Here is a 288,358-nt window from a genome sequence, read left to right as displayed (position 1 = left end):
CTGTGAGATTTCTTTCTGTCTGGGGTCCATATCAAGTAGTTCACCTCATTCAATTTCCTTTCGACTTGATAAGGTCCACTAAACCTTGCTTTTAAAGATTTACTTATCATTGGAAGTAACACTAATACCTTATCCTTGATAGCAAAATTGTGAATTTTTGATCTTTTGTCTGCTTCTTATTTTATTGTATGCTGTGATACTTTAAAATGCTGTCTAGCCAACTCCCCAGCTCTATTTAATTGTTCCCTAAAATTTGACACATATTGCAAATATGTAGTCTCTGAAGTTTTCTCCCTAATCAATTTTAAGGACCCTTTCAGTTCATGCTCAAAAACTAATTCAAATGGACTGAATTTGGTCAATTCATTTCGTGCATCTCTGATCACAAAAACACAAACAGAATTCCCTTATCCCAATCATTTGAATAGTCTTGACTATAAGCCCGCAACATGGTCTTTAATGTCTGACACCACCTTTCTAGCTGTCCCTGCGATTAGACAATAGACGACAGACAATAGACAATAGGTGCAGGAGTAGGTCATTTGGTCTTTCAAGTCAGCACCACCATTCATTATGATCATGGCTGATCAGCCACAATCAGTATCCTGTTCCTGCCTTATCTCCATAACCTTTGATTCTACTTTCTCTAATAGCTCTCTCCATCTCTTTCTTGAAAGTATCCAGAGACTTGGCCTCCAGCATTCCATATATCCACTACTCTCTGGGTGAAGAAGTTTCTCCTCAAATCTGTTCTAAATGGCCTACCCTTTATTTTTAAACTATATCCTCTGGTTCTGGACTCACCCAGCAGCAGAAACATGCTTCCTACCTCCAGAGTGTCCAATCCATTAATAATGTTATACATCTCAATCAGATCTTCTTTCATCCTTCTAAACAGTCGCTCCAATCTTTTAACATATGACAATCCCGCCATTCCGGGAATTAACCTCGTGAATCTACGCTGTACTCCCTCAACAGCCAGAATGTCCTTCCTCAAATGTGGAGACTAAAACTGCACACAATACTCCAGGTGCAGTCTCACCTGGGCCCTGTACTGCTGCAAAAGGGCCTGTTTGTTCCTGTACTCAATTCCTCTTGTTATGAAGGCCAACATGCCATTAGCTTTCTTCACTGCCTGCTGTACCTGCATGCTTGCTTTCATTGACTGATGTACAAGAACACCTAGATCTCGTTGTACTGCCCCTTTACCTAACTTGATTCCATTTAGATAGTAATCTGCCTTCCTGTTCTTGCCACCAAAGTGGATAACCACACATTTATCCACATTAAACTGCATCTACCATGCATCTGTCCACTCACCCTAGCCTGTCAAAGTCACCCTGTATTCTCATAATATCCTCCTCACATTTCACCCTGCCACACAACTTTGTGTCATCAAAATATTTGCGAATATTGCTTTTAATGCCTTTATTGTATTGATGTTTTTTGTAAACAGCTGTGGTCCCAGCACCGAACCTTGTGGTACCCCACTGGTCACCACCTGCCATTCTGCAAGGGACCCATTTATCAGTATTCTTTGCTTCCTGTCAGCCAGCCAATTTTCAATCCAAGTCAGTACCTTGCCCCCAATACCATGTGCCCTAAATTTGCTCACTAATCTTCTAAGTGGGACCTTATCAAAGGCTTTCTGAAAGTTCAGATACACTATATCTACTGGCTCTCCCTTGTCCATCTTCATAGTTACATTCTCAAAAAATTCCAGAAGATTAGTCAAGCACAATTTCCCCTTCGTAAATCCATGCTGACTCTGACCTATCCTGTTACTGCTATCCAAATAAGTCGTAATTTCATCTTTTATAATTGACTCAAGCATCTTTCCCACCTCTGACATCAGGCTAACCGGTCTATAATTCCCTGTTTTCTCTCTCCCTCCCTTCTTGAAAAGTGGGACAACATTAGCCACCCTCCAATCCACAGGAACTGATCGTGAATTGATAGAACATTGGAAAATGATTACTACTGTGTCCACGATTTCTAGAGCCACCTCCTTAAGTACCCTGGGATGCAGATCATCAGGTCCCGGGGACTAATCAGCCTTCAGACCTAACAGTCTATCCAACACCATTTCCAGCCTAATATAAATTCCCTTCAGTCATCCATTACCCTAGGTCCTTCAGCCACTATTACATCTGGGAGATTGCTTGTGTCTTCCCCAGTGAAGACAGATCCAAAGTACCTATTCAACTCTTCTGCCATTTCCTTGTTCGCCATAATAAATTCACCCATTTCTGTCTTCAAGGGCCCAATTTTAGTCTTAACCATTTGTTTTCTTTTCACATACCTAAAAAAGCTTTTACTATCCTCCTTTATATTTTTGGCCAGTTTGCCTTTGTACCTCATTTTTTCTCTATGTATCGCCTTTTTAGTTATCCTCAATTGCTCTTTAAATGTTTCCCAGTCTTCCAGCTTCCCGCTCATCTTTGCGATGTTATACTTCTTTGTTTTTATTTTTTTGCAGTCCTTTATTTCCCTCATCAGCCACGGCCACCCCAGCCTCCCCTTAGGATCTTTCTTCCTCTTTGGAATGAACTAATCCTGCACCTTCTGCATAATATCCAGAAATACCTGCCATTGTTGTTCCACTGCCATCCCTGTTAGGGTATTGAACCATTGAACTTTGGCCAGCTATTCCCTCATAGCTCCATAGTTCCCTTTGTTCAACTGCAATATTGACACTCCCAATTCTCCCTTCTCCCTCTCAAATTGCAAATTAAAACTTATCATATTATGGTCACTACCTCCTAATCGGTCCTTTACTTTGAAGTCCCTGATCAAATCCGGTTCATTGCACAATACCAGATCCAGAATTGCCTTCTCCCTTGTAGGCTCCAGTATAAGCTGTTCCAAGAATCCATCTCGGAGACACTCCACAAACTCCCTTTCTTGGGGTCCAGTACCATCCTGATTCTCCCAGTCTACCTGCATGATGAAATCCCCCATAACAATACCTTTGCGACAGGGCAATTTCAACTCCTTATTCAACTTACACCCTATATCTAACTACTGTTTGGGGACCTGTAGATAACTCCCATTAGAATTTTCTAGCTCTATCCATACTGACTCTACAACTTGCGAGGGATTGTTTTCTTCAACGTTAGAGGCAAGTAATAAAATAAAACAAAGAATTGTGGATCTGGAAATCTAAAAGCTATCAAGAGAAATTGCTGGAGAAATTCAGCAGGTCTGGCAGAATCTGCAGAGAGAAGAAGAGAGTTAAAGTTTTTGAGACCAGTGGTCCTTTCTCTGTCACCAGATATTGCCAGACTTTTTGGGTTTCTTCAAAAATTTCTCTTGTTGTTCATTACAGGCAAGGACTGCTGATTCGCATTGCATTCTTAATTTCCATCAATGTGTGTTGGTGGTGGAAGGAATGAATATTTAAGGTTGTGGGTAAGGTGTTAATAAAATAGGTTGCTTTGTCCAACATTGTGTCAAGCTTTTTGAAGGTGAACCTATTCAGCAAATGGAGAAGGTTCTATCAAACTCATGATTTATGTCTTATAGATGATGGACAAGATTTGGGAAGTCAGAAGGTGGATTACTCACCTCAGAATTCATAATCTCTGGCATGGTTTTGTAAGAACATTTGGTCGAGTTAAAGTTTTGGTCAATGGTGACCCCCCAGATTCTGGAAAAGCGCAGCAGGTCAGGCAGCATCCAAGGAACAGGAGAATCGACCTTTCGGGCATAAGCCCTTCTTCAGGAAGGGCTTATGCCCGAAACGTCGATTCTCCTGTTCCTTGGATGCTGCCTGACCTGCTGTGCTTTTCCAGCAACACATTTTCAGCTCTGATCTCCAGCATCTGCAGCCCTCACTTACCCCCCAGATTCTGCCAGACCTGCTGAATTTCTCCAGCAATTTCTCTTGATACCTTTTAGATTTCCAGCATCCACAATTCTTTGTTTTATTTTATTACTTGCCTCTAACGTCGAAGAAAACTGTTCATCAATATCTAACAATCTCTACAGTTTGGATTTTTCTTAGCCAGTGTCACTTTTAATTTGGTGCCAAGGTAATCTCCATCTTTCCAACAACAGTGATGTCATAAATCAAGATATAAGCTTGACATATTTATTTAAACGTGCAATTAAAATTTTGTAGAGTTAAATAAATGATTGGGACAAATAAATGGGATTAAATTACAAGTAGATTTTAAAGTCTGGTTTTTATTTATCATAATGGAGAAATTTGATATTCCTCTAGTTATAAAATGTGGTTTGTATGAAGTAGTTTAGCAGCAATTATGAACCTTCTATGCAATTAATGGACCTGTCATTCAAATACACACCTCATTCAACAAAGTGCAATTTTCCAAGGCTTTTTACAGTAAGAATAAGAGTGTAAAAGGGCAAAATCTAATCAGCTCCATGATTTCTACTTAATTGCAGTCCATGAGGACTTCATCACTGACAACTACTTTTAGATTTCTTGTTTAACTGCATCTGCAGATTCCGAAGTTGCTATAAGAGTCACAGGAGTAATGATGCTGAATATGGACAGTTTTGTCATCATTACTGTTGCAAAACCAACCTCTGGGCTGGATAGTAAATCAGTTATATTAAGCCATATGCAATTTGAACTGAACAGCCCTGATAACGTTTGTTTACTTTTTTGCTTATCTGCCTTGTGATAATTAAAGGCACTGATTGGGTAATGATGCTTCTGGGGAAAAATCAAATCCTTAATGGAATTTCAGAGGTAAACAAAAAATGTAGTCATTAGCAGATGGTGGGCAGTAAAGTGTAGCTAAAGAAATTTTCAAGGCAATCAATCCTATAGCTTCCCTGCACAACTTTATCTGGCATACTTTGAAAAGGAGACATGAATGTTAACTCTCAGTGAACCCGTGCATAACTATAGAAGTGTAGCCTCATTTCCCATCTATTCCAGTAAAACAATTCACAGTAATTGTACTTCTGGTGATGAATGATAAGTTCACTCAAAGACATAAGACGTTCTTAAATTAACTATCAATTTATGATCCATTTGGAAACAACACACAGTCTATCAGTTGCACATCTGTCTTTTACAAAAATAAAGTGGATAATATAGAGTTGTGGTGACCTTAAATTTATTTTCGGAAAAGAAGCTTGAGGTGGGGAATTGTTTTGGTCATGTTAAAGCTTTTGGTTAACACATCACTCATCTAGATTTACTCAGGACAAGTTGTTTCAAATATTTAAAACAAGACACTTAATATCAGCAAATTATATTTCTTTTGTCCCTTAGTTTGTCGACTGACAACAGTGTAACCTAAGTCCTTTTCTGAGTACTATTTTGTTTAATAATGTAGGGTCATGTGAGGGGCTGGGTCATAGCAGCATATGACTTGTTTTATAAGATGTTAGGTTCTGACAGGGTTAATGCTGAGAAGTGCATGAAGCACCACCCAGTATAATTATGTCATATGGACTTGGACTAGACAATGGCTCTGAATCTCAAAGTAGAGATTGGTAACTGTTTTGAGAAAGCATAAGAATACTACGTGGTGATCAGTGGCTTTCTAACTGAAGGCAATAATACCAACCTGACGGCCACTTGAAAAGTATCAGTCGAGGTGCAGAAGCAACATTTACATTGGAAAATTCAGAGATAAAATCACTGTGCAAATAACGCTGCCTGACCATTGAGACAAACTCATGTATCATTCCCATACAAAAGAAAAAGATTTCTAAAATGAAGTCACAGCCATAGTCATCTACAACATGGGGAGAGCAATAAAAAAAATGACAGGTTCATTAGTTGCTGTTGTGATAAAAGCAGGATGGTGACTTCTCCATGGCTGAGCTTTCTCAGTAGATAATGGATCTCGCTGTAACTATTGAAGTTTTCAGAAATGTCACAATGTTGATGCATTGTTGAAAGAGAAATCATCTGCAAGCATTCTGTACAGCTACCAATACTGGGTTAGTAGCCAGTTGCCAAAGCAGGCAACCTGTATGAAAAGCATAAGCTATTGTACACACCTCGAAGCTCTCTTACATTTCAAGAGCTTTGCAAGTCAATAGTGTGAATGGAAACTGGATTTAACAAAACAGGGTTTCAGAACCAAATCCACAGGCTACAATAGAAAATAACCAAACAAAAAGCATGTGCAGAATGCTGGTAGCAACACCAGGGAGTGTGTCAGAGATCTGTATAGGCACAAGCATGTATGTGGCATTAACAGCAAACAATCCAAAGTGAAGATTCGAAGTAGGAACCTTCAACTAGAAGGTGAACAGGTGTTCCAATTGTGAATGTATGATTCTATAACAGGTGGTGAAGTCAGTCTATGGCATGCACCCTGAGATGTTGGCGCATGTTTGCAAAATAAGATCTGGAGGAGCAAGTGGTGAGATGGAGCCAACAGGTACCTGCTGTAACTCCCATATTGGGATTTGTCACTGTCTTGTTTCTCTCTGTCATGTAGGAAAATAGAAACTGCATATACAGGAGGTTAGATTTTTATTAATGAGATGTACAATAATGACATTTTGTGGATGATGTCAAATAGTTAGAAGCTTTGGCCTCTATTACCATCTGTTGCCCAAAGAACCTTGACATACACAAGCTCAAAATCAAAGTCAACACTGGAGCTAATGCAAACATTCTATCAATCAGAACCTTGAAGGATATGTACCTGCATCACTGGATGTCAATAATACAATCCATAACAGTAAAATGAGCTGCATATAATGGGTCACCCATCATTTGTATTTGTACACTGAAGTTGAAATGCAAATATTTGTGGAAACCACAAATATTCGACCTGAGTGGCCACAAATAGACTGGCAATTTGTGCAAAACTCAAATTTGTGAACATCCTCGAGATTGAACAAATGCTGATTGTCCCAAAAGATGCTAAGAATAATCTCATTGAGTTTGTCCAGAACATAGAACAAAATAAACAAATTCATGTCATAGCAAACTTCAAATGAAATGCTACCTTGCACATTAGAGTAGATGCAATTCCATCAATCAACCTTCCTAGTAAGTCCAATATGCATACAAATGAGAAAGCTAAATGATTTGGTGCATAATGGTATTATCTGTCATATGTTATTAGCACAGACTTGTGAAGTTCTATCATGTGCATGCTTAAGGAAAATAGAAAAGTCTCAGTATGTTTTGAAACCAAAGCATTTAAATCATCCTGTAAACAGATGCCCACACAAAATTCCAGTATGAGAGGAATTGAATTCTAAATTCTAAAGCAGTATACATACCAAACTTTTCTGAGAAAGAAATCATAGTTAAGACATGGCTTAAGGAAAGACATCCCATATGTATGGCAGGAGAACCAATGATGTGTTCAAATTATTTATAAGCTGTAATTAGCAACAGACTTATATTTTACAAGTGAAGGAAGAAAACATTTCTGGAGGTCCATGTATCTCAGAAAGGGCTAGGTGCAAGGGTCATACAAGAAGGCAAGCTAATTGTATGTGAATCCAAATGTCTGTTGTAAGTGTATCCAGTTATTCCAAAGTGTAACATGCAACACTTGCTATAGTAATTCATATCTCAGCAAGCAGTTCATGTGAAAACCAATCATAAACTATTGGAAATAATTTGGTGCAAGCCACGGGCAGATGCAGCATCAAACTACAATGATATCTGGTAGAAGTAAGTGAGTATGACCTTGATGTCTGCTACAAACATGATACCAAAATGGTTACGTCAGACATACTGAGCAAGTTATCAACTCCAAATAAGATTGCAGTAATCCCATTAGATTTACAAGTGCATGGTGTAGACATTGAGGAGGAAGATGTGCTTGAGGCCAATCTGCTGAGTTTTCCTCAGCACAAATTTGTAACCAAATTCAGGAAGAAACCGCATGGGATCTACAAGTTGAGGCACAATGGAAATTTATTATAGAGGGATAGCTTGACACGATGCAAGAACCAAACACTCTCAGATGGTTTTAGGCTTAGACTGATGAACAAGATATTTAAAGTGGCATAAATTTCAAAGTATAGCAAGTGTTTCCATGCAAAGCTCCTTGCCAGGACATATTAGACTAAATCATCCTAACCCCTTAGCAAGGTGGGTAATGTGAGTTAGTTGGGAAATATGATGAAATTGGAAAAATTAGATTCTCGATGTCAAGAGAAAAAAAGTCTGATTTTACACCCCAAGTTTGAATAGTGAGATGAAATCTTGCTGGGAAGTGCCAAGAGATCTACATGTATGCATTTACAACTCATTATTGAACATCTCACCTCTTGTATGTGCAGTCTCCTATTCTCCTTCGTGTCAGAGAAAAAAAGTCAGCAACAAATCCTGACCTGAGAGTCACAGTGGGTACCTGTTGGCTCTAGCTCACTACTTTTTCGTTTATGCCTCCATTTGGCCCGCATGAGCCAACATCTCAGAATGCACTCCCTAGGCAATAATTGTCTCCACCACCTTAATTGTAAAATTAACCCAAATAATACGGCTTGCAGCATTAAGTGTTCTGCTTGTTTTCAATTAGTTTTCAAGAGTTTTTCTGCTATCAATTGTGGTTGCATCTACTTTCTAATAAAGCTCAGTTTAACGATGATTACTGCAATCCTATGGCAGTGATTGAAGATTGCAATAATGAGGACAAGAGCAAAATTTAATTAATGAGTCAGATAAACAGAAGCAACAAATTACTAACACCCGGTATGTGTCAGGGATTTTTCTTTATATTTTTCCAGTTAAAAACATGTATCCATCATAAACTTTAATGGTTTAATTAGTGGTCCTGATTTATTATTTGTTAGAATAACACAAAAATTTGCCAGGAGTCTCATTGGTCATTTGAAAATGGAACAACATCTAAGTGGAGTGGAGTTAATAACTGACGCATGCTTTTGATTTTAGAGAATTATGTTCTGCACCATGTTTTTTAGATTACATAGTCAGTACTGTCCAATTAATCTGTCATTTAGAATATTATGACATGCCTGATTCATCCAATTTTCTTAGACTTATCGCTGTTAGAATTCAGAAGTGCACAAATAATTTGTCTTGCCTTTCAGACTGTTTGACGCCCTCTGCTCAAAAGTGGATTTTTCATCCATGAACCCTCCTTTGCTTATGTTTTTAATGGAAATTCTTTGGTAGAATTACTTCTAGGCTAAAGTTAGATTGCTTTCCTATTCTCAGACAAACATGTTTCTTCCATCAGAGAAATCGTATTTTTATTGCGTAGAAACAGGCAAAATTACTTTCCTCATTCTGAGGATACTGCCTGCTTTGTCTGTCTCTCATTAAAGTTTGCAGTTAGGACCAGCTCTGTAGATTTGGAAGAATTAGAGATTATCTGCTTATAACCATTAATTAAACACAAGTTCACTTCAAAATACAATTATTTTTTTATTTTAGAAAATGAACTTGCAGAGTTACAGCTTGTTTTTGTTTAACATTTGTTTTAGCTCTTTCTCTCTTTTCATACCTAACTTCAGTCTGTGTATATTTCTGTGGATCCTTCTTTAGTCCCGATGTTTAGAAAATACGGAAGGAACATGTATATATTTAGAGCTTACATTCTTTCACGAACATACAAAAAAGTTCCAACATTTAAAATTAAGTATTTTTATGACATGCTTTTGGACTGCTAAACAAAGGCACAACATTAACCACTCTCCAATGTCCCAGCATCTCACCTACTGTTGTAGATGATACAAATATCTCTATTAGGAGCCCAACAATTTATTCCCTACCTGTCCTGGAATATACAGTACTTGATCAATCCCAGTGATCTATCTACCTTTAAGTGTTTGAAAACCTCCAGTAACTACTTTTCTGTAATGTGGATTCTGTTCAAGACACCACTACTTCCTCAAGTTCCTAGATTCTTTGTCTTTCTCCACATTAAATAGTGATGAGAAATATTCACCCATCTCCTATGGTTTCAAGAACAGACAGCCTGGTTGATCTTTAAGGGGCCCTCGTCTCTACCTGGTTATTCCTTTTCCCTTAATGTACTTACAGAATCTCTTTAGATTCTCCTTAACCTTATCTTCCAAAGCTATCTCATGAGCTCTTTTTCCCTCCTGATTTCCCTCTTAAGTATACTCTTCCTCCCCCTATACTCCTCAAGAGATTCAGTTGATCTAAGCTGTCTATATCTGACAAAGTCTTCCTTTTTCTTGACCAGAGCCTCAATATCTCTTGACGTCCAGTATTCTCTAGGAGAAAGTGAGGACTGCAAACGCTGGAGATCAGAGCTTAAAAATGTGTTGCTGGAAAAGCGCAGCAGGTCAGGCAGCATCAAAGGAACAGGAGAATCGACGTTTTGAGCATAAGCCCTTCTTCCCGAAGAAGGGCTTATGCCCGATACATCGATTCTCCTGTTCCTTTGATGCTGCCTGACCTGCTGCGCTTTTCCAGCAACACATTTTTAAGATCCAGTATTCTCTACCCTTACCACCCTTGCCTTTCACCCTGCCAGGAACATGTAGTCACTGAACTCGCATTACCTCATTTTTGAAAGCATCTCACTTGCCAGTCATTCTTTTACTTGCAAACAGCTTAACCCCAATCAGCTTTTGTAAGACAATTGTGAGATTTTAACTATGGCAGTTGCTTTACTCAGTTGGCTATACAGCTGGTTTTAAAGTCGAGTGTGTGGTGCTAGAAAAGCACAGCAGGTCAGGCAGTATCCGAGGAGCAGGAGAATCAACGTTTCAGGCAAAAGCCTTTCATCAGGAATGAGCACCATACTCTCAACTCTAATCTCCAGCATCTGTAGTCCTCACTTTCCCCTAGTTGGTTTTTAATTCAGACTGATGCCAACAGTACAAGTTCAATTCCCACACTGTTGAACTTACCATGAATGACTGTCTTACTCAATGCCTCCCCTCACCATCAAGGTGACCATCAGGTTAAGGCACTACCAGTCATCTCCCTGACATGAGATAGCAGCCCTGTGGTCTGGTATGGTCTTAATCTGGTTCAACTATGGCAACTTATCTTATTTTTGAACTAAAATATACTATATTAAGTGTTATCTTCCCACTCAGCTCCTCTTTAATTCTGAAATACTTCCAAACTTCAAAAAGAATTTTGCTAGCAATTGGTGAAAAGTATTCACCTTCATATTGTATAAAAACCAAGAGAACTGCGGATGCTGTAAATCAGAGACAAAAGTAGAAATTGTTGGAAAAGCTCAGCAGGTCTGGCAGCATCTGTGGAGAGAAATCCGAATTAACATTTCAAGTCAAGTTCTGAGGAAGGGTCACTAGACCCAAAATGTTAACTCTGGTTTCTCTCCACAGATGCTGCCAGACCTGCTGAGCTTTTCCAACAATTTCTATTTTAGCCTCATACTTGTCTGAGCCTTTTCCTATCATTGCTTGCCTGCATGTTGCCAATGGTAATGTATGAGCTGAAATTTATGTAGGAATATATAGATACAATTTTTGCATTCATGCTAGGTTAATAGTGCGTGTTTCACCACTGTACAGTTAAAACCTAAAGCAACAGCTTCAGCCTTCAATGCTTCAGAATAGATGCTTCTTGTGCTCCTTTTCAATAATTCTTATAAAGACCTGAAGCTCAATGTAAGATGAGGAAATAGAAGATTCACAAGAACTGCAAAGATTCTAAAAGTAACCTCAGTTAATGAATTCTGAAAGTGTACTTCATTAATGTAGGTCAATGTTTGAACTCTAATATTTTCAACTTGCAAAGAATGTTAAGTAAAAACACATCGCCCATAGAGAAATAAACATAAAAATAGCCTATGTGAATATAACCAAAAGACAAAAGGTGTAAGAAATAATCAAAACTTTTCACAATAAAGAATATATCAAGTTACAAAGCAGACAAAAGATTGTGCTCAAAAATCAGTGCTGATGGAGGGATTGGAATACAGGGATGGTCAGGTTGGAATTAAAAAGGGTAAATCAAATGTGAATAGTGTCTATTGTGAAATATTTGAGTTTTTCAACGAAATGCATATTGATATCCTCAAGAATGCCCACTGACCTCAATATCAAATGGTCAGTCTTTCTCCATAGTTCTGTTTCAAAAAGCTATTGTGGGAGGGTCTCTGTTTTTTTTACGATTCTGGAAGGATTAACTCTAAATGGTTATGCTCCCAGAAAAGAAGACATGAACTTGCTGCTCTTCTTAATTCAACTAAACACAGTTGGCAGCAACAAAGTTAATTTAGAAATGAGCTTTTCCCAATCAAAATGTATTTATGTTTGAAAGGGAACCAAATTAACTAGGCTAGCAGAATTGAAGAAAGAGTGGGTTGATTAGCTACTAAATTTGAGAAAAGATATTATGAGAAACAAACACAGAAAATTAAGTTAATTGTAGCATTAGAGCAAAATGTTAAAAGTTTGTGCAAAAAGAAGACAACTGATAAGATGTTAGCCTCTCTGACGCTGGGATGGTTAAGATTTGTAATTTGGAGAGCACAGGAGCAAGTATCTACTCAGCAAAAAACCTCAGTTTACTCCAGACAAATTTTGAGCATTTAGATCTTAGTTCATACCTTCAACAGATTGAAGAGTCAGAATCTAAAACTGATTAGAATACTTTATCCATGATAATTCCCCAAATCAAAAGAGGACTGATAATGCTGGCAAAAAGGAGATTACATTGAGTTTCATCAAAGCACAAGGGAAAGAGGGAAGCTCAGGAGAGAGAACAAGAGCTCACAGGAGAGATAAATAGAGAATTTCAATCAACAGAAAGAGAGAGAGAGAGAGAAAAACAGAGAAGTTGTGGCATCTGGATTGCAAGTACAAATAAAACTGAGGCAATTAACTGTATAACTAGGAAATAGCTTAGTAAAGATGTGGGCACTGTGCTCTGAGCAGTCCGAGGAAACTAGAAAAACAGGACCAAACCAGAAAGACTCTGTTCAGCTACTGAGAGTTGAAGAGGTGCCAAATTTTCTGAATTTGTGACCTCAGAGTACCTCCTCCTCCAAAGGTCTCTAACATCACAGATGTTGATCTTCACACAATTTGATTCAAGCATGTGATATGAAGAAACGATTGGAGGCATTGGATACTACAAAGGCCATATGCCCTAACAGAGTCGAAAAGTGTGACGCTAGAAAAGCACAGCAGGTCAGGCAGCATCTGAGGACCAGGAGGGTCAACGTTTCGGGCATAACCCTTCATTAAGAGGCTTATGCCTAAAACATCGACTCTTTTGCTCCTCAGATGCTGCCTGACCTGCTGTGCTTTTCCATTGCCACACTGTTTGATGCCGACTCTCCAGCTCAGCATCTGAAGTCCTCACTTTCTCTATTTGCCCTGATAACATGCTCACAATAGTACTGAAGACTAGTGCTCCAGAACTCACCACACCCCTAGCCTAGCTGTTCTAGTACATCTGTAACACTAGCAATTAACCAACAATGTGTGGAAAATTTCTGATGTATGACCTGTTTACAAAAAAAAAAGCACAAATCCAATCTGGCTGAAAAGTGACAAGAAACATGCATGCCACTCAAATGCCTGGCAATGACCATTCCAATAAAGGACAATCTAACCATCAGCCATGAAATTTAATGCCATTACCCTAACTGAATCCCCCTACTACCAACATCATCCTGGTTACCATTGACCAGAAACTGAACTGGAACGAGCCAGATCTTTACAAAAGCAGGTCCAAGGCTAGGAGTATTGCGATGGATTACTTACCTCTGACTCCCAAAGACTGACTGCTATCAAGAAAGCACAAATCAGGAGATGGAATACTCTGCATTTGTTTGAATGAGTACAAAAGGTAAAGTCACCATCAACCTACTGGATCATAGGACTGCTCTCTCATTAGAGAGAGAGAAAAGGGACTAGTGGTCATGGTATAACCTGACTGTCACCATGCCTCTGGCAAGATTGAGAGGAAGACTCCTTCATAATAATCTCCACGGTGTGGGAATTGAAGTCTCACTGTATGACTTCACTCTGCATCATAAACCATCCATCCAGCTGACTGAGCTAAGGTGGATTAGTCAGGGGTCATTTATAAATTAAACTTCACAGACAGAGGATGTAGAGGAATAGAGTATGGCGCTGGAAAAGCACAGCAGATCAGGCAGTGTCCAAGGGGCAGGAGAATCAACATTTCCAGCATTAGCCCTTCATCTGGGATTCATATGAAGTAGTAGAGAGTATCGTCTGAGATTCTTCATGAAGTAGAGGTAATGGTATTGGGAGAACATGATGTGGAGGAGCTAGCGTTAGGTGGACAAAGTTAAAAATCACACAACAGCATGTTATAGTCCAACATGTTTATTTGGAAGCACTAGCTTTTGAAGCACTGCTCCTTCATCAGTTGGTTGTGGAGAATAAGACCATAAGACACAAATATAATTCTGCAAATACAAATTCATCCCATAGACTTATATGTGTGTTTGCATGTATGAGAGAGAGAGAGTGAGTGTGTGTCTGCACGCGAGTGAGAGAGTGTATGTTTGTGCGTGTGAAAGCTTGGTAAAGTGTGTGTGTGGGTATGATGGAGTATAAGCCTGTGAGAGGCTGTGTGCATGGGTGTGTGTTGGGGGGTGTGTATGAGAGAGAGCGTATGTATGACAGAGGGTCTCTGTGTGTATGTGTGCGTGTGCATGTGTGTGAGAGAGAGAACCTTGGGTTCATGTCACACTACAGAAGATCCCACTACACTACACTCTCTCTCTCTCACACACATACACATTCATACTTACACACTCAAGCAGACCCTCTCTCATCTAGACACTCTGTCATACACACAACCCCCAAACACACGCCTATGCACACAGCCTCTCACAGGCTTATACTCCATCACACTTTACCAAGCTTTCACACAAGCAAACACACACTCACTCACATGCACTCACACTCACGCATACACACTCACTCACTCTCTCTCTCTCTCATGCACGCACACACATACACAGAATTATATGCAGAATTATATTTGCAGCTACATTCTATTTTGCTGAAAAAATGTGCAACCTGCAGGCAGTCAATGCAGACAGTCAATCCATGTAATATTTTGTAAATTCCACTTTGGAAATAGAACCAGTCTGACTCAAGATTGGAATACAAACTCTAACCTTACACCTTTAGTACATTGTCTGAGCTGGGATGTCACCTTTTGTTATAAAACCTTAAATTATATTGAGAAAGTGACTTAAAAGAAGTTCTGGATTTATATATTAATGAACTGAAACCTGCAACCCATTCTAAAAGATGAAAGACTTAACAACAATCCAGGTTTGTTCAATATATCATTTCATGACACTGTAATTTTTTGCTATAAATTCTGTGTCTTATGGTCTTATTTCCACAACCAACTGATGAAGGAGCAGCGCTACAAAAGCTAGTGCTTCCAAATTAACCTGTTGGACTATAACCTGGTATTGTGTGATTTTTAACATTATGAGAACAGGCAGTTGTTTCATTATACATAGTAATATTGGGGCCACACGAAATCCTACTTTGTTGGGTATGTTTAAGAAAGGAAAAAGGTGCAGATAGGACCCAAATGACCAATGTATTAAGAGGACAACCACCAGGATTCCCCAGTAACTTGGTGTATTCGCAGCAAAGGGCAATCTCCACATTAAAAATGTGTGTTAAATCTGAACAGGGAAATCACAGGTGAAATGTGACAATATTGTTGATTTATGGAATTTTGTCAACGGTATTGTCAGTTTAACTGCATGGGATATAAATGCAGGATAGAGTCAAACCTGGATTGTAAAACTTCAGAGGGAATTGTATTCCTCGACACTTTGTAAGGCAACTTGGTTTTGACTTACATTTGTAAACAGTAAAGATTCTCCTGTCCATATTCCTATAAGTGTTAGATTATATGACCTTAGGGAGATATTCATCTAGACAGCTATGGCATAGCTGCTGAAACAAGACAGTTTAAGTTTGTTAGGAACCTATAGTTTCTTTATTCTTTCATGGAGTGTGAGCATTGCTGGCAAGACTGGAACACAAATTGCAGGATATCTGATTGCTGAGGCCTTAAAATTGCACAACAATCACCTATGCAAATTGGGGGCTATTTGAATCAGAGAAGTTGGTGCTCACAGGCATGCTAAGTATCACACGCATATGCTCAACTAGATGCACTGAAATACAAGTCCACTTTAAATTAATTAGCAAACCAAGCATCAAAGCATCCGCATTGGGAGGCTTATCATCTGTGCTATGATGACCCTGCTGCAAGAATGGTCAGTACTATGTCTATGCTCAGCCTCAGTCAGGGTCATCGATGTTTGTTGAAGGGGATGTCCCTCGTCTCTGAACAACTAGCTTGATGAGGCATCTGGCACTTAACATGAAGCAGGAACTTGGAAACATGAGAACTCTCAAGGATATAGATAGTGCGACAGCTCCAGGTTACTTAGCACTGACCTCTAAGATGTGGTACTGATAAGCACAGATGACTTGCACATTTATCAAATGGAAGCCTTTCCTACTGATGAAATCTGCAATGTTATGATATGGCACTCACAACATGTCATATGTAGAGTCTGTAGCATCCCACAAAAATTACGTTGAGAAAGCTACTGCCCAGGTTATAGCACTAACCACGTCATGGAGAAATTGATTTGTTGGTGTGATTTGGCAAAAATTGCATAGGTAAAAGTCTTCGTACATTTGTGGGTTAAGTATTGAGAGTTGCCACTTAGTCCCCAGTGGACCTTTGGAATCAACTGTTACATAGAAACACTTGTGCATCAGTTGCCTGAATGGTCACTGGGATAGGGTAGCCACCTACTCCTTAAGATTGCTGCTATTCCAAACAACACAGTTAGTGAAGTTCAGAGAATCAGATAACACAGAAGAGGCCTTTCAGCCTATTGTGACTGCATTGACAGAGCTGTTTCTGGACATCCTCAGGCTGTGGCCACACTATGCCTCACTCATCTGGAGAAAATGGGATTGAAGACAACAGTTTCTTGGCCTCCTGTACTTCCTTCACATCCAATGATGACCTTCTGCTGTGAACTCCTCCAAGACTGTTAGTGTATGCAGATAAACCTCTCAGTATTCACTAGCAAGGTTCTCGTCTTTTTGTTTGGACCTTGGAAGGAAATTCTGACTTTTTTTCCTCAATGCTGAGAATTTCAGTTTTCTGATATCATCATATTTTCTAAACTAACTCATCATTGACCTTGTTGTTAGGGTGCTGAGGAAACTTTCCGATGTATCAAGGATCTGGGTTTCAATGACAATGCGTAAATCATATTGCTACCTATTGATAGACAGTAAACTTGTAAGGAGGATTACTTATGTAAGGATCCCCTCAAATCAAAGTTGACTGGATTGAATAGCTGTTAATTCAGACTGATTTGGCGCTCCTTTGTTCAAAATGGTGAGTGCACGTACTGTACTATCAATTGTAGTGAGTGTAATTAACAGTTAAGCAAGTTTAGAATTAAGAAATAGAACAGTACAAAATCCATTCAGTTATAATTTTCAATCCTAAATTTTGATGTTGTAAATCAGCTAATTTTATTTTATTTGAATTAAGCCTTATACCACTAAAGCATTATCAGCGCGCTCTCAGAAACACAAAATTCAGTCAGATTGATCGTTCTTCTTCCCAGAAGAAAGAAAAATCAAAGTTTTCATGGTCCCACAGGATTCATTTGACTCCAACTGATGCCAGCAGTGATAATTTGATTTCTTAGGTTTCACATAAAGTCCTTTAACTTTGCTAAATAAAATGTGCATAAAGAACTTGTGTGATTGCAGTCAGCAGGTAGACTATTACTTTTACCTCCATTAATGGATCTGTAATGGCCAGAATGTACTGGATGGCCTGAGGCCTGCCTGGAATTGGGCCTGAAACCTCACAAACATTACATATGAGGGGATGGGGAGGGAGCAGGGTGTTGTGAATCTACCATGTCATCCATTGTGTGTTCAGTGATAAAGAAGTTTATTTGTGTGGGAGAGTCATAGAGTCATAGAAATGTACAGCGCGGAAACAGATCCTTCTGTCTAATCTGTCCATCCTGACCAGATATCCCAACCCAATCTAGTCCTACCTGCCAGCACCCGGCCCATATCCCTCCAAACCCTTCCTAATCATATACCCATCCAAATGCCTCTTAAATGTTGCAATTGTACCAGCCTCCACCACTTCCTCTGGCAGTTCATTCCATACGCGTACCACCCTCTGCGTGAAAACGTTGCCCCTTAGGTCTCTTTTATATCTTTCCCTTTCACCCTAAACCTATGCCCTCTAGTTCTGGACTCCACGACCCCATGGAAAAGACTTTGTCTATTTATCCTATCCATGCCTTCATAAGGAGCAACTTCTTCAGCCAGAGAGTGGTCAATCTATAGAAGTCATTGCCACAGAAGCCTGTGGAGGCCAGGTCATTGAGTATATTTAAGACTGAGATAGATGGATTCTTGAGTATCATGGGAATCAAGGGTTACTTGGAGAAAGTGGGAGAATCAGGGTTGAGAAACCTATCAACTAATGATTGAATTGCAGAGCAGACTTGACAGGCTGAATGCCCTAATTTCTGCTCTTATGTCTTATGGTCATATATGCTGTTAGTAGTCCCATAAAATTCCAGGATTTTTACCCAGGGATAGTGAATGAACATGATAGTGAATATACTTCCAAGTTAAGGTAGTGAATGACTTGGAGGGGAATTGCAGGTGGTGGTGTTCCCATGTATCTGATGGCCAAGATGGAAGTGGCCATGGTTTTGAAAAGTACTGTCTAAGAATCTTTAGTGAATTCTGCAGTGTTTGAAGGAGTGATATCAATCAAGTAGCTGCTTTGTCCATGTTGGCGCAATGTTTCTCAGACAAAGCAGTCTTGAAGTAGGAGGACTTAAACTGGCTTTATGCATTTCTTAAAACGTAGTTCACACCTTATTTCCTTTTCTAACAAGATGGCAGCATACCTTTGTTTAAGAACTATGCATACACATCCTGCATCAATATTGGGGGTACATAAGGACAATAGCTTCTGGAAAACTTCGTTGCAAGGCCATATTCAGGAGACTCCAAATAAGTGATCAATACACCAGTTGTGTATTTATAAAAAAAGTAGGAAATTGAACATTGAGTCTTAATTAGTAGGCATTTTACTTCAGGCAAAATTTATCATTGTTACACATCAGCCATTCTTTCCCATCCCAAATCTTAGGCTTATTTTGCATTTTCACTTATATTCAAATGCAGTTGCCTTCTTGATTTTGTTTAGTCTGATTGCATATAATTTGAATTAAGAAATCTTGGTAAAAGATCAAAGGTCATAATTGTGGATGATTAGGTAACAATCTTCATTGTCAATTTAGCAGATCTGCTCTTTCTTTCATTCAGAAAAAAGTATTATATTTGGCTCAGTGAATATTGATGGTTTTGCACATAATTTGTACCTTATAGTATCAGACAGTATTCCCAGCAGACTTGTATTCACTTTCTTCTGTCAATTACTTAAAATTAGAAAAGGTGAGAAGTTAGGAGTAATGGTTAGTTGATGCTTAAATTCCATGGGAAGATTTCTATTTGTTGTTGTGTAACAGATGCTGTCTTGAGATGACCATGGTGATTTAGTAAGCATTCTCATTATCATTTTCATCCATGTTAGGGTGTTATAAAACATCCATAGGCACAACCACTTTGAAAACCGCAGTAATTAATTCCCAGTGTACATCTACATGTTGTGTCAAACTCCACAAGTTGAGGTTTATCTGAAATAGTGTGTAAATAATAACTCGTCTCATTGTAACCTTTACATTACTCTAGCTGTAAAATATACTTGACATTTTTAACAAGACTGCGAAATGTGCTGTAGCAATACAAAGGAACATTTTTTAAATACAGGTTTCTATACAGATTTGTTCTTACATCAGATTTTTCTCACTAAATGTGTGAGAGTGTGTTTTTTTTAAATGGATATGTGAATTCCAGTATTCACCTCATAAGTCCAGTAATCCTTACTTCCAGAAAAGATATTTCATGCCATTCAGTGAATGTTAAAGCTATTTACTTTCCAGGGTTAATCTGTAATCATCTTGGTAGACTTGTTTTTATTTCCTTTTGTCAACCATCCATTGCATTTAATAAACAATGTCATATGAATAATGTCTGTTCGCTGGCAATGTATGTTTGAGATCCAAACATGACTTGGAGCTATTTGATAATTTCTTCTCCCAGAGGATCTTCTCTGAAAAACATCTCCCATCATGGGCTTTCCTCCACTATTTTCCAGAGCTAGGATTTATGGGACCAATAGAAATAATTTTTCAAGGTCAATGTCAATCCAAATCTGTATTAAAATCACTCATTTGCATAAACTGAAATTTGAAATATTTGAACTGATGACATTGGTATTTTATATCGAACAATATCTGATGTACATCGTTGCCTGTGCTGTGAACGCTTCGATCAGTTCGTGTGTTAAAAGTATTTTTTCCCAGTGCCCTTGTTGATGAGGCGAACAGAGACGCAGAATTTGGTTCAAGGTTCGACTCGATCTTATGAGCAAAATAAAGCACCAAATGAGAATTTCTGAAACTCCTTCAAACAATTACTCAGTATCTAGCACTATCATTCAGAGAAAGAATATTAATGTTGTGGTTCTGTTCGCCGAGCTGGAAGTTTTTGTTGCAAACGTTTCGTCCCCTGGCTAGGCGACATCATCAGTGCTTGGGAGCCTCCTGCGAAGCGCTTCTTTGATGTTTCCTCCGGTGTTTATAGTGGTCTGTCCCTGCCGCCTCCGGTTGTCAGTTTCAGCTGTCCGCTGTAGTGGTTGGTATATTGGGTCCAGGTCGATGTGTTTGTTGATGGAGTTTGTGGATGAGTGCCATGCCTCTAGGAATTCCCTGGCTGTTCTCTGTCTGGCTTGCCCTATGATAGTAGTGTTGTCCCAGTCGAATTCATGTTGCTTGTTGTCTGCGTGTGTGGCTACTAAGGATGGCTGGTCGTGTCGTTTCGTGGCTAGTTGATGTTCATGTATGCGGATTGTTAGCTGTCTTCCTGTTTGTCCTATATAGTGTTTTGTGCAGTCCTTGCATGGTATTTTGTACACTACATTAGTTTTGCTCATGTTGGGTATCGGGTCCTTCGTTCTGGTGAGTTGTTGTCTGAGCGTGGCTGTTGGTTTGTGTGCCGTTATGAGTCCTAGGGGTCACAGAATATTAATGGCAACAATCCATGTGTTTGAATTTGGCCAGTGGAATCACCTTCCTCTCTGTTGTAAGTTTTTCTTTCGCTACTGCTGGGCCACTTCGAGTCTGTGCTGAGGGTGCTCACTGCGGGTCTTCACTGAGAGAGTGGCCTCTAAGGGCATGTTCTTATCGCCCCTCACCCTGGACCTTCCAGAATGTTCTGTGGCCTCTGGCCAACAGGGTTACATCAACACCCTTCACTGTTTCCATGATGGCAAGGTATGAAGTGTACATCTGTAGATACTAGCAGGTAATCAAAGTCCCAGGATGCCTGATCAAAGTTTCTCTAATACACAACCCTCAGGCTGTTTATGATTGGTTCCCTGTTATGGATCAGACCAGACCCTCCCAAAATATATTAAGAAGACAGACCCTAACTTCTTCTTATTTTAAAGGCAAGTGCCAGGCCTTTTGTTCCAGTAGTCAAACATCAAAATTAAGCAAACACACTTTATTCACAATAAAGTACAAAAAAAAGGAAGAAATTGGAATAACAAAGCTGTATTGCAAAACTTAGCAAATTAATATATTATTTAACTACTAAACAGTAATAATATAGTAACATCCCATAAACATACCCTTGGGAAAGGCAAAATCAATAAAATAGATTATCTCACATGCAATTACAGCAGCCCACAAGAAAAACATCAAGACAAAACTCTGAGAGAGTGTAGCAGGGAGAGATGTACTGCAGCTTCCAAACACTGTTGAGACCCCAGCAACAACTGTTACTGAAACAAAAAAATCATGGTCCTGTGGAAGTTTGATAAGCCCATTCAGGCCACTTTTATTGTTCCAATTTTTGAGAAAACCAAGGTCTCACAAACAGATTATTCTAGTGGCTCTGTGTAGACTGTTCATCACCGGCATTGAGGGTAGCACAGTGCCTCAATAGTTGCTTCACAACTCCAGGGACCTGGGTTTGATTCCAGCCTCGGGTGACTGTCTGTGTGGAATTTGCACATTCTCCCTAAGTTTGCATGGGTTTCCTCTGGGTGCTCCAGTCTTCTTCCACTATTCAAAGATGTGCAAGCTAAGTGAATTGGCCGTGCTAAATTGCCCAAAGTGTTCAGGGATGTGTAGGTTAGGTGCATTAGTCAGGGGTAAATGAAGAGTAATAAGGTAAGGTTATGGGTCTGAGGGGGTTACTCTTTGGAGGGTCAGTGTAGACTTGTTGGGATAAATAGCCTGTTTCCACACTGTTGGGATTCTAATCATTCTAACCACACTTCTGCCTTAAAACAAAAAATGAACAAAATGCACCTCTTAAAGTCATCGTATTATCATACCTGTGAACCTTTGTAACCTGTTTTATTCAGGTTTCAGTTACTGATAGCATCTGGCTGCTAGTTAATTTAGTTGTTTTGATGAAGGGTGGCTAGACTGCTTTCTTCCAATGAATTTTGTCACACCTGCTAAGTTTCTCCAGCAATTTCTGTTTTTGCTGCTTTCTTTAGTTTGGCCTATTTTCTGTCTAGCTTCATTTCTCCTTCTGTGGGTCAATTTAGAATGTCCAATTTTAGGGCTGTGACTGCTTGACAACAACATTTGAAAGGAAAGCTAGAAACCCAAGCATTCATAATCAAGAAAATGAACTCACACCTTTTGTTCAAACAAACCTGGTTATTTCTTTTAACAAGAAGTTTTAAAAACAAGCTACTCAACAAAGATTTTTTTTTCTCCAGCAAAAATTCACAGTTCAATAGCAATTATTTTTGGGAAAAACATATCTCTACAAAGAATTAAGAAATGCCATTATGTATGGATAAACTAAATTTCAATTACAAGTCCGCAGATCTGGTTTAATGCAACTCATGCACTGTAAGCCAATGCACATACACTTGCACTAACACATACAGACACACATGCACTAAAGCACTGTAAGCAATGATTACTTGTGTATTGTGCCAATAACTTGGAATTGTGCACAAAATAGATATAAGAAAACATGTTGCTGTATAGAGTAAAACAGATTCTTAGCTACTCAGAAGATAAGCTTAAAACTCTGTCAACAGTTTGGTCACTTGAGATAATTAAGTAACACACTGATAGAGGAAACATCACAAACATTCCAATCTGGATTGATGAGAGAGCTCAGCACATCAGTGTAAAAGATAAGGCTAAAGCATTTGCAACAATTTCAGATGCAACAGTAACCCCTCTAGAGGTCCCCAACATCACAGATGCCACAATTCACACTGTGTGATATCAAGAGATGGTTGCAGGCACTAGACACTGCAAGGCTCTTGGCCCTGACTACACACTGAAAGTAGTGCTGAAGACTTGTGCTCCAGAAGTTGCTGCTTCCCGAGCTAAACTGTTCCAGTACAGCTATGACAGCTACACAAATTGCCCAGGTATGTCCTGTACACAAAAAGCAAGACAAATCCAATCTGGCCAATTACTGCCCCATCAGTCTACTCTCATTCATCAGTAAAGTGATGGAAGGTATCATCAACAGAGCTAGCATGCTGTGCCTATTTAGCCATAACCTGTTCATTGACACTTAGTTTGACACTAAGGGGAGGTAATGGCTTAGTACTATTATTACTGGACTGTTAATCAAGAGACCCAGAAAACTTCTGGTGACCTGGGTTCAAATCTGTCATGGCAAATGATGCAATTTGAATTCAATTAAAATTTGAACTTAACAGCCATCATATAAATATGATGGCTGCAAGAGCAGGTCAGTGGCTAGAAATCCGGTAGTGAGTAATTCACTCCCAGACTCTACCAAACCTGTCCACCATCTAAAAAGGCACAAATCGGGAGTGCAAAGGAATATTCTCAGTTGCCTGGATGAGTGTTGCTTTAATCAAGAAGCTCAACAAAATCTAGAATAAAACAAATCATTTGATTGGCACCACATCCACAATCATTCACTCCCCTCATCCACTGATGCTCAGTGGTAGCAATGTGTACCATTTACAAGATGCACTGCAGAAATTCACTGAAGATCCTCAGACAGCACCTTCCACAACCACTTCCATCCAGAAGGACAAGGTCAGCGGCTATGAAGAAAACACCACCACCTGCAGGTTCCTCTCCAAGCCACCAGAATTGGAATTATATCACAGTACCTTTAATGTTCCTGAGTTAAAATACTTCCGTAGCAGCACTGCGCATGTACCTACCCAAATGGAGTGCAGTTCACCACCACCTTCTCAAATGCAACTAGGAATGGGTAATAAATACACACCTAACTAGTCATGCCCAAATCCCATGAATGCATAAAAATAAGGACATATCCTTGCTTGTAAAAATTCTAAGCAACTAAGGTCAGTTTAAGTAAGTACTATGGCTTAATAGTTTAATAAATGTGTACCACATTAAGTGGAAAAGTATCCATGTTTTTGTGTGCTACTGATATCTGGACCAGACCAAATATAGGAGGTTGGAGAAGGTCTTTTAGCCTCCCTCAACATATTACCAGTAGTGAACTGTTAGTATACCTCAATAGTTATATCTCACTGCAGTTTTGTAACTCGTTAACACACATACAATCTAATTATACAAGCCATTTCAGAAAGAATAAAAACAAGCTCTGGATAATGAAACATGCATTTATTGGCTCCATTTCAAACAACGCCTTGGAGGCCAGTAAGCACACCTAATAAAATGAATGTGCAAACCACATTTCAAAGGCAAGTGTCAAACTTTTCTTTTTTTGTGTGTCATTCAGTATAACAACTTGCTACACTTCCACACACAAAGATACTTAGAAGGTTGTTCATTAGTTTAATGGGCATTCTGTCTTAACTGAGAAATGTGACACACATATGTTCATAGGAGACAGAATATTCTTTTTTTTTAAATGAATAAAAAAAATTGCTTATTTGTGGTAGTCTAGATCTTTGGTTTAACCTATATTGTAGTACACGTGAAAAATAGCAGAAAACATTTGCATTTAGTAATCTAACATATACTTAGGATATTTGAAAGGATTTCTTTGCCGATGAAGTACTTAATTAAGATTAGTCACTGAAACATAATGCAGATAAAGTTGGTATTGGTGCTCATGTAAAATGATGAAATAGAATAACTTGGTTAAACCTCACATAATTTTGTTTCTTGCTGATACTAGTTTGACTGTGTTTCCTCTACCCACCATCACCCTGACCTTGGGGCGTTTACCTTGGGGATCCTTGAGACCCACTGACAGTATGCATCATCTACAGTATCCGTCAGAACGAGCTTCTGACACAGTAGGACATAATTGGATAATTCTAGTCAGTTGATTCAGAAGATTGTAATTGAATTAGCAGGAACTATCCTTCTTGTGTACTTTCTAATCGATTTGTTCAGTGGTGTTATTGCACGCCCCTGTAGTTGTGGGATTTGAACCGAGGTCTCCTGGCTCAGAGATAAGAACATTACCACTGCACCATTGTAGCCTTCCATGTAGTCACAAAATGGTACTCATGCTACTCCATCACATTGCTAGAATAACGCAAAGCTTTGAATAAGATTAAAGGAATGTCAAAACTTTTAATTTGTAATATTTGGTTGTTTTATGTTTACTGTAATACAGAGGAACTTCGATTATCTGAATATTAATTATCTGAATATCGGATTGTCCAAAGTGGATCTCAAGATCCCAATAGAAACATTATGCCAAAGAGCTGTTTCAACCCTGATCATGTCTTTTGTTTACAGGTACAATGATTAAAAACAAATTTGGCTCACTAAAATGCTGCCGAAAACAGTCCTGAACAGTCCAGGCACCGTCTCCAAATGACTGACCTCCCGCCCTCTCTCAGGTCAGATGGGGGCGGGGGGAGCGGGATGGGGACGGGCAGGGAGGCAGGGTGGGGACGGGTGGGGGGGCTTGTGTGGGAGCGGAGGGGGTTAGGGGCAGGTAGGCAGTGGGAGCGGGCAGGGGGGCCGAGGTCCTGTGCACAATGTGCTTTTGCCTAGTCTCCTGAACAGGGAGCAAACTTCACATAAAACTCTGAGCCCCAGATTAAATCAATTAACCAAATGATCAATTATCCGAACGAAATAGTGCCCGCCTATCTCATTCAGATAATCTAGGCTCCTCTGTATACAGTGCAGTGGTACTGATCTTAAAATTTGTTTTGGTTTTAAAAGTAATCCAATTGTCGAAGAACAAGGCCCTAGAAACGTATGAATTGAGAATGTGGATGTTGTGTTGGATGCAGAGTTTGAGAGTTGGGAGGCCTTGGAGGTCTGGGGTTTTGTGATGGAAACCCTATGGGAATTACTTGCTTTTAAATTCCTATGCCAGGTCAAGCTGGCCAAACAGCACATCAAAGTCCCTCTGTTCCTCTGTACTCCTCAGGTTCCTATCATTCACTGTGCACTCCCTTGCCTGGTTAGTACTCTCAAAATCCATCACCTCACACTTTTCAGGAATGGAATTCCATTTGCCATCATTCTGCCCACCTGACCTGGCTATGAGCAATACTATCTAAATTTTAAATCATAGATTCATTCTCTAAATTAAGTAATGATAACTTTCACAAAATAAAATTAAATTATTTAGAGAGGTTTCTGATCATGTCAACAAATCAGCTTTGGACAAATGAAAGAAATTTTCTGAACATCAAGCATAATTGTACACAGCAAGACCCACAAAGAACAATAAAATAACAACTAGTCAATCTACAACAAAAACAGAAAATGTTGAAAGTACTAAGGAGGTCATGAGAGAATGCCAGTTCAGGTCAATATTCTGTGTAAGACCATCAACAGTTGATACAAGGAAGACAAACATGTATATATTCCCCACATGAGAGAGACCAGAAACTGTGGAGGATGGAGATGGTGTGCAAAATGTTTAGGCATCCATGTACACTGATCACTAGAAGTTAATGTAAAGTTATAAAATGTGACCACAACACAAGTAGAATGTTGGCATTATTTTCTTACTAAAATGAATACATGATACTTCCATTGAGGGGGGACTTGTTTGACCCCACCTGGAACATACGTTCAGTGCTGGGTGTCAAACTTTGAGAAAGATACAAAAGCAGAAATTGCTGAAGAAATTCATCAAGTCTGACAGCATCTGTGGAGAGAAAGCAGTGTTAATGTTTCAGGTCTTCAGAACTGATTGCAACTAGGAAAACCTGGTATGCATGCTGAAAATGAAAGTGGGTTTGGTAAAGGAATATATGGTAGGAGGAGATGGAGCCCAGAGAGAGAGAGAGAAAAGCAATTGGGTAGACATGGGAATGGATAATGGTGAGCTGGAGAGAATTTTCTTTTTGAAATACTTGGCTCAGTGGTTAGCACTGCTGTCTCACAGTGCCGGCGACCTGGGTTCGATTCCTGCCTTGGGCAACTGTTTGAGTGGAATTTGTATATTCTCCCTGTGTCTGTGCAGGTTTCCTCTGGGTACTTCGGTTTCCTCCCACATTCCAAAGATGTGCAGGTCAGGTGAATTGGTCATGCTAAATTGCCCATAGTGTTAGGTGCATTAGTCTAGGAAATGAGTCTGGGTGGGTTACTCTTCGAAGGGTCGGTGCGGATGTGTTGGTCTGGAGGCCCTGTTTCCATACTGTAGGGAATCTAATCAAAGAAAAATTGATAACTGGGACCATTGATGGGTGAAAACAGGTCTGCCGTGATGACAGCAGCCCATGGTGTGGGGATGGGTAAAAGACATGGAAGAAAGAGCTTAGGCCTTAAAATTATTGACCCCTGAAGGTTGCAAGGTTTCCAAGCAGAAAATAAGTGCTTTGAGGGAAACAAAACATTGACTGAGTGACTACTTTGCAGAATACCTTCCTTCTATCTGCAAAAACGACCCTGAGCTTCTGCCTGTCACTTCAATGCACTACAGTGTTCCCAGGCCAATATTTCTTTCTCAGACCTCTGGTAGTGCATCCAAGAGGTTTAACACAAGCTGGCCAAACAGCACATCAAGGTCCCTCTGCTCCTCTGTACTTCTGAGGTTTATATCATTCACTGTGCACTCCCTTGCCTGGTTGGTACTTTCAAAATCCATCTCCTCACACTTTTCAGGAAGGGAATTCTATTTGCCATCATTCCACCCATCAGACCTGGCTATCTATATTATCCTGAATTCTAGGGTTTTCCTCTGCGTTATTTACCATATTACCAATTTTTGTATGCTTTGCAAACTTGCTAACAATATCTCCTGCATTTCTATCTAAATCATTAATTTACACCATAAATTCCAAGAGAACTAACACCAAACCCTGTGACACACAAGTGGACGTAGATTCCCATTAACACCACACTTGGCATTTGCCACAAAGCCAATTTGGGATCCAGTTTACCAAATTGTCTGGACTCTTACTTTCTTGACTGGTCTCCCCTATCAGATCTTGTCAAAAGTGCTACTTATCAAAATTCATGTAAACTACATTCATTGCATTAACTTAACCACATATCTAGTCACCTCAAAAACCTTAATCAAACCTGTCTGATTGGTCTTGATTAATCCTTGCCTCTCCAAGAGAAGATAAATTCGGCTCCTCAGAATTTTATTTTTGATTGATTTCCTATTTACCACTGATATTAGATTCATGGTTTATCCTGACCATGCTTCTTGAATAATAGCACCATATTAACCACCCTCTAGTCCATTGAAACCTCTCCTGTCGACCGACAGGATTTGAAAAGTCATGACAGGGTTGGTGAAATGTTTATCCTTGCCTCCCCCAGCAACCTGAGATACATCTCATCTGTGTCTTAGTGACATATCCATTTATAAGCCTACAAAAAAAGTGCTTTGAGGGAAACAAAACATTGAGTGACTACTTTGCAGAATACCCTCATTCTATCTGCAAAACCGACCCTGACTTTCTGCCTGCCACTTCAATGCACTACAGTGTTCCCAGGCCCTCATCTCCTTCCTCTCAATTGTAATTTATTCAAGTATATCACTGTCATCGTCTTTGATTTCTATACCATTCTATATCAAGATTTCTATATCATTCTTCTCTAATATGAATGTAAAGTATTCACTTAAAACCTCACTCCCAATACTTCTGGCTCCACAAATGGTTTACTGCTGAGGACCCTAAACGGCCTCATTCTTTACCTGGTTTTTCTCTTCTCCATGAAAAATCTTAGAAAATGCCTTTGGATTTTCCTTTGTTTTCTCCGCTCTTTGTTCTTTTAATTTCATTTGGTTTTTAAGTAACCTGTACACTTTTTATTATGCCTTTCAGGCATCTACTGTTCTGAGCCTTTGGACTCTCCCACAAGTTTCCTTTTTTCTTCCTCAAGCAACATGTGTTGGGCAGTGTGATTGTTGGAGGTGATTTTGTAAATGTGAATCTGCATCCATTTGTACACCATAGGACTGGGTTTAGTGCTGTTGGAATTTGTAGTGTACATTACTGATCTAGACATAAATGGAGGAGATTTGTTCAGCAAGTTCGTGAAATATGCTTAAATATCAAGGGGTTTTTGGAGTTTTTGGTCCCATTCATCATTTTTAACAGCAGCATGTTGGGTCATCACTTACACATTCCCTTTTTGAAAGGCTTCGACTGCTCCAATAGAGATTTTCCTACAAGTAGCCGTTGCCCGTCATTTTGGTCAGATTCTTTCTTAGCGTATTAATATTTCAAATTGGCCTTCTTAGAATTCAAAACCATTATTTCTGGTCCATCTTTGTCCTTTTCCATAACTATCTTAAATCTTATTGTGTTATTGTCACAGTCACCAACATGGTCTCTCACTAACTCTTCTACAATTTGTCAGGCTTTTTCCCCAAGACTATGTCCAGCACTGATTTCTTCCCTTGTAAGACTTTCTGCATGCTTATAAATCTTTCCTGAAGACATTTTAGTAAATCTATCCTCCCTAAATCTTTCACACTTTGTTTACCCCAGTTAATATTGGAGAAGTTATTTTTGCTATTATTTTTACATTTCTCCGCAATTTGCACACATATCTGTCCTTCTATCTCTCCCTGATTGTTTGGGAGTCAATGGTAGACATCCATTAATATGATTTTCCCATTCTTGTTTTTATATTCTACCCATATGTTCTCAATTAAGAAACCTTCTAAGCTGTTGTCCCTTCTTTTTTGTAGGAATTGGTCTCATAATATTACAAAACATTTTTACATCCATCCTTGCCTTGTCTGAAGACTCTATACTCCTGAATATTAAAATGGCCGTCCTGACTTTCCCTCAACCATATCTCCAATAACTACAATGATGTCATTCTCCTATGCGATGATCAGCAACCTCAACTGATATGCCTCAGTCACAAGGTATTTTGCACTGAAATAAATGCCATCCCACCTTGCTGAGCTCCATTTTGTCTTAATTTGACTTTTTACACTCTCTTTCTGCCAGACTTTGTTTAGGTTCCACATTTGACTGAACATCATCCACAATTGTACCTTCACTGTATATACTATTCCCCGCCAAATAATTTTAAACCCCATCAAACTGCATTAGCAAACCAACCCTGTGAGGGCCATTAGCCCCAATGCAATTCAGGTTAATTGCATTCAATTGAGAAAAATTAGGAAATGGATTATCTGAGAGTAACGGATTTAATTTAAAGTTTCCAGACCCAAAGTTTTCAGTTAAATCCATGAAGGGGTTATTTGAAGCTAAGAAAGTCTAAGGTCTGTCATGTGAATACTCAGGGAAGAGATTAACATCTCTCAAGACTGAGAATTGAAAGCAACAATTCAGTCAAACTTCTAGATGGAACTAGGAAGGGAATTCTCTCTGGGTTTGAATACTGTTCAGGAATGTTGTTTGGATTGATGGAACATTGTATTTTTTCCTGTGTGCTTTGAAATCTTTAAATTGTGTTAGGTGTAAATAACGTAGCTTATTTTATTTATTCTCTTTTATTTAATAAACAGCTGTCTTATTGACAAAACCAAATCTTTAGCATTCTATGTTTATGTTTCAATGAAAGACCAACTCGTTAAATAATACAAAATCTATTGATGTGGATCAGGCCAGACACCCTTCAAAATTTCAAAAAGGTAGCCTGGATCCTAATTTTTTCTTAATTTAAAGACAGATGTGAAGTGGGTATTCCAGGTGTGATGCAACTGGTCAAACCACTCAGCTTTAAGCAAAACAGAATTTTTTTAAACACTACAGTTGAGACACAAACAAAAGAAAGTGGAATTTAGAATAAGAACAATTGGAAAACTCAATCAATCTGATACAGTAACCATTACTAATTAACTGCTCCAATACCTTAACATCCCATAAACACACCCCTTGGCAAAAAGGTAAATTCAAACAGATTCTTACAGGCAAGGGAGAACAACATCCAGAGAGAGAGATTTCAGAGAAAGTCAGAGGAGTCCTTAACTGAAGCTTTGCAATTCTTCTGGTATTCACACATTTTGTGACTGCTGCAGGTAAAAAAAAAGGAATGCTTGAATCGGGAGAACTGGCCATTCCCTTTCCATTGTTAAACTGTTTTAAAAAAAAACTCAAAGGCCTCCTAAAACCTAGACTCTTTGGTACATTTGCCTTTAGAACCTTTCCAACAAAACCAAGGGAAAAAATAACCATTTTAAAGTAACAGCATCATTACACTATTAAGTGATACAGAGCGAGATGATACAGACTAAAGGCCTTGAACATTTTGTCACCAGGGAAAAATTCAAGAATTGTGCAACGTTAAGGAAGATTAAGAAACTAAATTCTTTAATTTTGACATCAAGACAGAAATTTGGGCTTATTGGAGGGTGTAACATTTTAAATGCTTTAGAAAGGCATATCTTGAATATTATATGTGGTTAGGAAAGAATGAAATTAAAGGTAAATGTAGCACTGGTATCAGTAAACACTTCTTCAGGCAGAATAATCCACTCTTAAAAAAGTTATTGGATGGAATTAGAATGAATCGATTCATGAATCAGCTGGCACATTTGAAGAACAAACAATAGGTTTTTATGTACTTGATGAATGAGCAAAATTGCTTAAATGACCTTTGATACCTGAGAAATAAGAGACAATACAGAAGTCCACATGGAGCTGGAAGCGAACATACACCTAATGAGACCTGTTTCACTGTTTAGCTCTAGCCTTTGTGCAGCTGACCAGATCATCGAAAAATAATTGTTATTTCATCCAGTAACATTCATGTTTGTGTGTATTTGAAAGGCAGACATCCCAGCTAGTAATGGCCAGAGAGTGTAAATACTTAGCTAGAGTTAAAGTTCCTGACGCTGCTGGATTCTCTTGATAGTTCAGTCAGATTTTGTGAGGATTGACATTTCCTCTCCAGTAGGCACTTTGGCCAACTTTATCACCATGGCGATGAAGGAGAGAAGCTCAGGAGTTGTTAGGCCACAGCTTCCCAGATATCAGAGTCACTGGTGACAGCTCTCTCAGCACACCTCAGTGTAGGATTTCTGTTCTATCTATATATCCACAATGAAGAGCTACTGCGTATCTTAACTGCTGCCATTTCTTTGACACATTGGGCTGAAAGAAGCATTTGCTTTTTTTTTTGCAAATTAATTTGAAATCCTTATTTGCTAATTCAAAATGCTTTTTCCCACATCCACAGAGTTTAAGGCTTTATTTTCCTAAGAAATTAAAACTGCCAGGGTAGGTTTATCAGACTTTGTCATTATTATGGATGTAAACTATCTCATGTCAAATATATACATTTATGAATTATAGATCATTCATAGTTAATTCTACTAATCAATTGCACATAATATTCATTTTCAATTGTTTTAAATCTGTTTCTGTGTTTTTTGGCTCAACAGCTTATTCAATTATTTGCTTATTTAGTAAAATTCAACCTTCTACAAGCTTATTTGCAATAAATATACTAGTAGTATTTTACTCTTTTTCTATTTACAAATGCAATCTAGCAACTCTCTAATGCAGATTATATCCATAACTACATTCTTGGTGGTGTAATTTTAAGAAGCTGTTTAACTGATTATTTGTAATAGGCCAATTATGCAGCATAGCTAATGTTTTGTGCATCAACAGGTTTTGCAAATTGTGCATGACTATTTCAAATTAATGACATGCTAGAAAGGTGAAATGGAAGGTACCTTCTGATGCACACCTTTCCAGATTTCCTTGTTTTCTACAAGTAGAACATACATATATCATTCACGCTATCCCATTTGCCACAATTTCTGCAGTGTTAGCCATCAACTCACTTATAACAAGAAAGCATGCCCCATTAGTTTTATGCTGTAGTCCCCATCCAGATGCTGTTGTCTTGTGTTCCACTGCAAATGGTGCATGGAACTGAAATTGATAATAAAGTATGGAGACGTTAGCGAAGCTTTCTATTGAACCATTCCTTTGAATATAAAATGTTACAGATTTATTATCTGAAATCTGTGGTGTTCAAATTGGTAATCCAATGTGCTGACATTTTTTTGCAAAGCTTTATTAAACACTCGATAAGAGATTGGAGCATTAAAATCAAATCTACCACCATAATGTCACTTCACAAATTTGCATTCTAAGAAATGAACATAATTATGAAACTTGGTATAACTTGATGATGAACATAAAGCAAATAAAGCATCAATGACAATTTACCCTAATGCACTCATCAGGCTCATATTTTCCAGCTTGGTTTTGTTTACAGATGAGGTCCTTTCCAAATTTCTATCAGTACATTTAACAAGTACAAAAAGATAGCACATTTTCATGGTTTATTCCACAAAGATAATTCTGGCTTGTCAAGGTTCAGGCTGTCGCTGGATAATCCGAAATTCAGTGTGCCAGAGAACATCTAAACATCTCAATAAATCCAGGGTCCAGTCAGGAAATAGATTTGCGCTTCAGTTAATATCAGCTATTAGGTTTATCCTCAGATTGGAAGGTGGGAGATAAGAAGTGCACTAGAATCTTCACTTGGGCTTTGACTGAAATAAATTTATTAAGCAGTAAAAGAACACGAAAATGGCACTGCAATATGCAATTTTGCAGCTATTCTTAAATCCAACCAATGATTTGAACATGCAAATTACTTTCAATTGTTAAATGATAATGTGAGCATTTGATATTGTGGCTCCTTTCCTTTTATCGGTGCCTGGAGAATTGAACATCTCTTCAAATGCTCCAGAAAATATTTCAAGAAATGCAGGCTACTAAGTGTTTTCCAAATGTGACATGGTCCCAGTGAAATTTAACCATTAACAATTCAATACAAAAAAATTACCTACCAATGAAATACCTGGTTGTACAAATCTCTTGTCATTGAATAGAATGGTTGGGATCCTCTCTTGGGCATCCGCTGATGAGAACCTCTGATTCAGAGATATCTCCATTAGCATTTAGTGACTGTATCATGTTCTTCTAGCCCCTTACTGCATCAGGTGGGAAATAATTGTAAGCAAAAGTGAGGACTGCAGATGCTGGAAATCAGAGTCTAGATTAGAGTGATGCTGGAAAAGCACAGCAGTCAGGCAGCATTCAAGGAGTAGGAAAATTGATGTTTCGGGCAAAAGCCCTTCATCAGGACTGAAGGCACGGAGCTTCCAGGGTGGAGAGATAAATAGGAGGGGCGGGGGGGGGCGCTATGGAGCTGTGGACTTCACCAGTTTCCTCATTTCCCCTCCCCCCCACCTTAGTTCCAATTTTCCAGCTCAGCACCATCCTCATGACCTGTCCTACCTGCCAATCTTCCTCCCCACCTGTCCGCTCCACCCTCACTTTCATCCCCACCCCATCCACCCATTGTACTTTTTGCTACCTTCCCCCACCCTCCTCTTTGACCGATCACCTTCATCCCCACCCCCCTCCACCTATTGTACTCTTTTCTACCTTCTCCACAGCCCCACACCCCTCCCATTTGTCTCTCTACCATGCAGGCACCATGCCTCTATTCCTGATGAAGGGCTTTTGCCCAAAACGTCGATTTTCCTGCTCCTCAGACACTGCCTGTCCTGCTGTGCTTTTCCAGCACCACTCTTATCTAGACTGGGAAAGAATTTTGTTCTCTTGCAGAATTTATTTTTGCTGTTGTAATAGAGTCTCTGTGTTGACTGAAGAAATGTATCCTTATTTTCTTACTCTAAATGCTAGGTGGGGGTAAGCAATGGTTAAAGATTTATGGTTAGCAAATTGTTTAATGAAGGCAAGATAACCTGGCATTATTTTTCAAAGCTTTAGCCATGGCTAAATACTTCTTAAGTGGGAAAGCAATCGCAGATCCTGCCAAGATCTTGGACACAATGCAGGAGCTATTACTGGTATAGGTACCCAGAGATAAGGGACTCCACACGAAACAGATGGAGAAACTGATTTGTTTCCTTGGAGCAAAGAAGATTCAGGAGAGATTTAATATAGGTTTTGAATTGGAGCCTTTGACCAAACAAAAATGTGGTTAAAATGATTCTTGGATGCTAATCTTATAAAGCGCAAAAATAAAAGGCAACTTCATTACAGATGTGCAAGTCACATACTATGTTGAGTAAACAATATCACAACAGATTTGCTGAGGACATCTTGCTGAACAGTTGATGCTTAACACCTACTTTGATCCTGGAGGTCTGTTTTGGATAAAAATTCAATGTTGATACAGTTGCTACAACTGAAAACAACACATTCCATCAATGTGAAGTCTAGTGAAACATCTGCGATAAGTGGATCCCAAGACCCTGACTCTAATTTAAAGTTGGGGGCATTTTTGGTGTGCTCCAGATGCCAGGTAATTGTCTTTTGGACATTTTAATTACCTGGACAATTCCTATGGCGTCACGTGCACTGGGATTTTCAGATGGCCCCAACTTGCAACTGATATCTCCATTACTGAAATGACTATCTTCCTATTGAACATTCTGGAGCAATATCTCCTATGTGACACAACATCATACTTGTTTGTATAACTTGAGGTACCTTAGAATATTATATTGCATTAAAGGTATTATACAAAAATATATTGTTGTCAATTGCCTACTTCCCATGTTTGATGATATCACTGTTGCTGGATGCCTGGAGATCACCTTGAACTGGTTTTAGATTTATATTGCTATTGAGAAAGGAAAAAGCCATGGTACAGAGATAACAAAACCTTTCTAAGCAGCTTTCTTCAAAGGCAATCACTATTATTTCGCTGCTGGCCACAAAATTTGTGCCAACGTAGTAAATTATTACTGCAGGCTTTATCTATTCCACCTCAAATTTCATTAGGCACCTGACAGAAGATTAGTCAGGTGATATGCTTTCAATTTCAAGCTAAAAGCTACAAATAAAAATGGAGAAATTTTCACCACTTTGTAAGTTCCCAGAGATCCCAGGAGATTGCAAAAGCAGGCTTGTTGAACTGCATGTATTGCTTCCGATATAACAGCATCCATTCTGAAATGTGTCTTAACAGGTACCTGTAGCAGTTTCAGTATTTACTTATATGATTGTGAGGTGTTGTAGACATCACAGGATCTGGATTTCAATACACTCACGTGGCTTCCGGCCTGCTTTTATTTTTTTTAAATGGAAAGAAATGCAAATTAACACAATCTATTTGACATCCAGTCTTTAATATGATATAATACTACCCCCCTCCCCCCCCCCCCCCCCCCCCCGCACTGTGTCGGGATCAAAGTCATCATTTTTGCTTTATATCACAAAATCAGGTCACTTGTCTCTGATCCTATTCTCTCCGCTGCCCTGTTTTTAACTACTGAACCAGACCTTTGCAATGGTCAATCCTGAATTGAGCTTCAAACTATAAATTGTTCCCTCACCTTGACAATTCTGTTTGTCCTTGGTCTACCAAAGTTTCCCTTCCACTTCAACTCCCTTACATTCCAATGACTCGCTGTTTATTTTGGCTCTAAAACGTTGTTTGTCAAACAATGAGTTTTCTCTTATTTGTAATAAAATTACTCACTGAGTCAAATGCCTTTTGCCCCCGAATCCATTCTTTATTCAAAATGTTGTTTGATTAAAATACAGAGCATTTCATACTTTTAGTGCAATTTCAAAGGTTTAACAGCTCGTCAATCATTATGTTTTGTATATACACACTTTGGTGATCATGTCAGAAAATAACATTAATCTCTCCAAGCTCAAATCTTTCAACACCATGAAATGCCTTGAAATCAAGTCAGCTGCTGAACATAATGAGAGAATGACGCCATCAACAAGATTTTGTTTTAAACATAAAAATGTACTCTAATAACTATCATTATGAATTTATAACATAAATGCACACTCAAGTATTACTTGTAATCGTCTTTTAAAAATGTATGCTAATGTTTTGAAAGGTCGGAAGAGATTAGTGATTACAATTATGGCTGCATTACTGTAAAGTATAAGCAATTTACAGGCTCAAAGACATGAAGTACATTCACAGTTTGCAATTACAGAACCATCCCTTTGATGAAGGGTGTACTCAGATCGACCAGAGAATAATTGCAATGACCTTTGAATGATTTTGTTCAATCTTTGAAAGGCATCAGTGTTGAGTATACAAATACAAAGATTATGATTGGAAACCTAGTTCTTTTAGTCTTCCAACCATCTGCATAGTACGATCCAACATTAATTTAACCTCCTTTTACTACAGTTGAAGAAACTTCCTAACAAGTTGCATATCTAAATTGATAGCGGGCCTAAGGCAGGAAGGGAATTAAACATAATAGTGAGTCACATTATATATTAATGATCTGGATGAAGGGACTGGGGGAATTCTAGCGAAGTTTGCCGATGATACAAAGTTAGGTGGGCAGGCAGGTAGTGGGGAAGCTGCAGAAGGATCTAGACAGTTTGGAAGAGTGGTCCAGGAAATGGCTGATGGAATTCAATGCGAGCAAATGCGAGGTCTTGCACTTTGGAAAAAAGAATAGAAGCATAGATTACTTTCTAAACGGTGAGAAAATTCGTAAAGCCAAAGTACAGAGGGATCTGGGAGTGCTAGTTGAGGATTCTCTAAAGGTAAACATGCAGGTTGAGTCCGTGATTAAGAAAGCGAATGCAATGTTGTCAATTATCTCAAGAGGGTTGGAATATAAAAGCACTATTGTGCTACTGAGACTTTATAAAGCTCTGGTTAGGCCCAATTTGGAATACTGTGTCCAGTTTTGGTCCCCACGCCTCAGGAAGGACATACTGGCACTGGAGCGTGTCCAGCAGAGATTCACACAGATGATCCCTGGAATGGTAGGTCTAACATATAAGGAACAGCTGAGGATCCTGGGATTGTATTCATTGGAGTTTAGAAGATTAAGGGGAGATCTAATAGAAACTTACAAATTAATACATGGCTTGGAGAGGGTGGACGCTAGGAAATTGTTTCCGTTAGGCGAGGAGACTAGGACCCGTGGACACAGCCTTAGAATTAGAGGGGGTAAATTCAGAACAGAAATGCGGAGACATTTATTCAGCCAGAGAGTGGTGGGCCTGTGGAATTCATTGCCACAGAGTGCAGTGGAGGCTGGGACGCTAAATGTCTTCAAGGCAGAAATTGATAAATTCTTGATGTCACAAGGAATTAAGGGCTACGGGGAGAATGCGGATAAGTGAGTTGAAATGCCCATCAGCCACGATTGAATGGCGGAGTGGACTCGATGGGCCGAATGGCCTTACTTCCGCTCCTATGTCTTATGGTCTTATTTTTATATTCGGGCTACTGGGGGAATCATCTGCCAATGTTAGTCAACAAGGACACAAGTCATAGATGAATGGGACATGTTGCAGAGTAGCATACTGGCTGCAGACTTTCAGATGAACTTATATTTATAACGGATGGAGAATGGCAAATATTCCAGGATAATTTTGAAATAGTGACTCTGAAGGTGACAAAGATATGGATCAGGATTTCAGCAGCATGGAGGTACATGCTATTTCTGAAATGGGTTTTGGTGTATTTTAGAATGGAGGGGTTGTGTGGATAGGACCTCAGCTCAGGAATAAATAAGAAACACAGTTTGCAAACTAACAGTCTGCTATGTCCAGAATCTGGTATCAATGGTGGAGGAATTGGCAGCATACCTGATAAGGCCACTAGAATAATGAACAAAAGGTCCCAATAATACCTTGGGAGCATCAACTCAAATCTTACCAGAATTGCTTTATTTTAAATAAAAAGATCTGGAATTAAAAATTAGGCTCAGTAATGCTGCCATTGAAAACATCAATTGTCATAAAAGCCCAACTGGTTTACTAAAGCCACTTGGAATAAATCTGCTTCCTTGTTACAGTCTGACCTTTATCCTGAGATTGCAGACCCAGCAGGACTTATTATCAAACTCTGGTGTTGTCAGGATTGTAGATTTGGAATGAGAGGTGGATGTCCCACTCTACCCTGATTAATACTGCCAACAGCGTTTTATGGCTGCAAAGCTGATGTATTTGTTTCTGACTCTAATGCCAGGAAGAGGGGGATAAGCAATCCATTTTTCTGCAGAATTCTGCACTGAGTAGGATGCAGTCAGTCAATTAATTTTCCCTAGATTGATCAATTATTAGCCAAGGGACATATTTTCACAACAGTGAGGGAGTCTCTCAAAGGTGGAGGGACCACTGGAGCTCTTCCACTGTGAAAACAACAGGAGGATACTTCAGACAGTCAATGAGGGAGTAGGAGGTCTTCCATTCAACTTCCTGAATTAAATATATCATCGATTCTGTGGGCAGGCCACAACTGTGGGTGAGTGGGGGCCCTATAGAAGGGCTGTCTGCAATTGCTGGTGCCCTGAGCAGATAGGGCAAATCATTCTGTCTGCCTGGACTGGCGGCATTACTTCCAGCAACACTTTGTCCCCAATTCTGCTGTAAGCATTTCAACTTCAGGAAGCTGATCCAGCTCTTGCCCTCTCTGGAAACCTTTTGGCCTCCTTCATTTAAACCACACAGCCCTTATTGAGCCCAATTTGACTACCAACCACAGGAAAATGACCCAGAGAGCAAATGCAGCAGGGAGTCATCACAGAGACCCAATCGTTCCACTGTATTTGCACCTTTCCCACCTCTGTTCCTGGACTTGGTGGAGGCTCAAAAATAAAGCCCAGATTATTTTTTTTTAAACCTACTGTCTAATCAAGCTGCTCAGTGATATTACTGCATACCTCTTAAGCAGGTAGGACATGAATCCAGGCCTCTTGGTCCAGAGGCATGGACACTACTACTGTGCCACATAGGCCTTAAACAATGAGATACATTCAGCACTAGACATTTTGGAATTCTTTTTTCTTCCCCTAATCAAGCTGCTTAGAAATGTTACTGCATAACTCTTATGTGGGACCTGGCCCTTCTGGGGCAGAGGTAGGGACACTATCACTACACCACAAGAGCCCTGGACTTTCAAATGGGAGAACTTAGTTGAAACGGAGGTAAAGATAAACTCCCTTTAACAAACCTCGTTCAATATTAAAATATGTGTTGATTATTGCCTCAAGTAACATGTTGCACAAGTCAAGACTTCAGGTTTAAATGATGTAGTGTTTAATGGTTTAATTGATTGATGTTTGATTAATTTTGTCTTTTAACTGGTCCATGTTCACTATGCTTAATTGGTTAAACCTGGTGGGAGTATCTAGGCGCTAAAGTAAACAGAAGCTTCCAGGGAAGCTTGAGTTTTGAGCAGGTTTGTACAAATCCTGTGACTATTGAGATATTGTAAAGCACTATAAATAAGCCTGTTTAGACTTAAAACTAATCTACTTTCTGAGGCTAATTATTTACAATGAATGGGGATGTACAAAATAGTTTGTAAGTTTAGATTTCTAGCAAACAGCTTTCATGATAAATATTGTTATGGATGCCAATGTTATTCCTCATAATTGATCACCTCTTTCTGAAGAACAATAAAAATAGAGATGAAGCAAGGAATAGGAAGAACTGATGTATTGACTTACAGAAAAATCAGCAAAACATAAAAAAGGAGGGATAGCAGTAAGCCATTTGGTCCTTCAAGTCTGCTCTATCATTCATTATGATCATGACTGGTAATCTAATTCAGTATCCTGTTCCCACTTTCTCCCATTTCCCTTTGATCTGTTTAGCCCTAGGAACTATATCCAATTCCTCTTGAAAACATACAATGTTTTGGCCTCCACTGCATTCTGTGACAGAGAATCCCACAGTCTTACCATTCTCCAGGTGAAGAAATATTTCCCCATCTCAGTCCTAAGTGGCCTACCTTGTATTCTTAGACTCTGTTCTCTCTAGTTCTGGACTCTGCAGTGATTGAGGAGATCCTTCCTGCATTCCCCCTTTATTCTACTCCACTCCAGTGAATATAGTCCAAACTAATCCAGTCTCTGAATGATTGATTGTTTTCCTTGATGAAATTCTGTTCTAACAATGAATATTAATTAAATCTCCCTTCTTTATATTGATACTATATTCCATTAAATTTGTAAATAATACTTTGCTTATGTAAAGTATAAATAGATTATAATTTACAGCTGTGTGCATATTAAACTGGATGGAACATAAACTTGTTTTAACATCCTTTAGAAATAGCAATGAACTTTTTCTCCTAGGTCTTGCTCAATTGAGCTAGGGACAAACTATCAATCACTTGAATATTCAAATGAGCTTTGTTTTAATGAATTTTGGTAATGTCTGTCAGCAGAGAATCCGATGGAAGCATTTCTGGAGCTGGGGGAAAGCTAAGATGATTCATTGGGCCTGGGACCAATGTGTTCGTCAGTCACTTTTGATTCTTGGAGAAACCTGCAGTCTGAACTTTCTCACTCCCCTCCCTGAAGGAGGCAACACAGAGGTCAGCTAGAACGACACAGTAAGCACAAATGAAATGTGTCTGAATAAAAGATAACCTTGCCATGGCTGAAGTGTCTAAAGGAAGGCTTATTTTATAAGATAATGGACTGTGGTAGAGCTTTTGGGTTTCATCTGCCACTGGCTCTAACCCTAGGCTTTGCCATTAGGATGAGGCACAGGCCAGAGGCCAGGAATTCTCCCCGGGAGGAGAGAAGGCAGCTCAGAGGGTGCATAACCCAGCACTGCACTGACATTTCTTTTTGAAGCTGTCTGCTGATGCAATATTGATCAAGCTAAGAGCAGGTCAACTCGTTGCCCTTCCCCAGGGGAAGATGGGAGGTTTGTGCCATGAGATGGTCAGGTGAGGAGCATGTTTTCATTTTACACTGAGGCTTTTTTTAAGAAGTGCTGCTGTGCTAACAAGATGTACTTAGCTGACAATGTTTTAATTTGGGAGAGTTTAATATGCGAATGACATGCTCAAGAAACTTTGAATGTCGGCGCATTCAGCAGTTCAAATGAAGTTAGAAAGTTTTTAGTTTCCTGCATCAATTCACCAGAATTTTGAGAGGCCGAGAGGAAGGGAAGGCAGCAGGGGTGTTAAAATATTGGGAAAAAGAGAAGGAGATACAAAATGCACAACAACTTCCCACTGCTGTGACATTGTGTCTACAGCAGGGAAAGGTGGACCTTAACCCCAGAGGCTATTATATTGTTAGTGGTAATGACCATTAATGGCCTCTTCCCGCTTTGGTGATTCACCAGCAAACCAGGAAGGATAGGGGTGTTGGGGGGGGCGGGGAGCGGGAGCAGCTTTGGTAGTGGTGGTCTCCGCTAAATTACTGGATGGCCTCCTCAAGGCCTTGGAAAAAGGACTCTGAATCAGGCATGTGGTTGCCTGCAAAGGGCGTTGCTGCTGAGGCAAAACACCTATCCATCACCAATCAGCCTTCCCACCGGCCTAGCCATTGCTAGGGTGTGCCAGACTGGTGCAGTGGTCCCATCTCTGTGGCACTGCTGGAATTGCCAAACCAGCCAGCCCTCTGACTGCTCAAAGTGTCACCTGTAACCCCAGGATGGAGGGGCATAAGTCAGACCAGGGCTTGGGAGAGAGGGTCACCCCCAAATTTCTGAGATAAAGCCATGGCTTTACTACCCTCAGCCAGTGCCCCCTAAGCCTGACAAGACATGTGAGTAGGATTGTTCATCATGTCCTGAAATGTAGGCCTGCTTTTCAGGAAGGAAAATGATATCACTGGCTCCATAACGCCACATCCTGTGTTGCTCCTTGGTGTGCTCAATGCTGAGGGGTAACTCACCACAGCAATACCCTTTTTATATGGAAGTACCTCACAACCCTGGATAATAACCAACAGTGGCAAACTATCCTTAGCCATTTTATGCACTTCAGTATCAGGCAATGCAAATTCTAGTAAGTCTAAATCAAATTTGACATATGTTTCTGCAGCAGTTTCTCCTAATTAATGTCAAGTAATAAGATGGGCTGGAGGTGAATTTCTACAAAGATTTTACATTACCATTCAGAATAAGGCCAGCAGCTTTAGCATCCTGTTCTAGCTAAGATAGTGTCAGGGCCTCTCCTCCTTGCCCTGCCCCCAGGGTAATGGCAAATCACCTTGAAAAAAGCTGCCAGGAAATTGGTCCAGCGTGAAGGGTCAATAGACAATGAGCCAAAGACCAGGCTTTGGGCAAAGCTGATGTGACGTTGTCTATCACTTCAGTAGAAGGGTCTGCAGAAACCTCCCAAACCTGCACAGGAAGGTTTATATTGCTTTAGCCAACTCTCTCCTGCTAAATTATACTGGATGACTGACTGACTGTGAAAATTAACCCTCTTTTAACTTGCAAGTGGAGCTTGCATTTTCACGATGTTTACTATATTTTCAAACCTTACAGAGTTTCCTGTACAATAACTTGTTTAAATTGTCATCCATGTCCCTAAGTGAGCAGCTGCAGCCACTTCTGATTTGAAACAAAATAAATCACCACTGAAAGAAAAATCACATTAGTGTGTGTGGCATTCTTTAGGTTTAATGTTACTTGGTTTAAGGATAAATATCCGTTCCTAAGGGGCTTTGAAACACCACCAGAATTTTTTATTCAATATGCCACCAGGGGAATATTATCTCTAATAAAGGACAGTGTTGATGCACTATTGTAGAATTGTGTAATACAGAGTTGATTGATCCACAATAATGTGTTTGGTACTGTTGCCAATTTAAAGATTGTGTAATGCATAATAAGTTATTTTGTTAAATGTCAAAATTGAACTGAGATTGGCATTAATTGGTTAAACCTTTTCATCACAAGAAATACATTTTGAGGCACACTATCCTGGAACTCCAAGCTAATTCTGTATTGTAGCAGTTTGACTGTGATGCTATAGATGCATGTTTGCATTGCAAAGATGATTAGCAGACCCTGCATGTAAATCATGGAAAACAGCACCACCTACTGGATATATTTATCTGCTTCAGCCGCTATTACTAAACTTTCACAGAACATATTTCTGTCAACAGCACGCAAGAAAACTCCTCGGCTTTTTACAGCAAAATTAAACAAAATGTACATGGTGAGTGCTTGCATTTTTTCCTCAGGTGTACAAGAAGCTGTAGTAATCTTGTGGATTGCAATATTCCCAACTAATAATAGTTACCTCCAGCATAGTGTGGGAGAATTTTAATTTTGTGCCACTTAATAATGGACTGTCATAGCAATTCTACTGAAATGCCAGCATCACACTACTTCAATAAACTGGGGGGGCAAGATCTCCTCAGAGTCTCTGTTGTAAAAGTCACTGAAGATAATTTTGATTTTATGCAATAATTTTTAAGATGGATGATATCAGCTTAGCCTGCCTATGAAGACAATGAAAATCAGGAAGGATGAATTACAGATGACTGATCACCCATTTTACGCTGTTGCCAGTGAATCTCGATACAGACACTCACTTCAAATGTAAAACAATTAGTCTCCTGGGAAAATTAAAAGTAAGAAATATTGGCTGATGCAGTCTCAAATGATTTTGTTGGGAATTCCTTCTTAACTTCCACTGTTTTAGGAAGGTGAGTTTCCTTCCAGTCCTCAACCCTGCCTCCCTTTATGCTCTCCTTCTGTAACTTAATGCTGAAGATTCAAGCCAGGGAAGATTTGTTATTTAATTATTTTGCTGCTCCTCTCTGTGGAAAGTGACTTCAAATACCAATCCTTCCTTTTTATATCTGTGACTCAATATCTGTGCTTTGGCAGTGAAGAAGGCTCTAACTGTTTGATAATCCACACACAAGGAATGACATATAATTCCTACAGCCCAGAGCTTTAATCTAATGGTAGATTCTTAGATTGACCTTTTTCTGGGTATACAATGCAGTAAAATCCCTGACTGTTAAGTCATTTGCAGCAAACTAAAGATAGACTTCAAGCATTTAAATTAATATGTTTATCACGCAACTCATATTTGGTAACGCAGTCCTATGAGTCTCTCTCTGTCACATAGAGCAGGTCTGAGCTGTGGGAGAGGCCTGAACCTATCTGCAAGAGAGAAAGGGGGAGAAAACCATTCGGAATACTAATTTGGGGACTGCCTACTGGCAGAGGGGAAATGCAATTGTATGCTGTGTACTAGCTGGCTTGACACTGTCATGTGATCTCTGTAGTTTGCCTTCACTTTGGTTTGTAGTAACCAAGAAAAACATAAATGAAATATTATGTCAGAAGTGACCAGTTGAGATTGAGTAAATTCTCAGAACTGGAAAAGAATCAGGTAGTGTTAAATAAAAGCAAGGAATAATTACAGCTGCAGTCTGCACCTTCAAAGTGTTGGGCAAGTTCAGCATAGTTGTGAATTTTCCACTCCCTGTTACTGTGGAAATTAAAGGAGATATGAGACAACACTGGAATGTTTTCGACTCTTGGAGCAAAGCTGTGAAATAACAATATGTGACATAACTGACTTCAAAGACTAAGCCAATGTGTGCTTGCTTCCAGTACTGTTATCACACAACCATATTTGGTAACTCAGTCCTGTGAGTCTCTCTCTGTCACATAGAGCAGATCTGAACTGTGGGAGAGGCCTGAATCTATCTGCAAGAGAGAAAGGGGAAAACATTTCAAGAAAGTAGCCCAGACCTTAACTTTGCTCGTTGTTTTAAGCAGGTGTAACATGGATATTCCAGGACTGATGTCAGTCAAACCACTTAGTTTTAAACAGAACAGAAGTTAATTACAAGATTACCAAATGAAACACAAACAATAGAGAACAGAATACAAATAACTTATCCGAAAACCCAACTTATACTAACTTAATGATGCTGTTCCCAAGACTATCAACAATCCCATATACATCCCTTAGCACAAAAGTTAAAATCAAACAGAGAGTCTTCCAGGAGAAATGTCACAGAGAGAGAGAGAGAGCCAGCATGGACCTGCTGAGTTGGGTCCAGCAGGTTCAAAGTGCCTGACTGCTTTCAGTGGATAGCCAGGCTGGTCAAAAAAAACAAATCCAACCAGAGTAAAGCTGACCTGGGAGCACTGGCCACTCCCCTTTCATCATAGAAGTGTTTTTTTTAAACAACTTTTTTTCCCTGAGGCAGTATCTATTAGCTATAATCAAATTGGCCCTAAAACCCTTTAGCTTAGATTTTTCAGAGTCTGTGTCTTTTACGACCTCTCTGAGGGGCAATAAACAAGGACAACATAACCTTGTTAAAGGAGCAGCATCATCATGAAGTACACAAGCTATATTACAGCTTCAAACTCACTAAGGAGCTGAAGTGCCAAAGTGTAGAAATTTTAAAGTTTTGGAAGACATATTTTGAATGTCATGTTAATATTGCTAATAAATGGGAATGTGCTGAAACTTCAGAGCTTGGTGGGGAAGGGGATCTACTGATCTGCATGTGATGGCACTGCACATAACACTAAATCCTGTGAATTTCAACGAATAAAAGATGATCTTGTGAGACCGGGTTATCTTGGGCATAAGAGATCCCAAAGTGAAAACATGCTTTCTGAGAAGAAAAGTGAAGCTCATCATGTTCCCAGACCATGAGCACTGTGGGCGGTGATGACAAACTTGGGAGAATTGTGTGAGAAGTTGAGTGAGACTTTTCTCAACTTTGGGAGTCCCATTTTCCAACTAGATTCCAGTTTTCAAGACAATTCTCACTAGTGTCTGACAAGAGGCCTATTACCTTAATTAGTGCCTAATCTCTCCTCATTTATCTGTAGGTCCCCATTTTACCACTCACCAGATAGAAATGAGGCACTGAGAATTCCTGACAGGAAAATCAGAGCAGATACTTGGCGACTCCAGCTTACCATTTGGTCTTCCAACTTCCATTTGGACACGCGACACCACATCTAAGTACGCCCCAATGCCGTGGTTACACACACCCCACAGCCATGGATATTGGCATCTGACACCTGCCAACCTCTCTGCATCAACAAGGTACATATCCATTCAATTTATAGCACTGTCCTGTGATATGCTTTGGTGTACATTGGCATCTATCATTGGAGTTCATTGCCAGGAGACTTTGTTTGCCAGGAGACTTTGTATGCCAAGCCAGACAACCAGTTACTGGAGTGGACTAGGGTGCATCACTGGGCCACTCATTTTAACTTCTATCTGGATGCCCACAGTATCTCTGCCGTGACTTACGCTTAAGCACAGACATAAAGCCAGGAAGTTAGTTAAGGTTGCCAGTGGTCATCAGTGAAGGAGATTGCTATACAGTAAGGTGTCCATGTGCTGCATCTATCTCCAACCTCACCAAGTGCCAGCAGCCTACATAGCAATCACATTGCCTGTGTTTTAAAGTCTAAAGTGAGTAGTCCTCATTCAAGTCAAGAGCAACCCCCTTTAGTCAAGGGGTCCTGACAGAGTAAGTTAACAGTAGCTTCCAATACCAGGCCAGGGGCTTGGGCATGGTCATTTGGGCACTGGTGGGATTATGGTCATGATTCTCTCCTTGTAGGTAGTGAGGAGCCAAATGTTGGGCAGCACACCACCTGTCCTGGTACTTCCTGCCCTATTGTTCAGCTGTTTTCTCCTGAAATGAGAGAAAGGGAGGGATTGAGTGCAATGGGATGAAAGTGGGTGGCATAACAGTTCATGCTGGAGTACATGGGGAAAACGTGATGAGATCTCCTAAGTGAATGAATAGACAGCGCAGAGTCCATGCAGGGTTAGTGATGTGGGGACTTTAGAGCGAATGAAGGAAGATATTGCAGACTGTGGTGGGCATTGTCGAGTGTGAGCATTGGTGGGTATGGTAGCAAACAGAGAGTGTATGTGAGGGAGTGGAGAGAGGATGAGGGTACTTACCCTGGCTGAGTGGAGCAAACTCAAAGGTTCCCAGAGCAGAATCTTCCATGAAATCCAATGATTTCAGAGTAAATATCATTTCTTTTATGATCATTGGGATAAAATAACACCAAGTTTAAAGATGTGACTTAATTAATGCATTAAACTGTGCAAAAATTCACTCAAATGGTAATAATCCCACTTATTTAGATATCAAATACAAGCAGAAATTACTAGTGCAGTTCAATTTATATGGCAGCTTATAAAGTTATGCAGTATGAGTGAAGACGATTAGAATTGGTACAACATAAATAAAATACAAGCTACATAGTTAGGTTTTTAGTCTGTTGGTAATCCTCTTTTCTTTGTTATATAATACTTGGCATAAAAATGGACTCATATGCTGAATGAAAACACGCTAGATCGTATATTTATTTATCCCAGCCCAGAGGTACAAGGTCACCTTTCTCATGCACTGAGCATTGTCTTATATCCCAACATTATTTGTAGTTCCTAATCTGGATGCTTCATTAAGCTTCCCAGAGATCTGAAGTTTCATTCTTCACATATATTTAGTATTTTTTAACTATCAATGCTGTAACTATAACTAAATACTTCCAGATATTTGGGTTTCTCTGCATCACATGTTGCATACTGGCAAAAGCCAACCAGGCTAAATTGTGCATGTTCTGAAATTAGCCAACGTTGCAGACTAAATGTTGCAGTCAAATCTACGACACTGCATGTTTGGTTTTTCAACCTGAGTTAGAATATTGGGATTGTAGATTCATACAGAGATATTTAGAATTGTGTCACGGCTTTATCTGGAGCAGGTATGTTTGTAGTTTAGTGAATTGAGCTGTTCAATCAGGTGATGTCAGTACCATCAGCATGAAATAGAAAGTGCATCTGGAGGTGTATACAGAGTATGCTAACAGTCACAGTTTGGACAGGATGATGGTGACAGACAGAATAGCCTCAGGCCTTACTGTTGTTCAATGCAGGTGCTTTGGAGAGAGAGACTTTCAAAATGTTTCCTGACACAAGGGAAGGTGTTTTATCATTGTGGCTTGAAAGCTTCAAAGGACAATTATGTGGTGACACTAAATGCTTGAAAGGGAGAAAAGGTACAGTATAGATTTTCGGATAATCACAGTACATACCTACAGTTAAAGTTGTACTTAGATCTGAGCATGTTGTTGAAAATTATCTATACAAATAACTTAGTGAAAGCCTATTACTTGTAAAAAGAAACTGTTGTTCTTGTAGCAAAGGTTTGAGTCATATGCCACTTTTGATATGTGCAATGCCATATCCCAAAGACACAGATTCCATCAGATGAGACAGAAAGTTGTAGTCTATTCTGTAGCCTGTTTGAAGCAGGTATGTTGTGAAACATCTGAATAATCAGCTAATGGATCAGCTGATCTAACGTTCCAGGCCAGATAAGCTGAGGTGGAAGTCCCCAGAAAGGGAAGGTGACTTAATGTTGTATGACAATTTGAAAATAACTACATTGTAAACAGTGGATGATAATTTCAGCGTGAAATGTGGTCCTAACTTTCCATCAGCACATGCTAGGGTCTCTGATTTTTAAAATAGAATCCAGACATTTGTAAATGGAAACAGCATAAAGTATATAGTTTTCAGCTGTCACAATTTGCGACACTATGGCAGAGCTTGCCCTGGCAAGGAAAAGTATGCTGGAAATATGGGAGTAAAGAACATTTTGCTAAGAAGAGTAGAAAAAGCACTAAATAGAATGGGCAACCAATAGGGATGGGCAATGCAAGTATTACAACTGTGGCATGAGTTGAAAAAGATGCAAAGAGTACTGACACAGATAAGGATCATGGTTAACATTTTCTGTTACCAGAGCAGCTATGAGAGTATTGAAGTGATTGTTCATGCTGTTGAAGTCAGCATTATTGTGGATTCAGGCAGAGATAGTAATGCTAAGAGACAAAGAAAAGTGCCATTTTGAAAATGTCAGAAGTTCTATCATTACACATCTAAAACCCCATTTCAAACTGTAAGATATTTCACTGTGGATATAAGAGCTGGGAATCAGAATGTACAGGCAGAATTCTGAGTGATTGAAGAGGATGCTAAGCCTGAGTTACACATCGGGTTGAAAGTGAATTCTGTGAAATCCTATCAGAAGCTTAAAGAATAGTTTGGACCCAGTGTTTCAAGGAATTGGAAAGTTGCACAACTACCAAGTGAGATTAACCATTGACAAGAACATAAAGCATGAATGCCAACTTCGACACAGAATGCACTTTAGTCTGATAAGAAAAATTGGGGCAAAGATCAATGAACTGACTGGCAAGATCAAAATTGTTAGTCTTTTAGCTGACTATGTGGGTGAGCCATGTTGTGATAGTGCCTGAAACAGTGACATCAGACTCTGATATGTAACAAGTGGATGAAGTGTTAGTGAGAGAATGTCACCCGATTTCCACTGTGGATGAAATCTTTTGAGAGTTGTTAACAAGCCACGTATTTTCCAAATTAGATTAACAATGAAGATGCTGTCAACTGGAGCACCATCCAGATGAGAACTTCTGTCATTCATTGTGTATGTTAACAGTACAAGGGATTGGCACTTGGCATCCATATGGCATCAGAGATTCATCAACACAAAGCCAAGTGGTGATACAAGGGATTACATGAACAGCCAATTTTATTACTGATATTAATAGAGAAGAAAGTGACAAGAGACTGAAATTATTATTGGTTGGATTTCAGTCAACAGGACTTATGGTCAATGCAGGTGAGTAGTTGCTGTGCATGACAGAGATAATGGAACAAAAACTCAGCAGTGGAATCAATCTAGCCAAAAATAAGAGAAACAAAAACAGAGGCTTGCGAACGAATAAATGCTAATGAAATGAAACGCTTTCTTGGACTTTTGAACTATTGTGCATTGTATATCCCAAACTTCAGTACCTTGACTGATCCATTTGAGGACATTGACTCGAAAGAATGGAGGATTCTGATTTAATAAGAAACAGAAAGATGCCTTCAAACATTTGAAAGACAGCTTGACAACTTCTCAAGCCTTGTGATATTATGATCTGACGGCATCATCCGTGTCGTTTGGGACTGTTCATGTCACACCAGTTGGAATAGCAACTAGAGAGACTGAAAGAGAGTCAGACAAGAATCCACATTTGCCGACATCAGACAGAAAATCTGAACTGGGAGAATTACCCATTTTAAGGAATACATTGCTACAGAACTTAGAAGTGTATTCTCTGAGGCAGCAGACTTGTAATATCACAAAAGATATAGCTTAATCTTTTGATGCAAGTTCATGGGATCACTTGAGAATGGTTGGTACTAAACAAAACTTACAAATCCAAGGTTGATGGTAAGGGGTAGAGAAAGATGTAGACAAGTTTGTCAAAACATGTCATGGGTGTCAACTTGTCAACAGTCCCAATCTACCAGAACACTACATATTGCTGCCATGGAAGAATGTAGTAGTTGACTTTTTAGGTTCATATCCTTCAAGATAGTCTAGACTAGCAGAGATTGGTTACTGCAGCCATTACTATGAGCATAATATGAAGAAGTCTACAGCAAAAAAAAATTGTATTTGTAGTTGCTGAAATGTTTGTAAGGAATTGCCCATCAGTCATTGTGTATTCAGGCAATGAACCACAATTCATCTTGAAGACCTTTTAAAAATTATACAAAAATCATAGGCATCACCATCATAGTGTGAACCTGAAATGGTCACATATAAATAAGAAACTAGAACAATAAAATAAATACTTACAGAATTACATGAGGATTGTTCAGGCCATGGACAAGGTTTGGAAAGAAGCCTTGTTGTCGTATGTGGCCATGACAGAGCAATTCTATTTGATTCCATCCTGAAAGGAGGGAAAGACCCAAATAAGTTCTTTTTTGATGCAAAATGCACAAAATGATAGAGCTGAGACTGTTGAATAGTCTGATGCTGAGTAAAAGGGTGCTGCAAAATTGTGAGTAGACTACAGAAGGGGAGCAAAGCATTTTGATGTAAGATGCTGAACTATTTCCTGAGGTGGGAGATTCTAAGTAAGATGGATCCACCATTTTACTGCATACTGTATGCTGTCATCACCAAGAAGTGAAACTGTGATAGTGGGATTGCCAGAAGTAGTTCTGTGTTATAGAAGTTTTTCATGTTTAGACCATAAGACATAGGAGCGGAAGTAAGGCCATTTGACCCATCGAGTCCACTCCGCCATTCAATCATGGCTGATGGGCATTTCAACTCCACTTACCCACATTCTCCCCATAGCCCTTAATTCCTGTGACATCAAGAATTTATCAATCTCTGCCTTGAAGACATTTAGCGTCCCGGCCTCCACTGCACTCTGCGGCAATGAATTCCACAGGCCCACCACTCTCTGGCTGAAGAAATGTCTCCGCATTTCTGTTTTGAATTTACCCCCTCTAATTCTAAGGCTGTGTCCACGGGTCCTCGTCCCCTCACCTAACAGAAACGATTTCCTAGCGTCCACCCTTTCCAAGCCATGTATTATCTTGTAAGTTTCTATTAGATCTCCCCTTAATCTTCTAAACTCCAATGAACACAATCCCAGGATCCTCAGCCGTTCCTCGTATGTTAGACATATCATTCCAGGGTTGTCATGTTTCGAAGAGGACATCATATAAACCTGATGTAGGGACAGAGGTGAATCTGACATCCAGCATTCCAGATATCCAAGCCAATGATGATGATAATGTCAGCTAGGCCAATTTGCTACCCAGAAGGCAAAGTATCGATTCCAAAGGTGATGACAACATTTCCTAATTCTGGCACAATGACAGAAACACTGGGAAAACCATACCATGACAGGAAACCACAGTAGTGAATTGGAGATTCTGCATGATTCAGAACATAGCATGAAATAGAAAATATTTGGAATTTTAATCTAATACAAAGCAATTTTAAGTCAAAATTCAGCAAATCTTGGTACAAAACTCCTGCCTAGGTAAGAGTTTTTTATGCACCAAACACTACCCCTCTGATTTTGTAGTTCCTGTTTGTGATGTTTGCAAGTTCACAAGAAAGCAATTGGATTGGATTAGTGAGGAATATTGAATTACAATTCTGATGGTTAGTGCAAGGGAGGTCACAGTTCAAAGGTGAAAAGGAAATCAGAAGTTCAGTTTACACTTTTTGAAAAATGGAGAAATACCAGCTCCATAAAGTGGAAAACTGAATGATAGCCTAAAATTGTATTGCAGTGAAATTCTGATTTTCATAATTGAAGAAATTCATTTACACATTTAAGTTAGGAAAATAATAGTTTGTCTTTGTAAAATTTAGCGCAAGATATTAATTAAGGGATAGAATCTAGACATGATGCAGGAACATTTGTCTGACTTATGAATACTTTTCTCAAATGTAAGAGATAAAAAAATGAATTTACATTTTATGAATTAACATCATTGTTTAGAAAGTTATTGTCTAGTTAAATGACAAGTTCAAGTGAAGAAGGAGAAAAATACACAAAAGTGTCCTCTTTCAAGTTGAGGAGGGAAGTCATAATGATAACTGAAGTGCATTCGCAATCCAAATGCTTACTTTATTGCATCTTGTGTACTGATGAAGGTCAAGCAAAGTCAGATATCATGTGTTCAGCAGTTAGTGGATTAAATGATGTGGTAGCTGCATTTAAAACCAATACCTTTTGAGAGTTGTTCTTCCAAGCCAAGACATGACACTTGCGTTCTTTTGTATTTGGCGTCTTACAAGAATTTTTTTAAGCCTTATACAGACTGTGACATTTCTTTGATCCAGTTCCAATTTTACAACCACGTATCCATGATTTTACTGGCTATAAAAATATAATGACAACCTTGTTATATATCAATTGATCACAATATTCTTTCTGAACAATTTTGCTCATTCACAAGTTGAGACTCAAAGAGACGTAAACTCAATAGGAAATATATTCTGTGAAAACTGAAGACATGCTTCCAATTGATAAAATAATGGGTGCATACATGAGATTTATGATATTTTTCTGAGTGCAATTCAACTGGAAGCACGATTTTCTTGGTTGCTGAGGTCTGAGGGATGATACAAGAGGTGCTATTCATAAAAGAAATTTGCATGTGTGACATCCCCTAACTTATTTGAGAGTAATTCCCATGAGTCCGGAAAAGGAAAGCTGATCCATAGGGAATTGTGTCGCATTCAGTTCTAACAGTGAGTTAATTCACATCAAATACAAATTTTGATTACCTGAATATTTTTACAACTATAATTGGCTGTTAATTATTATTGTACCAGCGATATATAAGCATCTACATGTGAGTAAAAGCATTAATTAGATAAATAAGGTGCCTGCACAGATTCTTCAGAGCAAAAGGTCATAGATAATTGTCAGGATATCTACTTTGAGTTGAGATTTATCTGTGTGGAGGGTGATGCTTTAAGCTCAGTGAACATTGTTTATGTATTAATTTTCATTAGTTCCTCTATGTCTTTGTGAAGATGAGCAAACAAGGTCAAGTGTAATCATAAAAATAGACAAGATCCTTTAAATTGCCAGCAAGTCTCAGACTTGGAATTACATTATCGACCAATATGCCAGCTTAAAGCTCTGTTGCAGCCAGTTGTGAATGGTGGTGGAAAATTAAACAACTGATATGAGGAGACTTCATTGGACAGAGCCCAAACGTCGGTTCAAAAGACAAAGCTGAAGTATTTGCAATCATTGTTAGAGAAATGCTGAGTAAAGGATTCACTTTGGCCTTAAGCAGAAGGTTGTGCTGCAGCCAGACTTTAGCTGTTCTGTGTGGTAGCAAGAAATGATTGAAGGTGCTGTATAAATCAAAACCAATTGACCCATACAAAAATCTGACAGTAGTTCTAAAATCAAAAAGGTGCTGAAAAGCTTTTTTGTGTGGATCACAGAAGGGGAGCAAAGCATTCTGACACAAGATACTGAACTATTGCTGAGGTGAGAGGTTCTGAGTAAGAGGGATCCACCATTTTACCTCGTACTGTATGCTGTCATCACCAAGCAGTGAATCTGTGTGACAGTGGGGTTGTTAGAAGTAGTTCCATTGTAACAGAATATCTTTTTCTTGTTTCAAACATCAGCAGCTGAACCTGATGTAGGGACAGAGGCAAATCTGACACTCAGTATTCCAGAAGTCTGAGCCGATGATGTTGATGTCAGGTAGACCAGTTTGATATCCAGAAGGCAAAGCATTGATTGTTTTTGTGCTGCAAAACAAACTGTAGTCTTGGAAAAACTGGTCTCATGTGGCAAAGTCTACTTGACAGCATAAAACAAAACCTTCTAGTTATGTTATGTACCCAGGACACATTCAATATGACCAATTACCAACCTATTATCCTTCCCTCATTTGATAGCATAGTGTTGGATCGTGCAGTTAAGTGGTTTATACAACATACTCACTGACGCTCAATTTGTCTTGCGCCAGGGTCATTGATTTATTATTGTCACATGTTCAGAAATATAGTGTAGTGGTTTTTCGTGTGCTGCACACGCAGATCATCCCATACAAAGTGCATCAAGGTAGCAGAACAGAGTGCAGCATAAAGTGTTACAACTTCAGGAAAGGTGCAGAGAGATCACTATTAACATTTGAAAGGTCTATTTAAAAGTCTGATAACAGCAGGGAAGAAACTGTTCTTGAATCTATTTGTATGTGTATTCAAATTTTTATATCTTCTGCCTGACCGAAGAGGGTGGAAGAGAGGGTAACTGGTGTGGGACTGGTCTTTGATAATGTTGGTCACTTTCCTGAGGTAGCAGGAAGGCTGGAATCAATTGAAGGAAGGCTGGATTGCATTCATGACTCTCTGTAGTTTCATGCAATCTTGGGAAGAATAGTTGCTATACCATGCTTAGGGTGAAGGTTTGCTCGCTGAGCTGTAGGTTTGATATTCAGACATTTCACTACCTGGCTAGGTAACATCATCAGTGGCGACCTCCAAGTGAAGCCTTCACCCTAAACCTCAACCTGAGCTACAAACCTTGAAAATACCATGCTTTGCATCCAGACAGGATGCTTTTTATGGTGCACCTATAAGAATTGATGAAAGTCCTTGTGGACATGCCAAATTTCCTTAGGAGGCTAAGGGAGTAGAGACACTGTGCTTTCTTGATCATCATGTTGATATGGGTGGGCCAGGGCGAACATCCGTGGGGCCTTGGTTCCAATATAGAAAATAGAACTAAATTCTAGAAGTAATATGAGGAAGATTGGCATTGACATCAAGGGATCATTTGACCAAGTGTGACATCAATGTGTGACACCCACCTAAAATGTAGTCCATTTTAATTAAGGAAAACTCTCTGCTAGGTGGAGTCACACCAAGATGAAAAGAAAATGGTGTAGGAGAGCCTCGGGCTATGCCCACCCATTCTACAATTGCTTCATTCATTACCTTTCCTCAATCACAAAATCAAAAGTAAGGATGTTCACTTCTCTAGCAATTGCACTGTGTTGAATTGCATTTGCAATATCTTGGGTTTTGAAGCAATCTAGACACAAACGAAACCAGAATCTGGACATTATTCAAGTTTGGGCCACTATTGGTAAGTTACATTAAAGTGCCAGACAAAGACCGCCTCTCATAAGGGAGCATCAATACACCTCCTTCTGATGTTTAATATCATTACTATCATTGAATTTCCTGTTATCAACCTTGACAGGACCAGCCAATAAATATGCTGTGACAAGAATTAGTCAGAGGGGTGGGTATTTTGTGATGAATGACTAGCCACTGCTTTTCCACAACCTCAAAAACCCATGGGGTGGAATATTATGGAGGCTGAATGACATGAGCTCTGGAGGAAATGTGTCAAGATCATGACAGAGTTCCAGAAAAGGCTATAGACTCATAGAAATGTACAGTACGGAAACAGACCCTTCAGTCCAACTCATCCATGATGACCAGATATCCTAACCTAATCTAGTCCCACTTGCCAGCACTTGGCCCATATCCTTCTAAGCCCTTCCTATTCATATACCCATCCAGATGCCTTTTAAATGCTGAAATTGTACCAGCCTCCACCATTTGCTCTGGCAGCTCATTCCATACACGCACCACCCTCTGTGTGACAAAGTTACCCCTTAGGTCCCTTTTTATATCTTTCCCCTCTCACCCTAAACCTATGCCCTCTAGTTTTGGACTCTCCCACCCCAGGGAATAGACTTTGTCTCTTTATCCTATCCATGCTCCTCATGATTTTATAAACGTCTATGAGGTAACCCTTCAGCATCCAACGCTCCAGGGAAACAGCTTCAACCTATTCAGCCTCTCCCTTTAGATCAAACCCTCCAACCCTGGCAACATCCTTGTAAACCTTTTCTGAACCATTTCAAGTTCCACAAAATCCTTCAATAAGAAAGAGGCCAGAATTGCACACTCTATTCCTTGAAAGTGGAGTCGCGGTTGATAGGATAGTGAAGAAGGCATTTGGTATGCTTTCCTTTCTTGGCCAGAACATTGAGTATAAATTTGGGAGGTCATGTTGCAGCTATACAGGACATTGGTTAGGCCACTTTTGGAATATTGCATGCTATCTTGAGGTCGGGAACAGCTCAATGCATCAATTAACTAGGATCTGAGTGGAAAGGTACAATCCTTGTTTGGCAGCAGTTAGTAATGACCTTTTTACCTATAGATCTCACGTCATTAATATGCAGGTTTCCATTGTACCACTTACCATGTGCAAACTCAACATCAAAAATGTTCAGCATGGAGGTCTGAGCAGTTACCTGGCCACTCCAGCTTGCTGGTTGCTCCAAAGGACCTCTGTGTTGGACAGCAAGCATTAACATCTCAGTGCATGCTCCGTGGGCACTGGCCACATGTACCCCATGTCCACATCTGCAAAGTGCCTCTAAAAGCCCTCATGATCAGTGTTAGCTATAAGCTGTTTGGCTGCAGGCACAGCCACTCTAATGTTCCACTCCTAGCGACTAGTAAAAACATGGTGATTGCAGCATTGACTTACACTTCCAGACACAGGCCTCTGAGGTTGGCGCAGCTGGTAAAAAGGTTAGAGGATTGCTGCTCATGGTCATCTCCGATCCAGTTAGAGGGCACTTCTGTGTTTCAATGCTACACCTCAGGGTGTTAGTAGCAATTGTAATGCTGCAGTAAAGACACACACACCAGCTCATGGACTGGACCAGGCTGTGTCTGTGAACTCTTGCTTGTTCGCTTAACACCATTCACTTTGAGTCTACCTTGATACTGTGTTCCTGCTTTGTCTTGACTTGCCTTTTTACCCTTAGATCCTCAGCTGTAGATACCTGGCTCAGACTAATGCTGTATTTCGTGCCATTTAGTCAGACACAAAACCGAGAAGCTTGTTGTGGTTATCAACAGTCCAGTCAAGACAAGGAATAAAAGGCCTGTGATCGGGCCTCCCATCACCATACGTGAAAGGCAGCCTCTGGTACCAGTTCAGAGGCTTGGACACCGTCTGCCACTGAGGGTGGTCAGAGTATGGCTGATCTCCATTAAAAAGACAAAGAGTTGAATGTTGGGCAGCATACCACCTGTCTTGACTCTTCCTGCCCTATTCTGGATTCTTTTCCTATCATCAGAATGAGAGACAGACCGGTATTACAGGAGCAGAAAATTGTTGGCACAACTGTACAGGTAAGGAGGTGTCCAGACTAAGTGAGTAGGCAGCACAGAGGTCATGCAGGGTGAATGGTGTCAGCGTTCAGGAAGCGAGAGATGATGTTGCAGGTAATAATTGGAGGGATGGAGGATGAGCCTTGGTGAGAGGTGGGTACAGGGTAGAGAAAGAGTGAATATGAGGTACTAAAGAGAAGATGGTGGCACTTACCTTGGCAGAGTAAAGAAGGTCATTGACCTTTTTCATTCACTGCTAGGCACTCCTTCATATGGTAGCCTTGGATCAGGCTGTGATGGTTTGGTGTTCTCACCTCTACCGCTGTTCCTGCAGGAAGAGAGTATCCTGCCTTTGCACAATTTTGAGGACCTCTAGGTAGAACACCGATTTTTCTCTTCTCTGTCATGTCTAGCCAAGTGTAAGGAGCAGTACAGGACAGCTCTGGACTTGGTGCTTGTCAGTGACAAAGACCTTTTTAAAATGGTGCTGCAGCATGGACACCTGTCCATTCTGGCATTGTTGGAACAAGGCTCAGGATGTGAAGAGTTGTAGAATAGGACTAGAATCAAACAAGAGGGATTGAGGTAGGTAGTTAATGAGGAAGGGTCACCGGACATGAAACATTAACTTTGATTTCTCTGCACAGATGCTGGCAGACCTGCTGAACTTTTCCAGCAACTTCTGCTTTTGTTGTTGTTAATGTGAGTTTGGTAAGATGGGGTGATCAAATTGACTACATCGCCATGAAACTTACAAAATAGACATTAAGGCAAGCTACACCTCTGAGTGTGATTAAATACTCACTCTCTCTTTGCTGAATGAGTGCAGTTTCACCAACACTATAGCAGCTCCATATTATCTTTACCTAACTAACATGTTAATCTCACGTGTTCCACCACGGGTAAATGTGGCAGAGGAGGCAAGATGCATTGGAGCAACTTGCTGAAGTCTCCTTCAATTACACCTTAGCAACCCACAATCTCTAAACACCCAGAAGAAAATGGACAGCACATTTATGTGAACACCACTATTTGTAAATTCTCCTTCAAACAATACATCATCCTGACTCGGAACTTTATTGTCACTCCTTCAATGTCACTTGCTTAAAGTTCTGAAACTCTCTTTGTGATAGCACTGTGGGTGCGGATTCATCTCACAGAATGCTGCATTCAAAAAGGTGGCTCAGCACGCCTTCTCAAGGGCCGAAGGGCATGGGTAAGAAATATTGGTTTTGCCTATAGTGTCCATATCCCATGAGTGAATTTTAAAACCCTGTCTATATTTAGACAAGAAAGCAACAAATTTATTTCTCTCATTGGTTAATAAAAGTTGAAAATGTTGTTTTCCATGATAAATATTTCCGTATCACGAATTATATGCGCATATTTCAGATTCATGACAGGATAATATTTAATTCCATCCTATCGTTGTACTTTTTGTGAGCAAAATCCCTTAGCAGCTCTGCATTTATCTCTTTTACATTATGATATTCTTAATGGAATTCTGGAAAATGCCTATGAGAAACAGATTGATCACTGGTAGTTTGATCTTCATGGGCCCAAACAGCATTCCTGAATGTGTGGAGAACAATAAAGAGACCCATTGAAAAGGACGTGGCTGGCAGTGTTGAATATATTCTTGTTTCTCAGTCTGTGCTAATCACTTTAGACCGTACTGCTACATTCAACTAATCTCCTTTAACATTCATAGCCTGCTTGTTGAAATTAATTGCAGTACATAATTGAGCAAACTGTAGATTTGTGGAAAATGTTTCTAACATTTTTTCTAAAACTGATATTTGAATGAGGTATAATCTCTTCCCACAGACTTTCTATTGGAGTAAAATCTATTCTATTAGCCTTTCCAGTTGACACACATTTAATTACTCTATTTTGAGGTATGTCTGTGCAAATGTTTGCAACTTCTGGAGTCTGCATATGGACAACTAAACCCAGGATGTCAGCAATTTTGCACTTTCCCATACAGTGCTTTATTGAAGTTCCTCAAGACCGCAATCATCTAGACATCACCAAACTGATGTCAAGTAACCTATTTACCCGGTTCATCTTGATGTAAAAACTGTTTTACAGGTTGCACTTTGTTAAATGAAATTCTTTGTTTATGTTGATTACACCAATATTAGGGAGAATTGAGTGAAGAAAATCAGCATAATCAAGCATAAAGACTGTACCTTCACTTGGCTTTTCCCATTAGCAATTATGGAACTTTACTGTGTGTTAATCTGGCTGCCATCTTTCCAACATCACAGCAACCATTATATCCAAAAGCAGTAGAAGGATTTTGAGATTGCAACAGCCCTTCATTTACATTTCTAGCATTTATTATGTCTAGGAAAGAAAAACAATGTTCTCACTTTGGGTTATTGGAGAAATATTGAGGGATTCTGTACCTGTCAATATTTTATCTCTCTTGTTTGTCTGTCATCTTCTGTTATCAGAGTAAAGGAAGGACGAAGTTTTAATTGTCAATATGATCTAGAGATTGACTTGAGAATTAGTTTATAGTGGGTGTGAATGACATGGATACCCAACATGCAGAAATCAGGATTGTTTTTGTTTGTGTATACACTTAGTCCTCATTAATGCTTGTAGTTACACTCCTGAAAACTGCATCTTTGAGTGTAACAACTTTGTGATTTTTTAAAAAATTCTAATATTGTGAAACTTATTTGAAAATAAGTTAAATTATTGTTCTGCCTTGAGTTACTGTGCCAAGTACCCCTAGCTGAGTGCTGCTGACCACTATGACTGGCTTCTTGTTGCTATGTTTGCTCTAAGCGGCATGGCAAGACAGCATTACTGAGAGTCTGGTGTCTTAGGCTGAAGATTGAAACGCAAAAATGCAAGACAAAACAGACATGTTGTTAGCATCCAAGTAGGCTCAAAGTGAGTGAGCAGTAAGGGAGAAAGCAAACAGGCCAGGGATGAAGCACTGTCCAGCCCATGGGCTGCGTGCATGTTAAAGTGTCCTTACTGCAGCATCGCAATGTTAGTTGCTATTGCTCCCCATGAGTCAGCATTGAAATGCAGAAAGGCATACTAAATGAATTGGAGATGTGCCATGAGCGTTCTTAGAGACTGGCACACATCAGATGCCAATGTCCTTGAATGAGTGCATGTGGCCAGTGCCCATAGAGCGTGCCATGAAAAGTTGGTGCCTGATGTCAAGCATCAAGGTTCTTTGAAGCAAGCTTCAATCTGGAATCAGTAGGTATCTGCTCGGACTTCCATGCTCAAAATCAATTGGCATGTTGCTTTCTTGCAATAGGTGGTAGGATGGGAAGCTGCAAATTAATGAAGGGAAAATTGCAGTTATTAAAGTTGTTAACAAACAATAATCTCCCTTAACAGACAGCTTTCAACTTGCCTCTGGATCTCCAAAAGAATCAAATCTCAACACCCAGAACTTAATGAGAAGAGACAGGGAATATTTATCCCACCGTCAGAAAGGCCTGGCTGGAATCCTTGCCTGATTCTGCCACTTTCACAATCCCACTCCTGCCAGTCCCAATCTCCTCTCCACAATCATCAGGCTCCTCTAAGTTTCCGTCCTTATTATTAATCATTTGTTCAATTAATGCATTGTTGGATGGTAAAATGAAATATACATTTCTCACTATTGTTCAATAAACAAAGATTACGATTTATCGAATAGGATTACTAGAAATAGAATATTTTACAATATTTTTAAACTTAATGTATTATAGAATGGTGTAAATTATTTTGAGAAAAATTCATAAGGTGGGAAAGGCTCCTCTGAGCTATATTGCAGCACATCTTTCCAACATGCATGAAATATCTTTCACCTCCATTCCTGATTTTATATCCTATAATAAAAAGCAATTTATGCTCATGTCTTTAAGCCTATGACAGAAAATTAATTGACCTCAGTCACTTTATCTTTACCACATATGGTTTTTTAACCTCTTCATCTCTATATGATTAGCCACAGTCAATCTCTGGATATATCTGAGGATGGAGAGAATAATTTGTGTTTTCCTTTTGGACCTAAAGGCAATCATTTATTTCATGATGTGCTCAGCATGCTAGTACAAGATGAAACTAGTTAGCATACTGCTGTGCTCATTGCACTAGCAAAGTACCCAGGCAGGAGGCTGGAAGAATGCAGCGAGTCAGGCAGTATCAGGAGGTGGAGATGTTGACGTTTCGGGTATAATCCTTTTTCAATATTGGGGGTGAGTGTAGGGGGAGCTGCAGATAAAGGGAGTGGCGAGGGCAGGGTGGTGAAGTGGGGATAGGTGAAGACAGGTAGAGGTTACAACCTGATTGGTCAATAGGAGGAACGAATCCGGTTGGTGGCAGGGAGGAGTGGAAGGGAGGGGGGAAGGGCTGGGAAGGGAGTTAGGGGATGGGAAGGGAGGTTATTTGAAATTAGAGAACTCAATGTTGAGTCCTCCAGGCTGTAGGCTGCCCAGGCAGAAGTGGAGGTGATGTTCCTCCAATTTGTGGTTTGGTTCATTGTAGTAACGGAGGAGGCCAAAGATGGTCATGCCAGAAACTAAGTGGGAAGGGGAATTAAATGGGTGGTGACAGAGAGGTCCAGTAAGCCCTTGTGGGCCCGGCCGAGATGCTCGGTGAACTGTTCCCTAAGTTTACACTCTGTCTCCCCAATGTAGAGAAGACCACATTGAGAGCACAGTAAACTAGGTTGGAAAAGAGGCTGTCTCACCTGGAAGGACTGTTTGGGACCCTGGATGGAAGTGAGGCGGTTGGTGTACCGGCAGGTTTTGCATCTTTTCCGGCTGCAGGGTGAAAGTACCTGGGGGTTCAGAGGGATCGGTGGGGAGAGTGGCGCAAACCAAAGACTGTCAAAGGGAACGGCCCTTGCGGAAGGCAGAGAGCGGTGGGGAGGGGAAGGTGTTCTTGGTGTGGGGTCGAGTTGGAATTGGCAGAAGTGTTTGAGGATGATGAGTTGGATGCAGAGACTGGTGGCGTGGTAGATGAGGAAAAGGGGGACTCTGTCTTTATTGAGTTTCAAGGAGGGGATATTAGGAGCAGTGGAGCAGGGAACAGAGGTAGAGCGATGGAGGGCTGTCTGGATGACAGAGGGAGGAAAAGCATTTTGTTCAAAATAGGTGGACATCTGGGATGCTTGGGAATGGAATGTCTCCTCGTCCGAGCAGACACAGAGGAATTGGAGAATGGAATGGAGTTCTAGCAGGATATTGGGTGGGAGGAGGTGTAGCCCAGGTAGTTGTGGGGGCTTGTCAGTTTGTAGTAAACGTCCGTCTGGAGACTGTCACTGGAAATGGAAATGGGAGGTCAAGAAAGGAAAGGGAGGTGTCCGATATGGACCAAGTGAATTTGAGGGTGGGGTGGAAGTTGTGGGTGAAGTCGATGAACTGCTCCAGTTCAGCCTGGGTGCAGGATGCTGCACCGATGCAATCATCTATATAAGGCAGAAGAGTTGGGTCACAGTACCTGTGTAGGCATTGAAGTGGGACTGTTCAACATAACCGACAAAAAGGCAGGCATGGCTGAGGCCCATCTGGGTGCCCATGACCACCCCTTGGATTTGGAGGAAATAGGAAGAGTTAAAGGAAAAATTGAGGACCAATTTGGCAAGGCGGAGGATGGTATTGATGGAGGGGAACTGGATGGGTCTGTTATACTAGCAAAGCTTGCAACAGTTTAAAAGTGAAATACCTGGGTTATTTGTGGTGATTTAGCTCTGACTAATCGTGAATTATCTGAAAGTCTCTAGTTTGGATTCAGTGTTTTTCTGTTCCTTACTCTGGCTGTTCTTCCTAATCTAGCTTTAGTGAAGCAGTTTATCTCAAGTCCTCAGAGACAATCTCCATTTAATTCAATGAGCTCTGTTCATGGGGAAAACTACCTCTTCCAAAGGGTGATCCAGCTCACAGAATTCACAGCTCTACCTTATTCTTAAATTATGCATTTTATTCACTTCTAAAGGCTGCTTGAAGTGTTAGGCCAGAAAATGCACAAAGGCATTGAATGACAGTTAACCCTTCTGAGAAAAGCTTATTTATCACATAATTAAAATATCATGAGAACAATGAGATGATGACAATTCACTTCGAAATTTGACAAAGGTTGCAGCTAAGTGCTGAAATGCAGAAGCAAATAGATGAAAATTGTCATCTACACTTCTTCCAACCCATCTCCTCTACCCCCTTGACTTTAGCCATTCCTTTGCGGTTAGCTCTGAACTAGCCATGGTCACGATATTTGAGGAAACATGTACGTACTTTGGAGGCACTTTAGTTTGCTGTGAAAGGTTTGCTGTGCTAATGCTTGGAATCGTCAAGTTTTTTTTTCATGAAGAAAGATTTGATAGGTTAGATTTGTGTCCACTGGAGTAGGGAAGCGTAGGAAACAACTTCAATAAAATCCTAAGGGGTCTCAATGAGATAGGTGTGGAGAGAATGTTTTCTCTCATGGGAGATTCTAGAATTGGGGGTTCATTGTTTAAAAATCAGGGGTCATACATTTAAAGCAGAGATTGGACATTTTCATCTGAGTCTTTGGAAATTGCTCCCTGAAAATGAGGTGGCAGCAAAGGGTTTCAATATTTTTAAGGCAGACTTACATAGATTTTTGGTGGGTAAGTGATGGAAAAGTTATCGAAGGTAGGCTGGAATGTGGATTTGAGGTTACAGTCTATGATCCTAGTAAATGGCATTGCAGGTTTGAAGGGCTAAATGGTCTACCTCTGCTTCTGGTTCATACGTTAGTTTAACAAAGAACTACATAGAGTCATAGAGATGTACAGCATGGAAACAGACCCTTCGGTCCATCCCATCCATGCTGACCAGATATCCCAACCCAATCTAGCCCCACCTGCCAGCACCCGGCTCATATCCCCCCAACCCTTTCTATTCATATCTGTTGATTTTTTTTTTAATTGGTCTAGGAAACACTTAACAAATGGTTCTTTTTTAAAACTGAGTGACACATTTGTTTAAAAAAAAGACAGGAATGGTTCAATAATTTTCTCCTGGGGTGGAAAAAGTGCATTTTGTTTTGAATTGGGAACAATTACAGAATTTCCAGAGTTGGAGAATTTAATAAAGAGAAAAACACCCTTAAGGGTCACTCAGTGATCTTAGGCTCTGGAGAACATAGCTTGAAAAGGAATGATGATGATTTCTAGCAAAGCATCATTTATTTCTTAGAATTGTGATCATTCATTGTTTTGTTTGCTCAATAAAATTAGTATCGAATGTGTAAAAGTAGTTAAATTATTACATCAGCCTAACTTTTAGATCATAAATATGTTTCATATTTTTAACTAAACAGGTAGAGAGCTCAACGTTATAGGGCTGTTCCCACTGTTAGACATTATGGTCTCATTGCTATTCCCAATCTACCTACCAGTGTCCCCTCTACCCATATGGAAGGCCCTGGTACCTACTTCTTGCAGGCACAGCAACAGGACACCTGACATTGACCTAGGCACTGGAAAGGACAACGGCCGAACCAACTCTGTTTACCCTGCAAAGTCCTCCTTTACTAACTTCTGGGGTCTAGTTCCAAAATTGGGAGCGGTTTCTCAGACTAGTTGAGCAATAGTCTGATAGTTGTATGCACAAAATCATGCTTTACATGCTTTACAGGTCCCACCATTACCATGCCTGGATATGTCCTGTCTCACCAGCAGGGCAGACCCAGCAGAGATGGCAGCACAGTGTTGTAAAATCGGGAGGGAGTTGCTTTGGCCATCCTCAACATTGACTCAAGACCTCACGAAATCTCACAGCTTCAGTTTAAGCATGAGCAAGGAAACCTCCTGCTGATTACCACATACTATCCTCCTTTAGCTGATGAATCAGTACTCCTCCAGGTTGGACATCACTTGAAGGAAGCACTTATGGTGGCAAGGGCATAAAATGAACTCGGTAGGGGATTTCAATGTCCACCACTATGACTGGCTAGGCAGCAGGATGGCTGGTTGAGCTGGTCTGGTCCTAAAGAACACAGCTGCTAGACTGGGTCTGCAGTAGGTGGTGAGGGAACCAACAAGAGGGAAAAACTTTACCTCATTCTTACCAATCTTCTGGCTGCATATGCATCTGTCTATGATGGGTACCAGTAGGAGTGACTATGGAGGAAAAACGTCCCACCTTAACATTGAGTACCCCCTCTGTTGTGATAGACATCAAAAAGATCTGGCAACTCAAGGCTGGGCATTCATGAGGTGCTGGTTGGAGTCATACCTGGTACATAGGAAGATGGTTGTGGTTATTGGCTGTCAGTCACCTCAACTCAAGGATATCTCAGCAAGAGTTCCTCCAGGTTGTGTCCTCTGCCCAACCACCTGCAGCTGCTTCATCAATGCCCTTCCCTCCATCATAAGGTCGGATGTGGGGATGTTCACTCATGAGTGATTGCATGATGTTCAAGACCATTCATGACTCCTCAGATACTGAAACAGTACATGTTCAAATGCAACAGGATGTGGACAATGTCCAGCCTTGAGCTGACAAGGGAAGTTAACATCCAACCATGTAAATCCAGGGAATGACCACCTCCAATAAAAGTCAGTCTAAACGCTACCTCTTATCATTCAATAACATTACCATAGTTGATTCAGCCACTATCAACATCCTTGGGGTTACCATTGACCAGGAAATCACTGCACTCACCACAAACGCACAGTTACTAGAAGAGCATGTCAGTGGTTCAGAATACTACAGTCAGTAACTCACTAGCTGATTACCGAAAGCCTGACAACATCTATAAGACACATGTCAGGGGTATGATGGAATACTCTCTACTTGCCAAGGTAATTGCAGCTTCACGAACACTCAAAGCTTGATACCATGCAGGACATTTCATTGGCACCACATCCACTCCCTCCGTGACTGATGCTAAGTAGCAGAAATGTGTACTATCTATAAGATGCACTGCAGAAATTCACTAAAGTTGCTTAGACAGCACCTTCTAAACCTACGACCAATTCAATCTAGAAGTATGAGGACAACAGGTATATGGAGATGCCACTGCCAGGCTTCTGTCCAAGTCACTCATCATCCTCACTTGGAAATATATCGCTGCTCCTTCACTGTCGCTGGGTCTAAGTCCTGTAATCCCTTTTTGTTGGTATTGTGGGTCTACCTCGAGCACATGGACTGCAGTTGTTCAAAAAAGCAGCTCACTACCACCTTTTCAAGAGCAACTTAAGGGTATGAATAATTGCTGGCCAGCAATTAATTCCCATATTCTACAAAGGAACGAAAAAATTATGTATTGCCTTTACCATAGTAAAGTATCCCAAAAACTTCAAATACCATTGTGTTTTTTTTATGTATGTTGAAACCAGATATAATTTGGAGATAGAGAGAGAGGTGTGGAGTGGTCTAAATATTACATAATTACTTTTTTTTAGAAAGTGGAGTTACTGTATTGTTTGGGATTTTTTGTGGAACTATGTCCCTCAGGTCTCCACAATAATCATCTTCAGTTCCCTGCTACAGATATACAAGGCTGGGCAAGAAACAAGCACCCTGAAAATTCAGTCACAACCCTCAAGGTGGATTTAATGCTTTAAGTACTTGTACTGTCGGAGTCTCAGTGCAGCCTGTTTTATATGTAATGTCAGTGTCTCTCTCCGTCTCTCTCTGTCTGTATCGGTATTCACAGCGGTGTCACGGCTGCATCAGCACAGAAAATTAAACACAAACCACTGCATTCTGCAGACATTCCAACTGTGGAGTACTCAAGCAGAACAAATTCTTCCTGGAGATATGGTAGCACCCTGGCAAGAGTTTAATCACCTGCTTGTGTTGGTCTGCACAATGATTCTGGTATGTAGATGTCACGGTTAATGCCGTGAAAGATATTTAATTTGAATTCGGGGGCATATGAGTTGGTCTTTTTCAGAGACTGTTCCATGATTTGGACAGCAGATTCTCAAACGTTCTTTTATTTCAACATTGGGGCGCAGGAGGAATTATAATCTGAGTAAAAGGACAAATACATGCTACATCTTTTGACAATGGAATAGGGATCTGAGCCCTGTAATCTAAAGCTTTATGATTCCATAAGCAGGTGTAAGTTTCAATATTATTTGTTGAACAAATGCCAGAGACGTTGAAACTTAATTAGTGTGCTTGGAATTGATCACTCTTGAGTACAGACTAGGTCTCTAGAAAAACATTAAAGACATTCAATTGTTCTCGAGAGAAGATATAAATGTTGCTCAAGACAAAAGCGACCATCCACCAGAGGGCATTCCAGACCTTGATTTGTTTTTTGTCTCTGGATAGAGTTGTAGGGGGAAAACATACCACTCATGGAGCCGAAGGACTTAGATCTCCTTGAGCTCTTAAATTCAGGTTGAGGCTGAAGAGGGGTAAAATTGTCTCCTAACTTCATAGAACCTTTTAAAGAAATGCAGCAAAGCCAATTGCAACTAGTATTAAATGACAACATTGCTCCATGTAGAAGGTCAGCACATTGCAGAGAAGCTTCTAATAACTCTCTGCCTCCCTTAATTTTGGTAGCTAATGTCCTAGTGGCATTATCACGAGGCAATTAATCCAGAGACCCAGATAATGTTCTGGGGACCTAGGTTTGAATCTTGTCATGACAGTTGCTGGATTTTGAATTCTACCAAAATATGTCTGGAATTAAGAGTCTAATGAAGATCATGAAACCATTGTCAATTGTTGGATAAAATTATCTGGTTCACTGTCTTTTCCTAGTCTGGTCTACATGTGATGCCAGACCCATAACTATGTGGTTGAGATTTAACTGCCCTCTTGGCAATTAAGAATGAGTAACAAATTCTGGCTTCACCAGCAGCACCCACACCTTGTGACTAAATTTGAATTTTAAAAAGACTCCATGTCATCTAAGAGGATCACAAGGAATTTAAGAAAGATTTTCAAGCATGCAGGAAGGAGAATTATAGGTAGTTCTAAGGCAGACTCATGAACCTGAAGGCTTTAGGCAAATTGGATATCCCATGTGTGGATAGGAGCCAATTATAAGCAACACACCTTTACAATTATGCACAGCAAACATCAATGTGAACTTCACACATTTGGAGAAAAACATAATCAAATCTCAGGAACTGATTCGAAAGGAGGTTCAAAAACTACAAGCTACTATTAAAAGGCTATCCAGAAAATGGTCAAATTGGATCATGCCAACAGGCAACATTGCAAAATGTTTGACTTGAGTAAATGGCAGCCAAAATGTATAAGTACACATCATGCACATACTTCAGGTTTTTGTTTTGCTCACATAGAATAAAATAGAATCGAACAGAATCCTAGAAGATCAGAGTCCCCTACAGTGTGGGAACAGGCCCCTCAGCCCAACAAGTCCACACTGACCCTCTGAACAGTAACCCACCCAGACCCATTCCCTGTACCTACTACTCTAGATTTACCCCTGACTAATGCACCTAACCTACACATCCCTGAACACTATGCGCAATTTAGCACAGTCAATTCACCTAACCTGCACATCTTTGGATTGTGGGAGGAAACTGGAGCACCTGAAGGAAGCCTACACAGACAAAAGATGAATGTGCAAACTCCACACAGACAGGTGCCCAATGCTGGAATCAAACCCAGGTCCCTGTTGCTGTGAGGCAGCAGGCCTCACCACTGAGCCACCGTGCCACCTATCAAACTCCTTGATCTTTGAGCTATGCAGACTGTCTAGGTAGTTCTGAAAGTTTCTTATCAAAAGGAGTTCAAACAGATCAAAGTTCAACAGGAAATGCAGCAATCTAATCACCTTAAATAGGATGCTGATCTAAATGCCCGGCTATTAACAGTCACGCGGCACAGCCAAAGCTTGAAAAATGAATAAGTAAAGCCTATAGCAGAAGTCCAGAAATTTCTCACAGAGCCAGCCATTTAATTCACACAACAGAGATACATTAATAATGAAAAGCCTCCCTTTCACACAAATGTTCACAACTCAAATTCACTGTGAGCCATTAGCTGAGGAAAACTTCCACCTGTAATTAGTGATGTTTTAATATTTCAAACGGACACTCACAGGAGAAAAAATAAACTTCTTCAGTTTGCAGAAGACTATGATGAAGAAGCAACCCCATTTTTAAAGATGAAGATCAGTCATAGAATAAGGCTAATCTTTTGGAGGTAAAAAGAAAATGATAGGTAATAGAATCTTTCCACAAAGAAAGGTGTTTCTGTCACTGCCTGGCTGAGATCTGAATTTGATCCACTTCAAGCCTAAGAGCCTGTTGATCTATTGCTAGGTATATGGGGGACTGAAGAAGATGGAAACTGAACTTTCACTGAGTGAACAAAGGGAGAAGGACACCATACGATGATACAATGGCTTTAGGAAGTGTATTTTGTCCTGGTGGTTTTGATAATGAAGGGTTGAGACACAGGTGTCAAGTGTGTGCCAGAGCCAATAAAGTAAACAACTTGTGAAGTCTTTGGGTTTTTTTAAAAGTTGGAACAGTAGAAGCAGCCTTAATGGGTTTGGTCAAGGTCCCACAGAACCAAGAGTTTTAGTTTTAGCTTTTTGCAGTTGCTGGGGTCTTGAAGCTTGATGTGGAAGCTCTTTTTCCTCCCTGTTACATCTAAAAGCTGGGGTTCTCTTTCTGCTGCTAGAATTGCATATGGGACAATCTATTTTACTGAATTTGTCTTTGCCAATAGTGTGTTTATGGAATGTTTCTATATTGGAACAGTTAATTTAGTAGTATTTTATTAAGCACTGCAATAGAGTTGTAGTTAAGCCAATTATTTTACTTTTATTTTGTCTGTGTATTTTAACAGTACTGTAAAATTAGTGTGTTTTCCTTTCAAGTCAAGTAGTTTAACCAATCTGATTGCATCTGGAATGCAACACCTTACACTTACCTTTAAAATAAGAAAAAGCTACGATCTAGGCTACCCCCTTAATGTATCTTGAAGGGATTTGGAGTTGTCATAACAACCATAACAGTTTAAACTGTTAGTTACAAAACAGAACTGAGGAAAGTAGTAATGGTGATCAACGGCCTCCTTTAAATTATTTTATTGTCAGGAAACCAAAATGTATTGTCTGTCAGGGAATTTAACTTTTTGTAACATTTTCTGCTTTCCCTTTTTTTTTAAGTTGCTGACTAATTGATTCGGGAATGAGGAGTGAGGTGTGGGAGATGTGTTAAACATGTTGCTCACATTTTCTGGTATGTCAACTGTGTGCTACTTCTACATGTGTCAGCCCTAACAATGAAAATCTTCACAATCCACAGCTCCATCACCACCTGATATATATGCCCTCTTCCAGCAGACGTCTCTGAGTAGCAGAGTAATGTTGTAACACTGACTGCTTTTCCCCATCTCACTTGATTAGATCCAATATACCTCCTAGAATGATGACAAATCATAAATTAATTTATAGACTAAAGATTGAAATTGTACAACTCATAGTTGATAGATACACACAAGCCAAAAAGCCATTTTCTTGGTGATTTGTTTTTTCTGAAACTGATACTTTTAAATAAATAGTTCTTCCTGGATTATCATTTCTTTCTAATAGTTACAGTATTAAGGCCTTCATTGATTCATATTTTTGGCTACTACTGTAACTGTAACCATTAATCATCCACCTTGATAATACTCATAATTTTCAATTTTTGATCATCACCCTGGAAATATTGATTGGTTTTTAAAAGCCATGGACACTATTATCACAATAAATAATTTTCCTCATTCTTTAAACTGTAAAGATTAATTTAAAGGGGAAAGGGGCGGAGCAATCCAAGAAGCTGTGTGCTTAACATTTTCCAAGTTCCGAGCTCTTAAACAGTGACTTTTTTTTTCTGACTGACTTACTCCACACTGTCCTGCAGATGGCACCAGTTTGTGTAGTTCAATAGACCAAAAGGTATGGTTTTTAACCAGCCCTACTGTGATAAGGAAGAGAGCTAAGAAACAAAAATGATTTTTCCGTAAGATTTGAATCACAGTATAGTTTAGTTAATTTACAATCAGAGTCATACTGTAGTGATAAGGACCAGGTGGACCTCTTGATCTACGAGGTTCTTGATTTGGCCTGGGTTAACAACCCTAATTGGGGAAAGCCATGGCTGACCAATATAACCAGGAGATTAGAATATACTCAGTTGAGGACTGACTCCAAGCTGGCTGACCACAGCCAGTGTACTGTGCACTAGTTAATAAAGGGTGACTTGTTGACAGGGACACCAGCATCTGGGCAGTTATTTCACATACAGTGCAGAAGAGGGCCTTCAGCCCCTCAAGTCTGCACCAACAAATCTGCTTTAAATCTACACTAGTCCTACTTTCCAGAATTTGAGTCCATTGCGTTTGAAGTGCTCATCCATGTACTGTTTAAAGGTTGTGACCTCAACTACCTTCTTAGGTAGTGCATTCCATTAATAATTTGAGCCCATGTAAGCTGAGAGGTTTAGACCAGTAATGTTTCACAAATTTATAAAATGTAGGTTTAGTTCATTCTGAGACATGCTGGATGTATTAACTGAATTTAACAGACGCATAGGTCAATACTTTACTAGACCTATGGTTGTAAAGCAGTACAGAGCAGCATTAGATTGACTCTTCACTGCCACATTTCAGGAGTTTTCCTTGTGGTCAGATCAGAGACTGCCTGCTCAAAGGAGGTGGAGAACCAGTTCCCTAAATAAATGCCTAATTGCAAACCATTTCATGGTGCCATTGGCATTTTTGTGCATGTGTGGTGTGGGGCTTGTGAGACCCTGATTACCTTCATGACCTGACCAGGGCATCGCCAAGCATTTATCCTCCATTACTTGGCATTTATCCTCCTACTCCACTCAGCAGCTACTGCTGTGTAATTACATGGAATATTGGAAGAGTTAATGATTAGAGTGGTGCTGGAAAAGCACAGCAGGTCAGGCAGCATCCAAGGAGCAAGAAATTCGACGTTTCGGGTAAAAGCCCTTCATCAGGAATAGAGGTAGGGTGCCTTCAGAATGGAGAGATAAATGAGAGGGGGATGGGGATGGGGAGAAAGTAGCATAAAGTATAATAGGTGAGTGGGGGTGGGGATGATAGGTCAGAGAGGAGGGTGAGGGAAGGTAGCAAAGAGTACAATGGGTGAATGGGGGTGGAGATGAAGGTTATAGGTCAGAGAGGAGGGTGGATTGGATAGGTGGGAAGGAAGATAGGCAGGTAGGACAGATCATGGGGACAGTGCTGAGCTGGAAGGTTGGAACTGGGGTGAGGTGGGGGAAGGGGAAATGAGGAAACTGGTGAAATCCACATTGATACCATGGGGTTGAAGTGTTCTGAGGCAGAAGATGAGGCGTTCTTCCTCCAGGCGTCGGGTGATGAGGGAGTGGCGGTGGAGGAGGCACAGGACCTGCATGTCCTCGGCTGAGTGGGAGGGGGAGTTGAAATATTGGGCCACAGGGCGGTTGGTTGATTGGTGTGGGTGTCCAAGAGATATTCCCTAAAGCGCTCTGCTAGGAAGCGTCCAGTCTCCCCAATGTAGAGGAGACCGCATCGGGAGCAACGGATATAATAAATGATATTGGTGGATGTGCAGGTAAAACTTTGATGGATGTGAAAGGTTCCTTTGGGGCCTTGGATGGAGGTGAGGGAGGAGGTATGGGCACAGATTTTGCAATTCCTGCAGTGGCAGGGGAGGGTGACAGGAAGGGAGGGTGGGTTGTTGGGAGGGCATGGACCTGATCAGGTTGTCACTGAGGGAACAGTCTTTGCGGAAAGTGGAAATGGGTGGGGAGGGAAATATATCCCTGGTGGTGGGGCCTGTTTGTGGTTGGCAGAAATGTCATTGCATGATGTGGTTTATGCAAAGAGTTAATGATTGAGTGTAATAAACACCTCCCAACTGTTATAATGTCATATAGACTTGGTGAAATAGTACATTAAGTTCTCATGGGCAACAGATCCAATATTAGTTCCTCCCTCAGTCTTTGTAGTTATGTAGATCCTATTCTTTTTGCATGTAACAGTAGTTGCAGAGATGCAATAAACTGCATTTTGTTTATTTTACAAGACCAGAAGGTGGCTACTGTTGCACAAAATAGACCATCTAAGCCTCTGAGTAACTAACCCACTTGGAACATGTCACAGCACAGATAACAGTGACCACCATTCCTCCTCCTAGTTGTGCTAAGGGCTTCGAGCTTATTGGCTGCCCTCTCCAACTAGCCCAAGGAACTGACTGCTATATTTAATTGGGCGGTAGGTCAACAACCAGTTAATTATAAGGTTATTGGTGATAAAGTTGCTGAGCAAAGTCCTCTTGTGCTGCAGTGGTAATATCCCTGTGCTCTGAATTAAGACACCTGGGTTCAAGTCCCATGTAATAATATTTCTGAACAGTGTGATTGGGAAAAATAACTCAAATGTTCAATTAATGCAATTGCTGAGCAGGTCCTATTGCTGTCAAGTGTAGGCATGGTGTTTCTTTGCTGCAATTATCCCACCACTTATAGTAAAATTCAAGCCATCAGTTTAATAAAATATCTTTGAAGTTCCAGATTTAGGTTTGATAAGAAGTAAATGTTAAGCATAAATTATTAAGTCTCCATATTAAAAAAAAATTTGAATCTTTTCAGCATGTTTCTTGGTGAAGTGTATTTTGCAAATACAGATGTGAAATCTGAGTTCTAATCATTTTTAAAAACTTCTGCTATTATACAGATTGATGCAACTTGTGTTTGAATCATGTTTTATTTATTTATATGCTTATGTACAAACACACACAGGTCTTGACGTTCGATAAATGGCACTTCCAGGTCTTTCCAGTCTTAATTGGCAAAGAGTTGATCTCTTTTTTTTCCCTAGAATGATTAACATAACCTATCATGTGATTTGATTACAAGATTTTGTTTGTTCAAAAGTAAGTCAAGAAATGATATCCTGAGAATAGAGAATTCTTTTCTGTTTGAGAGGGGTTAATCTGCCAATCAATAGCAATCTCACAGGCCCAGTTTTCATGGCTGTCCAGTTATTTGAATTTTTCAACAATTCTGAAGTCAGTTCTAGGCCTCTAATGATTCATTCCTGTTGATGCCTTCAGATGGGTATCAGATCCAGAGTTTGCATTCTAAAGAGCAAGTTAAAACTGAACAAGAAAGGCTTGCTCAACGATGCCAACTAGTTAGTGTTGTCAATACATGTGACAGGATTGCTACGTTAAACATCTATAAAAAATCATATTACTCTTCCCCTTGCACCCTTTTATATTATATAAAGCAGTTGGTATTTTAACTGCCATCATTTGTTAAACTCTGCCCATCAGGATGTGCAGGACTATACCCAGAAGCAGCTAACCAATGCCTTAACCAATTCTATTTCAGGTTATGTCCATATTAGCAATACTGTATGAGAATCTTTTGGTGGCTGTATTATGAACTTTCTCTTCAGCGTCTTATTTCATAAAAGACAATCATGTGTATCAGATGTAAAGTAACTACCTATTAAGTAACATGTAATAAAGGTATTCACTGTTCATCAAGATTGAACCTATATTCTGCCTGAGATGTTGCATTGACATCCTTTCCCATGTCACATCAGTATCCTAGACTAATATCAACAAGAAGAATTGGTGGTGGAGAATGTATCAGAGATATTCCAAACTACATCCAAAAGTCTAAAATATTATCGGAGCAAATTACGCAGATGCTGGAATCTGAACTGAAAACAAAACTGCTGGAGACCACAACGGGTCAGGCAGCATCTGTGGAGAGAAAGCAAGCTAACGTTTCGAGTCTAAATGACTCTTCTCAGAGCTCTCTTTCTCTATGGATGCTGCCTGATCTGCTGTGATCTCAAGCATCTTTTTTCAGTTATATAATGGTATCTAAGACTTGAGAGAGAGAGAGAGATTCTTGAAAGGGGAATAAAAGGTGTTATAATGAAAGGGCAGGAAAGTGGAGGTGAGGAATATCAGATCAGCCATAATCTTATTGATTGCCGAAGCAGGCTTGAGGGCTGAATAGTCTTCTCTTGTTCCTTTTTTATGTTCTTTTGGTGACAGCATTTTAGGATGCCTTGTACTGGGATAATGTGGGGGGAGGGAAAATGAAGAAACTGCTGAAATCCACATGATCCCATGTGGTTGCAGGGTCCTAAGGCCGAATATGAGGCGTTCTTCCTCCAGGTGTATGGTGGTAAGGGTTTTGTGATGGAAGAGGCCCAGGAACTGCATGTCCTTGACGGAATGGGAAGAGGCCATCCACCAGCCCACACCCCACACCTTCTCCTGCCACTGCAGGAAGTGCAAAACCTGTGCCCACACCACTCCCCTCACCTCTGTCCAAGGCCCCAAGTGATCCTTCCACATCCAACAGAAATTTACCTGTATTTCCACCAATGTCATCTGCTGTATCCGTTGCACACAATGTGGTCTCTCCTACATTGTGGAGATAGGATGTCTACTTGCGTACCGTTTCAGAGAACATCTCTGGGACACCCGCACCCACCAATCGCACCGCCCCGTGGCTGAACACTTCAACTCCCCCTCCCACTCCGTCAAGGACATGCAGATCCTGGGCCTCCTCTATCGCAAAAACCTTACCACCCGAGGCCCAGAGGAACAATGCTTCATATTCTGCCTTAGGACCCTGCAAACACACGGGATCGATGTGGATTACAACAGTTTCCTCATTTCCCCTCACTCCACATTATCCCAGTCCCAAGCCTCCAACTCAGCACTGCACTTCTGACCTGTCCATCACCTTTCCCTTTATCCACTCCAGCCTCCTCTCCAACCTATCACCTTCTCCCCCACCTTCATCAACCTATTGCATTCTCAGCTACCTATCCCCCCCCCAGCCCCATTCCCCTCCCGTTTATCACTCAGCCCCTTGGCCCACAAGCCTCATTCCTGAAGTCCTAAACATCAATTCTGCTGCTCCTCAGATGCTGCCTGACCTGCTTTGCTTTTCCAGCACCACATTCTTGACTATAATAAAATGATGCAATGTTTATTCAATGCAGCAACGCGCTAAAAATCTAAGAATGAATTTGCTTTTAAAATCCCAAGTACCTGAAGGCCTCATCGGGATCAGCAATCTGGCTTTATTGTCTTTTGAAGTGCTATGAAGTGGAAACTACTTCACAGCAACACAGAAATGTCAGTTTTACTACAACCTAAATGAACAAACGCCTGAGTACAATGGGCAGATTTAATTGCCTGTGTACTGCTGGCCTCAGAACTGACTGATAGTTGTGTTTAGTTAAGCTTTTCACATCTAAAATTGTGGTTGCTTCTAATTTTATTGGTTGCAAAATGAGCAAATTGAACTGTGCAAAATGGATGTCTGGAGCATGCTGGGAGAAGGAAAGTACATCATGCCTTTTTCAAGTAGGAAAGAAGAAAAATCAGAAAATTGTTAAACAAGTTATTTAGTTAGTAAACACAGTATATAAAGCAAAGGGAATAACAGAATAAATATAAATGAATTGGGCACTTGTTTGAATAATTTATGGTTAATTAAAATACTGGAACTATTTTCTTACTACAACATGTTTAACATAATGTTAGTTATTGTACGATGAGTACAAAATGAAACCAATTAATCGAGCGACACAGATGTTCCTAACAAGTATAAGACTTTATTTAGAAATTTGCTAACTATATTAATCCCTCTTTCTAATTGACATTGTGCATTCACAATTGCACCAAAATCACTTTTTAATCTTCAATAATTTTATCCCTTGGTGTAATCTCTAAATGCAGAACAACAGCACATATGAAGGAATAATCAGTCAGGTTACAGAAATAAACACACATCACCAACACTTGTAAAATACAAATTTTGAAAATGTTGGGGATTGACAATAGGGCAATCTGTGACTGAAAAGAAAATGTGTTAGTGTTTTGTCTAAGACCTCTCTTTTCAGATTTTTGCCAGAATGTTCTGTTAAAATCTCAGATCACCAGTGACGTATGCCTTTAGTTTTCTTCTCTTATGGTCTCTTTCTGTGCTGTAATAGTTCTGTGATCTCACACATTTTTCTCTGTCAACTAAACTATCTCATTCACAAACATAATTTGCAGCACCTGACAGTGCATTGTTTGTAAGCATGGCTTGCTTTCTGGATATTTTTTAAACAATTGACTGATGAACAAAAATGATACTCAGCATGGCCCTAACATACTGAAGATAATGCCAGATGCTCATCTGCTTTTGAAGAATGATATAAAGCCTCCTTTTCTGGCACTAGCTTCCTGTGTCTTGTGGGAATGCATGTTAGTTGGCTGCTAGCATTGATCTATAAATAGTTTGTTCATCAGTCAAGGTCAACACTTGGCTTCTTTCAAAACAATAGTCTTTGCAACAAACTAAAATTAGGTGCAGAAGCATAATAACATTTTCAAAACAGTATTGCGCTGGTAATCACCAATAGAATCTTCATTTTATCTTTAAGGTGTCAGTCCACTCTCCAATATCTGAAATTTTAAAAAATACCTTGTGTATCATTTAATTGATATTTGGAAAGACTCATATTATGTAGCTGACTACAAGCCAGTAGCAGTCGGTGTTTCAATCTGCTGGGACACGAAGTTCAAGAACCGAGCAAACCGTCGATACACGTCCACAAATCAGTGACAGTGTCAGGATAGGTTAAGGAAAGTTGTAAAGGCATGTGGGATCTTGGGTTGCATGAATTAGAGGCAGGGTACAAAAGTAAAGAAGTCATGGAAAGTCTGTATAAAGCAGTGCTTCAACTTCAAGTAGGTGCCTTTATGCTAGGAAAGCTTTGGCAGGAATGTTAAAAAAAAAAGGCAAGATTCTGGGAGGTAAGAAATTTATATTGCATGAAATAGCTGATAAAGCTGGGGAGAGTCTCCTTTGACGAGAGAATTTTCAGAGGATACTTGATCATTGTTGATAATCATCAGGGATTATCTGGGCAGAATATATACAAAGAAACTGTCCTCAATGACAGAAGGGTTGAGAACCAATTTAAGGTGATTGGCAAAAGATCACCAGACATGACATGAAGAAAACCTTTTGTTATTGCAGGGTCTGGAATGAACTGTCTGAGAGTGTAGTGGTGGTAGAATCAATTGTGGCTTCCAGAAGTGATTTGACTAGCTGTGTGAAGAGAAAAATACATGTTAGTGAGCTCCAGAGAAAAGGTGGGGGAGTGGGACTAGTTGAGTTATTTCAGACAGCTGGCATGGGGCACAATGGTCAGAATATCCTCTTTCTGTGCTGTAACCAGTCTGTTAGAGTCATAGTATCATAGAATTTTACAGTACAAAAGGAGAAATTTAATGCATTGTGTCTGTTCTGGCTCCAGAAAGAGCTATCCAGCTAGGCCCATTCTCCAGCCTTAGGTTCCTAGCCCTCTAAGTTCATCACTTTCAATTACATTTCCAATTTTCTTTTGAAACCTCCTATGGAATCTCCTTCCACCACTGTGCAGACAGTGCATTCCAAATTCTAACACTGAGTAAAGAGGTTTCTCCTCATCTCATTCCTAGCCCTCTTACCAGCTATCTTGAAATTGTGACCCCTAGTTACTAACATACAACTAATGGAGACAGAATATCCTTCTTTACCCTGTCAAAATTTGTCATAATTTTGAACACTTCAGTAAGGTCAGCTCTCAATTTTCTCTGCACCAAGGAGAATAAACACAATATCTCTAATCTTTTCCTGAACCTGAAATCCCTTATTCTAGTAAATCTCCTTTGCACTCTCCGTGATTTTAACATTCTTTCTTAAAGTGTCCAGACTGAACACAATACTCCAAATTAGACCTGATCAATGATCTGTCGCGTTGTAGCTTCATTTCCTTTCTTTTCTGCTCTTTCATTTATACCATAGTTTCCATGTTCTCATGCTGGTTAACACCCAAATGATCAGATCCAGTGAATTTTTAGGCTGTAGTTATTCACTGTACTATTATGCTAAGTTCTTTGAATGTGCCCCTTCCTTCACAAATGTTCATAAACATCAGGAATGACTTAGTGGTGATGAATCCTGTAGATTTCAGAAATATTTAATGTTATCCCATAGGTTTTGCTTTCAGTGGAGAAGCTTTTTCGTAATGACTCATCTAAAACATGCTGGGTTAGCACTTCAGGCATAGAACCAATAATGTTCATTGAAATAATACCAAGTGATTTACAATACATTATTTATGACCATATTAGAGGATTTTATGGAGTGGCATATATAAATATTTATTTTTTAGTTGAAAGTATTCATTATTTGTATCAATTAACAGATTCAGCAGTAAACTGTGATGGAAATGATGATCATCTCCAGGTCTGGAAGTTATTTCTTGGATGCCCTGCAGTCTAGTGTAATAAAGTTTTATGTTGCCATCATTTAACACTTGCAATCCTTTTTAACCAATTAACTTTCTGCTGTCTCATGCAACTTAGAACAGCAAACTGTACTCAAATGCCACTTTCTGGTCCACATGCCATCATTAATGCTGGTTTAAGCCCATTAGCTAATGATAGAAGTCTGGTGGCTTTGGACAACAAATAATTAAGTTCACAACAACATATTATCTTTAATTAATAACTTATTTAAATGCAGGAGTGTATGATCAACTCAATTTGGAGAAAGTAGGTACAGTAATCTTGGTTCTGTTCTAACCAAGCATGGTTTTGAAAATTGTAATTAAACTCAACTTGTTTGCACATTCATCACAAAGCTTTGACCCAGCTGTGGCCATGTTGCTCTATAACTACGTCAGTGTGATTTATTATCTTATTTTTGAATTATTTCAAAAGTTATGATCAAAAACACTTCATTGCTATTATATGCATATCCAACCATTGTTGATTTAATCATTTATTAACTACCAATTTTGAAAAGGAACCAAAGATAGTCATTGGCATAATAGTCTTAAAGAATACAAAGGCTTATGTTTTGCACAACAATTTATAAATGAGTCGATCCTGCTGCCACCAGACCTACAATATAAACATCATGCCAAAGAAACTTCAAACCAGTTCAGGTAAGGTTTCATTGTCAAAGGTATTTCACATTGAGTTTTAAGTAGATAATGACAGTGAAACTGTTCAACATTCATTGTCTTTACTCCATTGAAACTGGCAGTAAGAGCAAGAATTCATGCATGACCTGAATAATGTGAAAATCAAGACATTGCTATCAGTAAATCAACACTCACTCAGAAGTGCACTGTTGAAGATAGAGAGTAATCCCTAAGCAGTCAGTGAATTGACGTAAATTTCCTTTAACACAGTTAGGCTGTCTGTAAAAAGCCTTATAAAAAGTAAACCTTATCAATACACAGAGCTTTAGCAGAATACTTAAATATGTGCAGTTTGTTATTACTTCTAAATACCTTCATTGGCTCTGGAAGAATTTGTTTATTTATTTATTTATCTGTTGAATGTCAATTATTTTTACAACAGGAAATTTCTCATCTTTTATATAATGTACATCTTTAATTTGGTTATAAAACATTTTTTTCTTCTATCTTGAACAAATCATTAATTTTCTTCACTACCTGGCAGTTTAAATTTAAGGTGTAGGATAAAGTGCAGCAGTGCTGTCTGTGTGAATGCTTCAATGTACTTGGCTGCCTAATCTGCTCACTATCATCACTGCTGCCACACACCAGGAGATGCCTTGAGTTTTCTGGCAGATTTAAACTGCCCTTGGAAAAGAGGAAGTTTGTGCTGTAATTGTAGGACTCAATTGTAGCAATTTATATGTATACTTATAATAGAATTTAACAGGTTTATTCTGGTCTATAAGTATTTCCAAATATCCAAAAGGTTCATCTTGCCAAAACATGAGAGGAAGTTATATGGAAAAAGAAGTGTTGGTTGTTGAATGGCAACAGATTGATGAAGATTCAGTTGACATTTAGATAGGATAAAGGGACAGTAAAGAGTTTTGATAATGAAGTATTTTCTTACAGACAGTACTTGCAAACATGTAGTGATTTGTTTGGGAATTATTAGTGTGCGCAGAATTGAATATGATTAATAATATAGTCACGTGCACTAACCTGGAAGGTAGAGTCAAGTAAATATTGTTGTGGAAATAGTATATAGCCATTATTTTGTCGCATATTGAGGAATTTGCTGGGTACACCTCCCAGGCAAGTATGAATAATTGCTTGGAGTTCTGAATGATCCAGATAGTTTTGAAGAAGGGTACTCGGACTTGAAAGATTAACCCTTATTTTCTCTGCATAGACACAACCAGACCTGGTGCATTTCTCCAGCAATTTTAATATTTATTGTTTTGTTTTAGGTGTAGCTCTAGTGGACGTGTAGTTTGAAATGGAGGCAACTTTCAGTCTGATTTCCTGAATAACAATATTGTCAAAAACTAAGTCTGTACCAGCTAGAAAATTGACTGAATTAAAACAGTTAGAGAGGAAACCAAATCACTGTGATGGGAAGGGTGATGGTTTCAGTCACTTACAAACAGCAACGGGCAAAATTACCCATCATCATTGTGAACGGTCAGAAACCAGCCTTGCCAAGTAGAAACTGATTAAAAACACTAAAATTAAAAGTGAATTAGATTTTCCTCATAGAGGCAAATACAAATTTGATAATCAGCAAGTATTCTTGGGTGTTTAGTGAACCTGGCCAACTAATTCAACAATATGAGGGATTCAAAGAAATGTCTGACCAGGTTATTGCAGATTTTGTACACTGCCCTGTAGTCTAACAGAGAAAATGTATTAAAAGCTGAAAAGGCTGGACACTAAAAACATTATTGGGAATGTTGAACAGATTATTATGCTAATCCTATTGTGATAATGCCAAAGGCAAGTGTAAGTGTACGATTTATGTGGGGATTATAAAGTAATTGTAAATCATGTACTGCAGTGTAATACACCTCATAATTTGCCAAATGTCAAGGATCTGTTCTCTAATTGTCAATGGATCTGATTTTTTTACATATTATATCTGACAAATGTCTATCTGCAATTTGAGTTGGATGGTGAGTCAAAGTTTTATTTGCCTATTAATACTCACATAGGTCTATTTCAGTTTCACAGGCTACCATTTGCTGTTTCTTCATTCCCCAGATTTTTGTCAAATAGTAATTAATTCAATTGTGGCACATTGAGGACATATCGCTGTCAGTGTGGGGAAAACAGCATATGTTTGACTGTGTGGTGTTTTTCTTGAGGTGACAGAAATGGAAGGTGATATGACCTTCCCCGGACCATGACCCCACCACTGAACGTCAAGTATCCAAGATTGTCACTGACCTCATCTCCTCTGGAAATCTCCCCTCTGCAGCTTCTCACCTCTTAGCCCTCCAGCACTGCACCACTACCTTAGTCCCAAAATCCACTAACTGAAGTGCCCTAGCTAACCCAACAATTCAGCCTGTTACTGCCCCACTGAACTTAATTATTCCTACCTTGACTCCATAAAACCTTCCTTGTTCAGTCTCTTTTCACTTACATTATGATCCTTCTGATTCCTTACAATTCCTTATGCCAGCTTCATAATTTCCAGTTTTCTGGCCTAGCTGTCTCCTCCTCACCATGGACATGCACCACCCCCATCAGGATGGTCTAAAGAATTTCTGTTTTAACTGAGATAAGAATAGAATAAAATAGAATAGACAGTTCAGATCTGAGTCAAAGATAGACAGACATGCATAATGAAAGGGCAAATTTAATGGAAGTTAAAGTGCAAAATCAGTCCTTGTTAGAAAAACTTATTAGTCTCAAGGCAAGATTGGTCAAGTTCCTACACCAAGTTCTGAGAGTTTGAGTCAAGAAGAGGAAAGAGACCTATTCTATTCTGAGGAATAGAACATCAATCATTAAATTAGATTTGTAAATAAATGTAAACCAATAACTTTAATTAATTTGCATGAAATTTTGAACATGATATAACATATTCAATAAGCAGAGAGGAGTGGATTAATCCCCTTTTGTGGCCATTTGCATAAATGTATATGCCACACTAAGCTGCTTTGTTTCACTGTTGACTTTCCAATGTGCTACAAGCTACTTAGCATGTCCTGAAATGAAATGAAATCACAAAGGCCACAGAAATCTCAATTTTTGTTTTGTGAATGGGCTTCTTGGATGTAATTGGCAAGTTCTGAAGCTGGCCACTGGCCACAAAATATGGGACCAAGGACATTTTAACAAGTGGGTTTGGGGTGGAGGAGGGCCAGTGGGGTATGTGAAATGGTTCAGGAAGACTACACATTCTGTAAGTGATGAAAGAAGGGCAATAGAGGAAATAAGGTCAAGCTTCTTCATGTTTGCTTCAGCAAATGATAGGCCTCATTACTCATTTCCAGCCATAATCCTTGATGAGCCTTTCAGATATCCTGTGACCACTGGTAGGGAGCAGCTTGTTTCCTCTTTATGTTCCATCTCCAGTGCCAACTCTAATGAAGCGTACTAGCACAGGGAGCTGCTCTGGCATAGGGTCCTTCTTTTGTACAACCTTTGACTCCACACCTTCCTCCAATACTGAACCCATTGGGCCCCTATACCATGAAATGCAAAACATTTTCATAGTTAATCCTTTTAACTCATCTCTGTGTCTAGCTTCACTATAATAGAATAATGCAAGCATTATTCAACCTGGCTGCTGATCTTTTAAACTCTCCATTTTACCAAAATCTGAAGAACTTTAAAATGGGCAGCAAGCAACAATAGAGATTTTAAATAGATGCATGAACATTGGCATAAAATTGACATTTTAACTCATTTTTTTGCACACCTAAGTCACTGCCTTGTGAAATTACAAATTCATTCTCTTCCTGCTCTGCCAACTAAAATGATCATCTGATATCCTCTGTGTTGCAGCCTATCAAAGGTTGTACTATCTGCCATTAGCAGGGGCCGACTGAGCTATTAGGGTATAGGCCTATGTCATGTTCTATTGTTTGGTGTTTGCTATGTGTGTCTGTTGATTGTTTACTGACTAGGATTAGATATGATTTGAAGGTGCTGGTGTTGGACTGGGGTGTACAAACTTAAAAGTCACACAACACCAGGTTATAGTCCAAGAGGTTTATTTGGAAGCACTAGTTTTCAGAGAGCTACTCCATCATCACAACCACCTGATGAAGGAGCAGCGCTCCGAAAGCTAGTGCTTCCAAATACACCTTTTGGACTATAACCTGGTGTTGTGTGATGTTTAACTAGGATTAGCCTGGATGTGGTTACTTAGAAAGGAGTGACTGAACTAAGGCTAGTGCTATAAGTATGAAGCTGACATTATAAAATATATATGAAGCAAAGATCCTGAATACAAATGAACTGACATATCACTTCTGCACATACCCAAAGCATAAAGATTTTTTTTTTCTACTTTTGTTCATTTGTTGCCCATCTCTAATTTCATTTAAACTGAATGGCTTGTTCAGTCACTGCATGGGACAGTTAAGAGAAAACCAAATTGCTGTGGTTCTGGAGTCACATCTACACAAGACTAGATAAGGACAGCAAATTTGATGATGGCTTCAGGGCAACATTACAGAGACTGTCATTATGTTTCAGATTTGTCCATTGAATTTAAATTCCACCAGCTGCTATCAAGAGATTTGAAACCAGCTCCCCAAACATTGGTCTGGAATCTGAATTACTGGTGACATTAGCACAATGCCCCCATCTCTCCTAATTTAGGGGTTTGGCTAAAGAGGGAAAGAAAGGGTTAGGGAAAGGTGTGAAGATTGCTCTGCATGTTTGGAAGAAGGATGATTCTGGTCTGGCCATGGTCACTGCATCCCTGTGTCTAGCTTCACTATAATAGAATAATGCAAGCATTATTCAATCTGGCTATTTTTAATGTGTGGTTTGTCAACCCCTGAGCATCTGTATGATTAACATTGGGAGAAAACAGCCATTTAAAACCCTTACAGCTAATTATTTTCCACTTTATCTGCCTTTTAAAAAAGATGAAGCTGCAACCCATTAATAAATTTTAATGAATTTGTTTATTTGAAAACTGACAACTTCAGAATACACAGAAGACTTAAGGATAAATGCACCAAGAGTGCAGTAAGAAAGAAATGATTCTTTGCATGCTACACAAAAGAAAACACCTTAGTGACCAAATGTTTGGTATAAATTACAGTACTGAAAAGATGCAGTTTTACATAAATATATACTCCCTCATCTTTACAGAGTCGCGATGATACTGAAAGGCAGTGTAAGTAGCTGATCTAATTACAAGTTTTGGCCTCCCATGTTGCAAAATTAGTCTGTAAAAATAGGAGTTTTCTCATCCTACATAACTTTCCAAAAGTTTGCTATTTGTTTAAAAATTACAGTTATGTCAAAGATGGCTCAAGGAAGTTTTTGAAACCAAATGAATTGCAAAGTCTTGTTTGCATGAATTTGGCATAAAAGTTACGTAGAAACTAATGTGCTAGACTGTAAATGCTTCTTTTTACAAAATTATGGATCCTTCACAACTCATTTTGTCAGCTGTCTTAACTCTAAAACTGAAAGTGGTTTCTTTCAGATGCAGCACAAGAGTTAAGATCAGCAGCTGAACTGTAAACATTACTAAAATGTCACGGCTGGAAGAATTCAAAGCTCCCGAATTCAGCACTTCCCAAAACCATTTAAGTACCTCTGCAAGTTAGATTTGGCAGATGGATGGAGCACCACTTCAGCACCTTCTAGATAAATGTGGTTGACTGACAAGTGCTAACACTATCAGGTACGTTGAGACATTGTCCTACTATTTTAGCATGTACAAACTTCTAAAAATGATATTGTAATCAAATGGGATTGATTGCAAGTTTGGTGCATTTCTGTCATTAAAATAGTACTACCCATGTTATTTCAGTTTTAGTGCAGTAGACCAGAGCTTGCTGCGTGAAGAACTATCATGTTTGTATTGTCTGCTTTGAAAGTTGACCCAAGTGACGCTTGGAGGTGATCTTGCTAACTACTAAACAGTGCAGGATAGTCAAAATATACTGCAGTCCACTACAGGGACAACTCAACATATCTTGACTGACCAACATGAATTTTAATCTATAGAAAACTTCGGGGTGAAGAGTTTACATTTTTCCAGTATTAAAGCAAGAAATTTATTCTTTAATAATTGAGACAAATAATCAAGACAGAAATAGAAACATTGCACAGGTCTGCTGTGACTTCAGTTCATAATCCTCGATTGTTAATTCTATATTCATTAAATCAGCAAGAATTGGAGGTGAAAGTTGTGATTCAAAGCCCAGATTTTCTATTACCAGTTTCTGATCTTAAAAATTTGTTTGAATGTTATTCCCTCCACCTGCCCAACAGCTGAATTATTTTAACTTTCCCCTGTCAGTGGTAAGAAATGTAGTTCCCCATACTAGAACTTTGTCTTGTGTTGATCATGGCTCATTAGGGTGGAAAATGCTCTTCCTGCTCTGAATGTATTTTTGTAATATTACACAATATAGTTATCTCTTTATCGGTTTGTCCATTCAGCAATTTTATACACACCTGCCATATTTCTGTTGGCACATTCAAAGGCTCAGTAAATTGGATTCACCAATAACACATTTGCCAATATCAATATGATATGTACATAGACATTTGGATAAACAGTATACTTATATATATCCATAAATATAACTCTGCATTGCTGGCACTACATAAATAGCCTATGACTAACTTTGGTGTAATTTGTTTGTAGTAGCTAGACTAATGTGTGAACTTCAAAGACTATTTAATGTCATAATTTAAAAATGATTCTTAGCCCATTTGATCATTTTATGTTGTATAAATATATTTTAGATCACAAATGGGAATATTAAATTCTTTTAAACTGACTTAAAGAGACTTTTTTAGGATCTCTGTGTGAGAAAAATATGGGCAGCTGTTCAGAATTATAGCCACGTTTTATGAATGTTTAAACTGATGCTCTACTCATCCTGTGATTTCTTTTAAGTTTATTTGATAACTTAAAGTTTTATTCAGGGAATAATTGATTGATGACCTGAAAGTTGATTTGAGGTGTGGATATAACACATCTATTTGAATGACAGTCCTATGTTACTTGGAAAATGCTTATGTGGCTGGGTTTTCATCCTCAAAGTTTATTTCCTAATTATATCAGATCTTTGCAATTACACTGATGTGGATTTAAAAAAGTTTCAAAATGATTAGAAACAATCTTTACAATCCCACATTTTGGCGTTGCACCCCAGATTGCTTAACAGAAAACATCTTAAACCTCAGTTATTTTTAAAATGCTTACAAATGTAAATTATTTGAAGTTCATTGTCAATGCAGATATCATAGATGTACACTGCTGCAAAAATGAGTCTGCAATATTAACTCCCTGCCATTTTACTACAGTCATATTTTTCTAAGTTTGAGGCTGCTTTTCTTTTTGCACTGGGACAATAAAAAAAGGCTAAATAATGTATTTTCTGAACATTTTAAAAGATCCTTATCGGGTGAATATTTCTGAAATAAAGTAGACTTAAAATTAGGATTAACACAAGTTACTCTATTATTTATGGTGCTCTATGCATGTATTATAATGTTTATGAAGGATGGTCTTTGCAGTATATATGGAATGTTCTGCCATCTGTGAAGTTGCTGATGACCATTGTGTTGACATGGCTTAGGACAATCAGGAAAAAAATAACCAAATGGTTGAGGAAAGGTACACAGACCTGTTTCTCTTCACACAGTATCATGGATTATTTACAAGTACCTCTCCATTATCAAAAGGTAGGCCTGTGAAAGGGTGACATTAACGTCTTAGAGTGATGCTTATAAAGCCCCACTTTTGATGGTGTATTAATATAAGTTTTTGTAACTGGTTTGATTTCTTTTTCTGGTTTCACGGAAAAGTTAATTTTTAAAAAAACTCTAATTGTTGAGTGTTAGTTTCTAATTTATAATTTGGAATAGCATTTTCTTTATTTATTATCCAGTTTAAAGTGATTTTTTAAAATTGTATTGTATTTTAAATGTTCGCATTTCACTTTTGAAGGAATGTTGATAAAACTTAAGACTGAAATCATGTTTCATGTACAATGTTTTTACACATTAACATTGGCATACATGAAACTATTAAAATTCTTTCAAGTACAATACTAGTAAACCAACTCAAGAAGAATCAGTTGTAGAAAAAGGTTTCAGTAATAAAGTGTTACAAGAGACTGAGTTTCTAAAGTAGTATTTGCCTCATGCCATGGTTAGGCTCTATCAGTGTACATCTCATTCTACAATGAGGCTCCAGTGATGACTATTTCATCCCCTGACGTAACTCTGATAAGAGCCATTTAATTGTGAGATGAACTTCCAACAACATTCAATGCTTTCTATGATGAGGCTGTGGCAATCTTTGTTTAATTCAGGAGTTGGCCTTGCAGCTCCAGCAGAGTACAGTTCATTGTGTGCTGGTTCTTCCTAGTGCACACCCCAGTCTGTGGTGAGGCTGATGCTGTTTTTGGAATGTTTAATCCTTTATATACAACATTTTTTTGACTCTCTGTGGTCTTCAGTTTTTTTTTAAAAAAAGACATTCTTTATGGTGCTTCATGGCAATTTGACCACAACAACGCAAGCACCAGCTCTTCCAATCTTCAGAGGCACCTCCTGTAGATGTGAAATATGCCAGTGAGTAAGCTTATAAAAGAACATTACAACTTTAGAACCTTCTTAGAAAAGTTAACAAATAATGTTCAGGTAATTAACTCACTCTTTATTCCAATAAATGCATTTCTGACCTTGCAATGGCGCCTTCTCCAACTATCACCCATATGATGAGTTTTTATCCTGGGGCTGGATTTTGTGAGGTCACAGAGAGCATGTTGCACATCATTGACAACAACATTCCCATGTGAAAGATACCCTGTTTAAGGCATCTACCTAGAGGAATCTGTGCACAATGCAAGTGACTGGGACAAGATTTAGAGACTGAGAAGTCTCTAACTTTAGACTGGCAAGTAGGTGGTGCAGTCTGACGCAGTCATTTTTGCTCTTGGAAAAGGAACTGGAGAGCGTTTCGGCAGCTTTCTTCAGGATCCTCTGTGCTCACCCTACACAGGGAAGGGGCTAGAAAAGGTGCTTTAAAACAGTCTGCTCTGTCACCATCCTGGCTAGAAAGCTGTATGCAGGCTCACCTACCTGCAGTCTGAAAACCAAAGTGAAACTCAATCGTGGAATGTAGAATGTACGAACCCTGATTTATAATGAGTAAAATGATTGAGTGGAACAGAGAACTGCCCTAGTTGCTTGTGAACTCAGGCACTTCAATGTTGATGTCATGGCCCTGCAGGTGACTCAAAGAGCAGGTGAGGGCAGCTGAGGCTATGATAATTACATTTTTCTATGGAAGGGAATACACATGGGTCAATACAATACACGTGGAATTGGAATGGATTAAAGATGAACTCGTTAACTAGGTCTCAGAACCTCCTGTTGGCATCAGCAACTACCTCATGACTTCCTGTCCTCCACAACTTGCCAAGAACCAGCAGACAATGGTTGTGAATGCCTATGCTCCAACACTTGATGCCATTGACAAGTTCAGAGAAGGCTTCTACTTCACCTTGAATACCATACTCACCATAAAATTATCCGCCTTGGAAATTTCAGCACCAGGACTCTCATCAGACAGGAAGGAGCCAGGAACTGCAACCCCAACACAATTCTAATGCTCACCAAATATGTGAATCACCAGCTGATCATTAAGATCAGTGGAGAAATCCTCCTAAATGTGGAATATTCATCTTGTCTGGAGAGCCACCTCTAATCTAAGCCATATCTCATCTAAGGCATTTTGGAAAGGCAAATCAGGGCAGGACTTACACTTAATGGTAAGGAATGTTGCTGCACAAAGAGACTTTGGAGTGCAGGTTCATAGCTCCTTGAAGGTGGAGTCGCAAGTAGACAGGGGAGTGAAGAAGGTGTCTGATATCTTTTATTCATCAGAACATTGAGTATAGAAGTTGGGAGGTCATGTTGCAGCTGTACAGGAAATTGGTTAGGCCACTTTTGGAATATTGTGTGCAATTCTGGTCTTTCTCCTATAGGAAGAATGGTGTGTAACTTGAAAGGGTTCAGGTAAGATTTACGAGTATGTTGCCAGGGTTAGAGGATTTTAGCTCTAGAGAGAGGCTAAGTAGGCTGGAGCTGTTTTCCCTGGAGCGTCGGAGACTGAGGGCTGACCTTATAGAGGTTTACAAAATCATGAGGGGCATGGATAGGATAAATAAACAAAGTCTTTTTTCTGGGATGGGGGAGTCCAGTACTAGAGGGCATAGGTTTAGGGTGAGAGGGGAAAGATTTAAAAGGGACCTAGGTGGCAACTTTTTCACACAGAGAGAGTGGTACGTGTATGGAATGAGCTGCCAGAGGAAGTGGTGGAGGCTAGTACAATTGCAACATTTAAAAAGCATTTGGATGGGTATATGAATAGGAAGAGTTTAGAAGGATATGGGCTAAGTGCTGGCAGGTGGGACGAGGTTGGGTTGGGATATCTGGTCAGCATGGATGGGTTGGACCGAAGGGTCTGTTTCCGTGCTGTACATCTCTATGACTATGACTCTATCTTTTCCCTGGGGTGGGAAAGTGCAGAACTAGAGGACACAGGTCTCGGGTGAGAGGAAAGATTTAAGAGGGACCTAAGGGACATTTTTTTCACGCAAAGAGTGGTGCATGTATGGAACGAGCTGCCAGACTAATTGATGGCAGCTGGTTCAATTACAACATTTAAAAAGCATCTGGATTGGTATAGGAATAGGAAGAGTTGAGTGGGATATGGGCCAAGTGCTGGCACATGGGACTAGATTAGGTTAGGCTACCTGGTTGGCATGGATGAGCTGGACCAAAGGGTCTGTTTCTGAGCTGTACATCTCTATGACTATGACTCTATGACATCAATGCAGAGATCCAACACCACATCCAAACAATGAGTGCCACGTTCAGAAGACTAAGAATTAGAATCTTCAATAACAGTAACGCGTATACTGAATACAAATCCTTGTATATAAAACAGTCATTCTTCCAACTCTTCTGAAACTTGGACTACATGTAGGTTCCACCTCAAGGCCATAGAGAAGTACTATCAATGCTGTTTGAGACCGAGATTCTGGAAAGATGGTATACTAACATTGGCTTCCTTTGAACAAACCAATACACAGACACTGAAGCTATGATTATCCAAAACTAATTTCACTGGGTCAGACAGTGTGCACTTAAGATGCCGGAGTTCTGATAACCAATGCAAATCACCTCCACCCAGCTGAAGGAATGTACTTAGAGAGGAGGACCAAGGAAGTGTTTCAAAGACTCTCTGAAGGTTTAACTCAAGCAATGTAACATGGACATCAATGTCTGGGAGATCCTTGCTCAGAAGAAGCTGATTTAGAGGAATTTCCTCAATGAAGGGTCACAATTCTTTGAGAATATCAGTGATCTTGAGGCCAAGAACCAATTTCACTTCCCAAAAACACCTGCCAAATGTGTAGTTGGAGATGTAGCTCAGGATAAGGCTCAGAATCCCTACAGGACCTATGACACGGAATTTCCTCGGTGGACAATCATACCCATTAGCAAATGATCACTGACAACGTCGATAGTCACATCCTTGGGCGTTGGTATGAAGATCATTGTCCTTTTTGATATATTATAGTATATTGTATATACAGGACTTAATTTTGAAGGTACAAATTATAATGTACAGAAACATAGCAAGTAATGGGCTAAGTGGGCGGCACAGTGGCCCAGTGGTTAGCACTGCTGCCTCACAGCCCCAGAGACCCGGGTTCAATTCCCGACTCAGGCGACTGACTGTGTGGAGTTTGCACATTCTCCCCGTGTCTGCGTGGGTTTCCTCCGGGTGCTCCGGTTTCCTCCCACAGTCCAAAGATGTGCATGGCCAGGTGAATTGGCTATACTAAATTGCCCGTAGTGTTAGGTTAGGGGTATGGGTGGGTTTCGCTTCAGCGGGTCGGTGTGGACTTGTTGGGCCGAAGGGCCTGTTTCCACAATGTAATGTAATGTAATCTAATCTAATGAATTTGTTGTCATCTGGCAGATCTGTGAATCAGTTATTTGTAGTGTTTAGGAACTGACTCACAGCAATTCCTTCTTCATTTTTAAGATTTAATTATCATATGCCATTCTCAGGATCCACAATTAGCTTTATTACTTATAAAGCTGTAAACCACAATTCCTCTCTCCTTGATTGATTCTTGCTTACTGATTGTGAAAAAGACACCTCGGCAAGAAAGATTCAGTGACAGGAATTTAAACTGTGTTGATGTAAAGGGCAGCATATTCAATAAATTTGATCATTAATTTTCATTACATTGTTTCTTTCAAAGATAGTTTTTAGTACAGATAATTATTTTTGCAGAGTCAGAGTCATACAGCGTAGAAATAGGCCGTTCAGCCCAACGTTTCTTTGCCGACCAACAAACACTAAACCCATTTCCCTGCATTTGGTCCAGAGCTGACTTAGGCGAGCCTCCTGTAAGAAGGGTCACAATTCTTAGAGAATATAAGCAATCTTGAGGTCAAGAGCCAATTCCAGCCCCCAGAAACACTTGCCAAATGTGTAGTTGGACCTGCCCTTGGTCCAGAGCTGACAATGCCCTGACATTTTAAGTACTCATCCAGAAGCTTCTTAAATGTTGCCAGAGTACCTGCCTCTACACCTCTCTCTCTGGCAGCACATTCCATATATCTGGCACTGTATGAGTAGAAAAATAATGTTTTCTCAGATTTTCTCTAAACCACTTGCTGCTCACCTTAAACTTATGCCCACAATCTTAGACACAGCTTTAATAGGAAAGAGATTCTTATGATCTACTCTATCAATGCCTCTCATAATTTTGTATAGCACAATCAGATCCCCTCCACCTCAGCTTCCTCTGCTCCAAGGAAAATAAATGAACAAAACAAACAGATGTAGAGTTGAACTTTGTACAGATATGTAAATATGTCTAGTCTACAAAAAGGTTTGCACCTTTTTAATGGATATGCACTCTTCTGCACGTTTCCTACATTGTGCACGATCATCAAGTACTATCATGTCCATAAATGCAAAGTAAGACCGAGGACAGTACCATAATGCAATGTAAAATTGATGTAGTTGAAATATACTTATAGAACTTTATCACATCACTATGTTATGAGCATTGAACTTTGCAACATGGTTATGTTGTGAAATGTCTCCTTTAAATAAAGGTAAGATTGGGAAGTCCAGAAACACACCCAGCTCAGACAATACTTTGCAATCCAGTTCTCATGAGATAAAACAAACAGAAATCCAATTTAAATCAAGTGACTCTCAGAAAATAAAGAGTTGTATTACACAGCATTGCCTTTTGATGTGAAGAGTACTGCTTGTCACAGGCTACTCGGGTGTTGCCTTTCTTCCTGGTGGTGGAAATTTGAATAAAGATTCATGCACCTTGTGTCTTTCACTGTGTCTCACACCTGCACACAAACAACATGGGTGCTGGGGAAAAAATAAGCACTACCACAGTTAGACGGTAGTGTGGGGGAAGAGAAGAAAAAAAAAAGAAAAAGCAGAAAAAAATAAATAAACAGGAGTGACAGAGGTTCTGTTCCTCCTCAGAGCTGGCTCTGAGGAAGCCGGATCAGTGTCAAGGACTTTCCACGAAAACAAAAGCAAAGAGTTGTTTCTGCAAGACCAAGTAGAGAGAGGTCAAATACTGCTGTAGAGAGTAGGATGCTTGTAAGAATTTAGTGGAACAGGACAAATAGTACTTTTTCGAGACCTGAGGATCAAGGAGTCACCCAGGCTAAATCCTGCCAATGGAAGCCAGATTTGGGAGTCTTGGGCTAAGTGTAGCAACATTCAAAAGATACTGGAAGTTGTAACCCAGATTAGCAAGGAGGGGTGAGCCTGCCTGGTACGGAATGGAAGTAGTTGTAAAATACACCTTGACTGCTCGAATTAGTTAGTGTAAGGAATCATTTCAGTTTAATGTATTTGTTGCTAGTTACTTAATTTTTGATCCATGTTGATTTTAGTTTCTGTTACAATAAAAGTCTTAAAATGTGAAATCTTGTCCTTCAATTATTTTTGTTGCTTTTCTGGGAAAAATATCTCACTGAAAGATTGTGGATCTCGGTGGGGATTGTATCCTTTAAATGAATTAGTGCGGTTTCAAACATATACTCTACAATCGACATAACTTCATTTGATTTTGTTCCTAATGGTCTATTACCTCTGTCCATTCGTTATTTTGTGCATCATAAGATTCTACTGTATTTAAGTAAGTCTGTCCATCATATCCTCCTACAGCATACAACTTGTCACCAAGAAGGCACACTCCTACAGCATCTCTTGGAACACTTAAAGGTGCCACGGTTGTCCAGGTGTCTGTTTTTGGGTCGTACCTGTAAATTTAAATATAAGGTTAGTTTACAAAACTCACCTAAATATAAAAGGTCTTTTAATACAGCATTTTCATAAGAAGGTGTAGAGTACAGTATTGGCTTTAGACAATTCTGTTTACAGTCTTCACATTTTAAAAGCTTTGGAGTCTTCATTGTTTTCAAACAACTAAGATACAGTTTTGAGATAGAATAGAGCACATTTGTGTTGATTCAAAAATATTAAACTGTGAAAATAATCTGATCACATCTGCGAGCAAAACTCATCCAACTTTGGCTTGAATAGTATTTGGGTGAGTTTTGTAAAGTGAGGATCCACACCAGACACTTGAGTGTGGCTTGAATTAAATATGCTAACATAACAGTTGATCTTCTGACCAATAATATAACTAAACAAGGTTCTGAGCTGAGAACAGAGCACTGCAGAACATACACTGTTATATGCAGTTTTGATGATTCTATTACAGGAAGGACGATATTGCTAAGACAAGCTGCAAAAACGCTCTACTCAGGACAAAAGATTTTTTTTTCTCCATTCATTTATGGAGCATGGGTTCCATTGCTTGGGCCAATATTTATTATCATCCCTAGTTGCCTTTGACAAGGTGATAGTGAACTGCATTCTTGAACCACTGCAGTTCATTTGATATATGTACTTGAAGTACTTGTAAACATTAAATAACATTAAATGCCTTCAAATAAGCATTCCAGGACACCGATGCGGTGACAATGAAGGAACAGTAATGTATTCCCAAATAAGGATACTGAATAGTGTGGAGGGAAACTTGCAGCTGATGATGTTCCCGTATATCTGCTGCCTTGTCCTTCAAGATTGTATATTGATTGTGGATTTGGAAAGTGTTGTCTAAGAGACATTGATGCGTTTGATGCGTTTCTGTAGAGTGTTTTATAGTTGCATACATAGCTGCTAGTGTGTGTCAGTGGTGAAGGAAATTAATATATGTGGATATGTTAACAATCAAGCAGGCTGTTTTTGTCCAGATGGTGTAAAGTTCCTTGTGTTATTGGAGTTGCACTCATCTCATCAACTGGGAGGAATACCATCACATTCTTGACCTGTGCATTGTAGATGATGAACAAGCTTTAGAAAATAAGGAGGTGAATGAATTATAAGATTAATTGTCTCTGATCTCTTTTGGAGTTAGAGTAGTTTCTAGTCAATGGTAGCCCCTGGATGTTAATAGTGGGGGATGGTTGTTCCCTAGCACTTCTGTGAAACAAGTTTTACTTTAATTGTCACCCTAAACCTAGATATTGTCCGGGTCTTGCAGCATTCAGTGTTGGACGTCTTGAGTATCTGAGAAGTAATGAGTTGTGTTGAACACTGCAATCATTAGTAAATGTCCACACATCTGGACTTATCATGGAGAAAAGGTCACTGAAGAAACAGCTGAAGATGGTTGGGCTTAGGGCACAATCCTAGGTCACCTCAGCCCCATTATTCAACGTTTTTGTTGTAATGAGGACAGGAGGTGAGTGGTCCTAGCAGCACTCAAACTAAGTGTCAGTGAGAAGGTCATTGCTGAACAGTACTTGATAACATTGTTGAGAATGCCTTCCATCACTTCACTGACAATCAAGGATAAACCATTGAGTGGTAATTAGCCAGATTGGAATTGTTTTGCTTTTTATATACAGGACATACCTGGGCAATTTTCCACATTGTCAGATAGATGCCAAACTGTAGCTATACAGAAACAGCTTGGCTAGGGACATGGCAAGTTGTGGAGCAAATGTCTTCAGTACTATTGCCTTAATACAGCCAGGGTCAATAGCCATTGCCGTACTCAATGCCTTCAGCCATATCTTATAGAGAGTGAATCAATTTGGCTGAAGACTGGCATTCTTGACATCCAGGATTTCAGGAGCAGGCCACAATGTAGCATCCACTCAAACCCTCCAGCTGAAGAATTATTACAGTGCTTCAGTTTTATCTGCTTACTGATGTTCTAGGCTCCCTTATTATTGTGCATGAAGACATTATTGGATCTGTTGAGTTGATTAATTGTCACCACCTTTATTGACTGGATGTGGCAGGACTGCAGATTCATGTCATGGTGACCATAATTAACCCCAAGCTGCATACGATTTCAAAATGATGCAAACCAGGAACTGCCTACCTTCAGTGTGCTGCTGTGTTATTCCAGAAAACGTGGCCGAGAAAACTTTGCTGACGAGAACATCGATGCCCTAGTGGAATACGTAGAGAAGAGGAGGATCATCCTCTTTCCCACAAAGAGGCAGCATGATGGCTCAGTGGTTAGCACTGCTATTTCACAGCACCAGGGACCCCGGTTTGATTCTAGCCTCGGGCAACTTCCATGTAGAGATTGCACATTCTCCCTGTGTCTATGTGGATTTCCGCCACATGCTTTGGTTTCCTCCCACAGTCCAAAAATGTGCAGGTTAGGTGAATTAGCCATGCTAAATTACACATAGTGTTCAGGGATGTGTAGGTTAGGTACATTAATCAGGAGAAATGTAAACTCATCGGGTAGGGGAATGGGTCTGGGTGAGATTCTCTTCAGAGGGTCGGTGGGGACTTGTTGGGCCAAATGGCCTATTCCACATTGTAGGGATTCTATGAAAAACATTCTATGAACCACTGAAGGAGACCATGACATTTGGAACTGCCTGCCTGGTGTGAAGTAGCCACCTAGGTCAGTCTTATTTCTCTGCAACTTCCTAATTGATTTACCAGCAATCCCCTGACTAATTTACCCGACTTGTAAAACTTACTGTGGTGAACCCCTGAAGTGAAATGAGAAAATGCCCTTGTATGGAAGGAGGACCTATTTACCACCCCCACCTCCAAACTCCATTTCCCCATCCCCTTTCTCTTCCCCTCTTTCAGTTGAAGCACATGTAAACTGTTTTCCATGTAAGCTTCTGTGACGTGGTGTAGATTAGCCATATAGCAGCACGTGCCCCATTTACTGGGTAGTGCTGGCAAGCTGCTTGGCTTTTCGTTTGAGCTAACAGGCAAGTCAAGGTAGTAATGCTGCAAAGATCCAAGTGTGTGCAAAGTGAGTGATTCTGGGAAAGCAAGCAAAGGCCCCCACATGCATCCTGTTTTGATGCATACTCTGGGTGCCTGTCTCTGCACACATCATGACCTGGCAGCCACATTGCAAGGTAGGGAGTTGTTGAGCTCCAAAGTGTGATATTATAGTAGGTAACTATTACAAGTTAGTTTGACATGTGCAATAACATGATAAAGCTGATGCCAACCTTCATGAGTGGGCTGGAGTTAAGGGAGAGGCTGCTCATAGAGCATGCCCTGAAATGTTGGTCAACATGGAGGGCAAAGAAGATGCCAGTAAGCTGGCCTACCAGGTTACTACTCTGACATTCAAGTCAGGACTTGGCACTACCTAGTTTCTTACCAGTGCCTATAAATGAGACCAGGTTAGGTAATAGTAATATATCAATGTATACTAATAAACCACTCACGAGTAAGATTTTTATTTTGCTATTGAAACCTTGAGGGGGTAATGAGACATTTTCTCTCAATGTCACATTTTCTCTCAATGTCACAAACCTGATTCTTAATTTGCTGTATTCTCCCAACTTTCTTACCTTTGGCCACATTGCTTAGATGCCAGAAAAATTCCATACACAGATTTATGTTGGTACCGGTGCTTAGAGATTAGGTTGAAAAGAAACGTTTTAAAAACATCTCATTGAATGTCATACATTGAACCTAATTTAGACACAACAATTAAATTCAAAATGGATAAATCTTTAAGCAAGACAAATGTTAAGACTACAGTGGAACAGCTAGGAACTCATTATGAGTAGATGGTTGAGATGTAGAACTTACATAGGCGTAGACATGGAGCTGGATGACCATTCCTTATGCTGACTTACTAAAATATCATTGTATTATTTTAAGAGAGACACTAAACTATCAAATGTTAGTTTTTATTTAAATTATACTCAAGTTGTACAATTTTTATGTTTGCCATTAACAATTTATCTAATTATCTGGGTTGTTGCCTGTGCCACGTGACAGTGAGGCAAAGAATATGGAGAGAGTGCAGTTGAACACATGGCTGCAAGGATGGTGTAGGAGGGAGGGCTTCAGGTATTTGGACAATTGGTCTGCATTCTGGGGAAGGTGGGACCTGTAAAAGCAGGACGGGTTGCACCTGAACCAGAAGGGCACCAATATCCTGGGAGGTAGGTTTGCTAGCACTCTTCGGTGGGGTTTAAGCTAATTTGGCAGGGGGATGGGATCCGGACGTGCAGTACAGCAAGTAGGTTAGCTGTTTTTCAGGATGTCCAAGAATGTAGGGAGGCTGTGGAGAAGGTAGCACTGACAGGGAATACTTGCGGACACAGAGATTGGCTCAAGTGTGTATACTACAACGCAAGAAGTATCAGAAATAAGGTGGGTGAACTTAAGGCGTGGATCGGTACCTGGGACTACGATGTTGTGGCCATCATGGAAACATGGTTAGAAGAGGGACAGTAATAGTTGTTGGAGGTTCCTGGTTACCGATGTTTCAGTAAGATTAGGGGGGGGTGGTAAAAAAGGAGGGGGGGTGGCGTTGCTAATTAGAAATGGTATAACATCTGCAGAAAGGCAGTTCGAGGGGGATCTGCCTTTGGAGGTAGTATGGGCTGAAGTCAGAAATAGGAAAGGAGCAGTCACCTTGTTGGGTGTTTACTATAGGCCCCCCAATAGCAGCAGAGATGTGGAGAAACAGATTGGGAAACAGATTTTGGAAAGGTGCAGAAGCCACAGGGTAGTAGTCATGGGCGATTTCAACTTCCCAAATATTGATTGGAAGCTCTTTAGATCAAGTAGATTGGACAGGGCGGTGTTTGTGCAGTGCGTCCAGGAAGCTTTTCTAACTCAGTATGTAGATTGTCCGACCAGAGGAGAGGCCATATTGGATTTGGTACTTGGTAACGAACCGGGACAAGTGATGGGCTTGTTAGTGGGTGAGCATTTTGGTAATGGTGACCACAATTTCGTGACTTTCACCTTGGTTATGGAGAGAGATAGGTGCGTGCAACAGGACAGGTTTTACAATTGGGGGAAGGGTAAATACGATGCTGCAAGACAGGATCTGAGGAGCATAAATTGGGAGCATAGGCTGTCAGGGAAGGATGTCATTGAAATGGGGAACTTTTTCAAGGAACAGATACGACGTGTCCTTGATATGTCTGTACCTGTCAGGCAGGAAAGAGATGGTCATGTGAGGGAACCTTGGTTGATGAGGGAGGTTGAATGTCTTGTAAGGAGGAAGAAGGAGGCTTATATAAGGTTGAGGAAACAAGGTTCAGACAGAGCGTTGGAGGGATACAGGATAGCCAGGAGGGAGCTGAAGAAAGGGATTAGGAGAGCTAAGAGAGGGCATGAAAAATCTTTGGCGGGTAGGATCAAGGATAACCCCAAGGCTTTTTATGCGTATGTGAGAAACATGAGAATGACGAGAACGAGGGTAGGTCCGATCAAGGATAGTAGTGGAAGACTATGTATTGAGTCGGAAGAGATAGGAGAGGTCTTGAATGAGTACTTTTCATCAGTATTTACAAATGAGAGGGACCATATTGTTAAAGAGGAGAGTATGAAATGGACAGGTAAGCTAGAGGAGATACTTGTTAGGAAGGAAGAGGTGTTGGGCATTTTGAAAAACTTGAGGATAGACAAGTCCCCCGGGCCTGACGGAATATATCCTAGAATTACGTGGGAAGCAAGAGAGGAAATTGCAGAACTGTTGGCAATGATCTTTTCGTCTTCACTGTTAATAGGGGTGGTGCCAGGGGACTGGAGAGTGGCAAATATTGTGCCCCTGTTCAAAAAAGGGAATAGGGATAACCCTGGGAATTACAGGCCAGATAGTCTTACTTCAGTGGTAGGAGAAAGTGAGGTCTGCAGATGCTGGAGATCAGAGCTGAAAATGTGTTGCTGGAAAAGCGCAGCAGGTCAGGCAGCATCCAGGAAACAGGAGAATCGACGTTTTGGGCATAAGCCCTTCTTCAGTGGTAGGCAAAGTAATGGAAAGGGTACTGAGGGATAGGATTTATGAGTATCTGGAAAGACACTGCTTGATTAGGGACAGCCAGCACGGATTTGTGAGGGGTAGGTCTTGCCTTACAAGTCTTATTGAATTTGTTGAGGAGGTGACCAAGCATGTGGATGAGGGTAGAGCAGTGGATGTGGTGTACATGGATTTTAGTAAGGCATTTGATAAGGTTCCCCATGGTAGGCTTATGCGGAAAGTCAGGAGGCATGGGATAGTGGGAAATTTGGCCAGTTGGATAGAGAACTGGCTAACCGGTCGAAGTCAGAGAGTGGTGGTAGATGGTAAATATTCAGCCTGGAGCTCAGTTACAAGTGGAGTTCCGGAGGGATCAATTCTGGGTTCTCTGCTGTTTGTAATTTTTATTAATGACAAGGAAGAGGGAGTCGAAGGGTAGGTCAGTAAATTTTCAGACGATACGAAGATTGGTGGAGTTGTGGATAGTGAAGAGGGCTGTTGTCGGCTGCAAAGGGACTTAGATATGATGCAGAGCTGGGCTGAGGAGTGGCAGATGGAGTTCAACCCTGTCAAGTGTGAGGTTGTCCATTATGGAGGGACAAATAAGAATGCGGAATACAGGGTTAATGGTAGGGTTCTTAGTGAGGTGGAGGAGCAGAGGGATCTTGGGGTCTATGTTCATAGATCTTTGAAAGTTGCCACTCAGGTGGATAGAGCTTGTAAGAATGCCTATGGTGTATTAGTGTTTATTAGCAGAGGGATTGAATTCAAGAGTCGTGAGGTAATGTTGCAACTGTATAGGACTTTGGAAGGGTCACATTTGGAGTACTGTGTGCAGTTCTGGTTGCCTCATTTTAGGAAAGATGTGGAAGCTTTGGAGAGGGTGCAGAGGAGATTTACCGGGATGTTGCCTGGAATGGAGAATAGGTCGTACGAGGATAGGTTGAGAGTGCTAGGTCTTTTCTCATTGGAACGGCGAAGGATGAGTGGTGACTTGATAGAGGTCTAAAAGATGATCAGGGGAATAGATAGAGTAGACAGTCAGAGACTTTTTCCCCGGGTACAACAGAGTGTTACAAGGGGACATAAATTTAAGGTGAAGGGTGGAAGGTATAGGGGGGGATGTCAGGGGTAGGTTCTTTACCCAGAGAGTGGTGGGGGCATGGAATGTACTGCCTGTGGGAGTGGCAGAGTCAGAATCATTGGTGACCTTTAAGTGGCAATTGGATAGGTACATGGATAGGTGCTTAAGCTAGGACAAATGTTCGGCACAACATCGTGGGCCGAAGGGCCTGTTCTGTGCTGTATTGTTCTATGTTCTATGTTTCTAATTTCACAATTCTTGAGCTTGTTCAATGGCATTCGGGAACATTTCATGTAGTATGAGTCTACTTACAGGCCTGGAAATGAGTTGGCTAAAAGGAACAAGAAAACACAATTGTTCATGCTTACCGTTCCACACAGTCTGACAGCCTGGAGCAGTGATTTGAGGCAGGGGCGTCGTGTCCTCCCACTGCATAAAGAAAGCCGTTGCATGTGGCAACTCCCACACCACCCCTTCTCTTGGACATTGGTGCACACATGCTCCATTTATTGGTGTGAGGATCAAAACACTCCATTGATCGTAGGCAGGAGCTGCCATCTCGCCCACCCACAGCATACAGCCTGAAAAACACAACAGTCACATTTGGAATTTCACAAAATAAGGAGAGAACCTTGATTTGGTTGGACCCCTGCATTAGCCAGTGCAGCCATGGAGAACTAGATTCATATTGCCAATGCACTGGAAAAGTTCTCAAATTTGTTATCTGTAATTTGCAAATGTGAATATTAATGGGAGTGTCCCACTTCTGATTTTCAATCTATGCTGAGTAAATGAATTATCGCTGATATGGCAAAAAGTTATTGTATTACTACTACATTTGTATCACCCCTTTTACAAGGGTACATCTCAAATAGCTTTCTGACTTATTGTTGTTTTCACGTGAAGACATGATTAGACCTGGTTGTAATGCCTACCATCCTAAAGAAGGCATTCACTGTCATTTTGATCTATGAAAAGCAGCAATTTTACTGAGTTATTAAAGGGCTTCAAAACCCTAGGAACTATTGTTAAGCACATATAAACACCTCCGAGGAAGATGGAAGAAAACTTGGGAATGAGTGGACAAGGTTGTGTAGCTATACACAAATCCAGGACAGTTCAACTCCCATGGAAGAAACATAAATACAAAAAGCTGGATTGGTCCAATATCACTTCAGACGAGTAGGCCTCCTGCCATGTCAAGTTGTTACAAGAGAAAAGGAGGATGGGAAATAGTAATTTGTTTCAAGAAGGTACATAAATTATTTCATTAAAATGATGACTTTGCAAGAAAGAGTGATTTTCTTTTGAAGGATTCATTAGATGTCAAAATGGATTAAATCAATAAAATTGCACTGTCTCTCACAATACTATAGGGATTCATGTTCTCATTACCAGTAATTAAATTCCAATTGATATGTCTACACTATTAACTGCTGTTCAATTTTGTTCTTTCCCTAAAGAACAATGGACAAGATTAAAAGGCAGGCTTTAGAAATATTAATATATTCCTAAAGTTACTTATTCCATTTAATGTGATTGATCTTGATGGAATTTAAGAATAGAGTAGCTACAAATTTGATAGTAACAAGTGATGTTAATGCCCATTACTGTTTTTCTTTAAATATCTTGAGGGTGACAGCCTTTGCTTCGTATCTCTTTTATGACTCACCAACTTTTCTCATTTCCTGTTTGGCACCAGCTAATTCCTTATTTCCTTTGGTTATATTAGGATCAGTCATACTTTGATACCTTACTTAAATGATCTATTTCAGGAACTAGATGGAGACAGACATCATTGAGGCATCGCCAGAAAATCATTCACTGACATGAATTAAAATTCTACTAAGGCTGTGTGGAAACATGCATTCAAGAGATTAAACAAATCAATAAGAAAAAGGAACATTTGTTCTCCAATTAAACAGGTATTGATTATACTAGAATTAGTTATGAACTAATAGTTTGTGGTAAAATTTATTTGATTTATTCATGTCTTTTGAGGACAAAATTGGTCCTTGTGACCTGTGACAAGAGTGAGCATAACCTCATGGTTTTCTGAACAGCCTTCCGAAATGACCTTACAAGTCATTCAGTTGTTACTATCACCTCAAGGCAATTGGGGTGGGTAATAAGTGCTGACGAGTCAGCAATGCTTGCATCTTATCACTGAATACATACTTTTGAAAAAAGTAATTTGTAGATAAGTAAACTGGCCAACTTTCCTTTTCGGAACACTGGGATGCATCTTACATCTGAACTGGGATCAGTTCATGAAGCACAGAGCAGGGACTGAAACTTCAAAACCATGTTTAGTTTATCTGATTCAACAGCTCACTGAATAAGCTGAGCTACTTGACATTGAGGTTACTTATATGCATTGTACAGGTCACAATGGATTCAATCATGTGTCCACATAGATACACAGCATGCCGAAAGTTTCAATATCAAATGAACAAATATTGCATAGATTAAGGACAGAGCTGTGTGAATCTGTCAGAGGAGCAAATTAAAAATATATTGCATTATGCAAAGATAACATCAGACTATTAGGGCTATTTAGTATTTTATTCTGTTCAGGGCCTGGAATGAAATAAAACATTTCATGGAAGGATGATCCAGATTCATTCAAACCTTGCACCTGCTTTTGAAATTGAATTTCCAATTACAGGACAGAAAGCAGAGTAGCTCCCAGTTATGCCAATTTTTGTTTTGTAGGATGTGGAATATTCTTTGTTACGACCCTATTACTTTGACTTCTTTGATGATTGTGTTGTAATCCTGATCTCACTGCAACTCACAACATCAAATCTTCTTCCCCCTCCTGCAGTGCCTTTTCAATCATTGATCTACACACTACAATGAAGCTGTTAACATACTTCAATACCTGTTCATTATTCTTCTCTGGCAGCCTGCAGAACATTGAATTTGGCTCTCTCTACCTGTTTTCCTCCCATCCACTTGCATTTCAAAGCTACTTTTTTAAAGTTGTTATTTTCCTGTTCACTGGGTCCATACTACTTCAAATAAGTAGTATGCTAAATATTAAAATTATTTGTGTGGGTGAATATTCCCTGAATAAGAGTTGTGTGCATCTGTTCGTCTAAGAAGAACTTTGGAAATAATGCTAACCATGCACAAAGGCAGCCTTGGGCTATTAGCCAGCTTGTTTTTCTATTGCCTTACTTTGTAATTTCAATGTTTAAACTTCTTTTTGCTGCTTCCAAAGATGATCTTTCTAGATCACCCCTCCTTCCACTATCTTTAAGAACGTGAAGTCTACTTACTGTTCCTCACCCTTTTGTGTTGTTCAGTCCCTATAATGGAGATTGTTTCTCTTTTGAGCCCAGTGGAAGGGTCTGGACACAAACTAATACTGTACCTTTTCAGCTGCTGACTGACCTGCCATGTACTTTCAGCACTGCTTGTTTCAGATTGCCAGCACTTTTGCAAACTTTCCTCAAATCAGAAGATGGAGTATTAATGATTTAATGTAAACTGAACTCATGCTTTCTGTTTCCTGCAGCAAAATGCTCAATGTTTGGATTCTGAGATTGCAAAATCAGTTCATCATTATTACTCTATGACACTAGTAGCAACATTGGTATCTTCACATATTTGGTTGAATGTAAAAATCCACCTTTACGATTCCCTCCTTCTCCTCTTTATGTTTTTCTGTTGGTGTTCTTGCTGACAGCTGTCTGTAGAAATCAATGAACTGATGAGAATTTATTTTATAATATTGTTGTTTAAGGCTCCTGGAAAGTATTACGCTGTTAAGGTTTAATTCAGTTTTTAGTAGTATTCTAATTGTTATGACGATGGAAGAGAACTCTGAAAATACTTTACACTTTTTTTAAAAAACTTTTATTTCTAAAATGTGTTGTTTTTAATCAGAGGTTTCTGCAAAATAATCCTGTGGAGTTATATTCAGGGATTGTCTGGCAAAATCCTGTGTGACGGACATGCAATGTGTTACAGGTAAATTGTCAGGGACATGTCAAACAAGGAGAAGCTTAAGAAGGGAGAATAAAGGGGCTAAGTTCTCTTTATCAGCTAAAGGCCATCTTCACAGACATGTCTGTTTTACCTTCCAAGAATACACAAGGACAATGTTTAAAAAGCAGTACCAATTCCACTGAAATCAACTGGTGGGACTGATTGCTCTTGTATCTACCAGTGTAAATTTGTGCAGTAGTATGCTGTGAAGGTCACAATCAAAGAATTATTCCCTGGTTACCTTTGTGTTGCAGGTAAACTTTGAGTCAAAAAGGAAAGACGACAACAAAGAATTGCTCTCACTCTGAATGCTGGACTTGAATCACAGTCAAAAGGCATCACCCAACTGAATCTCAAACAGTCTGCAAAAGTAAAGATCATGAAGCTGTTTGTCTACCAATGTCAATCCTATCAGTAACCTTCACTGCAGTAGCCATAAAATTCAAATATTCAATATTTGTGAACAATTCAGAGACTGATTGGTATTTATGTTTTTTAAAATTTTGATCTTTTTAGCCTTGTCTTATTTCTAACATGTACGTATGAGTGTTACATTACTGATTCTTCTCACATTTAGTAATTAATTCAAGATGGCAGTGGCGGAGTATGCAGTGTTTGGGCTCCTCATTTGTTTTCACTCCTTTTCTTCCTCTCTCTTTCTCTAAGATTTATTTTTTCTGATAAGAAAAAATACCTTGGAGCTGTTGAGAACTGTAGTGAAGTGAGCTGGAGGGTTACAGTGGAGCAGGGACAGTTGTTGGTATGTGGTCTGGCACAGGCGCTCAGCGGTTTGAGGTTAGTCAGACCTCGTATGGTACTCTCTGCGCTGATCCACTGCGATGTATATCTGTACTTTGTTTAGCTAACTATATAATGTTTATTCTTTTAACTATGTCTTGTTTCTACCCAAAATACTATGAATCACTGTAAGGTAATGCACATTTTTTATTCCTCTTTTTTGTATCAAAGATTTGCATCTAGGTACTGTGTACCTAAGATGGCACCATGAGAGGTGACATTGTAAACTTGTCCCTGTACCCCATACTTCTGTACCTGATTGCATGTGTCAATAAATGATACTCTAGTTTAATAAACTTAACTTTGTTAAATTAACTCAAGAAAGCCTGATTAAATTCACTCCTTTTAAAACATAAGTTAATTTTGGGTCTCGGAGAATGGGATTCATTCGGGAAGGCATCCTTTATAAATTAGCCTTGTTGCAACCACCCAAAGGAGTGGGTGAATAAAGGTAGTGGAGCCATTTCATCCCGCATCATACTGGGGATGCTGGGTACTGTATCCTGTGCGGAACCATCATGAACTTCTCAAGGTTTGATTGTAGCATACGATCTTGTTTTCTATCTGTGAGAATTCTTCAGTGATTGGCTATTTACTCTGCCTAATGACATTCCATTGCTGAATCCTTAGAGATTCTATAGATTCAGCACCAGGTTCAAATAATAATATCAAGAAAGGGAAAACTCATGCCATAGATGTCTCTAGATACTTGTGGTACTTTAAAATCCGCATTTTTTAAAATCTGAAATGCCAATATTGGTTGCAAATACAGGCTATTGTATCATTAATAAGTACATTTTATGAGCTTAGTTTAAAACTGCATTACTGAACAGTGTTCTTGTGTGGCTGGTTTTTTTTGTGTCTTTGCAAATCTGTAATACAGTCAATCTGTAACTACTTACTTGCCATTTAATGCTGCAACTCCTACCGTGCTTCTTGGAGTTGACATGCTCGCAACGTAGTTCCACTGACGAGCTTGTGGGTCCCACCTTTCTACTGTGTTAAGGTAGCTCCAACCATCATGTCCACCAACTGCATACATTGGGCCTTCAAGTACAGCTACTCCTGAAATACAAGGAAATTTGGTCATCTTTGTGTTCAAATAGGACAGCATCAAATATTTAACATAGAAGTTATGATGTGTTAAATTAGGTTTGTAAAAAAATCAGTTTCACAACAAATTCCACAGAAATTCAGCATGTTGACTACAAATCACAAGGATCAAAGTATCAATAACTTGAAATGAAAGCATCTTCATGAAGCACGCACAACAGATTATAAAGGCTTGATTATGCAATCAAAAATGAAGCATGAGTGCTTACTGTTGACCTAGAAACAGCTAGATTTTTGCTGCCAAAGCAGTTAGCTTGAATCAACCAAACACCAACCAAACCCTATCCTATCCAATCTCACTCCAGAGAGATAGGGATGAAATAGACTCATGCTCATTGATACCCGAAACAGTTTGTAGCCAGCGACAGGAGCTGGCATTTATGTTCAAACAGATTAGTTGGAGGACCTACAAAGGTTGTCTGTATCTTAAACTGGGTATTAAAAGCATGTAGATCCTCTAATATTTACCCATTCATTCATTTAAGCCCTGTACCCATTTCCATACCCGCATTCCATCTTAATGACTCTTTTGTGCTCATTCATCAAATATGCAGTATATATAGAATCAATGAGTTATTAAAAACAATGGCAAATGTTGAAACGCTAAGAAAAAGAAACCTATTCAGTATTCATTTTTATTATTTTATATTGTCAATCAAACTGGAAATTATATATCATTAACAAACGCTTAAATTGTTTCGCACCTATCAATTTTGTCCAGATAAAGATTCAGAAATTGACAATAGAGATTGTAGAAAACATATCATTCTGTAAATAGGATAGATTATCAAGCAAAGTAAGTATTCCACCTAGTTGTGCAAATCTGATTAAACTAGCAAGTTGTTCTGTTTTACCTAACTGCCTAATTCAGGTTACAAAAAAATACACACTGCGTTTTTGACATAACAAGAAAATAACTACTTACTGTATCCAAACTGTTCTTAACCAATATGAAGGAAGAAATATAAATTGTTAAAATTATAAATCAATAACAACTTTTTAAAAAAAAATTCCATACACATACAAACAGACACACAAACAGACAAGACAAATATTCTGGGGGTTGGAAGGAACAACATGTCAGAGAAGCACTACTCAAGCACCAATTCAGATCACAGATGCTTTGAGGTTTCAATTGTCAATTGTTTTCAATTCCTTTGATGAGGTCTCTTTGAGGACACAAGATTATGAGTAGGCCGATTGTCAGTTTTTTATTCACTGACTAAGGATTTACCCTTTCAGTCTCTGATGATGCTGTTTCTTCTCCTCATCTCAATTGAGGAATTTGCAGTGATCAGTTTCCTTGTAAGTATTGACTGAAATCAGCTACTAAAAGATTTTCTGCTACTTGCCAACACAACAGGGAGAAAAAGACTTAAGTGCTTTCTTCGTCACAGACTGGATACTTCTGCTCTATTTGCCCAGGAACCAATCAAGAGATTGTTACTATGCTGAGCTGTCTTAAACCCATACAATTAGTCAAATGGAAAACTGGTCAAAGGACAGTTTCTGAGCAAAACTGCCCTGAATACCTTCTTTTCCACAGCTTGATTAAGGCAACATTGTACAACTCATAATGTAATCTATTAACTCTGCGACATCTTCCACAATTTCTTTAGTCTAAAGCAGTATTTTTCCCCTTATTTTGGATTACAATCCAGTAGAGAATGAAAGTGGGCTTTCTACACTTCCACCCTCGTGAGAGATAAGCCATAATTTCAAAAATACATTTCATTATAAAGTTTATGGCACATAGACAACAAAACATAAGGCTTATACGCTTCATCTCTTATACAAACCTTATATAATCACTATCGTTTTCCCCTGATATTCTTCATTTATTCCTTCATTTTCACATTCCAGTCAATGCATCTGTTTTCATATTATTTTCACCAGCAACATAAACATTCTTTATATTGAATGATTGCACCAGGTGAATTCCATCTGAATAGTATTGCATTTCAGGTTTTAAACTTTTTAATTAGTAATAACAGATTACAGTGAGTATAGATTAATATTTCATTATATCCCTGTCAGAAAGTCTTTGAAATGTTGAAAAATCAAAAATAATCCCAAAGTCTCCTTTTCTACCAGCGAGTACTTCCACTCATAATAGTTTAACATTTTTTCGAAGTTCTCCATAGACTTCTCTATTCCTGATAAATCATCTTGCACTTATTCCCAAATCACCAGGAACAACTGGTCAATTGAAAAGCCAGTCGAAGGACTGCACCTGGGCAAAGCTCCCCTAAATATGTATACATGGAGCCAACATGTCCAGCAATTTTCCCCACTGCTTGAATATGGTAACGCCATTCATACAATTCATAATGAGTTCCAGTAATTCATTTTTAAAGCTACAACATCATCTTCTGTTGTTCTTCACATGTTGTGGAATGTGAGATTTATTTTAAGAGTTTCAATTTTGAACTGCTGGCATTTGGATTTTTCTCATGTAATGAAGTTGTCACTGTTTTTTTAAACCAGGATTGTAGACCAGAATATGTAAGAGTGCAACTGACTGGGACCCTCCTGGAGTGATATGAGGAATGTGCTTATATTGGGAGAGTTTTACGAACTAATGAGAACAAATATTGAATATCAGTAGCTTGCTTTTGGTTAAAAAAATCAAGAAGTGATTTTTATTTTGAAAGAAAACATAGACTGAAGCGTTTTTACTTCAAATTTTGGGTGGAAATAGAGTTTTTTTCCTGGAAAAAGGAGTTAGGCCAGAATAGTCAGGAAATAGGTTACCACAGTTCAAGGATTTTAGTTTGAGAATTCCAAATCAGAAGTGTTCGATTAGAAACTTGAAAGGGTCATTTACAGCTCAGAAGATTTAAGCACAGTTTGTGAATAATCAAGGAAGAGGCTATCCAGCACTCAAGACCAGACATTGAAAGAAACAGCTAAAACAAAGCTATAGATTTGATGGAGAAGGAAACCTTTTGGTATTTGTGCACTGCAAAGTGATGGTGTCAGGAATAGATAGGATTTTATATTGTTGTGTCATAGAGATGTACATCATGGAAACAGGCCCTTCGGCCCAACCTGTCCAGGCCGATCAGATATCTCAACCCAATCTAGTCCGACCTGCCAGCACCCGGCCCATATCCCTCCAAACCCTTCATATTCATATATCTTTCCTAATGCCTCTTATATGTTGCAATTGTACCAGACTCCACCACTTCTTCTGAGCTCATTCCATACACATACCACCCTCTCTATGTGAAAATGTTTCCCCTCTCACGCTAAACCTATGCCCTCTAGTTCTGGACTCCCCGACCCCAGGGAAAAGACTTTGTTTATTTACCCAATCCATGCCCCTCATTATTTGGTAAACCTCTATAAGGTCACCCTTCAGCCTCCGACGCTCCAGGGAAAACAGCCCCAGCCTGTTCAGCTCTCCCTATAGCTCAAATTCTCCAACCCTGGCAACATCCTTGTAAATCTTTTCTGAACCCTTTCAAGTTTCACAACATCTTTCCGATAGGAAGGAGACCAGAATTGCACACAATATTCCAGCAGTGGCCTAACAATGTCCTGTACAGCCGCAACATGACCTCCCAACTCCTGTACTCAATACTCTGACCAATAAAGGAAAGCATACCAAACGCCTTCTTCACAATCCTATCTACCTGCAACTCCACTTTCAAGGAGCTATGAACCTGCACTCCAAGGTCTCTTTGTTCAGCAACACTCCCTAGGACCTTACCATTAAGTGTATAATTCCTGCTAAGATTTGCTTTCCCAAAATGCAGCACCTCGCATTTATTTGAATTAAACTCTATCTGCCACTTCTCAGCCCATTGGCCCATCTGGTCAAGATGTTGTTGTAATCTGAGGTAACCCTCTTTGCTGTCCACAACCCCTCCAATTTTGGTGTAATCTGCAAACTTACTAACTGTACCTCTTATGCTCGCATCCAAATCATTTATGTAAATGACAAAAAGTAGAGAATCCGGCACCGATCCTTGTGACATTCCACTGGTCACAGGCCTGCAGTCTGAAAAACAACCCTCCATCACCACCCTCTGTCTTCTACCTTTGAGCCAGTTCTGTATCCAAATGGCTAGTTCTCCCTGTATTCCGTGAGATCTAACCTTGCTAATCAGTCTCCCGTGGGGAACCTTGTCGAACACCTTACTGGTCTTTGAAATTGTGTTATGTATAAATAGTTTGGTTTGTTCTGTTCTTTCTTAATTTCCTCTTTGCAATAAACCTGATTTTTTCCTTAAAACCAAATCTGCAGCATCATACGCCTATGTTTCAGTGCAAAAATATCATATAAAATAAAACAAAATAATATCTATCAAACTACAATTCAGTTTGTGATCTGATTTGTCTGTTAGTAGCATTGACTAGGATCATAATTCTTGGTTTAAAAAATATTTTAGTCCATAATCCAAGCAAAGGTGATAGTATTTTGTAACAATCACACCTAAATCTGTCTTTGTTCCAGATTCCATCCAACTTTCTTCTGAAAAATAGACACAATGATAGATCATATGGTCACTATAAATTGTGAAATCTCCTGAACTTGTATATCAATATCTGAATTGAACAAAAATAAAGATTAAATGTATTGAACTGTTGTGAGATTTGTGCTTAAAGTTCTAAATCAGTCCATGGCAATTTTGATGAGGAAGGGGCATCTGGAGTGTGTGCCAGACTCCCTGTCCCTTTGCCCTTTGTTCTTAGGGCACATGGGAGGAGGCTTGATGGGGTGTAGAATGCACGCTTCTCCATCAGATCCTGCAGTCTGGCAGTTGCCAAACTGTCCAGGGAGGCAGAGAGATGGTTCCATGCTTCTCTGCACTGCTATAGCTTCTGGCCAATAAGGGCTACTGCATCCCTCAAAGTGAACACTAGACCGCATGGAGGGAATCCCTTCAAACATCTCACACAACTCAAACCTGGCTTAAAAAAATAATGTAAGAATCAGCTCACAGAATGTGTGTATCACAGAAGGAGGATCTTAGACTGGATTTTCTCTGTGTGGAAGTGAGAAAAATCATGATCTGCAACCAATTTTAGGATTCCAAACTCTATTCCCACTGTCCCAACATTCAACAACACAGGCCAACAGGTACAGGCTCATGTAGATTGTGAGCCTGCACTCTGTTCTCCCAATCCAGTGGCTTCCTAATGGTGATTGGCATCCCCTAGCACCCAACAATGTTCAAGGAATTTTGGGCAATTTCTCTGTTACCTGCCGCACTTGCAAAGTAATAAAGAAAGACTGCAGAATCCCAAGGTGCAAAGGGATTTCAGTGTTCTCATGCATGAGTCACAAAACATTAGTATCAAGATACAGCAAGTGATTAAGAAAGCAATGGACATCTACATTTCATTACCAAAAGAAAGTGAACTAAACTACAAGGTGGTTACGCTTCAGTTGTACAAGGTATTGGTGAGACCTCATCTCGAATATTGTGTGCAGTTTGGCCTCCTTACTTAAGGAAGAGTGCAAAGCAGTGAAGGTATTTCAAAGGAGGTTTACCTGATTGATGCTTGCACAGAGCAAGTTGTCTTCTGAGGAAAGATTAGATATACTGGGCTTATTTTCACTGGGAGTTTAAAAAGTGTGGGGTGATTTGATTGCTGTCTGTAGGATCCTGATTGGTCTTGGTGATGTGGACATGGAAAGGATGATTCCTCTTATGTTGAGTCCAGAACTAAGAGTGGTTGCTCTTGTAAATGAAGATAAGTGGGAGGAAGATAGGATGAAGAAACATGAATAGTTCCCTGCTCTTGCTCCACCATTCCAGGTCATGGTTGATCATCTCCCTCAATAATATTTTCCTGAGTTGTTATCTTATCCTTCAATGTCATTATTATCTCGACTCAACAGCAGGACAGATCAGCAGGAGAAACTTCTACAATCTGAGCAGCAGGACAAAGCAGGTGAAAAATCATTAAAGGAACAATCCAGAGGCTGAGGAACAGCCAGCAGCCCAGCATCTACTGAAATGAAAATGAAACCGAGCAGGAAGCAATCTCTGATGAGGGAAAGCCATGGTATACATTCTACTGCTACAAGAATCTTTTGAACATGTGGGAGACCCATGACAAGTCAAGAAGTAGCAGCGATGTGGTTTCTGAAGTAAAAGTAATTAATTACATTCAGGTACATTTCAAGGTTAACAGCCAAATCACAAAAGGACCAGGTTGGCACACTACTCTGCATTCAGCAATATTGCAAATAAGATTTTAGCGAGGCGGGGGGTAATTTAAGTAATTGCTGTTTATGAAGAAGTTAGCAGAGCACTTAATGATATTTCAGCATTTGGTGAATAAAATGAGAGTAAAATTTAATAAGCAGAAGCAAAGCCCAGGGAGAACATAAATTCATTTATCAATGACCTATTTTACTTAGCAGATAACTGAAAATTTGGGACATTTAAAGATGACCCTGCTTAATGATTTTTTTGAAAAAACTAACATGTTTACAGGGCACATCATGGGTAGAGTTTTGGAAGCAGTCTTGCTGAATTTTTACAGTCTAAGCAAGATTTAACTTTAGCAAAAATGATGCAATGTGTGAGACTTGTTGAAGAAAGGAAAAAGAACAGAGACTTTATTCCAAATGTGAGAGAGAGACAGAGATTTTATAGAAACAAATTGAGGCAGTACAACATGTGAAAGGACAACAAAGCTAAGATCAGGCAAGCATGAAGAAAGGGCAACATATGCTTCTCTGCAGTGATCTCACTTTGGAGGAAAGAGGCTGTGTCCATAATAAGATTTTCCAGCCCAGAGTGCAGAATGCCTGCAGGAAGATTGGATGTTGTCAGATAGTCTATCTTGTTAAAAAGACTTTGACCTCCCAAACTGAAGGAAAATCCATAAGAAAAAGTAATATCTAAGGTAACAAATATGAGAAATAACAGAATCAACAGGGACATAGTGGAGTGCTGAAATAAAAGTAAATAGACACTAAATGAATTTTAAACTTGACTGGGTGGAGGTGCATCAGTCCTCTCAGGTACATTAAAATGCTGAATTCAGAAACAGTCAGGTGATCCCCTACTCAACTCCAGGGACCATAGTTATCCAACTAAAAGTAAAAGGAAGTTAATGCACAACAGCACTATAAAGACTGAGAAATCACTGAGATACTCAACATGATTCAAAATATAGAATGTTCTTTACCGAAAAATTGGCAGAGTTGCAGTACAGTGAACTGCCAAGAAAAACAAAATGGCGAATTCATAACTGAGGTGTCATTAGATAGAGTCATACAGCAAGGAAACAGGTCTAATTCATCCATGCCGACCAAGTGTCCCAAATTAAACCAGTCCCATTTTCCTGTGTTTGACCCATAGCTCTCGAAAGCTTTCCTATTCACATTACTGTCCAAATATATTCTAAATGTTGTAACTGTACCTGCATCTATCAGTTCCTCTGGCAGTTCATGGTAGATACAAATCACCCTCTGTGTGAAATTGCTGTCCCACAAGTACCTTTCAAATCTTTCTACTCTCACCTTAAAATTATGCCTTCTCATTTTGAACTCCCCTACTCCAGGGAAAAGACCTTTGCTATTCACCTAATTGATGCCCTTTGTGATTTTATAAACCTCTATAAGGTAACCTCTCAATCTCCTATGCTCCAGTGAATAAAGTACCTGCCTCACTTTATAACTCAAACCCTCCAATTCTGGGAACATCCTTGTATATCTTTTCTGCATCTTCTCCAATTTAATTATATCCTTCCTATAGCAAGGCAACCAGAAATGTACACAGTACTCCAAAAGTGGCCTCACAAATGCTCTGTATAATTGCATAATAATGTCCCAACTCCTATAGTCAATGGTCTGAGCAATGAAGGTAAGTGTGCCAAACATCTTACCACCCTGTCTACCTGCAAAGCCACTTTCAAGGAGAAGGTCCTACCACTAACTGTGTAAGTCATGCCCTTGTTTGTCTTACAAATATACAACACCTCACATTTATCTAAATTAAACTGCATCTGCCACTGCTCAGTACATCCACCCAGCTGATCAAAATCCTGTTGTAACCTTTGATAACCTTCTTTGCTGCTCAGTGTACCACCAATTTTGATGTCATATACAAACTTACTAACCATGTTTCTATATTCTCATCCAAATCGTTTATATGTATGACAAACAACAGTGGACCCAGCACCAATCCCCCTGCAACACCACTGGTGACAGGCCTTCAGTCAGAAAAGAACCCTCCACCACCACCCTCTGTCTCCTACTGTCAAGCTAATTTTATATCCCATGTGATCTAACTTGATTAACCAGTCTACCATGCGTAACCTTGTCGAAGGCTTTACTAAATTTCATGTAGACAACATGTAACACTCTGCCCTCATCTATCTTCTTGGTCACATCCTTAAAATTGTCAATCACATTTGTGAGACATGATTTCCCTCAGACAAAGCCATGCTGACTATCCCTAAACAATGCTAGCCTCTTCAAGCGCATGTAAATTCTCTCTCTCAGAATCCCCTCCAACAACTTACCCACCACTGAGAGACTCACCAGTCTATTTGGGGCGGCATGGTGGCTCAGTGGTTAACACTGCTGCCTCACAGCACCAGGGACCCCAGTTCGATTCCCACCTCGGGCAACTGTCTATGTGGAGTTTGTACATTCGCCCTGTGACTGTATGGGTTCCTCCAGGTGCTCTGGTTTCTTCCCACAGGATTACCTCAGATTACAACAGGATCTGGACCAGATGGGCTGAGAAGTGGCAGATGGAGCTTAATTCAGATAAATGAGAGGTGCTGCATTTTGGGAAAGCAAATCTTAGCAGGACTTATACAATTAATGGTAAGGTCCTAGGGAGTGTTGCTGAACAAAGAGACGTTGGAGTGCAGGTTCATAGCTCCTCGAAAGTGGAGTCGCAGGTGGATAGGATAGTGAAGAAGGCGTTTGGTATGCTTTCCTTTATTGGTCAGAGTATTGAGTACAGGAGTTTGGAGGTCATGTTGCGCGGCTGTACAGGACATTGGTTAGGCCACTGTTGGAATATTGCGTGCAATTCTGGTCTCCTTCCTATCGGAAAGATGTTGTGAAACTTGAAAGGGTTCAGAAAAGATTTACAAGGATGTTGCCAGGGATGGAGGATCTGAGCTACAGGGAGAGGCTGAACAGGCTGGGGCTGTTTTCCCTTGAGCATCGGAGGCTGAGGGGTGACCTTAGAGGTTTACAAAATTATGAGGGGCATGAATAGGATAAATAGACAAAGTCTTTTCTCTGGGGTTGGGGAGTCCAGAACTAGAGGGCATAGGTTAAGGGTGAGAGGGGAAAGATATAAAAGAGACCCAAGGGGCAACATTTTCACACAGAGGGTGTACGCGTATGGAATGAGCTGCCAGAGGATGTGGTGGAGGCTGGTACAATTTCAACATTTAAGAGGCATTTTGATGGGGTATATGAATAGGAAGGGTTTTAAAAGGATATGGGCTGGGTGCTGGCAGGTGGGACTAGATTGGATTGGGATGTCTGGACGGCATGGACAAGTTGGACCGAAGGGTCTGTTTCCATGCTGTACATCTCTATGACTCTATGTGCAGGTCAGGTGAATTGTCAATGCTAAATTACTCATAGTGTTAGGTGCATTAGTCTGGGGTAAATATAGGGTAGGGGAATGAGTCGGGGTGGGTTGCTCTTTGGAAGGTCGGTGCGGACTTGTTGGGCTGAAGGGCCTGCTTCCATACTGTAGGGAATCTAACCTAATCTGTAGGTCCCAGGCTTCTCTTTACAGTCTTTCTTAAATAAAGGCACAACATTAGCCAGCACCAGTCTTCTGAGATCTCACCCATGGTTGTAGATGATATAAACATCTCTGTTAGGGGCCCTGCAATTTCTTCCCTAGCTTCTCACAATGTCCTGAGGATACACTTGATCAGGTCCAGAAATTTATCTACCTTTATGCTTTTTAAGATCTCCAGCACATCCTCATCTGTAATTTGGACTGTTTTCAGGGTAGACAGCTTACCACATAGCCTCAGGAGCCATCAATGCCACATCAATTTGCCTGTTCACACCAAGAAAGTTCTCGCCATCTACTTTTGAAAATGGTGAATCATGGCACTGAGGTTATACCTCACCAAGGATTGATATCATGAGTGACCAATACAACAACAAATTAGTATCAGTTCTGAAGAAGAGTCATACCAGACTTGAAACATAAAACTCTGTTTCTCTCTCCACAGATGCTTCCAGACTAGTTGAGTTTCTCCACCCATTGAAAAATGCAATGGTGCTTTAGTTTCTCATGACCACAGGCCACTACTCCATAGTACTGTAGACATTTTTAACTTGTCATTTCATAATGCATTTTTTTTTAGAAAGGATTGGTACTGGGCTGATTTTTTTGAAAACTTTAGTGCAGTTGTAAATTAAATGGCTGTGTGGAGAGAATCACATTGAATATCACATATATGGATGTGAAGCTGCCTTCAAACAACAGTCCATCAAAGGCAGGGAAGAGCAAATAAAAATAGAACTAGATTGTGATCTCTTGTGATTACAGAGATAATGGGGGGTCTGACAAATCCATGATCAGCAGCAAGCCACCCCCTATGATAGTATCATAAAACTGAAGCTAAATTTTGTGTTTTCCCTTTGAAGAATACATAGGGCAAGGATAAGCTAGTTTCAACTCTACTGGAGTATATTAGTGGAGTCAACATTTTCCTACTAGTTTAAGTTCAAGTATTAGCATCTGTGATGGTCACAGTCAAGGAACTATCCCCTTATCACCTCAGTATTACATATAAGACTCTTCTCACATTGATAGCATTCAGCAAGGTAGCAACAAGACCAGACAGAAGGGAACCAGAATGGCAAAAGGACTGTCTATCCTGCAAGTGAAATTCAATCACAGTCAAAAAGAATTATAATTTACAGAATGTATATTGAATTCTGACATATACCTCAAGTATTCAACTTTCGACTCTTCGCAAACAATTCAGAGACAAATGTCAACATTTTTTTAAAACTTGCATTTTTTTTGACACCTCTTATTTCGAACCTATGTGTTTGCATGTATGTTACTTTACAAGTTCTTCTCAAGTTTAGAAATTAATAAATTCATTCTTTATTAACTCATGAAAGCCTGGTTAATTTAGCTCCTTTTAAAAGAGAAGTTCATTTGGATCTGGGAGAGAAAGATCCATTTTTAAATTGACCTTGTTGCCACCAACAAAGGAGACATGAATGTGTGAATAAAGAGGTGGAATCACTTCCACTTTTATCAGCCAGGAACAGTTTTGAATACTTCATCTGCACATGTAACAAACCAGGAAACCTCACCCAAGGGCTGAGTGAAACAACTTTCATCGGAAAGGTGACCGATCCAACAATATGATTCTCCTCCAGTCTTACGTTTTCAATCTACATTATTTGCTTAGGTTTGTAAGGAGACTTGAACCCATAATCTCCTGATTTAGAGTTAAGAATGCTAACACTGAGCCAAGAAAGTGACGTATTTTGACAGTAACTATATTGGTCAGCAACTAGTGCATGGAAAATGTAAAGTACAGATATTGCAGTATAAAGATAGTGTGAAGGAGACTGAAAAATATTAACATAGTCTGTTTTACAGACTGAAGGGAGCTGAAATATTAGTCAAATTCTATTACAGAGAGAAATTACAAATTTGTAAATATTGGGTATGCTCCATCAACACAAAAGTAATTTGTACTGATGATTTCTACAATAAAAATTACGATATCCAACAGCTAAGCAATGACGTTGATATCAGTTCATTGTCTATGAATGATGTAGCATTCAATTTGTATCATGAGGAACTTGAAAAAAAATTCTTAACAACTGAGAAATTAAGATGAATACAAAGATAAATAATTTTCTAATTTAAAGATGTTGTAAAGAGAACTAGCAACTTCATGTTTAAATATTTAATTTTTTTCTTCTGACATGAAGGTATCAATGGTCCAGTATAATTTCAAACTTTCAGACCACACAAAACTTAAAAGTATCATGAACTGAGAGAGTAATAATGATATAGCACACAAGGATATAGAATAGGCAAACCATTGCACCAATGCAGGTGAAATCTAATGGAGAGCCTGATAAATATGAATGTGAAGTTTACATTTTGGTAAGATTTTTCAAGATGGCAGCCAGTAACTAGTGGAGTTCCATAGGGAAACAAGTTGGAACTTTAACTATTTATGTGATACATTAATGATCTGGCCAAAGTAACTGACGTCATTATTGCTAAGTTTGTAGATGACATAAAGGTGAAGGGGCAGGTCATATTGAGGAAGCGGGGAGGCTGCAGAAGGACTTGGACAGGCACAGAGATTAGGCAAAGAAGTGGTTGATGGAATATAATGTGGGAAACTGTAAGGTAGGAAGATTAGAGGCATTGACTATTTGCTAAATGGGGAAAGGCTTTGGAAATCTGAAGCACAAAGAATTTTAGGATTCCTGGTCCTAATTCTCTTTTGGCTCAGTTGGTAGTTAGGAAGGCAAATGCATTGTTAGCATTCATTTCAAGGCAGATAGAATACAGGTATATTTGAAGTCACAAGCTTTCAGAGAGTTGCTCCTTTGTCAGTTGAAGTGCCTGACTTCACCTGAAGGAGCAGTGCTCCATTGGCTTGTGATTTCAAATAAACCTGTTGGACTACAATCTGGTGTCATGTGACTTCTGATTTTGGAATATTGTGAGCAGTTTTGGGCTTGTATTGAGGGAGCAATGTGCTGGCATTGGAAAGGATCCAGAGGAGGTTTACAAGAATAAACCCAGGGACAAAGGGCTTGTCACATGAGGAGCAGTTGAAAACTCTGAGTCTATACTCAGAGTTTAGAAGGTTGAGGGGAAATCTCATTGAAACTTAGAGAATACTGAGAGGCTTGGATAGAGTGGACATAGAGAAGTTGTTTCCACTAGTCGAAGAGACTTGGACTTAATGGCACAGCCTCAGAGTAAAGGGATGACCTTTTAAATCTAAGATGAGGAGGAGCTTCTTCAGCCAGAGAGTGGTGAATCTGTGAAATTCATTGCCACAGAAGGCTGTGGAGGCCACATTATTGTGTGTATTTAAGACAGATTCTTGATTGCTAAGGGGATCAAGGGTCACAGGGCTGAGAAGGCAGGAGAACTAGATCGAGAAACATGTCATTCATAATAGAATAGCAAAGCAGACACGATGGGCCAAATGGCCTAATTCTGCTCCTATATTTTTATGGTATAAGCCTATCATTAAGGATATGGAAGATGAATTGAGCAAGTATTTTGCTTCAGTTTTTCACTGTATTTACTTCCAGTAACATCACAGAAATAATTGTAAAATGGGAAATGGAAGAGAGCAATAAACTCAAGAACATTACAATAAGGAGGGAAAGTAATGCTGTGAAAATTGTTGGAACTGGGGGTTGACAAATCTCAAGTCCTGAAAAACTTCATGTTAGGTTCTGAAAAGACACGATTAGTGAGGTAGTTGATGCATTGGTTTTAATATTTCCAAATTACCCAGATGCAATGAAAATTCTTGTATTTGGAAAATAGTGAATACAATTGCTTTGCTCAAAAAGGGACAGAGATAATAAGCAGAAAATAACCTGCCAGTGAGCTTCACATTTATTGCAGGAAAATTTCTTACGTTATTGTTTAGGGTGTTAAAGCAGTGCAAGGAGAAAAGTTTGGGGTAATCAGGAGAGTCAAATGGTTTTTTTCAAAGGGAAATCAAACTTAAATAATTAACTGGAGTTCTTTGACGAAATAACCTATGTTGTGGATAAAGGGGAACCAGCTGATGTAATGTACTGAGATTTCCAAAATGCTTTTGATTAGGTGCCACATCAAATATTATTGTGAAAAATAAATGCTCATGTTCCAGGGCAACATATTGGCATGGAGAAAAGATTATCTAGTTAACATGAAACAGGAGCTAAGATATAAATTCATCATTTTTTGGTTGCCAGTCGGTAACAATTGCTGAGCCACAAGGATAAGTGCTGGGTCTGTACATTTTACAATTTATATAAATGGCTTGGATACAGGAGCCAAAAGGTACAGTTGCTAAATTTGCTGATGACACAAAGATAGATAGAAAAGCAAGCTGTAAAGAGGATATAAGGTGGCTACAAAGGGATGTAAGTAAATTGTCAATGGACAAAGATCTGGCAAGTGCACTGTGATGTGAAAAAAAATGTGTAATGGTCCATTTTGGCCAGAAGAGTAAAAAGGAAGCATATTATGTAAATGGTGAGAGATTGTAGAATTCCAAGGTACAGGGGGAACTGGATGTTCTAATTAATGAATCACAGTAAGTTAGTATGTACATACAACAAGTAATTGGGAAAACTATGAAAATTTTGTTGTTTTTTATGATAGAAATTTAATAAAAAGGCATAGAGATTAACACCAGTTCTGTAGGGCATTGGTGAGACCACATTTGGAGTATTGTGTACAGTATTGGTCACCTTATTTAAGGAAGCCATACCAAGAGCTATAATAAGCCTGCTGGTTTTTAACAATTAGAATTTAATTGTTAATGCACTGGAAGCAATTCAAAGAAGGTTTGCTGGGATAATACCTGAAGTGGACAGGTTTACTTGTAAGGAGAGGTTGGACTGGCTTGATTCTACTGGAGCTTAGAAGAGTTAAGAGGCAATTTGTTTGAAACAGGCACAATCTTGCAGACTGTTGGCAGAGAGAATGTGAAAAGGAGGTTTCCTTTTGTGGCAGAATCTAGGCTAGAGGTCACTGTTTTAAAATAAGAGGTCGTCCATTTATGGAAACCATGGGAATAATACTTGTCTCTTGGCGGATCATGACTGTTTGGAATGACCTCCATCAAAATGCGGTTGAAACAGTCTTGAATATTTTTAAGCAAAGGCAGATGTAATCTTGATAAGCAATGGGTATGAAAGACTGATCACAGTAGGAGATAATCATAGAATTCCTAAAGTGTGAGGGCAAGCCATTTGGCCCAAGAAGTCCACATCGACCCTCTGAAAATCATCCCATCCAGACCTACATCCCATATTTTATCCCTGTAACCCCACATATCCCATGGCTAACCCACCTAGACTGCACATCCCTGGACACAATGGATAATTTAGCATGTCCAATCCATCTAACCTGCACATTTTTTGATTGTGGGAAGAAATCAGAGCACACGGAGTAAGCCCACAAAGACACAGGGAGAACGTGCAAACTCCACACAGATAGTCACCCAAGGCTGGAATTGAAACCAGGTCCCTGGCGCTGTGAGGCAGCAGTGCTAACCACTGAGCCACTATACTGCCTCTAATGTAAAGTTGAGGTCGTGATCAGATCAGTCCTGATCTTACTGAATAGAAAAGTAGACCCGAGGGGCAGAGTGGCCTACTCCTGTTCCTAATTTGTACGTTAGCATTACCCAGCACTACTATGCCTTGAGGAAATGAAGCTTGGTAAAATGGCCTATTAATGACTGCATTCAATTTTCCAATGTTTTCATGATGCATGGTTATGAACTCAAAACTATTTAATGATTATCTAAAACAACAAATATCATGTAGGGTCTATAATGTTTCAGTGTATTTACTCAGTATGAAAACCATGTGAGCCAGCTTAGATTTAGTAAAGCTCACTAATTTTCTCCCTTTTGCTCTGAAGTGTTTACTCCTTGTTGGAATATAGTTGTAATAGTGCTGCTCATTCGACAGTACCTTCCCAGGCTTTGTTCATAATTAGTGATATCATGAGCCATACACACCTGTTTGTATTTAACACTTAAAATTTAATGTCAGCATTAATTAAACTATCTTGTTTAAGTAACTATTATTAAAGTGAATAATTCAATATGGGAATTTAAGTATAGTGATTGGCTATAAGCAAGTTAAGAGGGCTACATAACTAAGCGTCATCTATCGCCATGGTGATGCTTATGAGCAACTGATTCTCCAAATGCGGGAAAGGAGCAAAATATCTGTTTATTAGATTCAGATGTATTCAGCTTAAGAAACTTATGTTTAAAAATTAATTCTTGGAAGTCATTACAACATAAACATGAATGTGACATGACAATCTATGCAGTGAAAAAAATCATACTATTTTGTTGGATTTATGGGAGTATGTGGCATTTGCACTAATTCAGTAGAATGTTAAAACACAAAAAGTGGCTAATCATTTAAATAGAAATGATTACTTCTGCCTCTGAGTGTTGCTACCAGGTTAGTCCATTGATGCAATGTATCAGGGAATTCTTTTATGTCAATAGTTATAAATTATTGATCTTTCAGAGAGGTTTGTACATTATTCACTTGCTGTTGCTTTACACTGTTTCTATCATAGCATCAGCCAGCATGGAAACAGACCGTTCAATCCAACTCATCCACCCCAACCAGATATCCCAATCTGACCTAGTCTCATTTGCCAGCATTGGGCTCATATCCCTCTAAACCCTTTCTATTCATATACCCATCCAGATGTCTTTTAAATGTTGTTATTGCATTTGCCACCACCACTTGCTCTGGCAGCTCATTCTAAACATGTAACACACTCTGCATTAATAAATTACCCCTCAGGTCCTTTTTAAGTTCGTCCCTTCTCACCTTCAACCATGCCCTCTCGTTTTGGACTCCCCCACTCTTGGAAAGAACATCTTGGTTATTCACTCTATCTATGCCCCTCATGATTTTATAAAACTCTATAAGGTCACTCCTCAGCCTCTAATGCTCCGCGGGAAAAAAGTCCCAGCCTATTCAGCCTCTCCCTATGTTGCAAACCCTTGAATTTCAGCAACATCCTTGTAGATCCTTTCTGCACCCTATCAAGTTTACCAACATACTTCCTGCAGAAGGGGAACCAGAATTGTAAACAGTATCTTAAAAGTGGCCTCACCAATGTTCATATACAGCCGCAACATGACATCCCAATTCCTGTAATCAATGTTCTACAAATGAAGGCAAGCCTTCTTCACCACCCTGTCTACCTGCAACTCCACTTTCAGGGAACTGTGCAGCTGGATCCTTAGGCTTCACTGTTTGGCAACACTCCCCAGGGCCTTCCCATTAACTGTCTGATCTGTCTTACCAAAATGCAACAATTCACATTTATCTAAATTAAACTCCATCTGTCATTTCTTAGTCCACTGGCCCAGTTGATCATGGTCCCTTTGTATTCTGAGATAATCTTCTTCATTGTCCACTACACTACCTGTTTTGGTGTCATCTGCAAACTTATGAACTGTACCTCCTATATTCACATCCAAATTATTAAAATAAATGACAAAAAAAAAGTGGACCCAGTCTTTGTGGCACACTGCAGGTCATAGGCCTCTAGACTGCAAAATAACCCTCCACTATCACTCTCTGTCTCCTACTTTCAAGCCAATTTTATACCTAATTGGCTAGCTTCCCCTGGATTCCATGTGATCTTATCTTTATAACCAGTTTACATGCAGAATCTTGTTGAACACATTGCAAAAGTCCATATGGACAATGTATATTGCTCTGCCATCACCAAACTTTTTTGTTCCCTATTTTAAAAAAACTCAATCAACTCCTGCTATATACCTGGCCAGCATCAATCCTTCAATATCTCTTTGCAAAAGCGCAGTTGATTTGGTCATTCCTAACACCCGTTTGTGAGATCTTCTGTTTTGAATTTGCTGCTATACGTCATCTACAGTGAATACATTTCAGAAGCCCCTTATTGGTTATAAAATGCCTTGGGTCATCTTGAGTTTAAGAATGGTGCCAAAAATTATCCAATCCTATCTTTCTTTTGATTTTCTTGGAAAGTGAATGCCTTTGTCTCGATGGACTCTGCTGCTTTCATGGAAGCAAACGTGTGTTATTCTATCCTCATGGATTTTGCCTACCATGGCATCTGGGTGTTTGGTGTCTAAACTACAATCATAAAGCTGTTGTACTTAGTTAAATCATCTCACTCTTGAGTCTGCCACATCTCTATTCCCACCTTCTCTAAGGAAAACAATTACATGACTTTCAGGAGTTCCTATAAGTGCTTTATTTACATTTTAACAAATTGAAAAAAATACAGAAATTGCTGGAGAAACTCAGCAGGTGTGGCAGAAAGACAGCAGAGTTACTGTTTTGAGTCCAGAGACTCTTCATCAAAACTGGTAACAGTTAAGAAAATATGGCCAATATTTCTGTCTCAAGCTTACTGTAGGTCTCCTGTAAAGCTCAGCACAAGCTACATTGCTGTTTAGAGGGCCCTGCACCCTTCAGGGGTCAACATTGAGTTAATTCATTTTAGAACCTGAACACCTTCTTCTGCATCCTTTACCTGACCCCACAACTGAGGCTCTGTCATGACATGTGCTGATTCCAGCAGCTATACCCATTTTTATCTACTTATGGTCCCCATTATCAGGTTTTAATTCTTCCTAGCTTACCATTATCCATCCTTTTGTCTGCCTGATATCTTTCTCTGCCTCTGTTCTCCATCTCTGACTATCCACTCACCCCTTTGCCCTCACTCTCTCCCAACCCTGATTCCCATCAGTTCTGATCAAGGGTCAGTGGACTTGAAACATTAATTCTGCTTTCTCTCCACAGATGCTGCCAGACCTGCTGGTTTCTCTAGAAACTTCTGCTTTTGGTTCAGATTTCCATCATCTGCAGCACTCTATTTTTATAAATAGAATATTGACTGTTGTTTTCTAGTACAGTTCTTTCAATTCTCTCATGTTTATTCTCAGTTACATCATCATTAACATTATATTATGTCTCCTCCCAAGTTTCTCACCACTCTTTTGATGACAGTTTCTACAATTACTTTAAACTGTTTACATTATCATTTAGCATTTCTGCTAAAGCTTCATTTTCAATTGTTGCATAGAACTGCTCTGTTTTTGTCAGTACTCCAGATGGGAAGTAGACTTGTTAATGAGCACTGAGCACAATCCCATGGGAGATATATTCAGAGAACTTTTTGACGATAGTCTGAAGCTGTGGTGAGCTAATACATCTGCAGTGAGTGACTTCTCTTTTATTTTCCAAACTGCTCCCGACTCCAAAGTTAGTGTGGACCTCTTCTCAAAAGCGCTCAGATGTTGTGTGAAAGCAGAAGGATTTGGAATGATCTTCTCCACTTGGTTTACAATTTCTAAAAAGCATTGAATATCATTGACATCATTGGTTTTTGGTGGTCACTTATTGCCTTTGTCCTCTGGGAATTTATTGTGATTCTCTCCCTTGGACAATGTGACTTAAGAATGTATAAAGTTTAATCTGAACAGTGACATTGTAGCAAAGTCACTAGTAATCCTGAACTCCCAGGCTAATTTCTGGGAACATGGATTTCAAATCCAATATGGCACATGGCACAATGTGTGTTAAAACATCTCTACGAAATGTGAAGTTACACACTTTGACACGAAAAATAGAAGAGATGAATATTATTTAGATGGAGAAGGAACACAGAAAGCTGCAGCACAGAGGGATTTGGGGGCCTTCGTGCATGAATTACCAAAGCTACAATCTATGTTCATCGAGTAACAGACAAGGCAAATTGATTGTTGGCCTTCATTTCCAAGGGAAAGGAGGATAAAAGAAGGAAGGTTTTGCTAAAACTGTACAAGGCGCTGGCCAGGTCACATGTAGAATACTGCAAACAGTTTTGGTCCTGTTATGTAAGGAAAGATATATTAGCATTGGAGAAGTCCAGAGAAGGTTCACTTAGTTGATTTTGGGGTATGGAAGAATTTTAAAGAAGAGACTAGAACCAGCAGGCACTCTCAGAGTAAAGGATTGATCATTTAAGACAGAGATGAGGAGTTTTCTTTTGTTTAAGTCAATTGGCAGAATTCTTTGGAGCTGTGGAGCTTGGGCCATTAAGTTTATTCAACACAGAGGTGGATAGATTATTTAGTCATTAAATGAATCAAGGATTATGGCAATGAGGCAGTAAAATTGAGTTCAGTATTATATCAATGAGTAGTGGAGAAGTTTTGACTGGCTGAATTGTTTACTTATGCTCTTAAGTCAAATGCTCTTGTGGCCTTATAGGACATGTTTCTTATCTTTGGGACTTGACATTTTTTATTGAGCATTGCTTTCAAACCTTCCTATCTTCTTTGATCATGCTCCTTCTAAGTCATACCATGTATCAGTGTGTCATCCATGTAATTGGTAAACTGCCTTAAAGGATTTGAGACACTGCATGCTAAAAGATTTATGGTGCTGATGCAATTCTAAAAGGCAGTCAATTGGAAACAAAAATCACTTGCATGGCTTGATACAACTTTCACTTGTAGTCTAGATGTATTTGCCAAAATCTGCTATCTGCATCAAATTTTGAGAAGAATCTACTACTGACTAGTTTTGCCAGACGGTTATCCATGGAAAAACAAAAGAGTGGTGTTCTCCCCAAACTACTTTGTTCAAATGCATTAGGGATACACAGAAACTGAGCCTCCCTGGATTTGGAAACTGTCACCTGCCCAATCGAATTAACATCAAGGGAAAGCAACAGCCGACACTTTAGTACAACAGAAAGTATATATTGGAAGCATTGCGTAGATTTTAAACTTATCAGGAAAGGAAGAACTAAGCAGCAAACTTCTAGGAATCACTTGAGAAAAGACATGCTAATATTAACTACTGGTCAGTGAAGATTTAAGATCAAGTACAGCATTACTTTGCAAAGACATGTTAAACCTGTATATCTTTACACACCTAGAAAGCTATCATGCAAAGGAAAGAAGTGCAGCTTCAGTGACACGAGATGAGTTTCATCCCTCCGAGCACTAAGACTACAGTGGTGATCTGGAATTGTTTCAGTTCCTGAATCTAAAGGTCCTTTTTGCACTTACGTAGACTGCACTCGATTTAATTAGATCATAGCAAGAAAGTATCCACGGTGGGTTAAAACGTGACATGTTTGTCAGAAAATATCTTGTTTACAAAATTGGGTGTAAACAGTAAACAAAAAAAGAACAAAGAATTACAGATGCTCGAAATCAGAAACACAAACAGAAGTTGCTAGAAAAACTCAGCAGGCAGCAGCGTCTTTGGCAAGAAGGCAGAGATAATCTTTTTAGTTTCAGTGAAGTCCAAGTTCTGGAGGAGGGGTCGCTGCACCCAAAACAGTAACTCTATATTCTCTCCACAGATACTACCAGATGGGCTGAGTTTTCCAGCTATTTCTGTTTTTGTTTCTGGATATAAACAGCGGCTTTTTTCAGTTCCCATTGAATGAGAAGTCAAAATTAATAACAATCTGCATTGCTCCTTTTTATTTTAGTTGTTTATCATGTGGCATAATGTCAGTTGCAGAAATTTTCCAAAGGACTATGTTGAACATTCTACAGGACCTAAAGGCAGTAATATATCATATGGATGGCATCTTAATCAATAGTGAATCTGCCAAAGAATATAACTTAAGAGCTAAAGCAATTGTAAAATTTCTGAGGAAGAAGACCTGACATTGGATGAAAAATGGGAGAAAGTGAGCACTGCAGATGCTAGAGAATTAGAGTCAAAAAAGGTGCCACTGGAGAAGCACAGCAGGTCAGGCACATCCAAGGAGCAGGAGAACTGATGTTTTGGGCATAAGCCCTTTATCAGGAATGGGTGCTTCAGCACCACGCTTTTACACACTAGATGAATAGTACGGATTCTCAATAATGTATATTTGTTTCTCCAGACACAGTGTTAGTAGCAAGGACATAATGGCAGACTCAACAGAATCTTCTCAAGAATATAGAAGGAGAATATCTTTGGTACAAAACCATGGGAAAGATATAATCATCTAGGGAGCTGATAATCAACGGGATTGTGTTTGCCACAAACTACAGAATGTACTATACACTAAAAGAACGAGGAATAATGGGCGGAATGACATGGGCTATGATGGGGTATATGGCAGAATTGAATGAGATGAATGACAAGGCCCCCCTCAATATTGAGAGCATCTTATGCCATGTGTTATGCTGTTCACAAACATCATGGCAAGACTCTCATCAGGCAGTGGCAAGTCATGGTTTGGGAAGCTGGGAAAGCAGAAGTGGGGATAAGGACAGTGGTGGGGGAACCCTAAGGTATACGGTATGGGGGTGTACAGAACAGCAATAGAGGGTGTGGTAGGCTAAGGGAGATGATGGTAGCAGCAGTGGCCACCACCATGACTTCCACAGGTGGAGCACAGAGGAGCAGAGTGGGCATCAGTAAGGGTTTCAGTGCCAGGGACTATAATTGCAGACACTACAAACCTCTGCAGACACTTCTGCTTTCCTCTATTGCCAGCCTTGCTTTGTCACCCCTTCTAGCAGGGATCCACTCACTGTTCCTGCAGGACCCCTTAGAATCCTTTTGAAAGATTACCCAACAGACTCCCAGGTCTGTATTTGTTGCAGACGTGCTCCATCCAGGGAATGAGGCGTGACCTGTGTGGGATCTCTCAATCATGCATCAGGACAGTGACCGATGCCATTTGTGTAAGGTCACATTGGTTCATTTTGTTTCCAAATGCAGAGCTCAGTATTGCAGCCTGGGCAATTGGATTCAGGGACATAGCTGGCTTCTCCAAGGTATTGGGTACCATTGACTGTACACCAATGACACTGAGAGGCTATTTCACAACACTAGCAACAGCAAAATCTCAAAAAACTCAATGCAATACTTGCTTCACCAAAACAAAAGGTTCAGCCCCTTATTTCTATTTGCCCAAGTCACTTGTCGGTCATACATTTGGATGAACCAGAATTTCATAAAAGACTAGAAACTATAAGCATCAAAGGCCATTGAGCCAAGAAACAAAAATTCAGAAAAAGACGATCTTCTAAGTTGGAAGGTTCATTTTCAGACGTTTCATCACCATACTAGGTAACATCATCAGTGAGCCTCTGGATGAAGCACTGGTGGCATGACCCGCTTTTTATTTATGTGTTTAGGTTTCCTTAGGTTGATGATGTCATTTCCTGTGGTGATGTCATTTCCTATTCTTTTTCTCAGGGAGTGGTAAATGAGATCTAAGTCAGTGTGTTTGTTGATAGATTTCCGGTTGGAATGCCATGCTTCTTGGAATTCTCATGCGGTCTCTGTTTGGTTTGTCCTAAGATGGATGTGCTGTCCCAGTCGAAGTTGTGTCCTTCCTCATCTGTATGTAAGGATATTAGTGAGAATGGGTCATATCATTTTCGGGCTAATTGATGTCCACATATCCTGGTTGGCTACTTTTCTGCCTGTTTGTCACAGTTCTTACAATGTATTTTGTAAATGGCATTAGTTTTGCTTGTTGTCTGTGTAGGGTCTTTCAAGTTCATTAGCTGCTATTTTAGTGTGTTGGTGGGTTTATGGGCTACCATGATGCCAAGAGGTCTGAGTAGTCTGGCAGTCATTTCTGAGATATATTTGATGTAGGGGACAGCGGCTAGAATTTCTGGAGAATTTTGTCAGCTTGTTGGGGTTTGTTGCTGAGAAATCGGCAGGCTATATAAATTGGGTACCCATTCTTTTTCAATACACCGTGTAGGTGATTTTCCTCTGCTCTGTGTGTTCCTCTGTGCTGCAGTATGTCGTAGCTCATTGAAATAATGTTCTAATGTAGCTTCATTTGTGGGTGTTGAGATTGCTTCTGTAGTTCAGGATTTGGTCAGTATGTGTTGTTTTCCTGTGGATGCTGGTTTGAAGTTCCCCATTGGCTGTTCCCTTTACTGCAATATCTAGGAATGGCAGTTTGTTGTTGTTTTCCTCCTCTTTAGTGAATTTTATGACAGTAATGGTGTTTATTGATGGTCTTGAAGGTTTCCTCTGATTTGTTTTGTTTAGTGATGACAAAGGTGTCAACCATGTGGCGGACCAAAAATTTGGGTGGATGGTTGACAAAGCTTTTTGTTCAAGTCTCTGCATTACTGCATCTGCTATGAACCCTAATATCTGAGGTCTCATAGGTGTTCCGTTGGTTTGTCTGTAAGTTTTGTTGTTGAAAGTGAAGTGGGTGGTAAGGCATAGGTCCACTAGCTTGATGATATTGTCCTTGCTGGTGAAGTTGGTGGTGTTAGGTGTATGTGTCTTTGATTCTTTTAATAATCTAGTCAGTGTCTCCTTGGCCAGGTTGATGTTGATAGATGTGAACAGCGCTGTTATGTCAAAGGAGACTCATGCCACTCCATCCACTCCACCCAAGAATTCCTGAAGACCATCAAAGACACCAAGCTGGAAGAGGATGAAATAATGGTCTCCTATGATGTAACAGCCCTGTTCACATCCATCAACATCAACCTGGCCAAGGAAACACTGACTACATTAGAAGAAACAAAGACACATATACCTAACACCACCATTTACTACCCTCTGAGAAAAAGAACAGGAAATGACATCACCACAGGAAATTAAGTCGCCACAGGAAATGACATCACCAACTTAAGGAAATCTCAACACATTAAAAAGCGGGCCATGACATCAGTGCTTCATCCGGAGGCTCATTGATTATGTTACCTAGTATAGCAATAAAACATCTGAAAATTAACCTTCCAGCTCAGCAAGCAAACCTACATCCGAAACCTCAGCCTGAGCTGCAAATCTTCTCAAAACCTGCTAACGATCTTCTAAGCTGAAAATGTGTTGCTGGGAAAGCGCAGCAGGTCAGGCAGCATCCAAGGAACAGGAGAATCGACGTTTCGGGCATAAGCCCTTCTTCAGGAATGAGAAAAGTGTGCCCAGCAGGCTAAGATAAAAGGTAGGGAGGAGGGACTTGGGGAGGGGTGTTGGAAATGCAATAGGTGGAAGGAGGTCAAGGTGAGGGTGATAGGCCGGAGTGGGGTGGGGGCGGAGAGGTCAGGAAGAAGATTGCAGGTTAGGAAGGTGGTGCTGAGTTAGAGGGATTGACTGAGACAAGGTGGGGGGAGGGGAAATTTGGAAACTGGAGAAATCTGAGTTCATCCCTTGTGGTTGGAGGGTTCCTAGGCTGAAGATGAGGCGCACTTCCTCCAACTGTCGTGTTGCTATGGTCTGGCAATGGAGGAGTCCAAGGACCTGCATGTCCTTGGTGGAGTGGGAGGGGGAGTTGAAGTGTTGAGCCACGGGGTGGTTGGGTTGGTTGGTTGGTCCGGGTGTCCCAGAGGTGTTCTCTGTAACGTTCCGCAAGTAGGCGGCCTGTCTCCCCAATATAGAGGAGGCCACATCGGGTGCAGTGGATGCAATAGATGATGTGTGTGGAGGTGCAGGCGAATTTGTGGCGGATATGGAAGTATCCCTTGGGGCCTTGGAGGGAAGTAAGGGGGGAGGTGTGGGCGCAAGCCTTGCATTTCTTGCGGTTGCAGGGGAAGGTGCCGGGAGTGGAGGTTGGGTTGGTGGGGGGGTGTGGACCTGACGAGGAGTCACGGAGGGAGTGGTCTTTTCGGAACGCTGATAGGGGAGGGGAGGGAAATATATCCCTGGTGGTGGGGTCCGTTTAGAGGTGGCGGAATTGACGGCGGATGATACGCTGTATATGGAGGTTGGTGGGGTGGTAGGTGAGGACCAGGGGGGTTCTGTCCTGGTGGCGGTTGGAGGGGCAGGGCTCAACGGCGGCGGAACGGGAAGTGGAGGAGATGCGGTGGAGAGCATTGTCGACCACGTCTGGAGGGCAAATTGCGGTCCTTGAAGAAGGAGGCCATCTGGGTTGTATGGATTTTGAACTGATCGTCCTGGGAGCAGAAGGAATTGGGAATATGGGATGGCGTTTTTACAGGGGGCAGGGTGGGAGGAGGTGTAGTCTAGGTAGCTGTGGGAGTCAGTCGGTTTATAGTAAATGTCTGTGTTGATTCGGTCGCCCGAGATAGAAATGGAAAGATCTAGAAAGGGGAGGGAGGAGTCTGAAATGCTCCAGGTGAATTTGAGGTCGGGGTGGAAGGTGTTGGTAAAGTGAATGAACTGTTCCACCTCCTTGTGGGAGCACGAGGCAGTGCCGATACAGTCATCGATGTAGCGGAGGAAAAGGTGGGGTGTGGTGCCATTGTAGCTGTGGAAGATGGACTGTTCCACATATCCTACGAAGAGGCAGGCATGGCTGGGGCCCATGCGGGTGCCCATGGCTACTCCTTTGGTTTGGAGGAAGTGGGAGGATTGGAAAGTGAAGTTGTTCAGGGTGAGGACCAGTTCAGTCAGTCGAAGGAGGGTGTCAGTGGAAGGGTACTGGTTGGTATGGCGGGAAAGGAAGAAGCGGAGAGCTTTGAGTCTTTCGTGATGGGGGGTGGAGGTGTACAGGGACTGGATGTCCATGGTGAAGATAAGGGGTTGGGGACCGGGGAAGCGAAAATCATGGAGGAGGTGGAGAGCGTGGGTGGTGTCTTCTAAGCCTGACAAGTATCCAATAAAATTGAATCTGTAATGTCATAGACATGGAGAGAGAGGATGGAGTGGTATGTAAAAATGACTGCGAAAAGAATGGACCAAGAGTTGACAAGTGATGTATAATTAGGGCTTGTCTGATACCAAGTAAATAGCACCTGCCATAATAAAGATGTAAAAGAGCACGAGAGAGAGACCTGAGCAAGCTTGTTCATGGTTTCTGAAGAGTTGAGCATACTCCTGTAAATTGGTATACATTTCCTTCACATAGAATAAACCAGTTCCTGTTTAAATCTACTGAAGGCTCAATATTCTCTCCAAAGATAGACTAACAGACAACATCCAATATTCCTGAGTCACAGCAGTAATGCTTTAAATAACTGTTTCTCTAACTAGTAAAGTAGTTAAAAAACTAAGATGTAAAATAAAGCAGTTGGACATTTCAATATTTACTAAAAGAAATAAAGAACCAAGATTATTGGTGGAGAAACAAAATTATAGCAAGGACAGCAATCTGTTTTCTGAAAGTAAATCACTTAGAACAGTTGCAGAAGTTGCTGGCCTTAAGCACTTGTTTTATTTTGTTCCTTGCTTACTTTCTATAATCTTATATTAAATAGGAATGCTAAAGTTTTATCAGGTAAAGGGGTCCTTAAAGGTAGCAAAGAATGAGCCCCCATAAATTGGCAGTGGCTTTACTCCTTGCCAACTTAACTTCAGCAGAACAGTATGTTAGACAGGTGGTCATTCACACCATCAAACTACCACCAAATACAAATTTCAATTCTTGAATATCTCAGATACATGACCTGCAGGTACAACCTAAATCATCTTGACTAATAAAAAAAAATCAACAAATATTTTATTACTTGCTATCCTCTTCTACATTTTGAGATGTTTATACTTTAGAAAGAGAGAAACTCAAAAATGTACCCATTGAAGAATCATCATACATCCTCTTGATTTAACAGACTGACCTACGAAATGTCACTTGAGACCAAGCAAAATTTTTCAATATACAAATTCATTATAGATTCTAATTTTCTGCAGTTTAACATATGAGCTGCCTGTTATGTAATATTTAGTCTATGTTGATCTTTGTTTGTTTTGGAAAAAGTCTCAAAATGTGAAATCAGCCCATGTTATTCTTTCTGCTAGCCATTGGGAAATGCATATCTTTTAAAAATTAACAATTTCTATAAGCATCATAACATGTTCGATAGACTTTATTTTTTTTTGAAGCCACAAGTTGTTATCACTTACCTAGGCCATGCCTGTGTGTAGACATTGGTGGCATAATGGACCAGACCTTGGCTGTTGGATTGTAGCATTCTACAGTGTTGGATGTCTTTAATCCATCTCTCCCACCGACCACATACAGCTTGCTATCAATCACTGCCACGCCAAACTGTAGCCGTCTTCCATTCATTGTGCCGACTTGCATCCAATTGTTCGTCCTGAGATCATATCTTTCTACTGTTGTAGCCCCTGTAGAAATGTACAGTAGTATATCAGAGAAACATTGACAATTTTGGTTGCAACATTGTAAGTTTAGAAAGTTTAAATTCAGTAGTGTTATCAATCACTAGACTTAAAAAAAAAATCAATGCTGAGTTGTTAGAAGTAACAGATCATCTGAAAGTGTATTTATTTATTGTTGAAAGTAATAATTCATCCACAAGCATACAATCATGGATAAGCAGAAAGGTGTAGAGATTAGTGTGGTACAATGAACTGTATAACAACATAATTCTGCAAATTGAAGTGGTGAAACGTGGCTCCTCCTTGAAATTCCTGTAGAAGATTCTACACCTACCTGTGTCCATCAGGAAAACACAGCATGACAGTCAAAAATTTGTGGGAGAAAAGGTCAAGATTTCCAAGTCACCATCATGGATCTCCTTGAAGTTAAGTAAGGATTAATTTTAGTGAGATCTGTACATCCAGTTTCATCATCGCAACTGAAGAAGGTTTATAAAAAATTACATAAGGGAAATGAGGGAAAGCATAAAACATTTAGAAGAGCACAGAGGTGTGTTTTGTCCAAATTTATAATACCCTTTGATGAAGTTCTTACTCATTTCACTCATATTGTTCTGATTTTTTAAACGGAAGAAGCAGCTACACTATGTCTACTCTATTGAATCCAAATAGTTGATAGGTCAGTGCAAAGGCTGTTGCAAAAAAAAATGTAAATGCTTAGTCTTTATAGGTTTAGTAACACATGCTTCAGTCGCCTATTCTTTCTTACCCTTGGTGGTGTCCATTCCTCCTACAGCGTAAAGTGCTCCAACTGTAGACTTTCGGGGTTTCGTTCTGGGACTTTGCATCATGGGTCGTCTCTCTGGCAACAAATGATACCTCATCGCTTCCATAAGTAGTTTTTGACAGTCCAGGTCATCAGCAAACATTGGATTGTTTTCCAAGTCAGCCAAAAACTATTAAGAAATATAGAACTCATCAGTCACCATTTGTCCACATAACTCATTGTAACATTCCAAACTAGTATTTCATTCGGTTTCTTAGGATACTGTTATATGTAATAACCTGCAGAGAATGCAAGTATAATTATGTAACTAATTACGATTTTTTTTGAAGAGGTGGCTGTATTAATTTTGGGACTACAGCCGTTAACTGTTTGTGATACGCATATGGCATTTGGTGGGGGTGGTGGGAAGGGGGTTCTAGTTTATAAAGGTCCAACTTACAAATGCTCATTCTTACACACACAATCCCATACAGTGATATAATTTTGAAGACCCAACATATAAACATTTCATGAACTTGCAAATGGTTTCTTTGCATTGTCCTGTACTGTGTTCTGAAATACATACCAATCGACTTGCGAGCAGACTCCAGATCGGAAACCGTTTGCAACCTGGGGATCGCCTGAAGAGACTAGATTTTAACTGCAGTGACTTTAAACATGAAGGTAACAGAATCAAGCAGAAATTTTCTCACTTCTGAAGTACACCTGGGTGATTTTAAATCTTGCCAGCCAATTTCCCACAGCTCCAGTTGGGAAATCAATTGGAAGTGGTGGGAAAGACCACATGGATGGTGGAATGGGCTCCAATGACATCACATGAAATGGAAAGGGGTGAGATGTGGGCAACCATAAATTTTCTCTCTTTAGATGAGGCCCCTAATCTTCATGAGGGCTAGAGGAGAACGCCACTCCTCCTGAGGATGCAAAGAGCATAAGCCGTTTGTGCCTCTCCTGATATCATTCAGGCTGTCAAATTTAAAACAAATCACATCAGTTGGTTCCTCCTCAACTGTAGGCCAGAGCTGAGCTGGGTTTGATCTGGAATCTTCACTAGCTACTCATTAGAGAAGATTACAGTTGGGATTCAAAGAGTCCTGGGGACTCCAGGGTGAATAAGTTATCTGGCAAATTTAACTGTCCAACCGTTCTGTTCCTATATGGTCTATTCAATTATAATTGCTCTTGTGTTCTCATCAGAAACATGTACAGGATGAAGCACTGATAATGAAACATTACCATCACAATATTAGATTACTTCTTCAAAAGAAGTAAATATTAAATTCATGTAGTAGTTAACTCATATTAAATACTGTATGGAACAGTGTATTGACTATTTTCTGAACATTTACCTGTGGAGACAGCAAAGGCAATCTGATGTAAGACAGGAGCATTGCAAGATCCTGTTGTCTCTTCTGTAAATCATGTTTTACCCACATCATCAAAGCTTGAAATATGGTCTCCTCATCAGGAACATTAATGTCATCACTAGCAAGGAGCTTCTCAATCTCGCTGGCAGGGAGCAGAAGGAACTCTTGGTTCTTAATCACTTCCATGAAATGTTCCTGCACAGCAATTCAATGAAACAAAAATTGGAGACAAGCAAATGTTTTTGACATAATATGTTGATAAAATTATAAGATTCTCTTTACCTTCATAAAATAAAACAAGAGTTGGCCACAACATTCCTGTTTGAGCATGGTAATAGGTTTTACTGAATATTGCTTCAATTTCTTTACTGTTAATCCAAGATATTATTGATTCCCAGAGCTATAACACAAAGTGCACTAAAATGACCTCAGCATACACTCTGATGCATGGTGAGATCAATCATCATGGATGATATCAGCTAATAGCACTAAGCAATGATTTAAAACTCTCCAGAGAAGCCCAGAGCAATCTTTACTGCACATGGAAGCTCTTAGGTGAAGTCAACAGTAGTTTAATGATCCAGCATTTGAAACAAATTCTTGAGGGCAAGAGAAAATTTATGGTAGCGTTGGCAACATCCTACTCCAACTCTGACAGCCAAGAAGATCCAGAGTTCCAGAAGAAAGGAGCATTTAACCGATAGGTGCAAGTGAGGACTGCAGATGCTGGAAGATCAGAGTCGAGAGTGTGGTGCGAGAAAAGCACAGCCGGTCAGGCAGCATCCAAGGAGCAGGTGAATCGATGTTTCGGGCATAACCCTTCATCAGGTTTCTGATGAAGGGCTTTTGCCCGAAACATCGATTCTCCTGCTCCTCACCTGCTCCCTGACCTGCTATGCTTTTCCAGCACTACACACCGGACATTTAACCAATAGGTTAAATCCTAAAAATACAGGTACTAGAAAGTTTCAAGAACTGAAAAAAGATATGAACAAATTTTATAAAGGAGCCAAGAGTGCTTTTATGCACAAATAAACACCTGCCTCAGGTGGAAGAGAGTCTGCTTAGGTACTTTTTTTTCCCAGTATTCTTTCTGCTGAATTATGCACTCCAACAGGCAGAGCTAACCATGAGAGTGCTAACCTGAACAAATCAGCACAGTGGCTTGGATAGAAACATGTCGGATATCAAAAACTGCATTTATCAACTTGTGTGAACTTCAGGGATTCACAAAACAAATGGCTGGATTACACTTGGCTTATGTTCAACTAGTTATTCACCTTCCTACTATTTATACAATGTTGCTGACAGGGTAGGCTTCCTAATTATCTAATGAATAATTACTGGTCTGAAAAGCACATTGAGACATTTCAATATGATAGAAGTTCTGTATAAAGCCAAAACTTATAAACATCAATAATATTCTACACATTCCTCAGAAACATCTGCTCTTGTTTCTTTGACAGATCTGATTAAATAGCCAAGTCAGTCTGCCAATGGGGAGAAAAAGATACACAGAGAAAAACATATGGAACCAGTCTTCAATATATTGGATTGAATTAGAAACATTTATATGTGACACTACTCTTAATAAGTAAGAACTATATACAGGCCTTAATTCATAAAAATGACCAGACATTAACCAACTGCTCTGACACATATCTGTCAACCAACATTGATATAGATTCAGAAGCAATTGCCCTTCACTATATTTGATGTAAAATAGTTAATAACATTGGGACTTTACAAATTGGAGCATGAAGCTCAGGAATGTGGAAATAATGATACATTTCTGCTAAGAATTGATAGGGCCATAGTTGAAATGAGTTTTATTCATCATGGATCACTGATGGCCATTATTGCTTGCCAATCATTGATTGCCAAAGGCAAGTTGGTAATGGTGAGCTGCTCTTTTGAACAACTGTAGTCTTGTGCCATTAGATAGGAAGTTCCAGGATTTTGACAGTGAAAGTATGGTGTACAACTTGGAGAACTTAGAGGTGGTGAAATCTGGGGATATCTGCTGTCTCTTTTTTTCTAGATGGTTGAGGTCTTGGGTGTGGAAGATGCTATCGAAGAAGCCTTAGTAAATTGCTCCTGTTGATGATTCACACTACTGTCACTGTGTGCCAGAGATGGAGAGATGCATATTTAAGGTGATGAATAGGGTTTTGATGAAGTATGCGTTGAATGTTGATGCACTTCTTTAGTGTAATTGTGCATTCAATTTATCCAAGAAATTGGAGAGTATTCCATCATATTCTTGATTTGTGTCATATAGATGTTAGACAGGTTTTGAAGATTCATAACATGAGAAATTTATCACAGAATGCCTACCTCCTTTTTGTAACTACAATATTTACAAAATTGAGTTGCTGGTCAATACTCATTCCTAAATAGTTGGTGGTAGGGCATTCAGTGGTAGTATTGCCATCAAATGTCTGTGATGCGGAGGTGGTTAGATTATGTCTTGTTCAAGATTGCTATTGCCTGACAGGGTTTACTATGATTGGTAAATTACAATTTAAATTAACAACAATTAGGTGGAAAACCTGAACCTGTTGGCACAAGAGATCAGAAATAACAAACTATGGTATGTTTAAACTGTCACATGCAGTAAAGGCTTGCCCTATTCATAACTGTTAAAACTCAAACTGACAAGAATCTTCTGGAACTAACTTTTCTTTATGGGTACTGGGGTGCAAAAGATTGCTACTAAGGCCTCACCTGACTCTTAGCCTTTGAATTATAAAACAAACCCCATGCTCTCCTACGTTCACATCCAAATCATTTATATAAATGACAAAAATCAGTGGACTCAGCACCGACCCTTGTGGCACTCCACTGGTCACAGGCCTCCAGTCTGAAAAACAACCATCCACCACCACCCTGTCTTCTACCTTCGAGCCAGGTCTGTATTCAAATGGCTAGTTCTTCCTATATTCCATGAGATCTAACCTTGCTAACGGGTCTCCCATGGGGACCCTTGTCCAATGCTTACTGAAGTCCGTATAGATCACATCTACTGCTCTGACCTCATCATTGCTATTTTTTATTTCTTCAAAACACTCAATCAAGTTTGTGAGACATGATTTCCCACGCACAAAGCCATGCTGACTATTCCTAATCAGTCCTTGCCTTTCCAAATGCATGTAAGTCCTGTCCCTCAGGATTGTCTCCAACAGCTTGCCCACCACCAAGGTCAGGCTCACTGGTCTATACTTCCCTGACTTTTCTTTACCACCTTTTATAAACAGTGGCACCACGTTAGCCAACCTTCAGTCTTCCGGCACCTCACATGTATCTATCGATGATACAAAAATCTTAGCAAGAGGCCCAGTAATCACTTCCCTAGCTTCCCACAGAGTTCTAGGGCACACCTGATCAAGTCCTGGGGATTTATCCACTTTTATGTGTTTCAAGACAACCAGCACCTCCTCCTCTGTACTATGGACATTTTTCAAAACGTCAGCATATATTTTCCCACATTCTATATCTTCCATGTCCTTCTCCATAGTAAACACTGATACAAAATACTCATTTAGTATCGCCTCCATTTCCCGCAACTCCACTCAAAGGCTACCTTGCTGATCTTTGAGGGGCCCTATTCTCTCCCTTGTTACCCTTTTGTCCTTAATGTATTTATAAAAACGTATTTAGTAAATTTGCAGATGACACCAAAATTGGAGGTGTAATGGACAGCAAAGAAGGTTAACTCAGAGTACAATGGGATCTTGATCAGATGGGCTAATGGGCAGAGGAGTGGTAGATGGAGTTTAATTTAGATAAATGTGAGGTGCTACATTTTGAAAAAGCAAATCAGAGCAGGGCTTATACACTTAATGGTAAGGTCCAAGGGAGTGTTGTTGAACAAAGAGACCTTGGAGTGCAGGTTCATAGTTCCTTGAAAGTAGAGTCATAGGTAAATAAGATAGTGAAGAAGGCATTTGGTTTGCTTTTCTTTATTGGTCAGAGCACTGAGTACAGGAGTTGGGATGTCATGTTGCAGCTGTACAGGACATTGGTTAGACCACTTATGGAAAATTGTTTGCAATTCTAGTCTCCTTCCTATTGGAAGGATGTTGTGAAACTTGAAAGAGTTCAGAAAAGATTTACAAGGATGTTACCAGGGTTGGAGGATTTGAGCTACAGAGAGAGAGGCTGAATTGGTTTTCCCTGGAGCGTCGAGGGCTGAGGTTGATAAAATCATAAGGGGCATGGATAGCATAAATAGTCAAGGTCTTTTCTCTGGGTTGGGGAGTCCAGCACTAGAGGGTATAGGTTTAGGGTAAGAGGGAAAAGATATTAAAGGGACCTAAGGGGCAACCTTTACATGCAGAAGTTGGTGCGTGTATGGAATGAGCTGCCAGAGGAAGTGGTGGAGGCTGGTATAGTTACAGCATTTCAAAGGCATCTGGATGGGTATGAGTAGGAGGGTTTAGAGGGATACAGGCTAAATACTGGCAAATGGGACTAGATTAGGTTAGGGTATCTGGTTGGCATGGCCGAGTTGGACTGAAGAGCCTGTTTCCGTGCTGTACATCTCTATGACTATAACTCTCACAAAATATTAAACAGACATTTCAGAATAAAGAATTGTAAATACTCATATCCTGAAGCCATCCAAAGTGACTAAAGTAGGTCCTCCTGAAGTAAGACATTAATTATCTCAAATCCCAGCGTGGATGTCTGCAAACATAAAGACCTGCCTTAGAACATAAAACATAGAACATAAAGCACAATACAGGACCTTCGGCGCTCGATGATGCGCTGACCTGTGAAACCAATCTGAAACCCATCAATCTACACTATTCAATTCTCATCCATACACCTATCCAATGACTATTTAAACACTCTTAAAGTTGGTGAATTTACTACTGTTGCAGGCAGAATTAACCTTGAGGTTAATTAACTTATGTCCATTGCTAAATTTGGAAGAGTGCTATAAAGAACCAAATTTTAAGGCAAGTTACTGGGTAATCTCCAATATATCTCCTGCCAAATAAACAAGAACAGAAAGTTGTCATCAATGTGCACTCAGAAGGGAGTTGCCATTATTCTGCACATAGGGATTTATCGGAGTGCTACTAAATTTATTGTTGTGCCACCATGGAATGCTCGCCACTCACTTGCTCGCCCTAGTCTTCACTTGGTCCATCACCACACTCCTTACTACTATGGCCACAATGTTCACTACTTCGCTTGGCCCTCATTTGGTTCATTCACTGACTACAACGCTTACTACTGTCCATGCTGCCTAAAGGCTGAAGGCTCATTGCCTCCGTCACCGCCCTGCTCCCTTGCTTATGGGGAGTGGTAGACCGTGAGGCAGCAGCTCAGTGAGAGGAGGCAGGCAGTGAGCAGTCTCGAGTTGGAATGTCAGTGAATCAGGGCAGCAAGGGAAGTGGTGAGAGGTGCAGCCAAAGGGTCAGAGTAAGTTGGTATGCAAATTACAAGTTTAGAAGTTTGACTAGTATTCCACTGAAAATTGCAATCCTTTGCCATGGTAACAGTCTGACAGTATAAGAACACATATCATTTAAGAAAGCAGTTTGGAGAAACATTTGGAAAGAACACCTTTTATTGATGCTGTACTCATTGAATTGCTCAATATATTGGATGATCCAATCCCACAATGTAGGCAGTCTCAATAACCACTGTTTTTAGTAGCGATGTCAAGTGCACTGCAAATGCATAGGACATGAGACGCCCCCCACCCCCGCCACTGTTACTGTGGCAGCAAATACAGCCATTTGGCTGCAGAACTTCACAAACAGTAACAGCAGCAAAAGCAATAACAGCAGTGCCTTGATGCCTCAAAAACTACAACCTGGCAAGGTCTCCAAGGCTTGCTCCCTTTCAAATCCAGAAAACTGGATTCATGATATCAAGACTAGAAGTAGCTTATTTTGTGACTTGCCAAAAAATCAACTCATCAAGGGGATGCTGCAACAATGCCAATTTGACTGTGGCTGTCGAATCCACTTAGACTATAATCCAGGAGCCGGCTCAATGGATTGAGTAATCTATTGCTGACTATAATTCTTATTTTAGAGGTACAAATGTCTCCCTTATCAGGCTGATAATGCATTCCTTTTTTCAAGATGAACAAATATGTGAATTACAAATTAACCTTCAGTTCGTAAATTGTAAAAACACAATATTCTGTATAACCATATTTTCTTGGTGAATGTGAGTGCTTCAGTGAGTGACAAAGCATTAGCTTTTTGGGGTAAACACATAAATCAATAACTCCCTTAGTTTAAGCCTATGTAAAGTTTGTTGCTGAATATTCAAATTGATCATATATTCAGGAGTTAACAACGATATACATCTTTTTCAAAAATATTCTCATTAGGAACAGTAAGATCACAAAAAGGCAGTTCCCTGCCATCCCTGTCCAGAACAAAAGAGGTGAAATCTTTATAGGGGTCTCAGTGATATGGGCTTTGGTGAAATGTGTGGTGGCCCATCTCGATGTCAAGACCATCGCATTCCATCAGCTATGGCCTTCACAAGTAGTGCAACAGGATTCTCCCAAGGCAGTGGTAAAATGCCAACTGACAGGGATTAACATTGGTCAACTCATCTTACCAAACTCTCCACAAAAGCCAGATATTGTGAAAACCCAACAAGGAAACTGATGAATTCAGCTCACCTATTGCCATGAAGGACTTCCAAGTTAATCATTGGGCATCAACAACTCAGGGCACACTCTGTGGACAGTGGTCACACTCACCTAATGTTCCCCAGCATTGGCATCTGACATGTGCTAACCTCTAAGAAATATCATGGCATATCTCCAATTTCCTTACAGGACACTTTTGCACATCAATGCTGAACCTCAGGTGACATCAGAAACGATTATTGTAATGCTGCTGCAAAGACAATATGTTCATGCACACACCAGGCTGCAGCTCCAGACTCTTCACTCACTCTCATTGTGCTTATACTCTCTGAGTCCCACCTGGCTACTCACAGTATCCTTGGTCTTGCATTGTCTTTCTTTACCACTTTACACTTTGCCACTCAGCCAGAAATAGGTTCATATTACTGTTGTCTTCCTGTGTCATTTAGGGCAGACACAAAGCCGAGCTACAAATCTTCTCACAAACTTTGAACAAAGCCAAGGAGCTTGTCATGGCTGTCAGCAGGTCACAGTCAATTCAAGGGAATAACCTCCAGACAGTGATGTCTGTTAGGGTAAGTCCTGCTCAGGTCTGTCAGAGTCAGAATTCTCATGGACAGCACACCACTGGACATGACTCTTTCTGCTCTATTGTGGACTATTGGCTCTAGAATAAGAGGGGTACAGGTATTACTGGGGATGAAAATGAGTGACACATTTCTGTTGGTGCAGGAGGGAGATTTCCTGAACAAGTGAGGACGCAGTACAGAGACCATGCAGAGGTGGTGGTGTTGGGGATTAGAGAACAAGTAAATAATGAGAGTGGGAGAGAATGAGCCTTGCTGGGAGGTAGAGTAGCAGAGGTAGAGTAAGTGTGAGACATCAAAAAGAATCTGGTGGCACCTACACTGGCAGAGCGGTGAAGGACATTGACCTTCTTCCTTCAGTTCTAGAGACAGCTGAGACTCTTTAAACTCAGGTGGCCATTTTGAAGTAGACTCATGTGGGCTGATGTCATGGCCTCCACTGGATGAGGAAGTCTTACATTAGTACCATTCCCTCTAGCAAGCTGCCTGCAAAGTGGGCACCAACTTTTCCCTGTCTACCATATCTGGGTAAATGCAAGGAACCATTCAGGTTAGCTTTGGAATGTCAGCGCTCATCCATGTACACAACAGCCTTTTAAAGTCGGCACAGACACTGGGAATGACAATGAATTCTGAGATGTCTGTTGAGTGGCAAGTTGTTCCTGGAACAGTGTGTGGTACGTTGGGTGGAAATGAGGAGAGAGGGTTGCCATATTGTCATGGCAGGTCTTTGTGAATAAAGTTTGGTACAATGGGGGTGATAGAACTTGTTTGGCCTTGAGGTGACAAAGCTTCCAAATATTGTAATGCAACTTGAACGTACCCAAAAACATTGTAAGATTCGGCCCACAGTTACTGATTAGTACAGAAGTAATTCTACATGATTCCAAGTCTTGAAAGCATGCACGCTTTTACATAAACAGAGCAAAAATTAAGGCATTAACTATTTCCATACTTAACCTTACTATAACTATTAGCCATAACTTAGCTGTAGCTTTTCCTTTTATATATAATAAAAAATGTTAGGTTCTCCACACAATTTAAATAAAGTCAGGATCATAGAGTTGCTGTGTGGACTAAATAAATTCAGACAGTTCTATTTGTAGCTCCTATTTCATTTATTATTTGGTGATTAGATGCTTTGGGTATTCTTTAAAGTTGAATTCCAGATTCACATTGTGAAAAAGAAACCTTTAAAGCATCATTAGCTCTTTAGAAACCAACTACAGCATATCATGAGGTTACAACCTCAACTGTTCTTGATAGACCCTCTAGTTAGATTGATGCTGATTTTGGAATTCTATATTCCATACCAATGTGTTGGTTACTCAGTGTATTCTCAACATAAATTTGCAGCTTGTCAAGGGTTCACTTACTGTTAAGGTTGTGAAAACAATCAAAAGCATCAAATGGCAAAGTATGCAAATTGTTTTTGCCATACTTCTGTAAACACCTCTGGGGCAAGTAAAAATGTGCTCTTTTAATTCTACTTTCTGCGACATGAAATGTCATCTCAATGCTCAGTAAAGTTTATGATGGACCCAGAGGTCATGAATTCAAATCCCAGTGCAGAAAACTACATTCAACAAATAGTGTAACTGGTAGCTGGCACTGTGTTGGGTTGCCACTTGTTCATCATTGTAAGGAAAACTACTACTTACATAAAAGAAAGACTGGCATTTATATAGTAACTACCAAGTAGCTACTAAATGTACCAAAGCATTTTATAGACAAGGAAGTTAAAAATCATTCAATACCAGATTATAGTCCAACAGGTTTAATTGGAAGCACTAGCTTTCAGAGCCCCACAACCACCTGATGAAGGAGCGTCGCTCCGAAAGCTAGTGTGCTTCCAATTAAACCTGTTGGACTATAACCTGGTGTTGTGAGATTTTTAACTTTGTACACCCCAGTCCAACACCGGCATCTCCAAATCATAGCCAAGGAATTACTTTTGAAGTGTAGCAACAATTACATTGTGCATATACTGGAGGGCTCAACACCCTGAAGTGGGCACCAAGAAGCTTTTTGACTCCAAGGTGAGGTTGCTATAAACTGATAAATAGCTGACCTACATATGCTTCTTAATTTCTTCCTTGGTCCAGGAAGCCAAGTTGTCAATAATTTCTCAAGCCATGTAACAGATACCAACAAACATAGCCTTAACAGTATTGACCATTCTCTAGAAACTAACTAAACAAAATGTTTACTAGCAATATTATTTTGAAAAAATTACTCTGGCAATGTTTAATTGACTCCTGACAACAAGAAGACCCTTGTTATTTAGCAAGTTCATCATTCTGTAAATCTGGCATGATTACTGGACAACCCTCGAGTTATTTTTGTCCTATACCGATGTCTTTCATCTCTTTTCATGATTTGTTAGAAAATAAAAAGTAATTGCAAAACAGGCAGAATTTAAATTGCTGATTCTAAGAGTAACAAGGGATGTGAGCCATTATCCACATCCTATCTAAGCCTCTCACTGTGTTTTTGTCTGGAAAATAGGAACAGGAAGTTAAGTACATTTCAGTTTACAAAAATAGGCAATACTGTTTATCAGGATGGGCTTCATCTGTGTGAGAAAGATACTGAAGCAGGAAACTGTTAATAAGATCTAAACTGTTATATCCATGATTGAAGAGATTAAACAGGATGGGCTCAAGCTTTACTAAGTCCATTTATTTTCAAATTGTATGCTTCAATGAAGATTTGATTAAAAAAAAACACAATTTAGTAACTAATTTACAATTAAAATATAGCTTTTTCATATCCAACTGATGTGCACTGACAGTATTATTCGTAGTTCCATGGGTGGTTTACCAATTTTGATTTGGTGGTACTGGTATCACTTTTATATTTTTGAATGAACAAATGTCACTCAAGGGAGGAACAAACAGTAGGGATTCTTAAAGTCTGCCTGGAAATTCCCATTTGGACTGTATTTACAACTAATTTATATTGTGTAGGTTACAGTACATTGCAAAATTAACTGCTCCACAATCTCATTCCTCGTGTTAAATCAATGCTGCAACACAATGACTTCCTCAGATTAGTTTGGCGTAGGTTAAGAAGCAGGACTATAATAGTAGGGAGATGTAATTTTTTAATATGATTTTCCTGCAGGTTTAATAAAGGAAGAATTTCCATCTGTGTAGTACATTTTCACAACTCCCCCATTGTTTCACATCCAATCTATGAACTTGCCTGAAGAGTGGTTACTTTTGTTACATAGATTGCAATTTACAAACTGCAAGATCCCACAAATAGAAGAATGAACAGCCACTTGCAGAATACTGATTCAGGAAGTAATTAGGTTGAGACATTGGGAGACTGGATTGCTTGTATTTATGATTGACAGGGAGTCATGGGTTGTTCATGGGTGGAAGTAGAGACAAGAAAGTGGAGTTGAAACCACAATTAGATCTTCCACAATCTTATTGAATGTTGGGGTAGGTTTGAGGGATAGAATAACCGACTCCTGTTCTAAATTCTTGTGCTTTTTTAAAAATTCTATCATGGAATTTTCTTTATCCAGATAAATCACTGGAATAGATTAGCATGCTTAATTTAACCCATTGTGAGATTTGAAGGTAACTCATTTAAGTTAAAACTTGTGTTATCCCACATAATGGTTTTCCATGTTACGTATTATGGTAAAATGCTGCTATGTGCCTGCCTCCTCTGTTCTGAACACGATGTGCAGGTAGCAGTGTTGGACTGGGGTGAACAAAGTTAAAAATCACAAAACACCAGGTTATAGTCGAACAGGTTTCTTTGGAAGTACTAGCTTTCACAGCGCTGCCCTCTGAAAGCTAGTACTTCCAAATAAACCTATGGACTATAACCTCATATTGTGTGATTTTTAACTTTATTCAGACAATAGGTAAGTTCAGCTTACTGCATGTAACCTAGCAAGTACAAATTTACATTTAAATTTGTTCTGTTTGTGTTCCAAATTCCATGTTATAATCTACTCCTGATAAATTGGGATTCCCTTGCCTACCATCCTCATTGTTCTTCTGTCCTGCCTTGCTGATGAGTGCAGACAGAAAGCCAGGCAGCTTGTCTGTTTGCCACCAATGATCAGTCAGGGGTCCAACATGTTGCTCCATGTGACATCAATGTCGCAACGGAACTATGTGTCAGCTAGCTATGTGGCAAACGTAATGAATGTGCTTTAACCAAATGGCTATTTCTCAAAATCTAAGGGGAGTAGTTTAGGTGAACATGATCCGTCAGGGAGTTCCATACAGTTGGTCAATGGCAGAGCCTACATCTTACTCTACAGTGCCATGTGCAAAACTTTCCATCTCCATCCAATTCTCAACTGAGCAATGAAAATGAAAAATCGCTGCCAGCACACCCAGAGTGGGCAGAATAAATATGTTTGTCTTTGCACTCATGTACAATGCAAGGCCTTTCAATGGGCAACTATATTAATCAGGCTCTCTCAGATTCTAGTCTAAAGATATCGGCATTCACAAAATTTTGCACTCTACGTCCTGCATTGACCAATTATGTAGAATGCAAATTAAAATAGAAACTCAGCAGGTCTGGCAGTGACTCTGGAGAGAGAAAGAGAGTTAGCGTTTCAAGTTTAATTAATATTGTTTGGCAGATTCAAAAAGAGTCATTGGAGTCAAAAAATATTATTTTTCTCTCCAGTGAGGCTGCCAGGCAGATTGAGTTTCACAAGCACTTTCTGTTTTGATTTCCCATCTCCAGCATCATTAATATTTTGCTTTTATGTAGATGACAAATTCTGACCACAAAACGATTCCTACCATATAATTGATCCAGACTAATCCTAGTAATCTTTGTGAAATAGAAATCATTGCAGTCACCTTTTCAAGTGTTACATTCTAGGATTGCATAGTCTGCAGAAGGGTGCAGAACTATAGGTTCATTATTGAACTGTAGGTCCTTGACAATGTGTGTTATATGAAATATAAATTAGAAGTGATCATTTATTGACTGCAAATTGGTTCCTGCTCCAAAGACAAACAATCACAATCAATTGCAATTTTTATTTGTTCTTTGTTCACTTTTTCTGTTGTTTACTAAAAGTTAACAATAACAACTGTTCTAAGTTTTCACAAGATCTGGTGCTCCCACATTGAACAATGTAAACATGTTACATCATGTTGGACATTAGGGAAAGTAGCACTGCTTCAGACAGTGTTCTAACGTCCTGAGCACTAGGCAGGATAGTTTTGTGACTCATTTTTAAAGCTACAGTTAAAATGGCAGTTGATCAGACAGGTGATTTAAAAATCCATAATTACAAATATGAGGTTTTCTTTATGATGAGGTGTCGCCCATATGCACCTTTATATCCTGTAGTAGGTCAAAGCTGGGATGGAGGTGATCTGCCCTGTTGTCAAATCTACTGACCTTGAAGGCTTGGACAGACAGCCCCAGGGACATATTTGACCTGAGGACCTAGACATGCTGAGTGTGACTTGCCCAGATACAGGTTCACCGTCCTCAGCTTGAATTTCCTTAGGGCAGGCAGGGCAATACTTGATATCTCTAGAATACTGTAAAAAGAGACATCTGGGAGTGCTCCATCTGAGTGCCCACTGGCACTGCCCTGTCTCCTTGAGAGGAAGGGGCACCTGCAATTAAATCAATATCCTCGACCTCTGTTGCCTTGTTGGTGATACCAACGATGAGTAAAGCTATGGACCACAAGCCGATATGGATTTCTAACAGCTGCAGGGCCTTCTATTTGACCCGGCCCTCCATGGCAGATACCAGCCTGTCTGTATGTCAGAGTTGGCTCAATCCTGATAAGCTAGGTAGACTTCTCCTGTACGATCCTGTTTACCAAGTATGTCTGGCAAACATGCCTGCTGTTTCCATCTCCGCATTTGTACAAAGTTACTAATGGCCAATTCCATGGGCTCGTCCTCTGCCTGTGTCCAGGTAGGTACCTTGTTTCCAGCAATCCTCTGAATGGCAACAACCTGGAGCATTTCTTCCTCAGTCTGCTGCAGACGTGGCAGTGATGTGCTCACCAGATTGTACTCCCAAGTTTCATCTAGCTGAAGAATGGTTTGAGGTGAAAGCCTGGGAGCTTCTGGAGGGTGCAGGAGAAAGCTTCATTGGTGCTTCCTCTGAAAGGTCTGCCACTTCTCTGTCAGAGCTGCAGAAGGAGCTGATGACTGCAGCAGCTGGTCTCTTGCAGGAAGACGGTGTTTGACTGCAGCTGGTGCTTGCAGAAGTTAAGAGGGAATGGATTGCGAATAAGATTGGAAACCTGTACACGCTAAGAATACATATGCAGTGGCAGCAATGGGGGAGCAGTGTGACATATCCCAATGAATCATATTTAGATACTGATGTGTGAGATTTGGTCTCACTACATAAATGGTTTCAATTCTCTCCCGTACGCTCAAGGTTTCTCTCCTCACGTGGGATGAAAAGAGAAACATCAGACGCTCTGCTGTCTACTTCAACCCTCTCAGCCCTACTGTGGGCCAAATCCCCCAGGAACAAGACAAGCGGTGGAATTGAGAGAATTGCAAGTAGCTGTCTCTTTTAATGGTGGTGCAGATAGGGAAAAAGCAGTGAGGAGCCCCAAGTGAGTCAGAAGGATATGCAGAAGGCAGCATGATTGGTAGTCTGGGACAACAGGGTGGATGAGAGGTGTTAAATGGAGATGCTGCATGCAATATCGGTAATGGTAGACCATGATAGGAATCGAAGACAGTGGTGGAGTTAGAGTGAATGTGGGACAGCAGAGAGAAAAAGTGGTGGTTCTTACTCTTTGCAGAGCACCTAGAGTCACTGACTTTCTTGCAATGCTATTGTCTTCCTCCAGCCCATAGAAACAGCACTGATCCAGATGGCAACTTCAGACCAGGCTGAAGTTGGGACGATGAGGGTGGTGATGATCTTTGTTGGTCCTGGAGGAAAAGATCAGCCCTTGTCTCAACCACCCTGCCCACCAGGACCTTCAAGTTTCTGCAGACAAAGTTGAGAGCCAATTTGCTTCTCACAGGCACTTAGAACTGTGTAACTACACACAGTGAATAACAAATCGTGGACTGCAGCATTTAAAATATAGGGCTTAGACATGGCACCCAGAGTGTGAACGTCAGAAGTTTCTGGCACCAGTGTGGACTTTACTCATTACTAATGACAAGATAGCATGAGGGGTGCTGCCATGGAGGTGGAGTGAATCTTTAATGAGGTGAGCAGTGGAGAACTAAATGAGAGAAGATATTAGAGCTCATGAAGAGAACCCCTCAATAAGGCTCCCTGAAATTGACAGCCAAAATATTTGAACATTAAACCCATAGTTGCTATGCAACACTGAATGAGTCAACTACCAAAGGTTTACTGTGTGAAAGACAAAGTCTTATCACCTACCACTCTGAAAGAAAAGAACAGTAAGGCCACAATGTTAAATACACACACACAACAGCACAGATAATATGTTTAAAAGAGAGAGTGCCTGGTACAGGCAGAGAGAATAAAGGTTAACTGCTAAAAAGGCTTTAGAATCCTTGAAATGAGACATTCTTAATTTGAGACTGCAGTTGTTTAACGTTTGACTTGTATCCTCAGTAGTGGTGAAATCTAGAGTTATTTTTGAGTTCTGGGGAATCATTATTTTTCCACTTTGCTTTTTCATTGAATTTTGGAATCTGAGCTGAAGAGAAAATTGGGGAGAGAGAGAGAAAAGCCAAGTTTTTGCTTACAATCCCTTTTTCTTATCTCTGCTCGGCTATTCAGAAGGAACTTTTGGAATGTAATTTAATATATATTCCTGAGTTTAGTTCCATTGTCTTTCCATGCTGGATAATTGACAAACAAGCCTTTAATATTCCAACATGTGAAAGCATCATGCAAGTATGAGTTAAGGGGGGAAATACAAATTTCTTGACACTGAGTCAATTGCCTGATTATGATGCCTTTAGATTAAAGTGGTAATTTCTGTGCAACTTTGTTTATTTCACATGGGTCTCATGCAGCTTGCCTCAATCAGTGTTTAGGTAACCACTACAACCATAATAAGTTAATGATTCTTCCATCTTAAAAACCACTGGACTCTTGAAGTAAGGTGTCAGGTAAAATAATCAGACAATGGAAGTTCAAATTCAATAGTCCATATTTATCACTATCATAGTCGATTTCCATGAAGTGGATGAATTGGGGATGCTCTGCCTAGAGAGGAGAAAGTTAAGAGATTTGATAGAAGTGTTCAATATCATGAAGGCTCTTGACAGCATGGATTAGGAGAAATAGTTCCTATTGGCATAAGTGTTCTGGAACAGAGAACATATACATCAGGCAAGTGACAAAAGAACCAGAAATGATGTTTGAAAAGGTTTTCTTATGCAGCATACGGTTAAAATGTCAATTACACTGGCTGAGTGTGGTGCAGGCAGACTTAATCATGGCTTTCAAGAGCATCTGAAGAAAAAAAATTGCAGTGATAGTGGAAAGAACCAAATGGCCTCCCTTTGTGCAACAATGATTCCATGATTCCATGATTCCATGATTCAATTGTTCTAAGATTGGGGTTGAAAGTTAGCAAAATAGAAATTTGCTCCAAGTTGGGAAATTTCAGATACAACGATATGTTTATTTTCTACAACATGAAAAATTAGACTGCCTCCTAAGCAACATGACCACTCTCCTCAGTAGCCATACACATGCACAAAAGAACCATGAGTTTAACTGGGACAACACAACGATACTAGGACAAGCCAAACAAAGAACAGCAAGAGAATTCCTGGAAATGTAGTACTCATCCTCGGACTCCAACAAAAAACAAATTGGCCTGGACCTGATATATAAACCACTGCAATGGAAAAACGGAACCGGCACCAACCGGAAACAGCTCAAACAAAATCACATCAATTCAAAGCGGAACAATAGAGGAGGCAACACAGCACTGATGATGTCACCTAGAAAGGGGACAAAATGTCTGCCAACAAACCTACCAGCTCAGTGAATAGATCAACAACGAATCCAGTCTGCCTCCTTTTTTTGAACAGATCATTTTGTTTTCTGAAGGAATTCTACCAAAACCCATTATAAAATCCAATTGTGACTCAGCATTTGTGCCTTTGGGTTGTCTCATCTGGTATTCCTCTGTTCTTTCAACAGCAAATGCTAAATTCCAATGCAAAAAGCAGCCAGGCACACGACAACTGCCCTGAAAAATCTCAGAACTTGGTTGTACTGTCAATTTTTCTCTGCAGTAATTTTTTCCACACAACAATGAGGCAAAACTGGCTATACACCTCAGGAGTCAGATCAATAATTGGTGTACATTAAAAATAGGAGGAGGGAATCCTCCTTCATCTTTCAGACCCTAAGGATGTATTTTAGTGTATAGTCGACAGTGATAATATTGACATACTGGACTCTGGTTGGAGACTAAGATTAAGGGAGTATGAGGGGTGTCCTTTATATCCCCCCTCCCTTACAGTGCATTGCTGCAGGATAGAATCCATTGATTTATTCCTTCACAAATCTAAACAGATTTCCAACATATGGACATGAATTAAGCATTTTAATGTAAGGCACAACATTTATACATGTTTTAATATCAGTTATTTTAAAGTTGGGATTTTGAAATAGTGGCAAATGGGTCTAATCTGTACTCGTAACTATTTAAAACACAATATGAAAGAGATACTTCCTGGAGAGTAATGGGGTTTTGTTTTCATTAGGAGAGGTCAGGAGTTAATAAAGTAACCAATATAGTGCTTTTAAATAGAAGATTCTGGAATGTTTTAGGAGGCTTAGAGGAAATAATCTTTGAGTGAAAAGAAAGCTTTTGGGTTTCAGTTGGGCGGTTTTACAGAAGTCTTGGCTGTAGCTGGATGTGTAAAACAATTGTTTCTGAGAAAGGAAAGTAGTTCAGGACTGTTAAGAGAGAGGTCATCACAATGGAAGGTATTTATTTTAAAAGCTTCAAACAGGAAATGTTTGATTAAAAGACTGAAAGGCATTACATTAAGGTGAGAAAGTCTAGGCTCAAATGTACAAAGAATCAAGGGCTATCAGATTCTCATGATCAGGAATTGAACCCTATGTGAAATAGAGAAGAAAATTTTTTGGTGTTGGCATGCTGTAATGGGACATTTTGTTTTTTTCCCTGTGTTTTGAAATCTTTAAATTTGGGTTACATGTGAATAGTTTGTTTATTCTATTTTATCTTCATTTCCTTTCTATAATAATATTTTACTTTATTGTTAAAGTCAGGACTCCAATACTAGATGCTTATGTTTCAGTGGACGATCATTTCATTTAGCCCAAAAAAATCATGATAAGCCTAATGTCAGTTTAGGATCTCGCTTGACCTGAATAACCTAAGCTGGGATCATAGCTGTACTTGCAACTGAATGGTCGCATGTATCACATTGATGACTTGCAAATGACCTCAGCCCAAAGATGGTCTTCCTACATCGAAAAGGAAAACAATAGGATGGGCTCAGAATCTAATCTAAGTAATCTAATCTAATCTAATACAGCTCAAGTCATTCCACTCGGTGCACTGAGAAGTATACATCACATCAGGTTTGTTGCAATTGTGAGTTCAGTTAAAATGAGAGCCATATTTTGAGGAAAAGTAATAATTTATGTTACAACCACATGCTGGGCAAAGTTGTCCACTTTGTTTTGGTTTCAGACAGAATATGCCAAACTGTTAAACTCTCATGTGAGGTGATATGGTCTGGCTCTCCTTCTTTATTTATCTACAACCTCAGTTGATTGCAACAAGCTTAATTTAAGAAAGATCCTTTTCCTTGTAGATTCCTTTCTCACAGGTTCAAATAACCTTAGAGTCATACAGGTCCAAAGCATAGAAACAGGCCCTTTGGCCCAACTTGCCCATGCCATCCAATACGTTTTTAAACTTATGTTTTAAAGCTAATTCAACCTTCCGTGAATACAACAAAAAGTGAGATTCTGTAGTTTTGATTCCTTTCAACAAAGGTTGAATTGCAACATTCAGAATGAGAGAGAGAGTCCTTTTGTGGTGCTGTTTGTCTTTTGTCTGGCTGCTCGTCAGCTGATTTGTTACGCTCGGGTTAAGAGAAGATCTTTAACCTGAAACAGAGGGGTGACTAGGGGAGAGTTCTTCAACTATGAATTTTATAGTACACCAACCCTTGAACTTAGGTTTGTGCACACTAAAATGTTCAGTCCCACTAACACGTTCCAGTAGAATGTTAAAACTGGCATTTTAACTCAGGTCTTTGTGTCACCTTCAAAATGAAAAACATACTGTTTGTCTGCGATTTGAGGCATAACCCACAGGGTGTGCCTTGCTGTTCAGCAGGGGATCATCAGCCCTTCATTACCTTTTGTTATCATAAGAGATTACAGTTTAATCCATTTTGACTTTCCCCCAACACCGTTTGAAGGGGTTTTTGCTTGAAGCTTCCTTTGTATGCATGAGTGTGACATCTCTCTCTTTCAAACCTCTTTCTCAACACTTTCAAAATCGCAATTTAGGATTGCAAGTTAAAAATGTCTAATGTTACTTTAGGGTTCTGATTTGTGGTAGTGACACTTAACACAAAGTATCGAGCATTTACCCCTAAGAGACATGGAAACTTATATTCTACTCCAGGGTGTTTAAAAGTCCTGATTTGAAGTGAACTTGGGATCAAAAATAAAACTTTGTAGTCAAAACTTAGTTGGCATTATTTCTAAAAGACATTTAAAGTGATATGTAAAATGAATGATGACACTAATCAATAACTTACACTGTCTCCACAAATATGTGATCCTGTGTGTTTATGGATGTGTTTACATGTACTGCCCTGAAAATTTTGTGACCTAATTCAGTCAATAGTTTAGTCATGCAGATGAAAAAGCTTTGAAGTATTTACCGTGGTATAGCTGTGAGCCACTTTTAGCAGATTCATGCAGCCTTGAGCATCAGCAAAGGATCTTATTCCCAAACAATTTGATGGATGGAGCTGTTTCATGAGGAAGTTGCAGCATACATCCACCACTTGAGAGAGCTGCAATAGACATGCTGCAGCCAACAGACTTTCTATAGTTTCCTCTTTCAGCTCCAAGAGACCTGTGAAGCAAACAAGGAGAACTAGCTAGTGACAAAATGGAGGAGTAGCGATACAATATGAAGCATTATAATGATTCTATGAGGACCAGTTTGAACAACTTACATTAATTTCACTGGGTCCCAACTCTCTCCCCTGAGTCAATTCTGACTTGATACAATTAGTGCAGAAAAGATCATTTTGAAGAAAAGTGTTTTACCTTGAAGAGATTGGATAGATCTTTTTGTAATCATCCAGTTAAGTAGAACTTCTAAAGATATTATTCCTCCAAATTGGTTACTTTTTGCTTTCCTCAACAAGAAAACATGACATTGCAGCAAGTCATCTGCAGTTACATTTTGGTTTTTAGCAATGTTTCCACATCCAATACTTTATATCTTCTCAAGATAAATTTAACCAGGTAATCAGATGAAAAGACAACTGTCTTAATCAAAATTACAAACTTCTGCATTGCTTCTTGCAATAACTCCCTAACATATCACACCAATTTTGGCCCTGATTCCTTCTCAATCTCCCCATCCAAAAGCAAACAGGCAGCATCTCTGTATCACTATATATCCACAAACCCCACCTCAAAACTAACATAAGAATATGAAGTTATATACAGCGAACTAATGATACACATATCCCACTCTTTCTTCCATTGCTCTCACTGGCTACTGCACACTCTCCTACTTGCTCTTTCCTGTGACTCTCAGCTTGGTACTGCCAGCTTTGCATCTGTTGGCCTTCTTGTTTCAGTCCTTTCTGGAGCATTCACCACTTCCAGTTGCCATAGATCTGATCGCATTGTGAGAATTTAAATGAAGAAAATGGCTCCATTAAAGAAAAAGGATGGAAATGGCAAAGATTGGTGAATAATTACAATCTGTGGGCCACTGGGATAGGAGAAAGGTTTAAAGGGAGGTAGAATAAAGAGAAAAAGGAGCAGTAGTAAAATCAAAATAAAAATAAGAGAAAAGGAACTAGGAATATGGAAGAGCAACAGAGAGAATCTTTTGTGTAAGGTTCTGGATCCGTTAATGGGGATGTTACATTAAGCTTGTTCCAATCTAATGATGTCATCCAATTTTAGGGTGAGAAGAAAGAATTAAGAGTCCAGCATAAGGTCACCATGGCAACAGACATGAGTTTTCAGGTTCCTGACAGTCTTTGCAATATTGCTTAACTAGTCAATGTAACTTGTTCCTATTGCTGTCATCCAATAACCTACCTCTTTTTATATAAGAGGTGAGCTTTTTTTTTCTCATTAAGACCCAATAGTGGTCTATCGTCTACTATTGTAAATTAGATAGGCCCTCAGACTCAGTATAAAAAAAGGGATAAGGTCTCTTTTTGCACATAAATAGTGTCCCTACCTCTGAGCTGGAAGGCCTGAGTTTAGGTCCTACTTATTCAAGAGGTGTGCCATAACATGTTTGAATCGATTGATTAAACATATCTACAAAGAGGATTGAGGTTGGTTATCTGAGTTGGGCAGCTGACTGGAGTGTGATGAGAATAAATCCAAGAGCATGGGGTCAATCCCCATACTGGCCATGATAACTCAAAAGGTCCTGTGTCCCCATCCCAATCCTTATGCCATCTTTTTCAAATGGTTATACTCAACTTAGATGCTGATCTTTAGTCGGGTTTTTTTCTGACTACTGTGATTTATATATCACTGGCCAGGCAAGTATTTATTGCCAATCCTTCATTGCACAAAGGGCAGATAAGAGCCAACAACATTACCCAGAGTCTGGAGTCACTTGTAGGCCAGAGCAGATAAGGATGGCAGCTTCCTTCCTTAAAGGACATTAGTGAACCAGGTGAGTTTTTCTGATAATTGGCAATGGTTTCATGATCATCAGCAGACTCTTAAGCTCATGGTGGCTCAGGGTTTAGCACTGTTGCCTCACAGCACCAGGGATCCGTGTTCGATTCCAGCCTCGGGCGACTGTTTGTATGGAATTTGCACATTCTCCCCTAGTCTGCTTGGGTTTCCTCCGGATGCTCTGGTTTCCTTCCACAGTCCAAAGATGTGCAGGTTAGGTGGATTAGCCATGCTAAATTGTCCACAGTGTTCACGGATGTGTAGGTTAGGTGCATTAGTCAGGGGTAAATGTAGAGTAGTGGTGGTGGGGGAGTGGGCCACTATTCAGAGAGTCGGTATGGACTAATTGGGCTGAAGGACCTGTGTCCACGCTGTAGAGATTCTATAATTCTATGAATTCAAATTCCACTATCTGCCATGGTGGGATTTGAACCCAGGATGCCAGAACATGGCCTGGTGTTTCGATTAATAGTCTAGTGATAATACCACTTGGCCCTTGCCTCCTGAAACATTGAAAGTCTCAAATTACAAGGGAAACATTTAAAAAATGTGATTGACCAAAGTGACCATAAATTCCAGGCAACCGGCCATAGAAGGGCTCACATTACCTGAGTGTCTGCCTCTCTTCCATCATTACATTTGTGCTTGGTATTTACTGAGAGGGAGCATGCACTGCCTTGCCAGCATGATCAAGACCTTAAGAGACTGATGGGGACTACAGGGGCTGGAGTGCATCATCACCCCCGAGTCAGATTTTGATTGGATTTTGGTAAGTTTCCATGATTTGGTAAGTTTTTATGATTTTAGTATCATAAGTTTCTGTTGACCTTTACATTTTTTTTCCAATCACTGTCCCATCAGGGGCTATTTAACCATTTAAAGTTCACTTCAGAGAAGAGTAAAAAGGGGAAGCGTTAAGGTGTTGGTTAATGCCAACACCATTCAGAGGCTCTTGACTATGTTAAGGAGACCCGAGAGTGAACAGGGAACTGAGTCAGTTCAGGCATATGACTAGCTTCCAGATGAAATGATGCCTGTCTGTCCGGAATGCCATTGGCCCCGCAAACTAGTACCTTTCTTGGGAATGCAGCACTTAACAATCTGAACTGCCTCAGGGAAATTGCCTCCATATATGTCAAAATGGCATGAAGGCATTTCCTATACAGTACTATACTATTGAGCGTTCTCTACCTCCTCACCTTTGTCATTGCTTATATACACCTTATATATACTTTCTGGTGCTAGGCATCCTCAGCAGGGATCTTTATTCTTTCCATAGGGGAGCTGGGTGGAGTGTACTGCATGTGATCATCAAATGTAATATTAGATTAAGCAAGGTGACTGGATGCCAGGCCAGTATTTTTGGCCTGGATGAAACAATGTTTTGTGCTCATGTTGAATGTGTTCATTTGCAGCTCTTTTAATTTATTTAATGGAGCGGATTTAAAATTTTCGTTACACAGTCAGCCCCACACTCCTAATCTATGGACACCAAAAGTGGAGAGGATGGACAGATCAAAGATGATCCTCATGGGCTTGCTCTTAAATGAGCCAAACTGGTCATCACCAGGAGAAAGTGAGGACTGCAGATGCTGGAGGTCAGAGTTGACAGTATGATGCTGGAAAAGCACAGCAGGTCAGGTAGCATCCGAGGAGCAGGAGAATCGACGTTTCAGGTGTAATTCCTGCTCCTCAGATGCTGCCTGACCTGCTGTGCTTTTCCAGCACCACACTCTCGACTCTGGTCATCAACAGGCCAAGGCAGAGGGTCGTGGAGTAGGTCATAGTACATTAGTTAAGATTAGAGTGACGCTGGAAAAACACAGAGCAGGTCAGGCAGCATCCAAGGAGCAGGAAAATCAGGGCTTTTGCCCTGCTTCTCAGATGCTACCTGACCTGCTGTGCTTTTCCAACACCACTCTAATCTTGACTCTGGTTTCCAGCATCTGCAGTCCTTGTTTTTACATAGTACATTAGTGCCTGCCTATCTATCCCAGTTATATCTCTGCTCTGGTATCATTTGAGAGGGAGCATGAAGTGTCCACCATCACAGTAGAAGACATCAGAGACTGATGGCCATCACTGGTGCTGGGTTGCAGTACTACGCCTGATGTCAATATTTTGATTAAATTTGATAGGCTTCTGTTTCAGTGCTGTAAGTTTTGTTTAGAAAAATAGAAATGAAGATTGGTGACTACTCCGCACCAACAATAAACCACCAGTTTTGGGCATTGCAACATATGAGAGATACCATTCAAAGAACAGAATGATCTACAGCAACGAAGCATCCCCTGCTGATAGATATACCAAGCTCTTGAAAGTCATCAACAAATGCTGAATAAGTCATTGTGTCACAATATTAGTTTAGGTCTCATATACAGAACACAAAGTTTTATCTGAGCAACATCCTGATGGGATCTTTGTAAATATGGTTATTCATTACAGCCAAAGGAAAAAAAAGAAAATGTCAGGTTCCGACTTCCAAGTTAGTATTAATTATTCATCATATAAATCCAATACTTTTAACAATTTGTTTGGATTTGATATACTTGAATTTAGAAATACAAAAATGTTTAATGTAATCATTGACATATTTGGCCGTGCGATTTACAAATGCTTTTTTTAAATAGCTACAAATAACACAGAATGGAATTATATATCACAATCTTGATCTGTTGCGCTACAACAGAAAGGTGAACTTGAGTGTTTTGTAATTTTCCAAGGCAGGAAACACAACCTAGTTTTAAGTATTCCACATTAGCAGGGTATCTTTTTTAAGAATTCAATTCACACATCATCTACCTTGAAATATGTTCAGAGTCAAGACAGTTGATCTTGTATGTACTCTGAAATGTTGGTGATATCTAAAACGGAAGGTTGACCTCCAATTGCTACTGAACACATTAAAAAAAAGTCTTCTATAAATACTACATTATGGGTCACCTGTGTAAGCATAATGAACAAGTGCTTTCAGTGCATCAGGATCAACACCCTCCATTTTAATTTCTTCTTGCTTGGCCTCACGAACATCATTTGTAAACATGGCAGCAAAGTAGTCTGAAACAGCACTAAGAACAAGCCTGTAAACAATGGAGATATCATCAGAAATAAGCAGAAAACCTCAATATAAATACCACAAAACTGATGTTTTTTCAACATCATTAGGGTGACAGCTATACAGCAGTTATCAAACCTTCAGTTCAGGAAAATAATTATATTTAATTAATTATATTTAATGAACTGACATTGCGCAGACTCAATTTGGCATTAGCTGAAACATCATGACATTGTAAATTAGGCGGCAAAATATAAAATACTGACATTTGGATTTATAATTACCACCAATTAATTAATGGAATTAATCAAGACACAAATTAAAATTTTGCCCAGCAACAGCTAGTTTCAGAGGAAGTACTAATTATGCAAATGTCAAGAAATTTTACTTTGTCTTAAGTTTTTAATGAGATCAAATTTGTTCAGCAGATATAGGATTCAAACATTGATTAGGCCTTGGTTAAGCCTTGGCTTATTGAACATTAAGCCAAAAGCATTTAATCACTACCATCTGGCACTTTCAAGAGTTCAGAACAGGGACTCAGGAGGAACAAGGACAGTGATTTAATGTTTAATTCCTGTTGTTAAGCTTCCACCCATGTTTGTCTGAAGTTATAACTTTAACAGACTGCATTATTTTTGTAATTCCGAATGAAACAATAAAGTTATATTCATTTCCATTACTCCAAGCAGTTTCAAATATAAACATTAACCAACCCTTATCGATAATTTATTTGTTAAAAGTCATTCTTAGTGGCAAAAAAATACATTGATATTTTATCAAATATGCAAAGAGGTGGTCATGTTAAAAACTTGAATCCCACAATTAGGGTGTTTTCTTTCCACAATATTACCTCTTCCTTTCTTCATTGTTTACAATAACACTGATGCTAATAGAAAATTGAGATGCAAGAATCCAACTTGTTATCTCATTAGTACTCTGTACGAGGGCAATTAGATGTGAGCAATAAATGCTGGTTTTGACAAAACTTACAAACTAATAAACTAATGGAAAAAGACCTGAAAAAGTGCCATCAGAGGAATGTCAGAATTCCTATATTTCGATTGGTAGTGTTGCAAATTGATGAATAACTTGTCAATGATATCATTCCAGATTACTCTTCATATTCTTTTTCCTATCCATTTAGTTCAAATTTTAACATACAAAAATTGGCTCCATTGTAGACTATAGACCAGTGAGCCTGACGTCGGTGGTGGGCAAGTTGTTGGAGGGAATCCTGAGGGACAGGATGTACATGTATTTTGAAAGACAAGGACTGATTACGGATAGTCACCATTGCTTTGTGAATGGGAAATCAAGTCTCACAAACTTGATTGAGTTTTTTGAAGAAGTAACAAAGAGGATTGATGAGGGCAGAGTGATAGATGTGATCTATATGGACTTCAGTAAGGCATTCGACAAGGTTCCCCATGGGAGGCTGATTAGCAAGGTTAGATCTCATGGAATACAGGGAGAACTAGCCATTTGGATACAGAACTTGCTAAAAGGTAGACGATAGAGGGTGGTGGTGGTGGAGGGTTGTTTTTCAGACTGGAGGCCTGTGTCCAGTGGAGTGCCACAAGGATCAGTGCTGGGTCCTCAATTTTTTTGTCATTTACATAAATGATTTACATAAATGATTAGTAAGTTTACAGATTACACCAAAATTGGAGGTAGAGTGGTCAGCGAAGAGGGTTACCTCAGATTACAACAAGATCTTGACCAGATAGGCCAATGGGCTAAGAAGTGGCAGATGGAGTTTAATTTAGATAAATGAGAGGTGCTGCATTTTGGTGAAAGCAAATCAGAGCAGGGCTTATACACTTAATGGTAATGTCCTAGGGAGTGTTTATGAACAAAGAGACCTTGGAGTGCAGGTTCATAGCTCTTTGAAAGTGGAGTCACAGGTAGATAGGATAGTGAAGAAGGCATTTGGTATGCTTTCCTTCATTGAGTACAGGAGTTGGGAGGTCATGTCACGGCTGTACAGGACATTGGTTAGGCCACATTTGGAGTATTGCATGCAATTCTGGTCTCCTTCTTATCGGAAAGATGTTGTGAAACTTGAAAGGGTTCAGAAAAGATTTACAAGGATGTTGCCAGAGTTGGAGGATCTGAGCTACAGGGAGAGGCTGATCAGGATGGGGCTGTTTTCCCTGGAGCGTCGGATGCTGACGGGTGACATTATAGAGGTTTACAAAATTATGAGTGGCATGGATAGGGTAAATAGACAAAGTCGATTAGATTAGATTAGATTAGATTAGATTAGATTAGATTAGATTAGATTAGATTGCGGCACAGTGGTTAGCACTGCTGCCTCACAGCGCCAGAGACCAGGGTTCAATTCCCGACTCAGACGACTGACTGTGTGGAGTTTGCACGTTCTCCCTGTGTCTGCGTGGGTTTCCTCCGGGTGCTCCGGTTTCCTCCCACAGTCCAAAGATGTGCAGGGCCAGGTGAATTGGCCATACCAAATTGCCCGTAGTGTTCGGTAAGGGGTAAATGTAGGGATATGGGTGGGTTTCGCTTCGGCGGGTCGGTGTGGACTTGTTGGGCCGAAGGGCCTGTTTCCACACTGTAATGTAATCTAATCTAATCTAATGTAATCTTTTCAGTGTGGTCGGGGAATCCAGACTAGAGGGCATACATTTAGGGTGAAAGGGGAAAGTTATAAAAGCAATCCAAGGGGTAACTTTTTCACACAGAGGGTGGTACGTGTATGGAATGAGCTGCCAGAGGAAGTGGTGGAGGCTGGTACAATTGCAACATTTAAGAGGCATTTGGATGGGTATATGAGTAGGAAGGGTTTGGAGGGATATGGGTTAGGTGCAGGCAGGTGGAACTAGATTGGGTTGGGATATCTGGTCAGGATGGATGGGTTGGACCGAAGGGTCTGTTTACCGATGTGCAGGAATCTTGTGATCCCCCGCAATCAGAAGAACATCACACAGTTGCTTGTGTTGGAGGTAGTTCTCCATTTTCCGAAATGTCTGCTCTGCATGATTCATTGACTGGAAGAACTCATCCGAACTACCGGAACTCATCCTATTAGGAGAGCAGCTGTTCAATGACAACCTGTAAGTAAAGGAAAAGAAAGCAGCTTGGTATTGACCACTGGAAATCAAACTTACAGCCATAAATACATTTCACACTTAAAACATGCTTCAGAAAGTAACTGTGAAAATCAACAGTCTCTAATAATATAAAACAAGCTAACAAAACACTGCAACACTTTGGATCTCTCTTTGGTACAACACACAATGCAGCTAACCAATTGTAAGAACACCAAGATTTATGAGATATTTTAGTAGTTCCACCAGCATTTATTGATAAGTCATTTTCTCTGTACAAAATTGGGCCCACGGATGATAAACGTCAGTTATAAAGGCAGTTTGGAGAACTCGAGACTATTTTCCATGAAAGCAAAGAAGTGATTTGATAGAGGTTTTTAAAAGAAGGCTGGGCAGAGCAGATAGAGACAAGTTGTTCCCAATCATAAAATGATCAAGAACAAGGGGTGGAATCCGAGAGGAGAAAGTGAGGACTGCAGATGCTGGAGATCAGAGCTGAAAATGTGTTGCTGGAAAAGCGCAGCAGGTTAGGCAGCATCCAAGGAACAGGAGAATCGACGTTTCGAGCATAAGCCCTTCTTCAGGAATGAGGAAAGTGTGCCCAGCAGGCTAAGATAAAAGGTAGGGAGGAGGGACTTGGGGGAGGGGCGTTGGAAATGCGATAGGTGGAAGGAGGTCAAGGTGAGGGTGATAGGCTGGAGTGGGATGGGGGCGGAGAGGTCAGGAAGAAGATTGCTGGTTAGGAAGGCGGTGCTGAGTTTGAGGGATTTGACTGAGACAAGGTGGGGGGAGGGGAAATGAGGAAACTGGAGAAATCTGAGTTCATCCCTTGTGGTTGGAGGGTTCCTAACCGGAAGATGAGATGCTCTTCCTCCAGCCGTCGTGTTGCTATGCTCTGGCGATGGAGGAGTCCAAGGACCTGCATGTCCTTGGTGGAGTGGGAGGGGGAATTGAAGTGTTGAGCCACGGGGTGGTTGGGTTGGTTTATCCGGATGTCCCAGAGGTGTTCTCTGAAACGTTCCGCAAGTAGGCGGCCTGTCTCCCCAATATAGAGGAGGCCACATCGGGTGCAGCAGATGCAAAGAATGATGTGTGTGGAGGTGCAAGTGAATTTGTGGCGGATATGGAAGTATCCCTTGGGGCCTTGGAGGGAAGTAAGGGGGGAGGTGCGGGCGCAAGTTTTACATTTCTTGCGGTTGCAGGGGAAAGTGCCGGGATTGGAGGTTGGGTTGGTGGGGGGTGTGGACCTGATAAGGGAGTCATGGAGGGAGTGGTCTTTTCGGAATGCTGATAGGGGAGGGGAGGGAAATATATCCTTAGTGGTGGAAATTACAGCGGATGATACGCTGTATATGGAGGTTGGTGGGGTGGTAGGTGAGGACCAGTGGGGTTCTGTCCTGGTGGTGGTTGGAGGGGCGGGGCTCAAGGGCGGAGGAGCGGGAAGTGGAGGAGATGCGGTGGAGGGCATCGTTGACCACGTCTGGGGGGAAATTGCAGTCTTTGAAGAAGGAGGCCATCTGGGTTGTACAGTTTTGGAACTGGTCCTCCTGGGAGCAGATGCGGCGGAGATGAAGGAATTGGGAATATGGGATGGCGTTTTTACAGGGGGCAGGGTGGGAGGAAGTGTAGTCTAGGTAGCTGTGGGAGTCGGTCGGTTTATAGTAAATGTCCGTGTTGATTCGGTCGCCCGAGATAGAAATGGAAAGGTCTAGAAAGGGGAGGGAGGAGTCTGAGACGGTCCAGATGAATTTGAGGTCGGGGTGGAAGGTGTTGGTAAAGTGGATGAACTGTTCAACCTCCTGGTGGGAGCACAAGGCAGCGCCGATACAGTCATCGATGTAGCGGAGGAAAAGGTGGGGTATGGTGCCCGTGTAGCTGCGGAAGATGGACTATTCCACATATCTTATAGCGTGGAATCCTATTGGGTCAAGGGGGATAGCCATCAATAAGGGATTCCCAGCAAAGTAAGTCATGGGCAGCTTCCAATACCAGTGCAGGTCCTGCTCAGGGCAGTCAGCATCAGGATCCAGTCCTCAAGTAGCTTGAGGAGTCAAATGGTGGGAAGGCCATCATACATCTTGACACTTTATGCCCTATCGTGGATTGTTTTGCTCCTGGAATGAGACAGCAGCAGTTATTATAGGAGATGAAAATAGATGGCACAGCTGTATCTGTTGCTGCAGGTGAGCAAGTGTCCCAAATGAGTGAGGAGGCAGTGCAGAAAGCAAATAAGGGTTTAAGGTGTCAGAGAATAGGTGGGTTACAGTGAGTAGGAAAGATATTGTGAGTGGGAAGATAATACAAGCAAGAGTGAGAGAGCTAGGGCATGGATTTCATTGGGAGGGCCGATAAAATAGCAGAGATAGAGTGGATATTAAGTATCAGAGAAAGCATGATGGTCCTTATACTAACAGAGTGAAGGAGGACATTGACTTTCACTCTGCTGAGCATTTCTCTAGATAGCTGAGGTTTCTCGAAGCTGGGTGGTATAATCAGACCAAGCTGGAATTGTTCTGGTAGCAGAGCTTGCACAGATGGTCCAGGCTGAGAGGTATTCCCACCTGTGTACCATCCCAACCAGAAGGACTCAGTCCTCATATTGGGGCACGGATTTCCCACTTTCTGTTATGTCCAGGGCAAATGTCAGCAGCCATACAGGGCAGCATTGGACTGACAGTGCTTGTCCAGGCACTCAACAGGCTTTTAAAATGTGGCCTGTGCCCAAGCAATGCTTATGAATTACAGGATAACTGCTGAGCAGTGAGTTATTCCAAGAACTTTTCAAGATGGCGCCACCACAGTGAGTAGTGTTCAAGCTCAGAGAGTACATCCGCTCCAGGACAGATGCTTTGGTTTCTCTATAAATTATTGTGTCTTTTTTTGCTTTCCTACTTCCTTTTTCTTCACCTCTGAGACCAGAGAGGTGGTGGTGGCATGGTGGCATAGGGACCAGGACTCTGAGCAGTGATGGCAGTAACTAGAGTCTGGACTCCCGGCAGAGGTAGGCCAAGAACCTGGTGTCTTGATGGCAGTGGTGTCCGTGGTGAGGACTCCTGGCAGCGGCAGGCCCAGATTCTGGACTCTTGGCAGTATCAACCAGGTGACAGCAGCAGCAGCAGAGCCAGGGTCTGTCTCACCCCACGCACATCATCGATTTTGTTCCCAGGGCAGGACTCCTTGTGGACCGGAACACCTTGTACCTGATGCCATGAGATCCCAATTTAAACAGAAGATGAAATCTTAGCTAATAATTACTTTTCATCCTCAATATACCTCAAAATGGTGGTGGATTGTGGTGACAAAACATTTTTCACTTCAATATATATGTAAACAATAAATAAATCATTCATTCATTTGAATGGCACATGGTAAGACAGAGCAGAAATCAGACATGCAAGAGATGCCATAGGGGAGTGGTCGCTAAGTACGTTTGGAAAAATACAATGTGAAAACCTGGTAGATCCCTTGATGAAAAACCCTCCAAAAATGTCAATACAACTTGAACTTAGTGAAAAGAAAAATGTAAGGTTCAGCCCAAGATGGCACAGATTTAAAGTTATTTGCAGAAGAACCAAATGTAACGTGAGGAAAAACTGTTTTAGACAGCAAACTTTGATCCGGAAAGCAGTACTTGGAAATAAGGTGGTGGCAGAATCAATTGAGGTATTCAAGAAAGCATTCGATGATTAGTTGAGTGCAAATCACTCAGTGATAACGATCAAACAGAGAGCTGGGTGCAAACACAATGGTTCCATTGGCCTCCTTCCACATGAGCAATTCTGCAGTGAGATCATGTAGGTATAGAGATAACATGGAAACAGACCTTTCGGTCCAACCCATCTATGCCAACCAGATATGCTAAATTAATCTAGTCCCACTATCCTGCATTTGGCCCATATCCTTCTAAACCCTTCCTATTCATACACCTCTGTGACTCTGTGAAGTCTGAAGCCACTATTTAAAAATATTAAAAAGAGAAAAGTTATGAGAATAGCAACTCATTATTGGGCTCTGGGTACTTTATATGTACAATATAACTAAAATAACAAGAGCCAGTCCTTCACTTGAAATAAGCTTTTCCAGATCACATTATATTGTCTACATCTATAGATAATTCATAGCTTGCAAATAGTTTATGGTCCTGCTGCTGAACTGGAAATATATATAATTAAGAAAGCTAGCAAGTATTAGACACGTACATTATTATGAGCTGAATTCCATTTTTCAGAAAAATCGGGAAAATATGGTAAATGTGTGCATAAAAACTGAAATTAAATGATTACTGAGCAATTTATGAGAATAGGTTGCATAAACATAGCTTGTATTTGGTTGAATTTGGAAAGTTGAGGTGTTATCTAATTAATAAATTTAAAATTATTAAGACACGATGGTGTAGATACTGATAAAGTAGTTTGTTTGGTGGAGGAATCCAGAACTAAAGCTCATCATCTTAAAATTAATGTAGGCCAAATCAGGAAGCATATTTTAAATGAAAATTGTGGACATGGGTTAAGTAGTCTTTTCAAAACTGGGATCAGTGTTTTTGTTTGTTAGGAAAGGTTACTGAGGGATTGGAGATAACTAAAGTAAATTAAGGGACAGATCAGGGTGTGATCTAATTGAATGAGAAACCAGAATTTGAGCTGAAAGGCTTATTCTTGTTTCTTATTCTTAAAGATCATATCATAGGAAACAGCCAAACTATCAAATGTACTGAATATTGTTGAAAATAAATCACTTCTGCACATAGCAGTTGTCCAACATATGACAAAGATATATTCCTGTCTCAGATTTATTTTGGTAATCACAAAAAGGTTTCAAACTTATTTTGTTTGCTATTACAACAATTGTTCTGTAAAACAATAGGCACTTGGCAAGTGTCAAGTGATCACTTTAAATATAAATTTTCTGTATGCTTTGTTCAAGCATGTTTGATTGGCTTTGTACATCTCCACAGACAAATATTTAGTTATAATATAGTCTCAGCAACTCAAAGCTATATCATCATCCTGATTTTAGCCAGAGCATCGAGTCTATCTGGAACTTCTAAAGAGAATTAGTTAGGCCATGCAAAATATGCAATTATGAAGCAAAGGACCATTAGTTTTCCATATAAATTCCTATTACGCTTTTCTCTTAGCTCGTTTTAAATAAGGTTAGCACATAACAGAATATAGATTCATAGAGTCATAGAGCATGGAAACAGACCTTTCGGTCCAACTCGTCCATGCTGACCAGATATCCCAACCCAATCCAGTCCATTTGCCAGCACGTGGCTCATATCCCTCTAAACCCTTCCTATTCATATACCCATCTGGATGCTTTTTAAATGCCGTAATTGTACCAGCCTCCACCACTTCCTCTGGCAGCTAAATCCATACGCACACCACCCTCTGGATGAAAACATTGCACCTTAGGTCCCTTTTAAATCTTTCCCTCTCACCCTTAACCTGTGCCCTCGAGTTTTGGATTCCCTACCCCAGGGAAAAGACTATTTACCCAGTCCATGCCCTTCATGATTTTATAAACTGCTATAAGATTACCCTCAGCCTCTGATGCTCCAGTAAAACAGCCCCAGCCTATTCAGCCCCTCCTCGTAGCTCAAATCTTTGAACCCTGGCAACATCCTTGTGAATCTTTTCTGAACCCTTTCAAGTTTCACAACATCCTTCCAATAGGGAGGAGACCAGAATTGCACGTAATATTCCAAAAGTGGCCTAACCAAAGTCCTGTACAGCCGCAACATGACCTCCCGACTCCTATATATTGCTCTGACCATTAAAGGAAAGCATACCAAATACCTTCTTCACTATCCTATCTACCTGTGACTCTACTTTCAAGGAACTATGAACCTGCACTACAAACTAGCACTCAAAGGGTTTGTTCAGAAACACTCCCCAGGACCTTACCATTAAGTGTAAAGCCGTGCTCTGATTTGCTTTTCCAAAATGCAGCACCTCGCATTTATCTGAATTAAACTCCATCTGCCACTCCTTAGCCTATTGGCTCATCTGATCAAGATCCCGTTGTAATCTGGAGGTATCCTTCTTCACTGTCCACTACACGTCCAATTTTGGTGTCACCTGCAAACTTACTAAGTTTATATCCTATTTTCACATCCAAATCATTTATATAAATGGCAAATAGTAGTGGACCCAGCACTAATCCTTGTGGCACTCCACTTGTCACAGGCCTCCAGTCTGAAAAAAACACTCCACCACCCCCCTCTGTCTTCTACCTTCAAGCGAGTTGTGTATCCAAACGGCTAGTTCTTCCTCTATTCCACGAGATCAAACCTTGCTAACCAGTCTCTCATGAGGAAATTTGTCAAACACCTTACTGAAGTCCATATAGATCACGTCTACCATTCTGCCTTCATCAATCCTCATTTTTACTTCTTCAAAAAACTCAATCAAGTTTGTGAGACATGATTTCCCACACACAAAGCCATGCTGACTACCCCAATCAGTCCTTGCCATTCCAAATACATGTAAATCCTGTCCTTCTGGATTCCCTCCAACAACTTGCCCACACCGGTCTATAATTACCTGACTCATCCTTATCACTTTTCTTAAATAATGGCACCACATTAGCTACCCTCCAGTCTTCCAGCACCCTCACCTGTGACTATTGATGATACAAATATATTGGCAAGGTTCCCACAGAGTTCTAAGGTACACTGGGTCGGGTCCTGAGGATTTATCCACTTTTATGCGTTTCAAGACATGCAGCACCTTCTCCTCTGTGATATGGACATTTTTCAAGATGTCACCATCTATTTCCTTACATTCCATACCTTCCATGTCCTTCTCCACAGTCAACACTGATGCAAAAATACTCGATTAGTATCTCCCCCATCTCCTGCGGCTCCACACAAATGCTGCCTTGCTAATCTTTGAGGAGTCCTATTCTCTACCTAGTTACTCTTTGTCCTTAAAGTATTTATTAAAACCCTTTGGATTCTCCTTAACCCTATTTGCCAAAGCTATCTCATGTCCCATTTTTGCCCTCCTGATTTCCCTTTTAAGTATACTCCGACTGCCTTTATACACTTGGAAGGACTGACTTGACCTCTCCTGTCTACACCTGACGTATGTTTCCCTCTTTTTCTTAACCAAAACCTCAATTTCTCTCATCATCCAACATTCCCCCACTTATCAGCCTTTCCTTACACCCTAACAGGAATATACTGTCTCTGGATTTTCGTTATCTCACTTCTGAAGGTTTCCCATTTTCCAGCCGTCCTTTTACCTGCAAACATCTGCCCCCAATCAGCTTTTGAAAGTTCTTGCTTAATACCATCAAAATTAGCCTTCCTCCAATTTAGAACTTCAACTTTTAGATCCGGTCTATCCTTTTCCATTACTATTTTAAATCTAATCTAATCTATTTTAAATCTAATATAATTATGGTCGCTGGCCCCAAAGTGCTCCCCCACTGACACCTCAGTCATCTGCCCTGCCTTACTTTCCAAGAATAGGTACACCTTCTCTAGTAGGTACATCCATATACGGAATCAGAAAATGTTCTTGTACACATTTATCAAATTCCTCTCCATCTAAACCATTAAAACTATGGCAGTCCCAGTCTATTTTTGGAAAGTTAAAATCTCCTCCCATAATCACCCTATTATTTTTACAGATAACTGAAATCCCCTTACAAATTTGTTTCTCAATTTCCTGCTGACTATTAAGGGGGCTATAATGCAATCCCACAAAGGTGACCATCCCTTTCTTATTTCTCAATTCCACCCAAATAACTTCCCTAGATGTATTCCGAGGAATATCCTCCCTACGTACAGCAGTAATGTTATCCCTTATCAAAAACGTTACTCCCCCACCTCTCTTGCCCCACCTTTTAATCCTCCTATAGCATTTGTATCCTGGAACATTAAGCTGCCAGTCCTGTCCATCCCTGAGCCATGTTTCTGTAATTGCTATGATATCCCAGTCCCATGTTCCTAATCATGCCCTGAGTTCATCTGCCTTCCCTGTTAGGCCTCTTGCAATGAAGTAAATGCAGTTTAATTTATCAGTCCTACCTTGTTCTCTGCTTTGTCCCTGCCTGCCCTGTATGACTCACTCTCTTTCCCAAATGTACAAGACTCAGTTTGATCTCTTTCCTCACTATCTCCCTGGGTCCCAAACCCCACCTTACTAGTTTAAATCCTCCCGAGCAGCTCAAGAAAATCTCCCTATCAGAATATTAGTCTCCTTCCAATTCAGGTGCAATCCATCCTTCTTGTACACGTCACTTCTAACCCAGAAGAGATTCTAATGATCCAAAAAATGTGGACCCTTCTCCTCTGCACTAGTTCCTCAGCCACGCGTTCATCTGTCTATCCTCATATTCCTACCCTCACTAGCTCGTAGGACTGGGAGTACTCCAGATATTACTATCCTCGAGGACCTCATTTTCAAATTCCTGCCTGTTTCTATCTTGTCTCTTCAGAATCTCATTCTTTTCCCTTCCTATGTTCCAATGTGTACAATGACCTCCTGCAAGTCCCTCTCCCCTTTGAGAATATAGAGTCATAGAGATGTACAGCATGGAAACATACCTTTCGGTCCAACCTGTCCATCCTGACCAGATATCCCAACCCAATCTAGTCCCACCTGCCAGCACCCAGCCCATATCCCTCCAAACCCCTCCTATTCATATTCCCATCCAAATGCCTCTTAAATGTTGCAATTGTACCAGCCTTCACCACATCCTCTGGCAGCTCATTCCATATACGTACCACCCTCTGCGTGAAAAGGTTGCCCCTTGGGTCTCTTTTATATGTTTCCCCTCTCACCCTAAACCTATGCCCTCTAGTTCTGGACTCCCCGACCCCAGGGAAAAGACTTTGACTATTTATCCTATCCACGCCCCTCAATTTTGTAAACCTCTATTAGGTCACCTTCTGCATCTTCTCTGAGATATCCTTGTTCCTGGCACCAGGGAGGCAGCACACCATTCTGATTTTTTCCTGCTGGCCATAGAAATGTCTGTCTGTGCTTCTGACTAAACAGTCTCCTATCACAATTGATCGTTTAGAACCCAACGTACCCCTCATTACATTAGAGCCAGTCTCAATACCAGAAACCTAGCTGTTCGTGCTACATTCCCCTGAGAGACCATCGCTCCCTACATTTTCCAAAACAGCATACTTGAAATGGGGATAGCCACAGAAGACTCCTGCACAACCTGCCTATCCATCCTACCTTTCATGGAGTTAACCCATCTATCTGACTGTATCTGCGGCTTTTCTCCTTTACTATAACTGCCATCCATCACACCCCCTTGCTCTTGTAAATTCTTCATTGCCTCTAACTGCCACTCCAAACAATCCATGCAACTTGATAGGATTCGCAACCAAAGACACCTCCTGCAGACATAATTATCAGTAACAAGGAAACTGTCTCTAAACTCCCACATCTGACAGGAAGGGCACATCACTCCACTGAAAGCCATCTTTGCTCCTTCACAATCTACAGATCCAGAAAATAGCACCGTCTTTTTGCTCTAAAAAATAATGCTCCAGGCTAACTTAGTACTTATGGTTTATATTTTTCTATTTATAGGATATTTTATATTTATAAGATGTTTATATTTTTTAAATTTAATCAAGAGATCTCAATAAAACATATAATCAAGAAGGAGCCCACTCTACTCACTACTGGAGACTTACAGCAAGATTACATGTTAAAAACTATGCACTTGTCTATTCCTCTGCTGTGAAATCTCCCATACAGGTTCCTCCAAGGTCAGCTACAAATTTCACTATTTGTTACTTTTTCCTAGGGGCACTCCAATGTCCAGTGTAATTATACACTTTCACTGCTGTGTCAGTTAGCAGTGTAGGTTTCTTTCTCTCTTTCCCTCATTGACAATGCACTCACTGCCTTTTGTCTGCTTCTCTCCTTTTAGAAGTGCCATTGTTTTGATCTTTTGTCCCCAAAGTTCCAAAACAATGTAACAGCTTATAAAACAGTAATTGCTGCTCCTGGAATTTGAGGAAATCAACTCCAACACCTAACACATCTCAAAAAAGGAGCAGCTCCTACGTCACAATTTTTCTCCCCATCCTCCATCTTGGATTACCCAGAATCCTCTTCTTCAAAAAACTCAATAAAGTTCATGAGACATGATTTCCTTCATACAAGGCCATGCTGCTATCCCTATTCAGTCCTTGCCATTCCCTCAGGATTCCCTCCAACAATTTGTCCACCACCGATTTCAGGCTCACGGGTCTATGGTTCCCTGGCTTTTCCTTTCCACCTTTCTTAAACAGTGGCACCACATTAGTCAACCTCCAGTCTTCCTGCACTTCACCTTTGACTATTGATAATTCAAATATCTCAGCAAAGGCCCAGCAATCCCTTCCCTAGCTTCCCACAAAGTTCTCAGGTACACCAGATCAGCTCCTGGGGATTTATCCACTTTTATGTGTTTTAAGACATCTATCATCTCCTCCTCTGTAATATGGAAATTATTCAAGATGTCACCATCTATTTCCCATATTCTATATCTTACATGTCTTTCTCCACAGTAAATACTCATGCAAAATATTTGTTTAGTATCTCCCCCATCTCTGAAGCTCTACACATAGGCTGCGTTGCTAATCTTTGAAGGGCACTATTCTCTCTGTAATTACCCTTTTAGCCAATGTATTTACAGAATCCCTTTGGATTCCCCTTAACCCCATTTGCCAAAGCTATCTCATGTCCCCTTTTTGCTCTCCTGACTTACCTCTTAAGTATATTCCTACTGCCTTTATACTCTAAGGATTCACTCGACCTCTCCTGTCTATACCTGACATATGCTTAAATCTTTTTCTCAACCAAAACCTCAACTTCTCTTGTATGGAATGCTGGATGATATCTACTAGCCTTTCCTTTCATGCTATCAGGAACAAACTGTCTCTGGCCTCTCATTATCTCATTTTTGACAACTTCCCATTTTCCAGCCTTCCAGTTACCTGCGAACATCTGCCCTCAATCAACTGGAGGAAGTTTTTGCCAAAATTGAAATTCTTCCACTTTAGACCTTCAACTTTTAGATCCGGACTATCCTTTTCCATCACTATTTTAAAACTAATATAATTATGATCATTGGCTCCAAAGTGCTCTCTTACTGACACCTCAGTCACATGCCCTGCCTTACTTCCTAAGAGTAAGGCAGGGCATGTGACTGAAGAAGGGCTTATGCCCGAAACGTCGATTCTCCTGTTCCCTGGATGCTGCCTGACCTGCTGCGCTTTTCCAGCAACACATTTCCAGCTCTGATCTCCAGCATCTGCAGACCTCACTTTCTCCTTCCTAAGAGTAGGTCAAGTTTTGCACCTTCTCCAGTCAGCACTTCCACATGTAGAATCAGAAAATTGTCTTGAACACACTTAACAAATTTGTCTCCATCTAAACCCTTAACACTATGGCAATCCAGTCCATATTTGGAAAGTTAAAATCCCCTCCCATAACCACCCCTGTTATTCTTACAGATAACTGAAATCTCCTTACAAATTGTTTCTCAATTTCCTGCTGACTATTAGGGGTCTATAATACAATCCCAAAAAGGTGACCATCCCTTTCCTATTTTTCACTTGCACCCAAATAACTTCCCTGGACGCATTCCCAGGAATATCCTCTCTAAGTACAGCTGCCATTTTATCCCTTATCAAAAATGCTACTCCCCTCCTCTCTTGCCCTCCTTTCTACTCTTCCTATAGCATTTGTATCCTGGAACATTAAAGAGCCAGTCCTTTTCATCCCTGAGTCATGTCTCTGTAATTATTGTCATCTTACTTCCATTATTTGTTAGCTAACTGGTGGCAAAGAATTTAATTGCTGTAAAAAAAGTGAAGATGTGGACGTTTTTCATCTTATCACTTATACTGTGTGAGAAAAGGGTAGTCATTAGCTGAGATCTAACTCTAATTGGTCAAGGTATTTCCATTGAGGATGCATCAGGAAGCTATTGTCATCCGTGATTTCATTTAACTAAAAAGTGACAAATAATCTAAACATGCTCCTTCAGCTTACATTGGACAGCCCATGCATATGAATATATGTAGAATCAGGCAAGTGTAAGTGAGACACATTACTGCTCATCTTAATTTGTTTATTATTGTATTGTAATTTGAACAAATTCAAAAACTTCAGCAAATCTTGTCAATCATGGAAGCAAATCTAATATTAGAACTTGTGTTTGATTTTTTTCAATCACCCTTTCCTTTGAATTTTTGTGTTCGTGTCCCTGTCCTGTAGTTCAGCAATATGTCTTTTGCTTCAGTAACATTCTATTATTCACTTTTTCTACTTATGGAAGTTAACCGTTGAATTCAGTATAATATCCAGTGAAATATGTTCTTGTCATACTCTGAAGACATATCTAAAACAAACACTGCAAACAATGATTTCAACTATTAAATAAAGGGACATTTAACACCGAAGATGATACTCAAAATGAAAGTTATAATTTTGGTAGGATTTAATTTATTAAAACTGTAGCAATTCCTAATCCAATATTTTGGTTATAATATAATGTCTTGATAAAATACTCTTACTGTTTCGCAGTAGCAGTGCTTTGATTATAAGTTTAATACAAAAAATAAATAAGGAATAAACATTTTGAAATAAATTCTCACATTTGGAAAGTCTTAACTCATATTCCCACGAACCTATGAATACTCAATTATTCACCTACTTCATTGCTTTCAGGTAATGAAAGAGCAGCACTCCGAAAGCGAGTGCTTCCAAATAAACCTGTTGGACAATAACCTGGTGTTGTGTGATTTTTAACACCAGTATGTGTGGAATGCATAATTCATATACAATATTCACCATAATTAACATTATCATTGTTACCTATAATCAATAATTACTTTTTTTTCTACATGGGCATCACTGGCTGACCAGCATTTATTGGCTCTCCCTAGTTGCTATTAAAAGAGGTGGTGATGAGCTGCCTTCTTGAACTGCTGTGGTCCTTGTGCTATAAGTTGGGGAGTGAATACCAGGATTTTGACCCAGCAATACTAAGGGAATGGTGACAAATTTCCAAGTCAGGATAGTGAGTGGCTTGGATGAGAACGTGTAGATAATGGTGTTCCCATGTTTCTCCTGCCTTTATCATTTAAGATGGAAGTGATCCTTGATTTGGAAGGTGCAGTCTAAGAATCTTAGGTGAATTTCTGCAGAACATCTTGCAGTTAGTACACACCGCTCTGACTGAGCATCAGTGGTGGAGGGAGTGAATGTTTGTGGATGTGATGCCAATTAAGCGTCCTGGACGGTATCAGGTTTCTTGAGTATTGCTGCAGCTGCACTCATTTTGGCAAGTAGCGAGTATTCCATCATTACATTTTTGCAAGCTTTTATGTCGAGGCATTGGAGAAATCTGAAGCATTTTATTTAGAATTGTTATCAGAGCTCCTGATCACACCATAAAATATCTTGAGGGGATGGTGTTTTTAATCACAATTTATCTTATTGTCAAGTTAATTTATTGGAATCCTATGCTTATATTTTATGTTTTCAAACTGTCACCATTTTCAGCAGCTAACTTGTCATAGTAACCTACAGTTAGAAAATCCCGACTACAACATAAGTTGGAAATTCTATCATTTAGGTTGTTAGCACTTTTATAAATGAAGGCAAACAACAGGAGCTTACACAATATGAAAACAGTGAGACAGCAAACATTTCTTTCTTGTCTTCGAATCTCCCCAAAGCTTCAATTCTCCAACATTCTAAGTGATCTATTGTGAACACAGTTTGGCTATTTAGAGTCATAGAGTCATAGAGATGTACAGCATGGAAACAGGCCCTTCGGTCCAACCCGTCCATGCCGACCAGATATCCCAACCCAATCTAGTCCCACCTGCCAGCACCCGGCCTATATCCCTCCAAACCCTTCCTATTCATATACACATCCGAATGCCTCTTAAATGTTGCAATTGTACCAACCTCCACCACATCCTCTGGCAGCTCATTCCATACACATACTACCCTCTGCATGAAAAAGTTGCCCTTTAGGTCTCTTTTATATCTTTCCCCTCTCACCCTAAACCTATGCCCTCTAGTTCTGGACTCCCCAGCCCCAGGGAAAAGACTTTGTCTATTTATCCTATCCATGCCACTCATAATTTTGTAAACCTCTATAAGGTCACCCCTTAGCCTCCAACGCTCCAGGGAAAACAGCCCCAGCCTGTTCAGCCTCTCCCTGTAGCTCAGATCCTCCAACCCTGGCAACATCCTTGTAAATCTTTTCTGAACCCTTTCAAGTTTCACAACATCTTTCTGATAGGAAGGAGACAAGAAATGCATGCAATATTCCAACAGTGGCCTAACCAATGCCCTGTACAGTCGCAACACGACCTCCCAGATCCTGTACTCAATACTCTAGCCAATAAAGGAAAGCATACCAAATGCCTTCTTCGCTATCCTATCTACCTGCGACTCCACTTTCAAAGAGCTATGAACCTGCACTCCAAGGTCTCTTTGTTCAGCAACTCTCTCGAGGACCTTACCATTAAGTGTATAAGTCCTGCTAATATTTGCTTTCACAAAATGCAACACCTTGCATTTATCTGAATTAAACTCCATCTGCCACTTCTCAGCCCATTGGCCCATCTGGTCCAGATCCTGTTGTAATCTGAGTTAACCCTCTTTGCTGTCCACTACACCTCCAATTTTGGTGTCATCTGCAAACTTACTAACTGTACCTCTTATGCTCGCCTCCAAATCTTTTATGTAAATGAAAAAAGTAGACGGCCCAGCACCGATCCTTGTGGCACTCCACTGGTCACAGGCCTCCAGTCTGAAAAACAACCCACCACCACCACCCTTTGTCTTCTACCTTTGAGCCAGTTCTGTATCCAAATGGCTAGTTCTCCCTGTATTCCATGAGATCTAACCTTGCTAATCAGTCTCCCATGGGGAACCTTGTCAAACGCCTTACTGAAGTTCATATAGATCACATCTACTGCTCTGCCCTCATCAATCTTCTTTGTTACTTCTTCAAAAAACTCAATCAAGTTTGTGAGACATGATTTCCCATGCACAAAGCCATGTTGACTATCCCTAATCAGTCCTTGCCTTTCCAAATACATGTACATCCTGTCCATCGGGATTCCCTCTAACAACTTGCCCACCAGCGAGGTCAGGCTCACCGGTCTATAGTTCCCTGGCTTGTCTTTACCGCCCTTCTTTAACAGCAGCACCACATTTGCCAACCTCCAGTCTTCCGGCACCTCACCTGTGTCTATTGATGATACAAATATCTCAGCAAGAGGCCCAGCAATCACTTCTCTAGCTTCCCACAGAGTTCTCGGGTACACCTGATCAGGTCCTGGGGACTTATCCACTTTTAACCATTTCAAGACATCCAGCACTTCCTCATTTGTAATCTGGTCATTTTGCAAGATGTCACCATCTATTTCCCTACAGTCTATATCTTCCACATCCTTTTCCACAGTAAATACTGATGCAAAATATTCATTTAGTATTTCCCCCATTTTCTGTGGCTCCACACAAAGACTGCCTTGCCTATTCTCTCCCTCGTTACCTTTTTGTCCTTAATATATTTGTAAAAACCCTTTGCATTGCCCTTAATTCTATTTGCCAAAGTTATCTCATGTCCCTGTTTTGCCCTCCTGATCTCCCTCTTAAGTATACTCCTACTTTCTTTATATTCTTCTAAGGATTCACTTGATCTATCCTGACTGTTCCTAACATGTGCTTCTTTCTTTTACTTAACCAAATCCTCAATTTCTTTAGTCATCCAGCATTCCCTATACCTACCAGCCTTCCCTTTCACCCTGACAGGAATACATTTTCTCTGGATTCTTGTTAACTCATTTTTGAAGGCTTCCCATTTTCCAGCCGTCCCTTTACCTGCGAACATCTGCCCCCAATCAGCCTTCAAAAGTTCTTGCCTAATACCGTCAAAATTGGCATTTCTCCAATTTAGAACTTCAACTTTTAGATCTGGTCTATCCTTTTCCATCACTGTTTTAAAACTAATAGAATTATCGTCGCTGGCCCCAAGTGCTCCCCCGCTGACACCTCAGTCACCTGCCCTGCCTTATTTCCAAAAGTAGGTCAGGTTTTGCACCTTCTGTTTTAGGTACATCCACATACTGAATCAGAAAATTGTCTTGTACACACTTAAGAAATTCCTCTCCATCTCAACCTTTAACACTATGGCAGTCCCAGTGTATGTTTGGAAAGTTAAAATCCCCTACCATAACTACCCTATTATTCTTACAGATAGCTGAGATCTCCTTGCAAGTTAGTTTCTCAATTTCCCTCTGACTATTGGGGGATCTATAATACAATACCAATAAGGTGATCATCCCTTTCTTATTTCACAGTTCCACCCAAAAAATTCCCTGGATGTCTTTCCAGGAATATCTTCCATCAGCACAGCTGTAATGCTGTCCCTTAACAAAAATGCCACTCTCCCTCCTCTCTTGCCTCCTTTTCTAACCTTCCTGTAGCATTTATATCCTGGAACATTAAGCTGCCAGTCCTGCCTATCCCTGAGCCATGTTTCTGTAATTGTTATGATATCCCAGTTCCATGTTCCTAATCATGCCCCGAGTTCATCTGCCTTCCCTGTTAGGCCCCTTGCATTGAAATAAAAGCAGTTTAATTTATTAGTCCTACCTTGTCTCTGCCTGCCCTGACTGTTTGACTCGCTTCTGTTCTCAGCTGTACTCGTCTCAGATCGATCTCTTTCCTCACTATCTCCCTGGGTCCCACCTTACTTGTTTAAATCCTCCCAAGCAGTTCTAGCAAATTTCCCTGCCAGTATATTAGTCCCTTTCCTATTTAGGTGCAATCCGTCCTTCTTGTACAGCTCACTTCTACACCAAAAGAGATTCCAATGATCCAAAAATGTGAATCCTTCTCCCATACATCAGCTCCTCAGCCATGCATTCATCTGCTCTATCCTCCTATTCCTGCCCTCACTAGCTCATAGCACTGGGAGTACTACCCTTGAAGACCTCCTTTTTAAATTTCTGCCTAACTCTCTATAATCTCCCTTCAGAATCTCAACCTTTTACCTTCCTATATCATTGGTTCCAATGTGGACAATGACCTCCTGCTGGCCCCTCTCCCCGTGAGACATCCTTGATCCTGGCACCAGGGAAACAACACACCATTCTGCTTTTTCTCTGCTGGCCACAGAAACGTCTGTCTGTACCTCTGACTACAGAATCCCCTAACACAATTGATCTCTTGGAAGCCGACGTACTCCTCATTGCATTAGAGCCAGTCTCAACACTAGAAACTTGGCTGTTCGTGCTACGTTCCCCTGAGAATCCACCACCCCATACATTTTCCAAAACAGTATACCTGTTTGAAATGGGTATATCCACAAAAGACTCCTGCCCTAGGTGCCGACCTCTCTCACCCTTCCTGGAGTTAGCCCATCTATGTGACTGTATCTGAGACTTTCCCCCCTTCCTATAACTGCCATCCATCACATACTGTTGCTGTTGCAAATTCCTCATCGCTTCTATCTGTCTCTCCAACTGATCCACTCGATCTGCTAAGATTCGCATCCAACAGCATTTATTGCAGATATAATCCGCAGTAACCCTTAAACTCTCTTTAAACTCCCACATCTGACAAGAAGTACATATCACTGCAAAGGTCATTTTTGCTCCTTCACAATCTACAGACCCAGAAAATAACACCGTCTTATTCCTCTACAAACATTGCCCCAGGTTAAATTAATAGCTCTGGCTTATATTTTAAGTTTAATCAAGAGACTTATCTCCAAAAACATATAATCAAGAAAGAATCCACTATACTCACTACAGCAGCCTTTCTCTTGGACAGACTTAAAACAACGATTAACTTATCTGATCCTGTGCTGTGAATTCACCCAACAGTTCCTCCAAGATTAGTTGTGAATTTCACTGTTTGTTATCTTTAATGAATGTTTCCATTTAAAAAACCTGACAACATAGTGACAATACTGAAGGTTTCAGCTTCAAATGTGAGTCGTGTACTCTTTTGCACTTCCACAAATGCACACACTTTTAAATAAGAAAACAAATCATTGCAAACAAACAGATTACCAATTAAATAGGAATAATTGACACATATTTAACCAGTTTAAGCATGTGGGATTTGTTGTATAAGATGTACGGATCTGCACAAAAAATAAAACAAAATTCTTCACAATATGGTACTTATGCATATTCCTAATATGTCACCTGCAGAAAAATAAACTAATGGTTTAATTACAGTGCCTTTGCAGTGTGGTGACAGTCGCATGCACTGATACAAATGGGGAGTTTGTGGGGAGGTGGTGCATGTGGATGGAGGTGGGTGAAAGAAGCAGCACAGCAGTTGGGGACTATCCTGTTTTGCAGTGAATCTTTAACAGCAAATGTAGCCCATTGCTACAGAGATAAGGAACAAGACCCAGATGATAGGTCTTACTCCTTCAACATCCTAAAGTGTTCTGTCACCAAGTTCACATGACATCATCATATTGGGGGGTACTTAAGGAGTTCTTCAGCGTTAAACCTTTCAGACCCTTACACTCTATGCAATATATTCCATATGTTCCGAAGCATTTTAAGGTTTCTAGTGAAGATTCAACCAATGATGGGAAATAGTCAATGTGCAGCAATGTCCATTCACACTTTTGCTTTTTAACAAAACTTTGAGGTTCACACTATGATTTTCCTTTCACACAATCAATAATACAAACTGTGTGTACTAAACAAAGTTATTCATATTTTGCAGTTAAATAATGAAGCAATGATTCTGATTAAATGATGGCAAAATGATTTCTAAAATGTTAATAGGAAATTCAGAGCTATGTTTGGAGGTTGTTTTTTTATATGCATTTATGAATTGTTTAATTCCATGTTCCACAAATGGAATATTTTCAACAGATGCAGCACATACTTATATAGCCCGTAAAATGATCAAACATTGTCATGTGCTTCATTTAGGTGCTACAAAGCAAATTTTGAAGCAAATAGTAAAAGTGATATTAGGACAGATAACCAAAAAAAAGGTGCAAATTTTAAAGAATTTAAATGGCTAGATAGAATCAAACAGATTCAAAAATGGAATTTGACTGATTACAGGCTAGGCCGCTGAAGTCCACAAGCAGTAGTGGAGTATTTAAAAGTGAGGATGCTCAAAAGGCCAGAGTTCAAAAATAACATATCATGACATGTTGGGGGAGGTTACAGAATTAAAGATGTTGAGGTCATGGAGAGATTTGAAAACAAGAGTTAGAAAATTACTAACAAGGCATTGCTAAATGAAAACCCAATGTAAGTGAGTGAAGCCAGGCATAATGAGTGAAAGAGACTTGTATACTAAGTTGAGAAATGTGAGTCAAGACAATTTGTGATGTCATGTTCCCAATGTCTAAACACCAACCCATCCATCTGAAATTTTTCATCTTCAAGAGTAGAGGACTGCAAGGTCCTGATATACATCCAGCTAGGATGCATTGCTGAGGCTTACAGACTAGCATGCCCTTGTCTGTTCCTTGGTACAACAGGCTGGCTCTCTATGTGATTCCAACCGATGCCCATTCATTCAGTATCCCAATATACGGGAACTCATGAGATATATAATAACATTGGAAGGTTGTGAAATATCAAGAAATAAAAAGAATCACCTGTTCAAATTCCAGCTGAAATTAACTTTGCCAAAAAAAGCTAATACAAACAATAAACATATATGACCCTTGAAATTCCTCTTGAAAACAAAAATACTTCTTTATCTGATGTGCTCATAATCTGTCAAAGTGAACAAATAATCATTCAAATGTCTTCAAAACAGCTATTTCCATTTCTTTCTGATAAAATCAGTCAGTCACATTATTGACTGTGACTGTCCTGAGAACTGTGTCAACAATCCCTGCTGAGCAAAGTCCATTAGCGGGTGTTGGATCGCAGCTGAAAATGTGTTGCTGGAAAAGCGCAGCAGGTCAGGCAGCATCCAAGGAGCAGGAGAATCGACGTTTCGAGCATGAGCCCTTCTTCAGGAATGAGGAAAGTGTGCCAAGCAGGCTAAGATAAAAGGTAGGGAGGAGGGACTTGGGGGAGGGGCATTGGAAATGCGATAGGTGGAAGGAGGTCAAGGTGAGGGTGATAGGCCGGAGTGGGGGTGGGAGTGGAGAGGTCAGGAAGAAGATTGCAGGTTAGGAAGGTGGTGCTGAGTTCGAGGGATTTGACTGAGACAAGGTGGGGGGAGGGGAAATGAGGAAACTGGAGAAATCTGAGTTCATCCCTTGTGGTTGGAGGGTTCTTAGGCGGAAGATGAAGTGCTCTTCCTCCAACCATCGTGTTGCTATGGTCTGGCGATGGAGGAGTCCAAGGACCTGCATGTCCTTGGTGGAGTGGGAGGGGGAGTTGAAGTTTTGAGCCACGGGGTGGTTGGGTTGGTTAGTTCAGGTGTCCCAGAGGTGTTCTCTGAAACGTTCCACAAGTAGGCGGCCTGTCTCCTCAATATAGTTGGATCTCAGCCAAACTTGCATAATATATAGCACAGCTGAAAAAACTACCTACAAAACTCAATTTTGAAATGTCTTTCTAGTGGCTAGGCCAGAATACCACCATCTACTCTAGTTTTTTTCAAGGCAACAGTAAAATTTTTAAAAATGTTTTAAATTTGCATAGTTTATTCACAGCCTGAAAAAAAGGTTTCATGATTTAAATCAATATAAATCTCAACCACAGTGTCTGAAGAAGGCTTTCAAATCAAGAATCTGTCGGCCTCCCTGCCCATCCGTCAATCTGTTTATCTCAGCCTTAAATATACACAAGGACTCAGCCTCAACAGCCCTCTGTGGTAAAGAAGTTTACAGATTTATAACCCTCAGAGAGAAGAGATTCCTCCTCATCTGTATCTTAACTATATGAGTTCATGCTGCCTGGCCTTAGACTCTCACACAAGGGGAAACAACCTATCTGCATTTACCCTATCAACTCTTCTAAGAATCTTATACATTTTAAGAAGGTCACTTCTCATTCTTCTATTTTCCAACAAGTACAGACCCAAACTACCCAAACTCCTCACATTATATAATCTTTCCAAAGTGGTTATCAACCTTGTGGATTTTTTTCTGGACTGCGTCCAATTCCAGTATATCTTTCCTGTTTATAACATTCTAGCTGTGAGTAGACTAATGCCTTGTAGTACTGGTCAGCAGTTTAGGAGAAATAGGGAAGAGATTCAGAGGTGGATCTCAGGAGCATGAGTTATAAGTTTTGAGGAGAGAAACTAGAGAACAATGCAAGTTCAGGGAGTGGGACAAAGAGGAGATAGGTAAGATAAGACCCCTGTGGGTATGCTGGAATATGGGTTGTTTGGTGTTGGGGTATATTGCTGGGAGAGTAAGTTGGGATATTTGTGGTTGTTGCTCATATGAGCATTTGTGTTGCTCATAAATGCATCTGATTTTTACCTTATATTTAAATGCATAAAATATATTTACAAGTTTAAATTGACTTTAGTTACTACTAAATGTTCTCTCAACAAAAGCTCTGGCACCATCACTTTATGTGAACTTGGCACCTTTCCCCCTTTTACTCATATAATAATATATTTATTAACAAATACAGTGCTGAAAACTTGTACTAATTCTTCAAATAACCTCCATTTATCAACTATGTTTAAACAAGCAAGATGACAAAATAATTTGAAATTAAATATATCTTCTTGCTTGAGCAAACATAACAGTATCAACTGGAGAACTTTCTAACGTAGCTAACCTGACATGTTGAGAGCCATGTGATGACCACCCATACTCTCTGCCAGAAAAGGTCAATTATCCAGATGTGGTGATGTGTGTATTCATTTGAGCAGATCATGAATATGCTTTGAGTTTAATATTAAAACTTGTATCAAACTACAATCTTTTTGGTTTGAACCATGTATATATCTGCTGGTTAGGAAACCATTTCAGCGTTCTTACATTTTATATCAGCCTGTGCAAACAGTTAATGGAGTGTAATGATTGGGGCCATTTTTATAATTGTTCATTAATCTACTCAGTTTTTGATTAAACAATCAGATATGTTACCAAGTACATTGTTCACCAAATGGTTGTCTGTTTTAACCTGTCATCAGTAGCAGGGTGGTGTATTACATTCTACCTGGAAGACCTATGGTCAGTGATCCACATGTGGTCCAGGAGACCCCTGCTAATCGTGGGAGTTCATGTACTCACAAACCAAGGATAACCCATCAGTGGATATGGATTTACAATGACTTAATCAGATGAGTTGGAGCCAAAGTATGGCCTTTTCCTTCCAAGAACATTATGGATTCATATAAAATGTAAGGGAGAAGAAAAGAGAGTATGATTAGTTTATGGAAGTCTTGCAGCTCCAAACTATATTGTATATTGATAGAGAATATTTCACAAACTATAAATCATCCAAACAAATGTTGACAGTCCTCTAAATCTTTGTGCTAAACTGTTCATTGTAAAAGCCTGAGGGAAGTGATAGAAGTTATAAATATACAGTACCTGTGCTTTCCATTTTTATTGTAAATTCAGAATAATTAACAGTTTCTATTTCTAAATTACAGTTGCAATTAGAAGAAAAACACTGCCAGCATATATTAGGTTATAGATACATCATTCACATTTTCAGAAAAAATTTGGTTTACTGCTGAATTTTCCAGCCTGTCCTAATTGTCAACTATTTTTAGTGTTCCTTTCTTTAGAGCAGGAAAATTATAGGTTTCTGGCTTTATGAATCAGCTTAATGGAGCATTATGGATGGGAAATTGAATTGATTGGCAGAACAGAATATTTCTAATCCATTCTATCACCCCATTTTTACTTCTCCCATGGTTAATAAAACAGCTTTCTATTCCCTGAAGTTTACTGTCATTGCAGAAATTATGTGCTGTAAATTAGGGTGACATTTTTTCCATTTTGTTACATTGAAATTGATGTGTTAAAATAAGGCTTGTGCTACATTTATTTTCAGAGCAAACAAAATACAATTCTGCCTTGCAGCAAGTGTACACTTAAAATAAAAACAAAATATCCCAGATACTCAAAATCTAAAATGAAGAAAAAAAAGATGAAAAAAAACTCAGGAGGTTGGGGAACATCTGTGAAAACATCTGTCAGCATCTGTGTAGTTTTGATAAAATATCATCAACTTGAAACATTAACTCTGTTTCTCTCCATAGATGCTGCCTGACCTGCTGAAAATATTTAGCCTTTTCACATCAAGATCTTATATTGCTAATGCACTCCTATGAAATTGTATGGAGCCTTGGAACAAGTGATGATTGATTCTTTACCTCACCACAGGCAATCACTCAAGTGTCCTTTGCAGATTGACTCATAAATTATGCTCTAGTAATGCTGTTGTAGTTGATTTAATGAGAATGCTAATAAGTGGATGAGTGAAAAATCTGTCCCTTGATGCAAGATTGATTGGAAAGAATGCAATGGTAATGATGTTTTTTCTCTTGCTTATTACATTACATAAACAGTCAGTAAACAGAAATAAGGATGGAAAAGTTACCCTGTTATGCTGGCATGCTTGGAAATGGTACAAAACTAAATACTTTACCTAGAACATTATTAGGGTATAGTTGAAAATATTGACCAGATGCCATAAAACAGATACTTCAAAACTGCAGAAGGTGACTATCTAGAACATCATTAGGATATAATTGATAAGAATAACCAGATGACAAAACTGCAGAAGGTCAGTCAGACCCACCTTGGGATAAAATTTGTAACCTGGGACAGAATGTGTTATGTCTAGGTGCATGAACATGAAAGGAATAAATCTTCATACAGAAAGTACATCAAAACTCACCAGTTTATACATTCTTTCAAGCAATATTTTTCATATGATGACTTATGTCATGTTGTTATTGAACTATTAATAACCTATCTCCGGGGTACAGACGCATGACCAGAAGTGCTGCAAGAAGGTCAATGACCTTCTCTGCTGTGCCAGGGTAAGCACCACACTCTTCTCTATCAGTGCCACTGCACACAAATCACATATGTATTACCTGTTTTAGTCACAAGATAAAAAAATTATTAATACATCTGAGAAGCATGTGTCTCCCATTTCTGATAGTAGTGTCACATTCTAATATTCCAAACAAGAATATAAGGCTGAAACTAACTTCTTTTGGGGAAGTCGGAATTACATCAAGTTTAAGTTTTTGTCACCGTGAGATCTCACAAGTTCTCTCACCGTATCTTTCCACACTCACTTTATTTATTGCCAATCCTGCAACTATGGCATATCTCCTGCCTGATTTCTGCCCCACTTTCTCATGTGCACTTGCCGCAACCACTCACCAGTTAACAGATATCTGCCCAAAAACTGGCATTCCTTGCAGTGAAAGCATTGGCATTCCAAACCTGGCCAGTTCATTGAAGGATATGTCCATAAGATATCAGAGAAACTAAAGATGGCATTTAGAATCTTCAACATGGATCGAAAGATCCTGGTGGATGGCGTAGCACAGAAGAGAGCCATCATCTTCCTGGATGATGATCGAAGGAGTCCAGATCACCAAACCAAACCTGGCCAGCCTGTCTGAGGCCATTTCCAGGGTATGAACACATGACCAGAAGTGCTGCAAGAAGGTCAATGACCTTCTCTGCTGGGCCAGGATAAGTCCCACACACTTCTTTATAAGTGCTACTGTACACAACTCCCACCGAGGACCATCTGTGTTGCTCTTGATATTGCCCACGTCACCTTACTTCAGGCACTGTCTCTCCCCTCTAATTATCTCACACCACTGATCCTGCATGCCTTCTGTGCTGTCCCCTGAGACCTTCAGTATATCTCACTATCTTGGCCTAACAAAAGCACAAACAGTCATGCCACCCACTGTAATCTCAGTCAATCCACATATTAATCTCATTGAAGGAAGTGACGACAGATTATGACTGAGTACAGAGAGGCCAGACAGGTGGAAGGTGTGCTGGACATCAGGCTGCTTGCCTCCTATAAGGAGAACACCTTGGCCTTTGCAAGACAGGATTGTGATCACTCCTACAGGGATGCTGAAACACCACAAAGGCTTTTGCATCTCTCCCAATAACCCTGCTATTACTTTCAAAGATTGGACATGGTCTACTCACTGACCAGGATTTCTTCTCCCTCTTTTGTCTTGCAGCCTCAACATCAAAACGCCCACCTCCACCAGAAGCCCGATCCTCAATCCCTGAGAGTCACAATACCAGGCTTTCAGAGGAAACATTAGCAAGCCTACCTCCTTTAGAGCCCACTAACCCAGATTCTGACAACTCAATGGGAACCGTTGGTGTTATAGTGTAAAGGTACACGGTGTTGTGAGCACCTCACTGTGCCAGCTCCACAGTTTGCTGAGGAAGAAAACACACCAGGCACCCTCAGAGGACTGCCCGAGACCAGGCACCTGCTCAGTACCAGGTAGGCGATGGCCCTGTTGTCTCGGCAATCAGGGGCTATATTCAAATGCAGAGTGGAGCAGCAGTGGCAGACAGGCATTTGGGAGCTTCTTGCTCAGGAGCTATAACAGCACAGTGGGTCAAGCCACTGTCTATCTGTCTCCTCCATCTGTCTGCTAATCCTAGTACAGGGATCCCCACCTGACAAGCAAACTGGTGGTACCAAGAGGCATCCACCTGGAGGAGGAACTACATACCCAGACCCTGCGGTCATTTCCATTCACGCAACCCTGCTTGAAGCTGTCTGCCAATGGGAAATTCAGGCTGAGATATGTAAACTTGACTCTGGCACATCTGACTCATCATCTACAGGGTCACCCCACAATGGTTTCAGGCCCTTTACATCAGAGCAGATGACTTCCAGTACAGCAGCAGAACCAGGGAATACAGTAAAACCTAGTGAGAAGAAGCAAAAAGAGAAAAGTGCATTGAGAGCAATTGAGAGACTTTCTATTTACAATCAAATGACTGACTGTGGCCAACCCTCTAGACGGGGATAGTAGGCTGCCCTCGTCATACAGAGCCAGGAACCCCCTCCCCCCCCCCACCGCCCCCGACCTTTTGACGCCTCCATGGACTTCAATGAAGACATTCCCTTTACAGTTCAAGACATAGCCTATGCAGTGCGTTTGCTGCATAAGCTGCAGGCACATGCAGCGTGAGTGAGATTAATGTAGCACACTGCCATACAGTAAGGTGACTGAGGATGGCTGAGGAGCAAGGCAATCTGTCTGTTTTAGAGACTGCGTTAATTGGCATGGCATTGCAAGGCCCAGATGCTATGAAAACCAGGTAGACACTAAGTGAGGGAGTGCTAAGAGAGCAAGGTGAGGCAGCCGAGTCCAGTGTGTGAACTGGACTCTTGTCCCTGTGTGTAAAGTGCCAGTGCTTAGGGATGGAGGAAATGGACTGACGGTTTGATTTAGTTGTAGTTGAGCACTTTGGAGAGAGTGACCATAATTCAGTTATGTTTAATTTAATTTAGTGATGGAAAGGGATAGGTACATGCCACAGGTCAAGAGTTATCGATGGGGCAAGGGCAATTATAACGTGATTAGGCAAGAATTAGGATGCATAGAATGGGGTAGCAAAATGCAGGGGATGCAGACAATCGAAATGTGGAGCTGGTTTAAGTAACAAATATTGCGTGTCCTTGATAGGTATGTCCCTGTCACACAGGGAGGAAGTGATAAGGTAAGGGAACCGTGGTTTACTACAGAAATTGCATCTCTTGTTAAGAAGAAGAAGGAGGCTTATGTGTTGATGAGGCAAGATGGTACAGATGAGGCAATGGAGAGTTAAAGATTAGCAAGGAAGGATTTAAAGAGAGAGTTAAGAAGAGCAAAGAGAGGACACGAGCAGTCTTTAGCAAATAGAATAAAGGAGAACACTAAAGCTTTCTATTGGTATGTGAGGAATAAAAGGATGATTAGGGTAGGAATAGGCCCAGTCAAAGACAGAAGTAGGAAGTTGAGTGTGGAACCTGTAGAGACAGGAGAGGTGCTAAATGAACATTTCTCATCGGTGTTCACTCAGGAAAAGGAGAATATTGTGGAGAAGAATGAGGTACGAGATATTAGACTAGAAAGGATCGAGCTGAAAATGTGTTGCTGGAAAAGCGCAGCAGGTCAAGCAGCATCCAGGAAACAGGAGAATCGACTTTTCGGGCATAAGCCCTTCTTCAGGAATCAACCTAGAAAGGATCGAGGTTAGTTACACACAGGTGTTATCAATTCTAGAAGTAGTGAAAGTAGACAAGTCCCCTGGGCCAGATGGAATTTATCCGAGGATTCTTTGGGAAGCTCAGGAGGAGATATCAGAGTCTTTGGCTTTGATATTTGAGTCATCATTGTCGACAGGTTTAGTACCTGAGGACTGGAGGATTGCAAATGTTGTGCCCTTATTCAAGGGCAGCAGAGATGACCCAGGTAATTATAAACCAGTGAGCCTTACTACTGTTGTAGGAAAGGTTTTGGAAAGCATTATGAGAGATAAGATTTATAATCATCTAGAAAGCAACAATTTAATTTCAGATAGTCAACATGGTTTCGTCAAGGGCAGGTCGTGTCTCAGAAACCTCATTGAGTTTTTTGGGAAGGTGACCAAGCATGTAAATGAGGGTAGGGCAGTTGACATGGTATACATGAACTTCAGTAAAGCCTTTGATAAGGTTCCACATTGTAGGCTGATGGAGAAAATGCAGAGGCATGGAATTGAGGGTGATTTAGCAGTTTGGATTAGAAACTGGCTTTCTGGAAGAAGGCAGTGAGTGGTGGTTAATGGAAAATATTCAACCTGGAGTTCAGTTACTAATGGTGTGCCACAAGGATCTGTTTTTGGACCACTTGTTTGTCATTTTTATAAATGACTTAAACGCAGACATATGTGGATGGATTAATAAATTTGCAGACAACACTAAAGTCGGTGAAGTAGTGGATAGTTTGGAAGAATGTTACAGGTTGCAAGGGGACTTGGATAAACTGCAGAATTGGGCTGAGAGGTGGCAAATGGAGTTCAATGCACCTAAATGTGAGGTGATGCACTTTGGGAAGAATAACAGGAAGGCAGATTACTGGGTCAATGGAAAGATTCTTGGTAGTGTGGATGTGCAGAGGGATCTTGGAGTCCATGTACATAGATCCCTGAAAGTTGCCACCCAGGTGGATAGTGCTGTTAAGGAGGCATACGGTGTGTTAGGTTTCATTGGTAGAGGGATTGAGTTCCGGAACCGCAATATCATGCTGCAACTAATCAAAACGCTGGTGCGGCCATACTAGGAATATTGTGTACAGTTCTGGTCGCCCCCATTACAGGAAGGATGTGGAAGCATTGGAAAAGGAAGCAGAGCAGATTTACCAGGATGTTGCCTGGTCTGGAGGGAAGGTCGTATGAGGAAAGGCTGAGAGACTTGAACCTGTTCTCATTGGCCAGAAGGCTGCTAAGAGGGGATTTGATAGAGACATACAAAATGATCAGAGGATTAGATAGGGTGGACAGTGAAAGACTTTTTCCTAGGATGATGACATCAGCTTGTACGAGAGGACGTAACTACAAATTGAGGGGTGATAGATTTAAGACAGATGTCAGAGGAAAGTTCTTTATGCAGAGAGTGGTAAGGGAAGGAATGCCCTACCTGCTAATGTAATCAACTCAGCCACATTAGAGAGATTTAAACAATCCTTAGATAAGCACATGGATGATTTTGGGATAGTGTAGAGGGACGAGCTGAGAACAATTCACAGTTCGGCGCAACATCGAGGGCAGAAGGGCCTGTTCTGCGCTGTATTGTTCTATCTTCTATGTTCTAAATGCCAACATCTGTGGAGGAGGAGTGATTGTGGTTGATGCCAGTGCATCTTGCCCTGAGTCGCAGTTTAGTCACAGGCATCACGGAGGTCATTCAGGCAACTGGTGAGCTGAATGCACCAGATGCGTGCCTTGCTTTCCTTGTTGAGTTTTCCCAATGCCAAGCTTATTTGTTAAGTTTGGTAGATGGGACCGTAAACATTCACAAGACAAGTTGTTAACACAGGAGTTAACAATCAATAGTGACCAGCAATTGGCATCTCACCTCTGCCAATTGAGAATCTCAGCATACTGCCTGTGGAAATCATAAAAGACAGAGCACAATGACCTTGTCACTGAGATGCGCAGCTACACTTGTTGTCTGATTCTGTCACACATCCCATCCTGCAAGGATGGTGATGGTGACACAGTGGTTAGCACTGCTGCCTTACAGCGCCAGGGACCCAGGTTCAATTCCAGCCTTGGGCGACTGTCTGTGTGGAGTTTACATATTCTCCCCGTGTCTGCATGGGTTTCTTCCAGATGCTCTAGTTTCCTCTAATGGTCTAAAGATGTACAGGTTAGATGGATTGATCATGCTAAAAATTGCCCCATTGTGTCCAGGGACATGCAAGTTAGGTGGGTTAGCAACGATAAAACCTCGTGCAGGATCAAGAGGATGGGTCTGATCAGGATGCTGTTCAGAGGGTCGGTGCAGACTCATTGACCGAATGGCTTCTTGCTGCACTGTAGGGTTACATGATTCATAGCCTACGTCACAAACACCTTAATAAGATTCCAGCTAAACCTACTTACTGCTATTCCCCAATCTATGTCATCAGGTCATATCTCCAATATCCAGAATTTCAAATGTTAGGTCTATCAAAACTGTGGAAGAAGTGCAGGATTAGGCTGGTGCTGCAATAGCTCCACTAGGAGTGGGTTAGCGCTACCAGGCTTATTTAAATTCTAAGTCTCAACACCCATTGAGGGAAAAGTCTAGCTTGAACTAATCTAGTGCAAATGAATTTGAGGCATTTGAGTAAAATTGCTTCAATGGTTCAACAGTGAAGAAAATCTATACTTTGCTAGCAGAGTTCCTGTTGAAATTCAAAACAGGCAGCTAGGAAGAGATACCATGTCATGAATCAAATGATGAGTGCTCAAAGAAATATCTTAGATGAGTTTAAGAATTAGGAATTAGAATACTGCTGAAGAGCAACTACAAGTAATTATTTTTTCATTCAGTGTGAGGCCACTGATCTCAATAGTTAAGACTGTAAGAATGTTGCAATCTGATATTATGGATAACATGTTAAAAGATATAATAAAGCTGTCTACTCTGAATGAATTTCAATTGTAGTATGCTTTATGCTGCCACAGCTGTATTTATGCTTTCATGACTGTACTCTTAAATGGATTCTCTACACTTTTTTAGAAATCTGTTCCATTGTCATTCTTGTTATTCTTTCAATTCTCTGTAATATGACGAATCTTTGATAATAGGATGTGCAAAACTCTAAATAAATATTGCTTGTTTTTATAAGTTTCCAGCAGATAGGAGAAATATTAAGAATACTTAGCCTTCAAATAACAACAAAAAAAACAGATCAAGCAATCATATAATTTTGTTTTGTGACCTTGCTATGTGAAAAATTGACTGCTTCATAATACTGTTACTTCACAGTTAACAAATCTGCTGTGAAAATATTTTGTGCATGCCTTGAAATGCAAAACATTATATTAATGCAAACTTTGGTTTCCAATTCATTTATCCCTCTTTTAGATCATGTAATGATACGTACACTTAGTCATCACAATTAAGGTTTTAACCTTTTTATTTTAACAGCTACAGCCTCAACATCTCAATATTGAGTGTAATAACTTCAGAAGCTGACCACATTTATGTCTATTCTCAATTTTTCTTATATTTTCTAGACCCAGCCCCCAATCACCCCACAACTGTATCATGTTTGTATCTTGTTTACTTTGTGAAGGTTGATCAGCTCAGTTGGTTGGACAGCTGTTTTGCAATGCAGTATGGGTTCAATTCCCACACAGGTTGAAGTTACTACTAAGAACTCTACTTTACAATGTGTATCCTTGCCCGAGACATGGCGACGCTCAGGTTAAACCAGCCCTAGCAGTCTGTCTCTCTCTAATGAGAGAGCAACCCTAAGGTCTGGTAGGACTATGGGAATTCTACCTTTGTTTACTTTGTACTGAGTAGAAAAGACCACTTCTCTACTTTCACAACTTAATTTATAGCCCTTTTACACCTCTACTTAATTTTTCCAATATCAATAACTTTTTTTTTGTCTTTTGCATTGGGCCTCTATAACATCCCCCTTCTTGCTCCTGCCCACTTCTGGCAAAAATATAAAAGATAACCTATTTTCCAACACATTTCAGTTCTGAAGACTCAAAATGTTAACTCTGTTTCTCTCTGCCACACCTGTTGAGTTTTTTCCAGTTTTCTCTGTGTTTGTTTAAAACTCAATGGTTTGTTGCCCCATTTTTCCCAGTAATGGATTTCAGTGTTTAACTAAATATCTATGTATTCTGTTCAAATAAGAAATAAATTGCAATTATATAATGCCTTTCACAACTTCCACAAATTATGGCAAATTTTGTACATTTTTGTATTTATTTTAATACAGAAAACACACTCAATTTGGACACTGTAAAGTCTTACATTGGCAATGAGATAATTTGGTAGATAATATATTTTAGTGAGGTAATTTAAGGATAACTATAGGTCCGGATGCCAAGTGAATATCCTATTCTTTGAATAATATTGTGAAGTGTTTTCTATTCACTTGAGAGGCAAGAGGCCCTCTGTTTAACATCTCATCTGAAAGACAGATCTTTGAACAGTGCAACACCTCCTCAGTACTGGACTGAAGTGAATCAAGATTACTTACTCAGGATTCTGGACAGGGACTTAAATCCACAACCATCTGCCACCAAATGCTACCACTGGTAACATCTGAAACAGTAAAATGTGCTGTATTGCAACTTAATGAACAGGAACTGGTAGAAATCAACTTAGTAAAAATGCTAAATCAGTCACAGTAAATCTTAAACTATGGTGTTTATCAACATAATTAGCATAGTTTATATTCAAATGTGCAATATATTTCCTGTGAATCCTTTACTTTAACAAATAAACTAGCCAAAGTTAAAAATCGCACAACACCAGGTTATAGTCCAACAGGTTTACTTGGAATCACTAGCTTTCAAAGCACTGCTTCTTCATCAGGTGGTTATCGCAAAAGAATTGCAGTGTCATGGAACCTAATATTAAACAAATTTAGCTTGAGTCTTTCATCTTTTAGAATGATCATGTTAGTTTCAGTTCCTTCATATGTAAATCCCAGAACTTCTTTGAAGTTACATTCTCATGGTAGCTTTTAACAATAGGTGCCATCTCAGCTCAGGTAATGCATTGAAGGTGTGAAGTTAAAGTCTGGCTGTGTCCCAATGTTAGGTCAGACTGATTCTATTTCTAAAGTGGGATTACAGAATTTTACATTGATTTATGCAGTTTCTAAGCAAGATAAAATGTAATTCTGTGAGTAGAAATTCACCCCATAAACGTGTGTGTGCGTGCGCACGTGCTGGGGAGACCGAATGAGTGTGCGTGTGTGTGTACGTGAGTGTCTGTGAGAGAGTATGTGTATGTGTGTTAGTGTAATAGGGTGTAAGTCTGTGAGACAGTGCATGTGTGAGAGAGAGTGTGGGGAGGTGTATGTATGAGTGTATGAGAGAGGGTCTGCAGGAATGTGTGTGCATGCGTGCATGTGAGAGTGTATAGTACAGTGGGGTCACCCGTAGTACGACATGAACCCAAGGTCCCAGTTTATTTTTCAGATTTCATGAACTGAGGCTTCAGAATGTAGCTTCAAGGCTGTGCTGTGTAAAGTAGCAGGATCCATCTCAGTATTACCGCCTTTTGAATTTATTGTAAATCAGTCACATAAAATTTGAAACTAAACCGATCGTTACTTTAATTCTTTGCCACATCTTTTTATGGAAATCAGTTTGTTAATGTAGTACCCATTCAGATACTTAAAGGAGTCAAATACCAGGTTGATGCAGGAAGAAAGGAAAATGAATGAAGGGGCATTAAAGTGTAGAGTATATAATGAAGTGCAAGTTCTGACTGTGTGATTATATTACTATTTTGAATGATCACCACTGTCTAACCATGATCAAGAGAGTAATTTATATCTGAACATTCTAAAAAAAAGTTTTTTTTCTATCTTCCCATTTTATGACAGAGTTGAAAATGGCTTTTATGTTAGAATAATCAACCTCTCCTTACATTAACAAGGTGTTAACCATAACATAAATGTAAAAAGGTTTACTTTATTTTCGTGATTCTTGTTTCACAAAATCCTTCATTGTATCTGACAATGGATCCTTTGATTTATTTTGCCTAATTTTGAAAGACTTTTTAATTATGTCAGTGTTTTAACTATTGATCTGTCAAATGCCAAATAGAGATCCTCATTATACTAGGTCTCAATTTGTTGTGAAATGCCCAGCTTCATGAGATAAACTTGTTACATATCTATTCATCAGCCAAACAATGCTTGTTTCCCTGCAAAAATACTTAGCACCAAAACTCAACAGTAAAATATAATTGTGACTGTCATTTTTAGTTTTCTTGAATGCATTTTTTAAATTTTGAAATTTATTGATAAACATTATGTTATTGTTGAACTTAGTCTTCTGTATGTAGAAAGATATCACATACTACATTAAAGCACTGAAAGAATTGGACATACAAATAGATGCAAAACATAGATCCAGAAAAGTAATCCTACAGTAATAATAAGAAAGTCATTCTGGAAGATGTGGTCAAAGGTCCTTATGCAATTGAACATGAAGTTAGACTGAACATGTGTTCCAGGGAAATGCAAGCAATACAAGTATAGATTTTCCAGTTTGGTCATAGACTATGTGGATGTAAGGACAGTTGTTTTTAGCATTAGATTAGAGAACTAAAGCATCAAAACAAGCTTATAACTCATGTTTATTAAATTCTTCACTAGGAATTCCCTACCTTTGAATGCTGTTGCAAAATTTAAAGTCTTGTAACAATAGTACAAAGGTGAAGTACAGCCAAATTTATCAATATATTCAATATAACTCTATTAAAAAAGTTGTGCAAAAAAGTACTGCAGAACCTGAAGATGTAGTAATACTTGTGTTCAAGTACTCTTTGAACATGTTCAACAGAGAAGGATCATGCTGCTTTGCATTCCAGAGGAGAGAAGCACTGCTTATACTGACAAGCTATATAGAGGACTTCTGGAGATGGGCGTGGGCATGAAAGCAGGATGTAACACTCAGAGGAGTAGACAACAATACATAAGGTTTACAGATCCCACTGGACCAGTGAATGTCAGCCTTCCCAAAATCAAGCAGCAACCTAAAATATATTGCTATTGCAATGGAGTCTAAAAGTCAGATTTTCACGACCGTGGTGACTAGCTTGTGTAAAGAAACTTTCACATTGCAGACCAGAGTAAGTTTAATGTTCCCTTTACACTTCATTTTTGCTCTCCTGAGAAACAGAAGCAGGATATACTTGGGCCACTGACCTCACAGGTGGCAAATAATGTGATTTTGCCTCCAATGTAGTGCTTTAACCTGATGTAGCAATGCTTATATTATCTCCTGTAAAAGTTTTAAGGATCAGATTATGACATTTGAACCAGATCATATCTACCCTTTACAATTGTTTCCATCTACTTCATAAATTCATCACTCCATATCGCATAAAAAGGCATTTGCAGAGATGGGATCCACTTGAATTTCAAATGGCCCCACTGAGTTTGAGATGCCTGCTTGTGTAATGTATTTTGAATTTCCTTCCCCCGCCAGAAAAAATTTAATCTTTTTTAAATGGTGAGGATTGAAGTCCTGCCCACCATTTCAAAGGCCTTCAGATTTGGCACCACGTTGAGAATATCTAACATTGTTAGGAATATAATCACAAAATCAGCACTTCACTATCCTGGAGAGAAATTAGGAGACACTTTGTTGCATGAATTGGTAGAATTGTGAAAACCAAACATGAAAATCTGTAAATACTAATTCAGTTAGTAATTTGAAATCTGAGATTGGTAGATCTATACTAATCAAGGAAATTAAAGGTTGTGGAATTCACAGTTGGTGGATAACATTAGACTACCAATCAACCATGATCTCATTGAATGTTGAAATTTGCTGAATGACCTTCAGTTGTTGCTATATGTTTCTGATATGTGTGGCAGAGTGCTATTTCTTTCAATATCCTAGTGAAGCAGGTGACCCCAAGTTAGTGTTATCCTACTTGCTGTCTTCCTTCTTCTCATAATCACCCACTGTTTTCAAAGTTTACAGTAAAACATAATATAACATGATTCATTCTGCCGTAGAGTTTATTTTAGAGTTGTAAAGATGACAGTGTTGGAACATATGTTTCTCTCCTCTCTCTCTGGATGTGTCAGTAAAGTTGTTTCAGAGCCAAGTCTTTCATGCTTTGGCACCTCGCAGAAGATCACTACTGCAAGCATTAGCTCAGGTATATCCACAGCGGGGAATTCAGATAATGAAACAGAAGAAGATTCACAGCTCTGAAAGTGTGGGTGCAGTGAGAAGAAGAGAAAGAGCAGGATTTTGTTGTTTGAATAACAAAGCATGCACCATTCTCAGCTGTTGAATTCAGTGAGTTGTATCTCTGAACGCCTCCTTCAGAAGGATGATATTTACTGAATCATAACAGATTGTGAGAAGCAACATTCAGCAACTTATACTCATTCAGGTACATAGAATGCAACTAGCAATACTTCATTTTCTTTAAAGCCAACTTCAACCCAGCTCCTATAGAATGGTAGAGCAGGTTCGCAGGGATGAGTGGCCTACCCCTGCTCCTCATTTCAAAGTTTCATATGAAATGTTTTTCTAGTCTTAGGATATCAAGAATTAGAAATTCATCTTGGGCAGTGGCATAAGATGAGTGCTATCACATCACCCACTTGTTTTATGTCGTGCTCAACTGTCATCTTTATGAGATTGCAACTCAATCCTGGATCCTACATTTAACAGGAGCTTAATCTGATAACAGTAAAAATTGAGTGTTATCAAACAGGAATGTCTACCTCAAAGTCTAGGGTATAAAAATATTTTAAAATTATGGAATTGATTAAATGATTAACTGAAATTGAATACATGCAACATCACTCCCAGGACACTAACTGGACCAGCTATTGCACAAAATATTGTAAGTATCTCAGTCACTATTAATCATACACTGAATTATGCAACACAAAACAACTCCTTTAAGAATATAGCTATCTGAATTTATTATTAAATGTAAAATATTTTACATCATTGAAGAAACATATAAAAGTCCCAATTCCATATATAGGCAATGTGTACAGCTTGCTTGGGTTATATCCTTTCAAGTCTGAAGTTGGAAAACTCAATATGAAGGAACCTTTTTTTCAATTAAAAGAAAAACATATATTCATGGTATTCAGCAGGCAAAATATGGAAGATTTTCTTCAGAAATTGCAGCAAGCCTGGTTTAGTATGCTTGAGTAATCCAATTAACAATACCAGTGCAGTTATGCAAATTGTATTATCACTTGAATATGATTATCACTATATTTGGATCAACCCAACTCACTGCATTTCACAGTTGATAAATATAAATTGTTCTAAGCGTAATATCTCTAGAAAAACCATCCAAATTCTAACATACCAGTTGAAACTAAATTTGTATTAAACTATAACATTGCACACACTGCAACTTTGAAAAAAAGGCAAGCATTGGACTTACTCAACAGGTCAGAAAGCAGATTCTGCATTAGTGGTGCTGGAAGAGCACAGCAGTTCAGGCAGCATCCAACGAGCTTCAAAAACGACGTTTCGGGCATAAGCCCTTCATCAGGAGCCATGGGAGGAGGTACAGATAACAGGAGGAACATTGTCATTTTTGTTTTTGCAGGAACAGCAGGACAGAAATTTGGATGCATTCTAACTGAAATTTCTGAGGATTAGGAATGGTGGTTGGATGATAGGTCAGGATTGTGATTGAGCACACAGTTTGAAACACCATTAGAAGCCTTCATGTTAAGTAAACAAAAACTTTTGTTCTCCTCTCATAAAGGAGTCAATTCTGAAGAAACTGGAAGGGAGATAGAGAAGGTCAATCACCATAGTGTGTTTTGAAAGTCTCCGTGGGTATAGTCAGTCATTTCATTACTTGCATTCCACAACCGTCTTCAGCAGCCTCTATCTAAGACTGATCTCAGGTCTGTCACTTCCTTGTTTTATAGTATTCATTGCACCAACCCTTTCAGGCTTGAAAGACATCTTGCGAAGCATAAGGCATGACATGTGACATGATTCTGATGGAGAATCACTGGACTCTTCATTATTCATTCATTCACAGAATGTGGGTGTCACTGGCCAGACCAACATTCATTACCCATCCCTAATTGTCCAGAAGGTAGGTAAGAGTCAATCACATTGCTGAGGGTCTAGATTTACATGTAAGCCAGACCAGGTAAGGAGAGCAATTTCCCTCCCTAAAAAACATTAATGAACCAGATGGGATTTTCTGACAATCAACAATAATGGTCATCATTAGATTCTTAATTCCAGATATTTATTGAGTTCAAATTCCACCCTCTGAGATTGCCAGATTTGAACCCAGGTCTTGAGACCATTACGAGGGTCACTGGATTAGTTGCCATCACCTCCACATAAACAAAATATTATTTCTATTTTCTCCCACAGCTGCTACCAAACCTACTGAGTTTCTCCAGCAATTTCTGTATTTTGTTTCAGATCTCCAGTATCTGTTGTTGTTTGTTCTATTATATTGATACATAAAGGACAAAGTTAATCTGGTTAAATTAATTTGGAGACATCTTAACATGCTTATCATTGTCTATGAAGGTAATTTTAAGCTTGAAGGAGAAGTAGTCTACATCAGTTAGCTCATGGCAAAATTTAATAGGCTTCTACTATTGGTTGAGAATGATGATGGGCTGTTTTCCTCCTTCAATTCTGGCAGTCTATTTATAGTGGTAATAAATGTTGAACTATCAGTTCTGGATGGCCCATCTTTGTCAAAGTGTGACTTTAAAAAATAATCTAATACTGAACTTGATCTTAAGATTTGATAAGATGACAGTATGGAGTTTCTTTCATAGCCAGTGCATCACTTACAAAATCTACCCTTCATATTCCCGCATCATTATCTCTGGTGTCACCCAAACCTTCGAACCTTACATTTGCAATAGATTCCCATTGCAGACTTGTGGTTCTGCATGGCTCCGTAAATGCCTAATATTCCCAATAAAGTATCAATAACCGATAAGGAAATGGTTATGAGACCATTTCTTATGTTGAATTGAGATTTCAGCTTCCAAAGCATGTACAGATAATTGCTATCTCATTGAGAAATAGCATTGACATATATTCCTGGGTAACTGTGCTCAACAGTTTGAAAATGTCTCTACTAAATAATTTTATGCTTTATTTACACATTTGCATTGCCTTATGAAAGCTGTGTTACTATGTCTAAAGATTTTGAATCCATTCCTAGATGATGTGAGCATTACTGGGAAGTATCAAAATGTACTTTCCATCACTAATTGCCCTTGAGAGGTCATGTTGATTGCCTTTGAATAGGTCTGGATGGAAAGCTCTTCTCAGGGTCAATGGAGACTGGATGGGCTAAATGGTCTACTTCCACATTGTAGGGATTTTAAACTTCTTTATAGTAACAGTTCATTTGATATGGGTGCATTCACAATGTTTTAGGAAGAGTGTTTCAAGATTTAGATCCATCGATGGTGATAAGTAGGAGTCATAATAATCATAATAGACTGCTCTCTCATTAGAGAGAGATAGCTGGTGGTGAGTTTAGCCTGAAGGTCATCATTGCCTCAAGAATGGTTGAGAAAGTTTGGCCATCATAATGACTTCAGGCAAAATGTGATCCTATACTATTGGTCACTCTGCACTGCAAGTCAGCCATCTAATAAATAGAACAAAAAGAATAGTAATGAAAAGAAATATTACAGAATTACAAGTCAGGATGGCATATGGTTTTCAGATGGTGGTGTTCATGCATCTGCTGACCTAGGTGGTAGACATCATGCATTTGGAAGGTGTTGTCTAAGGAACCTTAGTGAGTTGATGCAGTGGACATTATCAATAATCTGCAATATTGCAATGTTGTCCTGATGGTGGAGGGAGTGAATATTTAAGATGGTAGTTGGGATGCCATTCAGGCTGTGAATATCTGACAAGCCCAAGCATCCCACATGGAACATACAAAACCAGCTGCATCAGAACAATCATTTTAATCAAAAGACTCTGAAACTCAATGGGGCATCAGGAAAATTGCATCCATTCTTTTACTCACTGTAGTATGATAAATACACATTTTGAGAGGTAAAAAGGTTGCCTACAATTATCCAGTTTGCCATGAAACAATGACAGACACCAAATTCTGCAAAGAATTCTGCGTGTTCAACAGGAGCTTTTGAGCAAAGGAGAGAAAGCAGTATGGATTGATAATAGCAAGACTACTGAAATCTATTCTCTCTCTCTCTCTCACAATTTGCTCAAAGTCAAGAACTAGCTAATGAAAAACAATTTGGAACAACAAGATTTACTAAGAATTCCAAGACTTCTGCAACTTCATTATAAAGGAAACAAGATAGCAGCTAAACAGTTGGACTCAGATCCTTTCATTCTCAAAACCCTTTGCAATAGTCTTTCCTCATATTATCCTTAACTGTACTAAATAATCATCTCCCCAGCCTGTGTCTGTGTGTATCTATTTAATGTCACATTTTCTCATGCTTCCTGGATTTAATAGGTAAGAAAAAATTCTGCTGTCATTCACTTAAGAAAATCATAGAATTGACTGTCCTTAAATTTTTGATCAAAAGTTAATTTAAATGAAAACATAATACCTATGTGCTAACATAACTATACTTTTACGATTGACTTGGAAGCACTTAACAAGAGCTAAAAAATCCTTTTTCATCTGATCATAAATGACTAAACTAAAATGTTGTTTTTCGACTGCTATACTTCCGCTCGCAAGGGATTGATTACCACCAATGTTTAACAACCTGCCAATTTCCACTAATTTGTGAGGAAAATAATACCATAACTCATTAACACCAACAGCAGTTTTTCAAATAATCTAAGTGTGGGTTGTAAAGGTAATATATTACTATGTCATATATTGCATCCATAGTCTGCATTATAGTTCAAAGTCCTTCCAAACATTGCATGCAATCATTTCTGGTGCGATATTATGGTTTAAATCAGGTTAAGAAGATATAAATAGTAATGACTGGAGAGAAAGAAGGATAAACTACCAGTAGTCATGTGATATAACTGCCAACTCTATTGTGTTTCTCTTATTTAACAGCAATCATTTGCATTAAGAGGCTTCATTGTTCATCAGCATTAATGTCTTACCCAAGGGCTTATTGGCTGAGTGCTCTCTAATATAGATAAGAGGCTCACAAGTCTCACTCTGTTAAATCACTCATCAAATGTAGTGGTATGGTGTATTTAATAATCCACCACCGTGTAGACTTTGAGTGGGTCTTGAACCTTCGAAACAGCCTGCAGCTGTCCATCTGTTATTTATAACCTTGTTATTTCCAACAGTGATGCTCAGTTTGGTACAATTTGTAGAGTTATTGGATTATTGGGGAATATAAAACAATCCTGGTCATCTGGCATGGACGCTAAGACGACGTTTTTATAAAAGATGTTCCTGAACCCTGGTTTTGATCTGATTAGAAAAATAGGCTCATCAAAGCAATTGTCCTCATGTAGATTGTTAATGCACATGTCATTGTTAAACGCATTTATATTTTCTGATCTGTTATAGACATCACATTTGAAATAAGATTATACTTTACAAGTTGAATGAAGCAATTCAAGACATTTCCTCCACAAGCTGGAAGATACCGTGGAAGCGACAAAATCTTCTTCAGAAATTGACAGCTTGCCCTTGAGCATGAAATATGGTTTCCAGGTTGCTCACAGAGCCTTATATTTGAGATACAGAATTTAAATATTTCATAAAATTTCTGTACCCACTTCCTGATATAGCTCTTGAAAGGGGATTAGTTGCCACGTGGCCCTCCACCCACTCCCTCTCAACATGCCCTGAGAGAGGGTTAAATGCTGACTCCTTCCTGACCAACACACTGAGAACGGCTAACCAATCTTCAACTGCCCCAACCCAACTGCTGGCAAAGGATTAATTTCTGACTGTCCCCTTGACCTTATAGATACTAACTTAAAATTTGCTGGGTTAGCCAAGGTCAAATGAAATTAAGCTAAATGAAATGAGACGGAGAAAACATATGAAACCTGGTGATGGCCTAATGATGAAAAAGATCACTAATTTGCAAAGTGTTTCTTTGTTAGGCTGAATGAGTGTGTTCATGTGTTTAGTCTGATGCATTGTAATTCAGCAGTGATAGACTGAATTGTGACAGTACCTTTGGAAAAGTGGAAGTTTTGTTTAAAACAGACACAAGAAATCAGATATGATAATGTGAATTATTTGACAGCCAAACTTGTGGTTGTCGTAGAAGTAATCTGTGTAAATATCATATGGTTGATTCAATGACACACAAGTGGTGAACAGCAAGCATAAATGACATGTCAAAGTTCATTAAAGGTAAAGAGATAAGCATCTTTCTTAGGAGACACAAACAAGTCTTTAATGAGTTAATTGATCAAGCAGATGTGGAAAACATGATACAAATATGATGTCTAACAGCTGTCAAAGTGATCGTTTGCTGGAGACTGGTTAGTGTCAAGAATGTAAATGCAATAAATGAATGTAAGTGGTGACATTTATCTGACAGTAAGAGAGAAGACCAATGTAGAATAATCATGTGAGGAGAGAGATCTTAGACATAATGCTAAAGAGCTGTATTTGAGAACAGACTGCAAACAAATGTAAAGACAGGAGTTCATTGATGGAGTTTAATTCAGATACATGTGAGGCATTGCATTTTGGTCAAACAAACCAGGGCAGGACTTACACAGTTAATGATAGGCACCTGGGAAATGTTGTCAAACAGAGAAACCTAGGGTTGCTGTTGCATAGTTCCTTGAAAGTGACTTCACAGGTAGACAGGGTGTGAAGGTGTTTAGCATGCTTGCCTTCATTAGTCAGAGCATTGAGTACAGGAGTTGGGATGCTATGTTATAGCTATACAAGACTTTGGTAAGGTCATATCTGACACTCTGCTATAGGATGTTATTAAACTGAGAAGAGTGCAAAAAAGATTTACAAGGATGTTACTGAGACTGGAGGGTTTGAGTTATAAGGACAGGTTGGATAGACTAGGACCTTTGTACCAGGCACATAGGAGGCTAAGGGGTGACGTTGTAGAGAGTTTATAAAATCATGATGGGCATGGATAGACTAAACAGCCAAGATCTTTTCCCCAGGGTAGAAGAGTCCAAAACTAGAGGCCATAGATTCAAGGCGAGAGGGGAAAGATTTAAAAGGGAACCGAGGGACAACTTTTTCACACAAGAGGATGGTATATATATGGAATGAGCTGCCAAACGAAGTCATAGAGGTGGGTACAATTATGACATTTGATCAGGTACATGGTTAGGAAAGGTTTAGAGGGATATGGGCCAAATGGAGGCAAATGGGGCTAGTTCTGTTTAGGAAGCCTGGTTGGCAAGGGCAACTTGGCCATAATGGTCTGTTTCTGTACTGTATGACACTTTGGCTCTGTAAGTATTTGAAGAACCACAGTGAAGAGGAAAAAACAGCCTCAGCAGCAATGTATGTGCAGACGCTCTTAATTCATGATATTTCAGACCAATATCTCAATATCCAAGTAGCCATATTAGCTTAAAGCAGAACATAACGCACAGACTGGAGGCAAGTTTGAGGATCTTACAAATTTTACACTCTCCAACCTTAGTGGGCTTGGTTAAAGCAACCTCCCGCACCCCCCCCCACCTCCCTACCACCACCACCACCCTCCCACCACCACCACCATCACCACTCACTGCTCCTTGAATACGTTGAACACACCAACAGGCTACATTATTGCTGTTCTAAGATTTCTGTGTTCATGCTTTAAATTCACCTCAACGGAGAAGGAAAGACATTGATTTCCAGTTCACAGACATGAATAGAATGGTTTTACTGTAAGTGTGTGCACAGTTCAGAAGTCATGCAGAATGATACTGTGGGACAATAACATGTTGAGTAAGCACAATAGCCAACATTGTAACTATTATTTGGAAACTCGGAAGCCTAATTTCTGAGCATTTTTTTTTAAACCTTAGAACAGTTGCAGTTATCAGGGGAATAAACTTATGATGAATTAATTGTATTGTGCTTGCTAAGTGACCGTTGATAGAGTGTAATTAAACATAGCTCTCATGACTCGCAAAATGTAAATTCAGAAACAACTTCTATACAAGTTGGCATTGTATCAAAACATTGAGTAAGACAGAGCTAAAACTTCATTTAGAGCCCTTGTCCAGATCACAATTCACGATGACCCTCCTAGCCCTTTTAAATGGGCACTTTGTGTTGCCTCCTTCATTTCAATGATTTTGGCATGTAGCCCACCAGGAAACTCATGATTTTCTGCATGTTTAGTGGGGCACTCAGCATTCATTGCTAGCATAAGACCATAAGACCATAAGACATAGGAGTGGAAGTAAGGCCATTCGGCCCATCGAGTCCACTCCGCCATTCAATCATGGCTGATGCGCATTTCAGCTCCACTTACCAGCGTTCTCCCTGTAGCCCTTAATTCCTCTAGACAACAAGAATCTATCAATCTCGGCCTTGAAGACATTTAGCGTCCCGGCTTCCACTGCACTCCGTGGCAATGAATTCCACAGGCCCACCACTCTCTGGCTGAAGAAATGTCTCCGCATTTCTGTTCTGAAATGACCCCCTCTAATTCTAAGGCTGTGTCCACGGGTCCTAGTCTCCTCGTCTAACGGAAACAATTTCCTAGCATCCACCTTTTCCAAGCCATGTATTATTTTGTACGTCTCTATTAAGTCTCCCCTTAATCTTCTAAACTCCAATGAATACAATCCCAGTATCCTCAGCCGTTCCTCATATGTTAGACCTGTCATTCCAGGGATCATCCGTGTGAATCTCCGCTGGACACGTTCCAGTGCCAGTATGTCCTTCCTGAGGTGTGGGGACCAAAACTGGACACAGTACTCCAAATGGGGCCTAACCAGAGCTTTATAGAGTCTTAGTAGTACATCTCTGCTTTTATATTCCAACCCTCTTGAGATAAGAGACAACATTGCATTCGCTTTCTTAATCACGGACTCAACCTGCATGTTTACCTTTAGAGAATCCTCGATTAGCACTCCCAGATCCCTTTGTGCTCTGGCTTTATTAATTTTCTCACCGTTTAGAAAGTAGTCTATGCTTTTATTCTTTTTGCCAAAGTGCAAGACCTCGCACTTGCTCACGTTAAATTCCATCAGCCATTTCCTGGACCACTCTCCCAACCTGTCTAGATCCTTCTGTAGCCTCCCCACTTCCTCAGTACTACCTGCCTGTCCACATAACTTCGTATCATCGGCAAACTTCGCTAGAATGCCCCCGGTTTCCTCATCCAAATCATTAATATATAATGCGAACAGCTGTGGCCCCAGCACCGAACCCTGCGGGACACCGCTCGTCACCGGCTGCCATTCTGAAAAAGAACCTTTTATCCCAACTCTCTGCCTTCTGTTAGACAGCCAATCCTCAATCCATCCCAGCAGCTCACCTCGAACACCATGGGCCCTCACCTTGCTCAGCAGCCTGAGCAAGGTGGCACCTTATCAAAGGCCTTTTGAAAGTCTAGATAGACCACATCCACTGGGTTTCCCTGATCTAACCTACTTGTTACCTCTTCAAAAAATTCCAACAGGTTTGTCAGGCATGACCTCCCTTTACTAAATCCATGTTGACTTGTTCTAATCAGACTCTGCTCTTCCAAGAATTTAGAAACCTCATCCTTAATGATGGATTCTAGAATTTTACCAACAACCGAGGTTAAGCTGATTGGCCTATAATTTTCGATCTTTTGCCTTGATCCTTTCTTGAACAAGGGGGTTACAACAGCCATCTTCCAATCATCCGGGACCTTTCCTGACTCCAGTGACTCTTGAAAGATCTCAACCAATGCCTCTGCTATTTCCTCAGCCACCTCTCTCAGAACTCTAGGGTGTATCCCATCGGGGCCAGGAGATTTATCAATTTTAAGACTTTTTAACTTTTCTAGCACTATCTCTTTCGTAATGGCAACCATACTCAACTCAGCCCCGTGACACCCTTTAATTTTTGGGATATTACTCATGTCTTCCACTGTGAAAACTGACGCAAAGTACTTGTTAAGTTCTCCTGCTATTTCCTTATCTCCCATCACTAGGCTTCCTGCATCAGTTTGAAGTGGCCCAATGTCTACTTTTGCCTGTCGTTTGTTTCTTATGTACTGAAAGAAACTTTTACTATTATTTCTAATATTACTGGCTAGCCTACCTTCATATTTGATCCTCTCATTTCTTATTACACTCTTTGTTATCCTCTGTTTGCTTTTGTATCCTTCCCAATCTTCTGATTTCCCACTGTTCTTAGCCACTTTATAGGATCTCTCTTTTTCTTTAATACATTTCCTGACTTCCTTTGTCAGCCAAGGTTGTCTAGTCCCTCCCCGGTTAAACTTTCTTTTCTTGGGAATGAACCTCTGTACAGTGTCCTCAATTATACCTACAAACTCCTGCCATTTTTGCTCTACTGTCTTCCCGGTTAGCCTCTGCTTCCAGTCTATTTTATGAAGTACACCTAGCCTGCTCTTCACTCTAAAAAGAGAGCTGATCTCATGTTATAGTGACATAGGAACTGTGTCAGAGAGAGAAAAGTGACTGCACATGGAAGGCAAGTGAGAAGGCTCCCACATTCTCTGATGGGCTGCTCGAGGTGGTGGTGCACAAATTAAAGAGGGAGAGAAAGACAATGTTCCCACAGGTGGCCAAAAACAAAAAATCCTCAAAGCGTTTGTTCCAAAGGAAATCCAAGTAGATGGCCAGGGAGGTCAACCCACAAATCCAAACCCAAGAAATTGTCTGTATGCCAGGAAAAGTTTCAATGACCTCATACATCTGGTCCAAGGCAGTGAATACATCTTCAAATGAAATCTTCTATCCTTTGTACCACCAACCTTTCACACTGTTCAATACCCCGCAGCTCCATCAGTCACCCACTAGCAGTCAGGATTCATACCTTACAGTCAAATTCACTATCATAACATTACATATTTACCAATGCTGCCGGCCTTTTGTGATTTGCTCCAACTTGGAGATATTCAACTAACCAAACACTCAAAAATATTGCAACCCACTTACTGACATGGCTCCTTCTATTTGCTGGGCACAATTACACAAAGCCTGCAAACTGACATGGGACAGGCACATTTTGTACAACATAATGTTTAACATTACAGAACTGCTAATTGCTGAGGTTCTTGCATTTGGCATCATGTGATTATTCAATAGTGATAAATTTCTGCATTATGTATCTTCTTAAATCCCATGGCATTCTAACTCTACCAGGCCCATCTGTACATGGTGTGATCAGACACATCTTGATTTTTACCTGTCTCACCTTCCCTCAGTTCCAAGACCCGTGGGCGGCACGGTGGCACAGTGGTGAGCACTGCTGTCTCACAGCGCCGGAGACCCGGGTTCAATTCCCGCTTCAGGCGACTGACTGTGTGGAGTTTGCACGTTCTCCCAGTGTCTGCGTGGGTTTCCTCCAGGTGCTCCAGTTTCCTCCCACAGTCACAAAGATGTGCAGATCAGGTGAATTGGCCATGCTAAAATTGCCCGTAGTGTTAGGAAAGGGGTAAATGTAGGGGTCTGGGTAGGTTGTGCTTCGGCAGGTCGGTGTGGACTTGTTGGGCCAAAGGGCCTGTTTCCACACTGTAATGTAATCTAAAAAAAAACCCCACGTCAACCTCACTTCTTCCTTTTTGCTTTCAGATACTCCGATACACTAGACTATGGGCAGTGTATTAAGCATTAGATTAGTGAGCAGTGTATTCACATATTGAGTCAGGAGGTAAAACCACCACATAATGAGTTACTGGGTGTGAATAAGCTGGAGCCAAGTCAAGGGGATGGGATAGCAGACATGGCAGCTCCTTATTGAAAGCTATTGCAAACACATTCTGCTGCAGTGGTTGTTATAGCTCAGCTTTCACTGCAGCTCAGATGGGAACCATGCAATATCTCATTGCTGCAGTGGTAGGCTAACACTGAGCCCCGAGGTTCATCTCCTGTGGAGACAAGTGCTCAAGAGCTGCACCGGGCTGCAGCAGACCACTAGGACAGGTGAGACATATCACCAGAGGAATAGCAGTGGCTTTGGGCTACCTTCTTTCTGAATAATTGCATTTGTACTTTCACGTCTGCCACCTCAGTTGACACAATGTCTATTTTGAAAAATGTGTTGCTGGAAAAGCGCAGCAGGTCAGGCAGCATCCAAGGAGCAGGAGAATCGATGTTTCAGGCATAAGCCCTTCTTCAGGAATGCCCGATACGTCAATTCTCCTGCTCCTTGGATGCTGCCTGACCTGCTGCGCTTTTCCAGCAACACATTTTCAGCTCTGATCTCCAGCATCTGCAGTCCTCACTTTCTCCACAATGTCTATTTTACCCAGTTTCAAGTATTTTTCTTTGATTAAGGCATTGCATAAATTCATTTGTTAATTTGCTCATTTCATACTATGTGAATGACAAAATCTTATCAAATAAATTCATTTAATGCTGGAGAGTATATTACTCAGATGTAAGACAGTGACAATTAAAAGAAATTAGCTGGGATTCTATGCTCCTTAGGTTTCAAGTTGATACCGCACACTTGATTGAACTCAGTTTGTGGTGAATGAATGTTTTTTTGCTCATGACACTACAATTGTCATATTTCCTACTCGGACACAAATAGATCTAGATATTATAGTATATGAAAGATTAATAAGGACTTGGTTTTATAAGCCACTTGCTACTGAATACAATCAAAGCTCAGACATGCTGAGGAATCTATGCAATATGACGTTGGCAGAACATGCTTTCTGAGTTACAGTTCAACATTCTCAATAGGAACTGTCAATTTGGATGGTGTCAAATTTTATCGGTTTAATTGCTAAGCTCTATCTTAAGGATGCTTAATGATAGAGTTTTGTTTATATTTTTTGAGAGAGAATATTTGAGGATCAGTATTCTATTTTATATGTATGTAAAGTTAATATAAACTTCAAAATTTTAACCATGAATTCCTCTTTTCACTAAGCTAGAAATAAGCAATATAAAGAGTGAAGCAGATATCTTGATGATAAAATATATTTTTAACATCGTATAAGTAGATTGAAGGCTGTTGAAGCAAAATATAAGGTGTTTTAGGAGTTCTCTAATGAGATAAAACTTATTATCATTATCAAAGATCAGCAAGGTGGCCTTTGTGTGGAGCCACAGGGGATGGGGGAAGATACCAAACGAGTATTTTGCATCAGTGCTTATTGTGGAAAAGGACTGTAGAATGTAGGGAAATAGATGGTGACATCTTGAAAGATGTCCGTATTAGAGAGGTGGAAGTGCTGATGTCTTGAAATGCATAAAAGTGGATAAATCCCCAAGACCTGATCAGGTGTACCTTAGAATTCTGTGGGAAGCTAGAGAAGTGATTGCTGGGCCACTCGCTGATATATTTTTATCATCGATAGTCACAGGTGAGACTGGAGTTGGCTAACGTAATGTCACTATTTCAGAAAAGTGGTAAGGACAAGCCAGGAAACTATAGACCAGTGAGCCTGATGACAGCAGTGGGTACGTTGTTGAAGGGAATCCTGAAGGACAGGATGTACATGTATTTGGAAAGGCAAGGACTGATTAGGGTTAGTGAACATGACTTTATGCATGGAAAATCATGTCTCACAAACTTGATTGAGTTTTTTGAAGAAATAACAAAGAGGATTGATGAGGGCAGAGCAGTGATCTATATGGACCTCAGTAAGGAGTTTGACAAAGTTCCCCGTGGGAGACTGATTAGCAAGGTTAGATGTCATGGAACACAGGGAGAACTAACCATTTGGATACAGAACTAGTTCAAAGGTAAAAGACAGAGGTTAGTGGTGGAGGGTTGTTTTTCAGACTAGAGGCCTGTGACCAGTGGAGTGTCACAAGGATCGGTGCTGTGTTCACTACTTTTCGTCATTTATATAAATGATTTGGATGTGAGCATAAAAGGTATAGTTAGTAAGTTTGCAGATGACACTAAAATTGGAGGTGTAGTGGACAGCGAAGAAGGTTACCTCAGATTACAATGTGATCTTGATCAGATGGACCAATGGGCTGAGGAGTGACAAATGGAGTTTAATTCAGATAAATGTGAGGTGCTGCATTTTGTGAAAGCAAATCTTAGCAGAATCTACACACTTAATTAGATTACTTACAGTGCGGAAACAGGCCCTTTGGCCCAACAGGTCCACACCGGTCCTCCGAACAGCAACACGCCCAGACCCATTCCCCTACATTTACCCCATACTATGGGCAATTTAGCATGGCCAATTCACCTAACCTGCACATTTTTGGACTGTGGGAGGAAACCGGAGCACCCGGAGGAAGCCCACGCAGACATAGGGAGAATGTGCAAATTCCACACAGACAGTTGCCTGAGGTGGGATTTGAACCCGGGTCTCTGGCGCTGTGAGGCAGTAGTGCTAACCACTGTGAGGCAGTAGTGCCACCATGCCACCCATATGATCAGGTCCTAGGGACTGTTGCTGAACAAAGAGACCTTGGAGTGCAGGTTCGTAGCTCCTTGAAAGTAGAGTCGCAGGTAGATAGGATAGTGAAGAAGGCGTTTGGTATGCTTTCCTTTATTGGTCAGAGTATTGAGTATAGGAGTTTTGGGAGGTCATGTTGTGGCTGTACTGTTGAAATATTGCATGCAATTCTGGTCTCCTTCCTACTGGAAGGATGTTTTGAAACTTGAAAGGGTTCAGAAAAGATTTATAAGGATGTTGCCAGGGTTGGAGGATTTGAGCTATAGGGAGAGGTGGAACAGGTTGGGGCTGTTTTCCCTGGAGCGTCAGAGGCTGAGGGGTGACCTCAGAGAGGTTTATAAAATCATGAGGAGCATGGATAAGATAAATAGCCTAGATTTTTTCCCTGGGGTGAGGGAGTCCAGAACTAGAAGGCATAGGTTTAGGGCGAGAGGGGAAAAATATAAAAAAGACCTAAGGGGCAGCTTTTTCATGCAGAGGGTGGTGCATGTATGGAATGGGCTGCCAGAGGAAGTGGTAGACGCTGGTACAAATACAACATTTAAAAGGCATCTGGATGGATATATGAATAGGAAGGGTTTGGAGGGATATGGACCGGATGCTGGCAGGTGGGATTGGATTGGCTTGGGATATCCGGTTGGCATGGACAAGTTGGACCGAAGGGTCTGTTTCCATGCTGTACATCTAAGACTCCATGATAAAATGACAAATGGAAATTATAAAAAACTTTCTTGGTTTATGTGACCTCCCTCAATTCCACTCCAGTATTTATTAAACTTAACTAGATTAATCAGGAATTATGTTTCTACATTATTCGTAAAGGTAAGGACTGTATTGTTATGTGCATATGCATCCAGAATGCTATCTCACTCACTGCTGCATTACAAACAGATGCTGTGCAACAGTGGATCAGTCTGTAGCACATGACAAGATCTTTGAAAACATTTGAACAAAGCGCAGCATAAGGTGTCTAAAATTGCAGTTATTTTGACCTTCTGTGAACCACAAGGCAGCATAGTGCCTGCAGATGTCTGAGAATAAAATCCAATTCACAAAATAAATTTCTAAACATAATTGTTGGAATTTATGAAAATTGTTGTTATTTTAGAGTTTAAAAATGTTGTTTAAAGACTTGGATTTTCAAAGTAGTATTAGACATCAGTACTAATCCCTAGAAAAGTGTATATCAGCCCAACGATCTGGTGTGACTACCCCTAGTGTACAGTGTCCAATTCTAGTTATTGCAACATAAGAGGCCAATACAGGGGAGAGGAGTGAGGTTAATTCTCACTCACAGAATGATGAACTGCTGAGAAGCTGCTTGAGAAATTAAGGCCATTTAGCCTCATAAGGAAATATCGTACAAGAGAACATATTAGAGAAAGTAAGTAAATCAGGAAGAGGTTTCAGATACCCTCGAACAACAGAAAGAGGTGCAGTCTCAAGGCTCTAAGGAACAAATTGAGAACAGTTATTCAAAAACATTTGTTTACGAGTAAGGTAAAGAACTCAGCAAATTGCCATGAAGGTTCATTGAAGCCAGGACAATGGACTCATTTTAAAAAATAGTCAGTGCTGTAAATGTATGCATCATTGCCTTGAATGCTACTATTAAATGAGATCAAGTTACTTCATTTCTAATTATTTCACTCTCAATTATAGATATGTTTATGCAAGATGAAAATGACCTGAAGGCATTTGCTCACTCAAATAATGCAGAAATTGTCAGAACCTGACTCATATTTTGTTTTTTAAAATGAACTTCATACCTCCGATTTGAGAAACATGTTTATGTAAATCAATGTTTCGAGCCATATTTCTGGAATGATGACATTGTAGCAGCATTTTGTCCTGTTCAATAAATTAATGCACAAACCTCACAATATATTCAGCAGACAGAGGAGAACTGATAAGACCTTATTATTTAATCATAACACAATCCAAAGATTATTGAGTAATTAGGATAACAATTAGATCATTATTTTGTACCTATTTGTAATTTGCCTACAGACCTGGAATCTCATTAGGAAATGCTGAAAAAGGGTAGAATAAATGAGAGAATTTGGTCAAAGGTTGTCTACAAAATATATGATATTTTCATATGTTTATCAGGGGAGTCAGAAGATGAGTTACTCATTGCAGAAATCCTTAAACTTGACTTGCTTTTGTATCCACAGTATCTTAATGGCTGGTCTAGTTAAGTTTTTTTTTGTCAGTGGTAAGCCCCTATAATTTTAGCGGTGGGAGATTCAGTGATGGTAATACAAGTAAATGTAGAGAAGGTTAAGATGTTTGTTCCCCCATGGGATGTAGGCATTCCTATCTGGGATTGCCCAGCCCTTCAGAAGTTGATGATGCACTGTTTTCTTGACCCACCCACAGTCAATGTGCTGTAGGTTGACCTACAAAACCACGAGAGAGAAAATTCCAGCAGTTTAACCCAGTGACACTGAAGGAACATCAATATATTTCCAAGTTTGAATGGTGAGTTGCTTGGAGGGGAATTTGTAGGTGGTGATGTTCCCATGTATTTGCTGCCAGGTCCTTCTAGATGGAAGTGGTTGTGGGTTTGGAAGGTACTGTCTAAGGAAGCTTTGGTTAATTCCTGCAATGCACGTTTTAGGTAGTACAGACCTCTGACAACCAAAATAATTTCTCTTTGTGCCAGGTGTGACTCTAACCAGCAGAGAGTGTAATCCCCTGATTCCAGTTTTGCTGGGCTTCTTAATGCCACACAGTGTCAAATTGATTTCAAGGGCTGTCACTCTACCCTCACCTCTGGAATTCAGCTCTTTTGTCCATGTTTGAGCCCAGGCTGTAATGAACTCAGGAGTTGAGTGGCTCTGGCGGAACCCAAACTGGATGTCACTGAGCAGATTATTGCTGAGCAGGTACAAATTAAAAACATGTTGATAACACCTTCCTTTACTTCACTGATGATTGAGAGTAGACTGACGGAGCGGTAATTGGCCAGGTTGGATTTGCCCCAGTTTGTGTACAAGATATATCTAGGCAATTTTCCACATCAATAGAATTCCTGTCTGCCATGAGGGAGGCTCAAGTTTGATTCCCAGTCAATGCATGGCATTTCTTTCCTTCCGTTCAATAGGAAGATGATGGCCCAGTGGTAGTATCGCTAGACTATTAATCTAATGACCCAGGTAATGTTCTGGGGACCTGGATTCAAATTCTGCCATTAAAAAAATCTGGAATTAAAAGACAAATGATGATTATGAAACCATTGTCAATTGTTGGAACACCCTTCTGGGTTACTAATGTGAAACTGCCATTCTTACCTGGGCTGGCCTACATGTGATTCCAGATCCACAGCAATGCAGTCGATTCTCAACTGCACTCTGGGCAATTAGGGCTGGGCAATAAATGCCAGCCCAGCCAGTGATGCCCATATCCTGTGGTTGAATAAAGAAATGGTAAATGCCAGTGTTATAACTAGTGTTTGTGGGCAGTACGGTGGCACAGTGGTTAGCACTGCTGCCTCACAGCGCCAGAGACCCGGGTTGAACTCCCGCCTCAGGCGACTCTCTGTGTGGAGTTTGCACATTCTCCCCGTGTCTGCATGGGTTTCCTCGGGTGCTCCGGTTTCCTCCCACAATCCAAAAATGTGCAGGTTAGGTGAATTGGCCATGCTAAATTGCCCGTAGTGTTAGGTGAAGGGGTAAAAGTAGGAGTATGGGTCTGGGTGGTATACGCTTCGGCGGGTCAGTGTGGACTTGTTGGGCCGAAGGGCCTGTTTCCACACTGTAAGTAATCTAATCTGGGCTGGGAGTTGATGTGTGCTATTACTAAGCTCTCAAAGCACTTCATAACGATGGATGTCAGAGCCACTGTGGTGGTGGTCATTAAGACACGTTGCCTGCTTTTCCTTTGGCACCGGAATGAAAGATAGGTTCTTGAGTAATAAAGATTACAGGGAAAAAAAAGGGAGAATGGGTTTGAGATACTTTTCAGCCATGATTGAATGGTGGAACAGACTCGATGGGCTGATTGGCATAATTTCTGCTCCAATGTCTTATGATCTTATAGTGGTCTTCTTGAAGCAGATGGGAACCTCACATCATAGTAGGGAGAAGTTAAAGATGTTTGCAAATACTCCCACCAGCTAGTCTATGCAGGATCTGAGTGCATTGTCAGAGATTTCATCTGGGCCAGTCACTTTCCTTGGATCTGAAATCTGAAGCAGAAGTGTGAGATAGACATTAAACTCAATTTAACAAAAGTACTCATGCCTCCAGTGACAAGCCCAATGCAGAGACTGATAGTGAAATTTAGACTCTTACTTGTACAGAATACTAAGGGAATGCTATATTTCTGAAGATACTGTCTTTTGGATGAGTCATTAAACAGAACCTCCCTTGGATGGATTGAAGAGATCCTCTCGCACAAATTGAAGAACAAGCGAGCTCTCCAGATTCTGGATCAATATTTATTTCTCAAATAAAAACAGTAACACCAAATGATTGGATCTTTTATCTCATTGGAGTAGAAAGTGAGGACTGCAGATGCGGGAGACCAGAGTTGAAAAGTGTGGTGCCTGAAAAGCGCAGCAAGCCAGGCAGCATCCGAGATGCAGGAGAATCGATGTTTCGGGCATAAGCCCTTCTTCAGGAATGAGGCTGGTGTACCAAGCGGGCTGAGATAAAAGGTAGAGGAGGGGGGGAGGTTGGGGGAGGGGTGCTGAGAATACAATAGGTGGAAGGAGGTGAGGGTGATAGGCCGGAGAGGAGGTGGGGACGGAGAGGTCAGGAAGATGATTGCAGGTCAAGAGGGCAGTGCTGAATCCAGGGGTTGGGACTGAGATAAGGTTGGGGTGGGGGTGGGGGAGGGGAAATGAGGAAGCTGGAGAAATCTACATTCATCCCATGTGGTTGGAGGGTTCCTAGGCAGAAGATGAGGCGCTCTTCCTCCAGGCGTCATATGGCCAGGGTCTGGCGATGGAGGCGGCCAAGGACTTGTATGTCCTTGACGGAGTGGGAGGGAGTGTTAAAGTGTTCAGCCACTGGGTGGTTGGGTTGGTTGGTGCGGGTGTCCCAGAGGTGTTCCGTGAAATGTTCCACAAGTAGGCAGCTTTTCTCCCCAACGTCGAGGGGACCACATCAGGTGCAGCGGATACAGTAAATGATGTGTGTGGATGTGCAGGTGAATTTTCGATGGATATGGAAGGATCCATTGGGGTCTTGGAGAGAGGTGGGGGGGGGGGGGGGGGGGAGGTGTGGGCGCAAGTTTTGCACTTTTTGCAGTTGCAGGAGAAGGTGCCAGGAGTGGAGGTTGGGTTGGTGGGGGGTGTGGACCTGACGAGGGAGTCACAGAGGGAGTGGTCTCTCCAGAACACTGATAGGGGTGGGGAGGGAAATATATCCCTGGTGGTGGGGTCAGTTTGGAGGTGGCAGAAATGACAGAGGATGATACGATGTATCCAGAGGTTGGTGGGGTGGAAGGTGAGTACCAGTGGAGTTCTGTCCTGGTGGCAATTGGAGGAGCGGGAAGTGGAGGAGATGTGGTCTTTGTCTTATGGGATCTTGCTGTGTTTTCATAGGGTCATAGAATTCCTACAGTGTGGAAACAGGCCATTTGAAGGTCTACACCAACCCTCCTAAGAGCATCCCAACCTAACCTACCCATCTACTCAATCCCTTTTAACCCTGCATTTCCCATTTTTCTACTCTTACTTTCTGAAGGTAATCAACACTAGATCATTTATAAAAAGTTCTTCAGGATGAACTAACATTGTAAAACATGCTACAAATATAAATTCTTGGATAACAAAGAAACATTAAAAATGTTGATGACAACTATTTCCATCCAATATTGAATATTAATGATATAAAATGCTAAAAAATTGATTAACACCTTCAACGTAGCAATCAACAGACATGTCTAAACATTGAATGCAATGAATCTGTTTTGTATCCATTGCAATTAAGTTCTGATTTATCCATGTGTTAATGCTATATAGAAGATGGAAGTTTATAGGTTGACTTAACAGACTTGGCAGTGTGTACATTCATGTTTCTGGATTAGTGCACATGTGCAGTTGTGAGTGTAATGCAGATGCTGCCTATGTAAATAGTCACCTTCTGTACATGATCTGAAGGCACATGGTCTCAACAAAGAAAATCCAGAATGTAAAACAGTTTGGCCTCACTGTAGATCTCAAAGGATTCCAATATAGAACCACCATTATCCATCACATTATTTTGGAAAGAGGATTGTTTAATTTTGCAGTATGGCTGAGGAAGGTGGAAAAACTACATGAGAATTGTGATGTTGCAGAATACACAAAGCAGGGCTGTAATTAGCTTGAAGACCCTCTGCATATCTAGTGTTCTGCAAATGTCATTATAGCCATCCCTGGCTGGTAAAATAAAAGTTGTTATACTCAAATTACTGGATTAGTTTCTCCTTTGCAGTTATGTTCTTCATGGAAGTGATAAAAAAAAGTCTTTAATTCTGAATGAAGGGATGAAAGTCAAGGCTACAACTTTAAGGCAGAAACTTCCAACAAAATCCAATAACTGTACATGCAACAAACCTCTTACCCATCATTTCAGCCTGGGAAGCCTCATGTGATTCCACATGAATGAAAGTCCTTCCTTCTATTCAGGCCATGAGGAAGATTTCACTCAGTTGAGGCTTATGTAAACACTTTGGTTTGTCTACCAAAGTCTTCCACTTCTCTAATCCCTATGACCTAACCTTACCCCACCAACACAATCAATTGGACACACATATATAAATCACTAAATTGTTTGCAAGCTCTAAAACTTGTCTTCATGTTGCACCATGTGGATTCACTGAGCAAGCAATCATTCCAGATAATTGCTCTCAGCTGCCAATATTGCCTGCAGTTCTCAGAGAGGGTGAATGCTTTAAGTTTTTCACAGCATTGCTGTTGAGATTACATTGGAGATTACGATGAAATATAATTACCCAAAATGCCTATGAGATGCATAATATGTATCCTGAAGTTAGCACAGTATTCAAAATCAACTCAGACAATTGAGAGTTCGTAACATACGTGTGTTATTCAATTAGGTGATAATGATGGTTTGTGCTTCTATAATAGACTGTTCCTATTGACTCAAAATAATTAAGTGTAATTCTATTGGGAATTGAGTAATAATGTGTGTTGGAAGCACAACCATTAACTTTATTGTTAGAACCTTTTATGTTTTGGATTTGCACCAATGGCTGGAGAATGTACTCCTAAAGATGTCATAGGAAATAGAATTTTTAGAACATCATATACAGGCCAAGATGGATTCTAACTTTTATCACTGCGACAATGCAATTATGTAACCTAGTAATAACTTGCAAATTACATTTTATTCTTCCAAAATCCATGCTAATATTTTCATCATTTTAATTGCTAGAGGATTGTTACAATGATAAGACCATCAATCACAGAGGAGGTTCAATTGCTATATTTCTAACCCTCAACATTAATATTTTTGATTCTCTATTTATATGTTCTTTAATGTTAATAGTTCTAAACAGAGAGGCATGTTGCAGAAGGTTTTCACTTTACACTCAGTTAGACAAATACACAAATTAGATTAGATTCCCTACAGTGTGGAAACAGACCCTTCGGCCCAACCAATCCACACCGATCCACACCAGACCCACTTCCCTCTGATTAATGCACCTAACACTATGGGTGATTTTAGCATGGCCAATTCACCTGATCTGTACACCTTTGGAATGTGGGAGGAAATCCATGCAGACACGGGGAGAATGTGCAAACTCCACACAGACAGTCACTCGAGGCTGGAATAGAACCTGGGACCCTGGTGCTGTGAGGCAGCAGTGCTAACCACTGAGCCACTATGCCACAAAATGACAAATTTCAGATATCAGAGCATTTTAGACTACAGGGCAAAAGCACTGAGGTAATTCTATGGAGAAAGCAAAGGGAAGTGTACTTTCCCTATAAGCTCCCAGGTAAGTCAAAAAAGGCACAAGGCTTGAAAATATTCCATTTGTTTGCCAATTGAGGAGTTTGAGTCAAAGGTGACAAGCAAGCAGAGGAGTGTTGGGCAAACAAATGAGAGTTATGTCTCAGGCTATAGTCAGTTATTTCAAAAGGATGTCTGCAGTTTTGACTAATATTCTTTTTTAAAAATATAGATTGAAGCAATCCAATGTGCACCTTTCATCCTTTGAGAATAGTTGCATGAGGAAGATGCTACCAAGTGGCTAGCAGAATAAAACATATATTTAAGAAATGTCTGATTAAACTTCTTACTGACATGTTTCAGTCGAAACTTTGCAATAGAAAGACGCCCCTGACAGATTAGTCAAACTTGCATCAGCTTGTCGTTCCCACTAATCTGAGCACAGATTGGCCATGCTGTGGTGCAACTCATGGGTGAACCACCATTCAACGTTGAGCTGTCTATATGAATTCTGATAAGTATGGCTAAATCAGTGAGAAGGCTAAAAGTGTTGTTGATTAAAGAAAAATGAAGTTGGTACAACAAGTGGAAAACTGGTGCAAAATGTAAATTGAATGTCACTATGGAGTGGGAAATTCCCCTATCGAATTTGTCAACCATTTTGTAGCACAAGGTGACATCTTAGCATAATTTGACCAGCAGGCATTCTCTCAAGCAAGGAAGAACATGAGCGCAACTGCCTATCCCAATGTAGAAAGAGCTCTCCAAACATTGTTCAAAACAGTTAGATCAGAGAACGTTCCCATCTATGCTCGAATCCTGCAAGAAAGGAGCATTTTGCTGGCCAAGAGGAGAGGCTACAAGGAGTTCACTCCAGTGATGGATGGCTTGACCAATTCAAGAGAAGATGCAGTGAAGGTGCAACAGCAATGCTAATTGATTGACTCACCCATGTCTTCAATGAATATATCCCAAGGGGCATTTTTAACATGGATGAAACCAATTGTTTTATTGTATTTTACCAAATTACTGTTTCGTATTTAAAGATAAGGGTTTATTAGTGGAAAGTAAAGCAATGAGTGTTGGTCTAGGCCAACATGTATGCCACCAAAAAAGCTGTCACTTCTTGTGATAGGCAAGTCCATAAAGCCTTATTGCTTTACAAATGCCATCATTCTATACACATAGTATGAGACTATCAAAATGACATGGGGGATCTCTTGTATTTTTGCAGCATAGATCAGGATAGTTAATAGAATATACCAAGACAAGAAAAGGAAGATTGCAAACATTACAGACAACTGCCCCATACACCGTTGACATCACTGCCATCAAGATCATCCAGCTGACATTCTTGCCTTCCAACAACACAGCTAAATTTCAATCAACAGAATCAGGTTCAGAATAGGAATTTAAATCCAACCTGCAATGGCAGCTGATCTTTCACAACCATCAATAAGAAAGTACAATGCATCTGTTCTAGAGGCCATGTTCATGATGTAGAAAGAAAGTAAAATGGTAATGAAGCCATTATGTCCAATTGCTTCCACCATGCTGGGTTCAGTCAGGCTGCACAAGAAGCAGAATGAAGCCAAATGAAGACCTTTTCACTTGCTTGTAGGAGGCTGGCTTGCAATTCTAGCAAAGACAACCATGGAAACATACATTGAAGAGGGCAACACTTATTGCTGCACAACATAACTGACCAAATAGCAACCAAGGAGGCCAATGGCCCTGAAGAACTCAATTAATTCCTACCCTTTTTTTTAAGATTTCCTATAATATGGATACAGGCCATTTGGCCCAACAAGTCCACACCAACCCTCTGAAAAGTAACCCACCCAGACCCAATTCCCTCTGACTAAAGCATCTAACACTATGGGCCATTTAGCATAGGAGGAGAAAGTGAGGTCTGCAGATGCTGGAGATCAGAGCTGGAAATGTGTTGCTGGAAAAGCGCAGCAGGTCAAGCAGCATCCAGGGAACAGGAGAATCGACGTTTCGGGCATAAGCCCTTCTTCAGGAATGGGGAAAGTTTGTCCAGCAGGCTAAGATAAAAGGTAGGGAAGAGGGACTTGGGGGAGGGGCGTCGGAAATGTGATAGGTGGAAAGAGGTCAAGGTGAGGGTGATAGGTCAGACTGGGGTGGGGGCGGAGAGGTCGGGAAGAAGATCTCAGGTTAGGAAGGCGGTGCTGAATTTGATGGATTTGACTGAGACAGGGTGGGGGGAGGGGAAATGAGGAAACTGGTGAAATCCGAGTTCATCCCTTGTGGTTGGAGGGTTCCTAGCCGGAAGATGAGGCGTTCTTCCTCCAACCGTCGTTTTGTTGTGGTCTGACGATGGAGGAGTCTAAAGACCTGCATATCCTTGGTGGAGTGGGAGGGGGAATTGAAATGTTGAGCTACAGGGTGGTTGGGTTGGTTGGTCCGGGTGTCCCAGAGGTGTTCTCCGAAACGAGGGAGTCACGGAGGGAGTGGTCTTTACGGAACGCTGATAGGGGAGGGGAGGGAAATATATCCTTGGTGGTGGGGTCCGTTTGGAGGTAGCGGAAATGACGGCGGATGATGCGCTGTACATGGAGATTGGTGGGGTGGTAGGTGAGGACCAGTGGGGTTCTGTCCTGGTGGCAGTTGGAGGGGCGGGGTTCAAGGGCGGAGGAGCGGGAAGTGGAAGAGATGCGGTGGAGGGCATCGTCGACCACGTCGGGGGGGAAATTGCGGTCCTTGAAGAAGGAGGCCATCTGGGTTGTGCGTTTTTGGAACTGGTCCTCCTGGGAGCAGATGCGGCGGAGTCGAAGGAATTGGGAGAATGGGATGGCGTTTTTACAGGGGGCAGGATGGGAGGAGGTGTAGTCCAGGTAGCTGTGGGAGTCGGTCGGTTTGTAGTAGATGTCCGTGTTGATTCGGTCGCCTGAGATAGAAATAGAAAGGTCGAGGAAGGGGAGGGAGGAATCTGAGACTGTCCAGGTGAATTTGAGGTCGGGGTGGAAGGTGTTGGTGAAGTGGATGAACTGTTCAACTTACTCGTGGGAGCACGATGCGGCGCCGATACAGTCATCGATGTAGCGGAAGAAAAGGTGGGGGGTGGGGCCAGTGTAGTTGCGGAAGATGGATTGTTCCACATATCCTACGAAGAGGCAGGCATAGCTGGGGCCCATGCGGGTGCCCTTGGCTACTCCTTTCGTTTGGAGGAAGTGGGAGGATTGGAAAGAGAAGTTGTTCAGGGTGATGACCAGTTCAGTCAGTCGAAGGAGGGTGTCAGTGGAAGGGTACTGGTCGGTACGGCGGGAAAGAAAGAAGCGGAGGGCTTTGAGTCCTTTTAGCATAGCCAATCCACCTGACCTGCATATCTTTGGATTGTGGGAGGAAACCAGAGCACCCGGAGGAAACCCACGCAGACACAGGGAGAATGTGCACACTCCACACAGACAGTTGCCTGAGGCTGGAATCAAACCTGGGTCTCTGGTGCTGTGAGGTAGCAGTGCTAACCACTGAGCCACCATGCCGCCTCAATTTTCCCCCAATTTTCCAGCTATTTTTTCCAGCTGAAGCTGCAAAGATGCTGTGGAACTTAATATTGCAGCACAAAAACACAGAAACTGCATTGACAGCATGGTAGACCATATCACACTCATCTGAAGATAGTAAGATAAGCAGAAGAAGATTACTAAGTTTTTCCTGAGCCAACTGCTGACGATTTTCAATGTCTTTTTACTGCTCAAAGTCTGGTCATTGTAAGGTGTGAATACACAGAAACAGAAAGACATTTTTCACATACTGTGAGATTGTGTTTTTTTGATGAGATTTCTTGGCACAGTACACATTTATAGACAAAACTTGATTGGCTATCTTGAAAACCTGTTTAACAATTATTTTTGGTGAGATCCTGCTGTTTGATCTATAATGATGCTACTACAATTTAGCAATTCCCCACATGAAACTGAGTTCTGTTGTTGTGTGTTCAGTTCTGCTAATATTCGGTTATTAAACTAGGATGCATATATTATAATACATTTCTGAATACTTTGCCCTTGATGTTTCCTTGTGGAAATAAAATTACTCCGTCCATCTTATACGTTATTTGGAAGAAATAATGTTCTTTGGGAGAAGTGTGAATGGTGACATTGAATAAACAACCACCTAATTTTTTGCAAACACAAGTAGCAATTGTTTTCTGTGTTGAGTGTTAAATTTGCAGATGTTCAAAACTATAATCCAGTATAGATAGTTATCCCCTCAGTTGTGAAAATATAATTGTGCTTTTCCTTTCCAGAAAAGCTGGCAAAGATAAAAAATAATGCACTGAAGTTGAGTTGATTTGCTTCAATTATCACCCAATCATGGTTTCAAGACTTTGTTCTGGTTTAAAGCATATTGTTAAACTGATCCAAAAATATAAGGGCTAATTTCCCCATCAGGTGCTCTCAGAGAGAACTGTGCTTGGCTTTGCCTAAGATCTATTAAATAGTATTTGTCCTTACAATTGGGGAGCACGATGTATGGCTCTCAATAATGCCCACCTATATTCAATCCTATGTGTTGCAACTTGTGAAAAAATGTCATACTATTAAATATAAACCAATTAAATTATCTAAATTCAAGCAAGCAGAATGTAACCAATTATAATCTTATATGATTCCAACAACTAATTAAGTGTGTATTTAAGTAGGTTATTTTGCAGACCCTTAAGCATCACAACAGATTTTTCCTGTATGCCAAATACCCGGCTGATTAAACAAAAGCAAGCAACATTCTACTTCATTTCAGTTTGTGTTTTTTTTTCTCCTCATAAATCAAACCCCAGCATTGATTGTGTTATCAATTATGTTAGGGCTTATTTATGAAATGTTTACCCCGTAAATTAGATATCCACATGTGTTAAGATTATCCTACCAACATAAAGGCAATTAAAAAGCAATGTTACAATTCCAAGAAGAGTCATCCCATGACGAAACATTGGTTAAATTACTAGGTGTAAGTATAATCACATATTTATTGTGGCAATTCATAGGAAACATCAATGGAAAGGGAAAATAGTATTTATACTATTTGTGTTCAATGGTGAAGGTGCTGCTATGGAGAATTAACTAGTGATGGCTGACAGTTAGCTGCCAAGCTTTGTTTAAGTTTTAAGCCAGGCACATTGACTTAGATCGAACAAAGTATTACCTTCAAAAACAACCCGGGTTATGGCTTTCATCTACTATATTGAGTTTAAATAAATGTAATGTATATACATTTTCTTCCTCTCTACAAAGAACAGAGTCCTGTGTATTAACTATACACATAGTATGAGAATATCAAAATGACATGGGGGATCTCTTGTACTTTTGCAGCATTGATCAAGATAGTTAATGGAATATACCAAGACAAGAAAAGGAAGATTGCAAACATTACAGACAACTGCCCCATACACCATTGACATCACTGGCATCAAGATCATCCAGCTGACATTCTTGCCTTCCAATAACACAGCTAAATTTCAACCAACGGAATCAGGTTCAGAATAGGACGTATGGCTACACACTACAAGATTAGAGTGGTGCTGGAAAAGCACAGCAGGTCAGACAACATCTGAGGAGCAGGAAAATCGATGTTTCAGGATGAAGAGCTCCTGCCCGAAACATTGATTTTCCTGGTCCTTGGATGCTGCCTGACCTGCTGTGCTTTTCCAACACAACTCCAATCTTGACTCTAAACTCCAGCATCTCCAGTCCTCACTTTCACCTGTATCACACTACAAGCCTGGCTAACAATTCTAAATTGGTTGTCAATGCTAAATATCACACAAGGCAAGGTTATAGTCCAACAGGTTTATTTGGCATCAAATTTGAACAATTAATGTACCATACAAATTTTATAAATAATTTGGAAAAGAACTCTTTGGAAGTGAAGCGAAAGCATAAGTTCATAGAAATGTGGTGGTGTAGGATTTTTTTTTCTGTAGTTGTTTCCAAACTGTTTTCAAACCTGTTGGACTACAATGTGGTGTTGTGTGATTCTTAACTTTGTCCATCCCAGTCCAACACTAACTCACCAAATCTTGGTTGTCAATGTAATGCTTTACACACTCAGGATTGCCTCTATTGAGAAAGGCTCAACATATTGACTGCTGGTCAAGCATTTAACTACCTAACAATGGGCCTTGCCCAGATTTAGAAACTCCCAACTCTTGAGAGCTGCCAGCCATTAAGGGCCTAAGCTATTGCTCTGAAAGGAAGGATGTATTTCTGTTGTAACAGTTAAATAAGGAATATTTCCTGTACTTTAGTATATCAGTTGCCTATTGAATTGAATTTAGATAACGGTGTTCTGAATTTGTTTATTGAAGTAAAAGCCTTGAAACTTGAAATCTTAAGGAGCAATCTTTCTAAAAGTTATTGTTCTCTATGGGAATCATAAGATGAAGGACACAAACCAAGATGAAATTCAACTGCTACTGAATGCCTATGAATTCAATGAAAAACACTCTTTGCTTTGCCTGAAATGTATTGGTCTTTTAGTGTAAAAAGATGTCACTGACCAAGTATTAAAAACTATCTATCTTAAGTTCTAGGACTACACAATGAGGGACATAATAATTCTTGGGATACCAGCTCAAAAGGTTCAATAGGGAATTTATTATCTAAGGCCTTCCAACTATAGTGTGCTGTCGTGTCAGAGGAGGGGTGGGTCATGAAGTAATACAATACCAGCAAACGCTTATGCAGTTGAGAATATTTGGCATGAAATATGAAAGAAATTGAACTGAAATGTACTTTATCCAATTTCAAATTTGAACAATTAATATGCGTTACAAATGTTGCAAATAATTTGAAAATGAACTACTTGGAAGTGAAGCAAATGCATAAGTTCACAGAAATGTGGTGGGTTTTTTTCTGTAGTTGTAACACAGTACATAGTTGGACAAACCAGGAAGAGCTTAGCGGTTGAAGCTTGATATATTGTGTGTGACATAAATGCATTTATCACCATTCTGGAATAAATACCAAATCTACTTTTTAAAAAAAAAATCTTTAGAAGGTGGCAACATGAACTGAACCAAGAATTGATTGTTAGAAAATAGACTCCAATTGTTACAATTCAAACAAACTCCAAATACTCACATTCTCAGAACACAAATTAATTTCAATAGCAGCCACTTACTCCACTTGGACTGGAGTAATCCTTAATCCTTATTACCACCTGGAATAACTAGTTGCAGAAAAAAGAATTTCATTTACCAACAAGGTGCCTCCAGGAAATATCAACGGATACCACCAGACTTTGCTGATTGTGTATTCCACACAGACAGACAAAAGTACTTGCATGAAAAATATGAGTGAATCATATGAAGAACAACATAAACAGGAGCAAGACTTTGAGGAAATTACACATAAAGCTAGTTTACAATAATTTATTAAACCCACTGTCTCTCCCAAAATAACACAAATCAAGAACTTGTGACAGTTGTCCAGTGGTGCAAAGCACTTTTCAAACTTAGGTCATTCATGCTGAATAAAATGGCTTTTTTAACATGGGAAATGAACGCCACATTGTCCTGCAATAGCTTCCAATATGTACAGCAGTACAGCAAGATGTGCACAAGCCAGCTAAAACTCCTTGTTCTCCTCTTTATTTTCTTTTAGCCAGAGAAGTACAGGGAAAAATAAATAGATTTTATTAACAATTAATCAAGGCAAACTCAGTGTGAGACACTTTCAGCTTTGTATTACCCCTCAGACATGTGTAGCTTTCACAAGCAACAGTCTAGCCTATTGAGAACCAGACAAGCAATTCACATACCCTCAAGATATAAGCAAACTGAGAAGGACCAGTTTGTAGGTCACCTCATTACATACTGGCAAACGTTACGGTTGGAACTATAAGCAATGAATTATAATCAATATTAATTAGTTTTAACCTCAGAATGAACTATGGGCCCCCAAGCACTTTTTTCACGTAAACTACTTACAAAGTTCAGACAGATCCTTTCCAAGCTGACACTTAGATATTGGATAATTCTTAGTTCTCACCTTCCTACATTTAAAGGAACAGACAGCTATCCCCAAAATAAGTTACGTTAAAACTGCTGCAGGCTTAGAAAAAGTGAAACCCAAATCCAGACATAAAAGATGTGAAGATCATAATGATTCCCCATCTCCCAAACAGGATTCCTAAAGATTCCAGTCTTAGTAGGGTTCCTTGATGCAATACTCAATCAAATGTGGACTTTAGATCAAGGGCAGTCACTCTTACCTCACCTCTGGAATTCAGCTCTTTTGTACATATTTGAACTAAGGCTGTAATAAAGTTAGAAGCCGAATGGACCTAGTGACATCCAAACTGAGCATCAGTGAGCAGCATATTGCTAAGTATGTACTGCTTCATAGCACCATTGATGGCACCTTTCATCACTTTACAGATGATCAAAGGTAGAACTGATGGAACAGTAATTGCTGGATTGGATTTGTCCTGCTTTTTGCTTACAGGATAAAGCTGGACAAGTTTCTGCATTGTCTGCCAATTGCCTGACAAATCCAGTTGTTACTCCATCAGTCTATGTTCAATCATCAGTAAAGTGATGGAAACTGTCATCAATAGTGCTGTCAAGCAGCACTTGCTTAGTTATAAGCTGCTCACTGACTCTCAGATTTTTTTTTTGCCAAGGCTATTCAGTTCCTGAACTTATTAAAGGCTTCGTTCTAACATGGACAGAAGAGCAGAACTCCAGAGGTGAGGTGAAAATGATGCCTTTGAAATCAAGGCTAATCATTTGGACATCATTTAACCAAGTGTGGCATCAAGAGGTCCCAGAAAACCTGAGGCAATGGAAAATGGGGAAATTCGCTATTAGCTGATGTCATATCTGGCACAAAGGTCATTCTTGGAAACAGCTTAGCTCCAGGACATCTCTGGAGGAGCTCTCAGGGTAGTGTCCGAGACTCAATCATCTTGAGCTGCTTCATCATCAACATCCCTCCATCATGAGGTCAGAAGTTAGGATTTTCACTGATGATTACACAATGTTCAGCATCATTCACAACTCCTCAGAAATTAAAGTAGTCCATGTCCAAATACAACAAATCCTGGACAATATCCAGGCTACAGTTGAAAAATGGTAAGTCAACTTTATACCAATCATCAGGCATAGCCATCTCCAATAAGAGAAATCTAATCAATGGTATTAATACAATAACACCCAGGAGATTTCCATTGAGCAAAAACTTAACTGGACTTGCCATATAAATACCATGGCTACAAAAGCAGGTCAGTGGCTATGAACACTGGAGCAAGTAACTCACCTCGTAAGAGAACAGGCAGACCCCCCAACCAGAGATATATTCCCTTCCCCACCCCTATCTGCATTCCTCAGGGACAATTTCCTCCGTGACTCTCTCATTAGGTCCACGCACACCCCCACCAATCCACCCTCCACACCTGGCACCTTCCCTTGCTGCCACAAGATTTGTAAAACCTGCGCCCACACCTTCCCCCTCACCTCCGTCCAAAGCCCAAAAGGATCTTTTCAAATACAGCAGAGATTTTCCTGCACATTGAAACACCTCATCTACTGTGTCCATTGCTCTCAATGTGGTTTAGTCTACATCAGGGAGACAGGATGTCAACTTGCGGAGCATTCAGGAAACATCTCTGTGACATGCACCAAACAACTCTACTGCCCTGTGGCTGACCACTTCAATTCCCCTTCCCACACCCCTGGGGACATGCAAGTCCTGGGCCTTCTTGTGATGGTGCTGCTCCTTTAACAGGCTGTTTTACTCTTGTTTTTTCTCAGAGGGGTTGTGGATGCAGACTCTTCGGGAGGTCTGGTTTTTATGTGTTTTAAGGCCAGTTTGATTATAGCTATTATACTGCCTCAGGCAAAAGGCTTTCAAGTTGAAAAAAAACACTTGTACAATGAAAGGGGAGCGGCCAGTTCTCCCAGCTCAGCTTTTCTCTGGTCTGGTTTGGTTTGGGTTCAGATCAGCAGTCAGTTGTGAATCTGTTGGACCTCCCTCTCTCTAACATCTCAACTGTAAGACCTTGTGTTTGGTTTTTCCTTTGTTGCCAAGGGGTGTTTTGGGAGATTGTTGCAAGTATTTAGAACAGCATCATTAAATTGGGATAATCTGTGGGGCTTTCAGATAGGTTAAATTATTCTACATTCAGTTTCTTTTGTTTGTGTTCCATTCAGGAGGAGAAAGTGAGGTCTGCAGATGCTGGAGATCAAAGCTGAAACTTTATTGCTGGAACAGCACAGCAGGTCAGGCAGCATCTAGGGAACAGAAGATTCAACGTTTCGGGCACATGCCCTTCTTCAGGAATTCAGGATTCTTGCAAATAAATGCTGTTTTGTTTAAGACTAAGTGGTTGGGCCAGCTGCATCACTCCTAGAACATCCACTATACACCCGCTTAAAACAACTACCAAAGTTAGGGTGTGGGCTATTTTCCTCAAATGTTTTGGGGGGGGTCTGGCCTGGTCCATAACAGATTGGAGTCTTTTCTCGAGATTTGTTCGATAGTTCCAATTGGGATTAGGATTGTTGGATTCAAAGGCTGCAAGTGATAGGTGTTAGTGCCTTTTGTTCTGAGTGATGACTTCAGTTGGCTTAAACAGTGCTTGAGATAGCAATGGCTCTTTCAGTCACCAAGAGTTTTCTTGGGACGAAAGAAGTGACTTTGAGGCTTTTGAAACAGTAAATAAGGCCAAGCTGCTAGCATTAGCAGACAAGCTGGAGTTGGAGCTATCTCCTTCCACGAGAAAAGAACAGATAATTACAGCATTTAAATTTGCTGGAGACACCATCAGAATCTTTAGCGATGTCTAAGATTCAACTGAAAATGAAACAGCTGAATTAGAGGCAAAAGACAGGGAAAAGGCAACAGAAATCAAATGGTTTGAAACACAATTAAAAGGAGAGGAAAGAGAAAAAGAATGAATCACTTTAGCAGAACAAAAAGCAAAAAAGAGAGAAAGACAGAGAGGAGAGGAGAGAGGAAAGGAAGAAAGATAGGGAGTTTGAACTTCAGAAATTGGCACTTAGATAGAAAAGTCAGCTTGAAAGGATGGAGATGAAGGCTGAAGGTTAGTTTAGTGGGGAAGAGAGTGAGGATAAGCAAACCCATGGTAGCCAAAGTCCTGTTGAGAAACTGTTTAAATATATTCATGCATTGCCTAAATTTGATTAGAAAGATGTGGAAGCCTTTTTCACCTCATTTGAAAAGGTGGCCAATCAAGTGTGGTGGCCAATGATCATGTGAGTTTTGTTGATCAAACAAAACTTGTAGGTAGAGCTAGTGAGGTGTTTGCATCACTATCAGAGCAGGTATCTGGACATATGGCGAGAGGAAGAAAGCCATCTTAAGTGCATATGAGCTTGTGCCAGAAGTCTACAGACAACTTTTCAGGAATTTAAGGAGGGACCTTGGTCAAATCTACATTGAGTATGAAAGGATCAAACAAAGTAATTTTGATGGATGGATCAGGGCATTAAAAATAAAGCAAATCTATTACACTCTTAGAGAGATGATTACTTTGGAGGAGTTCAAAAATTCACTTCCTGGAGTAGTGAGAACTCATGTGGAAGAGCCGAGAATTAAAACAGCAAGATTAGCAGCTGAAATGGCTGATGATTATGAGTTGGTCCATAAATCCAAGTTTGGCTTCCGAAATCAATTTCAATCCATTTGGGATAGAAATTGCGAAAGGGAAAAGTAGATCTTGCTGAAGATAACTTACCACAGTGTGGAAAGGAAAGCCTTGAAGGAGAAAGCGAAGTTAAAAAGCTCTGGTGTTTTCTTTGCAATAAAGATGCCACAAGAAATCACTATGTTGGTGGATTAGGAGAAGCACTGGGAAGCCAGATGTAGGAAAACAAGATAAGCCAGTGAGTTTTGTTGGAATGGTAATGGAAAGCACAGTGGAGGCTAGAAGGTTACACCAGAATGGACAGCAGACTCACAAAAGGCATTTGACAGCCTGAAAGCTGTGTTAACCACTGTCCTGGTATTAGCCACATCTAATTAAGTAAAGCTATTAAAAGTTTCTACCGATGCAAGTGATGTGGTTGTCACACCCATCCACTCCATCCTTCCCTCCGACCTATCACTATCAATCCCCACCTGCAACTACCTATCGCCTTTCTATTTACCTTTTCCCAGCCCCATCCACACCCCTTATCTCTCAACCCCCTTCGCCCCTTCCACATTCCTGATGAATGGTTTATGTCCAAACGTCTACTCTCCAGCTCCTCAGATGCTGCCTGACCAGCTGTGCTTTTCCAGTGCCATCCTTCTCAAATCTGACTCTCCAGCATCTGTAGTCCTCACTTTCTCCTATGGGCAATAAATGCTAGTTCCCCCTTCCTGTATGAAGAATAAGATATGATCATAAAATTATCCATAATGATCACTTAAGACTTGAGAAGGAAAATATTGGAGAAAATGTTTTGTTTTAGCTGCAATGAATGGTACTTATTCATACAATTTTTTCATAGAATCCCTACAGTATGGAAACAGGCCATTTGGCCCAACAGGTCCACACTGACCCTCTGAAGGGTATCCCACCCAGACCCATCCCCCTACTCTATTACTCTACATTCCCCTGAGTAATGCACCTCTGAACACTATGTGCAATTTTGCATAGTCAATTCACCTAACCTGCACATCTTTGGACTGTGGGAGGAAACCGGAGCATCCAGAGGAAACTCATGCAGACACAGGGAGAATGTGCAAACTCCATACAGACAGTCGTCCAAGGCTGGAATCGAACCTAGGTGCCTGGCGCTGTGAAGCAGCAGTGCTAACCACTGAGCCAATTGTACTGTAAAAGCATTAAAACATGTTTTGACCTCCTAAAAGACTTTGTCTCTGTCAAATGCAAAGGTATATCCTCATCAAGTTTGTCTGCCTTCAGAAATTTCTGACCACCTGAAATTTATGATGGCATACAAACTGCAATCTACACTAATGGAACTATTGCAAATCTTAGCTAAGTGAAAACTGGGGTCAAATAAGGCTGTGTCATGATATCAAAGTTGAAACTTTATTGCTGGAACAGCACAGCAGTTCAGGCAGCATCCAGGGAACAGGAGATTCGACGTTTCGGGCACAGGCCTGTGCCCGAAACATCGAATCTCCTGTTCCCTGGATGCTGCCTGACCTGCTGTGCTGTTCCAGCAATAAAGTTTCAACTTTGATCTCCAGCATCTGCAGACCTCACTTTCTCCTCATGACATCAACAATTCCACTCACTTTTCCTCACCAAATCCTGTAGTTAAACTCCCTCAATGCACTCATAGACTTTCAGATAAGCTGTAGTACAGGTGGGAAATTATTCAACCTAAACAACCATCAAGGCAAAACCCGATCACTCCAACTTCAGTCTTCGAGCTTCAGTATGCAGCTGACACCTGTCTGTGTGTTTCTTTTGGTAATTGTCAACTCCTATCTGAAGCAATGGAACAAAAAAAAGTCTTGTCAGCTTGGACCTGGGAAAAAAAGATAATCTTCCAAACAATTGCCACAGCAAAACATTTATTCACATCGATTAAGATCAAAGGCTAGATCCTAAAAAATGTGAGCCATTGTTGCTTCTCTTTAGTTGGGGGTGTTGGTATTGGGAAAGCTTCTCAAGAGGATAGTCTCTGACTGCACTTCACCTCAGGCAAGGGAGAACCTGTCAGTCTGTTTGGAGTATTGCACCTCAACCTCCTACTGAACTGCCAACTGCTCAATCCCTGAATAACTAAGACTCTTAACAATTCCTCATAGGCTAAGCAGTCTTTTCTGGTCCAAACTACGCTTTGACTGATGTCACAAATGATTTGCAATGCAAGCACATTTGCTCACTTTAAAATACCTGAGCCTATCTATCTATGTTCCTGAATTCAGCAAGGCCGAAAACTTCAACCTGATCATTAAGCAAGGTAGCGTGAGCAACTTTCATTGATAGAAAATCTAATTCCTGGTGTTTAGCTTGTGTTTACCAACTTGTATTTCTTATCTGCTATCAGTGTTACAAAGTAATTAAATATTTGGTTTGTAGAGGGATAGTAATTAATTGTGTGGAAGCTACGGCCCAGTAGCATTATCGTTACAGACAATTAATCCAGAGACCCAGGCAATGTTCTGGGGACCTGGGTTAAAATCCTGCCATGGCCGATTGTGGAATTTGAATTCATTTTTTAAAAAGTCTGGAATTAAGAATCTAATGAAGACCATGAAACGATTAGCGATTGTTGTAAGAACCCATCTGGTTCACTCATGTCCCTTAGAGAAGGAAACTACCTACCTGGTCTGGCCTACAGGTGACTGCAGTCCCACAGCAATATGGTTAATTCTTAACTGCCATTTGGGATAGGCAATAATTGCTGCATTAGCCAGCAATGCTCACATCCCATGAATGAATTAAAATAAATCAGATCTCTTCAGTGTTGGAGTTACTGAACTTATGAAACATGAGATTGAAAATGAAAAGTCAAAAATGGAAGCCATTTGACATGTGAAGTCAGTAGACCAGACACAAGTTTCATGATCAAGTAGTTTGGAGCTGAAAATGTGTTGCTGGAAAAGCGCAGCAGGTCAGGCAGCATCCAGGGAACAGGAGAATCGACGTTTCGGGCATAAGCCCTTCTTCAGGAATCCTGAAGCCCTTCTTCAGATTCCTGAAGAAAGGCTTATGCCCGAAACGTCGATTCTCCCTTCCCTGGATGCTGCCTGACCTGCTGCGCTTTTCCAACAACACATTTTCAGCTCTGATCTCCAGCATCTGCAGACCTCACTTTCTCCTTTCTGATCAAATAGTTTGCCAAGTTTATTTAAAACAACATTTTTTGAGTGTGGGGTTTGTAAAATTGTAAATTGCTTCTTTATAAATAAATGTACAATTTTGCTACACACAACAAACTGGAAGATACTCTTGCCTACATCTTCTATAGCCTATAAGCCAATCTTTGACAATTATTAGCAATAATGCACAGTGATATAGAACTGTGCAGTTGTACATTTGCAAACAATGGAAGACAATTACAGAAAATACTGAGAGAAGATAAATTAGCGAGACAAAATAGTAATAAAGATGCCCCTAATAATCTAGTTCCAGAGCATTTATCTAGGAATGCAGTAAAGTTCATTACAATATTCAAAAACTATGTACAGAGATAAGAAAATCGAATGTCACACTGAAATGCCATTTATTGAGCAAATGGACGCAAAACAAGAAATATTGTAAAATGAAAAATAAATGAGTTAATCTATTGAGTTGAAAAGTCCATTGTATTTAGTGCTGTATCATTTACAAAACTTACCTGAGAATGTTAGTAAAAGAAGAATACATTTGAAAATATTGCCCATCAGAAAATTGAAACTTGCATCTGAGTACTGCATAAATATATATATGTGTGTGTGTATATATATATATATATATATAGTAGTAAGACCATGAAATAAATTGTGTGAAGCCTAAAGTCCAAGAAACCTTGTGTAAGGAATAAAGTAACAGTGATAAATGTTCTAGCAAGAATGTTTTACAGTTGTGCTGTACATCTCATTTTCACAAAGAAAATGTGCATTTGAAATTGAAACTCTGCATCAGCCACTTTACAAATTGACAATTTATTTTCATTAGTAATGCCCATGTCAGAAGTACAGCAAACTATAGGTAAAGCAATCTATTCAACCATTTGTAGTTGATAAATCATCTAGAGGATACTTGCAAATTAACTGTATTGAACAATATTATTCAAATGACAAACAGGTAGATCTGAAGGCAAATCTTAAGAATTACACAGATATTCTGAACAAAACCAATACGGATTAGTCCAATGCAATTCATTCATTAAAGAAATATGAATTAATTAAGTAGCAAGTGGAATTCTTAAAATAATGGTATACATTACAGATTTTTGTAGCTAGTATTGTTACCACTGCAAAATTTACCAACACTATTATGTGACACATATAGGCAAATTTATTGTCTTTAAAATTGCAAATTAAATGAATTTCTACTGGTGTTGAACCACAGACATTAACATCAATGTTTAAAGTTTTCCCACTTTTTCAGTGCTTTTGTGTTATATTAAGCTCATTATAATGTTTGCTTTAATATGCAATCAGAGACATTTTTTCCTTCAACTTTGAGAAATTTTAAATATAAGTTACATTTTGAGTAAAGACTGTTCCTTAACTAAATTTATATTGAGGAATTGATTTCGGCATTCAAAACTGTTATGATCCATAAAGTACTGTTTAATGAAGGAGAACATGTTTACAACAAATGAAAATGAAGGACAAGCAAAGACCAGTCGATCAGATATGGTTATTCAGTGCAGTCAAGACACAATTTACGCCTCCTATGTGCTTCTCCCAACAACCAGCAAAGCAATATCCTGAGGGAGTCAAAAATTAACTGAATAAAATTTCAAACAAATTGACAATCTCACTGTCACATCAACAACTATTGTGGGAACTAAAAAATTAGCATTGATGCTCCTTTGAGACTTGGGTATTGAGGATCATTTTTGGAACACTGTAAAGACTGTGATCGCAATTGACAAATAAGTTTGCATATCAAAATTAACCACAACAACAATATAGAAACACTGAAAATGCTTCATCGTCTTCCAGGTAATTTGTTACCCTGCACTGTTTGAGGTTATTGATTCCTAGCTGGAGTGTGCTTCCCCAGGCTCTGCTGGCTTACTAAAACAGGGCAGGAGAGACCATTCTATTAAAGGGCACTCACAATCAAGGCAAATGCAGTCCCCACTCCACATTCCCAGATATACATTCCCTGCAATGAAAAGACTGCCACATACTGACCAGGAGATGGAACGATGGCTAATTTTCCCCACATTACTCCAGAAGCACAGAGGACTCAGTTGAACTTCCTTTGATAGCTTGGCTCAGATCTACTGGGTCAGGTCAACTAATTTAACATAGACAGGAGATGTAACTAGGAATTTTTCTTTTAACTACTTTTTAAATATGAAGACATACAGAAAGCCTAATGGGTATACATTGCCTTGTATAAGACCACTAAAAGAAAACAAATTATCTGGTCCAATCTGTCACCGTCATGTGGGTATTTGCATTCCACAGGCTATTTCTATTTGATGAGGCAACATTTATGTGAGCTCCTTTATCATAAGAGCAAGATGTGGGTAATGTAGAAGTGAAAAATTCAACAAATATTTATTACAATCCCTGGTATATACATATAATAGTCACAAAGACTTCAGTGTTCGGGCTAATACTAAGCTATTAGTTACAAACAGTAGCACACTTCGATCAGTGTGTTATGCTTCAAGTGGCCCCAGTTAAGATGGAGACCTTTTTGCTCTCAGATCACATGCTATTATAGAGTGATTAATAGCATGAGGATGTGTCTTAAATGTCATCTGCATATGAGACATAACACATGGCCATGATTACATTAATTACACTGAGAGTTTGCTGTGAACTAATTGCCTGCCATGCTTCCTACAGTGGCTACACTTCGAATTGCTGTCAGACATCTTGAGACATACTGAGGAAATGAGAGGTGTTGAATTATTGTAAGACTCGCTTTCTCTCTCGCTTTGTCTGATTGAGGCAGTTTAAAAATAATTGTAAAATATTTTAATTGTTACATATTTTCATATCTGAAATTAAATTGAAGGTCATGTAAAAGGGTTGCTTGTCAGTTGTGTCCTAGACTGTTGGATTCATTCAGTCAATCTCAGCTGCTGCTCTGATATTCTGTAAAGGACAAGATTTACTGGGCCTTATAATGTAATGTCTATTGGGAAGAAGAGACAAGTGGATGAGAGAGGATTGCCCCATTGAGCATGATTCCTGTTTGTTCAATTTGGCAGACTATTACAGTATTCAGTACAGCTAAACACATTACAGTGTTGACACCCTTTGTGAAAAACAAAGCTACCATTTTAAACCCGATGACGAAATTAAATGTCTGTGCCCTTATCAAATCTTTTCATTAATTTTAAATTAGCTAAGCTTATCTCATTTAATACAGGCAAAGTTGCAGGAAGCTTCTTCCATCGCGCTACAATGTCATCAAGATTTGATCTTGTTATAGTTCTACTGCCAAGTATTATTTCCAATTCAGTTCAGGATTGAAAAGGACAGTAAGCTCTGACTGAATTATATGATCTCAATTAACTGGAAGCAGCAGGAAATTAAGTTTAATATTCAGTTGATTGAATGGTTTGGAAAGTAAAATAACCTGCTCAATGAATTTTGTGAGAACCAATTTTTACTGGGACTGCTGTGCTAATGAAATACTGCTGAAAAAATAAACTACAGTGTACACTGAATACTAATGTTGAGTATACAGACTGAAGCTCAGAGTCAACAATAACCATTCACAATGAAGGCCCAGGAATAATAACATTAGTATTCTTGCTAAATTTATTTCCTTGTGATTTTCTTCATAATTGATCTTTATCGATGTGTTTAAGGATGTCAGCGGTTCAACATATCAGTATTCTATGTAACAGCACACTGAAATCCCTAATGTAGAGTGTGAAACCAAGTATTTAGCTTCAATTAATTTCATATATTTCACATTAACCAACCCAAATATAACTACTTACTAATCTTTCAGTTCTCAGGTGATATTTAAAAATGCTGTATTTGCTCATTTAATAGCAAAATGTCTAATGTCAATTGATTTTACTTTCCAACTCTGCATTTTACTGCACAAATTGATCAGGATTAGCATTTAACAAGATCTTATTGTGAAAGAAAATTATTCTTTTAACTTCCTTAAAATTTTCTGAATACATTTTCGAGGTACTAATCATCATTTTGTATCGCTTAATGCAATCAGAGGAGGTACAATGAGCATCCTGAAATGCAAAAGCAGAATAGAATGTATTCATATTGTATCATTTATGACCTCAGGAGAGTTCAAACCTAATGTACAAAGATTTGTAGGATTGTCAAGTAGTCACACTAGATGACCAGTGCAGTGATAATCACTGCTGTCCTCAGTTTAATAATTTCTCTAGTTTACATATCAAAATATGAAGCCCGAGTTAATGGTTTTCATATTAACCATCGAGACTAATACCAAGATTTTACTTGTAATATGTTTAAATATTGTTGCTGCGGATAGAGGGATAAGCAAAGAATTTATGAGCAGCAGTAAAACAAGTACAAGAAACTAAGCTCTACGGAAAGCTGATAGGGGAGGGGAGGGAAATATATCCTTGGTGCTGGGGTCTGTTTGGAGGTGGCGGAAGTGACGGCGGATGATGCGCTGTACATGGAGATTGGTGGGGTGGTAGGTGAGGACCAGTGGGGTTCTGTCCTGGTGGCGGTTGGAGGGGCGGGGCTCAAGGGCGGAGGAGCGGGAAGTGGAGGAGATGCGGTGGAGGGCACCGTCGACCACGTCGGGGGGGATATTGCGGTCCTTGAAGAAGGAGGCCATCTGTGTTGTACGTATTTTGAACTGGTCCTCCTGGGAGCAGATGCGGCGGAGACGAAGGAATTGGGAGAATGGGATGGCGTTTTTACAGGGCGCAGAACCCCACTGGTCCTCACCTACCACCCCACCAATCTCCATGTACAGCGCATCATCCGCCGTCACTTCCGCCACCTCCAAACAGACCCCAGCACCAAGGATATATTTCCCTCCCCTCCCCTATCAGCTTTCCGTAGAGACCACTCCCTCCGCGACTCCCTTGTCAGATCCACACCCCCCACCGACCCAACTTCCACTCCCGGCACCTTCCCTTGCAACCGCAGGAGGTGCAACACTTGCGCCCACACCTCCCCCCTCACTTCTCTCCAAGGCCCCAAAGGAAACTTCCATATCCGCCACAGATTCACCTGCACCTCCACCCACATCATCTACTTCATCCGCTGCAGCCGGTGTGGCCTCCTCTATATTGGGGAGACAGGCCGCCTACTTGCGGAGCGATTCAGAGAGCACCTCTGGGCCACCCGGACGAACCAACCCAACCACCCTGTAGCACAGTATTTCAACTCCCCCTCCCACTCCACCGAGGATATGCAGGTCATTGGACTCATCCACCGCCAAACCACAACAACGCGACGGTCGGAGGAGGAGCGTCTTATCTTCCGACTGGGAACTCTCCAACCACAGGGGATGAACTTGGACTTCACCAGTTTCTTCATCCCCCCTCCCCCCACCTTGTCTCAGCCGAATCCCTCCAGCCCGGCACCGCCTTCCTGACCTGCAGTCTTCTTCTTGACCTCTCCGCCTCCATCCTACTCCGACCTATCACCCTCACCTTGACCTCTTTCCACCTATCACATTTCCAACGCCCCTCCTCCAAGTCCCTCCTCCCTACCTTTTATCTTCTCCAGCTGAACACTCTCTGCTCATTCCTGAAGAAGGGCCTGTGCCCGAAACGTCGAATCTCCTGTTCCCTGGATGCTGCCTGACCTGCTGTGCTGTTCCAGCAATAAAGTTTCAACTTTGATCTCCAGCATCTGCAGACCTCACTTCCTCCTCCATTTCCCTAGACTGTTCAAATATAAATGTTCCTTTACCAGCAAAATCTATACTCACTGAAACCACAGAATTGTATATATAACATATCAGTTCTCCCACCGCTACATGTGTTGCCAGGGCTCATCAAATGTTTGTACCGATAAGTCCATATCCCCACCTGTCTACTGCTGTCATCTAATATGGTCTGAAGCAGTGCCTGAGACGTAATAGAACGGGTAGTTGATATATTATTTATGGGCCAATTTAATGTGAATTGGCTGTATGAATATGGGAATATAGTGGGTTGTCAGTTTTATGGAGTGTGGTATACTAAAATTAGGCTCTTGCTACAAGTGTGGACCTGGTCTCTAGATAAATATGTTTATTCTTACAGTATATAACATTGGTAGCAGAGGATGATTGTAATGTCAAGTTGCCATATGACTGGTAAGGAATGAAGTTACAATGTGGACCTGGGTTAATTCATTAACAAAGAGGAAAGAAGATGTAGGCTTAACTTTTTAATTATCATACAAATGCAGGATAAAAAAAAACAATGATTTAAATACAGACAAAGGTTTCAACAGATTGTTAACTTGCATGGATAAAATTTATCAAAAAGATGATCTATTGATTGATTATAAGTCATCATCAGATTTGATAAATTTAGAAGGACTGAGGTAAAGGTGAAGTTGCCATAGTCTTACCAGATCACTGGGCGGGGCTGTTTCATTAGAGAGACATGGCTAAACCTGCAGGTCACCACAACTCAGGTGAGGGGAGAGGCTGAGAAGAAGAATCCTTCCAGTGTAGGAATTGAACCCACACTGTTGGCATTACTCTGCATCATAAGCCAAGCTTCCAGCCAACTGAGCTAACTGTCCCCGATGAAGGCTGAAAGCTTGAGTATAGTACCATGGAAGAGTATGTTATGGAGTTCAGTAGATTACAAAACAACAGAAACTTCATTGGGAAATTCTCCAATCTGTTTTGACATCAAATTATTGCACTGTGCCAAAGTATCAAGCATGGGCAGACTCTTATTTTGATGAGTGTTACATTTCCAGACAAATATTCTCTGCCAGGAGAAATGTCAGAAGCACTAAATAAGTTCCCAGGGAAGCATTCCTTTCCAACACCATTTGTTGCACAGAGAGGTGATCAGCGATTCATTGGAAAATGGAGGACACGGTATTAACAAATTGGTGAGATTGCCTAAGTTCAGGCCACAAGTAAGAATATGAAAGAAAAACTATAACTAAGAGAAATGAGAACAGAAATGTGATTAATAATTTTGAGAAAGGAAGAGAATTTGGAACTCACAGTAAGAGAATGAACTTCAGAAATACTCAGAGTGTAGAAACTGATATTTTAAATGTGATTCAAAGAACCATTGCACCACAGACCATTCCAGATGTATAGAAACCTGTTCAAAACTGAACATGAATAGAGGATTTGGAAGAAGAAGATGGAGATACAAATCAAAACAAGGAATTGTATTTACCACAAGATGTTTCAGCTGAGGGTTGACTGTATTGGAGGCAGGGTTAGACAGTGAATGCACATTTACAGAGTGTGGAATAGACTGACTACCTAGACCCTCAGAAATATGAATTAGGACAAAGATAAGGACTTTGGGGATTCCACCAGTTTTAGATTTGTGAATAAAATCTTTGAAAAAAAAATCAGCAATTCCTTACAAAACACTGGAATCAATCATTTTAGGAGCATGGATGTAGTGTCCAGTGAAATACCCTTGTTATTAGGTAAACCATTGATTAAGAAAGAACAGGTGAAACTGGATAAGTTATTATAAGCTACTGTCTTTGGAAAATCTGCAAGGTTACAACTTACACAATCATGACATTAATGCATTCCCTTATCAGAACGTAACCTCTCTACTAAAGAAATTTGGCTCTCTGTTCATTAAAAGATAAAGAAAAGATAGTAAAAGGATACATGAATAAGGGATGGAAGTATGATAGATTCATGGGAGACATAAATAATGGACATAAGCTTGTAAGAAATATTGAAGGACACTGTCAATGTCTATAGTAAGACTACACTTAGCAAGAAATGTAAAGGTATGAGATAAAGAAAAGTCATAGAATCAGAGATGTGCAGCACAAAAACAGACCCTTTGGTCTAATTCATCCACACCTTCCAGATATCCTAAACTGATCCAATCCCATTTATCAGCATTTGACCCATATCCCTCTAAATCTTTCTTATTTATACAGCCAACCATGCCTTTTAAATATTGTAATTGTACCAACCTCCAAATCCTCCTCTGGCAGTTCGTTCCATACATGCACCGCCCACTGCATGAAAAAGTTACCCCTTAAGTCCCTTTTAAATCTTTCCCCTATCACCTTAAACCTATGCCCTCTACCAAAGTACACTTTAATTTTACATTTTGTAGATTTAATAACCAGATTTTGTCAGTGAACAAAATGATGTTTTAAAGATTGAAAAAAATATTGTGGATCAGGTGATGGAAAAGTGGATAGGAACGAGATTTAGACCTCTGACAAAACTTCTCACTGATAGGCTAGCATTGAATTTAGAGTGGTGTGTGTATATCAGACTATGAGCATAATGATTATGAACATGTAAGCCAAAAGCCCTTTTAGTAATGGGTTATGTGAAATCAACCATGCAGCATTAGAAGAAATGGTTCATAAAATTTTGACAGATCAGCCAAACTGAAAATATTCATCTACGCTAGTATGGACTGGACACACTACAAATTCATTGCAGATGTTTAATAGGAAGTCTAAAATCCTATAGGTCATAAGTGATCAACAACCCCAGCTTGGCAAGGGGCTACAGTTTTACCTTTTTGGCTACATTCAGGCAGAAAGACTTTCATTAAAGCCAAAGTCTCAAAGAACTTGTTGAACTTTAATATACAAGATAAAGTTGTCAGAAGGAAGATATGGTTCATTATAAGAGAAAGGAACTTAAAGAATGGAGCAACTTAAAGAAGATTATTAGTAAAGATGGAAAAAAATAATTCCACAGCATGGAAATCAAACTGTTTGGAAACACTCTTCAAATTCACTTGGTATGGATTACAAATTTGCAGATTTTGAAGAAGGTATAGAAAATAATGAGGAGCTAGGTACCTTTGATACCTCTTAATTATTACACAGCTATGAGGATCAACCTGCCACAATTGTCTGATAACAGACAGATTAATTCTGCTGGTCAATATGAGGCTTTTACTGCCACAGTACAAATGTCAAAAGTGGGTACTAAAGTAAAATATCTATTAAAAATTGCTGTTTAATAGGGAAAGGAGTCCATTATCAGGGAAAGTCAATGGAAAATATGAAAACTTGATGAATGTTTAGGATGAGGAGCATAAGGTTTGATAACAAGAAATGAAAAGATAGACAGTAAGCAGATACATTGTAATCTCAAACAGTGGGTCTAGGAGTGAACATACGACTACAAAGAAATCATAAACCATTAAAAGTAACCCTGTTAATAGGAGGGAGAGGTCAAACAGTAGCAGTCCAGAAAAATAGAGAAAGCAAAATAGAGAGCATCATTTAACAAAGTGAAAAACTATAATACAAACCAGGAATACCACCAAGAGGAAAAGCTTACATGATTGGGAAGTCTTAGTGGCCATGAATAAATTAAAGTGCTAAGTGAAGATACCATATAATAAAAATTGCAAAGGTGGAGAGAATTTGCGGTGTACACAGAGGTGTCAGATAGGGGAAATGATCCCTAGCGCAAAGGTGGAAATGCATAGAAAAGATGACTCTTGATGGGACTTATAAGACAAAAGTAAGACTAGCAGCATTTAGTTTTGAAGTAAAACTGGTGGATCAAGATAAAAAGTATAATCATAGAATCTGTACTGTGTGGAAGCAGGCCGTTTGGCCCATCTAGTTTACACCAACTCTGCAAAGAGCATCCCAAACAGACCCAGTCCCCGACCCTATAACCGCACATTTTCCATAGCCAATCTACCTAAGCTGTACATTTCAAACTGTGGGAGGAAACTGGAGCGCCCAAATCAAGTTCACACATGGGGAGAATGTGCAAACTCCACACAGACAGACAGCTAAGGCTAGAATCGAACCCAGGTCACATGAGGCAGCAGTCCTAACCACTGAGTTATCGTGCTGCCCATGTAGCTACACCCATCACAAGAAAACTAATTTTGAAAATATTCTTGCTTTTTTTAAGAACAAATACTTGGGATTATAGATCAATTGATGCTAAAACTACATTATGCAGGGAGATCAACTCAGGGGGCAAGTGTTTCTTTATCCTTCAAAAGAGACACTAGATGCAGTGGAGACTCTCTGGAAACTAAATAAATTGTATATTTCCTAAGTGATGTATCTAGTGTCTGGTACTTCTGAGTAAGGTCTATATTATTAAAATTGGGCTGCCTTCATTTAAAAGCAGACCCTGTCATGTTTTACTACCATTATTACGGGCAACTGTCAAGCATCTTCATGATGCATATAGATGATTTTTTTGTGTGTGGTGTGTTTTATAGACCAGATTAAACCCCCTTCAGATATGTCAAGGAGATAGCCTAGACCCTAACTATTATTTAATTTAAAGTCAACTATAAGGTGTTGTGTTCTAAATGTAATTCTATTGGTCACATTACTCAGCTTTAAGCAAGACACACTTCATTCTTACATTTGGTTAAAATACAAATAAAAGAAAGAAGAATTGATATAACTTTATAACTCTATTGGAAAACTTAATAGAATAATAGATTAACTATTAAAAGCAACTGTTCCAATATAGTAACATCCCCATAAATGCATCTTTGGCAAAGGCAAATTCAGTAAAATAGATTGTCTCATATGTGGTGTTTCTCCAGTCCAGCAGGAAAGAACACCAAGAGAAATATTTTGAGAGAAAAAGAGAGAGAGAGAGTGAGAGAGAGAATGCCAGCTTTTTGCTGTGGCTGAGAGAGATGTACAACAAATTCCACAACTTCAAAACCCAACAACTGAAAGCTAAACTAAAAACCCTGGTTCTGTGGGAGTATGACTCCACCCATTCATGCTGCTTCTATTGCTCTAACTTGGGGAAGAAAGAACCCAGGGCCTCACAAGCTGTTTATTGGTTTCAAAGAGATAACTCCTCACCTCTGGATTATACCCTTTCTTCAAAAAAAACCACAGCCATCATATTGTTACAGTTGAGAGCAGTGAACTTGAAACCATTATCATAATTGGCATTAAAGCAGAATTCTAAACTGGAAGTCAGGCTTCTGGGGTTTACAAGTATATTGGAATGGAAATCAGGGCAGTAAGAGGAACCTCAATTATCCGAAGGACTCGGGCAGGAAGCATGCAATAATGTGTACTATTTCTTGAAGATATTTTCATATTAATAGATAAATACTTTTTTTACAAGAATGCAAAATGCCAAGGTACAAGTGGTTATAAGTCATCTTTTATCAATTGGACGCATCCACAATCATAGAATTACTGACCCATTTATTTTTGGTAAAAAAATGTCACATAGAGTCATAGAGATGTACAGCATGGAAACATACCCTTTGGTCCAACTAGTCCATGCCAACCAGATATCCCAACCCAATCTAGTCCCATTTGCCAGCACTTGGCCCATATCCCTCTAATCCTTTCCTATTCATATACCCACCCAAATGCCATTTAAATACTATAATTGTACCAGCTTCCACCACTTCCTCTGGCAGCTAATTCCATACATGCACCACCCTCTGTGATAAAACGTTGCCTCTTAGATCCCTTTTATATCTTTCCCCTCTCACTCTAAACCTATGCCCTCTACTTCTGGACTTCCCCATGCCAGGGAAAAGACTTTGTCTATTTATCCTATCCATGCCCCTCATGATTTTATAAACCTCTATAAGAGTCACCCCTCAGGCTCCGATGCTCCAGGGAAATCAGCCCCAGCCTGTTCAGCCTCTCCCTTTAGCTTAAATCCTCCAACCCTGACAACATCTTTGTAAATATTTTCAGAACCCTTTCAAGTTTCACAACATTCTTCTGATAGGAAGGAGACCATATTTGCATGCAATATTCCAAAAGTGGCCTAACCAACATCCTGTGCAGCCAAAACATGACCTCCCAACTCCTATACTCAATGCTCTGACCAATAAAGGAAAGCATACCAAATGCCTTCTTCACTATCTTATCTACCTGCAACTCTACTTTCAAGAAACTATGAATCTGCACTCCAAGGTCTCTTTGTTCAGCAACACTCCCCAGAACCTTACCATCATATGTTCTGTTCAGTTTAGTTTCAAAAAACTGTTGAGCTCTATATAACATAATGGCAAGCTAGAAGTAATCTGAGAAATAGCTGTAGAAATATGTCCGGTATTCATGTTTCAGTCTTTCAGTTGTGTTGATTTCTAATGACTCATCTCCTGCATCAGCCTCAAATGTATTCACTGCATTTAAGTACATTCTAATTGTAAATGTGCTCGTGGTGAGTAGCTATTTATCAACGATTGAGTTGCATGAAATTCTGAGGTCAACCACCAGTGGCTGCACCAGATCATAAAGTGACCCAAGTCCCTTGTGCTGAAGTGATTGTGAACTCAATATTTTAAAGTTTGTTCTGTTATCACTTGAGCAAGACTACATCATGGAACAGATCTATCCAATGAGCCAGATAGGTTATTCTATATCCACAAGTCCCTGATGAAGAACAACACCTCACTTACCTGTCTGTGCAGAGACCCAATTCACATCAGGGAGTTCTCCGAGTCTCCCACTACATCCTCAGATCTGCCTGCAGTTATAAATCAGTTAAAGTTTACCACATCGGCCTGTGGAGTTTGGACCTAACAGCAGCAGTAACAACAATGCCACAGCTACTAGGTATATTATTTCAGTTACTGGGGTTTACACTTTGTCTTGTCACTGGTCTTGCACTAGTTTTGTCACAGATGGTTTTAAATCTCAGTAGCTATAAAAATTGCATGTCAGTTCACTTAGTGATAAACAGCCATTTGGGACACACCACTGGAAAGCCGCTTGTTACAATCCAACTTGTTGACCATTACCTGATATCTGCTCATTATCTCCATTAATAGTGTCCATTGCTTGACAACCAGTAACATTCTGGGCTTTATAATTGACCAGAATGTAACTAGCCTAACCATATACAGACTATGATTGCATTTGGTCAGACACAGAATTCTGTGGCAAGCTATTTACCTCTTGACTTCCCAAATCCTGTCCATACATTCAAGGCAGAAGTCAGGAATGTCCGGCCTGAACAAATGCAGCTCCAACCACACATACAAAGCTTAATATCATTGAAGACAATGCAGCTTACTTGTCCAGGACCTCATAAATCATCTCAGGCATTCAGTCCTGCCACCATCGGTGCATAGTGGCAACCATGTATATCACACACAAGATGCTCCACAATCCTTCACCTAGTGTCCTGCAAGTACCTGCCAAACATGTGACATCTAACATTTAGAAGAACTAGGGTTGCAGAGCATGGGGACATCATGGCTTGTAAGTTCCCCCCCACATCACACCCCATCTGACTTTAGAGCCATATTATCTGTCACTGGGGAGAAAGTGAGGTCTGCAGATGCTGGAGATCAGAGCTGGAAATGTGTTGCTGGAAAAGCACAGCAGGTCAGGCAGCATCCAGGGAACAGGAGAATCGATGTTTCGGGCATTAGCCTGTCACTGGGTCAAACTCTACATTCCAACAGACTGTGGGTGTACCTAGGCCACTTTGTTTGTAATAATTCATGAATTCATTGTTGGATTCTCAAGAGCAATTAAGGATGGCTAACAATTTTTGGCAGTCTCAGAAACACATTTATCCCATGTCAGAATAACAAAAAGTCAAGTATGGCCAGCATTGGCTATTCCATGCTAGATTGATTTGTGGTGATAACTATTTGGTAAGAAAGCACATAAGGTCATTTATTAAGAGACATATACTTTTTCATGTAAGTACTGTATTGTTACTAATGTTACTATGTTTTGCCCTGGTAGACTCTATTAAATACTTCCAAGTCTTGTTTTACGTAGCTGAAGTGATGAAGTATATTGTGAAAAAGGCAGAAGATACTTCATATATTTCAGTTAATCTGCACAGTTCTATCACATTATGCACCTTTTAAGATCCTCTCTACAAAGTTAATCAATTAGGTCCACTCCCTTTTCTACTCCTTGCCCTCTTATGTTTAAGCTTTTGTTTTCAGAACAGAAGTTGCAGAATTGAGATGGAGGAGTTATAGAGTCATAGAGGTGTACAGCATGGAAACAGACCCTTCGGTCCAACCCGTCCTTGCCGTCCAGATATCCCAACCCAATCTAGTCCCATGTGCCAGCACCCAGCCCGTATCCCTCCAAACCCTTCCTATTCATATACACATCCAAATGCCTCTTAAATGTTGCAATTGTACCAGCCTTCACCACATCCTCTGGCAGCTCATTCCATACACGTACTACCCTCTGCATGAAAACGTTGCCCCTTAGGTCTCTTTTATATCTTTCCCCCCTCACCCTAAACCTATGCCCTCTAGTTCTGGACTCCCGGCCCCAGGGAAAAGACTTTAGCTATTTATCCTATCCCTGCCCCTCATAATTTTGTAAACCTCTATAAGGTCACCCCTCAGCCTCCAACGCTCCAGGGAAAACAGCCCCAGCCTGTTCAGCCTCTCCCTGTAGCTCAGATCCTCCAACCCTGGCAACATCCTTGTAAATCTTTTCTGAACCCTTTCAAGTTTCACAACATCTTTCCGATAGGAAGGAGACCAGAATTGCACGCAATATTCCAACAGTGGCCGAACCAATGTCCTGTACAGCTGCAACATGACTTCCCAACTTCTGTACTCAATACTCTGACCAATAAAGGAAAGTATACCAAACGCATTCTTCACTATCCTATCTACCTGCGACTCCACTTTCAATGAGCTATGAACCTGCACTGCAAGGTCTCTTTGTTCAGCAACACTCCCTAAGACCTTACCATTACGTGTATAAGTCCTGCTAAGATTTGCTTTCCCAAAATGCAGCGCCTCGCATTTATTTGGATTAAACTCCATCTGCCAATTCTCAGCCCATTGGCCCATCTGGTCCAGATCCTGTTGAAATCTGAGGTAACCCTCTTCGCTGTCCACTACACTTCCAATTTTGGTGTCATCTGCAAACTTACTAACTGTACCTCTTATGCTTGCATCCAAATCATTTTTGGAAATAACAAAAAGTAGAGGGCACAGCACTGATCCTTGTGGCACTCCACTGGTCACAGACCTCCAGTTTGAAAAACAACCCTTCATCACCACCCTCTGTCTTCTACCTTTGACCCAGTTCTGTATCCAAATGGCCAGTTCTCCCTGTATTCCATGAGATCTAACCTTGCTAATCAGTCTCCCATGGGGAACCTTGTCGAACGCCCTAGATCGAAGTCCGTATACATCACATCTACTCCTCTGCCCTCATCAATCATCTTTGTTACTTCTTCAAAAAACTCAATCAAGTTTGTGAGACATGATTTCCCAAGCACAAAGCCATGTTGACTATCCTGAATCAGTCCTTGCCTTTCCAAATACATGGAAAAAGTGAGGACTGCAGATGCTGGAGATCAGAGCTGAAAATGTGTTGCTGGAAAAGCGCAGTAGCACATTTTCAGCTTTGATCTCCAGCTACTGCTGCGCCTTTCCAAATACATGTACATCCTGTCCCTTGATCAGAAGAAATTATTTCCTGCATTAAATGTTCTTTCCCTTTAATAATACCTGTATTTTAAAACCATGCTTAATCTACTACACTGAGTTTTTTATTTGTCTACATCTTGTCTCTGTGCAATGTTGGAGAGCTTAATTTCACCATTACATAGTGCATTGAGATAGTTAGGACCAGTAAGTGAAACAGACTTCACTTCAGCAAACAATTTACTGAATCGATAGTTACATCCATTAACTTTTCATGTTTTCAACCAATTGTGGTATGTTGTTACCCAAGACATTGTAAAGAAAAACCATCATTATGGGTGCAATCATTTGATGCTCACAGCAAAAAAAATCTTAATGTACATAAATGATCATGTAAACATTAGTTGTGCCTGCTGTTTTGACAGTTCATAGTAGCTAGGTAAAATGTTAATACCATTGTTACAGCAGTGAAAGTTTTGTAAATTGTCAGAAATCGCATGTATTGCATTGACTAAATTTCATGGTGAAATTTGATTTTCAATGTCGTGATCTGATAACTTATTCTTCTTTCCTTGAAGTGTATTTGTGCTTCACGTGAAGAAGAGGAAAAGTTAGACATTTAATACAGCATAGGAGGTGGTTAGGACAAATGAAGAACAAGCATCTTGAAAAGCAAGAAACATAGGAAATAGGAGCAGAAGTAGGCCATTGGGCTCTTCAAGCCTGCTCCGCCATTCAATATGATCATGAGTAACATTAAACATCATCTGAACCTACTGCATGTATTGCTGTCCAAATAGACTCCTTACTGATTCTGAATTTTTCCATTTTAGGTTTCTCCTTTCTGTCTATCTTTAGTACCCAATGTATTTCCCCAGGCCAGCCCTCCTTGAGCTAAAGAATTGACTTAAGCCAAAGGTCTCCCTGGCAGCAGCTTGTTGTTCCAAGGGGCTATTATCAATAAACAAGATATTTACACTTTCAGAAGGTGACAGAGGTCACAAAATGCTCTCATCTCACCTACCATTCTCATCCATGGAATTTCTTCAGACGTTGCCCTGGAAAAATTGCATTCAGTGATCTTTCCAATCTGTAAATATCTGAGGCTGGTTAAGCTACCTACACTACTACACCTACAGCAGAGATCGTCCATACCAATTCTGAGCAAGTAATCAGGAATATTCCATAGATGTGTCATTCAACAAGTGAACAGATATGTTTCTGCAGGGTAGACTGGACTTGTGCATCAGGACTATGTGGAGATCCAAACACAGCTGACGCAGTGAGAACTTCACTGTAAATTAAAGCTTCCTTGCAATGATTACCCTGTATCTGGAGCTCTCCAAAAGAATCCCAGAGTTGGAGATGTTGTGGAGTGAAGAATCTCAAACCAGCTCTATTCATGGGTAATTAATAAACTGAGCCCTTGACTCACCACTGACACACCAAGCTACATGCCCAACATACCAAGACATCCAAGATTCAACAACCCCACCTCAACCTGACCCCAACGACCATCCCTTCCAACATCAGAACCCTGACCCCATTACCAGATCAAACACTTCTGTTTCCCATCCTACAACTCGATTCTGCTGCACCTTAGCCAGACAGTTCCCAACAAACGCACCTCCAAATGACCTGACAACCTCCACTGGACTGTCCCTCCATCTCCAAAACACCACCCCATCCCTGACTTAGATTCATAGGACCCTTCAATTCCACCTCAGCTCAACATCTTACTCCCACATCCCTGATCTGACCATGATCTATCCTAAACATTCATCCACTTCATAGTCATCCGACCCCCCCCCCACCTCCCCCCCCCCCACCCACTCCCTTTTTCACATCCACTTGTTACCATATCCCTACACAAAATTTAAACTATAAAATACAACCCTGCTGTCAAAAGAAGCATAGCTTCCACACCGATCAATTCAGGGGCCGGCTGCTATGTTTCTTGGATTCGATACCAATGTTTCAGAAAAGGGGGAGTCCTCTCCAGGAAATTCTAGGGCAAAACTGAGTGAGGTAAGTGAGTATCTTTCAGTCCGGTCATGCTCAGAAATAGGGCTTCTGACCCTGTGCAGAACATTTGGGGCATTATGTAAACTGGTCAAGCAACAGGAATAAAAGTCTTTCCAAAAATAACATACAAGGCAGTCCGGCATTGGTATTTTGCTGAAAAACAGAGGACTGCACTTTTTAAAGATACAGCAAGAAATATTCCTTAAGTGCAAATAAACTCAAAATTGATCAGATCTGCAGTTTGATTTCATATAATTTCATTGTCTACTCCTTAAATTACTACAGAATTACCCCTACCTTATAGAACTTAAGTGGTTAGAAGAAAGGGAAACATGAATCTTATTAGGGTGATATGAGCTGAGTTCACACTGAGCAATCAAATGAAATATTCATTCACTATAGCATCTGTTTTCTAATCTGAAATTTTAATTTAGGTTTCTCTTTGTGTTCTCCCACATAACGGTTACAACACGAGATGTACAACAGCGGGGCAAAAGAATGATCATTTCGGCTTTGAATTATTGAATAAGATACCTTCTAAAAATTTAAAACACTAATCCCTGTGGATCACATTTTGACTGTGCCACCACAAGCCTCACATTAAAACAGTTGAAGCATTAAATCCTTCAAGCTAGTCTTAATGAAGCATACTAAATCAGTTAGAAGATTCTTACCATTACAATTTTAGTCTTAAAAACAGTCTCCTGCCACTGGTCTAAATGAAACATTACCTAAGGAGCAGATATAAGCAAATGTTTGAGGATTAACAATCTAACATTATTTTTTCTAAAAACATTCATTTTATGGTTCAATATACCCATTAGGAATTAACACTTCTATCTTCCCCAGGAATTACTTCTGCCTCAAATCTGCTGAAACCCTCATCCATCTATTTGATAGCTCTATGCTTGATAATTCCAACATTTTTTGACCAGATTTCTGCCTTCCATCCTCCATGACTTTGAGCTATTCCAACACACTGTTTCTTGTGCTATAACTTGCAACAAGGCTCATTCATTCATCATCTCTTTTTTGCTGCACAGATTGGCCCTGGACTAACTTCCAGTCCAGCAATGCCTTAATTTAAAAATGTATATCTTTGTTTTCAACACCTCATAATATCACCACTATCCCACAAGCTTCTGGGTTTTCTACACTCCAGGTCAATTTTTCTTTGCATATCTCTGATTCCCTTTGCCCCGCTATTTCAGACTGTACTTTCAGCTACTGGACCCACATCTCTGGAATTACCTCTCAAAACTTTTCTATTTCTCTCTGTCTCCTCTGCTTAAGATGCACCTAAAATTCTCACTCTTTGATCAAGCCTTAGATCATCTGTGTAATCTCTCCTTATGCTATTTAGCATCAAATTTTATTTAATAACACTTGTTTTAAAGTGCATTGTGATATTAATTTACATGGTAAAAACAATGACTGCAGATGCTGGAAACCAGATTCTGGATTAGTGGTGCTGGAAGAGCACAGCAGCTCAGGCAGCATCCAAGGAGCAGCGAAATCGACGTTTCGGACAAAAGCCCGAAACGTCGATTTCGCTGCTCCTTGGTTTTGCCTGAACTGCTGTGCTCTTCCAGCACCACTAATCCAGAATATTAATTTACATTAAAGGCATTCTACAAATGTGCATTATTGTTAATGAAACAGTTCACATTCTATGTACCTACTGCATTACAGAATTGAAATGATATTATGTTTGAACTTTATTTAAAACTCTGATAGTGAGTCAGGTCATTGTCAAGCAATTGCTAAATGTTCAGAATAAAGGGAAACTCAAATATGAATTTAGCAGATTCACTGGCCTATCTCTTTAAGAAAAACTATGCTTTATTTAAAAATTGCTCTCGCAGGAGTGGGATGCTTTAATGTTCATGACTGTTCTGCAGATGCTTGATGAGATGTCAACAATAATGTAGGAAGCATTTGCACACCTCCAAGTTTCACCTACCTTTTCATTAATGCATGGATGTCAATCCATTTTGACTATGATGCTGGTAAATGAGTATTTGCATGTGGGTGGCAAGATTACCACCTGCGTGGGTAGAAAGTGTTTGTCAGGGTGAAATTATCATTCATTCTCAGTTGTGCCCATTTAAAAGTTTTCAGCTTTTACCAACTTTAAAAACTTGTGCTTTTACATTGAGTACAATTGGAGCAATGTTTTCACTGTGCTGGGATATTGGTGGGTCAACTCCACTGCAATTGGGAAGAGGGAGTCAAAGAAAACATGTGCTTTCATCATCCAACACTTATCAAAATACTTAGCCAGCAATCTTACTTCCCTTTTCTGGTAATAATATTGGGGCTTTTTAATGATCATCTTGAAGGATTTCTTTGTTGTATATATTTATTGACCACCAATCATTGAGAATAATTGTGAAGGTTCATGTAATTTTATGCGGTAAAATATACCTTAGGTGTCTGTTTTAAGTTAGTGGAATGCTCCTCATTACTCCTGTAGAAGTGTTATTCAGTTAAACAAATGAATGGTGGAATAGGCTTGAAGAACTGAAAGACTTGTTCCTGATTCTGTGTATGGAATTAAGTAATCAGGATGTGCAGTCCAACGAGCTTTCTGCAATTGGAGCATTAAATCTATGTTCATGCAGTGATTTCCAGTTGTCAATCAAACTATTATCAGAATGGGTAGAATTTTCAAGCCCCAGTGGGAATGAGCACTATGGGAGGCAGATGCTTAATTTCCGCTGGGGACAGAGGAGAGAGGGTCAACTGGGCAACATGCCGACATATGGCAGGGTGTCAGTTAAGGTGGATAGAAGAACCTCTGGGGATTATGAACAAGCCACTTGCAATCTCTTGGCAGCAGGCTATACTGTGAAGGGACTCCTCTGCCAGGATAGTGACCCAGCTGCTAAAAGCAATTTGTTTTTTATATTTAAAGTTTTAATAACTTGGAAATAAACACCATCATTTGGAGGCCCTTTCTTTCCTATGTACCTGAATCGTGAGCTGCTGCTTCTTCAGTGCAGAAAGACCTCCTGCTCGTCATACAGCTTTAAGTAGCCAATCAGTGTCCTTATTTGGATAATAGGCTGACCGTCTGACCACTCATTTGCAAATGTGGGACAAATCACTGTTCTCAGCAGAGCATGGAGCTGGGACATTGCCCAGGCCTACTGCCTGCTCCTCCAATTGATCCCTACCTCAGGCACCTAACTCAAAGAGAAACCTTGTCTTTTGAGTGGAAGTGGATATCGGACAGGGAAGGGGAACTAAAGGGAGAGTTCCATGGTGAACTACCTGTTCACAAAATTGCATTCCTGCAACGCTAAAGGCAGGCTGCTGACGTGGCCTTCAACTAGGGAATGAAATGAAGGTGTAGGGAATCCTAAAAAGGAAAAACTATATTAATAAAAATGCATTAATAAATAAACGTGTTGTAAACAAACAAATTAGCAACAGTTGACATAGGAAACAGTATCTGAATGGTACTTTCTGTCTGAGCTTTCAGCACTTCACTCTCTGGAGAAATCAGGAACAACATGTAGTCAGCTCACTACTGGACTGTTCTTTGTCTCTGATGCTCTAAATATCAAGATAAGAAAAAGTTTTAATGATGTAGAAATAATAAAGAAGGAAATGGTGAGGACATTGGTTTTCGCAGTATAGGCTACAACTGAGCGGTTAGGGTAATAGGAAGGCAGCACAGTTCTCTCAAAGGTTCAGTGTTCAGTTTTCTGTTGTGTGACAAGATTAGCAGGAGATACCACTTTGGGTTGTTTTGATATCAGTGTTTTTTCTGGTCAGAAACATCCATCAACTAATGCATAAAAATAGCTGAAAAACTACTACAAAAGCATAGAGAAAACCCTTTCCACTTCACTCCCTATATTCACAGAAACACTCCATTAAAGTGGATATTTCATGCTGTAATTCATCAAATTAAAATACAATACATTCTAAAATTGCATTTCATATCAGTAACATAGATAATGGTATCTACCACTAAGCATAGGTTAAATTGGATGTTTACTGATGATAATGTTTCATTGTTTCCAGGGAAAATATTCACAATTTTCAGTTATCTTCACTACTTTTACAAATGTTTTTTCAGCAGTTTTCTATGAGCTGCTTTTGTTCAGGGTATATGAACTGATTTTTCTCCTTTCTTTTATCTCTGCATGTTGTATAGACTATTCCTAACATATAATGGTGGTTTTGAAAATATATCTTCAGGTCTCTGCCAATATTCTAACAGCAGCCTTTATCAGCCTATGTTTCAATTTTCTCTCCTTCACAGCCCTCAACATCTCCTGACTCGAAATACATTTTTGTCTGTGAATTCAGGCTAAGGATTTGAACTTAACCATTATTGGCCTTGCGTGACGATAACATAATGCCCTGCCCATGTTCTGACCTTTCACTATTTACTTCTTAGCACAAATAGTTACTTGGTGGTGAGCCAAAGACTTTGCAAATCACGCATAACATGAAATTATATAGAATTACACCGAATTTACAACACAGAAAAATACCATTCAGCCTAACAGGTCTCTACACAAACTTCCTTCCACTTTATAACATCATTTCGACGTAACCTTCAACCAGTTTCTCCATCATATGTTTAATCAGCTTCTCCATGAATACATCTACGCTTGTCAATTCAATCACTCAGGTGGTACCAGAGTTCCATATTCTCACTGGGTCATCTTTGGATTGGGTCCAAGACATTATAAGTGATAGGAAGTACAAGTGAAAAGTTTCCACACATATGAACTGGGCAACAACACCAATAAAATTTACTTTTTACAAGTGCTATAAAATGAAGCTTTGAATAAACATGATTCTGACACATTTTAAATATAACTCAGAAGAAATCATTGCTTGCTCTGCTGACTGTACTGAAAACAGAATTGGGTCTGAGGCTGCATAACCACATGAAACTGCTATCAGCCTATGAGTTGCTGAATGCATCTGCAGGTTTTTTTACTGAGGAGTGATAAACATGTGATTGCAGGCGAATTATCCACAGGTATTCGAGTCCATCACGAGCATTATGTAACAATATGTCAAGCAGATGATCAGTCACAATTACAAAAAAGCAAAGCAGTAGAAAAAGCTAAGGGCATGCATAAAATATGCTGCCATTATTGAGCATAATTTTGAACTACAGCCTAATATAATTGACATTTTAAAAATAATGTAAATAATAATCAATCTTCTTCCATATTATTATTAGTGCTAGCTCTTACCTCTCTATAGGCTCTTCTGCAAGATCAACACTGCCTGATTCCACTGCTCCTTTGTTCTCTTTTTCTTCTTTAACTGTATCCTCTTGGTCAGAAATTTTAGCGAGTCCTTCATCCTCTGGTGTGCGTGGCACTGTATTCTGCTGATACCATGGCTGACTGTCAGGTCTGTTGTAAATTGGAGCTGGCACAGGTGCCAGTAAACTGTTTACAGGGCTGCTGTTTTTCCTGAGTCCACTTCTGTCCCTAGAGTGGCTTTTCAATCTGCTCTGACCCAGACCACGGTGCTCAAATCCCTCCTGCTGGAGACAGCCACTGCTTCCAGAAGAGCTCTGCGAGGGGTGGCTAAACCATTTCCATCTCAGCCTCAGAATCTGTTTCATGTCAAACTCCTTCCTCCCGGACACAGACATCATTGTCCTAGAGAATCTTAAACTTGTAGATGTGAAATAGCTTTGTTTTCGACACAGTTTCACGCCTCTGCACCAAATCCCTTCACTGAAGAAACCAAAAAGAACAAGCCTTCTCTTCTCAAGCAGTATACAGTGCTGCTAGCACTCACTGCAAATACTAAGCTGCTGCTAACTGTGTAGGTGGGATACCATACTGACAGGATGATGAGGTCAGCCCTCAAACGAGTAAATCAGATTAACACAGGAAGACAGCTACCAAAACTCTAAACAGCAGCTGGTCTTACATACAGTTAAACAAAGATTGAACAGCACTGTCCTTTGCTTAGCAAGATTCCATCTGTTTTCAGGAAATGCAAGCTGTAATATAAAATCCAGGAAAACATGCATAAAATAAAGTACTAGGCTTGTGTTTCCCAGGAGAACTACATGCAGCCTTTTCCTTTTCTAGATGGCACTCTCATTAACTTAATAAAGGATTGAAGAAATAACCAAGCATTTTTTTTTAGCCTGGCTTTAATGGTTCCTGAACTTGCCTTATCACTATCTTCAGTGAAAAAGGGGTCAAAAGACAAGTGTCAACTCCAACCACACACTAAACAGCAGTTTCAAATGGAGAGACAGAAGAATAGCCTAAGTCAATTAGGATGTTTTGTGATGTGATTAAACTAGGGCAAAGGCTGTTTAAATCTTGCAGAAGTGTCATTGATCGAGCGCAGTTTCTCTGCATGATGTACGATGTGAAAGAATCACTGGATGCAAGTTAAAAATAGCGAAATAAATGATTTCTTCCGATTCAGAAACTCAGTTTTGATTCATAGTTTTCCAGGTATTTCGCCAGTAATAAAAAGAAACAATCTCACAGGATGACTTTATTCTCAATGCAGGAGGTCATGCTTCAAGCAAGGGGACAAAACAAAAATGGAAACTCTAATACAAGTTGCCTGTGATTAAAACATTGGTCCGTAAAGTCAAACCATAAATTAAGTCAAGTTCCGTCATTCTAAAAGCTTTGACTATCTTAACTTCTACAAATCAGAAAATGACACATAATCTCAGGTATGGGGGCATGTTTTTGTTCAGCTTTTCTGAAATTATGGGTACAGTGAAAAATGAATCAATTCTTAATTTGTAGGAATAGAATATTATACAATTTTTAAATCCTCCAAATCTAATAATCCTTTGTTTAGTGACCCCCACTGCAAGAGGTACTATAAAAGCAGCACTGAGCTTATGGTCATACATTATGGAGAAAATATGAACAATTTACACAGTTGTAGGTCTGGATTTTAACTTACATGAGCCATAAGTGAAGAAGAGCTGGGAGTGACAACTTTGTCTGTCAGACATGGAAAGTCGAGATTTATCTCCCCAGCATGCGCTTGACGCTGCTGATTGTCTATCGGGCAGTTCCTCAATCTGAATGATGAGCTTTGGTTTCAGCTAAGCAGACAATCATGTGGCTGTGGCAGGGGAAGGTCAGAGAAGTGAATGGGGTGTGATCATTGGCCGATCAAGATGTTTGGCAACCTGGGCGTTGCAGAGTGAAGTTAGTGCTCTAGGGCACAATATCACAGGCATCAGGTGAATGAAGTCAGAATGGGTTGAATCAGGATGCTAAGGGATTGGCGGTTGAGGGAGTGAGTAGGATGAAGGGAAGGTCAGAGGCCTATGGAGGTAGGAGGTTTGAAAATAGGAGGCCTTTATGTGCAATGTCAAGAGATTGAAGGTCTCACAGGAATAGTTGACAGGGGGACAAGTGAGTCTGATCACATGGCTTTCTCAGGGACATACTCAATTTAGCAAGTAGATGTAAAAGTTCTTACCTGATGAATCTGACAGCCCTCGTTTGGCTGGGTTTCCAACATTTGTTAAAGTCACAAGTGAGGGCATTTAGGAGGGGGATTCAGGAGTCAGGATTCTAAATGTGAAGGCCTTAAACCAACAGTCAATTGTTGTTAAATTCTTAAAATACTGTCAAGTCTTGTATAGATGTTCTATTAGCTGGGTAAATGGTATTCCTGGTGTAGCCAAGTAATGGAGCTAGAAGATTTGGTTTATTTTGGAGAAATCACGTGCATTTATATGGCAACTTATTTTGACTTTAGGAAATCCTAAAGCATTTAACTTTTTTTTGTTTTAGTTGGGCATGACTGATTAGGCCAGCAAATGAGGGTTCAGAGTCAACCGCATTTCTGTGGGTCTGCAGTCAAGTGTAGGCCAGACTAGGTAAGAGTGGCAGATTTCTTTCCCAAAGAACATTAGGCTTTCTTTTTTTAAATTCCAGATTCTTACTGAATTCAAATGTTCACAAATGCCATGGTGGGGTTCAAACTCATGTCTCCAGCAAATTAGTCTGATGTCATGGCTGACTAGAGAATTGAAATTTCCACTACCTCTCCCATATTGTCACATGGACAAATTTGATAGTCAATTTACACATGGCAAGCTCCCACAAATAGCATGTATTTATGGGACATGTATTTCTACAGTATATTAGCAAAATAAAACATCTGTAGGCATTTCACAGTGGCATTATAAAGCAAAGTTAGACTTCCTAGACAAATAAGGAGATGGTAGACAGATGGCCCAGGTGAAAGAAATGGGTTTTAGGTGATTTTCAATTTGGATTATGTTTGTCTGCTGCAACATCCAGGCTTGACTAACGACACAAAGAGAAACACAAGTAGACACACATCATGAAGCACCAAACAATTGAACAATAGAGTACGATGTAGAATATGAAAGTAAACTATCCAATTATTGCCCAGTAAAGTATGAGGAAATTAAGGTGATAAAGCAGGTAAAAACTATTGGATAAACTTAAGGGACTGAAAGCTGATATATTCCAGAATCTAATGATTACATCCTACTGTTATACAAGTGGCATAGTGTATAGTGTATACACTGGTTATGATTTATATTTTATGATTTATAACAGTGCATGTATGATCTAAGAAGGTCAACATGGTTCAATGAAAGTAAATCATGTCTGACAAATGTATTAACATTCTTTGAAGTGGTAAATAGTTAGTTAACTAAAAGAGAACCCAGTAGATGTAATATATTTGGATTTCAAATGGGCATTCGGTATGATGACATACAAAAGGCCTATTCATAAGATAAGAATGAATGGAGTTGGAGTAATATATTCGTCTTCATAAATGATTAGTTAGTGGACAGGAACCAGAGTTTAAGGATAAACTCTAAATTTTCAAGTTTGCAGGCCATGACTTGCAGTGCCAGAAATCTCAATGCTAAGGCTTCAGTTATTTATCTTATATATTATTAACAGAGGTAGAAAGTAAATTATTTCTTTTTGTTGGCAGTAGGAATGTAAACCATGACGAGATCACAAAGTGGCTCCAAAGAGATAGAGACAGATGGAGTGAAAGAGAAACAAATGGCAGATAAAGTTTATTGTGGGAAAGTGTGATGTTTTTCACTTTGGTTGTAAAAACAGAAAGTAAAAGTGTTTTAAAAGGTGTTAAACTTCTAAATGTTGATGCATATAGAAACTTGGGTGTTCTCATGCAAGAAACACAATGTTAGGATATCAGTGCAATAAGCAATTTGTTAGGCAAGTTGGTTTTTATTACGAGGAGATTGGAGGACAGGAACCTTGCTACAATTGGATCGGGCTTTGGAAGGACTACATCTGGAATATTGTATGTAGCTTTTGTCTCCATAATCATGGAAAAATATAAATACTTTATCACATCCATATTTTAAAGGTGTCTAATTCCTTCCAAATATCTTTATTTTATGTCCAAATTCCTAAGGCATTCAGGAAAGTAACGTTGAGGTTGTTTTTCTTGGTTTCAAGCTTGGAATTCTATTGCTGTTAACACATTCTTCCATCTTCACAAATTTATTTCTAGCTATCTCTATCCCCCTTCTTCTAACTTCCACATCATATCCGCCACCTTCTGAAATCATAAATAGACAAATTTATCTACTTTTCCAGTGTGACACCATCCACTTCAATCTTTATTGTGGTTTTATTTTTCTAATGTAGTCTTTCTATCGCCATTGTTTTTTGTGTTTCAGTGTTCATACTCAATCCAGACTCTAAACGTCTAGATTTTACTTGATTTATGATGTTTTGTAACGCCTCTTCCGATTTTGCAAGATGAGCTCTACCATCAACAAACCACTACTTTGATGTCTTTTTATACATGTTTTACCCCTGGATGTAATTTAATTCTCTAAATATTTGTTCTACCTAAAAATTGAATATTTTAGGCAAAGCACTCAGCTTTGACACACTCCTCATTTCACATGAAATATGCCTGAGTGCCCTCCTCCTAACCTGAGGCTTGCTATTGGTCTCAATGAAGCTCTGGGTAAATCTGGCATTTTTCAGGCAATGGTACATTTTGGAAAACTTTTATTACCCTTTTGCAGTTAAAAATAATCAAATGTTTTCTCATAGGCTATGTAACCGGTCTTGTTTAATCCTAGATATCGTTTGAAGATTGTTCTTAGGTTAAATATTCCCTCTCTTACCATGTCTAAATCCAGACTCTTTTTCAACAAACTCTGCTTCAGATCTGCCATTATTTCTTTCTATTATGATTCTAAAGATCACTTTAGTGAGATGACTCATGATGCTTTTTGCATTAAAATGATTATACTCCATTGCTTTAGGTTTCTTAGGTAGCTTAATGAATAATGAATGTCTCAAGTCACTTGGAATGTCTCTACTGGTATATATTTGATCACAAATTTCTGTGAAGACTTCTAACTCTATTTCCCAAAGATCTTTTTGATGTTCTCTTGTGCTTTGAACACTAAGATGTATGCTAAAAATTTCATTCCGTGCCTAAGACAAACAAAGAGGTACCTGAACAGCAAAAGCAAAAACAATATTTAAAATGCAACATTCATTAAAGAAAATGACAGTAGAAAGAGAGACTGACTTTGACATACTTGGATGACAGCTATCACAAAGTGGTTACGGATGAGCTACTGATTAAGGTGAATGAGGATAGTGCAAGACAGATGAGCATGGTATATCATAAAAGCAAATTTCCTGGCGGGGGTAACTATGATAAGCAGCATACTTGTTTCGGACGTGGTGCAACAAAGGGTCACATGATTGGTTCCTGAATGATAGAGTTGTCTGATGATGAGAGGTCGATTTAATCAGGCCAATATTTCCTGAAATTTAGAAGAATGAACTTCCACTTTCTGTTTTTACAAACATGAGAGGTATCAAAGGAGCTTGACAGGGTAGAAACCAAGAGGTTGTGTCTCCTGGGTGAGAAATCAAAAGCATGTGGGTACAGTCTCAGGCTGATCATTTAGAACAGAGTAGGAAAAATATCTTCCCTGAAAAGGATAAAAATCTTTTGAATCACATCCCCCAGAAGATAGTGACTATTTTAAAGTTGCACATATTTGAAGGCTGACAAAGATAGACGTTTTGACTCCCGTGGACTCAAGGGATATGGGAAGCTGACAAGTGAAGTGAGGTAGATGAGCAGACAAGCTCATCTTAAGTACAGAGTAGGCACCACAAGCTGAATGGCTCTTACACGTGAATCCAAAAATATCACTAATGTTATTTAATAAATCATATCTTCACGCTGTCAATCATCATATATCTGTGTCTGTCAAATTCTCTGAAAGGTGCAACAGGAGATATGCTAGTAATTATAAAATTCTTCAGTTTTTTAAAACAGATATGCAGTCATTTTTAACTGTTTTGTACTCCTTGTAAAATAATTAATTTAAGGTTAGCATTAGCTTGGCATAAATAACGGCATACTTACATTTCTAATAGTTCATCACAGGTGGAAAGCAGCCATGCAAGTCATGCTGAAATAAACCAATCAGCAACTTTCCCACATACACACTAAACACAGGAAGAATAATGTATTTATCAATTGGAGTTTAATGCCTGCCAGCTGTTCAGCAATTGTCTGGGTCAGCAAATTACTATATATCTTTCATGGCAAGCATTCAAAATATTATAAAACCACTGGCATAGACCAGTATTCTAATTACTTATGAGGCAAACACATAGGAACTTAAGAATTTAAGGGTCACACAGTGGTTCAGTGGTTAGGACTGCTGCCTCATAGTGCCAGGGACCTGGCTTCAATTCCACTTTCGGGTGAAGGTCTGTGTGGAATTTGAACATTCTCCCCATGTCTGAATGGGTTTGCTCCAGGTGCTCTGGTTTCTTCCCACAGCCAAAAGATGTCCAGGCTGGGAGAATTAATCTGTGGGAAATACAGCGACGGGGTGGGATGCTCTTTGGAGGGTCAGTATTGATTCAATTGGCCAAATAGCCTGCTTCCACACTGTAGGGATTCTATGAGCTTAGTAACCACCTGACTACAGTTACAACAATGATGAAATCAAGGAATGATATAGTACAGAAAATGGCCACTGAACCCATCATACCTACACTGGTGCCTTGAATTAATATTTTAGATATAAATGACAAAAAAACCATGGACCCAGCATCGATCCTTGTGGCACACTGCTGGTAACAGGCCTCCAGTCTGAAAATCAACTCTCTACCACCACCCTGTCTCCTAACTACAAGCCAAGTTTGTATACAATTGGCAATCTTCCCCAGATCCCATGTGATCTAACCTTGCTAATCAGTCTGCCATGCAGAATCCTGTTGAATGCTTTGCTGAAGTCCATATAGAGAACATCTAACACTCTGCCTTCATCAATCTTCTTTGTCACTTCTTCAAAAACTCAATCAAATTATGAGACAACATTTCCAACACAAAGCCATGTTTACTATCCCCAATCAGTCAATGCCTTTCCAAATGTATATAAATCCTGTCTCTCAGAATCCCTTCCAACAACTTACCAACCTCTGATGTAAGGCTTACCAGTCTACATGTCCCTTGATTTTCCTTATTGACTTTCTTAAATAATGGCTCCTCATTAGCCAACTTCCAGTCTTCTAGCATCTCACCTGTGGCTGTTCATTATACAAATAGCTCAGCAAGGGGCACAGCAATCTCTTTCCTAGCTTCCCACAAAGTTCTGGTCCCAGGCATAGATTCATATGTATGTGTTTTAAGACCTCCAGCACCTCTTCTTCTTTAATATGAACACTTTTCCAGACATCAATATTTACTTCCCCAAGTTCTCTAGCTTCCATTTCTTTTCCGCATAAATATTTATTTAGCATCTCATCCATCTCCTGTGGTTCCACACAGACAGCCTTGCAAAACTTAAGGGGCCTTATTCTCTCCCTAGTGACTCTTTTGCCCTTAATGTATTTATTGAATATCTTTGAATTCTCCTTAACTCTATTTACTAAAGCTATCTCATGTCTCTTTTTCACCCTTACTAGTTTCTCTTTGAAGTATACCCCTATTGCCCTTATGCTCTTCTAGGCATTCACTCAATTCCAGCTGTCCTTTCCTGATATAAGCCTCCTTGTTCATGACCAGAACCTCAATTTCTCTCGTATTACAGCCGGCATCTTGCCCTTCACACTAACAGGAGCATACTGTCTCTGAAGTCTCGTTATCTCATTCTTAAAGGCCTCCTACTTCCCAAACGCCTCTTTACCTCCAAACAGCCTCCCCAATCAACTTTTGAAAGCTCTTGTCTAATATCCTCAACATTGGCCTTATTCCAGTTTAGAACTTTAACTTTTTGATCAGGTCTACCTTTGCCATAACTATTTTAAACAAATAGAATTATGCTCACAGATATCAGAGTGCTCCCCCACTGACATTTCAGTCACTTACCCTGCCTTATTTCCAAACAGAAGGTTAAGTAGTACTCCTTCTCTAGTAGAAACTTCAACGGCATGGATGAATTGGATGGAAGGGTTTGTTTCCTTGTTGTATTACTCTCTGATTCTATAATGAGTTGAGGCGGTACGCAAGTAAGGGGAAGAAAGCATTGATGAGAAAGGAGCAGAAACTGGCCAATACCATAGCCAAGGAACATGAAGACCAGCACTTTTGGTTACCTTGTTACCAGTAGAAGTTCTTGATTTTTTTTGTATGAAACCTTCCCTAAAGACAATGATAAACACATTACGCTTTAAAACAATAGCTTCCTCATTTGCTTGATGCACCACTGGGCATTTTCCTGGTTGACTCAAGTCTGAGTGATATGCAGGTTTGCTTCAAAGAGAGGTATAGCTGTGTGACATTCTCCCTTATATAGTCGAGGTGGTAAAGACAGGTCCCCTCTAACATGTCCAGATTATTTCTGTTAGGACCTGTCAATGCAAATTCTGGTTGTTGAATATGTAACACTTGAGGTGAAATTGACAGCTTTTCTTTTTTTTAATGAATGTTCTTCCTCTTCCAAATGTGGGGATGTCATTGGATTCCCAAATCTAATTCATTCTGCCAATTAGGTTGCTGCCAGTGAAAAAAATATTCTACATATCAGTGGACAAATCCAATTCAACGAGGAGTAAATGTTGAAGAATTAGTGGAAATGCAGAGAGGGATGGACAATAAGATGAAAATGTGACCTTACAAACCAACATTCAGTTTTAAGGTGTAGGTTTGATATCCAGCTCAGTGAGCAAACCTACACCCTAAACCTCAGCCTGAGCTCCAAACTTTCACAAACCTTGCATTCAGTTTTAAGTCATGAACTCGAAAGGTTTAGGCCAACTGGAAAAGAATGCACCTGTTTCAAGGGCGACAAGATATGCCAAGATTATAAGATTGCCTTTTGATTGGCAGCCCTCTGACAGTATTGACATTCTCCAGTTTTGGATCCTAATAACATTTGTACTCCATCAGAATAGGTGACTGGGAAAGAATGAATTAAAGTAAATTTGAAATCACGACTACTCCCCATTTCTGATGTGTTGATGCTGAACTTACTATGGAATTCACTAAAACAAACAATTCTCGCTGACTATTGGATTACCACATCAGCAGGAAATTTCTCTCTCTTGAGTCACTTTGGCTGAATCATTGAGCATGAGTGTGTAAGGAGATACTTTAAAATGTAGCCAGATTGTATTTTTTATAAAGCGACTACACCTCAGAAGAAAGAACAGGTTCAGAATGCAGAAGATATGTTTGACTGGAAGTTGGTTAGAAAAGACATGAGAGAGATTGCAAAGTCCCAGGCACATTGGGATTACCTGACAGACACAATGCACTCAGTGGCCATGAGAACAAGGAGAAGACTTTGTAAGAATGACCACAATGCATACCACGTCATGTGGTTGGTAGGTTATCCAAGGAGGGAGGACCACTACAGAAATGTATGCCTTGCCTCTAAAACTGTTTTTCTTTAAGAACTGCAAGTGCCCTGTCTATATAATTGTGACTCTGCTTGTCACAATGGGTCTGGGTGGGATACACTTCGGAGGGTCGGTGTGGACTTGTTGGGCCAAAAGACCTGTTTCCACACTATAAGGAACCTAATCTAATCTAAACAATGCTTACAATTAGCAGTGTAACAGGAAGGTTATTCATAGGCCTTTCCACCTTCTACTTAATCTGGGCAGCTGGGTGGGGAGGGGCGAGGGAGAAGTGGCATTCTCTCCTGCCACTATCTGCCCCATTAAATGCCCTCAGCAGGGTATTAAATTTGCTCAGTGAGCTGGCATTTTTGCTCATGTTAATACAGTCGGTCCTTCATTCTTGCGACTGGAATATTGTTCTCCATCCTGCTGCCTCCTTAAAAATTAATCAGGGTCACTTAACTAATGTTAAATGAAGTGGAAAAGATTTTTTATAAGGAGAATCCATGCCCATCCTGCTAAAATGTCTTTTAAAATGAAAATGCTTCAGGAACATTGGTGTGTAATTATTTCACTACTTAATGTTAGCAGAAATTATTAATCCTATTATGAACATTTATATTAGGACCCAGTATAAGATTGATTTAAATCATGTTTCTGGTATTGTTTTTGTGATTTCTTCTTGGGTTTTTTTTCTGATCTTTCTTGGTCTTCAGTAGTCTGGAAAAGTCTGTGATGATGAACTTTACAAATTGGTTGAAAACACAGCATTTCTCTGATCTAATAACCATGCCCTTGAAACGTCTCTGAAATTCTCTTGCCAGCAGAACCAGAAACAATTACACTCAGCTCCATTAATTTTTAATTTCAGAATGGTAGTATAATAGGATTAGATTAAAGTCAAGTGGGCCTTTTGAAAGAACTCCCAGAAATAATAAATTGGTAGATTAATAGCAAGAATGCTTGTCTAATCTTTATCCATTGTATATTATCAATAAATTACATTTTACAATTTCACATGTCCTACATTATGATCATGACTATCCTCCAAAAGTACTTCATTGGATGCAAAGCACTTGCGACAGCCTGACGTGGTGCAGAGGCACTATACAAATGCAAGTCACTTTTTTTCTTCAATAGATCAAACTAATTTCAGCAAAAAGATAGGGAATAAATAGAGACTCAGGGTGCATGTAGAACTATGGAGAATGACTTCTGTGCGATGGAATCACAAGATCATCTGTTATAAATGAGTTTTACATCTTGGTTGCTTAAAGTGCACAGAGGAACTTTGTCTGTGCTACGTTGAATGTTATATTTCAGCTGGAGGAGGCAAAAAAGTAATTGAATTATGCAAACAAGGAAGCCCTCCGGTACAGTGACTGATTTCAGCAAGGCCAATTTAGAAATGCAACAATTCACCTCCATAAATCTGAGCTGGCGCAAGGAAAGTCAGTTGATAATCTCACTCTTGATTGTATCTAGTTATGATAACAAGCATATGCAAGCATGAGTGAGGACAGAATTGAACTTGCTCTGTGACTTCATTATCACTTATTGAGATCACACACAAAATATGGTGAGGGACCAGAAAGTTAGTAATCATAGTATAAGCATACAGATTCAGTAAACAGACAGAAGAGAACATGGTGTCAAAGTACAAAGACAAAAAATAATAAAAAACAGTACTGCATATTTTTACTTGCAAGGTGGTTGCTCCTGATGTCTTGTTGTATTTGCCACCTCTACAACTCAGTGGTATTTGGTTAGAGTTGTTCAAAGTAGTTCACTGTCAAGATTAGAGTGGTGCTGGGAAAGCACAGCAGGTCAGGCAGCATCCAAGGAGCAGGAAAATCGATGTTACAGGCAAAAGCCCTACATCAGGAAGCACTTTCACCAAAGTAGTTCACTGCCAATATCCTCCTATATTTTTGTTTTGTCTTGGAACTATTTAGTGATTATGTGTGGTGGATATACCACCCCACAGAGTACCTTATATGACAAGGTTTATTGCGCAGTTGGCTTCAGTACAACTACAGTTTGTCAGACATAATTGCTAAGATATTTCCCTTTGAAAGCTATGTAGAACTAATCGTTTCCCCTCCATGGAATATTTGTGAAATAAGTAGAATGGATGGAGCCAACATAACATGAACATTAACACCTTCAAGACCATTATTTTATACAACACTGTAGACACTGTAAATCTGAAATAAAAACAGAAAATCCTGCAAATACTCAACAGTTCTGGCAGTATTTGTGGAGAGAGAAACAGAGCTACGTTTCAGACTGGTGACGTTTTTCAGAACTGAGATTGCTTAGAGATGTAGCAGAGTTTAATCCAGGCAAGGAAGGAGGAGATGTAGGAGGCCTGTGAGAGGGTGGAAGGCAAAAAGAATAACTATTATTCCTTTTGCTATTTTAAGGCAAACAGATGGTACGGGGACAAGTAAAGAAATGAAAACTGCATACTGGGGAGGTCTAAATGGAAAGGCAGAATCGGCACAAATAACTGTCATATGGAAAAAAATAAAATGGTTGAATTCAGTGCTGTCCCAATGCCTAGCTGAAAGATTAGGTGTCTTCCCTTGAGCTTTTGAAGAATTTCAGTATGACAGACTGAGATGTTTCAAGATGATAACATCACCTTTAAAGGGGTGTAGCTTGAAATACTGTGCGTTATAACATAGCTCAACCGGATAGAAGGTCATAGTTGTGTGGCTGGTTGAACAGTCTGAAGCAGTAATGAAAGATGTTGAACGTTCTGTCGAGTGAATATTATCTATAAATAATCTTATCTTCGAATAAAACATCCACATTACTGTCTCACCAAACCTTGTGTGATTGGTATGTTTACATCTCAAAGATGATCATAAAAGAGAATGGAAAGATCAGGGTGGGATGAGATTGGAGAACTAAAATGGCAGGTAATCAGAAACTTGGATTCACCCTTAGACAAAGCAGTCACCAAACCCCTGGCCCAGATTTTCACTCCCTTGTGGGGTGTGCAGAGATGGGAAAATTCCAGGCTTCACAAGCCCAATCTTCCAAAATGTGGGCTGGACAGTGAAGACTCCATCCAACGGGTGGGCTGGATTAGGAATCAGGCAAGAGGACTCTAGAAGAACTGACAAAGTTGCTGGTTGCAGAGGGCAGTCTAACAGAAGATTTCTGCAGGCATCAAAACACAAAATATCCCTCCAGCCCATAAACCTCACTCCCTCCGACTACCAAACAGTCCCAATATCGCCTCATACTCCTCACCCAACCCAACTGATATTCATGCCTACTTACCAAACTGTGTTTATCATGTATTTCACATGGTGCTTCATGCCCCCATGCCAAGGCGCGCCCTGGTGAACTATCTCTTGGAACTTTATAGACCCTATGCACTGTACTGCTAGTTTATGTCAACCCATTCCCCTATCCTTTGCCCTTGGACCTACTACACCAGTTCAAGTATCCTTTCTGAGCAGACCTGAATACTCATGCAGAGAAAAAATAAATTAAAAACCAATAAAATAAAACTCTAAATGTCTATTGCAGACTTCACTATACTGAAAAAAACTCATTCATGATAACCCATTTACATTATTTCAACAAAATACTACATTTACATTATTTCAAAAAGAATAGAGCCTTATCAACACAAACTTCTCAGTTAAGTGAAATATCCTTATAACAACAAGCATTGGAATTCACAGTCCCACATCAAAGTCCTAGAATGACTTGGGGCTGTCAATCAGCCTGTGAACTAGTAAGCACTTGAATATGATAATGGATACTTACGAAATCAATCATGCAATATTAATCTATGAATGGAAACTGTCAAGCCTAAGACTGTTGACACTTCCAAAGACACTGGCTGTAATAGGTTTATGCATTTTTTATATTCATTTATATATCTTTTAACAATTAGAAAGGGCATTGTACGTCCCCTAAAGATGTCCCCACACCAGAAACAAAGGGGTATCTTACCTTTTCAAAGGGATACACTGACTATCTGAACAAATTCACAAAGTTTAAATTTGCACTCTTACTGGGTCTAATTCGCATACTTTGGGTTTCATACTCCAATGATACCAAGATCCCACTTCACTGGAGGCAGCTGACAACTGCATCTATAAAGTCATATGTGCAAAATGCATTGCGGTCCTATTCCCATGTCCTTCAAAATGGGAATTACTAAAATGTCAGGGCCGGGGTGGACAAATGATCCTCAGCCACTTTTAGCAATTTTGCCACAACATTGAAGCTTTCCCTAACAGTGAACATCTGAACTCATGTTTCATCTAACCAGCACAGAGCAGGCCATGACATGAGCAACAAATACAGCATAGCAAAAGCTTCAGCTCCTCATGACATGGGATGTTTACCTGGAGAACTTGACTTTCCGGTGAAAAAATTAATTGTCCTGTTCATGAATTAAATACTCAAGGTGATTAACCAATGTAGTCAATAATCCCTTCAACTGCTTCTTTGGAGTCTCACTAAGCCTGTATATACATTCAATGTTGACAGGGGAAATGGGGAACCAACAAATGTCTTCTCTTCACAAGGAGACAGAGGAGGAATCACGCACAAGGCCCTCAGAAGTCTCCTCTCAGGACACTGCAGAGGTGACTGGGTCCTCAATCTCTTCCTTACCTGCCTTGCTCCCCACTATCCTGCTACTCTTTGACCTTCTAGCAAGGGGAGACTTCACTTGTCTCTGGCAAAAAGGCCCTCAGAATGTCTAGGCTGTCCAGACACTAATGCCACCTCCTCCCTCCCCTACCAACTCTGGCATCACCTGACCAAACCTCCAGGACCAATGAGCTCCATTGCCAAGCAGGTTCCCTCCACCCCAGCTGCAGAACCTGGGACAACCCTGAAACAGGAAAGTAAAGAAAATTTTAAAAACCTTCTGAGAGCATTTTGGTAGCAAACAAGACAAGGCACTGTACAAGAACTTCCATGTTTGTAAACTTTCACTGTTTTGACTTGATGTGTGTATGTTTGGGTCTCTCTGAAGCCCCACATGTAACTATGCCAGTGTGATGCTCATCTTCATGGCCACGTAAGATGTACCAGAGTCAGAAAGTGTGGCACTGGAAAACCACAGCAGATCAGGCAGCATCCAAGGAGCAGGAGATGTTTTAGACATAAGCCAGGGTCTGGGACGTCTCCGATTGGGTGTAGAAGATTCTGTAAGGGGAGGGCGAACAGCCAGAAATCGTGTTACATATTGGCACCAATGATATAGCCAGGAAAAGGATTGAGGATATAAAAAGTGATTTCAGGGAGTTAGGGTGGAAGCTGCAGAGCAGGAAGAACAGAGTAGTGTTCTCGGGTTTACTACCGGTGCTACGAGATAGTGAGGCGAGGAACAGGGAGCTGGCGCAGCTTAACACGTGGCTGCGCAGCTGGTGTAGGAGGGAGGGCTTCAGATATGTAGATAATTGGGATGCGTTCTGGGGAAGGTGGGACATGTATATGAAGGACAGGTTGTACCTGAACTGGAAGGGGACCAATGTCCTGGGTGGAAGGTTTGCTCGAGTGGTTCAGGAGGGTTTAAACTAATATGGCAGGGGGGTGGGAACCTGAGCTATATACCGGTGGTGAAAGTTGATGGAGATGAGGCAATAGCAAGAGGTAGCGCAGCCAGTGGGAAGGAATTTCCTGGGAAAGAACCAAGGGATTGGTTAAAGTGTGTTTGCTTTAACGCAAGTAGTATCAGGAATAAAAGTGATGAACTTAGAGCATGGATCAGTACCTGGTACTATGATGTTTTGGCCATAACAGAGACGTGGGTTTCTCAGGGGCAGGAATGGTTGCTGGATGTTCCAGGGTTTAGAACATTTGAAAAGAATAGGGAGGGGGGAATAAGGAGGGGGTGTAGCACTACTAATCACAGAGGGTATCACAGCTACAGAAGCTTCCATTGTCGAGGAAGATCTGCTTACCGAGTCAGTATGGGTGGAAATTAGGAACAGCAAGGGAGCAGTCACCTCTTTAGGGGATTAATTCAGGCCCCCCCAATAGCAGCAGGGAGATTGAAGAAAGCATAGGCCGGCAGATTTTGGAAAAGTGTGAATTAGTAGAGTTTAGATTAGATTACTTACAGTGTGGAAATAGGCCCTTCAGCCCAACAAGTCCACACCGATCCTCCGAAGAACAACCCACCCGGACCCATTCCCCTATATTTACCCCTGCACCTACTACTATGGGCAATTGTAATGGGTGACTTTAACTTTCCCAATATTGATTGGAACCTCCTTCGAGCAGATGGTTTGGAAGGAGCTGTTTTTGTAAGGTGTGTTCAGGAGGGTTTCCTAACTCAGTATGTTGACAGGCCGACAAGGGGAGAGGCCATTTTGGATTTGGTGCTCGGCAATGAGCCGGGGCAGGTGTCAGATCTTGCGGTGGGAGAGCATTTTGGTGATGGTGACCATAACTGCCTCACATTCTACATGCTATGGAGAAGGAGAGAAGCAGGCACAATGGGAGGATATTTAATTGGGGAAAAGGAAACTATGATGCTATCAGACATGAGTTGGGAAGCATGAACTGGGAGCAATTTTTCCATGGAAAGGGCACTATAGACATGTGGAAACTGTTTAAGGAACAGTTGTTGCGAGTGATGCACAAATGTGTTCCTCTGAGACAGGCAAGAAGAGGTAAGATAAAGGAACCTTGGATGACGAGAGCAGAGGAGCTTCTCGTCAAAAGAAAGAAGGCAGCTTACGTAAGGTGGAAGAAGCAAGGGTCTGGCTCAGCTCTAGAGGATTACAAGCAGGAGCTCAAAAATGGTCTGAGGAGAGCCAGGAGGGGGCACGAAAAAGGCTTGGCAAGAAGGATTAGGGAGAATCCAAAGGCATTTTACACGTATGTGAGGAATAATAGAATGATCAAAGAAAGAGTAGGGCCGATCAGGGATAGCATAGGGAACTTGTGTATAGAGTCTGAGGAGGTAGGGGAAGCCCAAAATGAGTTTTTTGCTTCTGCCTTTACTAAAGAAAAGGACCTTGTAGTGAATGAAACCATTGAGGAGCAGGTAAGCATGCTGGAACGGATAGAGATTGAGGAAGCTGATGTGCTGAAAATTTTGACAAACATTAAGATTGACAAGTCGCCAGAGCCAGACCAGATTTGTCCTCGGCTGCTTTGGGAAGCGAGAAATTTGATTGCTTCGCCGCTTGCGAAGATCTTTGCATTCTCACTCTCCACCAGAGTCATACCTGAGGATTGGAGGGAGGCAAATGAAATTCCTCTCTTCAAGAAAGGAAATAGGGAAATCCCCAGTAATTACAGACCAGTCAGTCTCACATCTCTCGTCTCCAAGGTGTTAGAAAGGATTCTGAAGCATAGGATTTATGACCATCTGGAAGAGCATGGCTTGATTAAATGCAGTCAGCACGGCTTTGTGAGGGGCAGGTCATGCCTCACAAATCTTATTGAGTTCTTTGAGGATGTTACCAGATAAGTTGATGAGGGTTGAGTGGTGGATGTGGTGTATATGGACTTCAGCAAGGCATTTGATAAGGTTCCCCATGGTAGACTCATTCAGAAGGTCAGGAGGAATGGGATACAAGGAAATTTAGCTGTCTGGATGCAGAATTGGCTGGTCGACAGAAGACAGCGAGTGGTAGTGGAAGGAAAGTATTCTGCCTGGAAGTCAGTGGTGAGTGATGTTCCACAGGGCTCTGTTCTTGGGCCTCTACTCTTTGTAATTTTTATTAATGACTTGGATGAGGAGATTGAAGGATGGGTTAGCAAGTTTGCAGACGACACAAAGGTTGGAGGTGTCGTTGACAGTATAGAGGGCTGTTGTAGGCTGCAGCGTGACATTGACAGGATGCAGAGATGGGCTGAGTGGTGGCAGATGGAGTTCAACCTGGATAAATGCGAAGTGATGCATTTTGGAAGATCGAACCTGAAAGTTGAGTACAGGATTAAGGACAGGATTCTTGGCAGTCTGGTGGAACAGCGGGACCTTGGTGTGCAGGGACATAGATCCCTTAAAATTTCCACCCAAGTGGACAGGGTTGTTAAGAAAGCATTTGGTGTTTTGGCTTTCATTAACAGGGGGATTGAGTTTAAAAGCCATGAGATCGTGTTGCAGCTCTATAAACCTTTGGTTTGACCGCACTTGGAATATTGCATCCAGTTCTGGTCGCCCTATTATAGGAAAGATGAGGATGCTTTGGAGAGGGTTCAGAGGAGGTTTACCAGGATGCTGCCTGGAATGGAGGGCTTATCTTACAAAGAGAGGTTGACTGAGCTCGGACTTTTTTCATTGGAAAAAAGAAGGAAGGGAGGGGACCTAATTGACGTGTACATGATAATGAAAGGCATAGACAGAGTTGATAGCCAGAGACCTTTTCCCAGGGCAGAAATTGTTAACATCAGGGGTCATAGTTTTAAGCTTTTTGGTGGAAAGTATAGAGGGGATGTCAGAGGCGGGTTCTTTATGCAGAGAGTTGTGAGAGCATGGAATGCTTTGCAAGCAGCAGTTGTGGAAGCGAGGTCATTGGGGATATTTAAGAGACTGCTGGACATGCAAATGGTCACAGAAATTTGAGAGATCGTACATTAGGTTTACCTCACATGAGGATCAATGGTCGGCACAACATCATGGGCTGAAGGGCCTGTTCTGTGCTGTATTGTTCTATGTTCTAACCCCTTCTTTGGAAATGTGGAGGGGGCAGAAGGGGGCTGAGAGATAAATAGGAGAGTGGAGGTGGGAGTGGGGTTGGGGGGAAAGCTAGCTGGGGAGGTGTTAGTAGATGTATGTGAGGGGTGATTGTGATAGGTTGCTGGGGAGGGTGGAGAAGATAGATGGGAAGGAAAATGGACAGGTATTGATATGTTTTGAGATCCATGCTGCAGCCCGTGAACATAAAATTAACAACACTGGGTCCTGTTGCCACCATTGCTCCTCATCCTATAACATAATTATTCTCTCCATGGCCACTGTATCCAAAAGCATTAGCGTGAATAAGGTGGTAAGCAATGTCTGTAGCAGGGAGTTGCATGGCATGCAGGGAGTCCATCCATTAGGATTAGTGACCTGCCAGGTCTATGTCCTGAACAGTGACGGGATCTATGTGTAATTTTTTTCCTTTTAAAGCTCTCCTCATATCAGTCATTCTGCAGCCCCCTCCTTTTCAGATCAAGTCACTTATTAACAAAGAATGGGTTTGAAAGTGATCCTTCAGGACAGTATTTATTACAGTAGAGTGGGTGGAGGACAGGGTGTGCTAATATTAAGTATATTCCATTGAGACGATATGCCGTAGATGGTGAGCAAGCTCCAATGAGTATGCTGATCAGATTGTTCTGTGTTTCGTTCACATGGATAGTTGTAGTGATGGGTCAAGTCACCCTAGCATTTCTACTGGTGATGGTGCCGCGGTGGAGTGATCACCAGAGAGTGTTCAGGGATAGGGTTCCCTCCCAGTTGGGGAACACTTCAGTGGTCCAGGACATTCAGCCTTGGACCTTCGGGTGACTATCCTCCAAGGTGGACTTCGGGACAGGCAGCAGAAGAAAGTGGCTGAGCAGAGGCTGATAGCTAAGTTCGGTACCCATAGGGAGGGCTTTAACCAGGACCTTGGCTTCATGTCACATTACAGGTGATCACCATTGCACTACACACACACACAGATATTCCTACACATACACACACACTCTCACATGCACACGGACACAGATACACACAGACACCCACATACACCCTTATAGACACAGACTCCCACACATACACCCCCTCACAGACTTAAGACACTCTGCACTCACTACACACACACACACACACACACACACTTTCTCACACTCACAAACCCAACCCCAGACAGACACACACACAGACAGACAAAGACCCACATGCACACATATATATTGTGTGTGGTGAATTTTTTTGGTACAAAGTTACATTGCACTTTGCTCAAAAACCACATAGATTCATGTCGAACTCTAAGCTCAAAAACTGCATGAATTTATGTAAAACTCTGTTATTTCACTTTTTAGATTGGAATCAATCTAAACATCAGGTCATAGACAGAGAACACAGGGGGCTAACACCTTCAACACATTGTCTAGCTATCACCATTGTTAACAGCTAACCCGAGAATGCAACTTTAAAAAAAAGGGTTTTGTGATTTACACTTTAAAGAAGTGAAACTATCACTGTATTCTAACAGATGAAAGACTTAACAGACAATCAATTCTTCAATGTATAATTTCAGTTACATCACACCGCAAATTTTTGCTATAGATTCTGTGTTAGATCGAGCCGTCCACAATCACCTGATGAAGGAGCGTCGCTCCGAAAGCTAGTGTGCTTCCAATTAAACCTGTTGGACTATAACCTGGTGTTGTGTGATTTTTAATTTGGATTTGATTAACTAAATTTAATGGATGTGTGATAGCTTCCGTGCTAAAAAAAAAGCATAGAAAATTATTTGTTGCGATTGATGGAGGGGTTTAAAGAAAGGGGAGACATGATCACCCTTGTGATCATAACTTTAGAACTTCGATGCTGGTGGTCTTTTCCAGGGGACCACAAGAGATTGTTGCAGTCAGCAACGTGCAACTATATCAGGGAGCTGACCAACATCCTGTTGAGATCGGTGAAAGAATTTATGAGATTCGTAACATACCCTGGGAGTCAGGCAGTCTGACCTGTGGAATTCACAGTCGATGCCTCCAACAGGGCCCCTCTGGGATCTGGCATCAACTGTCAAACTGAAAGGAGTTCTCTCCAATTGGGCAGCTGTGTTGTGTGATTGCATGTGTGTGTGTGTGTGTGTGTGTCTGTGTGTGTGTGTGTGTGTGTACACACACCAAGCAGCTGCTATGATTCAGACATCCTCAGTGCCTAACAGGGGTTTCAGCATTTTCTTCCCCTCAGTTACATCATAGTTGCCATCTTGATGAGAAAGGAGACAATCACACAAGACTCAGCTTGTGACCAAGTCACAAAGTGCAGTGGAGGATAGTAACAATGTTGACCATGCCTCAACGATAGAGCAGACCATTAGACTGCTAAAGATAAGGTTCTGCTGCCTGGACCATGGAGGGGGAGAGCTGCATTCCTCAACAGAGAGCACAATCTGCTGCTCTATATACACACCCCCTCAGCAAAGGGAGGGTGAAACTGCAGAGGAAAGGATAGAGGAGGTTTCATCTGATTCAGAGGAAGGGGAGAACAATGATGCTGATGGGGGAGTGGATGATGGGGATGGGGTGGCAGATGCCAACGTGATGGAGCAATGTAGTAAACATGCTGATGACATCCCCATCACTACCAGACCCTTAGTCAAATGAGGAACCATAATATCTTCATGTCACTTTAAGCAGCTGTGTGTCTTAGGTTCCCTTGTCAGCATGGACATCTTGTTTCATTGCATTTCAGGTGACTTGGAAGTTAACATTTTCACCTTAACATTGTTGACAGTGTGATGCTGTGTGGACGGCAATCTGAAAGAAAATTAGTTTAGAAACCAATCTCATTCATGAACACCTTTCAGGGAGGAATATCTGCTATCACTATATGTTTTGGTCTCCACTTGACTTCTGATCACAGCATTGTGGTTGACTCTTTAATTGTTCTCCATTAATGTCCAAGAAAGTCACTCAATTCAAGGACATCTACAGTTGGTCAACAAATGCTGACCTTGCCAATGACACCTTCTTCCCAAGAAAGAATAAAGGAAAAATAAATAGTTTCAAGATACTGTCCACATTTCCATATCACTACGTAGCAAGACCTAAACATCATTCAGGTTTGGGCTAATAAGTATCCAGTGACAATTAGGTCACACCAGGCGATGACCATCTCCAATGAGAAAGAATCTGAACAATCCTTTGGACATTCAACAGCATTTCTTTGCTCTCAATCTCAAGGTGATGGTGTTGGTATTGTGGTGGGGGTGGGGGGGGGTCATTGCTGACCAGAAGCTGAACCAGGCCCACCATAAAAATACTGTGGCTACAAGAGTAGCTCAGAGGCTAGGAATTCTGTAATGAGTAACCCACCATCTGCCTGTGCACCAACTGCAAGACATAAATCAGTCATCGGTTTTAGTGGGAAGACAAACATGGAGGCTAGGGAAGTCAGGCAAATAAATATTGATGTCTTGAAAATCTTCCACATTACAGAAGAGGGGGTGCTGAAGGTCTTAAGGGCAGATAAATCTCCAGGACCTGATCAAATGCATCCCAGGATGTTCTGGGAAGTTAGGAGAGAAATTGATGGACCCCCATCAGAGATATCTGTATCATTTATGAAACTGGAGGGTGGCTGATGTTGTATCTTTATTTAAGAAAGGCTATAAGGAGACCTATAGATTAGTGAGGTTGGCCTAGTGGTGGGTAAGTTGCTAGAGGGGATTCTGGGAAGTAGGATATACATGCACTTGGAGAGATGGAAATGTGTTGCTGGAGAAGCGCAGCAGGTCAGGCAGCATCTAGGGAACAGGAGAATTGACGTTTCGGGCATTAGCCCTTCTTCAGAGGGGACATTTCCTGAAGAAGGGCTAATGCCCGAAACGTCGATTCTCCTGTTCCCTAGATGCTGCCTGACCTGCTGCACTTCTCCAGCAACACATTTCCATCTCTGATCTCCAGCATCTGCAGACCTCATTTTCTCTTCAAAGATGTACTTGGAGAGGCAAGGACTGCTCAAGGATAGTCGCACAAACGTGATTGAGGTTTTTGAAGATGTCACCAAAAGATTTAATGAAGGTAGAGTGGTAGTTGTTGTCAATATGGATTTTAGTAAAGCCTTTGACAAAGTTCTGCATCGTAGACTGGTAAGTAAAGTTAGATCATATGGAATTCAGGAAGTGCTTAATAATAGGGGACAGAGGGTGGTGGTTGAGGGTTGTTTTTCAGACTGGGGGACTATGACTAGCAATTGCTGCTGGATCCACTGTCATTTATCATATATATAAATGATTTAGATGAGAATTTGGGATGCATCATTAGTAAGTTTGCAGATGACATCAAACTTGATGGTATAGTTGACAGTGAAGAAGGTTATCCAAGATCACAAAGAGATCTTGATCAATTGGGCCAATGGGCTGAGAAATGGTAGATGGAGTTTAATTTGAATAAATGCAAGATATTGCATTTTAGTGAAGTAAACAAGGGCAGGACTGATACGATTAATGGCAGGGTCCTGGGTAGTATTGTCAAACACAAGGTGTTCAGGTAGATAGTTCTCTGAAAGTTGTGTCACATGTAGACAGTGTGGTTAAGGTGTCTAGTATACTTGCCTTCATTGCTCAGACCATTGAGCACAGGAGTTGGGAAGTTGTGTTGAGATTGTTCAGTACGTTGGTGAGACCACTTTTGGAGTACTATGTACAGTTCTGGTTGTTCTGCTATAGGAAGGATATGATTAAATTGGACAGGGTTCAGCAATGATTTACCAGGATGTTACTGGGACTGGAGGACTGGAGGGGTTGAATTATAAGGAGAGGCTGGGTAGGCTGGGACTTTTCTCACTGGAGCATAGGAGATTGTGAACGTCTACAAGGTCATCCCTCAATCAGGAGGTGCACAGATAAGGTGAATAGCAAAGTTCTTTTCCCTAAAGCGGGGGAGTTCAAAATTAGAGGGCATATTTTTAAGGTGAGAGGAGAAAGATTTAAAAGGGATCTGAGGGTCAACTTTGTCCCACATAGGGTGGTCCATAGGTGGAATGAGGAAGTGATTGATGCAGGTACATGAATAAGAAATGTTCAGAGGGATATGAGACAAATGCAGACAAATGGGGGAAATGTAATTGGCATGGACGAGAAGGGCTAAAAGGTCTGTTTCTGTACTGTATGACTCTATGACTCCATCAACAACGTTTAATCATCGAACCTTCAAATTCATTCCCTCCACTATTGATTCACAGAACAGCCGTGTGCATTATCTACAAAAGGTAATATAGCAAATCTCCAAGCCCCTTTCTAAACCTACGACATTTCCCACTCTGAATGACAAGGACAGCAGTTCTGTGGGAGTACCACCACCTGCAAATTCCCCTCCAAACAACACATCACCCTGACTTGGAACTCTATTGTTGTTCCTTCAGTATTTCTGCTCACCAGGTTATGACTCTGTGTCTAAGCACTTGGCTCGATAAAGAATTAGTTCTTAGTAATGTATCATTTCTTCATTAAAGCACTTCTTGAGCTTTGAATGCTCTTTCTACAATTATTTCCTTAATGATTTATTCATGTTGTAGAAAATGTCTCTCATTAATTCTATAGGTATAGCGCATTTGCAAATTATGACCCAAATGATATTTTTCATTTTAAAAAATCAAAGAATTGCAGATGCTGGAAAACAGAAATAAAAACAGAAATTGCTGGAAAAGCTCAGCAGGTCTGGCAATATCTGCGCAAAGTTAATATTTTAGGACCAGTGACTGTTCTTCAGGATTCTTCAGAAAAAGGGTAACTGGAACTGAAACATTAACACTGCTTTCTCTCCGCGGATGCTTCCCGACATGAGTTAACACTTATGAAGGACCCTGAAGAAGGGTCACTGGACTCGAAACTTTAACTTTTTTTTCTCCACAGAAATTGCCAGACCTGTTGAGATTTTTCAGCAATTTGTGATTTTGCTACCTTATAATATTGGGTTGTGAATAAAAGCCCCAGCAAAGCTTTGTACAATGTGCTTTACACTGATTGGATACTGGATGGAAATAACTTCTCATAGCTCATGGACAAAACTTAATTTAAATTACAGTTATTAGATAAATTTCTACCCTTGGATTTACCCTATACCAGCTTCAGTATATAATTTGTTTATCTCCATTTGCTAGTAATTTAAAGGCAAAGTGAAGAAGTCAGATGGTAAATGCAATAATGACTTTATTATTGATTTTGGTTTCTCTGTGGTGACTTATATGGATTCTCCAGAGATGGATGTGAAACCCCCAGTACCTGGGATTCCACAATTATATTTTTTAATGAGTTCTGGGTCCCATTGAAATAAATAGGAAGTGAAACGTTGTCAGATACATTTGATTACTGGTGTAGTGATTGCCCCAAGATGTTTCAAGTCCACTCTAAAATCACCTTCATAAAGAATATTCCTGTTTTTTTTATTTTTACTCTAACCTTTGTTTCCTGTGTATCAATTTACAACATGGACCATTTCTCCCATTTGATGATCAATTCAAGTTTCATGTTGAATGGTTGACTCCATAAGCACTAATTAAAACTTGAGAATTGTACCCTGTTTATATTCTAGTTGCAATTTCAGTACATTTGTACTATTATTGTTTATATGGCCGTCCATTGCACTGTTATATTCCATAACATTTTAGAAACAAACCTTTGCTAACTGGCAGTATAGTAAATAGTGTACATATTCAAGCCAATGCAAACTAGCTGACTCACAGCATTCCTCAATTGAATCAGCCTTGTGATCCTTCCTGATTGCTCCTGTTACATTTACTATTATTTGTATTATTATTCAATTTTACTACAGGTAGTTTGTAAAGTTCTCAACCCTGCTTCAGTAAAGTTCATTATAACTTTGAAGTTAAACTGCCATGATAAGGCATTATATATCAAGCAGAAAATCAGAATACAATTCCTCTTGTAATGTTCATTACTTTTCTTCTGAGAAAAACATAGTACTCACAAGGAATTAAAATGTCTGTGACAGATGTTTAATGCTAAAATACAGAAGGTTGCATAAAAGTGGTTGGAACAATATCTTATGTTTGTGAATATGTTAAGAGAATTAGTTGCACCTAGTATTTTGTCAAAAATAAGACCAAGGAAACAGTGTTCAGTGGTAGGTGAATTGGTATTGTTAAGAGGTGAGGTGTAAGATGGGTGTCAATCCAATAGAAAAATTGAAATGTGTAAACTAAGTTTGGAATTGTTATTTCCTGTTTCAATGTAGCATCTTTGCACCTTTCCTTTTCAGTGATTAATTGAACCCATTTTGTTTAGAATGAAATCTACACAGGCATTTCAGCAGTTAAAGGTTGGAGCTGAAAATTAGAAATTGAGAACTCATTGAAGAACTCCATTCTGAACCAAACAATTAATTTCACATACCATTTGTTTGAGACGTGATGTGTTTAATTCTTCTCTGCTGTTATTTTATAACCATGAACAATGTTCCATTAATGGAGGATTCAAGTGCTCAATTGTTTGGTGTTTGATTATGTCGTTGATTGATTCCTGTTCGCTTTGTGTGCTATGGCGCCTGGATGGTATGTCAGAGAAAGAGACGTTAAAAGTACATTGGAAGCTTGTGCTGCAAAAATTTAACAGCACTGAAGCTTGATTCAACACACAAACTGATTGGCCATCTCTACACATCCCCAAGATATAAATAAAATGCAAACAGATCGAGATGAAAAAAATACCAGTTCTAGCTCCTTTCCTTTCTTCTCCAGGAGATCTACCCTTGTTGTGGTATCCATAGATTTCAGAGTTTAAGACCTGCTGGTTCATAAAAAGAACTAGTAATACTACTGAATTTAACAATCCAGGGGCCCAGGCAAATGCTCTGGGAACACAGGTTCAAATCCCAAAGAGGAAGCTGGTAGATGTTAAATGCATTAAAGCATCTGGAATTTTAAAAAAGTTAGTCTAGCGGTGACTATGAAAACATTGTTAAGTCCTGTAACAATTTATTTCATTCATGAGAAAGCAAACTACTGTCCTTGCCTGGTCTGAGTGACTTTTGCACAATGTTCAGCACCATATTTGATTCCTCAGAAACTGAATCAATCCATGCCCACATGCAGCGAAACCTGGAAAATATTGAGGTTTGAGCTAACAAGTGGTAAGTAACATTAATTCTACACAAATGCCAGGCAATAACCATCTTCAACAAGCAAGGAGTTTTTTCTTTCCCCCAGAGGTCCTTAATTTCCACTTATAAAAGTTGAAAATGTTTTAAATCTTTCAAAATTATTTTATTGCTGTGAAATAGTTTTCAGGTGTCAAAAAAATATGAAATGCTATAAAATAAAGAAATATTTGATTTTAACAGTTTGCACAAAATGAAAAGAAGCCTTTCTTTGCCCCCGTAACAATAGCTGAAAGTGTGATGCTAGAAAAGCACAGCAGGTCAGGCAGCATCTGAGGAGCGGGAGAATCGATGTTTTGGGCATAAGCCCTTCATCAGGGAAGATTCCTGCAATCCTCACTTTTGCCCCATAACAATACTACAGCTTAAAGAGGTGTCATTTGTCCTGGATTTTTTTTTAATGAAGAAACATTGAGATAGAGGTAGTGAGCAGTCTGCTCAAAATTTACAGCTTGTATGGCCTTGCAGTTTTATTTACAAAGCTTAAAATATAGAAGCAGCTTGAGTGCATGGGGTCAAGCTCACCTCAAACCAGAATTTTTAGTTTCAGCTTTCTGCAGTTGCTGGGATCTTGCAGCTGGATGTGGAAGCTCTTATTCCTCTCTCTGTTAGAGTTAAAAGCTGGGGTTCTCTTCCTTCTGCTAGAATTGCATGTGAGAAAATCTATTTTACTGAATTTGTTTTATCAAGGGTATTTGTATGGGATGTTACTATATTGGAACAGTTAATTCATTGTAGTTAATATATGTATGATCTTGTTAAGCCTTGATAATTATAGTTAAGTCAATTCTTTTTTCACTTTTATTTTGTCTGTATATTTAACTGGTATGAAAA

General features: G+C 40.0%; 1 protein-coding gene across 3 annotated transcripts; it reads right to left on the bottom strand.

Moving 5' to 3' along the window:
- Positions 1–86,643: 86,643 nt before the first annotated feature.
- On the bottom strand, positions 86,644–286,908 carry klhl4 (kelch-like family member 4). 3 transcript variants are annotated; one of them, XM_087992144.1, is made up of 11 exons: positions 286,762–286,908; positions 165,992–166,165; positions 162,979–163,115; positions 158,028–158,224; positions 138,928–139,140; positions 137,561–137,747; positions 136,573–136,797; positions 108,857–109,019; positions 103,529–103,741; positions 95,894–96,065; positions 86,644–90,284 (listed from the first exon to the last, which is right to left on the bottom strand). In XM_087992144.1, exons 2-11 carry the CDS (start codon positions 166,132–166,134, stop codon positions 90,225–90,227), a joined length of 1,710 nt encoding a protein of 569 aa, XP_087848270.1. In that variant the 5' UTR covers positions 166,135–166,165; positions 286,762–286,908; the 3' UTR covers positions 86,644–90,224. The 3 variants fall into 3 exon arrangements, with proteins under 3 accessions (XP_087848270.1, XP_043560447.1, XP_087848268.1); XM_043704512.2 differs by lacking the exon at positions 286,762–286,908 and adding an exon at positions 261,086–261,654; XM_087992142.1 differs by lacking the exons at positions 86,644–90,284; positions 286,762–286,908 and adding an exon at positions 261,086–261,654 and having other exon boundaries at positions 95,899–96,065; positions 108,861–109,019.
- Between the last annotated feature and the right edge of the window lie 1,450 nt (positions 286,909–288,358).

The sequence above is a fragment of the Chiloscyllium plagiosum genome, unplaced genomic scaffold (genome assembly GCF_037043375.1).
Source record: "Chiloscyllium plagiosum isolate Xiang-an unplaced genomic scaffold, Cpla_swu_hap1 HiC_scaffold_11, whole genome shotgun sequence".
Taxonomy (NCBI): Eukaryota; Metazoa; Chordata; class Chondrichthyes; order Orectolobiformes; family Hemiscylliidae; genus Chiloscyllium; species Chiloscyllium plagiosum.
The sequence above is the reverse complement of the archived record's forward strand: the minus strand, read 5'-3'. Positions and strand labels throughout refer to the sequence as shown.

Coding starts and splice junctions, on each gene's coding strand:
- klhl4 (XM_043704512.2), bottom strand. CDS start 261,498: ATGATGTCTGTGTCCGGGAGGAAGGAGTTTGACATGAAACAGATTCTG. Junction 166,166..261,085: donor GCAGAAGAGCCTATAGAGAG/GTAAGAGCTAGC, acceptor CTTTACTTACAG/GTTGTCATTGAACAGCTGCT. Junction 163,116..165,991: donor CACAAGATTCCTGCACATCG/GTAAACAGACCC, acceptor CATTGTTTACAG/GCTTGTTCTTAGTGCTGTTT.